The sequence below is a fragment of the Corvus moneduloides genome, chromosome 2, assembly GCF_009650955.1.
Source record: "Corvus moneduloides isolate bCorMon1 chromosome 2, bCorMon1.pri, whole genome shotgun sequence".
In the NCBI taxonomy this organism is placed as follows: domain Eukaryota; kingdom Metazoa; phylum Chordata; class Aves; order Passeriformes; family Corvidae; genus Corvus; species Corvus moneduloides.
Genome location: NC_045477.1, coordinates 191951 through 403003, shown reverse-complemented (window position 1 = coordinate 403003; position 211053 = coordinate 191951). Strand labels below are relative to the sequence as shown.

Genomic DNA, 211053 nt, shown 5'->3' with positions numbered 1-211053 from the left:
CTAAGTGGGAAAGACGAGCAGGTGCATTTTATTCAGCCACTGCTGGTGACTGTGTGTGTGTGGATGGGAATTCCCACCGTGGGCGTTACCTTCACAGCTGCCTTTGCCCATTCCCTCCAAACGCATTGCACAGGGCTGGGAGAGGCCAGGAACAATGAGACATGGGCACTCAGTTGGCTTGTGCCCACTGAGCTGTTTTATGCTTTTTCTCTGTTTAGCAATATTCATTGCTTTTGGGTTTTTTAAACTCAGTTTAAGATTCTGCACTGACTGTGTGCAGCGAAACTGAAGGGCTACCATGAGCCAGGTGAGTTCTCTGGCTTGCTCAGATCCTGCTGCTGAGGAGCCAGCGCCTTGAGAAGAGGATGGATGGATGGACCAGGCTGGGAGGGAAGCTGGGGGAGAGTCTGCTCCACACCCCTGCCCCTGCCAGCCTGGTTATGATGTGCTGCTGCGGGGTGCTGCACGCTGCTCCTCCCTGAGAGATGAGGGTGCAGAACCTCGGGGGCTGCTTGAGGTCACACTGGAGTCCCTGGTAGGGGTAACTTGAGGACTTCTTTTGGTGTTTCTCGAGGTCATTGGAGTCTTTTTTAATTGATCCAGGGGTTGCTTGAGGCCATTTGGGGTTACTTGTGGTCACTGGTGTCCCTGACTGGGGTTACTTGAGGTCATTTGGGCTTACTTGAGGTCATTGGTGTCCCTGACTGGGGTTACTTGAGGTCATTTGGGGTTACTTGTGATCACTGCTGTCCCTGACTGGGGTTACTTGAGGTCTTTTGGGGTTTCTTGAGGTCATTGGAGTCTTTTTTAATTGATCCAGGGGTTGCTTGAGGCCATTTGGGGTTACTTGAGGTCATTGGGACACCTTTAGCAACCTAGAAGTGAGACAACGCACACTTGGGAGCTAAGCTCAGCGTGCGAGGTGGTGGACAAGGGAACCTTTCTTTGGAGGCCCCGGGGGCAGTTCTGGGCAATGCCCCCGAAAGCCGCCCACGCGGGGTGGCTTGGGGTGACTTTATGATGTGTATCCCATATCGCTGCCCTATGCCCAGAAATTAATTTTTGTGCTTTTTCCAAGCAGTTTGCAGCTTGTTCAAGGTCACAGAGAGAGAGAGAGACTTTTTTTCAGCTGCGGCAGGAGAGCGAGAGGGAAGGGAAGCACCCGGCTTGCTTTCCTTTCCAGCCAGCTTTCGGCAGGTTTTTTTCCTCAGCTCCTTTTCCTTCGGAGAGTTGAACTTTTGTTTTCCTGGGACTTCGCTTTTTGCCCTTTTCTCTCTGCTGGACGGTTTCAACATCAGAATACATCGGGAGGAATTTCCACCGAGGCCTTGGCCCTGGAGGTGGGCCCACCACGACCCAGCTCCGAGGAGGGGGAGAGAGATCTACAGAAGGACTCTGAATTTTCCCCCAGGTTTCTCTCAGCAGAGCAAGAGGTTTTATTATTTAGCATCATTATCCTTTTCCTGTGTATTTATTAAATAAATAGTTTTTATCTCTTTGTCTTTCCTTCGAGGATAATTTATTTTTTCCCGAAGCTGGTGGGGGAGGGGTGGTTGTAGCCTGCCTTCTCTCAGAGGATGTATTTCCAAATTTGACCAAACTGGAACACGGGGTGAGGACAGCTTGTGTAAGTTCAGCCAATTAGCCTAATTGACCAAAAGCACCAATCAGGAGGATGAAAGGGGATTCAATTTCCCCCCCCCCGAGGTCGAGCCCCTTCTCTGAAGCCTGCCCTTGGTTCTCACTGCACTTTGTTCGTGAAAATGAAACCCAAAGAGCTGCTCTCAGCCCCGGCAGCCAGGAGGAACCCAGGCAGCACAGGGGCCCTGGAGCGTGTTTTCTCTCTCTGCCTGGGGAAAGGGCACAGAAAACTACTGGGAAAAGGAGCCGATAGCACAGCAGGGCGCAGAGCTACAACTGTGTGTGCAGAGAATGCAGAGAACGTTGGAAAGGGAAAGGAAAAAGGAAAAACAAACACAGCACCAATTGGAGTCCCTGTGGGGGTTACCTGAGGTCATTGGAGGCTGTGCTAATTGATCCAGGGGTTACCTGAGGTCGTTTGAGGCCCTGACCGGGGTTACTTGAGGTCATTGGGGTCACTTGAGGTCATTTGAGGCCCTGACTGGGGTTACTTGAGGTCATTGGGGTCACTTGAGGTCACAGGGGTTACTTGAGGTCATTTGAGAATTTTTCGTTTAATCCGGGGTTACTTGAGGTCGTTTGAGGCCCTGATTCAGGGGTTACTTGAGGTCATTGGGGGTCACTTGAGGTCATTTGAGGCCCTGACTGGGGTTACTTGAGGTCATTGGGGTCACTTGAGGTCATTTGAGGCCCTGACCGGGGTTACTTGAGGTCATTGGGGTCACTTGAGGTCATTTGAGGCCCTGACTGGGGTTACTTGAGGTCATTGGGGTCACTTGAGGTCACAGGGGTTACTTGAGGTCATTTGAGAATTTTTCGTTTGATCCGGGGTTACTTTAGGTCATTTGAGGCCCTGATCCAGGGGTTACTTGAGGTCATTGGGGGTCACTTGAGGTCATTTGAGGCCCTGATCGGGGTTACTTGAGGTCATTGGGGTCACTTGAGGTCATTTGAGGTCCTGACCGGGGTTACTTGAGGTCATTGGGGTCACTTGAGGTCACAGGGGTTACTTGAGGTCATTGGAGAATTTTTCGTTTGATCCAGGGTTACTTTAGGTCATTTGAGGCCCTGATCCAGGGGTTACTTGAGGTCATTGGGGGTCACTTGAGGTCATTTGAGGCCCTGACTGGGGTTACTTGAGGTCATTGGGGTCACTTGAGGTCACAGGGGTTACTTGAGGTCATTGGAGAATTTTTTATTGATCATGGGATTATTTGAGGCCATTTGAGGCCTTTAGCAGCGTTACTTGAGGTTACAAGGGTGTTTGAGATCATTGGAGGCTTTTTAAATACATCCAGGGGTTGCTTGAGGTCCTTTGGGCTGACTTGGTCAGGAAGCCCAGTTAGCACAGGCGCTGCCTTTGGACTTTGCTGTCCAGAACATCCACCCAGGACTGCAGAGACAGCAGAGGCAGCAACCAGGACAGCTGGGCACACGTGGACCCAGCACACTGGTGTGGAGGTCTCCAAGCCTGGAGATTTGGCCTTCCCAGCTGGAAGAAAGGGATTGCTGGGCTAACATGAGCCACCTGTGCCTGCTTTATTGTCTGTGTTCCCTTGCTGCCCCTGCTGCAGGGAGCAGCCATGGAACAGCCAGGAGGGGCTGTTCCCACTGTTCCAGCTTGTTAAAAAGGGCTAAGGCAACAATAACTAGGGCTTGTGAAGACAAATGGAGAAATGAGAAGAGGAGGGGTTGAGAGGAAAGATGTGTGCTGATGTCCTCACAAACAATTCGAGGGGTGAAGCCGAGGGTGTGAACATCTTTGCAATGGGTCTGACTGTCTGCACTGCCTTTGGTGCAGAGCCCAGGGAGCCTGGCTCCTGAAACACACAGGGGTCTGCACAAGCCTGAACTGTGGGGGAAAATGCCAGGTTCAAGGGGGAATGTGGGCTAGGCAGCTCGGGAAGGCTGCACCTTCCTGGTACCTCAGCAGTGGGGAAGGGAAGAGGGCACCGTGCGGCCGGGAGTTTGGGATAAAGGGAGGCTGCGCCCTCTGGTACCTGGAGAGAGAAACCCCGCGGGCTGTGCCCTGGTGGCCTCTCTCCCTTGACTCCAATAAAGTTGCAGGGCTCCTCTGTCTCCTTTTTGGACAGAAACCCCAGGCACTGGTGGATTTTCCTGACAAGTCTGTGCTTTTATTTCAAATACACAGCAAGATTGCAGCTGGACACATTTGTTTCCAAAGTCACCTTGTCCTGCAACCACCAAACATGAAAGCATACAATAGCATCAGGCTACTACACCCGAGATTGACCCACGATATTTATTCAGCTCTTTCAATCAGCCCAGGGAGGCTGAAGGTTCTGCCAGTTGTGCCTGTGAGCACAGAGCACCAGGGCAGCTTCCACCCTGCCCTCCTCCAGGAGAGCAGAGCTGCAGCATGCCAGAACCTTTTTAGTCACATTTTAGTCAACATTTTAGTCACCCCTGGCCCATCCACAGCAAGTGACAGCCTCAGCCCAGGCCTTTCCTTGCCAGAGAAAAGTGCAGTCTGGAGTGATTATTCCCACCCTCTTTCCTCCACCACAGAGTGTGACCAAGCTCTTCCTCCAGGGCCCTCCTGGACCCCCCTTCCCTAAAAGGCTTTGCTGCTCTACTCGTGTTCCTGAGCAGCCTCTCCTCACCTGTCTCACAGAAGGACACGTTCAGCCATCCAAATAAGCTCCAAGAATCCCCTCAGACACTCGGGGTTCCTGGAGACAGGATCTGGCTGGATATAACCCAGCCTTGGGCACAGGGATGTGTCCCAGCTCCTCCATCACTCCCCTCAAGCCAAACTTTGCCTGTTACCCTCAGAAAACTCATCAACAGCAGCACTTCAGTTTAAAATTCAACTGCAGGGTTTTTTGCTGAACTCTTACAGCTCCCTTCTCCTGCTCCCGCTCCCAAACTGCAGCTCCCGAGTCAGTTCAGAGCATCTGAGCAGGGGAAGGAAGAGGAAAAACTCTGCATCCCTTAGCAGGCACAAATGCACCCATTCAGTGCCAAATGCCTTCCTTGCACACAGAGACAAAACATCCACTAATCCTCTAAATGGGCTTTTCCCCACCAGAATCCACAATGTGGGATTTCAGTTTGGCTCAGCAGGAGGAGGCAACCCCTGAGTTACCTCTCCTGCAGATCAGCTCCTCCTGAGATATTTGTTCCTGCACCACACTCAGATGTGATAGTGCCACAGACTCCTGAGAGCCTAAAATGCTCCATCACACCACCAGCAATCCCCATTTGTGCCACTCAAACCCCGGATGTGCCAGCACCACCCAGCCTGGCTCTACCCTCGGAATCAGGGTTGGATTCCCAGCCCACACACGAGCACTGGGTTGTCTGAGCTCAGAGACTTTGTTTGGGCTCCTCTTGTGATCAACTGGTAAAAGAGAGAAATGGGGCAATATGTAGTCATCAGGTGTTAATGTCAGACATAAAAAGCTCAGGTTTTCTTTGAAATTGATGTTAAATGCTCAAATAAAGCAGTTTTATCTTTCCGCTCTTTGAAAATGAAGTTACCAGTGCAAATGGCACACCCAGTTCCAATGTGATTCCTAGATGGGCCCACTGATAGTGGAAGCATTCAGGAGCCTCTAATTAATGTTATAGAAAACTGTACTTAATTACTTCTTAAGCACTTACATCTGCATGAAGTTGCATTACACTGAATCCATCATCATTTAAATCCATTACCTACACATAAATATGTATCAAATTTGCATTGCAAATGTCTTCATCCTCTGCTTTGTTAATCACAAATGTCATGTCTAAATTACTCCAAAACCTGCAATTCTGGCTTACTCACCAAATAGTTCCATATTAAACAAAATATGCATTATAGGATCAAAATACAATAAAATAGGAGGTGGAGGTCCTCAGGGTAGAGGAAATTATTACCAAAGACACCAGAATGACTCCACTGAAATCAGCTGTCAGTGACAGCTGCTGTGACAGACTTCATAAGACAACAGAAAAAATATATGGCTTAGTGCTAGAAAACCTATTTATGACTGTTTTCTTCAATTTTCATCTAGAATTAGTAAGTGCTGATTCGACTGCTCAAGTGACAAGCTGGACACATCACACCTGTTTTGTGGTGCCTAGAAAATTCCCACTGCAAGATCTGAGCTGGCTGTCCTCAATGCAAATGCTCATGAGTGAATACATGTAATGAATTTCTGTGGAGCACTGCACTGTCTCATCTAAGTTCATCTGAAGCCAAGTTAATAAAAGGCTTCTTTAATTACAGGCACCTTTCCATGCTCCCTTTCAGACTGAGCAGTCAAATGAGCACACAGAGACATTGCTCTCCTCAGCCCCAGCAGCCATTACAGCCTTGTCACAGCACCAGCCACAGGCACAGAAAGGCTCAGGCTGAGCCCTGGGCCACGAAATGACCCCTTAAATGCTGCCATCCATCCCTGCTGGGTAAAGAACCAGAAAAACCCTTCTGAGCTGGACCTGCTTTGGGCACTTATCAACGCCACAGACACCGTCAGATGCAGATTCCAAGGTTTTCAGCTGGGAATAATAAAATGCCCAGCTGCAAACACTCTTGGATCCTGCAGGATGGACAGACAGGATCAGGCTGCTCCAGCCGCATTCCCAAATCAGCCTGGCAAGCACAAAACAGCCAGAGCAAGGCTAGGGCTTTGCAGAGGAGTAGGTGCTGCCTGCAGAGCAGGAGAAGCCATGGAAGATGAGGGGTGGCAAACAGCAGGAAGCCAATACTCTCACGGCACATTTTGGGGAAGTGGTTAAAAATCTGACTGTTCTGGGCCCTGCAGAGGAGATGAGGAGGATGCACCAGCTCCACAAGCACCAGAGAATGCCAAGGACAATCCCAGAGGCCTCTGCTGGGGTAGCACGAACATCCCTGTGCAGGACTGGCAGCAGGATTGCTGCAGGCTTCTCCGTTCACTGAGCCGTGCTGCCAGCCCCACGCTTCCCCCAGAGCACTCCTTACAGTCACTCCACTCCAGAGGGAAATGCCCTGCTCCCTTTGCACCTCGGGGGTCTGGGAAGGGCTGTGGGATATTGCACAGCAGCTCCTTCCCTCCAGCCCAGCACAGGCTGTTCATCTTCCCGGAGAGCCTCCTGACTGCCACTGTCCCCACACCTTTCCTCATTCCCAAATAAATGGGGACTGTGCTCTAACCAAACACCCGTGTAAGAACAGTTCCTGCCAGGCTGTTAGAGAGCAGATATCCCCATCAACAGTAAACAGCAAGGGAACAAAATTACTCCTCCATTACAGGCCTGAAAGTAAATTAAGGAGTCAATCAGCACACGTCAAGTAGGAAGATCACAGGATGTCCCATCCCTGGCAGTGTCCAAGGCCAGCTTGGGCAGGGCTTGGAGCAGCCTGGGACAGTGGAAGGTGTCCGAGCCCATGGCAGGGGCTGGAACGAGATGATCCCTAAGGTCCTGTACAGCCCAGAGCACTCCCTGGCTCCATGGCCACGGGCAGCCCCTACACGTAGGCATGGACACCCAGGGCCGGCCCTCCTGCCCTGGCCAGCCGGGCCCGGGCCAGCGAGGGGTACCTGGGCCTCGTGGCCGTGTCAGCCCAGCACCAGAAGTGACAGTACATGGCTCCTGCGGCCAGCAGCAGGGCACTGCTGCCCCAGCCCACGTACAGGGCGGCTCCCAGCTCCCGCTTCAGCGGCACGGGCACGTCGGGGTCGTAGAAGTCCCGAATGATGCTGCCCCCAGTCCAGGACACCGGGATGAGGACCAGGCTGCCCGTGAGGAGGAAGGCAACACCAGCTGCCAGGATGAAGATGCTGATGCCCTGGGGACCCTCCTTGCCGCGCTGAGTGTACTTGACCCCGACAATGGCCATCAGGAAGGAGACGATGGACAGCCCCACGGCGACGCACATGAGGGCCCGGAAGGCCTCCAGCGGCGGGGGCAGCGCCAGCACCGAGTCGTAGAACTTGCACTGCAGCCTGATGCCCAGCTGGCTGATGCAGTCCATCCACAGCCCCTCCCAGATGGTCTCAAACACCACGATGTTGCCATCCACGTAGGCAGAGACCCTCCACTGGGGCATGGCCGTGGCTGCCAGGGTGCCCACCATGCCCACACCGCCGAAAATCAGCCCGGTGATCTGGAGCACGCAGCAAGCCATGCTGCTCCCAAACCTGCTCCCAAACCTGCTCCAGCTGCTGGCCCAGGGGCTGCCAAAGTCACTTACTCACAGAAATCGTGGACACCATGAGAAGGAGTATCGTCTCTGGCCGTTTCCTCATGCAGCAGGTTGGGTTTCTCGGGAGAGGCTCGCTCCAAGGTTGGGTTTCTCAGGAGAGGCTTGCTCCAGTCAGGAGTTCAAACAGGTGGAAATCATTCCTGATTGCTCCAAGGCCCTGCTATTTATTTGCTTTGAAATCCCCTCTGACTGCAGCCCATCAAGCCTGACAGGTTTGCAGCCAATGGCAGCCTGGGAGAGGTGTGGCAGGGCTGATTTCACTGCTTCTCACAGGGTGGCTGAAGTGCTGCTAGAATTAAGCAAGTGGCAGGGATTCGATTAAAGGTGCCTAATTGCAGGGCTAACAATTCTTAACTGCGAGACTGCAGCTCTGTTGCAATTCAGTACAGAAAGCCTGAACTTCCGTCTGCTAAAATCTTGTTTAAAGTGGGTCATTACAGTTGTTCTTACAACAAAAGCTTAACTTGAGTCTTGGAGTGGGGCTTATTTTCTAAGTGCTGCAGCCCTGGGAAAACATCTGATTATTATTTTCCTTTAAATCAAGCCAGGAGGTGCTTGGTGTAGCCCTTTAATGTAGATTTCTCATTTTGATCAAATACAAAAGTCTAATCATGGTATTAGACAGGTACAGGAAAGTCAAGTATTCCAATCAACATCAAAGGTTCGCTCTACCAGCTCCAAAATTCACGAGGGAGGCAAAGCAAAGAAGTGGCTGAGCTTCACAGCTCCTGCTTTTGAATCAGGAATAAAGGCACAGTTAGGAGATGATCCTCTGTGGGTGAACGAGGAGGAGAGTGTTGTCACTGTGTCCCACAGCAGCACTCTTACCCGGTGACACTGCGGGGCTGGGGGCACTTGTCTGATGTGTGTACAGGGAGTACAGCACACGAACCCAGAGTCCCTCCCACAGATCCCTGCAAGCCTGGACAAACACACATTCCAGAGGCTGATCCGCCTCGGGCAGCCCAGGAATAGCTGCTGTGGTAGGGCTTTGGCTGCCTCCATCTCCTGCCCTGAGACAGTGCTGCGTGACGACAGCTCATGGGTGGTGGTGAAGTTGGAGTGCTGCTGCTTACTCCAGCCCTTTGAACCAGTTAAAAACCAGAAATTTTAAAAAAAAAAGTGGCCCACTAAAGACAATAAAGGCCCCAGAAGTGCTCTCAAAGAAAGGCATGGTCTGGGGTTGTTTGTTTGTGGACTCTGTGTGTTTGGAAATATCAGACATTGCCTTTGATGGTATTAATTTAATTACAGCCTTAGGTGCCTACACAGCACATTCAAAGCCAAAGCTGAACCCATGGAAAGGGAATTGTCCACCCAAACCACCCACAGTCCAGTTACTCCTTGGAAGGATGGAAGGACGGAAGGACGGAAGGAAGGAAGGAAGGAAGTGCCAGATCATGCAAATTATTCAGTTTAATGTTACATTTCCACATGGAAAATGCTCCCGGGGGATCTGGGCAATTGAGCTTCACGTCTACAACCAGGAATCTGGAAAGAAAAAAATGTCTTCAGCTGAGATGTGAAACACAGAAATCAATCCACCATCAGGTTTGTACTTACAGGGAGAGGAGTTTCACATCACTGCAGACAGACAAGAAGAATTCTGTGATGCAGAAGTTGGAGGCACTTTGCTCTGTGCCCCAGTGGAGGTGAAATCAGGGCTCAGAGCTGGGTCTAAAAGAAGCTCCCTCCCCTGGCAGGACACTGCTCCTTTAGGAGAACACTGCACACAAGACCTGTACTATTTGAGTACAGTCTCCATCCATCTTGCTGGACTTCTTTGACCTCTGAATTCCCCAAACTGTTTTTTGGACTTCTTATTTTAACTCCAGAACTAGAAATCAATTTATGATGGAAAATCCCTCTTAAAATCAGCATTTAAATGCCTTTTTCTTCCTAACAGAAAACCCCTTTGTGCAACATTTTCAGGCAGGCAGCTCCCGAAGGTGTGTGCACAGCTGGAGCACAGAGCATGCCTAATGCCCCGAATCCATTCTCCTGGCTGCCTTATCAGGAATGCTGGGAAATAATTCTCCCTCAGATGCCCTGGGAGGGTCAGCAGTTGAGGCCACGCGGAAAATCGCCAGGGCATGGTTTGCAGAGAAGATGAGAACTGCCCGGAGAAATAGGATTAAAATGCAGCAACACATCCAGGGAGGGCCAAATGGCCGAGTGGGGCTGGATCTTGAGTGGGAATTAGAGCCTTTGGTGGGTGACATCCTGTGCAGGTGTCAGCAGGAGAGGGGGACAGCCAGGGGACTGCTGCAGGGCCAGTGGCAGGATGGTTCCTGTTGTTGGAACCTGAGGGGAAGGAGGCAGCAGAGGAAAACCACCAAATGGAATCTGAAGGCAAACTTCAGAGGTTTAAAGGAGCTACAGGAGACAGGTCGGGGGGAAAAAAAAAAAAAAAAGAAACATTAAAAATATCTTGGAACTGGAAAACCTCCTGAACCTCTCCCATGCCAGTGAGCCCCTGACTTCACTAATCTATGGAAAAAACCACCTTCTGCAAGTAAATCCTGTGTTTGGGTCAGCCTGGAGGGGGCTCTTACAGCCCTGTACCCCCCAGAGAACTGCAGCTCCATTGCAAGGCTCTCAGAAGGAGAGGCTTGGCCGGCTGAGGCATTCCCAAACCTCCCTGAACAGCACCTCTCTCTCAGAGCAGAAACCACAGAAGTTCTCCCAGGGTGGGCAGATACCACGGAGGGAACAAAAGGAAATGCCTGCTTACCCCTGACCAGACGCTGGAAGCCTCCTCACTGTGCATCATCCCTCTGCTGTGCTATTGGAACGCTTCCCTGCCTCAAGAGGACAAGACCAGTTCTTATGCAAACATGTCCACCCCAAAATTTGCCTTCAAAGAGGAAAGTGGGTGACTGAGGGAGCACGTAGCCTTTACACCTCATCTCTCCCGGGATCTCTCTCAGATTTACATTTGCTCTTCCCTTCAAATCAGGATGTTCATTTCAATCTTTCCCTGGGGCACCACCTTCTGTTCCCTCTGTGGCTCTTAAAGTGCTGATGCCCCTTGAAAACGAAGAAGCAGAGCATCCCCAGTCCACAGGATTAACCGAACCGAGCCTCAGTGGTTAATTAGTTACAGGCACCAATAATGTAAACACTGAGTTGCCTCCCCGAAAGCAGGATGAACTCCTCTTTGAATAACCTCTCTGTACCTTGACTTTCAGAGTGCTTATCCCTACACACGCACCTATAGAGAGAGCAAGAGGCTTTAATCCTGTACAAATGTACAGCCATAATGGCCAGAGCTCATTACGGGCTCTCCTCGGCAGCACAGAGGCTGTGCTGCAGCCTAATGAGCTGCGCTGGAGGCTCAGTAACACTCCCGGAGCAGGCAGATACGGAGATTTATCAAAGGCACACTTCCAGTCAGTGCTTACAGAGTCCCAGTGACGTCTCTGAGCTCCCAGCTACCGAGGCAGAGCCTGGCAGGGGGACCCCAGCGGGCTGGGGCTCCGTGGGCTCCCTGCATCCCTCCCGTGGGCAGGGGGCTCACCTGGAGCCTCCTCTGCCAGCCCACCCTGCAGGGAGTGCACAGACAGAGAGCAGGCTTGCGGCTGCCTGCGTTCGTCTGTTTTGGAAACGCCTGTGAGTGGCATCAGCTCCCTCCTGCTCGTGGTTTTCACTCCCCAATCATTACCTGCTGCGTTAACCACTTTGTTTTCGGCTCCGTAGAGGGCTGCTCAACAAAATCACACTCCACTTTAATGGCTCCACTGCTTCCTGTGGTATCTTGATTGACTGCCGCATCTCCAGCCTGCTGCTGAGGCAAAAGGTGATCTTGAATCTGTTTTTACACTCAGGAGAAAATGGCCTGAAGCCAACAGAGGCCTTTGTATTTGTGCTACCTTTAATATTGCTGCCTGCGCTTCCACTCTCAGTTTTTAATGTTAAAAGATGAAAGGGCGCCTCCTTCCCCCCCTCTTCAAGAGTGGCACATTTTGGGGTGAGAGGAACACCTGCTCTCCTTAGACAGGGATTTCCCCTGGTCACTTGGGCACTCACCTCCAACTCCAGCTCCGGGGCGACCCCTGACTGACGCTGGAATTGCAAAGAACTGACATTTATCTTCTGCCACCTCCTCCAGCACACCCGAAATCCCCAGCCTGAGAGAACGGCCGGAGTCCTGCTGGTGCTCCACGTCTGATGGATCCTGTCCCCTGGACACTGAGGAACCTGCTTGCAGTGCAATGAAACCCCACAGTAATCAAATATCAAACACTCCTCCGAGTATTTAATCCACCTAAACCGCTTCAGGCTTTTACAAGGAATCTGTCACCTCCCCGCCTGCACACGGGAGCAGAACAAGCTGACAGAGATAGAAGCTGACAGAAAACTGCTGCCTCACTCTGCTGCCTACAGACAGCACCTCCAAGTGTATTTGGGGGCTGCTGATGGCCCTGCTGACACTGAGCTGTCGGAAATGCAGCAACTTCCCAGGGCAGCACTGGCTGCTCTCCGGAGTGCCAGCAGTTAGGCTGTCACTGCGTGGGGCACAGGGGAACTGCTTTATTTGCATGCCTTAATGGGTGGAGTGAAAGAGGCAGAGAGGGTAGATGGTGGCAGCGATGGCCTACAGACAGGTGAGAGGCAGGCTTTGTAGAAAGAGGTGATAGCTTTTATCAGACTGGCTGATGCTCTCAGAAACAAGATTAGGCTCGGCCTCCCAAGATTGGTTTTGGAGCTCAGCATTATAATGCACCTCTGAACTAGAGCTTCCCAGTAGCCAAGCAGTGCTGGGAACTAAACCAGTAGGTCTCAAACCATGAAGAAAAGGGGGTTTTCCATCTTTCCTAGTCATGATTTGGACACCTCCCTGTCCAGTCCTGTCTCCCTCAGGTTCTGTCCTTTCCCAAGCCCATGTCCTGAATGCAATTACATTCTTAATTTTCACCTCCAAAATAAACCCCAATAACGTGACCTGTTTGCCCCAGTGATGTGCTGGGAGCTAGGGGGCTGGAAGTTAGGGAAGGGAAAGGAAAAAAGACGGAAAACGGTCTGACATGTGCAGACTGACTTTAAAATAAGGATAAAACAGAAGAGAAGGAGGTCTCAGGAAACCTGGTGCTGTTGTGTGGAACGGGGCTCACATTGCAGGCAGAAGATGGAATTGAAGGATCATTAGGATGAGAGGAGCTGCATCTCTGCACAAGGCCATTGCCAAGGAGGTAAGAGTGCCTGGAGCAGCCAGGGAGAACAGCTCCTCTGATCCTGATCTCGTTATTCCTTATTAACCACACTGAACAGCTTAGGGGTGGGAATGGGGACGAGGCTTAAGAATTCCTCAGGAAGAAGTGAATGGGAAGTAAAACAAAATGTAGCATGGATGCAGTGAAAAATAAGTTCAGGTTTTGTTTGGTATCATTTCTAGAAAATAAAAGTTGATAAAATCAAATCCATTTGGACCTTATTAAAGCACCTGGCTCAGCATGGAAAATCAACAGAGACACTGGAGGGATGGCACAGAGTACCAAGAATGCAACGTGGAGGCAGAACCACGAGTCAGTGAAACAACAAAAGGCTCTGCTGCAAGGAGAACTATCACACCCCTATGCCCAGACACTGATTTCTGCTGCTGATGGAGCCAAGGATTTCTCTGGGGCCTCATCCTACTCCCCTCAGGAATCCAACAACAAAGGAGGAACTGCAGCCAGGAAATCTGCACCAGGCCCCAGCTGGGGATGTGCTGTCAGTGGCTGAGCCCCACAGCCAGGATGATGAAGTGGAGTGCATCCCACCCACCCTGGGAAGGGCTCTCCTGGCTCTGACAACATTTACCTGAGCTGTGGCCACCTGCAGGCAGTGTGCTCCCTGTGCTCTGCAGCTTCTCTGGGACTCTGCACAGTTCAGGGCAACAAACCTGGAAAGGGAGAGGAGAAGCAGCCAAAACCAGCCAGAGGGGGTAAATGAGTGTGGGGAGGAGTGTGAGGAGGGTGACAGAGAGGAAGGAATTTGGAGGTGATGAAGCTGAGCAAGGGGGGCTCAAGAAGCCAGGTGGGATCAGTCCTGAAGGAAGGAAAAGCTTTCAGAGCTAAAGGAAAGCTGCCGACTGTGGGAAAGGAATCGCAGAGCAGCCTTGCTCTGCAGCCAGGAGATTTAGTTCCAGCTGCCTGAAAACCCTCTCTAGTGAAAATGACTACTAAGGGCTGGGATATACTTCTAGGGACACCGCAGAACAGCCACCTCTGGAGGTTTTATTGCAGGAACAGCTCTCAGGAACAATTGTGGCGCTTTTATTCACCAAAAGAGCAAGGGAGCAGTCCAGAGGTATCAGCTTTTCTAGAGGAACTTCACCCACCTGAGCCGAACGAGCATTTCCTCCTCTGCCCTGCAGGGTGGGCATCCACTTACACGGCCCAGAGGGCACCAGGTGCACCTGGAAAGGCTCCACTTCCATGGAATGTGCGCGAGTGCCCAACGTGCCGAGTGAAGGGGGACAGGGCAGACCCCCTCGGTTTCATCTCTGAAAGCAATACTGCTTATTCCCCACATCAATGCTCTTGTCCCTAAGCAGGAAAAAGGGTTTCACATCATAAACTCCCAATAAAATACTTACAACAGTCAATCAAACTCCAGAACAGGACTGTTGTTCTCCATTAAACACCACAAATTGAATTACGCTCCCAGTTGAGTCAAAGGCAAAATTCCATCGATTTCCGTGGGTCTGGAGTTACACTTTATTATTGGTTACAAAATTCTATTAAAATACTGCTACTATTGATTGGTTTGGGTCATTCATTAAATCGATTTGTCTGGAATTACTTATTTTTTACTAGGCTTGGTTTCTTTACATTGCTGCTTATTGGGGGGGTCATGATCTTAACAGGAGTAATATAGTTTAGCCTGTTTTAATGGGAGTGAATACTATGGTTGTTTATGTTCCTTATCTCTATAAACTATGCTGGTGTGAGTGGGTTTCAGCAAAAGTCTTGACCTGGTTGTACAAAAGACCCTTTAAAAAAATCAAATATACATGTGTATATGTATGTATACATATATATATACACACCACAGAGTCCTGTGGCAAGCAACCAGCACAGTTCTTGTGCTCTGTGCAATGCTGGAAAATGCTGTAAGCCATGAGTCTGCTGCCTCTGAAAGAAGGTTGTGAATGAGTTTGACCTGTTTGGGTTACAAAGGAAATATTAACTTTCCCTGAAAGGATGATAATTAGGATGTACATAGAGAGCTGTGTTTATTCTCTGAAATAAGGGATATTTTTTCATGTGTTTCAGCTTACCTTCCTCTGCTGGGTAAATTCTCCATGCAACCCTCCATTAAGCCTACAGTAAATCAATCCCTTGGTGAATGCTTTTCTTTTAAACCATTATTATCTTGTCTTTATTCACTGTTATCCCTTCTTTCTCAGGCAGAAAACAAAACCCCTCAGCCGCTTAACTCCTCCTTTCATTGCAACAGGCCAGGCTTTCATACCATGGTGTAATTCTAAGCCCTTTTTTACTGCTTGTCATACAAAATGCACCCAAAGCAGAAGCAGAGCCACACAGCCCAAAAGCTGTTCCAAGGTGCCACCCAAATAAGCCAAGCTGCTGCCCCAGTGCCATTACCCATCCACGTGTGCGTGCACTGGGATGGTGCAGCAGAGCCCCCAGTGTGTGGCTGAGCCCCCAGCCGCAGCACAGAGCAGCAGGAGGCACAGGCAGGCTCTCATTCCCTTCAGTGCCTGAGCCCCAATCCCTCTGGAAGAACTGGGACAGGGAGAGCCACTTGGGATAAATGTGCCTTCTGGGGCAAATGCTCTGTGTTGGAGCTGTTTATCTGAAGAAACAATGAAAAGCCCCAAGCCCTGTCCTTAGCTGTGGCTGTGTTCTGCAGCTCTAGGGATGGAGCAGGCCCAGCAGGGAGACACTGGTGCCACTCCTGGGTCTGTTGTACAGAAATCAGGAGTATCCCACCCCAGCTCAGTGGCACAGTGCCAGGGGAAAGCAGAGCCAGCTCCGTGCCACAGGGCTTCTCCTCTGCTCCCAAAAGCACTTTTGTTCTGATGCTTTGGGGAGAGCACTGCAGAGACAGGATGCAGGGACAAAGCAAAGCTAAAGGATACGGAGAAATTAACCCTGAACCCAAAGCTGCAACGCACCGTTTAAGGGGGAGAAAGGAGACCCAAACCTGCCAGTACCTCCACACATACATAGCTCTAGACTCCTCTTGCTGCACACCGAGCTGTGGGAATGAGCAGGATTCCAGAGATATCCATGTGCCTAAAGGACTGCACATTCAGCTCCTCAGGATGGGGTATAAGCCACGTAACAAATTGTTTTCCTCTGCAGAAGTCAGCAACTTGCCTAAGATGGAAGGAAGTGCAACGGGAAGCATGGGTGCCTCAAGACCTGTGAGAGCTATACCTGTATAAATAGTTTAGAAAAACGTCATCTCAAATAAAAAATTAAAAATAATTTTTAAAAAAAGCCCACCACAAAAGCCACAAAAACCCCTTAAGAATTATGGCGAGAAGGTGAACTGTTCACTGAAGGGTTCTTGTGTGATGCGACCTTTCTTTCCTGGAAAATGCCAGGTGAAGAAATGAGTGTAAACCAGAACACCAGAAACCACAGGTAAAAACCTAAGAACAGACCCCACACAGACATGGAACAGTAGATCCTTTTCACAAATTCTTGTAGCTATGGGTGTATGCATGAGGTATTCAGCCTAATCTCTGAATGTGCCCCAGCACGGGAACTAGAAACCCAGCCTTAAACGAGGATTCTTTTGCTGTAAAATAGAGCTCCTCGTGTTAAGAGACAACCTAATTTGTTACACAGTAAAAGAACAATTTAGGATTTAACTGCCTAGATACTGAAATACAAGCCAGCTGCTATTCATCTGAACTTTCCCTCCTCTAGCTTTTTCCTTGCCATTTACAGCTCTTCAAAAGCAGAAAGCAAATGCACAAGTGCTAAATGTGCCAGCTCGCTGGCATATCAGAGATAGAGGAGGGATAGAAGTCCCATTTACAGGGAATATCTTACGCTCCTCGAGTGTGTTTCTGTGGGTAAAACCATGGTTAGGGGGGAAGGCAGAGTAAGAAGCATCCTACAAATCTTTCCGTATTCCGTTTGTCTTTCATAGCCACCGAGTTTCCCAACCTCTGCAGCTGGCTGCTGCCCATGAAAACATGGGAAAATGGGGAAGGCAGGGGACCTCTCCTGCTGCTTCTGGCCCCCTGAGCCCTGATCTGTCCTTTTGGTGTTGTTTGCTGCTTTGCCTGCTGCAAACTTGTCCTGCCATCCGGCCCCCATCACTGCTGGCTTCAGGAAAACTGAGTGGGGAAAATGCCTTGGATGACCGGATTCCTGGAATCACAGAGTAATTCAAGTCAGAAGGAGCCTCTGAGTGTCATCTCATCCAACCCATGCTTGAAGCCGTGCCCTTCAAACTCACGAGGCTAAGAGCCCAATCAAGATCCATTTCCATCCTCAAAAATGTCCCCAGGTTTTCCTGGGGGAGGAGGAGGGGGTTAAATCCTTCTCCCCCAGGAGGAGTGTGAGGAGAGCCTATGAAAGCACAGCATTTCCCTGTGAGAATGGATTTGACACAGCCAACACAGAATAATGGAACCACCATGGCATGGCCCTGCAGCCCCGTGGCTGCCACTCAAACAGCAAAGGAAGAGCTCCCAGCCCCAGCAGAACCAATAAACAGGCACTTCAGTAATACTCCAGCAGGTAAACACAAGCGTGGTGCAAACAGCAGGGCTGATTTCTCTCAGAGACTGCTGAAGTTCTAATTTGCAGGACATGGAAAATAATTAGCAGAGCAAATATAATTTAACCACGTTATTGATTAATTTACAAACCCATTAAAGCTCCCATATAAATTCATGGTGGGATTGTGTCTGAGCCAAGGATTCAGTATTCGTACATTCTTGGAAGGATTAAATTTAAGTGCCTTATCTTGCTCAAAACCATTTTTGGAAGGAAATGAGGGGAAATCTTATTTAATGTTATGAATTGCATCTGCTTGTTTATAATTGAAACACAGGAAAGGGGCAAGTGATGAATCTCATTATTTGTTCTCCTCTCTATTCAAACATGTCATTTCATCATGGGGAAATATCAAAAATGCCTGTGAGTAGCTAACCACAGCTCACTGTCGGCCACAGGATCCTAACAGTGTGTTAGAAAACAAGTTATGTCCAGGCAAAATCTAGCCTTTCCTTTCCTCCTTCCCTTGCCTTCCCTTTCCCACTACATTAAGGAATTAATACCCCTGAAGTCAGTGTCCAACTTCTCTGTACAACCTGTGTGTTTTCCTGCTCTGTGCTCCCAGCTCTGCCCTCCTCCCCTTCCTGCTCCCCAGAGCAGGTGAGAGCTGCAGCACTTTTATTCTCTATATTTGGACCTAAAATGTCCTAAAAATATGGGCCTAGAGCAACTCCAGCTCTGCCTGGGCAGAGAATACACAACATTTCAGGGCTGCTTTGGTGTGTGTTGGCTCCAAACAGGTCCCCATGCTCAGGACATTCTGTTCCCTGTCCCTTTGGCACTTGGTATTCCGGTTAATCCCCTCCTGTGGGAGCAAGAAGGGATTGTTCCTCACCCTCCTCATGGCTCTCCTTCCCCTGCTGCTCTCTTTGGGGAGGAGATAACCCTGCCATGGCCCCCTTTCTCACAGCTCCCCTGGGAATCCACAACCCCGCTTAAATCCCACCTACCAAACAGGTGACAAAGTGATGATGCCCCCCTTGGATCAACACGTGGTGCAGGAAATTCAGTTTCCCTGGTTTTACCTTCTGTGTGTTTTGTGAGGTGCTAACGCAGGACATTTTCCAGGCTTGAAACAGGGACCCTGTTCCAAAGTAGGATTTCTGTAGGCACACAGTGGCTAAAGAGCTTCAGAGGCTGCAACTCCCTGAAGCCTCAGAGCTGCAGCCTCAGATGGATACAGACACTGCCTGAGCTGATCTGATTAAAAGTTTCACATCTGTGGACAAAACCGATCATTTGTGGCCCTTCTGCCTGGGTTTGGCATTCAGCCTTCCTGACATTCTTGCTGTGAAGGGCTGCCCATCCTGAAGGGCCCTCCCAGCACTTCCACAAGTGTGACATGACAGCTCATTGAAGATAAGAACCACTGGCAAGGCTGCCCTTCTGTTACAGCCCCAGTGCCTCGGTGGCTGCAGCAGGATTTCACAGGTGGGAATTAGAGCAAAACTTCCTATTTACCTGCTTGCCAAGAGCCTGTACTGGGATTTCGGCAGAGGAAATGCTGACTGGGCAGAGAACGGATGGAGAGCCCCTGTGCTCAGGTGAGACCCCACCTGCAGAGCTGCCCCAGCCCCGGGGCCAGCAGCACAAGGACCTGGAGCTGCTGGAGAGTCCAGAGGAGGCCCCGGAGCTGCCCCAGGGCTGGAGCCCCTCTGCTCTGGAGCCCGGCTGGGAGAGCTGGGGGTGCTCACCTGGAGAGGAGAAGGCTCCAGGGAGAGCTCAGAGCCCCTTGCAGGGCCTAAAGGGGCTCCAGGAGAGCTGGAGAGGGACTGGGGACAAGGCATGGAGGGACAGGACACAGGGAATGGCTTCCCACTGAATAAAGGTAGACTTAGAATGGATGCTAAGGAAGGAATCCTTCCCTGGGAGGGTGGAGTGGCACAGCTTGCCCAGAGAAGCCTCTGTTACCTGTCCAAGCCCTCTGCTGAGAAAGCTTCTCCCTGCCTCCTTCCCTGCTCTGCCCCCAGGTGTGGAACTCCTCCAGTGGGAGGGCACAGCAGCTCCAGGGCAGTGCAGGTTCACATGTGGGACCATTCCGAGAGCTCAGCCCTGACAGGGGGAGCTCTGCTTTTATCTGAGACACGAGAGCCCTCCCTCAGCCCCCAGACGAGGAGCACACCTGCAGCAGGGATCCAAGGCAGCCTCTGACTGCTCCTGGGAGGGCTCACACAGCCACAGCTGTTCCTGGCATCCCCTGAGCCCAGGGAAACACGCAATGTCCTGGGCTGGAAGGGCCCCACAGGGATCACCGAGTCCGGCTCAGGGCCCTGCACAGCCACCCCAACAAGGCCACCCTGTCCCTGGGAGCGCTGTCTCACAGGAAACACAAGGGAATTGTCCCACAGCTCCTCTGCCCTGACGTGCTGCTCCTCAAGCACTGCAGCAGTTCGCTGCCAGCAGCAGTGAGAGCGTTCCTCCTCCTGGCAACGCTGACCAATTCTACTCCAGTGACTTGAAAAACTGCTGCCCCTAAAATCACTCTCCTCGGCAGATTTAAACAAAACCAAATTTACCTTTTGGTCAAATGCCTTAGACAAAATCAGGAGTGTTGGCTTCTATCATGAAATTAAAGATTAAATGGGTAATGGCTGGGAAACAGCTCACACCCATGGCAAACTCTCATCTACCTTGTTTTTGCATTTCCACATTTGTATAATAAAATAATTTTTATATTCCTGTTTTCTATAAAATACTGATATCAATAAACCTATGACACAGGTGTCATTAACCCACAGTTTCCCCTCTGTAGGGAAGCAGGGACAGGGAATTGCTCTTGTGAAAAACCGGCCAGGTCAGGTTCCTTCCCTTGGTGGCTTCTGCAGCATCGTCCTCGCTCAGTGACAGAGTTTTTGTGCAGCTCCAAGGAGAACAAACACAGGGATGTGCTGGAGAGGGGTGGAGGGGATGGAGGAGCATGGGGAGGAAAAGCAGAGCCCTTCACTTCCAACCCCTTCTCTTCCCTCCCCTGCAGTGTGCCAAACAATCTGTATCTCAGTATTTTGTTCTGAAGCTGTGTTGCCTCTTACCTTGTTACACCGTGGTTTTGTACTTGATCTTAATCTTCCTCTGTTTAGCTGGTACCAGCCTCCGGCCTCCTCGCATTTAAGGATTTTCTGTCTGCAGAAATTTCCCATTAGGAGTAGGGAAAACCAAAGTGTTTCTGTGGAGAAATCATCACATAGGATCCAACGTTACACGGAGGGGGAAAAAAGAAAAGATAAGGCCATTTTAGCATGAATTCATTTTCCTAAAGCTTAAAGAAAGATCACATCATTTATTTTTTGCTTAATGCTGTTTCCCATAGGATGCAGGCAGGATGGAGGCAGTGCAGTGAAATTACAGCCATTTACAATCCTGCAGCACAGCAGACTCCAGGCTCTCTCCAGAGCGTGCCTCCAGCTCCCACCAACAGCTCTGGAGTCCTCTGGAGGGAACATTCACTTCATAATTTCACCACAAACCCGAGAGTCAACATCAGCTCCAGTGCTGCTAAATTATTCCCCCCTCACAAAAGCAGCTGTGAAAGAACATTATCATTACAGATCTCAAACAAGCTTTCCTTTGGTTGTTGTTACAAATTCTCATTTACGACTGTTGATGAATATTAATTCTCATTATCCCAAAATACCACCGAAGGTACGTTCAGTCACGAATTCCTCATAAAGATAATCAGGATTTCATACTTGCAGCCTTCCAGGACCTACAAGTCAAATGGAGAGAGATTGTTTACAGGGGCTTGGAGTAGCAGGACACAGGGAATGGCTGCAAAATAAAAGATAGTGGGTTTAGATGGGATTTGGGGAAGGAATTGCTCCCTGGGAGGGTGGGGAGGCCCTGGCACAGGGTGCCCAGAGCAGCTGTGGCTGCCCCTGGATCCCTGGCAGTGCCCAAGGCCAGGCTGGAGCAGCCTGGGACAGTGGAAGGTGTCCCTGCCCATGGCAGGGGCAGGAATGGGATGAGCTTCCAGGTCCCCTCCAACCCAAACCACGTTTCTATTTGAGCAAAGACAGCCGGTGTTGCACCGATTCATCTGCAAAAGCTCTGCAAAATATTTACCGTGACTGATGAGTCCTTGGGCTTGTATTTCCAGGAATTTGGCCTCAGCTTTCCTGGTTTCATTGTTTCCCAGAGACCTCCTCCCACTCAGCCACCCTCACACCAGGCTGCCTCAGCTTTTCTAAACCCAGGCAGCAAATGAAGGCACCGGGGTCAGGCAGAGCTGGGAGAGAAACAAAATGTGCTCTAATGAATTCTGCCTGGCCGTTTCTTAATTCTCCTCCTGCAAAGCACCCAAACAAACCCACTCAGGATGTTGGCTTCCAAGCAGCGCAGGCTGAGGGCTTAATTAGCCCAGAGCTCCCCAGATCGATCAGCACTGCAGCTAGAACCCAAGAAAGGAGGCAGGAATGGCCCTCGGATCTCTCAGTGTGCCCTGGATCAAAGGAGATGCTGAACACCTGAGATCAGGTGATAACATGATCCTTCTTTTAAAAGCGTGATGAAAACTGTCACTGCTGGCCTCGGGTCTCTTTGATCTGCTGGAGTGGGGCCCTCCTGGAGAGCAGCAGGGACATCAAACCCCTCAGGCACCCTGGGGCTGAGCTGTAGTGTCACACCCTCACCCTTCTGGGGCTGCTTCTGGGAAAGGTGGAACATCTTGGCACACGGGGTCACAGCTGCCTTTGGATGAAAAATAAACGGGAAAGCATCAGGAGCAGGTGAATGGCTGCAGCCACGGGTGTAAAGGATGCCGCCTTAGGAATTCTCTCTGGAAGCCATCCCTTCCCAGAAGATGAGACTCCCAAAGTGTCTCAAAAGAGGCGCCTGCTCTGTTTGTCTGTCCTGGCTCCTCCTGGCTGGGCTCCTCAGGTAACCCTTGGCAATGCAGCTGTCTGATGGCAGTGCTGTCTGTCCTCCTGCTTTCCCAGAGCACCAACTATCCTCTTGGATAGCAGCATCCTCTCCCTGCTCTGTTTTGCATAGAGGTTCGGGCCATAAAAGAGCTGCACCAGGAACTCCTGTCCCCAGCACCCAAAATGTCACCTTTTACTGTCACTGCCACTTTGTGCACTTGCTATATTCACATTTTAATTGGTTGTGCTTCCTATTTCATATGGCCTTGCACTGAGAAAAGCTTTTGCAGCCCAGCCAAAGGCAGGAAAGGCTCCCTTACAAAGTCCTTGGTTTCCTCCCCTGGGGTGTAACTCAAATGATATTTAAGTGAAAGGTAGCTCAGGAGTTTGAGGGCAATGCCCATCTGTGTATATGTGTCACAAATTCTCACACAGCCCCTCACTGAAGGCTGATGCATGACTCTGGCACTGCACCACGCCAGATATTGATGGGTTTGCTTCAGGGAAATCACTGAAGTTTTATTGATGCAGCGTTAGCACAACATGATGCAAAATTAGGTACATGATCACTGATGCCTTGGTCAATGCTGTGACTTTTTAAAAAATAAAGTCTGTTTTGCTTAATTGATGCCAGCAACAAACCACTCTCTATTTCAGGATTTATCTTCCAGTGCTTGGCCAGATATTGATGGGTTTGCTTCAGGGAAATCACTGAAGTTTTATTGATGCAGCGTTAGCACAACATGATGCAAAATTAGGTACATGATCACTGATGCCTTGGTCAATGCTGTGACTTTTTAAAAAATAAAGTCTGTTTTGCTTAATTGATGCCAGCAACAAACCACTCTCTATTTCAGGATTTATCTTCCAGTGCTTGGCCTTTTGAGTACTCACAGCTCCCCGTGCCAACTCCATGTCAGTTCTGTCCTGCTGTCACTTCACACCCACTTTGCATGAACGCCAGCTGGACAGAGGGATCATGGAGTCAGGGAATCACAAAAAGGCTTCTTGGGTTGGAAGGGACCTTAAAGCCCATCCAGTCCCACCCCTGCCATGGGCAGGGACACCTTCCACTGTCCCAGGCTGCTCCAAGCCCCAATGTCCAGCCTGGCCTTGGACACTGCCAGGGATCCAGGGGCAGCCACAGCTGCTCTGGGCACCCTGTGCCAGGGCCTCAGCACCCTCCCAGGGAGCAATTCCTTCCCAATCTCCCATCCATGCCTGCCCTCTGGCAGTGGGAAGCCATTCCTGCTGTGATGGCAGGGAACAGAGCCCCCCTGCAAACACTTCCCTGCCTGCTCCCCCGGCAGCCCAGGCTGCGGCTCCTCTGACAGGAGCTCACACGGCCCTTGGGGACAGGGGACAGGCAGTGTGAAGGATATCAAGTAGCAGGAAACAGAATGTTTTGTTCACTAAATATCAAGTAGCAGGAAACCAGCTGCCTAGATCTAGATAAAAGCCAGAGACAAATATGTGCTTGCCTAATCCCTATCTGTACTTGCTTAGCCAGCTTTTAGTTCCAGGACCTTGAGCATAATGACCATATAAGGAGGGGTCAACCATCGCTGCGACCACCAGGAGGAAAAAGACCCCCTAGCAACAAGTCACACATGCGCAGAATACCATAAGAAAAGACACGTCAACCGGAAAAGAGACTGTATAAGAAGGAACTGGAACTGGCTGAAGCCGCGGCAGTTGGTGGAGCGGAGACTCCCCTGCTGCCCAGCGCTGTATTTGCCTTTGCCTTGCTCGCTTGCTGTTAATCAATAAAATGGTAATTAGCAGATTGAGTCTCGGAATTTATTACAGGCAGGACGGCCCCGTCTCCAGCTCCATCCTTCCCACACCAGTGGGACCAGTGACACTGCACACAGCAGGGGCTCCCCTCCCTGTTTTCCTGGACAACTGGAGCCACGAGAAGGGAAATTCCTCCCTCTGGAGCACCAGGGGCCGGGGAGCATCGTGTGCCAAGCGCTGCCCAGGGAAGCTGCCAGCAGAGGCTGCGGGCTGGGCTCAGGGAGTGCTGACTGGGAAGCTCCAAACAGCTCCAGCCCAAGGACCGTTCTCCTGGTGCTCCGCAGCCCCCACGGAAGCGGGAGAAGCGTGCTGGACGTGCTCCCTGCCTGATTATCACCCACAATAGCTTGGAAACCCTGCTGGGATCGCACGGACCCAGTCGGCCCAGCAAACAGCTCCAGTGCTTGTTGTTAACACGTCCCAGGCACGTGGAACTAAAGGTACAAGGCATTTGTTGCTCTCTCTCTTGTATTAAAAGCGGTTCTCAGACGAGCTGTTCCTCGCCACAAATTCATTACAACTCAGAGGCAAAGCCAAGTGAAAGCCTCACGTCTCCCTGGGGAAGCACGATCCATTTCCAACCCTTTTTTGTTCTTAATTTTGCTTTTCTGTGGACAGCCAGCCTTGGGGTGAAGCAGGCAGAGCAGAGCTGCAGGCTGTTCCCAAGCTGCTCAGACAGCCCGAGGTGAGGCTCCCTGCCCTCCAGTTTCCAGCGCAAAAAGAGGGAAAGAGTGGCAGCAGAGGTGAAAAGAATTACCACTGCTCCCACAAAAGATGGACAGTTGGTTCCCTGAAGCACGGAAAGCTCCAGCTCAAATACAATAATTAGCACGGGATGGGGATGGAGCCTCTTTCAGAGCAAGGAGTGATTACCAGGGAGGCCTGGCTGGAGAGGTTAATGGGAGTTTGTAATGAGGGGAGAGCTCGGGGAGGAGGCACAGAGAGCAATTGAATCAGCCCGGGGGTGGAGGGGTCACGGGCAGCTCCAGCAGGGCGGTGGAATACAAAGCACAGGCATTAAAATACCAACAAGGGAGGCAGCAGAGCCAGAACACAGGTGGGGAGTTAGTCACTGTGCTTCTCCAGACTGCTGGATGCCACCAGCCCAAAACCTGCCCATTCCACTCACCTGGGAAACGCAGACACACAGAAATGCCCTGTCCATGTACTGGAAACACAGCGAGACCTCAAGCCCTGCAGAAGGGTGATGGGGTTACCCCAAAAAGCCCAGCCCTCCAGGGACGTGGTGGGCAGGGGGAGGCACACACGGTGCAGCCTCTGTGCCTGCAACACTAAAAAAACAAACCAAACCACGAAAAAACCCCACCAAAAGCAAACGCAACCCAAATCCAAACAAAGAAACAAACAAATCAGAGCAAAAAAAAAAAAAAAAAAAAAAAAAACACAAAGAGAAAGGAAATATTTACCACTTGAGAAAAATCAGAAATGCAGGAATTTCCAAGGCAAGCAGAGAAAAAGTGGCAGTGAGGGGAGGCGAGAAATAGATAAGGCTTGGCACAAAGGGAAGAGGGTGTTAAACTTTCCAAGGGAAGAGCAGAACAAAGGAGAAAGAGGGGAAAACCAGAGTCCCACTGAGGGGGGGGGGGAGGAGGAGGAGGGTGTCGTGCTCAGCTGTTCCAAACCCCAACAAGGTGAGTTAGTGCTGCCCTGAGATTGCGGGGCTCTGTCTGTCTGTCTGTTCACGCTTCCCAGGCACACAGCACCGCCAGGCGCCTGCAGGAACATGGATCCTGCTCGGGCCGAGCTGTCCTGGTCCTCCGCGTCAGCGGGACAGCAGAGAGATGAGAAATGACAGCGGGCAGAAGGTCTGAAACCGTGTCCAAACAAGGTCTGGCGGTGTTTGAATCCCTGTCAGGCAGCGCTGAGGGGTTTATGGGCCTCTTCTCCCAGTACAAACACCCAGGCAGACCCTATTTTCTCCTCTGTCTGCCCAGCAAAACTGACAAAAACTGCAATTAATACAGAGGAGGAGGGATCAGCCTTCATAATAGAAAGGTGAAGACACAACCTAACGAAGAAGTATCAGTCTGAGGGCGAGCACGGCGGAGGAGAGGGGATGCCACACCAGGGCGGGTGACACGGGTTATTCCAGGCTGGAAAGGGGAAATGAGGAGCCCCCTCTCAGCTGCAAAGGGACGCCGCTGCAATCCTGCTCCTGTGGGCGCTGCTGCGGAGCAAGAGCGAGCTCCCTGCTGGCAGCCGGGGCGTGGGCACCGCCGGAACTCGCACCTCCACCCAAATATTTCCCTGCATTTCCCCAGAGCGCCTTCACAACCTCGGTGCTTTCACGGGGAGCCGATTTGATTCCCTCCTAGTGCCACCAGCTGCCTCACACACAAAACCAGTTGGCTGTGAACTTCAAAGCAGAGCGCTGACTGTCACTGCAGCTTCATGCCAGGGTTCCTGCAGGAGAAAGTGGGGAAAGAGGTGGTGGGTTTTGGTCCCGGGATTTTGAGGGTTTTAAAGCCAAGAGCTCACAAATGCTGGGGCTCAGCTTCTACCCATTCCCTCCTTTGGATGTTCTCCAACAGCTTTTTATTCTTCTTACACTGTGCTGCCCAAAACTGCACCCAGTTTTTGCAGCAAGTAACAGCAGACAAGTGAATAAACCTGACAGGAAAGGCAGGGGGGAAAGTGCTTTCCAGTGCTTATGTCAGGCCACAGAACACCTAAAAACTATTCTTGCCTTAAACAAGTGCTGGGCAAGAGCAGCAGAGGTGGTGGCTGGACATGGAGCCCTCTCAGAGCAGTTTAACAACATCCTGTCCCTCCCAGCCCTCCAGCAAGCCATTTAAATATTTTATCTCTTTCCTGCACTCAGGATTATGTATTAGGAGAAGGAAGGATCTGGAAGATTGTTTTCCTGTGTTCTTGTTAAGCTTCTCTCTCTCCAGCCCGATGCCCATATGGCCTGTTAATAATGCAGCACCATAATTTAACACAGTTTGCCTTCAGATAAATCCCAAAATAAGGACGGGCCGGGATAATGCTCCCTTAATAGGATGTGCATGGCCCAGGGGGAACCAACAAGCAAATCAAACCATGAATGTGGAAAGGTGGGGGAAAATACGTGCTATCTCAAGCACTTCAATAATAATAATAATAATAATAATAATAATAATAATAGTAATAATAATAATAATAATATGCAGTTGAGCTTACATCCCATAAGCTTGCATGAAAAAGGATTTGATCTTAATATTCTCCAGCAGTTCCAGCGACTTCCAGTAAGGTGCAGTTTTAATTTGAATGATACAGGGAGTTTTTTGAAGAGGAAAGTTTGTGATTTTGATCTAATAGATTCCGGGAAGGGGTTTCCAGGCAGCTGATGGAAGAGGGAATGCAGGGCCAACAGGGTTTGGCACCCCAGGGCTCTCCACAGACCGTCACTGTCCCAAGGAGAGAACAAGAAAAAATGTGAGATTCCTGTGTTTCCAGGGACTGTCCCCTGGAGCACCACTTTTTACTGGGTTTTAGTTAATTTCTGCCTACAGCACCCGACCCAGCATAAATGCTCAAGCACCCAGAGGAGACAGAAATAGTTCTGCACCTCTGTGGTCTGTGAGTGGCAATACTGAATAAGCTCCATTCCTGCCAGCCTTGTAGGAAACCAGGAACCATCACTCACATCACATTTACCTCCCTCCAGTGGGGCCCCGCAGCTCCCGTGTCTCAGGGGTCCATAAAAGGTACCTGCTCTGCTGGGCCGTGGGGAGAGTACATTCCAGAGAGCTGCTCCAACACCTGGAGCTCTCTGCTGGAGCAGGAGCAGGGAACTGAAATGTTACTGCAGCTGTAAAGCCAATGCCTTTCCAAAAAAACTCCTTCCAAAGAGCACCGGTGGCCTGGAAAGAGATTAAAAAATACAAGGTTCAGATGGGCAGCATCAGTCTGAGTTCCTGTTCCAGGGAAAAAAGGCCTTCCCCCCCCTCTCATGGCAAGGGTAGGGAAACTTGCCTTCTTTTCCCCTTTTTTTGTGAATTAGACTCCAGGAGTGCCAGAGGAGGGATGGAGAGAGCCCAGGACAATCCTCACAGTAGCTCATAGGCAGGGCTCCGTGAGGCAGCAGCAAAGGAGCTGGCTGCTGACATTATTGGTTCTAAATGCACATTTATAGACATGCAGAGATATACCCCACATGTCTCTTCGCTAAGAATCCACCTGCAAGCCACTGGCAGCAGCCCTGTTGGGCCCTCAGGAATCCCAGGAGCAGCTCCCATGCCCCTAGAACAGCCCAGCCGTGCCCTGCACTCCCTGATGCACCATTTGCTGTATCAATTACATGGCAACCTATGGCAAACCTACATTAGCCATCCACAGAGAGGCTTAGATTTTGGCTAAGGATTAACTTAAGAGTTTTTATGTGATGCAGGCAAATCTACTTTGGCTTTGCAAGACTCTAACATTCCCAGGTTCGAGGGAATTTACTGTACAAAAATCCGCTTTCCCCCACGCTTAGAGCGCGTACAAGAATATTATAAAGCATAATTCTTCATGATCTACTCAATGCTGGCGTGCCCCAGTTCCACCAGATCCTGGAGAGTCGAACTTCACAGTTCCATCCCTGCCAATGGTTATATTTATTGCTGTTTCCAACTTACCTAAAAAGGATTCTCCAAGGGTTTTGTTTATCTTTCAAAGTTTCTTCTAGGAGAAGAAGTAGCAGCACAGATGACCAGAGAAGGATGTTGCCTGTGGGCTCCCACAAAGGATTTTCACCCCTGCTGACTCTTCAGATCTTACTTTTTATGGGAGATTTTAACCTGCTGAACCAGAAGGACTTTGGGAATGATGGTTTGATACAGACCCTGGTATTTTTGGCAAGGAACAACGAGATATGTTAGAAGTACCTACAGACCCCTGTGGCAGTCCTCCCGTGGGACTGCGCCCCACAGAGATTCCCTCTGCTTCCCCAAAGGCAGGAACATCCTGTCTGTGCAGTCCTCCCACAGCCTGATCCCAAACACCTGGGCAGGGCTGGCAGGGGACCAGGCTGCTCCCGCCTGCTCAGAGCCCGGGACAGCCGGGAGAGCCCCCTCCCTGTGGGAATTCCTGGCACCTTCCTGTCTGCACCTTGCTTGGGACGTTTCTTCCAGCATTTTTGAGGAAGAGTATCCGAGAGACCTTTTGTCAGCCGTTTTTATTCTCCTGAGCCAGGTCCCAAAGGTTGGTCCCTTGTCCAAAAACCTCCTCTCAAACCGTGGATGCCACGTGAGCTCAGTTTGTGGCAAAACAGGTCAGAGCCTCAGGCTGGGCCAGGGGAGGCTCAGGTTGGACAGCAGCAGGAATTTCTCCATGGAAAGGGTGCTCAGGCCTTGGCAAGGGCTGCCCAGGGAGGTTTGGAGTGCCCATCCCTGCAGGTGTCCAGGGAAGGGCTGGATGTGGCACTCAGTGCTCTGGGCTGGGGACAAGGTGGGCAGTGGGCACAGCGTGGACTCGATGGGCTGGGAGGGCTTTTCCAACCTCAGGGATTCTGGGATTCTGGTTCTGAAATGGTTCCACTTCCTGCTCCCCTTTTGTCCATTCTTGCTCCCCTTTTATCTATTCCAAGCCCCCAATTTGTGTGGGAGTTCTGGGCGGGCTCCTGCTGCCTCCTGTGCACACAGCACTTCCCCAGAGCACGTGTTCATGCTCGCTGTGAGCAGGGGCTGTGCTAGTGGCACACAGATCCTTGGATTACACACTTTACAGTGTGGAGGTGTTGCATCTGTTAATTTGTGCTCACGGTTCCTTTGGTGGGTGCCTTCAGCGTGGGGTTAGCGAGCAGCCTTCTCCCTGAGTGCATTCACAGCAGGGCCCTGCTGTTGGCAGGGTTCTGGAGCCCTGCTCCCTCGGTTATTACGTGCTCACCACAAATGGAATCGCTGTGTTTTAGCGGGGCCGGAGGGAGGCGGCGGGGTTTGTTTTGCCTGCTAGGAAACACATGTAACAGAGCTGTTCATTAAGGCACGGAGGCAGAGCGTGCTGAGGGCGGTGCCAGAGGGCGGTGCCAGCTCGGTGCTGCAGGTTAAGTGCAGGCAAAGGACACGGCAAAAACACAGGAGGTTCCCTCACACATGCAAGGACACCTGCACGGGGCTGCTGCTGCCCTCACAGCCTGACTGGCATCCTGGGTGCGGGAGCCAGCAATGTCACCTCTCCTCACAACCCCAGCTCTTGCCTCAGCTGCGCTGCCCCTGGTTCTAACCACAGGAAACAATGGCTATAGGTTCCTGAAGCTGCTTTCTCCGAGAGCCACTAACGGTGGGTTATTTGTTCTGCCTTTTTACTCTGTTAAGGGGACTGCATGTAGATTCTCCTGCACTTTCTTTCTTCATGCTGCACAGCTCCACAAAAATATAAATTCCTAACTCAGAGGAGATGAAATGAGATCTGGGAGATGCAAGGTCCCCAAAAAGAACAGGAAACAAAGCCCCTAATCAGTGTAGTGGGTTCATGGAAGACACTCCAAAGGAATTTAAAGCCACGCAATCCATATTTATGAGGCAGCTTTTTGCAGTCACACATTTGTCCCTGTTTGCTTCTGCTGAGTGCTAACGAGCATCACCAGACACAGAATGCACCAGGAGCCACCCCCAGCACAGCCCTCCTGGAAAGAGCCCCTCAATCCAGCACCATTCCCGTGGCTTTGGAGGGACACAGTCCCAGGAGCACCAGCCTGGGGCAGCTGCCTGTCCCACATCCCTTCTCCTGTTCCACCGGGGGACCACCCTGCAGCTGCTCCGCGCCCTCAGCACTGATGCTCTGCTCCATCACCTGCTTTCCTCTCCCTCTAAGCTGAGGAAACAACCCTGGTTTGGGACCTGCCCTCTGTCCCAAGCCAGTCATTAGGATGTGGACACAGTTTTCCCGGGACTCAGAACCCTCTGTGCTCAAGGTTCAGAGGGGGCCGGCTGCGGGCTCACCTGAGGGAAGGACATTGCTGAAACCACCCTGCAGTGGTGACCCAGCCCCACAAACTCTGCAGGGAGAGCACACAAGCTCCCACCCTTCCTGGGGGCAAGAATGTGTTTGTTACGGACCTGCTTCCCAACAAAGGGTCCGACCCAGCTCCAGGGTGGCACCTGATGCCCTTGGCTGCTGCTGGTGCTCAGTCCCGGGGGCCAGGCTGGCACTAATCCCCCAAAATCCACTGGTGTGGGTACCCAGTGCCCAGCTCCGAGTGTTTCAGTGCACAGCTGCTCCTGCTGGACCACAGCCCCCGCGGGTGGAGACAGGAGCACCAGCGTGACAATCCGAGCTGCCCGCTCCATTATCCTCCTCCCTCCGGGGTCCAGGGACCCCAAGCCATTTCCCCCAGCTGCCTTCCCTCATGCCCCACTGGCAGGGACAGGGTGGGGCAGCCACAGGTCCCACAGCCCTTTCCCCCACCCCCCTGTGCCCAGGAGAAAGCACAGGCACAGAGAACCCACAGGTCATCCCAGGAAGGGGAGTGGGATTTGGGGGATTTACTTCTCTCTACTCACGGAATCTCTTCCCAACACAGCAGCCTCCTTCTCTCCATGCTGAGCTTTCCCTTCTGTTCCTCAATCCCCCTGGTAAGTGTTGAGTTCTGGGAGGTGCCACGCTCTCCCCAAAAGACAAGAGCATTCTACTCACGGTAAATGGTGTTTCCAGGGGAAAATCGTCTCAAAAGCTGGGGTTGAAGAGGGCTGAAGTGGACCCAGTGAACTGTATTGTGCTCTCCCTGAGCAGAACTGTGCCTCTAGGTAGGTAAAAGATCATGCTGGAAATTAATTTCGGTCCATACCTTCACTGGGAGTGAGACCCAGGAGAGTCAGGCCTTGGAACTTGTGAGGACCTCCACCAAATCCCTTATTCCTGCCAAATGCACAGAGCAACTTCATTAAGGTAAAAATAAAAGAGACCATCATATGCAATCAGGGTCCCATTATTAAGAGAGAAACCTGTTATTCCAGTGACCCTACACCTTTCAGGAGACACAAAATTGTTTCTGCAGACAGATGGGAAAATAGCCTTTAATGAGGCACCTTTTGGCAGCAAAGAGTGAGACCTATCTGGATTTCAAAAATTCTGAAAGTTTTTCAAAAAATGTCGTAGTTTGAGAGAGTTTGAGACTTCGACATGTCACCCATACTTGCTTTTAAAGCAACAGGCTGGAATGGAATGAGAACCTCTCCGAGCTTGTCCCAAGGACCCGTGGCTCTTTTTGTGGCAGATGGATTGCAGCCAGAACAGGCTGTCAGGGAAAAGGTCACACCCAATGAAAAACTGCAAAATCCCAGTTTAAAATGTGAATTAAAATTTGCACAAGCCACAGTGTCTGCTCCAAAATCTGTGAGATTCTGGAATTTTCCCCTTTGATTCAGCTGGTGTTTGCAAGACGTCTCTCTCTGGTTACGCTTCGGGGTTTGGACGTGGCATTGCCCTGATCCTACAGCGTTTATGGGGAATAGTGGAAGCTTTGAGTGGCTTTCCTCAATGCAGAGCCTCAGAAAATCTTTGGGGGAAATACTGAGAATCAGAGCATTCGTGACTCTTTCCCAGCTCACTCCCTGCTGTCCAGAGCTGAGGAATCAACAGGGTTTGCTGGCACAAGTGACCAGGCTGGGCTCTCCCTGTGCTGAGGTTAATCAGGATGTAACTGAGAGCAGGGTTTAGGATCCTTGAGGCAGAATTTACCATTCTGCTCTAAAGTCAGAGTCCCAGACCCCTTTTGTTCCTCCCTGAGTGAAGAACCCCGTGTGACAAAACCACATCCCTGTCAATTCCCTTCCTGAGCCTTCATCCTACAACATCCCTGCTCCTTGTGTACAGGGAAAAATCCAAAGCTAGGGGTGTAAAAACCTCATCTCCAAGGGGCTATTATTTTATAGCATCCTGTTTCCCACCCCCAAAGTGCAGACTGCACAAAAGCAGAATGCAAAGACAGCCTCCTCTTCCTCCTGCCAAGGCCTTGCTCACTCTCGTGGCAGCTTCTCTCTCCTGGTTGTCAAAAAAATTGTCCAGATAACATAATGTGGAATGAAGACAACACAGAGTGTGGAGAGGGAAACACATGTGAAAACATGCAGGAGCAGGAGTGGTGCCTTTGGCTCTTTGCCCAGGTTCGTTCCGTGCCCTCCCTGGGTCCGTCACTGAGGACACTCCAGAGGCCCCCATGGCTTGGGAAGAGCCACTCGGGGCTGGGAAATGAAGGAAAATCTGTGCCTGGAGCTCGTGCAGCTGCTGATCCGATGTGAGAGGCTGGAATCATTGCTCCCTCAGCCAGAAGCTCCCTCCCTGTCTCCACGGGATGGGGGAACTGACCGGGCGCGTGCTCCACATCCGTTGGAACAGGAAATGGAATAGGTGGCTTTTATCACACTCGGGCTATTTCTGGCCCCAGTAAATGAAAATAAATCTGTCCCATCAGCTCAGCAGGCACGATTTTCCCTCTCTCCCATGGGCACTAAGAGCTTTTGACAAGAAAAGTACCTTGTATTTGAGGAAAAGGGGAAGGAGCAAAAATAAACTTAACGCAGTGCCTCAAAAACTCAGCCAGCCCCCCCATTGTGAGTGCAGCAGGGAGCAGCTCAGCCCTGCATCCCTGGCCAGCCCAAAAATAAACCCCCTGGCTGGGGCATTCCCCTGCTCACAACCCCTGGCTGCAGGAGGCCTGGCAGAGCTCTGGGAGGGGAATTCTCACCTTTGCCAGCAGGAGTTGGTGGGAGCACACGGTCGGCAGCAGCTCGTCACAAAATTCCCCCTGAAACCTAATGTATTGTTTGGGCACTGCTGCTGAGCCTCCGGGTTATAGACTCTGTGTTTTCCTTCGAGTTATCTTTTACACCAGTGGCATTTTATCAGGCTGATAATTCAGCCTTATAAGAATCCCCTGGGGTCAGCATTAGTTTTGTCAAATCCCTTACCCACCTCGTGAAAACAGACAGGCACTTTGTTGAAACAATAAATCCATTATGTCAACACAATTAATTCTGTTCACTGGCTAAAACATTCTGTCGAGGAACAAAAGGCATTACCTTAATATCTTTATCTAGTTGACAAAAAGCAAATCAGTTCAGAGCCTTTGATGTCATTGTGGTTTATGCCAAGGAAAATCCTACTTGTCGACATCCCATTTTATCAGCATTTTGTGAGGAGCCAGGACACAGGGGCTGTACCAGGGCTCTGCTGAGCGGCACAGGGACAGCTCCTGCATCTGTTCGTGCCTCCTGGGCCGGGGCTCCTGCAGAGAATTGTTTGTGCTGATGTGCTGGTAGCAGGCTGCTCTGCTCCCCGGACCGTCACTCGCCTCTGTGGTGATTTTCACAGCTCAGAAGGGAAGGGAGGGGCTCCCTCCCTGCTCCTGCAGCCCCAGCAGGAAGGGCTGGGTTGCTCTTGGCATTATTTAATGCCCATTTTATTTAATGGACCAGACCACTTCCAGGTCACTGCTGAGCACAAGGGGCTCTGACTGAGCTCGGCCCTCTATGCACGGCTCCATGTGCCCCGGGAGAGGCCCTCTCTTCTCACAGGGATGGCGTTTTCCTACAGCCAGTGGAAATGTGAGGTTCAACTTCCACATGGTTTCTTTGGGGAATCACCGCAAAGGTTCCACTGCAGCTCGTAGCAGGGGGCTGCGTGTGCACAGAGAGAGGAAGCTTTACCCTAATGTCATGTTCTTTCTTTTCCCTTTTCTCCTCAGAAGAGGTGAATTCCGTGTTTTCAAAGCAGGGAATCAGCCAGTCCTGCTTTCCTGGAGGCTGAGGTGAGGCGCTGCTTTCCCTCAGCTCCTCCTGGCCCTGGGACAGGGTTTGTGCAGCACCTCCAGCCCCCAGTTGGCCAAGTAAAATCAGGGGCTGCTCCGTGCATCCTCTGAGGAACAGCTCCCCTAAAGCTGCCCCTTTGTGCCAGCAGCACTCCCTGCACAAGGGGGTCAGAGTTGTCTTTCTGCTCAATGCAAAGTTTGTCACAGGAGGATTCTGGCTGAGATTGATCAGATCTGAGATTTGTCATATCTGAGCTAAGCCTCTGGTCTGCCAGTGACACCCTGTGCCAGGTTTCCTTCCCTTCAGTGTCCAGCTGGGAACGGCCACAGCAGCACCTCTTTTCCTCACAGTGAGAATAAGCACCTCTCTTGAGGGAGAGAAGGTTGTGAAGTGCAGAAATCTGATAGCAGAACCAAGAGGTTCATTTCAAAAGGAAAAAAAAACTAAAAGAAGGAATTAAAAAGGTGCTTACAGTAAACATCCAAGGAAAATGCCCAAGTTCTCCCTCATCCTATCTCCTCCAGGCTTCTTTCCCAGCCTCCCGGCAGCCAGGTTTTCCCTGCTGCACCGAAGGCAGCAGCGCAGCTCCAGGCAATGCAGATGGAATGATTGTGAATTGTGTGCCCATCAATAGACTCCTGATTAGCAATTTTTCTTCCATTTATGCCTGCAGTGATTAAGAAACATCCAACGGTTTCTTTCTTTTTTTACAAAGAAACCTTTATTAATCATTTTTTCCTCTTCTGCTGGAAAACGAGGAGTCTGGGTTGGCCTGAGCTCTGCTGTGGCCACACAAAGGAGCCGGAGGGGCTGTGAACGCAGCCCTGAGCGTCTCCTGTGCCTTCCTTGGGGATCCCTGCAGGACAATTCCTGGGTTTATCTCCCTGCTCGGGGCTGGGCTGGGGCTGAGCTGCTCAGCATCTCCAAAGCTCAGCTCCTGGTGGATGGGTTCTGCCATTCTCTGCAGCTTTAGTTCCACAGCCCAGGCTCTCCCATTTAGTGGGGAGCTGCTGCCCCTCTAAAAATATATTTTCTATGGCAGGTTTTGAGTGGTTGTCTCAACATTCCCGTGGTACCAAATCCTCTTCTAACACCCCCTTTTCACTGCCAGCGAGTCAGGGATGACTTTATTCCCAGCCACGGTCTGTGTGTGTGGCTGACAAAATTCCAGCCTCCACATGGACACTGATACAGAACTTTTTCACTTATTTATGGATTTTTAGCAAAAAAGAAGAAATTCATGCTCATTGGTTCTAGATTACATAATTCTCTTTCAATAATTAGTATTCTATCCTCTATTGGTTATTATTTCTCACTTCTCATGCTAATTAGTCTGTATTTTTAGTATCTTTTTCCTCCACTTTCCAAGACATCTACTGAGTCTTTTTTAGCCTCTCCTTTATCTTCTGCTTTCTGCAAAATGTCCTTGTGGTCCATAAATTCTGCATTCCAGATGTCCAACCTCACCAATCCATCTTCCTCTCACAGGCTTTGTTTATTGGAGCACATCAGAGTTAGTTTATCAAAAGTTAACATTTCAGTCATTTTTCCCAGCCGTGTTTCCACAAAAGTAGCTTATGACAATTTTGCTGAGATTAATCTAAGAATAACACCCTGTTTATAATTTATATATGTGCTGGTTATGATTAATTAAAACAAGGATTTTAAAGGGTAATTAAAACCATTACCTACAATTATTTAAAAGCTCTCTCGTTTCCGGCACGCTCAGACCTCCCGCGTTGTGTCAGCTCAGGACTCCAGAGGTGGCACAGGAGCTGCCAGCAGATCGCAGCCTGGGATTCTCCTCCCCTGTTCCTGCGCATCCGCAGCTCACAGAGCCAGGGTGCCACCAGGAGCACCGACGTGGAACCGCCTCTGCCAGAGCAGACAGGGAATTCCAAAGGGCGCAGAGCTGCTGGGCACACCCAGCCCCTTTCCCAGGGAATTGCAGGACACAAACACAATCCAGGCCCCGCTTTGCCTGAGGGCGCGGCGGGTCCCCGTGGGCTGAGCTGCAGCCAGTGCCTCTGTGTCCACCGGCTTTCCTCTGCAAAATGGGGAACTTAACCCCAGGACTGGGATGCACAAACGGGTCACAGTGAAATCAGGAATTTCCCTAAGCCCCAAGCCAGACAAAATCCCCCACCATGCTGGAGAAAAGGTGTATTTGTTGGAATGTATCTCACACAACCTAAAGATCTTCTGGTGTTTTGTCTTTCAAGGAGAAAATGAAGCTGTTTGCCCTCTGCACTGGAGGGACCTGCACACCCCAGTCCCAGGCAGGTGAACACCACCTCACTTCAGCAGGGTAGATTTATTTGTGCTCCCTGTGAAGTCTGAGTGGGAAGAGCTTTCCCCAGCCACGGGCGGGCAAACTGAGCTACCAGTGTCCTTTGATTTTGGTTTACTCCTGTTCAAATCGAGGCTGTCGGGGATGCACTGAGCCTTCTGCCTTCTGTGGTGTTTCCCAGCTCCTGTCTCGATGGTCTGACAGCAGTTTTCACAGGAACTGGTGCAAAACCTCCTCATTCCCTTAAATCCATTGCTGCTTCTGGAAGGGCTCTTCTGCTGTCACCAAAACAAGAGAGCCACCAGCAAAGATGGCCGTGGTGGGTTTTATCACCCTGTGCTTGAGCACAGGCGTGTGTACCTGCATCTCTCAGCATTTCTGGGCGCTGTGCTAACAGTCCCTCCAGGCCCAAACTCAGATGAATTTAATTAGATCAGCAAAGTGACAAAGTGACACCGTCCCTTTGCACCTGCGCTTTTCAGAAACATGCACGATGTCCCAAGGATGTTCAGTCAATAACCTGCAGGTGAGGCTGGCTCTGGCTGCTTGGACAGTGATGGAGGAGTCTGAGGAAGAAAATGCTCCCTCAAAACCAGACACCAGAGGTGAGCGATGCAGCCCTCAGCTTGGGGGGACTGTTGTTACCTCCAAACGACGCCAGTTCCTTATGAGGCAGAGAAAAGCCCTTTCCCTCCTGAAAAGAAACATCTTTAAACATGGGGACAGCCCTTCCTCACCTCTTCCAGATTTCCTTGCCTTCAGGACCGGAGAGCAGGAATCCAATCAATGTGCTGTGCCTCCCCAAAAAAATCTGTTCCAGAGTCCAGGCGTAACTGCAGGTATTGCTAGCAGGAGGATGTCTGGCAGGTTCAAGCTATTCAGCCTAAATAAAACAGCCCTAACTCCCCCACAACCGAATACAACTGCTCTGTGGTGCTTCCTTTTCATTCCTCTCCACTTCCTAACCACATTTTCCCTATGCCCACCCTCTCACCCCAATCGTAAGTCTCCACACTGATGTTCCTGGCCTTCCCCTGCTCCTGCCCCAGCACAGCAGCATCGTTCTGGGCCACCTACAGAAGCGATGCCAATAATTCTTTCCCTGCACTGCCTGGAAATCCGGTCCTGAGCTCCCTGGGGCAGTGCAGAGAGCTGAGCCCACAGCTCCAATGTGTCTGTACCACACTGGGGGAATCTTCCCACACTCAGCTACTGCGACTTTTATCGCCACACTCTCTTTTTTATTATACCTTTAACAACAGCTCTGCCTCTGCTTTTTACACAGGAGACGGGCAAGGAAGGGTCATTTATAAATCTCTTCATTACCAGCTGCTCATTTTCTTGTGTTTCGTGAGGGTTAGAGGGGGCAGAGGATTGGATTTTCTTATCTTTTCAAGTAACTTTTTTTTAATCTCCTTTTCCTGGAGTATTCCAGCATATAATTCAACTATTAGTCTGGTATTGCAGTGACCTCGAAGAAAGCTGATGCTCTCACTCTGCTTGAGTCTTTAATATCCTATTGGAGATCTGAAGGGCTTTTTAAGTGCTCTCCTAGAACCTGTGGCAGCTCTTTAAGTACACTTTTACCCAAGCTTTGTTCCACATCCCTCTGCCTCCTCCAGCACTGAGATCACTGCCAGCGTCACGGCATCGAAACAGCCACAAAGTTACTCGGCTCTCTAATACCGCTTGAGGAGTTAATTAAAGGGGTTTAACGTCTGCTGAGACGAAGTGAAGCCGAATCCATCCCTGGAAATTACTTTCCCTAATAGAATGACGCACAAGCCCACTGGCGGGCGGGGGGGATGGGATGGGATGGAATGGAATGGGATGGAATGGGATGGGATGGGATGGGATGGGATGGGATGGGATGGGATGGGATGGGATGGGATGGGATGGGATGGGATGGCTCTGCAGCGCCAGCAAAGCGGAGGATGATGCTGCCGACTGCCCGGGAGCCACGTGCTGTTCAGTGGTTTCGCTGAGAGCAGAAAGCCCTCGGATTTCCGAGGAGCCGGGCGGGATTTGCGGGGGAAGGGAGACGCCCGCCGGCCGCGGCTGGAACGGAGCGGGAGCAGCGGGATGCGGCAGCGGAGAGCCCCGGGTTTCCCTGGGAGAGAGCACCGGCACCGAGCCGGAGCGGTCACTCCGGCCATGGGAGCGGTCACTGCACTCACGGGCACGGCACGGACCGTGCCAGCCCGGCAGGAATCACCGGGAACACTCGGGAATAGAGGGAGAGCCCCATCCGGAGCTGCTGTGCTGCGGTGCCACCTCTGATAAGGGAGCGGAAGCCTTCAGCACGTCTGGGGAAAGCACACAGGGCTGCCTGCCCCTAATTCTTACAGTAACCCTCATCCTGACCCTTATCCTAGCTCCAACCCCAGCGCCGTGCAGCCGAAGGAGCCTCAAGGCTCACGGAGCTCCCACGGAGGAAACTTAAGGAGCAACGATTGATGCTGGACCACCCCAGAAGGCAACAGACTTTTTTTTCTCCTGGAACTGAAGGGAAAGCTGCTGGAACCGCGGCTGGGCAAATGGGTTTCAAATGCAGCGCCAAAGGCTCCTGTGGCCCTGGGAACAGCTGATCCAGAGCAGCCTGTGTCCCTCTCTGGGGCTCCCTCCATCTCCCCAACACTGTGGCCGCAGGCAAAATGCTCTCTCCCTGCCACCCTCCGAGCACCCCAGGCGTTGATTCCGAGCCTGCCCTCCATCCGTGGGCAGCCTGAAACACACTTAATATTCTATTCACGCCTCTCTGCAGCTTCATGAATCCGAGTTTCTGCCTTTGATCTGTTTCCTGCAACATTAATTAATTTCAAGCCCTCTATTTTTCAGCAGGCTATTTCTAATTGTTTCCTTGAGTTCCCTCTTTTGTTTCCAACAGCATTTTTCCCAGAAGCAGATCACTGGGCTGTTGGACCAAGGTGTGACTGCAGAGGGTCATCAGCTAATTGCCCCCTGTGAGCTGGGGATCTGGCACAGCTCTGGCACAAGAACCAGGGATTGGTGCTCACCTCTCCAACGGCACGGGGAATTGCAGGAGGAGGTTTCCCTCTGTCCTCTGTTTCTGGCTGGTGGCAGCACAGAGCTGTGAAGGCACAGCATTTCAGCTGCAGAGCTGGCCTACACGTGTCCCTTGTCACCACTCGTGTGCTGCTTTCTGCTTGAGGCCCTCGCTCTCCGTCTTCATTTCACCATTTCCCCAACTTCCTGAAGGGTTTGCACTAGGCTCGTAGCCTTCCAAGCTGAAAATAACCCTGCCTTAAGTAGCAAACATTACATTGCTGCCAGGGATGCTTTAGGAGGTGCTGCACACAGCCCACCCCATTTCAGTGCCACTTCCATCCCGTGTCATTTCTGTCACCCCTCGGAGTGCGCCGCCCCAGCTCCAGCTCCATCTGTGGGGTGCCTGTGCTCTCCCACTGCTGTCCCGGCACCGGGGCCGTGCAAGGCTCCTCCTGCAGCTCTGGCCCCACTAACAAACACCTTGCTCCTCCCTCGTGCCCAGCAGCCCCTTTTGGGGACAGCCTGGCAGCACTCACCTGCCTGTCCCGCAGCAGTCCAGTGCTCCTGGGAGCAGAGTGGCAGTCGGGCTGTCCCCAGGAGCAGGGAAGCACAAAACACCAAACCCACAGCACGCTCCCAGAGCCTGGGCTAAACCCAGCACCCCAAAGGGAGAGGGACTGGGCAACGAACTGACCACAGAGACTGGGGAGCTCTTCCCACGCAACTGGCATTCTTCTGGAACTTGTTAAAATGCACTGAAGGTTCCTTGTGGCCAGCCTGAAAAGCAGCAGGAACGGCTGGTTATGGATGCCATAAGGGAAATGGGAATTCTCCCCTCACCAAAACACGAGCAGAGCCTTACCTGAGGGCTCCTTCCCGAGCTACACCAGCTGGGAATGCAGGACCTCCTCCTTGAGATCCCTCTTCCCACCTCAGAGCCCTCCTGTGTCAGGCTCCACATGACAAGTGGCCTCCACACACCACTCCCTGCAGTTCTGTTGCTTTTTTTTCCCAGTATTTTATTTCTGACAGGCATTTACAACGTTCCATTCATAGAACTAAAAACATAAAAATAGACCTTCTTTCAGCTTATAAAAGAAATATATAAGAACCTTTGACATAGACATGTCATGACATTATGTACAAGAGCCACGGTACCTTCCCAGTACCAGCCTTCCAGTATTTGAGTGCTGGCTGCATCCTCTGGGAGCAGCCCAGGACAGCCAAACCCTCCAGCACGTGGGACACGACCGACAGGTGATGATACAAAAACAACCATGTGATCATACAAAGGGGGTAGAAACTCTTCTAAAGCTCTTACGAAAAGAAACCAGGAGATAGCAAAAAGTTACTAGAGAAAGCTTTCATAAGTCAAGTATAGTGCACCAGAAACCAGGAGAGGGAGGGGGCGAGGGGAGGATGCCAGCTGGGACACACACACAGTGATGGATGTTTGGGGGGGGGGGATAATTTTTGTTATGTTTTAAAATATAGTCAGAGTGGATTTTATAAAATATAATCCTAAGGCTATTATAAAATTTCAGGTTCTCAGAGTACCTACTGATGTGTCAAACATCAACAGATACCAACAAAACAAAATTTCATATAATCTTCCTTTTTTTTTTTTCCTATAGGTGAGACTGCAATGGGAAAAGCTATATAAATCTTAAAAAAAAAAAAAAAGTGCTATTTTGTGTTTCGTATTTGGAAGTCTACTTAAAAACCACGAGATTTTAGTCACATTTTACCCTGTTTTAGATGTTTAACTAAAAAAATTTAAAATGCTAAAGAGGTTTACTTGCGTAGAACTTTTTTCATCCTCTATTGCAGTGGAAAAGCTTCTATAAAGGACTTAAAATACACTAGTTTCACCCACGGTAGGAGAGTGGGTGAGGTCAGTTTTTTGGCCATGAATTCCCTGTCCCCTAAGCCCAAACTCTGCCAAAGAGAGTGGAGCAAAGGGATCTGTGGCTCCAGCGAGGGTACACCACGGATCCCTTTGCTCCACTGCAATTCAGACATGCCATTTTAATTATTATTCTTTTTATTAGCTAACTAAACTCCAGTCTCAAACATATACAATAAACCTTTTCCTGAAGACAGTTATACCTAAATAAGAGTTTCCAGTTCATATTTTAATATAAAACCACCATTCCTAACCGTCTGCAAAAAGCCAGCCTCGTATCCTAGACGTGGAGCTACCCTAAATCTCTTGCCCCTTTCTGCCCCTGCATCTCAGGTAAAATACAAAAAAATATTTCTTCAAGTGTTAGATTTGGATCTCCTTTAAGAGAGTTTGGCATCTTTACAAGAGTATGTAAAACTAGAGCTTCCAACATTGACATTAAATTAGACCAGCCACAGACCAAGAGGACTGAACACAACATAAATCCCAAAACTTTCCTCACGCATTCCTAAAATACATGAATATTCTCTTACATTTAGAGAGGGAAAGGGAGTCAAAATACTGCGACTGTACAGGTTAAAAAGGCAGTTTCCTCGTGAAGGAGATGAGCCTACAACCGACGGCTTTCACGGCCACCAACCCCTCTGTCCTCGTGCTCCTGCCGGAGCTGATGCGCTGTACAGAGCTTCAGACATCCAGAGTAACTTGTTTTCCAGTGATTATGTTCTCCCCACACTCAATTTCAGCCCCTGATTGTTTCAGAATAAATAAAATAGTGTGAAAGCCCTTGGGTAACGTAAGACAGGACCTCGAGCTTGTTTCGTTGCCGGTTTTTGAGCGTTTGACATTGCCCAAAGCGTGGCCGCATGGCTTTGGACCAAGTGAGCTGCCGCAATGGTGTGTGCAAGTGTGCAACCCGCGGGGTCATCGGCAGGGACACAGGGTGACGGGGACACCCACAGGGGCCGGGGCCGGTTCAGAGCTCGGTGTTGAGCTTCCTGCCGGGCACAAAGTCCTCCCGCCGCACCCAGATGACCTCCTCGCCGTGGCCCTCGGCAGCGCCGTTGATGCCAGGCAGGGCCGCCTGCTTCCTCAGCTGGGCCATCCTGGCGGCGTGCGCGTCCCTGGGCGGGCAGGGCCGCTCGCCGGGCGGGCAGGGCCGCTCGGGCCGCCGGCCGCCCGCCAGGGACGTGGCCTGCAGCCGCTCCCGCAGCTCCCGCTGCGCCCCGCGCGCTGCCTCGCAGAAGTCGTCGTCGTCGCTCAGGATGTCGGTCTCCTTGATGTCCTCCTGCTCCTCGTACTGCGCCAGGTCGAACTGCTCCTCGACCCAGCGGTCAGTGTCCCCTCCCTGCGCGGGCTGCGCGGGCTCTTTCTCGGGGCTGCTGCTGTGGACGGCCTCTGAGTCAATGGTAAACCTGTTTCGGGCCAGCCGCCGCCTCCTCCTCCCCAGAGACTTGCTTGGGGCTGACACTGCACACACAAAGATAAAACCCCACAGGCGTTTTACACACGGCACAACTCTCGGGAAAAGCTAAGTCCTGTCCGAGCCCTGCACCTGGCACGGCCAGGCAGCGAGGAGGCAGAGCCCACGAGCGGCCCAGTCACTCCCATCCATCCTCCCTGCGGCCTCAGCTCCTCGGCACGAGGCCTCTGCGGCTGCAAAGGGGTTTCTGCTGCTCAGATCCACCGTGGGGACAATGGCCCTCAACTGCTGCTCCTCCTGAGCGCCGGGCGGGCAGCCAGCACCAGGGCATCTGCTCAGCTCAGCTTCTCACTCGCAGCCCCTGCTGCCAGCACACCACAAAATCCGACACCTCCGCAGCTCAGAGAGGGGAATCTGTCTGGGCTGGAGCAATGCTACAGCTTTTCCAGTGGCCACCTCAGTGCTGAAGGTGCTGCGTTATTTACAGGGAATTCAGTTCCCTGTCCAGGCACTGCTACTCTCCCTTCCTCACTTCCTGCCTACTGGGTGAGGAAAAAATCAACCCCCAAAAATCCCAGAAAAACTATCAGAAGTTCCTTCCTCAGCATCTCCTCAGCAACTGGCCCAATTAGCAAATTCCCATCTTCTGTGTCGGAACATCTTCCCAAGAGACTCCTGAGGCCAAGCAGAGGCAAAACCTGCAGCCGGAGGCCCTGCAGGCACCCCGGTGCTTCAGGGGCACACATGGAGCTCTGAGGTTGCAGTTTGTCCCCTGGCCCTGAACAGCACCTCAGCACCTGCAGGATGAATTTATCCAGCTCTGCCGTGGGGCTGGGGTCACATTTTCATGTCCCTGAGCCTCACAAGCTGCATTAAGCATGACAGCTCAGCAGCTGCAAATTTTGTCTGTAGGGAGAGGTCTGGACTCCAAGGTGGGATTTTAATCCCTGCAGAATTCATCACACAAATGCCCCACGGAGCCAAACTGAAAGGAGGTCTGGCCTCTCAAGCAGGCTGGCCCCAGAGGCAGATGGAAGCAGCGCTGTGCGGTTTGGCCCTCCCTGCACTGCCCCTCCTCACACTGTGAGGCAGAGGGCTAGCTGCACCCCGAATGAGAAGCTGGGCTCAGCTGGTGTTGGTCTGGCCTGCCCTGGTCAGAGGAGGAGCAGAAAGCCCGGTTGTCTACAGTGCTGGATCTAATGAGCAGAACAAGAAATGAACAACAGACCAGAACAAAACATGCAGTGCTGCCGTGTACTTTGTAGTTGGAAGCAAACATTTCTTCCCTCCATCATCTAGAGTTCTGAAAATGAAAACCTGCTTTTCCCTGGGACTTTCTCACTGCTTTTGCCTGAAGTCAACTGAAAAGGAAAATCCATGGTTTAGGACCGGCCACTACAAAAATAAGAGTATCAAGTGCACGCTTCTCCAAATGTGGGAAGGAGGAGCACGTGCCCTTTGGCGACTGAGCTGAAAAGGCTCAGGTGGAGGACTCCCACAGCTTCCCCCTCAAACCAAGCTCAGGGGAGCTGCTTTTCCTTGTGCATTTTAGTTCCAAAGTGCTCGGGCTACCTCAAAATTCTGTACATGCTTTTAAGAAACACGCAGCTCCTGCTCCGTTCAGCTGAACCCAGTTCAGATTAAAGTGCACAGCCAATCGGTACTGCCAGGAATCCCATTTCCCTTCCATGCCAGAAGCACCGCTCTGAAACTGAGCCTCAAGTGCAAAGCAAGGTAAAAAGAGGCAATTTAAGGCTCTCAAGGAAGTGAAGCATGGAAAACCAGCAGTTTTTACATACACAGGAGAGAATGCTAATCCTAATACACAAGTGACAGACACCACCACATGTCCTACAACGGTGCTGGGGTTACCGGGATCTTCAAAGTCTGTAGCCCTACAGTACCTGCCCTGTTCATGGCTGGCCTTGCACCTTTTAGAGCACACAATCTTTTTCCACCAAAAGGAACATATTGCTGGGATGAGGGCAAGCTTTCAGTTTTAAGGAGCTGTCTTCTGTGTTTGTCCCGCAGGATGGAGTGCACTGCCTTCAGAAAGTCCTTCCTGTGTTCTGGTGAGCTGAAAAAGAGGTGGGAATACAAAAGGCAGAGTTACCCCTTGGGAACTGCTAAAGGCTTGCTGTAAATGAGGTAAATAATGGCCAGTTCTGTGGCTTAAAACAGTACAAATCGACTGGCAGGCACTTCCCCAGAGAAGACTCCACTGAACTCAATACTTTTAAAGCAAAGCTAAATCCATGGTCACTGCAGTGGGCATCCAAGGAAACTGATACCCAGTTCATTAATAAAACATTCAGCCTTTCAGCCCTCTCGAGGTTTCCTTTTCCTGCAGTGCCACCCACACTCGGCTGTGTCCGACACACATCCAGCTGACCCGTGGTGCTCAGTCAATCTGTCCCTGCAAACACACCCCAAGCACAGCTCCTGCAACTCTTCCTAGAAGGAGGAACTGGCTTGGCATCAGCTCTGTTGGATCCCGATGAACTTGTGTTCCAAGTTCTTACTTGAACTGTAAGAACACGCCACGGCAACCACCACCCCAACAATGGATGTTTATTTAAGGAAAGGCAGTGTCCCAAGACCAGAGGCAGGGACCTGGTGCCATGAAAGGAGCCAGCTGAACACAACACCTGCCATAAAGATCCAATGGTGGAGTTTAACCAGAAAATCCCAGTAAGGCTTTTCCCATAAAGGTGCAAAGCTGATGGAGTTTGATGCCTTTATTTCAGAGACTGTACACAATTCTACCTCTCCAAAAGTAAGGCTTTAACACCCTCTCCCCACTCTCCCTACTGGCTGGTCCCAGACTGCCTCAAAGGAAAGACACGGGCAAGCAGGGATGCAGAGATGCAGCTGCCATGGAAAACAGGGAAACCCACTTACCTACAGCAGAGGTGAAATGTCCTTTCTGGCCTGCCCTCAGACTCAGATTTGACATGGACAATCTCACACACAGAATTGGTCTCTGCATCTAAAGGGAAAACCAAGCAGAACCTCATGTCTACCTTCACATTCAACTCCCAAGTATTCACTGCATAGTGAGTGAAGGCCCCCAGGCCACACATCCAAACCCTGCAGGACTCCTGCCTGGAACATTACCTGCGCTGGCCAGGGCCCGGACCTGCAGCGCTTCCAGAGGGATCATGTGGCGAAACCGGAACGGATCCCAGTCTTCATAAATGGAGGCTCTATGTGATCCTCCCTGGAAGGATTTCAAACACTGCATTTCAGGAAACGAGACACCCCGGGGCAGGCAGGCAGTCCTGCGCTCTGTGCTGAGGGCTCCCAGCCACAGACCTGCTGCCATCCTCAATTTCTCACCCCAACACCTCCCTGAGGGGCCTCTCTGTGGAGACCTTGCTGAAATCTGGACTAAAGCAGCCCTAGGGCCCAGCAGCTCTTAGCAACGCCCTCCGAAGCCACCCAGGCCAGCCCTGGGTGCACACACACTCGGGAACACATCCCAGTTTTGCTTCTCACTCTGAAGTCACCCTGTGCCAGCTGCCTTTCCCCATGCAGGCACCTCAAATCCCTCTCTGGTTTATGCCACAGGTAGGGATCACAAGTTTCCCTATAGCACTGTAAACCATGCCCCTGCTGTAGCACTGCCAAGCTCAGCTTTAACTTGGAATCCCAAACTGCAGAGGGATTCCTGAGCCACTCCTGATGCAGCTGAGAGCAGCCAGCACTTGCTTGGTGGCACACAACACCCAGGGCACTGTGTGAGGTGACAGACATTAATTAGCTGTCAGACACTCACACACACTGACCAAAGAACCAAAGGCAAGAGACACATTCACAGTGACATCTTCATCCCTGACAATCCACCCCAGAGCAGGGAATGGATGTGGCAGGCATGGCAAAGGATAAAGGAAGGCTTGCTGTGCCCACCCAGATCCTCAGACACCAGGGACCACACATGGCAGAGCACACTCCAGCCCCACTTTGTGGAAAACAAAGCTCCATCATAGCCCCAGAAATGCCCATGGCATCACCCAAACAGTCCCTGCAAACTTACGAGTTTCTTCTTCTGTTTGGAACCATCCTTGTACACAAGGACCACGGCAGTTTTGAACACTGGAGGAGAAAGTTAGAGACAAAAGTCATGGAGTCACAGAACCCCAGAATCCCAGGACAGTTGGGGTTGGAAGGGACCTCTGGAGATCGCCCAGTCCAACCCCCCTGCCAAGGCAGGGCCACCTGGAGCAGGTGACACAGGAATTTGGATTTTAGGGATGTCTCCAGAGAGGGAGGCTCCACACCCTCCTGGGCAGCTATTCCGGGGCTCTGCCCCCTCCATGGACAGAAATCCTTCCTCAGGTTGAGGTGGAACTTGTTGTGTTTCAGTTCATGGCCACTGCTCCTCATCCTGTCACTGGCACCACTGAGCAGAGTCTGGCAGCATCCTCTGACAGCCCCTGGGGACATGTGTGTGGGTTGAGGGGACATTTGTGTGGATTGAGGGGACATTTGCATGGATTGATGGGATCCCCTCTCAGCCTTCCCTTCTCCAGAGTGACCAGGCCCAGCTCCCACAGCCTCTCCTCAAGAGAGTCCATAAGGCCTGGAATGGGTCTCCTCTATTCCCAAGCACACAAAACCTTTCACCTGAGCCAGGAAAGGAGGGTTGGAAGAACTATCAGAGAGCAAAACTGAGCGCTGGAGCTAAGAGACAAACCCATGTTTAAGTTCCAGCCAGCCCTGGGGAAAGCAATGCTCAGTTACTTTCAATATCTGCTAAGGCACAGCTGACAGGCTTTCCAACACGCAAAATGAAAGTCCTGGGATACAAACCAAATGCTGCCAGCTCAGGTTCCTTCTTCCACTTGCCCAGGGAAGCAGGAGGGTTCAGCCATATCACTGTGTTATGCAAGAGCAAGTCCCCCATGGAAAGGTCGGCAACCTGCCAACACCAACACATGCACAAGGGCGAGGGTTTTAATCAGCTCAAGGCATCTGACGTGAGTTTTCAGCTCAAGAACACTTGCCTGAAGTCTAGTCCTGAACAAAATTTCCCCCCCAGCAAACTTCTGGAGTATTTCATCAGCTGACTGCAAACATGTGCAAATAGACCAGGACATTTAGCAAGAGATGCACGTAAACCCTTAATTAATGAGCATAAATCAGAGTAAGTTAGAGTATAGCCCTTGGACGTCAGGGGCAAACACAGATGTTTTCTTTGCCTTTTCTTCCCCTTTACCCATTTTTCTCCCTACCAGTTTCTTTGTGTTTTGTTTGAACATTGAATCAGTTTGGGGTAAAGTTTAGAGACTGCATCAAGTGCAGTGGTCAAAGCACTCCCTCCCCACAGTTGCTGTGGCTTTTGACTCTGCCCAAAGGCTCCTCTGTGGACACACTGTTGGAAGTAAACTAATACAGGAGTTCCCAACTGCTGGGGGATGCAGCAAGCAGACCGCTCCCCTTATGGTCCCCCAGAGTGACAAACTGAGGGCCATCCCCAGGCCAGGGGATGTTATCCCATCCCTCCACCCTCCCCTCAGTGAAGTCGGGATTGAACTCAATTCAAGTCTTGAACCGAGCTGGGATTTATCTGTTTGTGCCAGGATCTACTTCAATGGCACAGCAGGAAAGGTAAATACTGGATCCAGTTTAACAGGCACCACAATAACTTTTCCTTTTCCTCTATGAATCTGACTGTCTGTTACCTCTTTTTTCTCCCCTGTTTGTTCTGCTATGAGTTGGTCAAACACTGCCCCATACTCTTCATGGATTTTCTGCATTTCATTAATGTGGCTGGCGACTTTGTTCATTGTTTTGATGGCCACTGGAAAAGAGACAGAGAGACAGGGGGTGAGCAAAGGGAATTTTAATCCTCCGAGAGGAAGGGAGGGGAGGAGGGCTCCAGAGCAGAGGTGAACCAGAGAAAAGTGGGGTTAACTCCTTACCATCAAGGTGATAATGTTCTTCACTGTCCACATCAGTGAGAGCAAAGAGCTCCTTGAGCAGGAGGGGGTATTTGAGTATCCTCTGGATGGGTTTGATGAGGTAAGACTCCAGGGTGGAGGAGTGCTGCCGGCGCGGGTTCTGGGCGTCCAGGAATGCCTTGAAAGCAGTGTCTGTCTTGGCTGCAAGATTCAAATGAAGCCATTGGATCAATCGAAAATTGCATCTGCTGCCCTGAGAAAGTGACTTTTCCAGGTTTAAACTGGTTTACCCAGAGACATTTTGCAAGGAAGTGCAGATTTATTGGGCCCGCAGAATTAGACTGACGCCCTCCAGGATCTGAGTCACTGACGCTCTCCCCGGATGTGCTATTTAGGATTTCACAGCAGGCATCCACCTCCAGCACAGGCAATTTTTAATTTCACTATCCATGACAGAATTTCCTGAGTGGGAAGGGCCCCACAAGGGCCATTCAGTCCAGCCCCAGGCCCTGCACCCCAACAACCCCACCCTGGGCATCCCTGGCAGCGCTGTCCAAATGCTCCTGGAGCTCTGGCAGCCTCGGGGCCGTGCCCGTTCCCTGGGGAGCCTGGGCAGTGCCCGGCAGCCTCTGGGGGAAGAACCTTTCCCTGCTCTCCAGCCTGAGCCTGCCCTGGCCCAGCTCCAGCCGCTCCCTGGGTGCTGTCCCTGTCCCAGGGAGCAGAGATCAGAGCTGCCCCTCGGGAGGAGCTGCACACAGCAATAAGTACTTCTGGCCTGGCAGCTATCTGAGAGCAGCACAAACTGTTTTAATCATCTGTTCCTTTTAAGCAAAGTCTCAAATTGGACTGTGAGGAATCACTGCTTCTAAGCCCAGGTCTGGTTCTTGTTACCTCACTAAACCTTAAAATGCAGCACTGAGTCACAACAACATCAGGAGCTAGTGAGAGGCAGGAGCAGTAAACTGAGGCTAATGCACCCGATTCTGGGAGCACAGGCAGACTGGACACCTGACTGCCATCATCTTTTCTACCTGACTGCAACTGAATTTATAAAATCGCCATTTTCTCTGTTGCCCCCTCCACTGGAGCATAAGGAGGGAAGGGAAGGAGGAGGTGGTATTTATAGGCATACAAATTATTCAGTGCAGGAGCAATGCCACACAATTGCTTTTATTAGAGTCGTGTCCCCTGCTGGGGCTGGGGGGGTTTTGCAGACAGTCACCTGATTTCAGTAAAGCAACTTGAGTTTCAAATCCAAAAGCCACCTGCACCTCAGCTGAGGACACCCAGTGATGCCTGAAATACAATCCCAGGCTTTGTAAGAGATTTCTCTCTGGAATGGAATTCTAAGTTCTGTTTGTGCCATAATTCAAGCACAACACTTTCTCATTTATAAATACAGTCAGCAATGGAAAAGAAAAGCTAAATAACCAGATCTACCTAGTCTACAGCTTTAACAATAAAATAACACCAAAAGAAAGCACAAATGTGACTAGCAACAAATCATTTATTTATGTATTCCACAGAGCTGCCAAGTATTCTTTGCAGCACAGGGAATAAAAGTTTACAAGCAGAAATGAAAAAAAGAAAAAGTGCACAGAAAAAACCATACCAAAGCCCCCCCCCCAAACCAACCAAGAAACAAAAAAACCCCAAATTTATGACTGTCAGACATCCAGATGTTCTTTGAAAAGTAAGAGCTCCTCCCTCAATAGCATTGCTGCTACAACTGCAACCATTTGTTTGTTCAATGTCTTGGCCAAAAAGGAATTGCATGAGGCACTGGTAACTCCAGGAGATTAACACTTCCACAGGGAAAAAACCTCCCTGTGAGGCAGGCTGGCCCAGGAGCCAGACCACAGGTCTTTTATCAACAACTCAGCAAGCCAAGCTCTGCTAGGAATTCCGACATGGAAGCTTCTCAGGCAAAGTGGGAAGAAGGCAAGAGGAAGCAGAGAGGGGAGAAAGAACTAAAATATTTTAACAGCTTCCATAAAACATTCTCCCAGGCTGATCCTCTCCTAGGGATCCAGTGTTCCACCACATTGGCCGGGGCTTCCATGGGATTGCCACCAGCAAGGACTCCTGGCACAGACTCCGGGAGGACGAAGAGGTCACTACAGAGCCACCACTCCTGGTTCCAGAGCACACCGTGACCCATCAGCACAGAGCACAGAGCCACGATGTGATTCCCACTCAGGAAATCTTCTCATGTGACTGAAAACAAACCAAACGTGCCAAGGGAGAATGAACAAAGGGTGGGGAGAGAAAAACTGCAAGCAGGGTGAGCCACCTCCTGTAGCGAGCTGCTCAGGTGTCACCACAGGGTGGTCCCACAACACACACGCACTGAGCGCTCCAGGAGCCTCTGCAGACTTAGCTCCCTACTCCAAAGGCTCCTGGAGACCAGCCAGGCACACGTGTGCCCCCACTCCTGCCCTGAGAGGTTTGGGGTGCAGTGACCACAACCAGTGTGTGCCTGTGACAGCTCTGGAAGGGGCTCTTACCTTTCACCAGGACTTTGGGGACTTTCGTGTGGCTGGCACAGAAGGCACTGTACAGCTTGAACCGGTCAGCGTAGTACAGGAAGGATCCACCCAGGGAGAACAACACTTTCTGGGATTAAAGGGGGAAAAAAGCATTAGTAAAAAGGCATTTAGTTACTCTGCCTTCAGCCAGGGCATCTGAAGCTTCCACCCAGCTTTTGGAGGACAGGACAATGCAATTTGAGTATGTTTGCACACCAGGACATCACTGCTGGAGTGAGCCCAGAGGAGGCTCCAGGCTGATCAGAGGGATGGAGCAGCTCTGCTGGGAGAGCTGGGATTGTTCAGCCTGGAGAAGAGAAGCTTCGGGGTGACCTCAGTGTGGCCTTGCAGTGCCTGAAGGGAGCCTGCAAGGAAGATGGAGAGAGACTCTTTACAAGTGGCTGGAGTGCCAGGACAAGGGGGAATGGCTTCAAACTAAGAGAAGAGTACGTTTAGATGGGATATTGGGAAGGAATTGTTCCCTGGGAGGGTGGGGAGGCCCTGGCACAGGGTGCCCAGAGCAGCTGTGGCTGCCCCTGGATCCCTGGCAGTGCCCAAGGCCAGCTTGGACGGGGCTTGGAGCAGCCTGGGCTAGTGGAAGGGGTGGAACTGGGGGATCTTTCAGGTTCCTTCCACCCAAACCATTCTGTGACTCCATGATTCGTCCACCAGGAAACAGGCCCAGCCCTGGTGTGTGGAGTCAGCCTCTGTAATCAGCATCATCAGCCAAGTCCCAGCCTGGAGGCAGCACTAACTCCACAGGGACTGGGCTCACAGCTCCAGAGCTGCATTTAAGAGCCTCACTGACCTCAGCAATGGCCAGAGGCCACAGAGAGGACTGGATGTGTCTGACCTTGCAATGGATCAAGGCACTGAGGAGCTGCAAGCAACCCTCATCCCTCACAAACACACCGAGGTGTTCACCTGCTTGGAGATGAGTTGGTGTTTGGGGTCAAACACAAACGCAGAACGTCTTGGGAACCAGACAGCACTTGGTGAGGGGCTGAGACCACACGTGGGCAGCTTGGGGACAGTGAGTGAGACAGGGAAGCAAAGTGCAGAACTGAAACCACAGAACTCCACATTTCCCAGTCTGCCTGCAGACAGGGCCCGGGCGCAGAAGTGAAAGCGAGCTCGGTGCAGCTGTTACGGGAAGAGCTGGAAGCAGCAGCACTCGGGAGAGCTCTCTCTGGAAGGCACTTCACTGGCACTCCTGTCTTGGAGCCCAGAGCACACAGGGGCCACAGAGGCTGCCTCCAGGAAAGGAGTGTCTCTGTGCTCTCCGTTAAGGGCACATTTCCCACCAACCAGAGCTGTGCTTTAGTTACAGGAGGGCAGTGGTCATGGCTGAGGCTCATGTTAAACAAACACCTGATGGCAAAGACAGTCATGCACAAACCCACAAATTCTTTCAACACTTCTTTCAGGGTTGTATGCTAGCTGAAGAGCAATCCCAGAGGAATTATTATTGTTGTTATTATTATTATTCATCCTGTCCTTTACCAAGGTGAATGCTCAGAGCCAGACTGGAGTTCCCCAAAGGAAAAACATTCTGTCATCTCCTCGCCATGCCTCCAGAACCAGTACAACTGCATTAGAGACAAAATGAAATTTGTTTCCCCATTTCCCTGGGTTTTAAATGAAGTTTAAAGAGATGCAGTTTACATTTCTACCTGTGAAGATGCACACCTGCTGAAAGCCAGGAGTATTTGCCACTATGGACTGAAAGTGCAAACACAAAATTTCATGTACTATTCTGATCTGTAGCCCGAGAGGGCTTCTGAACATGAGACTTGTCAGGACAAAGATTTTATGTAACTTTCCATTTCCAGCATTTCCTGACAGCTCAAGGCAAGAAATCTGGCAGAAGGGCAAGAATAGCACCAAAAAGCACATGGTTTCTAGTGCTCTATATGGCTAAATGTAGCATAAGCTACAACTGCAGCAGGATAGTTTTTCAGCAGCACCAGCATCCGTTGAAAACTAATCTTAAATGGAAGGAGATGCAGGTTTTTACATGAGCAGTGGCAATAGTCAGAAAAATATGATGGAGAGCGTTAAAGGTCTCCTCAAAATGTAAACAATGAGACAATACAAATAATGTGGTTTTATATATATAAAAGTAAACAATTATTACCTTAAATTGCTCAACTTTTTCAAGCTTTTCCAGGTCTGGAACCAGCCTTACTCCATCTTCCAGAGTTTTCAAGAACTCTACCTGGAATGCTACCATTTCAGTCAGATTCCCAAAGAGAACATCCAGCTAATAAAAGGAGAAAAAAAAAGAAAAGCAGAATGCTGAAAATATCACTTTGAGGCTATATTCTGTTTTCTAGAACTGCAGTAATTCTCAGTCCAATTGTATAACCAGGAATGGTGTCAGGAAAAAGCAAGCTGCAGACATTATTGAGCAGCACCTTGATGCTCTACTCAATCCATTGTTTGAAAGGAGTGGAATTAAGTGAAATTAATTTCAGACAAACAAGCCCAGCTGGGTGGGCAGAGTGGAGGGGCAGGCAAATGGTCTCTGGCTCAAGCGAAGGTCAACATACCTCATCTGCTGTGAGGAAGGTTTCTTTCTGTAGAGGCTTCAGGTATCTCTCCATCAGGCAATTTAAGTCCTACAAATTCAGAAGAAGATTCCCACGTTGGTCCCTCAGACTGCCTCTGGATATTTACTGAGGTGGCAAATGATGCTTACCCAATCTGAGAATTCTTCCTTTTTACACACAACATGAAACAGTTGGATTTCACACAATTTAAGACAGGAGAAGGAAGCATTTACACATTTCTAGTTAGAAAATCAATACCAGATCTCAGTGAGCAGTAACTGCGCACCAGCTAAGCCATTTCAGAACGACAGCCTCATCATCTGGAAATGCCTTATTTCAGGGGTTGCAGTTACATTTGAGGCACAGACTGCAGAATGGAATGCAAGCTCACCACCAGATACGCCCATGAAACACAGCCTGAAGGAGCAGAGAAGAACCAAGGGAGTTTTGCCGGGAAGCTGAGGCAAAAGCTTACCTTGACATAGGTGCGCTCGGTCTCCAGGAGCTCACAGATGACCTTCCTCAGCTTGTCTGCGTCCGTGAGCTGCCTCATGGTGCTCAGCTGGGGCCCTGCACAGTCCTGGGGGGGAGCACTGCAGTCAGAGGGGTTCATTTCATGCAGACTGCGACAGAAAGCAGCGACCTGCTCTGTGCTCTTTGGAGAGAAGGGAGAGGAAAGAGCAGTGGTAATACTTGAAATAAGAGCCAGAGGAACAGGGGGCTGAGAGGGGTTTGTGGCTGAGCAGCTGCAGCTTGGGGACTTTTTAACAGGCACTACAAGTGTCTATCCTGTCTCTCTGTGACTGGGGATAAAGGGAAAAAAAAAGGAGCTGCAGAATTCAAATTAACTGAAGTACTGTTCAACTCCATTCCTGGTTTCAGAGACACGTGAATTTTAATTAAAATAGGCTCGTCCAGCACTTAAGATTGAAGAACTCACAGAGAGGCCCAAGAACTGGGAACCAAAAATGCCTGTGCAAACAAAACACACACCCCAGCCCCCTGGCAGTTCCCCAATGTGGGCTGCAGCAGGCCTGAGAACAGCTCTGCTAACACAGGGCAGAAACCATCCACCCCGGGGTTTGGGGAAGCACAGCCATCCCAGCTAAAGCCTCTCCAGGCTCCAGCACAAGCTCTTTGGGAAAGCAGCTGTATCCCTAAGCTGTGTCTGGGAATGTGCCTCGCAGGGTGAACTTCCCTGGAAGTGTCATTTCCCAGAGCTGCTCCCTCTTGCTGCTTTCTTTAATATTTAATCAACTACCTATATATAAAGGCAGTTATCCTCACTTCACCCCCTCGTGTTAGATCATTCCCTCACATCTTTCATTACACTGAAAAGTTTGGAGCAGGAATAGTCTCTGGTGTCAGTGACGACAGCCCCAGGCTTCCAGGATTGCCAAGGCAGCCGTGGGCTGTGTCCATGCCTCCCAGAGACCTGGAGGGAAAAGAGCTGCTCCAGTGATCACACCTGATAATCCTGCCAGGGGATCTTAATCCAGGTTCAGTGATTTCCCAGCACTGCCTCTACAGCCCCCCAGTTCAGGAATTTCTCCACGGAAAGGGTGGCCAGGCACTGGCAGGGGCTGCCCAGGGAGGTGTTGGAGTCCCCATCCCTGGAGGTGTCCAAGGAAGGCCTGGAGGTGGCACTCAGGGCTCTGGGCTGGGGACAAGGTGGGGACTGGGGACAGGCTGGACTCCATGGTCTCAGAGGTGTTCTCCAACATGGCTTATTCTGTCATTCTGTGAAACAACTGACCCAAAATCAGCCTGTTCAAGCAAAGAAATGTGAAGAGAGCAGAGGGAAAAAAAAAAACTAACAAAAGAAAAAAAGGGGAAAAGGAAAAGAAGAGAAAATAAAGCACATCCCCACCTTGCAGTTTGGAGACAAAGCTCTGCCTCTGGGACATCACTTCACTCCCACCCACTGGTAGTTGTGATCTCCACATTTTTTAAGCCATGCAATCTGCTCACACAGAGCTATTTCCTCTCTGTGCACCTACAATCCATGCTAGGACAAAGAAGGATTTCCCCCCCTTTCCTCAGAGGTCTCTTAGGGCCGCAAATGCTCCCGAGGTCCCACTGCACAGCACATGAGCAAAGATGCTCATTACACAAAGGATCATTTTTTCAGGACACAAGTGTAAGCCCGGAACTCATTGTATCTGACTTTGGCTGTCTGTACAAAAATGCCTCTTAAACACACTTCATTACAGGGAAAATATTCATCTTCAGTTTCTCAGGTTTAACTCAGATGTGGAAGAAAGTTGCAAGTTGACGGCAGGAGGAAGCAGTGAGTTGGACCAGCCCATTTCCACTCCCTCTGTCCCTGGCATGTGTCACTGAGATTTGAGATTTATTAGTCTTAATTACTCAATAATTCCTGTTACTTTTCAGCAAGGTTCCACCTATACTCATTGTGCTCTTAAGTATAAAACACACCCAAACTTTTAGATTAGATCTGCATCAAACTTCAGCAGGTGTGACCTTGATCCCAACAGCCCCAAATCCACCAAGGGCAGCAGGTGAAAAGCCTGGCTCCAGCACAGGCTAAAACACCTTCCCAAGCTCCCTGCTCTGCTGGGAAGGCACAGAGAACTGCCAGCTCAGATATGATAACCTGAGCCTGCAGAGACCCAGGATAGGCAGGGTTTTTGCTCAGCAATGTTTGGCTTTGTTAGCACTATGATGCCTTTTCCTGGTCTTAAAATCAAGAGGCATACACGGTTAGAAGGGGAAAAGGGATTTTACCTTGGTATTTATTCTTAAGGATCCTTAGGTGTACACGTCCAGGTCATATGCATCGAGATGTACCCCACCGAGTCTTTCCCTGTGTCTCTGTGTCTCTCCTCTTCCTGTATCCCCCCAACATTGGGTATAACATTATAGGTTTTACTAATTAGCATATCTATCAAAGATTCCCCAATGAGAGGCTCAAGTGAGCCCCCTCTCCCCAAGGAATCTTCCCCTGGATGGTTCTATCTTGGTTTACAAAATATGTTCTGGAGAGGACCTTGGGGTCTGGGGCACACTGATCCCTAGCTACGAAGCTTCTAAAATGTTTAGTCTCTTAGCTTAACAAACAAGTTTAAGAATGTAGGCAAAAAGCACTAGGAATTCAGAAGCTGTAAAAAGGTATAACAGGGGTATAAAAGAAAAGGCAAAAATCTTCATGGCATCAACTACTTGAGGCAGACGTGTCCAGTGGTGTTTCGCTTTGAGAACCTGAAGTACAAATAAATCCAGTTCCAATGCATAAAGCACAATCTGCAATCCATCCCCAAAATAAACCAAGTGTTTGAAGCAGTTCCTGCCTGCCACCCTGCAGATCCTGCCATCCTGTGCATGCTCCTGCAGGGAAAGATGGGTCACCCAGAAAGAGACCGAAAATCTGCTCCAGGCGTGAAACACCAGCTCAGCACTGAAGTTGAAGTAACTCGTGGAGGCATGTGGTGTGCCCCAGCAGGAGCAGTTACACCCATATGGCAGGAAGGAAGTGTGGAGGACTTCCCAAAGCCTTATCTCCACTTGTGCACGCTCAATAAATGGCTTGTGGGCTCCAGCCACAGCCAGCGCCGCCTCCCCACTGCCCGGCCCCACATCTCCTCGGGAACGGCCCACACAGCACTCACCCCTCACTCTTTGGACAAAGTCTCCAGCACAATCACGTTCACAAACCTGTTCTCTTGCTCGCTCACTGAACAAGCAGTTGTGGTGTGTGACCCCCAGTGAGCAGGGAGGTCTCCCAAGGTGTCTCCTCAAGGCTGAGGGCTCCTTGCCACCACAGAGCCCTGCTAAGTGATTACGACTTGCTGAACTCTGAATTCTTAGCCAAGGCATATAAAGCACTGGCTGTGCAATATAACCCTTCAGACACAAACCACTGACCAAGTCTAGGACTAGAGCAGATCCACCTGCACCAAAACCCCTCTCTGAGCTTAGCAAACAACGGATCCTTTCTGACCCTCATCCCTCAGTGCAAGGTTGCAGTAAATAACCAGGTGAGCCTTGCCATCAAGCCTTGTTAAACCACTGTCATAGAGACCAGCAAACGTGGTCACCTTACCAGTCCCTATCAATAAAAATATTGTTGCTTCTCTCCTAGAACTGAAATGCATGACTCCACCTGCAACAACTGCTGTGCTTCACCTCTGAGCACAATCCCGTCTACCCAGCATTCCCTTTAAAAAATCCTTTTCCAGACACAAAGCAGACACACATTGCACACGGGGGTCTTCAGGGCACAGCTATTTTGGTGAAAACTCTCAAGCAGATTTCACAAAAACCTCTCTGTCCCCATTTTCCCAGAGAAAGTGGATAGAGTAGGGAAGGTCTGGAATAGAAACAGATCCTTTTATCTCTCTGCACCAGCTCTGCCAGCAGTGACAATGACAGCACTAAACCAGGATTTCTTTGGGAGAATTATGGCATCACACTTCAGACACAATCCTGCAGGCACTCCCTTCTAGCAAGCTGAAAATTAGACTGCAGGCTGCCACAACTGGACTGGAAAGCGGAGTTCACAAACACATTAACCCCTGCTCGGGAAGGGGCTCAGCGGAGGAGCCAGGCTCTCACATCCTTCCCGTGGAGGAGGATCAAGGACATTCACAACCACGGCGCTGCGGCCCACAGTGGGCAGCTCTGGCTGCCCCGTAGTTTTGAAAGCCATTCCCTGCTGTGTTTGCCACGCAAAGGCATCGAGGTGCCTGGCAGCAGGCAGCTCGCCCCTGGCCCAGCACAGAGCACCTCTGGGCAGCACACGCCAGGCAGCAGTGCCCTCCCAAACAAAGCAAGGCAAACTGCATCCTTTCAGCACCGCCAGCGCCCTGGCACGGCAACAAAGAGCCTCTGCAGGGCACACACGCTCCAGCTCAGCCTGCGATTCGGAACCTGCAAACTGAACGGCACGACAACCCCGTAATGCCGGTTCCGGAGCCCGTGCCCTCGGATCTGCTCACCAGGTACAGCATTCGGTGCAGGGAGTCCCCGTCCCTGGCAGCGCTCCCGCTCCGCAGCTTTCGGCTCCCCCGCCAGAGCGCCGACATGGCCCGAGAGGCAGCGCTGCGGGGCTGTCACGGCTGCGGGGCTGTCACGGCTGCGGGGCTGTCACCGCGCCGGCCGCACAGTGCCACCGCCGCACAGTCATCCCCGGCTGCTCCCCGCCGCTCTCCCGCTCCTCCCAGGCGCCCCGAGCTGCTCCCCGCCGCGTGTGAGCGGGGCAGGGCAGCGCCCACCTCCCCGCCGGCACAGCCTCCCCTCCCGTGCCATCTGCTCACCGCATCCACGGGATCCCGAGCCGGGCGAAGCCGGAGCTGGGCGCTGCTGGCGGAGGCAGAGGGGCTGGAGCGCAGAGGAGCAGCCGGGAATATCCGTGTGTGCTGCTGCAGCTCAGCACGAGCCCGCTGGCTGCGAGCGGCGCTGCTCGGGAATATCGAACAGCGGAATGGACACGGCACCCAATTAGAGCAACTTAAAAGAGCCAGTTCTGCCGCAGGGAAACCGACCCCGCAAATCCCCCTTTTAATCCTTTCACGTCTACTGCAACACGCTGAAGGTTTGGGGACTTATGCTGGTCTCGAGTAATGCAGCAGAGTGCAGCCGACCTACTTTTCTTGGAAAAATCCCTCCAAGTGGCACAGGCATGCACACACAGAGCCCATCAATCATGCTCCCCAAGCACCACTGCTGCCCGGTAATTGGCCTTTACAGCCACAGGCAGATGTCCGCAGTTAGAAACAGGCAGAAACCAATGTCCCACCGTAATTGTAACTGGTGACACTTCTTAAAACACTTCCCCAATTAAATTCCAAGGACCACGACAGGAGAAGAAAATACACAAAGGCTGATTTTGAGATTCAAAACAGCACCTATTTTAGCCTTTGGCAACCTGCAACATCAGGAACTTGCTCATACACTCAGTTTTCTGGGTACCCCCTTTGAACTTCAATATTGAAAAGGCCAAAACAAGCAGGTCACCACAGGGGCAAGTAACCACTGAAGAAATGACCCAAGTGTGAAACGTTTCTGATGTTCTGTTGAATAGAGGGCCATCCCCCCCGTTTCATAAACAAGCCTGAAAAGGTGGCAGAGAGCAGGCTTTCCTTCCCCCACTCTTCTCCCTCCCAGCTCTCTCCTCCCCTTCGCTCCTACATGAAATGGGCACAGAAAGGAAAGCCAGAAGCCCATCCCAGAGCAGAAGCCACTTGTAGAAAAGCTCAGGCCAGTGCCAGTTGCGTGGCTTAAGGAAAAGGGTTGCACCTGGAAAGCGCCTTGCTTGCTACCCTTCACACAGATGTCATCCCAAGAGATAAGAGGGTGAAATTAGATAGGGAGTGAGTCCAGAGAACAGCAGCTATCCCACACCACTGATACCTCGGCCCACCTTGGCAAAGGGTTTCCAGTGTTTTACCAGAACAGACACAGACACCTTATCTTCCCTTATTCTATATAATGGAATCATTACTTTGACAACAGCGACGGAGAAGAAAGCTCTGCATCACCAGGCCTTTAGGACATACAGAAGACAAGCTTCTCAGGAAGGGGAGGAATCCTCAGAGCTGCTGCTGTACCTCCAAATCCTTCAGCACCACCACAGCTCGGAGGCTTTTACAGATTAAGAAGCAAAAGCACCACTCCTAAGGAAACACACACCCACGGGCACACATGCTGGTCTGGGGGAAGGGACAGAGGCAGCTGCAGCCAGGAGGAGGAGGGCGAGGAGGGAGGACACATTCCAGTGCCTCCTGTGTCACACAGCCCCCTGCCACCTGCCTGACAAAGGCAGCAGGGACCAAGCCCAGCTTTTGGTGGGATTTCCCCCCACTTACCTTCACACAAAGCCTGTGCTAGAGAGCAGTTGAATGTGGGCTGTGAGCACCTCGCTCCTCTCCTCTTCTCTTGAATTATTGATGCTCCCCTAGGATCTCTTTGCTGGCTGGAGAGCCAGGGAGCTTCCTGGGGAAGCTGGGAGCTGTCCCTCTCTGCAGTGCATGGCACAAGACACCCCAAAGGCTTTTTTGGGATCTCCAGCTCCTAATGCTGCCTCTGTGCTGGAAGGAGGGGAGCTCTGCATTTAGCTGGGGAGCTCTGATGCTGGAACATTCCCCTGCTGACCAGCGGTGAATGGATGGGAGTGCTGCTTTAGCCAAGGAGGGCAGAAAAACAAAGGGAGTCTCCCCTGAGCTCCACCATCCAAGGCTGGGAGCTGTGGCAGCAATGGGATAAAGGGGAACGTGGCACGAGGGCAGAGCCTTCCCCTTCCCACATACAAAAATAGCCCCTGTGAAACAGCCTTGAGGACACCACCTTAATCTTCTGTGCCATAATCCCAGGAGCATGGAAAGGTGTGGGAGTGTATGGACAGGAAAACAACTTGGTTTTTCTCCTCGCTGTGTGTGACTTCCCATGGGGAAACACACATTGCAAGAATCTTTCCTTCCCATGCACATCAGCTTTCCCAAGCACACAGAAAAGCCAAGGAATTAGGAAAATCCTCAGCTGAGCTTTTCTTCTTCCCCACTGCCATATACTGGAATTTTCTATAGGCACTGCAGGATAATTTGGGGGTTTCTACAGTCAGCAAGGAAGACGCTGAGTACAGAGCAGGGACAGCAGCATCCCTGAGCTTGCCAAACTGTGTAGGTTAGATATATTCCATAGGTACTCATGTCCTTTATTTGTGGGAGAACATTTCAAGCAGTTTGAAACAGAAAAAATAAAGCCTCACTCCTCTTCACCCCACACAAATACAGAGCCATATTTCTGTATCCCAAAAGGAAACACGCAGTGATGTCAACATTTCATTGCCAGACAGGCAGAAGCTCCTCCCGTTGGAAGCTGGGAGTTACTCCTCCAGGATGGAATATTAAGCATTAAAGCTGCTAACACCCATTTCTCAGTTTGACTAAATCTGCTGAGCTGCAGAGCTAATCGGGTAATCCTTACGATTTGTGCAGGTAATTACAGCTCTGAGCATCCAGGAGACAAGAGGCAAAACCCCCCAGCCTGTGCACAGCTCAGCAACAGAAAGCCCTGGAAAACCCATGGAGAGCACTGATTCCCCAGCAGCCACGTGCTGTGCTCAGTGCCCTGCCACAGCTTCCTTTGACAGAACAGACTCTGCTCAGAGCATATGAAAATCCCACATATTTACAGTTAGAAATCCCAAACTATCAACAAACACCTCCACTCACTGAAAAAGAAATTTACAGGCAAAAATCCCAAACTATCAACAAACATTTCCACTGACTGAAGAAGAAATTGTTTGCACTTACAAGAAAAAGTTCCTCAATAAAACCTTTGTGAAACAAACTCTGTGAGTAATCACCTTCTCTGTGACCATTGCGTGTTTTCCCTTATCTGACTTCCACTGTCTGGCTATCAAGGGACAAAACTCCAGGCTAGAGTGACACGAGGGATCAGGAAACGAGAGGCCAAGGTCTTTTCCTTCCTTTCTCTGCAGTAGAGCAGCAAGGGGCCAGCCCAGAGCTCACTACAACACATCTTGGTTAAAATAGGAGAGAAAACACGCACAGAAAGAAAACACCAACAAACTGAGATCCAGTTCTCACTAGAACTGTGAAGAAAAGTAGCTGTAAGATCTCACCATCACCTGCATCACAAATACCTAAAAGCAATCAAGATAACGTCGCTGGATTGTGCCTCAGAAGCCACCGATCATCACCCACTGTCACCGAGTGTGAACCACCAACCACTGCGGAAGGTCCCTCAATCGATGGCAATTAGCAACCCATTTGCACAAGCTCTTAGCTATAACTGCAGAGTTCGGCTTCAGTTTAAGGCAGATTGGCCATGGCTGGTTTGAGGTTAGAAATCTGCATGTGAGCTGCGCTATTGCTTTAAGGAAATGCAGTTTAACTTACGTGTGTCATAAGCCTAGAGACAAGAAAGAATGAGAAATCCTAATGATCCACGTGGTGCAGTGGAGCTGTTCTGGGGATGGAAGTGATAACCAGCCCATTTTAAAACTGTGTGGGGTCATTATCACAAGGTACTGAGGATGTGGACCCACCCTGAAAAAAAGGCACAAGTCTCGCTGAAGAGGCAGCAGGTGACTGCCACAATCAAAGTTGTGCCTTGTTCCATTCAGGATCATCCATAAACACCTTCCAAGAAAAACCAGCGTTTTCGCAGGAAGGGTGCTCCAGTCTGGCTGCTCTCCCTGTCGGGTGAAAATTGAACCTCCTCACCTTGCTCATCTTGTCGGCCTCGTCCGATGACTCCAGGTCCTGCGCTTCCGCCTCCTCCGGGGCCGCCTCGGCGGAGCTGTCGGGGTCACTGCAGAGGGAGTGCCCTGCCAAGAGTGACACGGGTGTGAAAACACAGCCAGAACTCCCCAAAATCCCCAAGAAAGGCTGGGAGCAGCCATGGAGTTCCTGTGGAGCACGAGCACATTCCAACAGGAGGTTGTGCCAGAGGCACCCAACGACCTCCGAGGAGGGTTTGCAGCACAGCTTTAAGGACAGGTGTAAAAACAAAGGGGTTATGACCAGACATCATTTCACTGGGAACTACAGATTCAGAGATAAGGCTGAAATGTCACACTGAAATTCTGACATGCAGCATTCATTGCTTGGCTGGTGAGCAGTGCCAAGGACCTTTCCACCCCAGTGGTTTCACATGGAAACTGTGGTAAGCAGCTCTTGGTGCTGGCCAGCCAGCCATGGCTCACGTGGGACATTTCTGGCCTGACACTCACTTGCTGAGAAAACAAACCCAGTTTCAGGAGTTTTTAGGCGTCAGGACCCAGTGTTCAGCTGCTGTTCAGGCAAGCTTTTAAACCCCATTATCAAAAACAATTTGCATGACTGTGCAAGATTTCCACTTCGTTATGTCCAGAGATAATCCGGAAAAACCAGAATTCTGGAAATAAATTCAGAACATATTCTGCACGCTGGGATGGAGCCAAGTTGGGCATCGAGGAAATGGAAAGGACATAAAAGGTAGCTCAGAGCTCAGGCCCCTCTTCTGAAAAGGGAGGGTTTGCCTTGGAAAGAGATGTGCCTGGAGGGGTTCTTTGGCAACCCAGAATCTATTGGAAGAAGTGGTATTTTCTGTAAGAAGTTCCGTTTTCTGAGCCTTGCCCAGATCTTATCAAATCTCACTATCAGCTTTCTGCTCTCCCTATTAACTTGTGAAAAAGAATTCTTAAACCCCTCGAGGTATCCGTTTCAAAAACCAGAGAAGATAAGTGCTGTGTGCCATAATTTGTGTGGGGCAGTCGTGTTTTTTCACTGCAATTAGTTTCCCTTTTCAAACTGTGTGAAATGCACCTTGCAGCTGCTTCTCAGCCAAAACCAAGGCAATAATATTTGTTCATATTACTTTTAAGCCACCCCTTTATCTTTTCCTGCAACTTAAGCCCCATTTAACCCGTTTCGTGCACTTTCACCAAGCAGACAGGAATCTTTCACACAGCACGTGTACTCAGGCTGTTTCTGATGCCTTTGGCCACCACGGAGGTGAGCAGGTTTATCTGCTGCTCGTTAACTGCAGTCAGAGCAACAAAGCTGCCCCTGCCCGTTAATTCCTCCCAGTTACCGCCCCACTTCTGTCAGGATCGTTCCATCACCTGCTTTTTACCCTGCGAATCCTTATTTAGCTCTGCCAGGAAAATGTGCTGCTTTCCTTCTTCCTGACCACTGCCACTTGCTGCCTTCACAGGACATTAAGGAATGAGAAGGGGAAATCCAAAAAAGCAGCAGGAAAGGGCGTCAAAACCCTGTGGCCCCAGCACAGAGGGAGGGCACAGGAGCCCCCAGGCTGCCTCAGCAGTGTCATACCTGTGACAGTGTGACCAACGCCCATCAAATAACTCCCACTTGTGGCTACAACCAGCAAAACAGAAGGAAGTTTTATATCACAGGAGCAAAGGTGCTGGGGCTTAAAGGCCTGGAGAATCATGGAAAGCTTCAGCATCAGCCCAACACTTGGCTATAATTTACCACAGCTGCTGCTTCCAGTCTGCAGGGCTGGTGTAACTCAAGATTTTAAAATGAGACTTCCACGATGTGTGGTACCTCTCTTAAAGCCTCCTTCTTGCTGCTGGCCTAGATATTTATTCACTACTATTTATATATTTATTTACTACTATTCACATATTTATTTATTATTATTACTATTTGTATATTTATTTCAATGCAGCTCTGCCAGCTGCAGCACAAAACTCCCAAGTGTGCACCCTGCTAACACAAAATACAAACCAGGAATCCTGCACCTCAGTGCCCAGGCTTCAAAAAAAAAACCCAATAGCATCTATTTGGGCAGTTTAACAGCAGTTTCCTTAATCCCAACGCTGCCAGGGAATGGCCCTGTTATGACAACAGCATACCTCGCTGAAGAGGCTCTGTCGTCAAATGCAACGTTTTTGACAGGAGTTGTTAGGGAATGGTGTCTCACATTAAATTTTTATTTAAGGTGACATTTCCCCTGTAAATCCGCAATAGAACAGAGTATGTGCTTCTTTCGTCCTTGCAGAAGAATTGTGGTTAGCTCTGAACACTGAACTATGACAGGAGCGCGTGCCCTGGGACGCCGGGAATGAGGGATTTCCACGGGGAAATCGGGAGCACCAGCCTCGCCTCCTGCAGGTCCAGGCCGCCAGAGGGCGAGGCAGCACGGCAGGAATTTGGGGAACTCGTGATGAAAAATGAATTCTTATCCCAAACCCCTCCGGTGGCTGCTGCAGGAAGTGCACCGGAATTGCTAAATGAAGCACTGAATGAGAACAGTGCTACGGAAGGTCTGAAAGCAGCCGTCAGCCTCGTGAAAATAATCCTGAAGAAATTGACCTGAAGGTCACTGCTGGCCTCAGCTGGTTCTGAAATCCAAACTATACTCAGTCCAAGGAGGCCTGTGATGGACGAGGATGGAATAAAAAATAGTGGCCGTTCTAACACTGCAGCAGAAGTTTGTTGCAGTTTCACAGCACAGATTTAGCCTGTGTGTTAATAACTCCAGCCTCTGGCTGCTTTCTGAATGACAGAAGAGCAAACTCCCTAAAACACCCACGTGCTCCCTGTCGAGGGGGACTGATACACCCATTCCAAGCGGAGGGGGCACTTTATTTTTTTCAGTCTGTATCCATTCTGCGTGGTGATTTATAAGCTTCACATTATCCCCCATGCTAAAGATCTCCAAAATACAGCGGCATGCAAAGCCTACACCTCAGAGGCTCTGCCCCACAGTGAAAAAAGGGAGTGAATTGTGGGGAGACCACAAACAAATATGGGTACTACTCCCATTCCCAAATCCCCTTCTAACAGCAGAGTACCTTCCTGACGATCTGGGGGAGATCCAAGGCTGTGTTCCCAGCTTTCAGCCTCTCATTCCCTGCTCTGAGGGGAGCAGAATGGGCAGGCAGAACACTCCTCGCGGAGAGGGAAGACAGAGCCCACTGATCCTTTTAGGCAATAAGGAAAACCTGCCCCAGACAGAACCAGAGCTAATCCTCCTCAGCCAAATTTATGCAGGCTGTGTTAGCAGGAGAGAACCCAGAGCCAGGAAAAGCAATAATAGATGAAAGGAACAGAACTTGTGGCTCTGCAAAGGCAGCGCTATTCCACGGGGAAAGCATCCATCGTGCCCACGATGGCAGCTCACATCAGTCAGAGATCTAAAACTCAAGGTCACCTCCAGATTAACCTGTTAAGCAAACACGATGAAGTAAGCACGGCCACAGGGCTGATTTGCAGCTCCAGCTCAGCACGTGCAAGAGAGCTGCGGATGATGAAAGAGCTGTGAGAGACATCGGATTTAACAGGAGCTCTGGCAGACGCTCCAGGAAGGCCAACTCCCAGAAACACAGCCCTGCTTTGCTCCTCTAGACCTCCCACTGAGCAGCAAGGCACCAGGAAAGCTTCCTTAAAAAAAAAAAAAGTAACACATATCTTTCATATTTTGAAAATACACAATATAATTTGCCTCATCCAGAAATAAAATGTACCCCTTGCTGCCTTCACAGCTGATGAAGAACTGCTAGTGAAGAGGATACTGCTAAGACACCAGCATGATCCTACAACCAGAGGCTGGGTTCCTGGAGAATGGATGTGTCCACAGGTGCTGTGTGCCTGCTGGCCCTCTGACCCTGAGGAGAGGGGGCTGCACTGCCCCAGGGCCACAGACAGAATCTGTGTCCTATAAATAAAGCATTCAGCAGAAATCACGGAGCTGATGTGCCCGGCCAGCCAAACTGCCTGGAATCAACAAGGACACAAATAAATAGGTCAGTGGGTATTTCATACTTGACTGCTCTCTGCAAGAAGCTGTGGAGCCAAGAACAAAAATCTAGGATACAGCCACAATATCCCAAATAAGAGCACAGACCCCTTTCTAAACATCACGTGGATCCCACTTTAGGTAGCGGGTCCCTGACAAAGCACAGGAGCAGAAGAGGAAAGGCTTCAGTACAACACTGTGTTCTACAAACACCTGAATAGAGGGAAATGGGTGGGGAAAATCACCTGCTGCCCAATCACACACTTGGGTGCCGAGACCTGACTGCACTCCCACCTCGGGCTAAGCCATCCCGAATTATTTCATGTGGCAACTACGGGCGCTTCCAGAAGCCGCCAGGGACACCCGCACTTCTCCTGCTGGCCGAAGAAATATTCCCCTCCCTTTGGGGGGGAACAGAGGCAGATCCCAGCCCAGCATTCCCTGTGTTTAGAAGGAACGGGAACGTTCAGGAGGGAGGTGGTTTGTCCCAGCAGGCACTTCACGTGCTCTCAGGAAAGCAGGAGCTGTTCCACACCACTGCCCAGCCCTGGAGGAGCTCACAAAGGAGACCAGGCAGGACTGGAGCTCAGGGCAGCACAAAGGAAGTGTGGCTGCAAAGCAGCAGGGGTGGCGATGGTGCTGAAATGTCCATCAGCCACATCCGACCTCTTCCTTTCCCACAGAGTTATTACAAAGGATGGGCTCCTGGGACACTGCACTGTCCCACCCTCAGCAAGGGAAAGGAGCCCTCAAAGACCCTCAAGATCACGGTGCAGGGATGGCAGTGGCAGAGAAGCTGCTTGCTGGGACCCGCTGTGGAGCCCCCATGTCCCGGGATGTCCCTGCTCTGCTCAGGAATCACTGAAATCAGGAATCATCATGTGAACACAAATGCCAGCTCCCAACCCTCTGCTCCCAGGGCAGACACCTCAGGGAAAAGCTGAGCTACGAGGACCCAGCATTCAGGGTTTCAGTGAAAAATCACAGGCAAGGACAAGAGGCTTGTGAAAAGCTGGTGTTGAGTAGGAAATGGGGGCATCTTGTGGCCAGCTATGGAAATGTACAAGACTACCTCGATTTTCCAGCACAAAAGACTAACTGGGAAAACCTCCATGAAAATTAAAAGGAGAATATGGCTTGAAAATGTTGAATTTTAACTGCCTGTCCAGGTTTAGTCCACATCTTACATGAGGTTGCTTTTAGCAGTCCCCTCAGAGGGATTTGCAGTAAGCTGTTTGGAAGCTTTTCTTGCTCCCTCTTTTCCACCTGCTATGAATATCACACTCCCCAAAGCCAGTCTCAGCTCAGAATAGTTTTGATTAGCTAGAAACTACTTCATTTTGGTAATTCCACTGATTTTTCCTGTATTTTAAATGATTCAAAAAAACTGAAGCAAGAGGTACAACCAGTGTCCTCTTCTGTTGTAAAATCCAGAGGAGCATGTAGAAATTCGAGAAGCCAAACTCCTGGCAAAGAATTCCCAGTTGCTATAGATGAATCTTCTGCCAGCTGGGTTCTCTGAGCAGGGCAGTGTCATGAGCAGGAATGTCCCTCCTCATGGCAGTGTGCTGTGGGATCACCTGGATGTGTCAGGCTGTAATGTCAATCCCTGTCTTTAGCTGTTTTAAAAAGTCCCTGTGAGTTATTTGTGCATCTCATCAAACACACAGAGCCCCTGTGCTCCTGGCTGACCCCAGAGAGGGTGAATCACAGAGCCACAAAATACCCTGAGCTGGAAGGGCCCCACAAGAATCATCCAGTCCAACTCCGGCCCTGCCCTGCACCCCAACAGCCCCACCCCGAGCATCCCTGGCAGCGCTGTCCAAACGCTCCTGGAGCTCTGGCAGCCTCGGGGCCGTGCCCGTTCCCTGGGGGAGCCTGGGCAGTGCCCAGCACCCTCTAATGTTCAACACAAACCTCCCTGGCCCAGCTCCAGCCCTTCCCTGCCACTGTCACAGAGAGCAGAGATCGGAGCTGTCCCTCCGGAGGAAGTTGCAGACCCCAATGAGACTCCCCTCAGTCTCCTCTGCTCCAGCTGAACATTCCAAGTGCCCTCAGCCACTCCTCGTGTGGCCCCTCCAGACCCTTCACCATCCTCGTGTCCCTCCTTTGGACACTCTCCAACAGCTTGAGACCTTTCTGACGTAGTGGTGCCCCAAGCTGCACACAGAATGCTTCTCCCTCTTCCTCCCCATGCCACGTGTAGATCCTGTGGGCAAATCCTGAGCTCCCTAGAAGGGAGCAACTGGTTCTGTGACTGTCTGTGGGCACAGCCAGAGGATGTGAGGTGCCTTTGGCAATGACACACATGTCACAGCCCAACTGCAAGCACAGCCATCCTTCAGGGGTACCCCTGTGACCCCTCACAGCTTCCAGAGCCCCCCGGGACCATCTGCCCAGTTCAGGCTGGAACTCCCCTCCCTCCCGCCATGGGATCTGCACACAGGGATGATGCAGGAGTCCTCCTGGTGATTTCTGTCCTGAAGCCATACCTTGGCTGCTCGCAGCGAAGGCCAGGGTGCCGTCCCCGGGCTCCGAGGGGTTCTCCGGGCGCCGTGGGGGCGGCTGGCGCAGCCGCTGCCCCTCCTCCAGCTCGGGGTGGGTGCGCACGGTGAGGCACAGCGAGGGCTGCACCAGGGCGTCCTTCAGCAGCGCCAAGTCCAGCTCCTCGGCAGCTCTCTGGTTGATCTCCACGACTTCATCGCCAGCTTTCAGGCCTGTGACACAGAGGAACAGGTCAGACTCGCACAGCCGTGCTCCCCACAGACACCGAGGAGCTCTGCCGGGTGTTTATCTCTAGACACAATCATTAATGACTGCAAATGTCGCTGAGATTTGATGGACTTTGTGAGATCTGCTGTCTGGCTACTCCTCCAGTGCCACCTTAAGAGCAGAGTGTCCAGGAGTCCCTCACTACCTGCCAGCAACAATTTATCCCCTTTTTCCTCACGGCACAGACCTGTGCCACGCTGCACCCTACACAACACAGGCCTCCCCTGCGACCCTTCCCAAATGCCGTGGCAGCACACACATCTTCAAAAGGCAGATCTGAGCCCTTGCTAAGTTAGTCATGGCTGTTTTCCAGCCTGATTCCAGGAGTTATTTATAGCAGCAGTGCCCCAGGGAGAAGGGGGTGTGCAGGGAAGCAGCTGACTCCCACTCCCCGGGATGCTGAGGGACAGTGTGCGGCCCTCCTCAGGAACCCTGACCTTCCCCACGGCCAGCCGGGCCCTCCCTGACCAGCAACAGCGAGCTGGAGTGGGGTTTCATCCCCAGTAATCCCCAGGGCCAGGCAGGCAGCAGCACACCAGGAACAGCAGTGCCGAGAGCCCCGGCTGTTGGATCATCCCCGTCTCCATCCTTGCATTTACAGGGACGAGAGCTGGAATTTACAGCGACCAAAGAGTAGGGGTGACCATCCCTGCCATGCACAGGAGGAGTCCCCGAAAGCCTGGATGAATCCTCCAGGAGACACAGTACTGACCCACATTCCAGGAAGAAACGTGGAAGGGAGGAGGCTAAAGAGCTTCCTTAGGAAAATGGAGATCTCCCTAAATGCATGTAATTGTGCCCAGAAACTGCAGTGTGGTGTGCAGTTTCAGGGAGAATAAAATGAACTAGATAGAGTAGCTACAAATTAAATGGACTGTAAAATCATATCTGAAAGAAGGACAAAACAAGGCAAGTCAAGCATTTCGCATTATTTAATTTATTCTACTTAGCGATTCGGTGGCATAATAGCAGCACACTAATAGGCCTGCAACCATAAACATCGGATCTGGGGCTTCATTTACTCTTTGGAGTCTTTGTTTTGGATCATTTGGGATAAAGCATCACGTCTATCTCAGTGCAATCCCATTCCAACAAGGAATGCCCTGCTAAGGCAGACCAACAGAAGAAAAAGGATGAATCATAAAAATTACCAGGAGAAAATAAAAGTTTTCTAATTGGAGGAAAGACTGATAGTGAAATGCAGTATCTCATCTGATGGAGTGCAGTCGAACACAGACAATGCATGTAAATAATGGGAGGCACAGAGAGTTTTCCCCGCTTCCTCCTGCTACCTCAGGGAATCTTGTCCCAGCATCCTGCCGACTGCGGTCACACAGAAGTGCCTTTCCAGGTCAGTTCTGAGGAGCTACGGATCTGAGTTTTCATTCCCTGTCCTAACACTGCAGCCCCACAGGAGGCACTCTCTGCTCACACATCCATTCAAGCTGTTCTTCCAGCAGTAACTAAAAGCAAACCAGGGAAGCCCTGATGAAACCCCCATCCACCCTCACCTCACACTTGCCTTACTCCACACAGGAACCCACAGGGTTCCATTTCCCCTGGCAGCCTGGCAGGGAGCCCGCCCCCCCAGCCTCTGCTCAGGGCTTTTGGCAGGATTTCTATCCTGTTAGCCAGGGAGTGCTGTGGGGCTGAGGGACAGGAAGAGCAAGGCGGTCTTTTCACGTTTAACACACACCTATGTGGGTTTCTGAAGTTGGGGTGCAGCTCCAGGCTGTCCCCCATTCCCTGACCAGTGCTCCTGCTTTCCTATTTCTGCCTCCACTGTGCCCCTTCTGCCACTCATTCCCAGCCACACAAGCCAGCTCCACCAGCTCGGGGTCACAGAAACTGCCAGGGCAGTTTTCCATCAGCTGGACTGGCTCAGCAGAGTGCCAGAGTCAGCACCAGGCCAAGGGATGCAGCAGCCTGGGGGAGAGCAGCTTTTGGAACAGCTTTTGCCAAGGGCCAACAGCTGAATAAGCTCTGCAAGGCCATACAAGCCCTCACCAAGGGAACTCTGAAGGTGTTTCTGAGGACTCTGCATGCACCAGTGGGTTACAAAGAGATGAGATTCTTCTCACCCCTCATGGTCCCCACGTTCTAGTTCCAAATGTGGGTGGGTTTCAGCTGCCCAGCTCCCTGACCAGCCTGTCTCTGTGCAGCAGGGGACGCAGTGAATGGGAAATGCAGTGGCATGGCTGGCCTCAGTTGCATTAAACCAGATCCTGCTCTGCCTTGGGATGAGCTGGCAGCCTGGTTATCCCTGCTGGCTCCTGCTCCAGGTGCTGCCCTGCATCCTGCAAAGGCTGAGAGCAAAACTAGAGGCAGTAATCCCAGCCACAGGGAGCACTCAGATGCTTCTACTGTATTTAAGTCACAGTGACTGACTCGGGAGGGCTTTGGAAGTGTTTTACCTTGCTTGAAAGCCAGGCCTGTCTCCTTGACGCTGTTCACATACAGTCGGCAAATCCCTTCCTCTTCCACGGAGGAGAGAGAGACACCTGGGGAGACAGCCAGTGAGATGGTCAGAGAAAGGCAGCCCCCTCCAGGGTGTCCCAGCCACCACAGCCTGCAGCCACGGCTGTGCTGTCCCTGCAGCGAGCAGGCGGGAATCCCTCCCCTCTCCCTTCCCTCAAACCTCCAGCACAACAGGGAAGTGAAACGACGGAAGTGGCTTTAACAAAAACCTGAGCTGAATTTCTGAGTGCATCTATAACTCATCTACAGCCGTATTTGAGGATACCACAGCTGCAAAGCCTTGGAACAGACTCCCAATTCTCTTGCCACCAAAGGTCCCTCCAGGAGGTTTTGCTGTTCACAGACCAAAGCTGCACAGAGCCGTGGTTTGGGACAAAAGCCGGGAATCCGAGAGCCACAGCTGATGTGCCGTCCCAAACTCAGGCAAGGCACAACACCTCTGGCTAGAACAGAGTGCTGACCTCTGCTTTTTGAGGCTCATGGGCTGGGCAGGTTTGTAAAAATGCCCCTTTCCCTCTTCCCCTCAACTTTTTTCAGCTGCTTATGGCACAACCTGTCATTTGACAAGTCTCGGCTCAGCACACATTTCATGCTCACCAGAGACCTACAGAACAGCCCTGAAGTGGAAGTGCTGACACAGCCCCATTTTAAACAGTGCAAATGGGACTGTGAGCTTTGGTCTGGGGGATTTTCCTGCCATGTGTGTGACACTGTAAGATAACGATGTGTAAAGGAAATACAACGTGCTGAGTTAAATGCAGGTTGTTTATTTACTGTTGAGAGCCATCTAAAGCAGAACATTTGCCTTTCTGAAAACTTCATTACTCCCTAAATGAGTGCAGGCAACCATTTGCTCTCTCTTTTCTAGAGACTAGAAAAACATTTACAAACCTCTGGGGGGAGTCGTTTGTTTTCACATGCAATCAGCCACCAGCCAAGAGGTGCAGATGTGCTGGGAGCCTATCCTGACTTTAGGACTCCCTTCAAGTTGATCCTTATGGCTGAGAGTTATTTTTTTCATCCGTGATTTAAAAATAAAAAAAAAGGAAGAAAAGAGGGGGAGGAATGTGGCAGCTCAGAAGTGAGAAGCATATGGCCTTTCATGACTTACTGAGCTACTTGGAACCTGCATGCGAGCTCCTCAGGCTGAATCAAATGAAATTTGTGAAGCTCACTCCACACACCAGCTTTGGCAGAGAGAAGAACCCTCGACTACAAGAGCAGCTGTAAAATATAGTAGTTACTGGTTGTCATCACCACAAAGCCTACCTGGAAAACCCTCATCCAGATAGACAGCAGAGCGTGCCCAAGGCTGCAGTCTGAGTCAGCACAAAGCATCAGCTCCTAAGAGCGTCGCCCTCTGCAACTGAGAGCCTGGTTTGGGCCAAACACCACACATTAAAACCAGGCTGAGGGGTAGCTCAGGCTCTCACTGTGAGGAGATCAGATCCAAACAGCCTCAAGCTCCACCTCTCCTACAAGGAAAGGCTGAGAGAACTAGGATTGTTCAGACTGGGGAAGAGAAGCTTTGGGGGAACCTCACTGCAGCCCTCCAGGACCTGAAGGGAGCCCACAGGAAAGATGGAGAGGGACTCTTTAAAAGCATCTGGAGTGACAGGACAAGGAGGAATGGCTTCAAAGTGAAAGAGAGCAGGTTTAGATGGGATATTGGGAAGCAATTGTTTCCCTGTGAGGGTGGGGAGGCCCTGGCACAGGGTGCCCAGAGAAGCTGTGGCTGCCCCTGGATCCCTGACAGTGTCCAAGACCGGGTTGGACGGGGCATGGAGCACCCCAGGATGGTGGAAGGTGTCCCTGCCCACAGCAGGGGTGGGACTGGATGGACTTTAAGGTCCCTTCCAACCCAACCCATTCTGAGATTCTGTGATTTCTCCATGAGAAGACCTCTGTCTCCCTCAATCCATCAGGTCTAAGTGCACACATAGTCATTTCTTAATTCATCCTTCAGCCATACCCATAAATCCTGCAGTTATTCCTGGCAGAAAGGGCATATGGAGCAATTACACAGGTCGTCATCAGCTTTAGGAGATGAGAGATGGGCAGCTGGCAAGAGCCTGGCACTGGCCATCTCACACACACAGTCAAGCCCTCCACAGACAGGGGATGTGACCCTATCCTGTTTTATTTCCACAGCTGTGACAGTGGTTGGACCTCAAAGCAGCACAGCAGTGCCAGTGGCTCTCATCCCAGTGTGTGTGTGTGCAGTCTGCACACACATGTGGACAGCAGGAATGTACAGCTCCCACCTGGCTGGGTTCCACAGGGGCTGCACACAAACACTGCGGGAGAGGAAGGGCAGGAGTGGGTGGAAGCCACTGTGATTGCATAAGCTGGCATTCCTGCCAAAAACATTACCATCAGACTGTGCATGGGCTCTGAAACACAGGTGGGGAGAGATGGGTGGCAACCCAGGCAGAGCCTTGTCTTCACTGCAAAGTTCTGATCACAGGAGAATCTGCATCTCGGAGTGCACGTGGCCTCACCACAGCAGCTCAATAGCTGAGCAAATCCACCTCCAGACAATCCCCTCAGCCCCCTGGGAAAACCAGCTGCTGGTAAACATGCCAGCCCATTCCTGATACATCCAGGAGGTGGAAGCCAAGGATTCTTACCCATTTCTGCCCTCACAGCCCTGGCAAAGACGGAAGAGTACCAGCCAAAGAGATGAGAACATCTGTGCTCAAGCACCAGCAAAGCATCCCACTGAGAGATCCAACACTGGCCAGACCCTCCAGGAGCGCCTCTTACTACCACAGACACACTGGTGGGAGTAGAAACACCACAGAATGTTCCCAGGTGAGCTCTCCCTGAGATGTGGTGTTGGAACAAGGTGATCTTTAAGGCCCTGTCCAGCCCAAACTGCTCCAGGATTGTGTGATTTCAGCACACACTAGTGACTGGATGAACACACAAGGAGACACATACACACCACAGAAATCCTTCTGCCAACTAGAGGCAAACCACATTTGGCCATTTTCCTTCAGTGAGAGAAAAGTCAGCTTTTTTGGGGTGCTTTTAGCATTCCCTCCCTGCAGGGTGAGAGCACTGCACAGCTACATCCCACACCTCACACAGCTGATCTCATTTCACAGGACACCACATTGCATTTCACGTTTTTTTTCCCATTTATCGCTTAGGAAAAAAGAAGAAAAAGAAATAAACAGGAAGTGCTATGACAGCTGCAACTCTTGCAGTGCTTTCAGGCACTGCATAAATACCAACCCTGAACCATCACTGGGCTGGTGAATATTTCTTTCTTAGGCCTTCAATATTCAAGCCCCAGTCAGTCCCACTGCTTTGTAGCAGAGCTCAATACTCCAGTGGCCTGCAGCTGTATAATAAGCAGTTTGGGGATGCAGAATTATTCTAGTCATTAAAACAGAATATTTAGATAAACAGCAAAAAGATGCAGATTGGCTTCCTGTGGGGGAGGTTGCACAGATAACTCTAAAATACACCCCAGAACTGCAACTGCCAGGCCAAAGGGCACACTCACCAGGCTGGAGGGCTGTAATCTGAAATACCTGAAAGCTGAGAAGTGTGAACTACACAGAGATGAGAGATTCTGCTGGAAGTACACAGGGAGGCCTTCCCCTGCTTTATGCTTCACACAGATCTGCCATGTGTCCGATTCTGGCTCCAGGCATCCATGGGACATCCTCGAGGGCTGGAGCATCCATGCGACACCCTTGAGCCCTGGAGCCAGGCATCCCCAGCCTCAGCAACGTTGGGGCCAGGCAGGAACCCACCTTGGGTGCCCCTGGCAGGTGAGAAGAAGCCAAACAGCCTCTCTGCAGCTGCTCAGCCACAGAACTCGAGATGCCTCATACCCACAGCGATGCTCCCGAGGAGCGGGGCAAGGCAGAAGGAGTGAACAGGGGGACAAAGGAGGAAGGAGTGAGCAGGGGGACAAGGAGGAAGGAGGGGAGCTGCAGAGCCCTGCAGCCTGTGGGCAGTGTGGAAGCCCCAGCACAGCCCCCGGCAGGCTCTGTGTGAGATGTGACAGCTGGCAAAGGACGCTGCTCCCACCCACACCCTCCGTGGGTGGTGCTGGGAGGAACTACAGCAGCCAGCAAACATTTGTCCTCCCTGCACATCCTCCAGCTCCAGGAAAGCCACGTTCAGAGCACTCCAAACAAAGCTGTCCTCCTCTAGGGCAGGTGAATGTTCCTGTGGGTGGCTCAGGAGTCAGAAGTGTTTTCCTCACTGTGCTCAAGAGACCTTTCAGGTGCATCAATAAACAGCACGCAAGAACCTGCTCGCACTAGAACTGACTGGGGAGAAACAGCAAAACAAATGAAGGACTAACTCACCATAAATATCAGAAGATGCATCAGACTTCTCCATCTGAATGTGCTGGGTAATTTTCTGACAGATTTCTATTTCCTTGTACAGCTGAATAGAGGAAAAAAAAACAAACACAAAAATATGTTACTGTGGGAGGACACATTAATTGTAATGGTTTTGAACAGATTTTTGGGTTTTAATTACAGGCAGAAGAAAGGGACTGTGGTCATTATTTATCAAACAGTTTCTCCCCACCTGTGTGAGAGGCATTAGCAGTGTCACTCAGCTCTGCTGTTAGAACACAGTTAGGGAGGAGGAAGCAGTGTTTTCCCACCACCATCACCAAACAAAGCATGCATCTCTTTCACTCAGTCAATACCATTTTGAGTGCACGAGAAACAGAGCTTCTGTTCCTCTTTTCCTAACTTTCAAGTAGTAATAGCTTAATGTTTCTATATTGTTTTAATGAAGACATTGCAGGAATTCAATTATTCAACAGCATTAAAATCACAAGGAGTGATTTTGTTTCTTAGATACATTTCTTCATTATCAGATTATCAATTTGCTATACCTCAGCATGACATTTCACCTTTAACACCTTGCTGTTTATTCGTACCAAGGAAAGCCCCCAAGTCTTTGAAATGGTCATCAACATCCTTCCTGGGAGACCAGCACAAGTTCACACCCAGGCAATAGCCCACAAGTCCCTCCACCCAGCTGCAAATCCCTCTGCCTTTCAGCACCGAAGTAACAAACCAGCCTTTGTCTTCGGAAAAAATCATGGCCCCAAGTGAACGAGAGCCCACAGGTGAATATGAATTCTGTTCCCGTGCTGCTGTGAGCGTGTAAAAATGCAATTCACAGTAATGAACATTTTGAAACTCAGTGTTTGGACTGAAGTACGTAAACTGTTCCTTTAGAAAAGAAGAGGAACTCATTAGCAAAAGGTTTCCCGAATAAAAATGTAACTTCATCTTCACTATCAGCACCTACAGATCTGTTTAGCTGCAAAATCACGTTCTGCAGAACAGCTACAGCCCCATGGAAGTAACTCCAGTGTTCTCCCCAAACAAGCCCACACAGGCCAGCAGACATACAAAGTGTGCTGGTTTAGTATTGGTACATTGGACATCGTCCTACAGTGCCTGTCTCTGCCATTCCCTTCCAGCATCTACACAGTCCCACTGACAGAGTTTTGGGTTCATTTCAGCTTTTCAGAATAAACAATAAGTGATGACTCTGTCAATCCTACACCCTCTCAACACAAGACAAGTCCCCAAAGTCCTTCCAGACAATGACAGCTAAAATCTGTCTCCTCTGAGTTTTAATTTTCTCCAACTGTATCACACTTCCCAATCCTAGCACTCCTCTAGCACTTTCTCACTAGTTGTTGTTGTTGATAGCATTAACTGAAAATCCCAGAAGTTCTTTGCTAAATGAACAAAAGCCTCCATAGCTAGCAAAGTTTTACTTTTTATAAGTAAACCAGCCACCAATGCAAAGGACTTTAAAAAGCTTTACAGCATGCCGGTGTAAAATCATAGAGGTAAAGCATGACATTAATCCTGTTTGGTCTTTTTTTCTAATCTCTCATGGCAACATTCCTTTGAAGTCTGCTTTTGAGATGAATGAGATGAAAACAGCCAGCTGAGGCAATTAAGGAAGTATATTCTCACAGGTAACTCCAGACCTTCTTAACCTCAAACTTTACCTTCCCATTAAGAAAAAAACCCACCAAAAAACACCCAACAACTTGTGTATTTTCCTCCTCTTTAAAACTCAGACAGGGACTGTAACAACAAGTGCTCAGGCCTCAGCACCATGACTTTAAAACCCCCATGGACAGCACAAACAACAGGAAAAGACAGCTTGGAGGGAAGTTAAGCTTAAATGTACCTTACAGTGACTTTCACACATTGCCTGTGGCTGTCCCTCCTCTCTCCCCAGACACATCCACACACACATATGAGCTGAACACCAACACAGGATGAAATGTTTGGAGAGATTCCTTTACTGAAGGCCAATTTGCCATGGTCTGCAAAGCGCCATAATTGCAAGCCAAAGAGCCTAACTGCGTGCTACAGGATGGCAGATAAACACTAATTACCAGCATCCCACCCAGGGTCATTTCATTTGCCCAGGGGCAGCATTACCAGTTCATAGATCTCCTCCTCTGGCTTTGGTACATAGAACTGGATCTGGTTATCAATGAGGAATTTCAGGCGCAGGTAGTGAGCAGCGTGGTCCAGCTGGTGTGTCTGCAAGAGACAGAGAGCCTTTAGACAGAAAAGCAGTGTTCACCTCATCTCTGACCCTCACAGGAACAAAACCACCCCAGCACCACCTTCCACCATGATCTCCTGCCCTGAAACCTGAACAAAACCTGGCCCTCCTGCTCTCCCCCAGGAGTAAGATCCATGTACCCACCGAGGGCACTGGGAGCAGCCTCCTCGGCTCTGCTGACCCAGCATTCTGCTCCCTCCCAAGCCAGTCCAGAAATAAGCCTATGCTGGAACAGCAGAAGCCTCAGAGCACGCCTTTGGATAAAAGGATATTTAAATAAACGTTCTGCCAACAGAGCGAAATATGGCAGGAAAGGGCTTTTCTGTTTGGTTTGGGTTTTTTTAGCATCTTCATAACTTAGCACATAAATATGATGGGGCAGATTTCAAGCAAGGTTAATAAAGACAAAAAAATCTGTCTGTCCTCTAAATTCAAAGCAGCTCAGGATACACTGGCTTTATAAGGCTAGAAAAAAGCCAAGAGTTGCATCCTGGATTGCATCCCAGTGGAAACAGGTCACACCATTTTAATAAATTAGTTATAATTAGCTGAGGATACAGCATTTGGTCTGGGAGATGTTAATGACCTTTTCTCAGCATGATTAATAAGGTTGATTTAAGCAGAGGTTAATGCAGTGTGTAATCAAAACACATTACAAGTATGATAAACACAAAGGATATCATCCAGAAGTTACTTTCAAAGTTCCTAAACTAAAACTAATGAGAAACCCCGAAGTGATTCACAGGTACAGGAGGTAAATTCTCCTCACTGTCACTTCTGAAATCCCACTGTTAAAGGCTTTTATACCTCAGCCTTTTCATTTTACACCAGCAAATTACCAAGTTTCTCAGGCTGTGCTGAAAACAATGGCTTATCTGAAAATTCATGCAAGAACATCATTACTGCCTGTCTGTCCTGCTTTTTAAAGCCTGGCTTTTCCAGTTCCAGCCATAATACAGCAGCACTGAGGTGATGAGCAGTGTACACTGGGGACCTGTGGAAAACCTGACCCTCCAGCACACGCACAGAGAACAGTGACTGCTTTGGGAAGCCTGGATTAGCCCAGGAGTAAAAAAGCTACCAACAACAAGAAGGAAAACCAAACCAGATCTATTGCTGCATTCTGCACAGTGCTCTGTTCAAATATGCCCAACCCAAAGATCAAATTTTCCTTGGATGAAATGGAGTATCTGAAATGGAATAACCTCCATAATCCAGGCAAATTCCTAGTTAATTAAATAATGACTTTGAAATCTATCAAGGGCCAAAAGAAAAACAGCTGAATGTAGGAGATCCTTGCTCCCTCACTTTTTTCTTTTTTTGGAAAGCTTCTTGCTTGCTTTTCTCACTGATTACTGCTGTTTTCAGTAGTTTTCTCTTTACAGACACACACGTGCACACACTCCAGAAACTGAAGGGAAGCAGAATTGGCATTAAAGGTTCAGAAATGACACAGAGGAGTCCTGAGTTACTTTCTGGTCAGCTTAGTGTACTGCCCCTAGACACAAAAGTGTCTTAAACAAATACACAGAAAGGAGATCTAGACCCACTTAGTGCACCCCCCATGTCTGGGGTGTCCAGGGAAGGGAACGGAGCTGGGAAAGGGGCTGGAGCACCAGGAGCAGCTGAGGGAGCTGGGATTGTTTATCCTGGAGCAAAGGAGGCTCAGGGGGGACCTTGTGGCTCTGCACAACTCCCTGACAGAAGGGGGCAGCCGGGGGGGGGAGTTGGGCTCTGCTCCCAGGGAACAGGGACAGGACAAGGGGAAATGGCCTCAGGCTGGGCCAGGGGAGGCTCAGGCTGGACATCAGCAGGGATTTCTTCATGGAAAGGAAGGGGCTGCCCAGGGAGGTTTGGAGTCCCCATCCCTGGAGGTGTCCAAGGAATTCCTGGACGTGGCACTCAGTGCTCTGGGCTGGGGACAAGGTGGGGACTGGGCACAGCTTGGACTCCATGGTCTCGTAGGTTTTTTCCAACCTGAAGGATCCTGTGGTTCTGTGAAAAAGGAGCCAGGCAACCTGGCAGCCTCCTCCTGCCACCGGGGTGGATCTCCTCCCTGTCTCCTGTGCCCAAGCTGTTGTGCTCATGCTGCACCTCGGGCATGTCTGACGGTCAGTGCCAGCTGTGCTGCCCAGCCCCATGCCACTGCCCAAAGCCCAGGGCTGGCGCAGAGACCCCATCCACAGCCCATCCAACGTCCTTCCCTTGTGGAGGAGACCCAAGGGATGCTTTCCAGACGGGCCCAGGCAGGTAGAAATGACCACCTGTCATGAATTTATACAGCCTGGGGCCACCAAGCACTGGGCGGAGCATCAGCTGAAGATAAAACCGGGTAAAACGTTCATATTTAGAGCCACTCACTTCTTGCAAGAAACCCCATCAGCCCAAGAGGATGCCATCAATCCAATACACTGCAATCCCATCCAGGTCAGGAATGACAGTCCTGACCATGGTACGAGCCACCCCATTTAGTTAATTAACATCCTACAGCTGCCCCAAGGCTCTGTCTACCTCAAAATCAGACATTGGTTAAAGTGTTTCAAATAGGGCCATGATCTTCTACTGAAGTGAAAGGAAAAGGTCCCCTGAATGTGGACACAGCCAGGCTGCCCTAAAAGCCAAACCATTAACCCACTTTTTTGTTGCTGGGAGCTGCATCCATATGTGGGGAGGTGGGAGCAGAAACAGGGCAGCTTTAATGATATGAATATTCTTTCGAGACCACCCAAAATACCTTTCAGACGTCCAAATCTGCTTCTTGGTTTATTTATTTCTCTCCTAATAACTCTGGCTATGTCTGGACTAAATTAGGCAGCTAACCCCATTTAAAGCACAACCCGACAGCTTAACCGAGGTGGTCGTGAAGAAGAATTTACAGCCAGGGCTGTGATCCGATTCAAGAGGCTCCAAGTGCCACAGTGGGCTGGCACACAGCCCCAGTCTGGCTCCTTTCTAGCCCACGAGAGGGCCTGGCACGTTGTCCCAGCTTGGTGGGGGAGGCCTTCGTGGCAGCAGCACAGCAACGCAGCAGCCACCCCACGGCATCGCCCCTGTGTGGCCCCAGCTCTCCCAGCGGGAAAACACCAGCCCAGAAGAAAAGGAAGCCCCCAGAGCATCAGGCTTAAGTAACTTCTCAGAGGCTTTGAGCACAAACCCAGAGACCTTGGGGTATCTGCTTCTTGCCCCTCAGGCAGGTCCCTTTGAAAGACGTAAATTGTGAGGGGAAAAAACCCCAAACCTTTCTTGCCTCACTTTCTTTGTAGTCGAAGATAAATGCCATGTAGTCATCTATGCTTGTTTTTTACTGCTATTATCTCCATATTGGGTTTTGGTGTTATTATCTCCACACTGGCTCTGCCTAAATCCATATACAGAGTGTGATTTCCTCCTCCATTTTAAGACACACCATTATGCAAATGTCAGTAATGCATATACATTCGTTCACACTGAGCAGTGCTATCACAGAATCACAGCATGGGTAAGGTTGGAAGGGACCAACTATTTCCTATCAGCCACAGAAAGCAATTTGATGCACATACACTGAGTTTTCCTGCCTTCCAAGTGATGTTGCTAGTTACATCTTCGGAGAAATCTTTGAGAAACCACTTTAAAAATGCTTTAAACACTCCTCCCACCAATCCTGAATCATAAAAGTGCCACAAAGCATCCTCCGAAGCCTAACTTGCTGTACAATAACAGGCAGCAATGTTAGCATAAGAACACATTTTCCGCAATGACTTCAGTGCATTTAATGTTCTCCAACAGAAGAATCAAGCTCAGTTTAGCAGCACAGATTTAACCACATCTACAAACATGAGGAGGTTTACATGAAATGTAGAGCTTGAAATGTTTACTGTACCAGAACTTGACTGGTTCTCAGATGGCAGATGGCAAACTGATGTGAAATGATGTGGATCAGATATTAAAGGGGGGAAAATGAGCTGAATGCAAGAGACAGAAGAAAGAGATTGATTATTAAATGCTACAGAAAAGAAGGCATCTCAACAGTGTTTTTCAGGCTGAAAACCCTTACAGAAAGGAAAGAAACAGATAATAGCTCTTGAAAAAACACTCACCAACCTCCCCTTCTCCTTTAACACCCCCACCCACCGCAGCAAACACACAGTGAGAGACCAGACCCTCAGCAGGCACCTGCTGAAACCACGGAGCTACACCAGCTTGCTCCGGCCGAGGGCTTGGTCCACTGAGTTAACCACTCTTACCCGAAGGAAAACATAAATCCTAAAAATAAATCATTATTAATAATGTGTCATCCAGCTTCCCTATCATGTCCCTCTCCAAAAATGTCATTTTTGCTGAGCACAAAGCAGAGCTTTCACAAGCTGCAGCGCACCTGGCAGAGACGCGAGCGCACCGTACAATTACTGGAAACGAACGCCTTTCCCTCACCTTCCCTCTCTTTGGAAGCACATGCAACGCATTCTGAAAGTCCCCAAAGTAAAGCTCTCAATAGTAGTAAATGCTTTCTTTTCTCCTGCTGTTGTTGTTGTACAGAGCAGACTCACTTTTCAGAGCAGCACGTGACAGGAGCTGGGTCTCGCTCGCTCAGAAAACACACATTATGTAGCTGCCAGATCTGAAAGCCTGTGTTTAATTTGTCAAAGTTTCCAACTCTTTAGAGATGTAACTCTTTTTAACGGCCCAATATCTCTGATACTTCATCTGGCAAAGAAATCCAGGTGGTTTTTCCTCCCCCCCACTCCAGTGTGGATAAAAGCTTTCCCCTGTCCCCTCGTGCCACCCACATGAGGTTGCGTCTGATTCTGCAGAGCAGGCAGCAAACATGGGCACCTTCTCCCACTCGTGGTGCTGCTGTTCTCCCCAGGGCCAGCCCGAGGGGAAGGCAGGAGGGATGGCACATGGAAACAGGTCCCCCTGGCTGCTGGGAAGGGGTGAGACCACCTCATCTGCCTGGCGGAACGGGGAAATGGGGAGCGATGCAGAGCTGGGGGCACCAGGGTGGTGGTACCACCACACTGTGGGGCATCCAGGGGCTGGGAGAGGGGTCCCACACTCAGCGTGGTCCCACTGGAGGGGCAGAGGATGGCTGGCTCTGTGAAAGGCAGCAGCAGAGGCAGAGCCAGTGTGTGAAGGCCCTTCCGGGCTGGTGCACAGCAGCCAGAGTGGGAAAGGCAAACCCAGCCTGCTGCCTGTCCCTGCACCCACGCCAAGTTAGCTCCAGCTGCAGGGAACTCTCTGCTGCGCTCCCGGCCTCAGCACTGCAGTGTAATTGTGGTTTTCACCTAACACAGAACTGGCGTCCCAGTGCAGAGCAGTCCCAGCACTGGCACAGGAGGCTGCACTGATTCCCCACCTGCCCCAGGGCACGTTTACCTTGCAGATCATTTCCAGCACGTCCCGTGAGGAGTCCCCAGGCCGGATGACTGTCAGGGCAGGCTGGTTGTTGGGCAGGCAGAACCACGAGGGCGTGAAGTACTCGTGGACCCAAATATCACAGTCGGGGTTGTGCTGGTGGACACTGCTCAGGGCCACCTCCTTCTCCCTCTAAATAGACAAAATCCATCATGACTACCCAGTGCAGCCCAACTCCCTCTTCACCAGTAACTCATGCACTGTGTGCTATATCAGAGCCCTCAGACAGAGAAGATATTTGGCTCCTAAGCCCAGGTTGAAGGCTTGTCTGGACAGGAACCTGCAGTTTTCCCTGAGCAGGAGAGCGCGTGCCTTCCTGTGCCACCCACCCAGCTACACTGCTGCAGTGTTCGTCCCCTGGGATTTCACCCTATGGCTACTGGGAATGCTAGGAATGCAACAAACAATGCGGGGGATGAAAGCAGATTTCAACTTAAAACTGAAATGCACAGTGTTTCTGGGCAAACCAAAGCCAACAAAACTGTTGTAGGTACTGCAGCTCCTATGCTTAGAAACGGCAAAATAGCAAATCTTAGTATTTATTCTGAATTTACTGGCAGCAAACGTGGGGGAAGGAGGCACCTGGAGAGCTGGGGTTTTACCTTGCCATCCGGGACTGTGTCATCAAAGATCCCTTCGAGAGATTTCTTCACTGAATCGACTCCTTCTCCAAACACCTGAGGAACAACAGAGGGAACTGCTTTAAAACATGAACGTGACTCCCTGTGTGCAGCACATGCCAAGGGCAGAAGAGTCTGTCTAACATCCAGCATGGAAATCAAACTGAGAAATACAAACACCCATCTCCAAACGCACTGCTTGCAGAAATTTTTCACTGTTGTAGAAATCTGGGATGGGGAAAACCCTCTTCAGGGTGGGTAAGTCCCATCCAGCAGTCCCTCTAACCTCATTTTGCTTGAGCCTGTCATCCAAAAAGAAACAACACGGGAGGAACAGAGGTGTTTTCAGCAGAGAGGAGATCCCAAACACCAGGTCAGCTCACTCCAAGTGCTGTTCCTTAAACACAGGGAAGTGCTGTCCTGTGTCCCCCACCCCCAGTTCCTCACCAGGACCACTCCTCCTGAGCACAGCTGTGGCTTTACTGACGCAGGCACACCTTTGCACCAGTCTCTGTCCAGACCTGGGCCCTCCACAGAGGTTTGCAGGGCAGCGAAGTGGGGGCCCTCTCCAACATTCCCTGCCTTTCTGCTGTAGATGCACTGGAGAGAAGGAAAATACCGGCTTGATGGAAGAGAAGGTTAGGTGAAAAACAAGCTGGTGATGGGGTGGTACAGGAAGATTAGAGGCCACTTCTGCTTGGAGGTCTGTCCTGACTTCCTTCCTGGAGCTGGACTAACTTTATCTCCCTTTGTGCTGGGTTTCCCCACCTGTAAAAGTGGGAAATGAACACTTCCCCACCTCTGCCAACACTGAGAACTCAGAAGGGCTCTGCTTCTGGCTGGCTTTGTCATGACCCAGCTGCCAAAACGTACTCAGCAAACATTCAAGCACAAGTCAGTGGAACCCTTCTCTAATGAAACAGGAGCTGGTAACCCAGCATGAGCCAGAGAGCCAAAATCAACAGGATCCCGTGCAGGAGGAATGACCAAACAGCAATATTTGCAGGATCCACCCCAAATCAGCACAGGACTGCATCAGCTGGGCAGGCAAGGCTGGTGCTGCAGAAGAGGCCAATAATGAAAACTGAGAAGCTCAGTTTTATAGCTCCACATCAGGAGAGCTCTAGGATCAAGTTGCTGGGCTTGTTAATTATTCCCTGGCTAAAATGAAGCAGGGACCAGGCAGGATGGGAAAAGGTCTCTGCCTTTTAGGGATTTACAGTTGGCTGCTTCCAGTTGGCAACACCTTGCACAAGCAAGGGAAGTGTGCTCAGGCACTACATTTAGACACTCTGCTCCTTTCTCAGAAGTTCACACTTTTTACAACTCTCTCCACAATGACTTTCCCCTAACCTGGAACAGAATCCCTCTCCATGCCTGTGCTGGGGAGGAGCGAGGGGGGCAGGAGCAGGGGAGGCAGCATGAAGAATGCAATTATCCCCACTGAAAGGGAAAACAAAAGGGGAGCTCAGGGCAGAAAAAAAACAGGTTTGAAAACACAGCATAGGCAGGATCCCAGCTCAGGACAAGGGATTTGGGGCAAGTAAACACAAAGCAACAGGGATGCTGCAGCATCGACACAAGGAACTGGGAATGTGCTCCTAGAGCTGCATTCCAGCCAAGCCCTGGGCTTTTGCTCAGCCTCTAAATATCAGGTGAACTTTTAATGTCTCGCTCCAAACGAGCTGAACAATTCCACAGCATTCATCCTCTGCTGAACAGAACAAACACCCGCTGCTGCTGCAATAGACAGCACAGGAAATCACAGGGCCCAGACAACGTGTCTCCCCAGCCCTTCTCCCCACAAAAAGCAAGGGATGAGAAAGGCAGAGCCTACATTTCCTGCAATTAGATGAGGTACGGCTCTCAAAAAGTGAAAGCTGTAATTAGGGATGTTTGGAAAGAGTAACAGGGAAGCAAGCACCTTCCGACCACAGTGAAACACATTTTCTAGGGAAAGATCTGAGCAGTGACTGGGTGGAAACAGCACAACTTCAGGTTTTTTGTAAATCTGAAGCCAAACAGGGAGTGTCCCAACTAAATGTAAAGCTTCTTGTCACTTTAGGAAGTTTTCACCAAACTCAGCTACATTTAAAGCATTGTACAAACTCATCATTTTAAATTAAAAATAACTAAACGAGTCTGAATTGTTTGGGGCTTTTTTCTTTTCAAAGCTGTCTCTGTTTTACACTGCTGCTTTGTTGCTCCTGAGATTAGGAAAGGCACCTCCAGGAAAAGCAGAAGCACCAGAAATGCAACAACAGAATTCAGCAGAAGAAAGGGCAAGTTCCAAGCCTTTGACAGGAGCTGCTGTGCACTGATCTGCAGCTACAGCCCCTGATTTTTGAAGGGGATGAGGAATGAGATGACTCTGTGCCAGTGACTCTTGGTGCGAGCTGCATTCTGCCTGCTAACAAACCAGCCTTGCAAACAACAGTACCCCAAAACTCCACGAGCTTACCTGGTTGATGCTCGGCCTCCCTTGCTTTTTCTTCGAGGTAGTGTCCAGCCCCCAGAGAGAAGAAAACCTGCTCCTCCGCTTGCTGGCAGACCTGGACATAGCCTGCGTCCTTCTCCTCACTCCCGACTCCCCCGTGCGAGCCGCCACCTGTCAGTGCCACATGGCTTCAGAGGAGAGGCTGCAGCAGCCCCTGCACACACCCTCCACCCAACTGTGGGGTCTGGGGTGGGGAAAAGGCAAATCCTATGGCAACAAAGGCTACTCACTGCTGGGACAGTGGGGGTGCTGCCAGGCCGCTGCCTTCTCACTGCAGATTAATTCACTTCTACCAACATCAAATATCAAATCTTGAAATGGGCACTACACACCACCCCTCTCGTTTTTTGGCATTTAATTTATTTTAAAGCAGCCTATTCATCACAGAACAAAGCCTCAGCACCAGTGAAGGATTTGGGGGTTTTTTTTGTTTTGTTTTGTTTTGTTTTTTCTTTTCCTAGCAAGGTTTCAAAGCTGGACATGTGACACCTCAGATTTCCAAACTTATCTGTTGCTTCCCAAAACCTCGGTCTTCCTCTTTACTCTTTCCTGTGGAAACACTCTGGGCATCCTGGTGCTGACTCAGAACTGCAGCAAGGCCAGATAAAGGCTTGCAGGGAGGTCAAGGTATTTAAACCTGCACTCTCTTAAAGACAAGTGACATCTGAGGGAGGGAGCAAGGCACAGGAAGGGGAAAAGTGAGCTGAAATGACCCTTCCCATCAGAGCAGTGACAACTGCTCTGCAAAATGGCCCGAGGCAGCAAGAGACAGTTGCCTTTACTGAGCCCAGCTACCTGGGGAGTGTCTCCCAGGCGAGGAAGCTCTAGAGGGGATCAGTGGGACATTAGTCAGAGCTGAAGTGTTCAGGCCCAATGTCAAAACACATTTCCCACATGGAGGTGGCCTGAGGAGAGGAGCTCCTCTCCTGCCAAAAAGGGAGTGGTAGGGAAGGGCAGGTATGAAGGGAGGCAAGGCACAGCCAGCCAGCCCCACCCTGCCCACTCGGCACTTCTGGAACACCTCTGCACTGCACTCCCACAGCCCAAACCAGCACCACAGCACTGCCAGCGCCCGGATGTGGGAACACCCACATCCCCGAGTGGTGCCCCAGCCACTGAGCTGAGAATTGGCTGCTTGGATGCAGCACAGCCAGAGCTACAGCTGGCAGGGACAGGGGGCTGGCCGCTGCACCCAAGGAGCTGTGTGAGCAACGGGGGCTTTGCTTGGGAAACGTGGGGAAATCAAGGAAAAGGAGAACTTCACCACGGCAGCAACGTCTCCATTGCCACAGCCCAGACTCTGAGAGGTTCCATAGTTGTACCTGGGACACTTAAGCAGAGCCACCTGGGATAACTTAACACATCCTTGGATGAATGTACTGAGGAACATCTTCAGGAGACTTGGGTCATGGAATTACAGAATGATTTGGGATGGGGGGACCTTAAATTCCTTCCCATTCCACCCCCTGCCATGGGCAGGGACACCTTCCAGTGTCCCAGGCTGCTCCAAGCCCCGTCCAACCTGGCCTCGGACACTGCCAGGGATGGGGCAGCCGCAGCTGCTCTGGGCAAATTCCCTTCCTGAAACTTGAGTTAGGGCTCCTGACGTGAGGCTGCATTTCCCCACGTTCCTGGGGGCAAAGGAGGACATGAGAGTTTGCTGAGGAGAAGAAAACACGTGTCTCTTCCAACACAACATTTTCAAAACATATTTTTTCCCTTGGCTCTCCAGAGATACCAGCATGAAGAGGCAGACTGTTTTTCAGGCTAACGCTCAGTGCTTTGCTTGATGCAAAAAAAAAAAAGCATAAATGCAAATTACAGCCCGCCACTTAAAAAATATAATAAATCCACCAGCAATTAGCAGGAGGATGACGCTAATCTTTTCATATAGGAAAGAATAAAAGCGCCCCTGACTGAATTACAGCTCTGCATTCAATTGAAGGGTACAGCTGACGTCTACAAGACAACAGTGGAGCTCAGCTATTTCTGTGAACCGCCAGGAGTCCAAGCCCAAACCACGAGAACTTGATTTAAATTCATTAAAACCCCATCACTTTGCAAAACATTTCCTGTACTTTTAAGAGCTGTTGTTAAAGTATTTAAATTTAAACAACCATTATTCGCCACACTGCAGGTAGCAGAGAAGAACACTTCCCCCCCTTGTGGAGCATCAGGTGTTGATGACCAGAGACCGGATACTGGAATAACTGGTCACTAGTTTCATCCATATGGAAGAAAGTCAGATATGCCTGAGAAGGTCTCAGCCAGCTCATGCTGAGGGACTCAGAACGGCTCCCACCGACTTTGCAGGACTCGTGGATCAAGCCCAAGTCCGTGGACATTTGAGATGACCCTGCTCTTGTAACAGGAAAATCTATTTATGGTGGCAATTCACAATCCCAAGTTCAGGAGAAAGATGGCTCTTCCCTGAGGCCATGGCCTCCTTCAGCCACAGGCAGGCCCCTCTGGGAGCAGGACATCCTGCAGGCCCAGGGAAAGGCTCAGCCCACGGCACAGGTGCGGGATCCTCAGCCCTCCCCCGTGCCCACTCACCAGCGCGTGGAAGGACGACACGGAGAAGATGCCCAGGCGGCCCATGGCCACCTTGGTGGGGCGGCTGGCAAAGGCCAGCAGCCGCTTGGGGTTGGGCAGCTCCCCGCCCTGCAGGCTCGCCAGGTAACAGCGGTACCGGAACAGATCCATCTGGAACTGCTCCAGGTTCTGCTCCCACACGAAGATCTGCGTCCGGACAAGGTTCGGCAGCGAGGGGACAGAAGGGGAGAGGAGGCTGGTAAATGCCTTGAAAAAATTCCCAGTAACACACCCTTTTCACCAATGCTGATCTCACTCAACAAACCTTGATTCCTGATCTTCCCACATGCCCCTGCCCTCCCAAACCCCCAGAGGATGCAAAGAGTAAAAAAGAGTTTTCATTAGATGGAAAACAACTTTTTCTACATTCATGGCAGAAGTCTCCTCCTGGGACAACTGATCCTCTGATACAATGCTAATTAACAGGATTAAAATTTCATTTTTAATTTTCTTTGTATTTCCAGGATTATCTGCTCAGCAGTCCCTTAAGAGGCTTCTTTCATGCATCAAGAGCATCTGAGGAACCAGAAGAGCAAACCCCACCAAACTCCAGGCACAGGGCATTCCAAATCAGCAGCCACAGCAGCAGCTTTGCTGTGAGCACCAACAGAGCTTGAAAAAGTGCCATACACTGGAGATAATTAATCTGATCAGTGCAAGAGCGCTGTAATCAGCCTATGGAAGGACTTATTTAAATAATTCAGATAGCTTATAGGAAACAGTTTCAAAGCATCCAGACAAACTCGGTTACATAAAGAGAGAGACTGCTCTGCCCTCTCACTGTGACTGACAGCTTTGAGTGGAGCTCTTTAGCATCTCCCTCCCCTTTCTCCCCCATTTCCCCTTCTCATGGGCTTCCAGGGGGTACATATCTCTTCAGCTCAGCCCCAGCCACTTCCCATGCTTTGCATTACAGGCACACTTGGCAGCCGTGGTACGAGAGCTCCAAATGAGGAAAGCAGGAGCCATATGTTACGTTTCCCAAAATAAGGTGCTGCTGCAGCAGCGGGAGAGACATCTGCTCGAGGCTCTCTGCCTCTGAAACCCAGCCACGCTGTCCACTTGAAGGCAGGAGGAGCAGGCCCAGGGGGAGCCAGGGATGCAGCCACAAGGTCAAGGCAGGCCCTTGTGACAAGCAGAAACCAGGGATGGCTTCTTCAGCCCAGCTGCCAGCAGAAGCAGCAGCCTCTGGCACACTAAAACCAACAGCAGCAGCAGTGTTTGTTGGTGTGTGAGCAGCTGTTCCCCAAGGCATCCTGCAGCCATGGCCTGGCAGCCTCTTCACTCAACCTCCTGCTATCCCAGTCTCCTGGAGGCCAGCAGAAGACAGCCCATGCTGGACCTTAGTGAAGACACGGTGCAGCTCAGCAGCCAGCACAGCTCCCCTGCTCCAAGGAGCTCCCACCAATCTCTAGAACACCTTAAACCCTTGCTAGGGACTTATTTCACACGAGCAAGAGAGTTTACCTGATCCAGGATGGTCTTCTTCTTCTTGGAGTCTGTTACAGAGGACAGCTGCATTTCACCCATCTTCTTCATCTTCTCGTCCATGTCGATCTTCTGCTCCAGCTTTTTGATCTCCGTTTTGAGCAGCTTGACCGTGTCCTCCTTGTGGTGCTGCCGCGCCACGGCGGTGGCACAGGCCGAGTGGATGGCTGTGATCCAGTTCTCCAGCTCCGTCTGGCTGCACGTCTGCGCAGAGGGAAACGGGAGAGAAGAAGTCAGCATCCTCTTGGAAACTGATTGCAGATTAACAAATGCAATTCCAAGGAGTTCCCTTTCCCTTTGATCTCAAGATTCAAAGCCTTAAATCCACTTACTCCTGTCGAAGTAATAGCCCCCCATCATCCTTAAGCAGGCCATTTTGAACTCGGCACCAGGCACTCAGCACTCGAAATTACACCTCTATCTGTGCTCTGCAGCTGTGGGTGCTTCCCAGCAAGGCCTCAGGATTTACCTCCCTGCCTCAACGCAGTGCTGCCATAATTTCTAGCTCATTATTTAACGATGATTTCTGAACTCCAGTTCCTTAAAGCAGGGAATGCACCCTGCGCTCTTCCCAGGATGGAGAGCTTTTCCAGCATGCAGCAGTTCATAATAAATTCATGGCAGAAAATGCGACCATGATAAGTATGAGTAGCTTTATTATGGTGCACACACAAACAAGCTTTCCATTTCTGAAGGGCCCAAAGCACTCTGAAGACACCTCTGCTACCATTAAGTGCAGGCTCATCCTCGTTTTCACAGCTCTAGCACTGTTCCTTCCCAAGCATGGATATGACAGCTTGGGAAAAGGGAACACTTCTCCTTGCTGGAAGTGTCCAAGGCCAGGTTGGACAGGCCTTGGAGCAGCCTAGGATACTGGAAGGTGTCCCTGTCCACAACAGGGCATGGAACTGGATGAGCTTTAAGATCCCTTCCAGCCCAAATCACTCCATGAGACACCAGGCTGGAGCAGGGGACACCAGGACATTTTTCTGGAACAGGACTATTCTGATTAAGGACTTTTGACACACAAAGAAGAAACTTTCCAGATTCTTCTTTCCAGATTTTCAAAATAAAAAGTCAATCTTAGGCCTTTTACTAAACTCCAATCCTTTTTACAGTCGGTTATAAAACTTAACTTTCCAGCCAGCTCAGGGTTGCAGAGGCCTTTCAGTGAGTGTCAGCCTGTGGCAATAATCACACTGGTATTTGGCTCCCGGCTGGAAAAGTAGCAAGGTGCCAAACCACCTTGTTCTAATTAAACTTTCTGATGATGCCTGATCTATTAATAGGCAGCCCAGCATGACTTCTCCATTTGCTGGAGAAGACGAGGAAGGTCATCCTGGCTGAGGTCACAACCAACAGCCAAGGATGAAGCCAAGGAGAGCTTCCCAGAGAAGCCCAGCTCTGGGAATCATGTATGCATGGGCTGGGCTCCAGAGTGATGCTCCCTGAACTCTTGTGGTGCCGAAGCAAGTGGGACACACGTGTCCCAGAACGACACCACTCCCTCACTCAGGCTAGAAGCCCTAAGCAGAAGCAGGATCTGCTCCAGAAGGACTGACCTCCTGCTTCCCAACTTCCTTGCCTTCAGCTGGCACTGCACACAGGATATGGCTGAAACAGGTCAGGCTCTCTGCCCAGGCAGGACCATTAACAAGCCTTCACTCCACTGCTGAAGACACTGTGGAATTCTCTGCTGGAATTACAGGAACTATTTGCTGGAATGGAGGACACGCTGCCCACAGTCAGGTGGTGAAACTGCACCCCCAGCAGAGAAGAGATCAGCACTGGACTTAGACGGTGTGTTTGTTAATTCCTAGCAAAATCCTAACAGCATTTGTTATTTTATTAAATTGCAAAGTGTTACCACTATACCATTAGATTCATTTTTCTGTTTGGTTTCCTGGGGGAGAGGGAGGGGAAAAAAGGGTCTGGAGTGGATTTTAGGAGCTGAAGACTCCCCTGGTAGATGAGCAGGCGATGGGAATCGCACAAACAAGCTGCAAACACCTGACACACGTACGTGGGTGTCGCAAGTTGCTGTGAGCTGCTGGCACACACATGTGACATGTGCCAGGGCTGGCTTTGTGTGGGCACAGCCAGAGCTGCCTGAGCCATGTGGGAGGGATGGGATGTCTCTGGCTGCAGTGCAGTGGGCAGGCTTGTTACAAGGCGTCCAGGATCTGCGGGCATCACCAACAGCCCTATTTTCTCTGCCACAGGACAGAAATGGTCTCCTGCAGGGCTGTGCTCTCTCCTTGCCAAACCCGCTACTACAGCTCTGTGCTGGGTGTGGGGCACGGTCAGCGAGGGGCCACTGCTCCCAGGGCATCCCCTCCTCCTCTGCTTCCATGGCAGAAAGCACACATCACAAAACATGTCTGGCAATATTAATGACTGGGTTTCATTGCAACAGGCTCATATTTGCTCCTTCCCTACACAAAAATCCACCTGTGGCATAATGACACTGGGCTCTTAGGGAATAAGCTTTGGGGTGACCTCACTGGGACCTTCCAGTCTGGGAGCCCACAAGAAAGATGGAGAGAGACTATTTATATGGACATGGAGGGACAGGACAAGGGGGAATGGCTTCCCACTGCCAGAGGGCAGGGGTAGATGGGATATTGGGAAGGAATTGCTCCCTGGGAGGGTGGGGAGGCCCTGGCACAGGGTGCCCAGAGCAGCTCTGGCTGCCCCTGGATCCCTGGAAGTGTCCAAGGCCAGGTTGGACGGAGGTTGGACGGGGCTTGGAGCAGCCTGGGCTAGTGGAAGGTGTCCCTGCCCATGGCAGGGGGTGGAACAAGATGATCTTTAAGGTCCCCTCCATCCCCAGGTCCTTCTGTGGCTCTGTGATTCCCTCTCACCTGGAGGAAGGTCTCCAGGTGCCAAAATACACATCCCCTTCCCATGGAAGACATGAAGGAGACAGGGGCAGGGCAGTGCTACAGGAGGAGCTGAGGAAAAATCCCACTGAAGTGGCAGAGAAGTTAGTCCACAAAAAAATGATGGGGTTTTTCAGTATGCAGTCAGATAGTCCCTCCAAGAATCAAGAATTTTTTCTGCACCAGTTTGAGAATCCAGCCCTCTGCAAGGACAGCTGCAAGGACCTACAACACAGTATAATTTCATTTTTTGCACAGGGGAGTGATGATGCAGGGACACATCCTACCCCAGAGTAGCTTCTGGTTTAAGAAGGAAAGAAACTCCATTGTCATTGAAAAGAAAAATAAAGGGATTCCTCCAGTGAAGGAAACTGAATCAAAAGAGGAGGAAATGCACCCACCTCAGCACGTGCTGCCAACTGCAAATAAGAGAATGTCACACCCTGCTTAGTGCCAACTTGACACAAGAAAGGAGATGCCAACCTAAAAACCACTCAGGGAAGCAGTGGTTACCAAATTACAGAAATCTTTTCAAGTGAAACACATCAACTAATGTATGGTCTTTGATGGAAGTCCTGGGTTTTTTTTCAATGTACCACCCAGCGAAATTGAGACATTGCTATTTTCTGATTAAAGAGCCAAACCCTGCACTTCCAGTCTCCTTTCAGGCAGCAGCAAGATGTGTGAACAAGTGGCAGCTGGATCCTGCAGCCCCTCTGGGAGAGCACTTGCAGGTCCAGACATCCCCTTGCACTTCAAATTTCTGCCTTTAGCACACATCTCTTACAAGACACAGAGAGTGGCACATCACATTTAATGCCCAGCTGCAAGTCCAGTGTGGTGACTGGCTTGGTCTGTGTGTTCTAAGCATGCTGCCCAACCAGTTTTTACAGTGGTGCAAGAGCATTTCTTCATTCTTTGCTCCAGCCATCTACACCAAGAGAGTCCAGTCAGTTATTAAAAAAGCAGATTTGAGACTGATCATGTTCAGATCACGTCCTTCCTCTAGTGCTGCCAGAGGAAAATCCCAAACCTACTGGAGTCAGCAGGATTTTCCACAGATCTCAACCAGAGCTAGGATGTCCTCCTTGCTGGGAGACAGAAAAAAACTTTGCAAAATCCAACCTGGAAGAGGAAGGCATCCCCGAGGGAGTTGCTGAGGCAGAAGACAAAGTCCTTCTTGGGGTGCTCAGGCACGGCTTGCACAATGCTGTTCTCCACCCAGACAGCGTGTTTGGGAATGCTGTTGTGGTCAATGCCAGAGCGGCCATCAGTCTCGTAGAAGAACAACGTGCACCCTGCAAGAGACAACGAGCAGCACATCCAAATGCCCTGCAGCCCCTCAGCACTGAGGCTGAGGCTGATCCTATAAATAAACCCTCACAGGGATTAGGGAGGGTTTGCCACCGCCTGTCCGGGTTTTCACAGTGCAGAGCACCAGCAAGTGCCCAGTTTTTAGCTCGGTGAGGTGCTGGGTTTAGTGCCAAGCGGGCACACCACGAGCTGTAGAGCACAGCAAGCCCTGACCCAGGGCTGTTTGGTTCTCCCTGAGTTTTGTTCTCCCCAGGATTGCCAAAACAGAAAGTCACAGGCAGTAAAATACAGCCCCAGATAAGAAACATCAGAAGGAATCACAAGTTTGGGGTCGTCCATGGCCACCCCCCACCGCAGGGAAGACGCAGGCGTGAGATCCTGGTCCTCTGAGGGTGACAGCCAGCTGTGAGCCAGCCCTGGGAGCAGACAGGCCCTCGGGCATGGCCCAGCCTCAGCCTCTGCAGCTGCTTCTGCTGTCACAGTCCCTGCAAGGCAAAGATCAAGCCATTTAATTACTGGATGCAGACAGTAACTGGAATCAAAATGGGCTGGGATGAGCTGTGCTTGCTGAAAGATTGATGGACAAAAAAACTTAGCTGGGGACAGCAAACAACCTGTTCAATGTTACAAAATAATCTTTGCAATCCTCCGGGAAAAGGGTAAAAAAAGTATAGGGCAAAGGTGCAATTTGGGAGATTCCAAAAAGAAAAGGGTCCTCCTCTCCCACCTTCCCACACCATCTCCAGTTGTTTGTAAGCTGGCACATAGTTGCTGTGTCACTGGAAAGGGATGCCCTGGTACCCAGCCTCTCACAAAACTATTTGCAGCCAAACAACGGCAGCTGTTCACTTCAAAGCCTCGGTTAAACGCTGCCAGTATCAAGGCACTGCAATCCAAGGAGTTAACACTCCACTTAGGTCAAAGCACTTCAAAACAACATCACTTCCGTGCTCACCCTTCCCCTCTCTCCTCCCAGATGGCCCTTTGTTTGCCGGCTCCTCACAGCTAGACCTTCCTGCCACAGGGCCCTCTCCCAGGAGATCAGGGCTGCCCCTCACCTCCCCATGTCCTCTCCCGTTTCCCCAGCTCTCCAGCCACCCCAAGGGAGAGCTGGCTTCAAACTCTGCTGTTGGTTTTAAAATAGCGCTGCAAATTAAAAATAAACAAGTGCTCTAAGAAGAGCCCTCTGTGGGGAGGACAGGGTTTGACCACACTGAGCCTTGTGGGTGACCCCACCTAGAGCAGGAGACACTGCTCTGCCTCTGCTGGCTCCGGCTGCAGCAGAGGAGAGGGAGGCCCATCCCAAAACTGTTTTACTGCTGATGAACCACATGGAGATGAGGTTATGAGCGCATGCCTAGCAGGAACTGCAACAAACCAGGGAGAAGAGAGTCTGTGGCCCAGGAGGCCGAGGAGGAAGCAGGGCAGCTGGCTGCCCACCACAGGGTAGGTGACACAGCCAGAGCCACATGTCAGCCTTGATGACCAACCACGGCTTCCTGTCCCCTGCAGATATGCTGCAATCCTGAGTATTTATACTCATGAAGCACCTCTCGGGGAAAGAGAGGTACAGGAGGGACGCTGAGCGTGGCAGAGCCCCTGTGTGAACACGAGCCACTGTCACCACCAACAGCCTCCCACCATCACATGCCTGTGGCTGCACAGGGGTACTCAGCTATCAGCAAGCCATGGACACGCTTCTCCAAGGAACACCCAGTGCCCAGGAAAGCCACCCTGGGTGCTGCCAGCAGGGCTCAAAGCAAGGTATGAACCCCACTGCTGTGCCTTGGACTACACACGTGCCATCACTGAGCACATCAGCAACCGCCACATAAAACCTCTGAAAAACAGCAGGGCCCCTTCCCCAAGCTTCATGTGAACAATACTGAAGTTCACAGCAGCTTCTGTTACAAGTCCAGGCCCCTGGTTTCGCCACCCCACTGAACATACCCCTGCCTGCTTCCTCTGTACCCTGCAGGGACACCCAGTGTGCCCACCTGGACACAGCCCTGCCCGGTTCCTCTGTACCTTTCAGGGACACCCAGTAGTGCTTCCACTTCCTGCGTGTGGCCGATTCCACCTTCTTGTTCTTCTTGTGCACCAGGAAGTTTTTGACGGCCAGGGCGCCGGCCTTGCGCACGGTGCCCTGCGCGGCCGTCAGCAGGATGTCGGACTGCCCGGGGGAGCTGAGGGTGCCGCTGCTCTGCTCGTCGCTGAGGGCAGATCCTGCCTCTTCCAGGTGCTCGCTGTTGGCGGTGCTCATCTCCAGCTCGCGGCGGAAGTTCTCGTAGACGCCCTGGCGCAGCCCATCGCCCGCCGAGCTGCTGCCGCTGTCGCTGCCGATGAAGGCGCGGCTGGCCGGCGGCGAGTAGCTGGCCGTGGTGGCGTTGGAGCGCCGCGACAGCAGGTCCGTGTCGGTGGCTGCGCCCTCGATGCCGCTGTCGGTGAACTCGCTGCCCTCGCCCGCGTTGACGTCCTGGTTGTGAGAGAGACACGGGGTGAGGGGAGAGCCTGGCCGACACCCCGAACGCCCAGGGGCACCACAGTTCTTCACACCTCCATTTTTGCTAGCACTGGCAATCCCTCATCCCTTTTCCTCCCTAAGACAATCAACTGGAGGAAAAGGTGGAGTTGAGGCTTCCAGCACAGGTGAGGAAAGACCAGTCACACATGCACCACTGCAGGTGGTGCCTCTATGGCCTTGGCAATTTGGAATATAAAATGCAGCATCATCTGTTTACATTAAGCCAAGTTAACAGTGCTAAAGGTTTTGCAAAAGGAGGACATATGGTAGCAAAAACTGGCAGTGTCGAGAAAAGCAGCGCCCAACCTACGCGTTTTGAGGAGAAAACATTGATATTGTGCACTCACACCTACAGCTGAAGATACATTTCAGACACCCCAAGGCTGACCTTTGAAAATTATGTAACCAAAAAGGTTCTTATTTTTTTTCCTCCTGACAGGTTAATGTGGTTGAGATTATTTCTGTTTTCATCACAAACTGTAATGATGGGCCATGTGATATTCCCCACCAAATCCCACAGACCCTTCCTGCTCCCCAAGAACTTGCAGTGGAAGGATCAGAAGACACAAGAATACGGCCGGTTTCAGCAAGACAGGAGAAAACACTACTGATTTGGGGTTCTGTAGGCTGTGACTCAGCCTGCTACAAGGCTAATCCCCCCAGGGGGATGGCCACCACCACCTCAGCATCTACAGGCATCCGAGGCACATTTTGGAGCACAGATGCCAAACCCTGTGAATGGAAACAAACGTTTTAGGTACTTGGGTGAAGAGGATGCAAAGAAGTGAGAAATGTGGCCAAAAACAGCAGGAATTGCAGCCTCTATCTCTCCTGCAAGAGGAGCTAGTGCTTGATTCACAAGTTTTTAAAAAAAAGAGGAATCTCCGAGAAGAGGTAGCAGAATGGAGTATTTATTTTGAGAGAAAACAAGCTTCCAGATGTTGGTTCAAGCACCAGTTTTCTTTGTATCCAAGAGCAGCTCTGTGGAAACAAAGAAACCCTCCATCAACTCTGTGTGAAACTGTCCTCCTGTGGAGCAAGGGCTGGACAGGGAGAGCTTCGGGGCAGGGGAAGGGCTGACTAACTTTTAAGGCATTAATTTGCAATGGATGGCCCCGTTCTTTATAAACACCGCTTCCCAAGGGAGACTTGGAGTCCAGCTGGAAGAATAAAATAAGCACTTCCTTCCCCACTCAATGAGCACAGTTCTGCTGCTCCATCTGGTTATTTAATGCAGCACACAGTGACAGACAGGCTGCTCCGGACAGGCCAATACTGCTCTGCTCCTCCACGTGTGAATGAGCTGAGCAGGCTTTCCTGGAAGTACAGCCCTGTACCCACCCAGAGCAGCTTTCATAGCCGCACGTGGATCCTGCTGTTCAATACACTTGGTTTTGGGAAGCCAGTTACCTTCTCATTCCGTGCAAAGGAGGAGTATCTGGCGAGGGGAAGCGCCTGGAGCAACCTGGGATACTGGAAGGTGTCCCTGCCCCAGGCAGGGGGTGGGACGGGATGAACTTTTAGGTCCCTTCCACCTAAACCATTCTGGGATTCCATGATTTTATGCTCTACAAAAAGTACATGGTTAGTTCCAAAATCTTAGCTGATGTAACCTTTAGGAAGCATCTCTCATGCTTTAGCTAAAATGAGTTGGTTTAAGAAAACAAAGAACTACTAGAACAGACCACCAACTTGACAGAGATAGGATCTGTAATCTCACCAGATAGAATGTGCATCAAATTTTCTTAGTGCTGATTGGCACGTGGAGTATCTTTCCAAAAACTCAAGTTCCCCCAGAGCTGCTCAAGGTCCCCCACACCCAGTGTGCCACAGCCTTTTCAGATGACCTTGGTGAGACACTGCATGAATTACCTCCCTTTTCCTGTCACTAAATTGGCCTTATACTCTGTAACTAATATATGAGCATATCAGTCTATAAAAAAAATATTTATAAGAAAACCTCGAGGATGGAGGACTCGGGGTGAATATATTTGCTATATTTGCTAGTAAGGTTAAAGCATAGTTCCTAAAACCCCAACAATAGCACATTTTGCAAAGATCTCTACAGTCTTTACCACAATGCAAGTGATGAGCTGGACTGGCCAAAAGATCTTTTCAGTGTATTGCTACAGCCCTGCTCCTAATCTCCCTCTGCTCCCTGCAGTCCCTTTTCCACTCCTAAATACCCCTTATCAAAGGCTTGTGGGCAGCCCCTTCAAGGCCTTTGGTAGGAGGAGGGTCTGAGCAGACAAAGGTCGGAGCAGTTCACAGCCCAGAGCTGCCAATACCGTTCTGCTCCCGAGTTATGAAACGCGGCATTGAGGGAGCCTCGCCACTCCAAGCCTGGCCCACGAGGAGATGGGTGCCGAGGTTAGGAGGCTTCAGGCCATTCACAGCACAGGTCTCTGCTTCCGAGTTCCTGCTGCAATGCCAGCTCATTCCCATCCGAGGCGGGGAGAGCTCCAGGCAGCTGCTGGCATCTGGTCCGGGAGCCTCGCAGCGCTGCACTGAGCACACTCAGCTGAGGGTTCTGCACAAAGCACAGGGGCTTAACACTGAGATCCCACAGAAACCGGCTGGGGCTGAGGGGGAAACAGTCCCAGGCCGGGAACAAACCTTAGCAGGGTTTGAGGGACACTGGGGCTCTACTGCTCTGACTGAGGATTGCTCCATGGAAAGGAGGGAGAAAGGCACGTGGAGACCACGGGCTGAGGAAGGGAACTAGATGGGCTCCGGGGCTGTGCTGTGACAGGGAGACGTGGGAAGCAGCAGCAGAGCTTCCACCGGGATCTGGGATCCCTGGCACTGCTGAGGGCATGGAGGAACAGCACCATTCCTTACACTGGCAGCGCTACCGTGTCCCTGGAGCGGCCCAGGGGTTACGGAAGGAGACTCAGCAGAAGGTCCTGAAGGGAAAGAGGAGGGAGAGGTGGAATGCCCAGTGCCACAGAGATCCCCCATGCAATGAGGACCAGAGCAGGGCTGAATGGTGCCATTGTCCCCAACAAGGCCACGTGCCAGGGCAGCCCTACAAGCATCCCAGGGCAATGAAGTGGAATGAGTTATCACAGCCCCATCAAGTGCAGAGAACAATTTAACTGCTGAACCAACTGGGTGAAGTGCTACTGGAAGCATTAGTAACCCACTTAAATATAGGGGGTTTTTTCACATGAACACTGGGTTTCAGGCAAAACAAGGCAGTGGGGAATAAAACTGTAAGGCAACAGCTACACCAGGCTAACGTACCTGGTGCTGTCACTTCTGAATACTCACGTGATACTCACACCTCTGTATGTCCGCTGCAGCCACATCTGTTAAATCATTTTTGCTAAATTTAAAAGACATACAGAAAAAAAACCCTTTGCTTTAGGAAAAACGTCTACATTCAGCTAGCAAAAATGAGGGGAGGAGTTCTGGGACAGGTTGCAAGTGTCCCCATGTTGACCATACCTGGTACTGGCCTCTGCTAGAAGAGACCACAGGATGGGACAAGCCTTGCCCAGCTCTGGCTTGTGACTGGGCACACACCGAGTGCCTGCAAGAGCTGCACTTCCCAAACCTCCCACCACCAGCCCTGCCACAGACACCGTGACAGGCCTTGGTGAATCACTTTCTCCTGCCCCACCGACAGCACTGATTCATGGCCACTTGGGGGCTGATTTAGTAGGAAAAATCTTACTTCGCTAAATATAAGCAGTTCCTCATGGTTAAACCTCCATTCTAAATGAACCATTAGATTAAAAGTACAGCTGAGTGGGGGTTTTCCTTGGAAGGGGCTCCCTCCAAGCCAATGCAGATCCTTTGTTCCCGGTCCTGTTGAGCAACAGAGCAATCAGATGCTCACAACTCAGCAAGAGTGATTGCACACAACCTGTCTGGCTGCTCCTGAGGCAAGCACCACAGAATACATTTCAAACGGGTGAGCAGCCTGATGGTTTGCATGCTTTTATCTGACTGGTGTCCCTTTGAAGCTCCTATGTGGAAACAGATTGGCCTGATAAGTGTTTTTCCTTTCTTTTCAGTACTGACTCTGCCATCATTTGATGGCCAAGGTATGGCTTGCTGCAAATCCAAGCTGAATCCTTTCTCCACAGTCACGTCCTAGAAGCAAAGATAAATCATGAATTGCACCTGAGAGCTGAGTGGGAGAAATGGTTTGAGTCCTACTTCTGTGCACTCACCGCAGTGGGGCAGCAGCTCTTGAGACGTCTGAAAGAATCAAATTTTTTTAAAAATTAAATTTAGGAAAAAGAAAACAAACAAACCCTTGTATGTGTCATTAAAGCTGCTCAGGGCAGTTTAATAAACAAGCAGGTTTGGGTCATGGCTCTCTGAAATCAAATTTGCCCCTGACGAAAAGGGAGTAGCCCACACCTCCAGACACTTCTCCTGGCAATAAACTCCAGTCTTACTATGAAAGGATGAATCACAGTCACAGGTGTCTGGGCAGTAACGCCTGGGAAAGTCTTAGGGCACGGATTTCAGTGAATCTGGTCCCAGGAATCCTTTGTGAGCTTGTGGTGAATGCCTGCAGTGTAATTTGGCACCCTGGAAGGACAGACGAGGTACTGGGTGCTGTGGAGCCAGGAGATACTGGGATGTGGGAAGGAGATGTGCATCCCCTGTGCTCCTGTGGGACAGCAGGCAGCAAACACCACTGTACCAAGGGTCTGCAACCCCACAGATCTGCAGGCAGCTCTGGCTGTTACCTCGGTATTACCCCTGGCTCCTTCACTCCATGCTAAGCTGTCACCTCAGCTCTGGGCACTGAGGCTTGGCAGCATTTTTGGTTCACTGACTCCCCCGATGTTTTCCAGCCAATATGTGGGCCCTTGCAGAAAGATCAGCCCTGTGCTTTCCCAGGGAACCTGGCTTTCCTACCTGAGATGCCCTAAAGGCAAATTATGGACACACAGGGACTCCTGCAGCAGTCAGGAAAGTACAGCCCCGGAGCTGTGAGACATAAAGTGGTGAAAATTAAATCGTCCCCACCAGCTCCTCCCTGGCTCCAGCACTGACTTTTGAGGGGTGTTAAAGTACATAATTCCATGAAGGAGAATCCAGCCCTAATCCAGTAAAGCCTCTTGCAGTGTGGTCCCTGCACGCAGCTCCCAACACCTGCACGGATCCGGGGTGAATTCCCGCTTTCCACCCCCTCAGTTCTCGGGTGCTGCAGTGTTTAATCCCTCTGTTCCCAAAGGATACGCTGAGGGCCCCCCAAATTTACCCTGCTTTCATCCCAGTGGACCACCCAGCTGAAGGAAGTTTCTAGAGGAGCTGAGTTAACCATAAACTAATAAAAGCAGCCGAACAGTGCTCAAGTTAAAGCAAGGGCTATGTGCCACCAAAATCCTCCCTAAATTAAAACACAGGGTTGGGTTACTTTTTGTTTGCTGAAGCCAAGAAGACACAATTCTCCCTGAGAAATGCAATAGAGGGAGTAGAAATGGGGAAGGGGGACCGCTGCTAGAACGGCAGCCTGAAATCCAAACACAGCATCCAGGAGTTCACCTGAACAACCACCCAACTTAAGGAAGCAGGGAAATGCCTGTCATCAGGAATGATAACCAGGCACAGCATCACATGCTGAAGCTCTCTTAAAAGGAACATTTCAGTGGAGCACTTCACTGGAAAGCAGCACTCCTGCCAACTGCACCCATGTAAGTAAGCACAGCCCAGCAAACAAGCAGCTGGGGCAACCTGTCTGTGATTTTTCAGTGCAAAATACTTGGAACTAAAACCATGAAGTGCATATAGCTTTACAGAGAATACAACGATTGCCAATGTTGTTATATACACTTCAGATGTATAAATGACAAAGTCCTACACTGTTTGAAAAAACATGCCTGAATGGAGCTAGATCAAATACCAGGACTGGTGATTTGCTTTCCCTTGGCCTCTGGCCGAGAGCTAAGGAAGAAAAACGAATTAAGATCTTTGAAAGAGTATCAAAATATTTGCCAGTGAAGACCAAAACACCAATTTTCACATGCTCCCTTCCCTGACAATACTGGGGCGGAGCTGTGTGCTCTGAAGGGAGTGACTGCTATTTGCTTTAAAATATCCCGACTGGGAAATACCTGATCTAATCTCCTCCATCTGGGTGACAGGGCAGGAAAGACCTCAGAGCCTGGGTCTGAAGCCCTCTATTCCAGCCTTCCTCACTGAATCCACTTCCAGTCAGCCGGGCTATAAACAGCTCGTTTGGTCTAGACATTGAATGGGTCTGGTCATTCCGAGCTGCCACACCAGGACCCAAGATGTGGATTCCCAAGGAGTTTACCCTGGTGCAAGCCTGGGCTGCCGCAAAAACGAGTGGTTTCTGTTTCCCCCAGCACATTCCCACCCCTTCCTTGCCCTGTGGCTGGGGGCTGAAGGCAGAGATATGTGGGTTATTGGGGTGGTTTGCCTGGAGGCTCAGCAGGGTGACCAGCTGACCTGTGCTCCTCACTGGGATCCAGTCCCGAGAGCCAGCTGAGCCAAACGGTCCCATTCCCAGCTTCTGGGGATTGGGAGCATGGCTCAGGCTACATCCAAGACCTTGGGAACAACCTCTGTCTGAAAGGGACTGCGTGAACAGGGGCTGGAATCAGTGAGCCCCACAGTGCAGCTGCAAACCAGTAACACCCTGCTTTTAGCTACTCTCTAACCCGTGTGCCAGTCATTACCACTGAATGTTGTCGTCTTTGTCTTTATTTCCTTCCTTGATTCCAGCTGGAGTCAAACAGCTCAGATTACAGGTCCGTGTCCATCTGATTAGGAATCACACTTAGGTTGGAAACAGCCATGTTTTCCAGACTACAGGCGGAATTCCTTCAAAGGAGCAGAGCTTCAGCTGCTGAAGATGCTCTGCCTGGAAAAGCCATGGCCAAGGAGGGCTGGAGGAGCAGGCTGGAAGGCCACAAGTGCTCTGCAGAGAGTGAACAGGATGCAGTGGAAGCCAGAAGCAGAAAGTGATTTCAGGAAAGAGAATCCATGGGGGACAGGTCAACTCAAGAGCCTTGGATGCATTCCTTGCACAGGAAGACTGCAATCTCTGATCTGCTGGCTTTGGGAAGAATGCCCCGGAGGAAAAGTCACCCCATACTCTCTCTCTTTTCCTGAGCAGTTGGTATTTGGGGAACAAGGTACTGGGCTGGATGGTGCTTCCATGGGATTGACCCAGTGTAGTCTATTTTGAGGTTATATCCTCTAAGCCACAAAAAGATTTTGTGAAAAAGTTTTACACAACTTAAAACCAAGTATCAGCTCTCTGGAGTTTAGCCATCCTACAGAACATAATGGAACACAATAACCAGTTACAAAATTCCCTGAGATAGTAAAAAAAAATCATATCAACTGGAAACATTGTCTAATTTTAGACCGGCTTCTCTGTACATCCTGATCTAATTCCCACAAAACCCTTGGTTTCATCTCCTGCATATTCTGCAAAACTTTTTATGTAGGATTTTTTTAAGATTTCAGATCCCAAATTCCTGAAAGCTACCTAGAGAAGCCTAAAAATAGTAATAAATTTGGAAATTGGACAAAAGGGGATTTAACACGCCTAGGGCTGGTGCTGAAGCCAGTGCAGCTTCCAAGTGAGTCGGGCAGGAAGTTTGTTCCTCTCCCCCACCTCAGCTTCACAAGGAATATGGAATAAGGAGGTGGCAAGACAGGCTTGGAAGGGGCACACAGCCACATCTCAAGGTTTTCATCCCTTAATTCATAGAATCACAGAAGGGTTGGGTTGGAAGGGATCTTAAACCCCATATTTAATTCCACCCCGTGCCGTGGCAGGGACACCTTCCACTATCCCAGGTTGCTCCAAGCCCCATCCAATCTGGCCTTGGACACTTGCAGGGATTCAGGGGCAACCACAGCTTCTCTGGCAAATTCCCTTCTTGAAATGTCAGTTAGGGCTCATAACAGCAGGGGAGCATGGGGTACATTTGTCCCTGAACATCTACCAGGAGAAGGAGGAGGAAGGAGTCTCCTGCAGGCAGATGTTTAGCTGCCACAGGACACAACAGGGCCGCTAAACAAAATCTGGATCCCACAAAACAGCCTGTGGGATCCTGGGGATCTCACAGCCCACAGTCAGAACGAGCTGTATCCAACCGGTGCTTTCTCCCTTCCAGGAAAAATGGGTGCAAATGTCAGCCAATTAAGCCCTTTCCACCTACACCACATCAGCTCCAAAAGTCAAACACGATCCCAGCAGAGCTCCCCGGGAAGTCTCGCTCAGCAGAGCTGAACCCTTAATGGCACAATGTTGGGAAAAGCAGAACTGCTGCGTGGGTGCCCCAGAGCCACCCTGTGAGCTCTAATCACTTGTGCATATTGAATATAATTGTGTCTCCATAGGAAAAAGCTCCCTTCAATTAGTGGCGAGTGACTCCCACCGTTCAATTTAAGGTTTAAATTTGGACAGGGGGAGATTTTCTTCTCTGTTTTGGGTGTGTTGGTGTTTTTCCCTTTAATGTAAATCACGTGCTTGCAAAGAACCCACGGATGAGGCATCAGAACAAAACACGTGCAGCCAGGATTCTGGCCCCTTCTTTCTGGGATGCATTTTCCCAAGAGCACTGGTCAGCACAGTCCAGAAAGTACAGCTAGTGACACTTGCAGCAAATTAACTTACAGAAACCGTGATGGTGTTCGGGCATGCAGCTGAGCATGCATGGAACAACGGCAGGAACCAAACACCAGGGCACAAGGCCTTCTGGCAGGGACCTCTTTAGGGACTAAACTAGTCAAATATCACCTACCAGTGACCATCAGACCCTTCCAGCACTTCTAGCACCAGGGCAGCTGAGACTAAACAAACAGGCAGATATCCCAGCTACAGCTTTCCAAAAAGTGGAAAAACACCCCAACCCACTGGCAAACACAACCCCAAATTCTTGTGAGGACTGGCAACAGGGATCTGGGCAGAAACCTCACTCCAGGCTAGGAGAATCCATTAGGTGACTCTGCACTGTAACGCCACAGAGCAGTGACACCTCACTGGCCCAGAGGCCAAGAGGGAAAACTCTGTCCAACACCACATTACGCTTGGCCCTGGGTCACCTTTGTGTGGTGTCCTCATGGCCCTAAGATGCAACAATTATTTCGTGGGAGTGGGATGGGGAGAGGCACTTTAAAAGGCTGCTCAAAACACAAGTTTATAGCAGGAAGTGTTTTCCAGCACATGGACACACATGCCAGGCTCCGGGGCAATGGGGTCATCAAGAGTAGGAAGATACAAGTGCCAAAAGACTGGGAGGGCAGAGGGAAACGAAACTGCCCCAAAGGTGCCCAAGTGGCACCTGGCACAGCCCAGCACAGTGCCAAAGAGCACAGCAAGAGCAGGGCAGTGACACAGCCTCAGCTCCCACCAGGCTCCACTTCACACCAGCGCTGAGGAGGCAAGAAGAGCAAAGTGTGAGACACTGCTGGACTGGGGACCTGGTGCAGACACAGATTGGTCACTTCCCTCCTCTCACCCCATCAAAGCCACCTCATCAGGCTCACCAAGGAACTCCTTTCACTTTGTGTGCAAATTTGGCCTTCATTTCTGCCTTTTTAAACACATAATGACAGGCATTTCCCTAAGCCTGCTCAGGCTAGGCTGGGGCTGACATGACTTCATTTCTGACAACTATCTTATTCTTACAGGCTGCTGCTGGGATTAAAGACTTGGGAGGAGGAATTTTGACCTTTGCAAAGCTTTAATTTTGTTGAATTTATCCATGGTAATAATCACTGCTAAGACTCCTTAGAGCCATCATCTCCAGTCTCAGGAGGTGCATCTAGTGAAACCAGCCCCACTAAATTATTTCCCTGGGTACGGCTGAGGCCTCACAAAAAACGACTTAAATTCCAGACTTTCACTACATGCCTCGGAGGAATCTCCTGAATGCCAGGATAGGCACCGAGAAGGAAAACAAATGCTTGGCTGTTCATCACCGACTCCATTCTCTTTTTCCTTAAATACACTCAAAAGCAGGCTGCAGGCAGCAGTTGCACCCAACAGTCTTCAGGAAAGTTGTTGGGTCCAAGGCTGCCAAAACCCGTCTATTCTTTTTTGTTGTTGTTGTTTTCTCTTGCTTTTTATCCCGCGCTGGCGCACCAAAGGCTTTTCACCTCCGAGAGCAGAGAGCTGATCCTGAAGAACAAAGCTGCAGTTGTGGGACGCTGCAGCATCTGTTTCGGCATGTCAGCTTTATATTTAGCAGCAGCCCATCTCCACAGATCAAGCACAGCCAGGAAGTCCCTGAGCAGCCCCATCCCAGCAGCTCCCACGAGTCAGTGTCAGCGGAGGGGGGCACAGGCCCCTGGAGCCCTCCAGGAGCTGTTTGCTGCCCAGCCTGAGATGTCCTGCCAGCAGCTCAGGGAGCAAGCAGCAGGCCGTGCACTGGCTGGCCTCTGACCCTGACCAGTGTGCAGCTCTCCCCTTTTTCTGGGTCAGGCACACGGTGCACAACACGCACAGGACGAGCCAGGCAATGACATCAGGGGAGCAGCCCTGCCCCATCCCTGCTCTGTGTCCCCAGGCCATGTTTCTGAGCCATTTCTAGAGAACGGTGCCCGTCAAACACACCGCTGCCAGCTCTTCCACCAGGCAGCTGGATGGACCTCTGCTCTCAGAAGATCCAAATGAACTCACATGGAGCACAATCTGCCCACAACTTGTGCGCCAGGCATGGCTGGGAGAGGAGGGCAGGGTCTGAAGCTCCTTTCTGCTCCTCTATACAAGCCATCTGCCACTGAACTGCCAGCAGAACCACTGCCTGCAGCCCGAGGCAGGAACTCCATCAGGCAGGACAGGGTAAAGCAGGGCAGCATGTGGGAAAGCTCCAGGATCACAGGCCTGGTGTTTGGAGTGCAGGAGGGGCACCTGACAGCGAACCTCCTCTTGACTCTGTGCTGTCCCTGGCTCAGCGAAGCAGCATCTTCCCCATACGTCTCCAGGCGCCATCATTTCTTAGTTTACAGCAGGCCTGGCAGCGCCAGTGCTGTTTCGGGGAGATGTTTTGCACAGACATGAGCATCAGCTAATTAGAAGAGTGAAATTTCAGCCCAGTGAGTGTTTAGCACAGAGGGGAAACACTGACAGGTTTTTCCTTTGCCTCCAGCCACGGGTGTAGGCAGGGAAGGGTGACAAGGCAGGGAGGGCAGAAGGGAGGACACAACTCTGCAGTGGAGTGATCAGTTTTGGCAGCTACCCTGGGAAAAAAGGCACCGTCAGCACTGCAAAACACGCAGGGAAATCTTCTGCTGGCAAATGCAGATTTCCCTTTCCCAGAGGCAGTGAAGAGTGGAAAAGGTCCAAGGAGGGCTGCAGATAAAGAAGGGACAGTGATGGAATCGAGCCAGCTCTGGAGACCAGCTAGTTCAGCTCTCTCCTCAAAACAGCTCTCTGCTTGGAAAGGGGGTGTTGAAGGAAAACACGGCCTGGGAGAACCCGGAAAACCTTCATCTACAGACCGAGCCCAGCAAATGCCAAATCACGGAAGAAAACTGCCTTACCTGGGTGGTTTTCGCCCTTCTGCCTTGCATGCTGCTGCTATGGCTCATCTGGGGGTTGGTGGCCCCTTCGGAAAGGCAGTGGGACTTCCTGCAGGGGAGCGTGTTGTAGTTACTGTAGGAGGAGGGCGCGTCCTCGGCGGTAACCGATGCCATCTTATGGCTCCCGAGCTCCGGGATGTCGGACACCAGGTTCCGGCAGTACCCTCCAAAGGCGTTCCGGGGGCCACCGTTGATGGCGGCACCAGGGGTTTTGGGGGAATACAAGTCACTCATGGAGTTGGCCCGCTGGCAGGCAACCAGAGGCTGGGGGCTGCCGCCGGCGTCCGGGCCCTGCGCTGCCTCGGCGTCCTTCTCCTCGGCCAGGCCCAGGATCTCCTCGTTGCTGGTCAAGTGCTCCTGGCTGAGGTCGGACAGCGAGAACTCCAGGCTGTCCTCGCGCCAGATGTCGGCCGACTTGGAGCGCTTCTTCTTGAAGCTGGCCGCGTCCATGAAGGCGGTGCCGTTGGCCGCGTAGCGCAGCGCCCGCCCGTCGCCCTCAGCCAGGAAGGGTGGCTCGTCCCCGTAGAGCCGGCTCTCCTCCGAGTCGGGCATGCTGTGCACGGAGGCGGCCGTCAGCACCGTGCTGCTGTCCACGCTGGGCGTCACCGACGAGTCCGTGTGGTAGGACACGGGGCGCAGGCCCATGTCCACGCGCTCCACCCACATGGGGCTGCCGAAGTCCTCCAGGTTGGCCTCGGCGGCAAAGGGCTCCAGGCCGTTCTCGGCCAGCGACTGCGGGATGCTGGGCGTGCTGCTGGAGCGTGTGCTCACCTCCGAGTTGCGATGGATGATCTTTCCCGAGGATGCGTGGCGCATGCGGCGCGAGGCCTTGCTGGAGAGGCGCAGCGAGCGCGACGTGTGCTTGCGGCCCAGCCCCGGCTGCTTGTCCCCGTAGAAGGCGTGCTCCACGCTCTGGCTCTCCGCGTTCCCCATGGCGTCACGGTCTGCAAGGGCACACAGCGGGCGCCGTTAGGGGAGGGAGGCACGCAGACACCCCAACACACCAAAAACCGCTCTTTGATTTAATTAATCACTGAACCTGTCCCAAAACCTACACCACAGATACTCGCAGGGCCTGCTCAACTGCAGCAATAATCTCACAGAATTAATTAAGGGAGCCAGCAGCTGTACCAGTGAACTTAGAAGTACAGTTAAATCAGAACGCAGCAAACAGCCAGACAGCTCTGCTGGTGCAAATGAAGAGCACAGAAGAGGGAAGGACTGAACCTTCGAGATCGGAGTGAACTGGAACCAGTTTAGCACCACAGTGCCATCTCAGCTCTGCACACAGTCGCCTGACTCTCAACGTCGGCATCGTCATTCCAGCCAACAAACTCAAAAAATCAACAGCTATTGTTTATCTGCAGGTAACAAGATGCTGAAAAGTAGAGGGATGTACACCTTTAGCTGAGATTTCACCTTTTTTTTTGGCTAGGAACTGCAAAGTGAAGCACCAAAGAGCAAAGTACAAATCTACCCGTTTGGCAGCAAGCTAATGACAGGTTTGATTCCTGGAACAAAAAAACTGCAACATTAAGCAGGTACAGAGAGCCCCACACAAGAAAGCCATATTATGAAAAATCAACTAGCATGAGTGACTCAGACTATACAAAAATAACCTCTCCTTCCCACTCCCTCTGAAGCAGATAAGTAGATCTGAGCTCTTTGATCTGAGCTGGAACACAGGGACGGGGTTTGTGTCCCCAGCCCCAGCCTCCTGCATTATTCAGCTGTGCACGTCCCGCCGTGGAACAGGTTTCCCATCCAGGAGGTGGGAGTGATGATCTGATTCAACCTTGGAAAACACTTTGAGGTCTGTGATCTCACTCAACAAATGTCAGAAATATTTTATCAGTAGTACTGGGTCCTTCCTTCTGGCCTGACGGCAAGAAGAAGAATAAGAAAAGTAAATGCCAAAGTTCAAAATTAAACAGGAGATCCTGAATTACACACAAGGCAATTATATAGAGAAAAATACTTCATCAATCTTGAAAAGAAGTTCCAAGACAAAACTTCTTTGTTTTGAGGTATTTCCATTAGTTCTGGTTGAAAACAAAAAAATCTGCTATGACATTCAAATAATCTGGAGTTTTTGATTTCTTGGGGCCATTTCCTGCCCTTTGCAAGGATGCTGATGGGTACTGAGCCAAACACTGGCAGAATGAATGCGACCACGTATTTTCCCTCGCTATGTATATACACACCACTGCTGCTGCACAGAACTGACTTAGCCCTTCATGAATACATGGAAAGTGAGGAACTGATGGCACTAAACAACGGGACAGCATGGCAGAACTGAACTCTGCAGTGACACTTCTGACCACAGCCAGAGGACTGTGCCTCTGCTCCTCTACCCAGAAAAGCTGCTCATGGCTGAGGCTAGAAGTCTGTTCAGTGCTGGAGCAACAGACAACACCATAAGTATCTGGGCATTTCTGTATTGAGCATAAATACAACTGCATGTGAAGTAAACTACAGCAGGAAGTGCCCTACGTCTACTGAAATGAATGGCAGAACTCCCTTTGGCTGCCATGACTTGTTTAGAAAAATAAATGCACTGAAGAAAGGGCAGGTTTAAATCTAAAAAAAAAAAAAAAAGACAGCTTTATCAATCCCTAGACAAGGGTTTACTATCTCCTAAGACCTACAGCTCTTTGATATAGACTGAAAAACCATCATCCAGCTTTTGCCTGTGGAACATTTTAAAGCACAAAACCTGCATCTTTTCTTCTGCAGACATCTAAAGCCAGGCCTCAATGCTTCCGTCCTGCAGAAGAAACCCTCTCAGCACAATGCTTTCACTGCTTTGGTTCTGAGCTGCTTGCTGACCACTCTTCTATCCGGCAGGATATCCACCGGCTGCACAGCCCAGCAGAGCCTGCAGCCATTCATCCCCAGTCTCCAGCCATCCCTTCTCAATCTGTGTAAGGAGAATGAATAGTTCTAAAAATCCTCTTGAAACCTGGAATGATTCTTTACCTTCCGACCACACCAAGCAAGATTTCCCCCAGCCAGAAAAGCAACAGGACCACAAACGGCTTGGTGAGGAAAGGAGCAGCAGCTCGGGCTGCATCCGGTGAGGAAATCACACTCTCCTGGAAGGAGGGAACTCTTCTCTCCACAGAAGGAATGTTTAGGGAGTGATTTCACACAATGAAGTATCTGCTAGAGACTGGCAAGAAGTGTCAGACTTCAAAGTAAAGAGCTGACCCTTTTTAATTCTGTGGATTGGGGCTTTGGGTGAGGACACTTGCAAATCCACAGACTGCTATCGGTGAGCCCATACCTCACTCCTTCGCCCTGGAAAGGCCCTGCCTAATCCCGCTGAATTCCCGGCTGCAGAGTTGCAGGAATGCTGGCCAGTGGGTGCAAGAGTGCTGCAGGCAGTGCAGCTGATCCAGCTGCAGCCATGCAAGACAGTGCCATCCCCGAGGTTTGTCACCATCCCCTGGCAGAGCCCATCTCCCCTGGGAGATGCAGGACACACGTCGGGTGGGACAGTCAATCCCAGCAGGTCAAGCTGAGGGGGTCCTCTGAAACGGACCCTCATCCTGCCTTCTCACCCCCTCGGCATTGCTGGTTGAGCATTTCCACCAGTTAGCCTGAACCAATTCAAGTGCTCCTGCAGCAGAGTCCACTAAAACAGCAGAAATTAAATCCGGGGGGGGGGGGGGGGGGGGGGGAAGAAAAAGCCAAAAAAAAAGAGTTTATTAGTTAGGTTTTGCTGAGCTAGCAAGTTGGCCTGGCACGTGCAAGAGGCAGCACAAGGGTGCCTGTCTGGGGACGCAGCGGGGACAGGACAGGACAGTGTGTCCGGAGGGTGATGCAGCAGCCAGGAGGAGGGACAGTGATGGCACCTCCTCGGCTTTTGGCAGCAGGGGAGCTGTGAGGTGAGCTCAGGCAGCTGTGGAAAGGCAGCCCTGAGAGGGGAATTGGCACTGCCGCAGACGCCACAGACGCGGCATCCTCGGCGAGCGGGAGCTGCGCAGGGGAGGGGAGCCCCAGCCTCCCCCTCCCACGGGCCACAGCAGACACCCTGGGGCAACAGCGTCTCAAACTGCTCAGCTACAACCGCCAGATGCTGCCTGTCTGTGGCTTAACTGCATTTAGCACACTCAATGAAAAAAATCTGTATCAAATTAAGAAAATGAGTAATGTTAACGGGAGCTGCACGCAAGTGCTGGTAGGACAAAGGCTCCCCTTGTTACCTCGGCTGCTAAATGCAAAGGCCACCATTAAAGACCCATCAAGGTACCACCAGGATATGACACAGATCAAGTGTGACACATCTCCATGCTTTAGGCAGGTCCGTCCCATCGTGGCGTCGGGAATCTGCTGTGCATTACCCTGAACCTCGCAGAGATCAGTGGCTGTCTAACACAGCACAACTGGCTGGACGCTTTTCAGCAGAAAACGTTGATTCATCAAAACCCAAACTTTTTGTGGGAATAGAGGGCCTTTGACGAAATCTTTCTCTCTGGGAGGGAGAGGTTTGAAAAGCAAAGCAGGGAGACAGGCACGTCTCCTGGAAGTGGCACCAGCGCCGTGACTCAGGCGCTCGCCGAAGACACGGAAGATCCAGATTTGTATCTGCAGCCCGAGCCAGGCAAATGAGGGGTGACAACTCCTTCCTCCACATCCTCAAAGAGTGGCCTGACCATCCACACTGGGAAAGGGCTCTCTCTCCCAGAAAACCCGCTCCTTCCTGGTTCGGCGCAGGGAAAATGTCAAAATTGTGGTGACTTCAAGAAAGTCACCTTTAAGCCAGCTTGCACATCAAGGGACAGGACAGGGGGCTGAGAGGTGTTTTTTGAAAGCTCAAACTTAAGACTGACATCAAGATTAAGCTGCCAGAAGGAAGAACACAAATTTTGCAGCAAAGCACAGAAAAAACAGTGTTTCCTACACCGTGTGCCCTGGAAAAGCACACTGACCTCCAGCTGAACTGCTGAGGTTTTGCTGGATGAGTCTTACATGAAATGGTTACACATAAATTGTATCACATTCTAGATGACCACTGATGATGGCCCACTCAAAGAACATAATTCCCTTTAAAAACAGTCATTTTCCTTCCTCTTCCCCTACCCATGATATTAAATTATTTCTCAAAATAATTACAAACCCAGAATACTCATTTCAATAAAACCTAAGCTACTAACTCTTAAACTTGCAAAAGATTGGACCACTGGATTCCAGAAGCATATCTGAAAAATATTAGATTTCCAACCAAATTTGAAGCACCTCACAAGACAACAGATTGCAAATTTAAAATTAGATTCTAGTGGGAGGCCCTGGTGACAAATCTGTATTTTTCTCCTGGAGTGTAGCTCCAAGGCTGTGAGAACCAGAACAATGATCAAATCCACAGCGGGCAGTGAGCCTACAGAAATAAACTTCTGCTAAAATCTGACAGCCAACAATAAAGATTTTTACTGAACTCACCAGAACCACATAGAAAAATGTACAAGACTAATAACCAAGTGTGAACACACACATTTTACTGTAATTAAAATGTGCCTTTTCAAAAGGGCAAGAGAGAGGCTGAAATTCCACAGAAAGCCTTTGAGTTTCTCGGAAACTCCAGCGGCATATTTCATTGTTTTCACATCAGAACCTCTTAACCAGGCACTTTGTTTTTGTGAGCCGCTCTCACATGTGTTAAAGCACGGGATGGACTCCAGAAAGGCCCTGCAGGCAATTCGAGCAAGAGAGGGAGGGAGGGAGGGAGGGAGGAAGGGATGTCACCAGGAGCTGCCTGACAGCCATAGAAAAGACCCGGTGCTGCCAAGCCGGGATACCCAGAACATGCAGCTCATGCCCTTCCCCTCCCCAGCATCCCACAGCACGGCCAAGTCCTACAGAAACACACAGGGACGCACATGTACCTTCCGAGGCAGTCCCGGTATCCAGCGCAACCTTCCCCCAGAGAGATGTGGCATTTAGAGGTATAGAATTGCAAATGACCCCAAAATGAGCAGTTACTGGGACTGCAGAAGCTGTCAGCACCTGCCACTCAGCGACTCCATTACTCCCGCCTCAGAGTCTATGACTACATGCCAAAAACCTGGGGAGAAAGGGGAGAAAAATAAATCAGACAAAGGGTTAGCAGTGAGGGCTGTACAGGAGCATCTTCTGCCGGGGCCTGTCATCAGCACTTACCTAAAGAGCACTGGGCAGTACAGCACGGAATGCTGTGCTCAAATTCGGATGATGGAATCTGATGGTGGCAGAATAAATGAAAAACCCAGTCAAGCACCGCTGGCCCCAAACACAGGACGTGGAGAGTTCCTCTTCCCACAGCTCTGCACAATCAAAATCCCCCTGGACTTTAACATTCCCTTGCTGAGGCCAGTCTGTCTCAGCTCAGGGCCAAAACCACACCTGCATCTGAAGACAACCACCAAGAGAGGCACCTTCCAACAAGGCAGGGCTGAACTCCTGGCAGCAAGGGGAACCCAACCACCCAGGAGACGCTGGAAGGCCTCAGAGGAGACCTCTCTGCAGACTGTCTCATTTATGGAAAGGGCTGTTTTCCAGGCAGGGATTTCATTACCATTTTCTAAGGGCGAATCAGACATTGGGGCAGAGCATTTACATCTGGTTTTTGTGAGCAAGGAAAGGATTCTCAGGTTAATTGTGCTCACAAAGGTGCAGATACAAGAGACCAGTCTGTGCTTACCTAGACCTGAGACAAGTCCTAAGGACAGTCCTCAAGTCAGACACAGAGCTCGTGTGGGTACCAAATCCCAGCCCTTTCCAGGCCTGGTACCACTGGTGAGCTCCCTTGCAAGGAGCCCAGCTCAAGTCCAGGCCTGGGAGAGGCTGAATGCGCTTCCCAATCCAGCTCTCACCCAACTGCCCCTTCTCCCAGCCAAGCACCGGCACTGAAACATCACCTCAACACTGCACAGACTTGGGAGAGTTATAAACTTCTCCACAAGTCCCAGGGAACAAAAACCAGGGGAGGGATTACCGCTGCCCTTCATGTTCTTAGAGCTGCTTGGCAGAGAAAGTGTGATCCTCGCTCTTGGCTGGATTCTCAAAAGAAATCAGAGTCATTGGCTCTATTTAAAATGAAAAATATTCTCGTTTTCTTTCTCTTCCTTCATGTTCCCTTCTTTGCTCCCCACCTCCCCCTCTCCCCCCAAGCTGTTGGTTGAGATCTGAAAAGCAGTTCATGAATTGCTCAGGAGCTGGCAGAAATTAATAAAATGAAGCTCATTTATATTGAAATGGACTCATTATCATGCCAGCTGCCAATAATTTCCAAGAGGGGAATCTTGCTGACAAAAAAGGTCCTACAGGCAAGAGGTTTCCCACCTGCACCCACCGCACGGGGAGCAACCCTGCTACATGCACTCCTCACCTCCCAGGAAAAGGAATTGGGACCATCTCTGTTCAGATCCGCCTGCTACTGCCCCAAAAAAACCTGACCAAAAGAAGAACAAAAGAGACACAGCCAAGCATTTTATCAGATTTTCCACCCTGACGTGGCTGTTAAGGAGTTTGTAACTCAGTAAAATCTGCTCCGGGGTGACACAAACTTTGGTCACTCCCCTGAGAAACCAACTCCAGCGCAGCCCGTTCCGCACACCGCCTGTGCTCCTCCAGCAAAACCCCTTCTCTCCTGGCAGTCCTTGGTTAGAAAGGGGATGTTTGCACCTGGATCCCGCATTATCCAAATCCTCACGCTGCTGCAGTACATCTGAAGGGCTGGCAGCATCCTCTGCCACAAACAGCCGAGTCCTGGGCGCACACAGCTCCTCCAGAAGACAAGGATTTATCATCACCCATCAACTCTTTGCTGAAAAGTTTTGCTCCCATCAACTTTTACAACTCTGACAGTCCTTCCTAAATTAAACCAATTCATACTTTTCAAGAAGACTATCAGTTTTTCATATTTTGTCTGACATTAATATGCACTGGAACAGTCCTCAGTGTCTTGGTTCATTCCAACAGCCTAGGCTCTGTCACAGCAGAAGTTCTGGAGTTCTGAAGCAGCCTCCAGCAAAGCCTTCCTTCTAGCAAGGCCTTGGAAGGTCCAAAGGGGCAAAAAGTGATGTCCATGCTCCTCATTCAGCAGGAAGGGCGGAAGTAACACGAGCACAGCCCCATCACTTCCTTTCCAGCACAGAGCCCTTTCTGGACATGTCTGCTCCTCTGGATGCTCCCGTGGAGACTGGCTGAGGGGGAAGCTGACCAGTGACCCACCAGTCTGTTCTTGGGGGAGATGGACAACTGTAAACATTGACACATGGAACAATTGGTCTAACTAAAAGAAAAAAAATCAAATAAAGATTTTCAAACTTCTACACTTGAGACAAGACCTCCCCTGTTAGTGTCGACTGCTCCCGACACACTCAGACACAGCCCTGGTGCGTGCGAGCCAACGCCTGCACACGTCAGTGCAGCTCCCTGCATCCTTTGAAGGTCTGCAAGCAGCACAGCTGTATTTACTGCACAGCCACAAAGCAGTGTCTCCACAAACCAGGCCAAGGAGCTCCCACAGGGCTCATTGTGCCGCCAGTCCCGGCCGGGGGAGCGCAGGAAACCTGCACGGACGGATTAAACACAGAGCAAGGAAGTAGAACAGATTAAAAGAGCACCTTGTTACTCTTCACATCTGCTACCTGCGATTCCAGGTACAGCAAGAGCTCTGACTTTTACATGCTGGAGCAGTTTGCAATGCCCAGAGTTTGGGAGAAAAATCCAGCACACCTGTTTTCTTTTTGCTCGCAGACACTTGACAAGAACATTAATAGATGAAAAATATGGAAGCTGCAAGCTTTCTAAAGGCCTCCTTTTCAAAGCACAACCCTTCCTTTCCAGTACGAAAAAAATCAGTATGCAAATATATCTCCTTGTCCAGTGAACAGGAAAAGCTGGCGAAAAGGACGACAGCTCTCTTTCAATTCTATTTTTACTTTTTCATTTTGTGAGGCATTATTTTTGTCAGATTTCAAATGCAATCAGTTGGTTGTTAAGTAAATCTTCATCCAGTTTGGAGAAGCCCTCGGCAACTCTACCATCAAGCATCAGGATGTACGTACAGAGACAGGAAGTAGTAGTCATTCCATACAGAAACCATTCAATATTCATCAGCGGCTCTGAGCTGTATTCCCCACCCACAATCCCAGTTCCACGCCACTGTAACTCCAGTGTTTGATCCCATCTCCTGAAATGGAGAATCAGGCCCTTTAGTTGTGACTGGAGGCCACATTTTGCTAGTTAATAGTTAGTTAGCTAATATGAATTGCTGCTGAAATCAGTGCAGCCAATGCCCTGCCCTGAGACCGAGGTAAATGCTCTGCTGTGCTCCACGGTTCCGGTGGCCTGACAGCTCTGGCTCTCCCATCCCATCCCCCTGGGCTGCCCTCTGCAAAACAGAACCCACAGGAGATGGAGCGCAGAATATCCTGAGCTGGAAGGGACCCACGAAGATCAGAGTCCAGCTCTGGCCCTGCACAGACACCCCAACAATCCTCCAGACCCTTCACCATCCTTGTATCCCTCCTTCGGATGCTCTTCAATAGTTTTAGACCCTTCTTAAACTGTGGTGCCCAAACTGCCCCCACACCTCAAGGTAAGGCCGCACCAGCGATGGATCCATGGATGGATGGATGGATGGATGGAGAAGAGACTGCTCTATGCCCAGGTCTTTGTTCAGAAATGCAATTCAGAAAATCTCCAAGCTTCCCCGCTCTTGATCTAGACACTGAGCCCCGAGACCAACTTTAGAGGATGGCAGAAGCTGGTTGACTTTTAAAGTAGTGAAAATAAATGACAAACATGCTCTTCTCTGTGTTTTCTTTCTATGACATTTAAAATGTCATAGAAGCCTTTTGTTTGTGAGAAAAATTAATTTCAAACCAAGCATGGCTTATACTACCTGTTGAGGAGACTGGCAGCTCCTGAAACTGGAGTCTGATGACAATGGCCATCCAGGAAGGTGGGGGATCCATCCATACATCCCCAAGAACGGGCCGGCAGAGCTGGAATTGCAAAACCTCTTTGCAAGCGTCTCGCTAATGCGCAACCTCCGTGTCTGTCACGGCTGGGAGAACAATGCTGGTGATCCTCCAGATGAAGAGGAGGGCAATGAAAAATAAACCCACATTCCCTTTGAGAAGAACTCCTAAAGGGGAAGGTGTGGGAAGCCCTGCTCCTCCAGCTGGAGCACCACCCCTATGACAATTTCCAAGGGAGGGAAGAATAGGCAAAAAGAGAGGGAGGGAGGGAGGTTTGTCAAGAGACCATAAACCTCCACAGAGCCAACAGTCAGCCATCCCCAAATCCCAGCTACAGGAAACAAAACCAGGAGCACAGCACTGACAAAGCACCGTAGGGCCTTGGCAATAAATTAATGGAAGAGCAGAGCAGGTAGCCCAAGGGAAAGCCCCCTCTTCAGGGTTTCTCTATTTATAGAGGGGATGTGAATAATTGACACGGTTGTGGGTTTCTTTGTTTTTCAAACACTTTTACAACTATCTGAGCATGCTTTAACTCTTTCTCCTTCCCTTCCCTTTTATTTTTAATGGTGGGAAAATCCCCCTGTCTACCCTGGGGGGAATCTGCAAGGTTTTACACGTTTCCAGCAAAGGGCAGAGTAGGGGGAGGATTCTAATTTCAGATTATCAGACATAAGCAAATCTATGGGAAGCCACGAGGGCAACTCCCTGCAGCCTGTGGGGCAGACTAAACCCAGCCACGAGGGAACTGTGGGGAAGAAGGAGCCCACTTGGCCTCCATGGAGGCTACGAGGACTGCATGGACATTTATATGATACTTTAAAAAATGAAAGAATTCCCAAAACGCAGCTGAAATAAAAAATAAGGTGTGGCTTGTTTATTTACCTTTAGGTTCTATGTTATTGTTATTACACTTTGCTTGAAAAGGGCTTTCTGCTTGTGCCAAATGAGCAGAGAACTGCTGATACACAGCAAGGGTGGGATGAGCCAAATGCACTAAAAAGACTGAGAAGTAACAAGAAAATATTCAGGCCAGGAGACAGAGCTCCAAATGGATCTGTGGAAGCTCTCACTGTACAGCTAAGGACACAGAAGAACCACGCAGCACCACAGGCTCCAGCAATAAAAACTGAAACCCTTGGCTTGAGTGACCAAGGAGACAGGATGTGAAGGATTAAAATGTTGTGGAAAAAAATTAAGAGCAATAATTGTGGTAGGGGGAATTGGAGAGGAAGTGCTTAGTGTATCTCCTCATTTCAGCACTGAGGTAAGTAATCTGATTTTCAAGCAATGCCAAAGACCTCACACAGATCATTAAGATGGTGCCTGAGATACGAAGTATCTAATTTTAGATACTCTGACTTAAGTACTAGGGAGGGATTCCAGAGGTCTACGGAAAAACCAGTGTGAAACACAACTTGGGCAAAATCACAGTGAGCAGTGCTCTCCCATCCTGGTCCCTCTCTCTCTCTGAGGGAGCACGAGGAACCTCACTGAGCACCAAAGCTGTGTCAGGTTCCTCAATTACTGCTTTAGAGTCAGGAGAAAGGACAGAAGAATAACTTCCGTGCCGAGGCCACAAGGAAAGCATAATAAGGAAAAGGATTGAAGCAAAGGATGTCCTTTGCAGATGACAGCCTGCCTTGCACAAGTTTTGGCACCAGGGTCTCTCTGTGAGCTTGTGCTTTTACATCAGCAGCGCTCAGGACTCGGCCTTCACTGAAAGTGCACTGCGGTGGGATGGAGAGGCCAGCAGCTGCAGCACTGCAGGGCAGGGCTGGATTCCTGCTGCCAGGCTCTTCAGAGCTCCTTCTCTCTGTGAACACAGCACTCCCATCACCTGCAGAAAGACCCTACACAGCCACATCTCCAGTGGGAAAGGGCACTGGGGGACTGAGGAGGAAAGATGCATTCAACCCGCAGAAAGCATGCAGTGAACACCCTAAACTTCCCAAAACCGGGAGTTTATTGCCTGATGTGTCAGTGACAGCATGGACACAATTCTCTGGTGGGACAGGGACAAGTGAAGAGCCCAAAGCCAGGACTCCCCACAGGACTCCCACCCTCCACCTGCTCCAAGCGCTCCTGCCGCAGCTGCTGGACATGATGGGAGCAACAAAAAGGAGCCCAGGGTGAAGCCGAACTTCCCCAATCCTGACTGGAAATCCTAACTCCTGTTTAATCAGAGCCTGCGAGGAGGCAGGCGAGCAGATGCCCAAGTGGCTGCTGTGTTCACCTCCTGCTATCAGCCCCAACAGAGCAGCTTTCCCAGCCAGGCGTTGCCATCACACAGCCCCGTTCCTCCAGCAGGGAGAGAAGGAGAAACCATGAATGCAAAGCTCGGCTGGTCTGTACCAGCTTGGCACCGAAGGTAAATTAAGCATTCAGATTTTATCTTGCACGTCCTGACAGAGCCTGATGGCTTCAGCTTATCTGGGCTGACCGGTTTCAGTCAGGACTCGTCCATCACATCTCCTGACACGGCTCTTCCCCGAGGGAGGAACACACAACCCCAGGGCCACATGCCGGGTGTTGCTTCTTTAATTAAGAGGGGACAAAACGCATGAGGGATGGGAATCCTAGGAGAAGACACCCCCGGGGCTCAGGGGGTGAGCCCCCACCCTGGGAAGAGGTGGGCAGGGAGCAGAGCCGGAGAAAGGACGGATCAGCAAACGCTCTGGAGAGGAAAAGCCAGAACTACCAAAAGCCAGGCTGAGGCCACCACTGATACCCATCAGCTCTGAGTGTGGCCTCCAAATAAAATGAAGGCTTTGCCTCCTTTTCCAGGGAGTGCATGGAAGGGGGAGAGACACATGAATCACCACATCTGAGGTTATCAGGAGCAAAATCCAGAGTTTAAAATTTGCCAGTCAGCAGCAGCTTTCAATCTGCATCCCAAAACTATGAGAGAAGCAACCACAGGGATACGGGCAAGAATTTTCATATTAAAACCTGCAGATCAGGATCCTGCCTGGGACTGCAGAACAAGCGATCCCAGCAGTGATGTATCCATCTGTCTGTCAAGGGAATGCAAGGCTGGAGAGCACAGCTGGGAGATGGAACAGGGAATGACATGGGAAGAAATGGGAAACTAAATAATTTCTGCCTGCTACTCTTGATCACTCCCTGCAAGAAGATGACCCATATTCCAGAGGAGGAAAGGCAGAAGACACCTTTCCAGGAAACGACTAATGGAGCTGAAGATGACAAAAACTGGCACAGGAATTACGATCTACATAAGAAACTTTGCACAGAGGTTGTGCTGAGAAGACAATTACCTCACTCGAGCTTTTTCATGTTTCCAATGACAACACATAAAAAGAAATGTGACGGTGACTTGTGCTGAGGACACAAAGCTGGAAGAAGTCACGGTACAGAGCAGACCTTTTGTCTCATACTGATCCCAGAGGACCATGAGCTCCCAGTGTGGCAGTGATGCCAAGAAAAGCAAAGGTAAATCAAAGGATGGACCAAGCAGGACCTGCCCAGCAGAAGCAGGAGTGACTGATGCTGCAGAAGACACTGACCTCATCTGGAACACCACGTGCAACCCTCACTGTGGCCAAGGTTAGCACAGATCAGACACCTTCAGCAAAAGCAAGGCCAGAGTGAAGCTTCACTCCAAGAGGAGTTCAGAGCAACAAAACTGCTGTCAAACAGAACACAAGCAGAGAGGCAGCCGAGCAGTGCCTCCAGCTGGAGGGTTCAGCCCTAGACTCCTGACCAGCCTCGGTGGGACCCACGGATCACAGCTCCACCGAGGGACAGAGCTCGTCCTTCCCAAACGCAAGCTGTTCCTGAGCAATAGGAAAAAACAACAACAAATCCTCCACAGTTTGGCAGCACCACAGTTGGTCCAGGTCCTCCCCTGGCTTTGCAATCTGTGGTCAATAAGAGGAGAATGTTGTTGCTGGCACACAGGAGCTGCCTGTGAGCAGCACCCAGCAGCAGTGCCAGGTGAGCAGCTGCAGGGCTTGTACCTGTGAGCTCCCGACATCCTGCACAGGACACTGCCAAAAACAGCTTCAGTTGAGTTCTCCCTTGAAAATGACTCATAAAGTAGTGCCAGAGAAGGAGCAAGGAGAGAGGTTCCAAATCCTGCTCAGCACCAGGCTCTCGCTGCCTTTTCAGGCAGTTACTGCCAGGTATAGTCACAGAAACAAAACACTGAGCTAAAGTATGAAGAAATGGGACTTTTTTTAGCATTCTAAAGTATGTGTCAGAAATGCAAACTCCTCATAAAACAGCAGCTATGCCTCCTCCAAATGCCAGGCTGGTGAAGTATCAGCCACAGCATCAAACAAAAGCACAGTAAATCTACATGGCACTTTACTGACTGGACACGGCACTCAGTGCTCTGGGCTGGTGAAAAGGTGGGGATGGGGCACAGCGTGGACTCCATGACCTCAGAGGTCTTTTCCAACCTCAGTGATCCTGTGATCGGTACTTTCAGCAGCAGCAAGTGCCATTCCATCATTCCAGTGCCTGACGTTGGCCCAAAAGAGCCCTGGAAGAAAATGACCAGTCTCCTCTTTACATTTAAAGAGCAGTAGATGATTTTAGTGGCTGAGAAAGCCACTGGTATTTTTCGTGGCATCATTCCCAGGCCAAATGAAAACAAACCCTGCAGCAGATGCGCACACACAGTGTATCTGTGGACACACTGCCCAGAGCCACCTTGCCTGTCTTACAAGGGAATTACTCAGCCCACCTGAGCTCACAGCAGCTCCTGAATTCACCCAAATGGCTTCTGTCCCCCAGCAGAGCCACCTCCAAGCTGCAGGCAAGTCCAGCCATTCCCAATAAATTCCCAGCAATGTTTTTGTCTGCATGCCCCCAGTGTGTTACTGGTTAAAGCACTTTTACTCAAAAGGGTATTAAAAATAACATCAGGGACCAGGAATTTCCTCTTGAGACATGCTTTTCCTCCCTCCTGAGCCAAAGCCACCAGGAGAGGTGAGTCTCCTGTGCCTTCCACTCCACCAGCAGCCACAGCCACATCTCCACACTGATCCTACAGATCCAGGCCAGAAGCAGTAATTTTTTTTCTGCAGCAAGTGGATGCACCCCAGAGACAAAGTGACTGCTGCCATTTTCAAGGGAAGCCCTTTAAAGAGGGGACAAAAGAGAGAAGCAAAGGACACGTTTACAGCAGAGCTACACAAAGACTGAGTGGCTCTGCACCAGCCCTTGCATCTGTTTTTGGAAGGCAATAACCTTTGTGCCAGTTCAGGGGGTTTTACCTTGAAATTTTCAGATCTCTACTACAGAGTCTGCCCTACAGGTGCTCTGGAGACTTCTGGATGTTTTGCCATCAGTCTTGTTCTGAGAAGATCCCCTTATCACACATCATTGATGGGCTGTACATGCTTTCAAGTCACCCATGAGTGATATCAAAATATTTCAAATGCAATTCCCTCCTTTTCTTGTTTTCTTAGTTGTTTTCCACCACTTTTCAGAGCTGACATACCTACACGAAAAGAGGGGGAGGAGGCAAAAAGAAAATGTATTTTGCACTTCATTATTTACAGTTTTCAATCAACTCCTACAAAACCTTTCTCAAGATGTTATTCCTTGTACATTAAAGGAGGAAGAACAGCTCTGTGCAGTGCAGGAATCACAGGACACTGAGGCCAGATCTACATGACAAATATTTGCCAGCACAGCTGTATTCACTGCTGTGATGGGACACAACCTCTGACCGTGCCTGCAGAGGCCCCTGCAATATGGTTACAGGAGCAAAATTATGATGTGACTTCTAGTAACACATCTTTTTTTTTCAGTCCCAAAGAAAACCAAGCTCCAAAGAAGCTCCTCCAGCAGCAGCACTGCTTTGCTGGCGTGACGCAGCAACACAAACGTTCCCAGTTTTTCCGATGGCTTCCCATCTGCAGGGCTGCACCAGGGATGGGCAGAGCCCTGGGCTCTGTCGGGGAAGCAGAAGTGTCTCCCTCCCTCCCTGCAGAGTGCTGACTGCAGCCTTTCCTTCCAAGGGAGCTGCCAAGCCCCTGCACATGGGGCAGCTCGGAACAAGCCGCCACACGAGCGGCCCGGCGAGCTTCCGCCTGCACAACAGCAGCTCTAAACACCCTGCCCAAGAGCCACACTGCAATCAGGGCAAAATTCACCCAGGGGGCTCTGGATCGGGCCCCCAAAGAAGTGACGAGGTTTGAGGAGTGGCACACAGAACCAAAAAGCTCAGCCTGGCTTCTGACATCTCTGAACTGCAGTGGGAAATCTTGCTCTACCTCATGCACGAAAGGGTCACACCGAGAAGGAAAAGGCCAAAGGGAACAAAGAACAGAGGGGAAAAATCTCAGAGAAACAAGATGCTGTTTCTCTGGCTTTTCCACACACCATTTCCTCAGGGGTCATTTTTAGCACCTTTTCTTTGACTCGCAGCCCCCTCACCAGCCGGGCCAGCTCCACTCGCCCCTCTCAGGGGCTGTTCCTGGCTACAGCGAAGGCTCCTTCTCCTCTTCCTCCTCCTTCCCTTCTCCCTGCTCTGTCCCAGGAGACCCAACAGTGCCAGTGAGAAGGAGGAGAAGGAGGAGGAGGAGGAAGCAAAGGCAGTTCTCTGACACCTCCCAGCACCACCCCAGGTCACAGTCCCTGTCTCACTTTCCCATTAAAATAAAAAAGTGCCCTTCAAAAGAAACTCACAATAAGTCCTGAAAACACCCTTGGTAACAACTTCAGTATAATTTTTTAAAGTACCTGAAATTCTCCCAGCCAAGCACCCAAAAAGCAGCTAAATACTCCCTCTGCAACAAGTGTTCATTGCTCTGAGCTTCAGGGAGCCAAAGGAAGGCAGCACAGGCTGGAGAAATCCATCCCTCCTGGTGCCATCTGTAAGGCTGCAATTAGCTACCAGTATTTCTGCAACCCTATATAGTGTAGCAAACAGAAAATCCATTAACTGGGACATTTTTGTGGGATTTCTGTCGGTTTCCTTGTTCCAGAGGCTTATATTTATAAAAGATACAAAAACCTGACGGCTTCCTTATTTCAGTGTTTCACGAAGATCCAACCAACTTTCAGGGTTCAATTCAGCTTTAATTATTAGATTAATAATTATGTAAACAGGCAGTAAATTCCTTTTAAAGACAATAAAAACATTTGCAGAGTAAGTTAATGTTCAGAAGCAGAGCGATGCTCCTCCAAGCATCGCCCGAAATCCCACTGCACCAATTAATATCGGGATATTGTTTAGCCTGACCATTTACCAGCACAGCAGGTCACGAGGGAGGAGTAATTTAAACCAGCCGTGGAATGGCTTTGAAATGAGACAAATAAACTGCTACAGTGATGGCTGGAAATGTGGTTTGAGGCCCATTTCCACCACCCCCACTCCCCGTGAGCTCTGCTTTACCTGAGGAGCTGCAATGACCTCACTGGGCAGCAGGACAGGGGGAAAAGGGGGCTCTTGGCACAGACCTCATTCCCTGGATGGGGTGGTGGGGTGGGAAAAGGGGTCAACAGCAAGCACCCTGGTGAGGAGGGCCACAGGGATGTGGGTACCATGCCTTGAGTGCCACAGGGGAAGAGGAGAGCCCCTCGACCACCTCACCCCTCTCCATCTCCCACCAGCCCCCAGGGGACAGGGCTGTGATCACAAGGAACCAGGCACTGAGGTTTGGCACATCCTCCCTACGCCCAGCTGTGGGAAAGGAGGGAAGCACTCCATAATCACTCCTCACACAGGTTTTAACATGCCTCAACTTATTCTCTGCCTCTTAAAAAACCCAAACAAGCCATGAAAAGGAATGTATAATCACCTGGCAGGGCACTTCTCTGCTCCAGCTTGCAGGCTCTGCCCCACCATGTTCTTTTCCCAGCCCAACATGACTTGTGAAACATTTTACACAATGGGCACCTCGAACTTTTCAAGGGAAACAACTTCCAGCCCCATTGGCAGAACAGGCTGAGGGCTCCTGACAAGGAAACATGCCCCACTGGGATGTGGACATGGAGGTGAAATGAAGAAGAACAACGGTTTGTTTAGGCAGGAGATGCGGCAAACGCTGGCCAAGTGGCATCCGAGTGCATCCCAGGCTCTGGGGGAACCCTTTCAGCACCACAAAACCCCACCTGGGCGGCTGTGCCCGACACTGCAGCACGGGCATGCAGATGCCAGCAGGGAAAAGCCTTCCCAGGAGCAGCTCAGCTGTGGGCAGGCAGGAAGCTGTGCCAGCACTGCCGACTCCCAACAGCCGCATCCCGTGGAGCCGCTTTTGGAGCTTCATTTGGGGCACGAAACACTGAGAAAATCCCAACCCGGGAGGCAGCCAACAAGATCTGGAATATCAGAATCCCAGATTCGTGGAATGGTTTGGGTTGGAAGGGACCTTAAAGCTTATCGTGCCAGCCCCTAACAGGAACAAGGACACCTCCCACTGTCCCAGGTGGCTCCAAGCCCTGTCCAGCCTGGCCTTGGACACTGCCAGGGATGCAGGGGCAGCCACAGGGAGGGAAAAAGGATTGTAGTTAATCCTCCCAACAAACAGAAAGGCTGGGAGAACGCTGGGAAGGTTCAGTGTGAGGATGTGTCCCTGCTCCCAGGGCTCAGCAGGGTTAATAACCTGCTCTTCTCACAGCCCCACATGTAAATACACAATTTCGGGGCACAGGGCCGCCGCTGTGAGTTGATGCTCAATAGTTCCATTTTAGTTTTCCTCCTTAAGGCCTGACTTCCAACTGCGTTCTGAAAAGGAAACAAGTCCTGGACTTGTTTGAACAAGTGGGTAACACCTGCTCCAGGCTTTTGGCTTTACTGCATTGTCTGGGGTTTGGGGTTTGTTCTTTAAAGCCCAACCTAACAGGCTTAGGGGAAAAAAAGAAAGGCCCATAACCAGTTTCAAGAGTAAGAGAGAAAAAGACTTCATTCATTCACTCCTTTGTTTTCAGAAAACCTACCCTGACATTTCTTTGCCAATACATCAGGAAAACTGCAGCAAATGCAAACACAGGCAGGATGGTGCTTCAAAGGGAGAAGGTACAGCCCTGCTTTGGCTCCAGTTTCTCCTGACCCAGCTTCTATTCTGGGATATTTCTGTATCAGTGAGCTCGTTTTACTGGAACTCTTAACAAGCAGGGAAGACACGGCAGCATCCCGCCTGCCAAGTGCTATTTGTTTATGCAAGATTTCCAGAATCCATCTTCTTTTCTTCCCCAGAAACATGCTGTACACTCAGAAGGAAGACATTGAAGTGTCATCATGTGAGAGCTGGGCAGAGCTGAGCCGTGCTGGAGTGGGAACCCGCTTCAGCAGACTCCGGAGACACTTCCATCCCAACACTCACGTGACTGGAGTTCTGCACAGTCCCGCCGGGCCGGGCCCAGCTCACAGCTTCCGACACCACCCTGACAGGCAGCTTTGCTAAACTAACCAGGAATAAGAAACCCTGCAGAATTCCAGGGAGAATCAGCCCATGACTCCCGCTTGGAGCAGGGACGGACGTGAAGCAAGAGCTGTTAGTTCGCCTGTCGCCGGTGGGGCTGCCCCGGCCCACGCTGTTCCAGGCAGCTTCCAGATGAAGATTAATGGAGACAGGAGCACAGCTCCCCTGCAAGCCCAGCCCGCCAGCCAGTGACTTCAGCCCAAATTGAACTAGGAATTGGGAATCCCACAGGAACGCTGCTTGGAGGTTTTCTCCGCTTAAACACGACCCATCCGCATGAAACAAAAATCTGTCGGGGGTGATTTTGCCCAATTAATCCAGTAAGGAGTTTGGCGGGAATATTCCAGAGAATGCCACATGCTGTGAGCAGATAAGTAACATGCCCCACTGTAGATGTTTCCTAACTTAGCCTGTATTTAAGGCAAGCAATAAATAACAGCACTGAACATGGTTCTTAACACCAACATAAAATTAAAAAACCCAAATGCTGTTAATTTTGTTGATGCCTTTGCTGTGCCAGTTGTAACAGGTTGATAAATTCCTACAGAAAGGATATCATTCATAAGGACCTCGCCTGCCTCTGCTGGGACAATTTTTAGGGATGTACTCAGCAAAAGATGATGCACAACAGGTTATGTGCACCACAATGGGTTGGAATTTGCACACAGAGAAGAATAAATCAGAATAAAACCCATTTACTATCACAACAGTTAACTATAAACTTTAATTTAGCTGGGAGACCAAATATTGACATCCTGCACTGGATTGACCATGAAGTTTTGACTGATGGCACACAAAGCTAACCCGATGCTTAAACAACAACAATTAATAAGTTGGCAGCTACACCAGCTTTAAATATCAAAATTCTACCAATATTTTCCCAATCCATTCAGGTGAAAAAACATCAACGCAAGAGCCATCCACCTTTTTCAAGATTACAGTGCCTTTCATGCAAGAAACCAGAAGCAATGCCACCTCCGAAGTCAGTAAAGAAAATTAGAACTAGAAGAGTAATAAATTCCATTTTTAATTGGGGAAAATGCCAGAAATAATTAAAAACTAATAATCCTTATGGAAGCCCAGCTGAAATATTTGCTGATTCAAAATTCAAATGGTCCTGCGTTGGACTAACAAAGAGTTATATTTAAAGTATTTCCAAGGTTCTCTTTCTGAGAACAGCACAGCCCTACGTGCATCCGCCTCCCTGGTGCCAGAGGGAGCCACAGAACACGGTTATCTGCACGGGGCTGTGAGAAGCTGAGGCACAAATGGTCATTTAGTCAAAACCCCCACTCAATTTCTCTAAGAAACCCCGATAACCCAGCCCAGGCACATGGTTTGAAAGCCTCCCGCTCTCAGGGATCAAGCGCCTCACGTACATTTACACGTAATCCTCTGAGCACTATTACAGCGTCACAATGGAAATTAAATAACAGCTTTCAAGTGCAGCTATTGAGATAATCATACTCAGCCCGGGAAAGAATCAGCAAGCCCCAGCACTCCCATCCACGGCCCCCAGTGAAACAGCTCATGCCAACAGGGGGCATTTCGGATCCCACTCTGTGCTGCTGAATAAACCCGGGCTTACACAAAGCTGTCCCGGGGGAAGCCCATTTTCTGTCCCTGCTCTGGTGGAACAACCTGCACTACTCACACGGGGAGGGCTCCTGCCCCCGGTGTTCTCTCTATGCTCGGTGCCGCTGCTCATTTTCATGTATTCAACCCAGCTGTCAGAGAACACTCGGCTCAGAGGTGGGGGAATGTTTATCAGAGAAGGGCAGGGGTATTTAATGCTGAGGGCCCTTTTTTTTCCCCTTGAGTTTTTAAATTCTAGAGGATTCTGTTCAGTTGCAAGCCAAGAATTTCAGCACGCAGCACCCCTGCTGCCCGACAGCTTCAGTGGGTTATTCAGTGGTGAAGCGTAAGCAAAAGCTGTGTCTGAGAGAGAAGGTGCTAGATTAGGGCTCCACTCTTCAACTTAATTCCAGGGATTCACAGGCAAGTACCTGAAATCTCCCTGAGACTCAAATCCCCTTTTACAAATGGAGAAATTCCTCTCCTGTCTCACTGAAATAAAGCCAGAGTAAATCACAGAATCACGGAATGGTTTTGGCCGGAAGGGACCTTCCAGATCATCCCTTCATCCAGGTGAGGCGCCCGTGCAGGGGACGTGGTGGTGACAAAGATCTCCTCAGACAGCAGGGGCTGTGCTCAGTATGGTGCAACTTCATCACAGTACCACAAAACTCAAACTCACTTTGCTCCACGCAAAAGAGCTCTAAAATCAAGTGAAAGGAGTCACATTCACCTCCAGAATTTGGCTGCTACACAGACTTGTGGGACCCACTCAATTACTTTGGGATAATATTGCCATAAATTGTAGGTCAGGCATAGAGGAATATGAATCCCTGGCCTCTGCCATTCCTCTACTAGGTTCAAAAGAGAGGTTGGACAAAGATAATCCCCTTATTGCTCTGTCAATTTTACTAGCAGAGACTCTAAATGCAAAATTTGGTCCAGCTTGAGCAATAAAAAATGATTTTCATTTCCAGGCTCCCAAGAGCTGCGGCCAAGAGCCTCACCGAACTCCAGGAGCCTGAGAGCTCCAGGCTTTTGAAAGCCCTGCGAGCGGGGAGCTGAGAAGGAGGTTGGAGAGGCTTCCACACGAATGGATTACAGTTCTGAGACCTCAGGAGAATTCCACTCCAAACCTCACGGCGACACGTTGTGGTGCCGTCTGCTGCGAGCGGGGTTGTGAAAAGCAGGAGCTGCCGGGGAGGCGTGAAGTCTGTCCCTTCTGTGCCCAGCTCTGAGCAACGTGGGGACGTGACTCACATCTCACTGCGCACCGAGCCAGGCAAGACATTTCATTGCCATTTAGACAATGAATCAGGAGCTCTGCGAGGAATACAACCCCTACGAGGCCTTATCTTCCTATATTCAAAAACAGACTTTATTTTTAAGACCAATCTGATAAAAGGGTAATTCTATATACCTGCTGAAAATGTGCTGATCCTTGATTCCTTCTCAGCAGTAGGACATGCTGCCAAACCCTCGAACCACAGATCCACAGAACATCCTGAATTGGACGGGACCCATGAGGATCGAGTCCAACCCCCTGACCCTGCACCAGACACCCCAACAATCCCATCACATTCCTCAGAAACACCTGGCCCCTCCTGGATGTGTTTTACTTTTTCCATGAATAATAGAGGCCCAAAGCAGGTTACAGAAAAGTCAGTGGAAGCGACAGGTAGGCAGAGGTTTTGAAAAACTGCTGCTGCTGCCTTAAGTGACTCGTTTTGGGGTTCAACGAGCAAAAAGTGCATTAAAATTTCAAAGGATTCCTGTACAGAAATAGCTCTGCACAGCTGGAGTGGCTTCAAGTGAGATGCACACTCTGATGAGCAGGTTCAAGATTGCTCTGAAAGAGCTAAATATCTGCAATCTTGTCTGAATGCCAGGTGAGCTGTGCTCCTCCTAAACCCGCTGAGGGAACAGGGGCTGGGCAGCCACTTCAAACGCAGGATGATCAAACCTTGGGATAAGCACGGCAGAGCTCGAGCAGGTTCTGGGGACCAGCAGGACAAGCCCCTCAACCCGGGAAACCCTGGAGCTTGGACTAGGAGCCCATCTCATCCTGCAAGAGAGGACGTGGTCGCGGGGACGGCAGGTCTATGTCCTAGAAGTGAGGCCAGCTGGAACCCAAATTAACTCCAAAGGCAATCACTCAGACTTCTTGTTCCCCTTGTACACAATAGTTCTTGGAAAAATGCACTGGAAACATGCAGACTTCAGGGAAGGCTCAGGTTGGACAGCAAGAGGAGTTTGTCCATAGAAAGAGTGGCTCAAAGATTGGAACTGCCCAGGGAGGTTTGGAGTCCCCATCCCTGGAGGTGTCCAAGGAAGGCCTGGAGGTGGCACTCAGTGCTCCGGGCTGGGGACAAGGTGGGATCAGGCACAGCTTGGCCTCGATGGTCTCTTGAGTTCTTTTCCAGCCTCAGTGATCCTGTGATTCCGTGATTCTGAGCCTGGGGAAAGGCCCCATGGGATAACGTGGCAGCTCCTGGCACCCCCCAGGCTGGCGCGCCACAGGAGCAGGGAGCCAGCTTCACTCCCAGCCAAAAGCACCCACAGGAAAAGCCTGGAATCCCAAACTGCTCATGCTGTCCCCACAGCTGTGCACATTTTGGTCTACAAGGGGTTATTTCTTCTCTTAATATATTGATTTGCAATCTTGCCTGCCTGAACACCTCCTGTCCAGGAGCTGCGGGTCTTACTGGGTTCCTTCAAAGACTTCAGCCTTTTTTGCCCTGCACGTTTGTCCTCATTACCCACAAACATTTGCTGGAACACTTCACTGTTTCCCTTCACAGGACACATTTCCCCAACGTTCTGCGTTGCTGAATTGTGCAGAACCAGCAAACTCCACTGCCACACCTCTTACAGGTTTGCAAGTCCTTGCATCTGTGCTTTACACACACGAGGCCCGTGGTGTCTGGAAGTGTCTTCCTTGTGGGACACCATGCACCCCGACCACCTCGGGAGCTGTTCAGGGGCCCTGCTGGACTGATCCTGCAGTTGTATCCCAGTGCTCCGGCGTGGGCTGAAACCAGAGCTCCACAGTCACACGAAGATAGGTGATCCCTGGTCCAGAGGCTCACACAAAGCTGGAGCTGTTTTCCCAGTCATCACAGACTTGGGATTGGCAATTATTTCATTTCCATCTATTCCGTGCTGGTGGGGGAATCTCTGTCCTGCCTCGGGCAGCAGGGCAGCCCCAGCTCCCATTTCCCAGGGCACCTAATAGAATCATAGAACTATGGAATATCCTGAGGTGGAAGGGACCCACAAGGATCAGAGTCCAACTCCTGGCCCAGCACAGACACCCCAACAATCTCACCCTGTGCATCCCTGGAGCTCTGGCAGCCTCGGGGCTGTGCCCATTCCCTGGGGAGCCTGGTCAGTGCCCCAGCACCCTCTGGGGGAAGAACCTTTCCCTCATAGCCAACATGAACCCCTCCAGACACAGCTCCAGCTCTTCCCTGGGGTCCTGTCACTGGCCACTGGAGCAGAGATCAGCACCATACGACAGTGGAGCCAGGTTTTTGGCAGGCACTAAGTGGGTCAGCCTCCTGCTCTCCAGCAGAACTAACCAGTGCATACCTGATGAGATCCCAGTCCCTGCAGCAGATTCAGAGAGACCAGACCCTCTCTGTCTGACCTCCATCCTTCCCAAATCTCTACCCCGTTCAGTGCCAGCCTCTCCCTGCTCCCTAACCAAACCCCTGCCTGGAAAAAGAGTTCCCAACGAGGACAGCTGTAAAGTACTGGGACAGAGGAGGTTTCTCCCTTAGCTGTGAAGCCCCAGGAGGCTGCCAGCACACCTTCCCTGCAACGCCTCTGCTTCCAAATAATCCAGCCCCTCTTCCCAGCAGCCCGAGCCCTGCAGATGGATCTACTGTCAAAGCCACGCTCCCAAAAAAGCCTTGGTTTCTCTCCTTGCACTTGCCCAGAAGCACAAACCAAGGGCACTGCGATTTTCTCATGCCCCCAGACAGTCACTGCACATTCCCTGCATTGCTTCACGTTGTTTGGAAACACAGACTCAACCTACACGGATGTGCAACTTTACCCTTCTCTTGCCTCAACCCCTGCTGCACCAAGGCTGGAGGGCACATTTCAGGAGAGAGGCACTGGCTGAGCCAGGGAGGAACGGACAGCCCATGACCAGGGGCTCCCAGGGACATTCCCAATGCGTCCTCAGTCTTCATGGAGCTCTGGACATTTATATGAACTTCCCAACTCCAGGTGGCTCAAAGCAACTGACTGCATGTTATTCCTCCTCAAAAATCTCTTATTCCTTTTAATTTCCCTTTTGAAAAACCTCCATAAACTCCAAACTTGAAGGTATACTCGGGTAACCATGTCAAACATAAAGACCTGTTTGAAGCAGTAAACAGAAGCTGAAATGTCATGGATTCATTCAGGTGCCTCCAGGAATGACAGCTTGAAGGAACACATCACACAGTGTGACTTTCCAAATTTTTAAAAACCAGGCTGGTAAATTACAGTGATTTATCACTCCACAACAAAGTACACACACACAAAAGTGCTTCCCAGAAAAAGATTACAAAGCAATCACCCAGATGTTACTAAAGCATTAAGATTAATTTAAAAAAAAAAAAAAAATCAGCAAGGAGCTGACTCCCACTGGCTTTTTATTGTCATAAATTTTATCCTGCAACTTCCAAGTGAACTGAGTTCTGGTTTGTACCTCAAGTCGTACACCCTGGCTGTGTGTGTTTGTGGTGCCTCTGCTGCCCATCTCACACCTCTTACAGCAGCCCCCTCTAACTCACCATGGGGGCCATGAGAGTCAACAAAAGCACAACCCTCCTCCCACTTCAGCCAAAAAAACCACCAGATTTTCATTGTTGCAAAGGAAGAAAAAAAGGCTCCTTGTTACTGCTAAAAAAAGCACATCAATCATTTTTCACCAAAACAACCTTTGGCATGTGTTACACATCACCCACAGTGAAAGGCACGGGATGCCTGACAGAAGTTTTCAGTCGCTGCTTTCATTCCCCGCGCAGCCCTGCAGCCGTCCCCGAACAATCACACACACCCCCGGAAACCTGGAGCACTCAGGAGTTCCTGCCAAGGGGCCTCTCTCCCAGGACCCCCTCACCAGGAGGGGAGGGAGACCACTGGCAAAGGGAAGGAGCGGCCTGTGCACAGCTGAGGAGCAGTGGGGAAAGCTGGCAGGACCAGGCACAACCTCTGGGTTGGGTCTTCCAGGTTGTGCCAGCCATCCTGCAAAAACAAGGCACTGCTGGAGTCCCCATCCCTGGAGGTGCCCAAGGAAGGCCTGGATGTGGCAATCGGTGCTCTGGGCTGGGGACAAGGTGGGCATCGGGCACAGCTTGGACACGTTGATCCCAAAGATCTTTTCTGACCTAAAAGATTCTGTGCTTCTGTGAGGTGGCTGCACCAAGCAGCTTCCCAGCTCCTTCCCCAGCTCCCTTCCCAGCGGTGGCCTTGCGCAATTGGGAGTCTTTGTCTCCATGTCAGTGTCTGAGGGCCTGGGGCACGCTCTGAATACACCTTCCCCACCCAGGTTAATGCAAATGAACAGCAAAGCAATTCCCAGCTGGGAAGCAGACAGCAGGAGGTTCTTTGTTTTCCCTGTTGGAGGGACTGGATGAGCACAGAGAGCTGTGTGCTCACCTGGCCAAGGCAGGACATCGGGATTTCTGAGCGTTACAGCAGCTTCCCATAGGTGTAGCCAAGCTGCTGTGAGGGTATTTCAGCAGCCACCGGGCAGTGTAAGGTATGGAGGGAGATCCTGACATGAGGGGCTCTGTTCATCTCCCAGAAACAGGGGAAGAAGGCATTGATGCAAAACCTACACACTTCCCTTTTTCCCTCCAACTTCTGCTATTTCAGAGACCCCAAAACCACTTTCTGGCTTTGGACAAAATGCTGCAGGAAAGGTCTGGCAACTTCCCCAGCTCCTGCAGCTGTGCTTTGCTGGTGCCCTACACTGCCCAGCTTCAGGGAGCCTCATCTTTGGAAAGGTCACCCTTAGTGCTCAACAGCTCCAGCACCACCTGAAAGGGACATTTCCCTACACACACAGGAAAAACACTTCTTTCATAAAGACACTGCTGATCCAGAGCTGGTTCTGCACTTATTATCCACTATCACATCCCCTCAACAAGTGACTCGTTCTCTTGCACCTCACAGGAGAAATTAAGACCACCACTTCCAAATTGTTTGGAAGGGAAAAGAGAAATAGAAACGCAGAGTAGCTTTCAGAAGAAAATAACAGTTTCTGCCTCTTCAGAAACAAACACAACTGCTCCCAACTCCATGGCTGCCCACTGGCACCCCTCTTTCCCTTACACCCACAGAAGAGCATACCCACTGTGACTTCCACACATTCCTGTGTCCACATGGCTGATCTCTGGGTGATGTCCCTGCCTGCAGATGCTCATGCCCTTCCAGCAGGATGTACGTGTGCAGGGTGATTTGTGGTCAGCCCCAAATCAGCTTCCAGAGGTGCTGCTCATTCCCTGTAGCTCAGGGGCACTCTGGCACTGCAAGGTGACGCAATGCGTCCCATACCAGTCTTGCTGAAGTGGCACCACGGAACATTTTCCGTGCTCCTCCTAACAACAGGCACACAGGGAACAACAGCCCAGGGAACGCCCGGCCACTTGTTAAACTCTGTTAACATCACCAGGAGCCTGAGCTCCCAATTACCCCATACTCTAGAACCATGGAATCATACAACTGTTAAGGTTGAGAAAGACCTCTAAGACCATCGAGTCCCTCCATGGGACATCTGTCTAGACACTACTAGAAAATGCCACAGTTGAACCGCTGCTGGTTTCCCAATTTCCAGCCTGCCAGCCCAGAGCTCGTTGCTGAGAAGACCAAAGGCAGAAACCAGAGTGGGAACTGCTGTGGGTGCTGGCAGCAGCGAGACCGTGGAGATTCCTGAGGCAAACCAGAAGCAGACCCCCTTCCCAGGACCAGAGCTTTCCCTGGGCTCGGCCTGCAGTTCTGAGGATGCATGTCCTGCCTGACGGGCACCCCCTTCCCCTGCCCAGATCATTCCTTTGCTTGGCTTTACGAGGGCTTTTCAAGCTGCCTGAGAACATCACAGCCCAACTCTCAGGGAAAGGCTAATTGGAAGCCTCAAAAAGCAATTACACTAAAAGCACTCTGCAGTGAATCAAGTACCTGTCTGCCAGCCCCAGCGCCACTCACAGGGCTGTGCCTCTGGGACACGGGCATGCAGAAAGGCTTCACACGTGGAACAACACAACAGCTTCCCCTGGAAGGAAGGAGGGGCTGGCAGTTCTCACAAACGTTCCCCCTTCCTCAAGCCCTCTGCCTCCATCCCACTGGGAATGCAAACACGCTGCCAGGAGCGAGTCTGCTGAACCAGGGAAAAGGATGTTCATGTCTGTTTCCAGTTCACTTAGAATTTGAGATGTCACAACCAATAAAAACTACATTCTGGTTCTAGAAACCCCTAACTTTTACGTGACCCATGCCTTGTGAGGCACAATAAAAACATAAATATCTACATGATAACTTCCCCTTTCACCCCCTGCTCCTGCACTGCTTGTGGCACAGCTGGGCTAATCCCATTCCCACTGCTCTGCATTCTGACCTCCTTAAACAACCCCATGTGAGGATGTTAAAACACTCTAATCTATAAATAATGTATTCCCCTCATCCAGCAATGGATTACTGGGCCATAAAACTCCCTGGAACGCTCTGCACAGTCGCCAGTTTAACAAAATAATACCCAGGGAGATGCATCAGAAGAGACTCGTCCTCTTTCTTGATGAATTCTTGCAAAGATTCGATGCCACCGTTACTTCTGCACTGGATTTTTCTTTACGATTAATTATTTAGAAGCTGGTATTTTATTCTAGTGGCCTTTTTTTGCCCCACATCAAAGACCCTTTAATTTGTTGAACTAATAGCCCTCACAACCTGAGAGAAGACCAGTGCTGGCAAATGCTTCAGAGCCAAAGGGAAGCAATGAGGTCTCGCTGCTTGATGCACACAGTGAGGTCACAGTTTAGACTCAAGCCAGCCTGTTGTCCTAAGCAGGGAGCTCCCATTTCTGCCCCCTCATTCTCCTGCCCCAACTTCTGGCAGGAGGATTCCCAGGCATTCCCTGAGCCAGTCCAGGTCACTGATCCTGCAGGAAACTAGCTGCACTTTCCTGGGGTTCATTTCCAAACAACCATTACCTACAACTCAAGCCACAGTGTGTAACTTCATTAGAGACAAACAAGTCTGCTCCAAACACTGATGCCTAATAGACTCACTGCCGCTGCAAAATCAATGCCATTCCTCAACACCAATTCCAGCAGGAATCCTACCACTGATTTCCCGGAGCAGAAGCATAAAGCTCAAGCAAATGCTTAAATGATGCAAATTTGCGGCTTGGCAGATTTTTTTTCTGTCAGGCATTTTGGAAAAATAAAGTGTTTCTGCCTCAAAACAAGTTAGAAACCAGACAGGCACCCTCAAAAGAGCAAGTTCCCCAGGAAGCGTAACCAGGCCTGCCACATTTGGGCACCTGATCCCTGAGCTCCGTGTGCCGTGCTTAGCACAGCAATTTCCACACCTTTTCCATAATGCACGGATCACTTTTAGCTCTGAAAGGATGGGGAAAAACAAGCAACCCAGTGACACCCACCAAACCTGCTCGCTTCGTTCCACAGCACTGATCACGTGTGGAAATGTAAATCCCTCCTGCAATATTAAAACACCATCCAAGGAACTCACAGCCAGCTCAGCAGTGGGGCTCTGGTATACGAAACAAAACTACGAAAGCACATTTCCAACAGCTCCAGAGTGACTTAATTCTCAGAAAAAGGTATGCATTATCCTTTGCCTCTGCCCTGGAGGATTACTCATGGCTGATGGGTTGCACAGCTCTGAGTCAGGGCTGAACCCTGCCCGTGGGAAGGCAAGCCCGTGCCCCTTGGGAAGCAGAAGCCATCCCCAACATTCCCACAGCAGCCCTGGGGACAGCAGGTCAGGGTGGAGAGCCGGGACAGGATGGGGAGCTCGTCCCCCAGAGCGCAGGGCCGGCAGACAACTTGGTGCTCAGCCCTGATGCTCAGTCACAGTAATTGCAGAGCCAGGGCTCTGTGCTCACATTTCCTGTCACCAACCCAAGAATTAGGCAATTTAGATTCAGAGATAGCACCCGGGATATTAAATAACTTGATAAGCCATCGCTGAAGGAACCAGGAGAAAAATGAGCAGCTCGATACGGAGGAGGTTCCCCCAGTCCCAGCTCCGCAGTGTTCCCAAATCTCTGGGAAGTGTGAGCACCCCCAAGCCAGCCTTCCCCCCTCACAGAGCAGCACTGCCCTTCACAGCTCCCCAGCTCTCCCCACCTCGCAGAGACACCCAACAGAGCTGGATTCAAGTTGAAACCTTTCACGGGGCTCATTTTCAACAATTAAAGAGCATGGCAACCTGTAATTACAGAAAATAAAGCCAGACAGCTGGAGAAGGGAACATCTCTAGCCAGTAACACAACACTACATTTTCTCTCTTAGGGAATTCAGCTATGAAGTCCCCAGCTCCCATTCAATCAGTTTGAGCCCGCAGCGTCCAGGGAGCAGTGTGAGCCCTGGAAAAGCAAACAGCCCTTGACAACCCAACTAAACACAACTCAGAGAAAGCAACACCTCTATCCACACCGGGGAGAGACGGGAATTGGGAGAGGAAAGCCTTCCTGGACACACAGGGTCAGGCAGCCTGAGGGTGCTACACCCCCAAACACATTTCCCCAGCTTTATCCAAGTCCCAGCTGCTCCCGCTCCCCCCACCCGGCTCCCAGCGGGCAGGCAGAGCTCCTGCTGCCCGCCAAGCTCTTACCGCTCATCATCAGCAGCACAAACATCTTTGCCTGTTGTGCTTCCCAAGCCCCAGCTGCCGGTAACAGAAAGGAGGAAGCGCCAGCGTTTCATTCCCCTTCTGCTTCGGAGTGGGTGTAACTTGCGAAGTTTCACGCTAAGATGAGACGGGTCAATTGGGTGTGTTTGAAGGTTTGGGGTTTTGCCCATCCCTCCCTTCCTCCCTCCCTCCTTCTCTTCCTCCCTCCCTCTCCTGATTAATTCCTCCCGTCACAGGCTTCAGATGAGCTGCCACTCAACCCCCCGGCTCCTGAAATCTGGATTCCTAGGGACATCCTTCCAGGGTGACTTTAACTCACCAGCGCTGCGAGAGGAGCCAAGAACTAAATCGAACTAAATCCCCAGTGAGCCCGCAGAGGCGACTCCCTCCTGCATTCCCAGTGCACCAGCTCCACAGTCCCTTCCCCACGCACGGTATTCTGCTGTGTTTGCAGGGAGCAGCTCACCAGCAAGACAGAAAATAAAACATTCTGACCTACTCTGTGCCTTTTGCCTCTGCCCTCGACTCTCCCACGACTCCGAGGGTTTCCCCGGGTACGTATCCAGATGGTGCTTCTGGAGAGAACGCGTTAAAAACACACCAGCAGCTGCTCCCACCGAGCTGCCCACAGGTGCAGAAGGGTTTCCAGGATCAGGAACTTCGGGGAATTAGAAATTACGCATAGATCTGGTTTTACTTAATTCCCTACTTCCACATAACTGTCTCTGGATTAAGATTTGAGCAGCAGCATCCTCCAGACCAGGGCTGGCTAATGGTTGCTATAAATAAGAAATACCAACACAAAACCCAAACCATCTGTGTTTCTCCCCCAACCTCCCCCACCTTGCCTCTGCACCACGTATATGGGACAAGGCAAACAGGTATGAAACTGCTCTGGAAAGGAAGTAGACAACACAGTAAATATTCTTTACAAGCAGAAATCAAATTAATTAACAAATTAACATTTACAACTCTGCGTGATACTTCACAAACACCAAGTATTGAGCAATAACTGTACCCTTGCAGTCCCACCCTCTGCAACCCAGCAGTGACCGCAAGTTGGGAAAAGGACGGAACCATGAGGAAAAGAACAAAACAAAATGGCAAAAGGCTCATGCAGGAGCCCAGTTCTGATCCAGGGCTGGACATGCTGCTGTGGGACTGCAAGGATTTAACAGCTGGAGTGCGGCTGTGGGGCTCCACACGCCCGGGTGCTGCGGGTACAGAGCAAGGGAGGGGATGATTCTATTTTGGGACAGGGATGAGATATCAGAGAAGCAATTTGACACGGCACAGTCATCCTTACAGCCCCCGTGACCAGGAACAGGAGTGAGCAGTGAGTTTGAGCCCACTTCAAACAGCACGTTGGGTTTAACTTCTCATCTCAGCACTCGCAGCCTCAGATGTTTCCAACAGATCCACCCACGCTCAGCACGAGGTTCCCCCATGACCACAGGCACACCCCAGAAGCATCAGAGTGCTCCACCTTGACAGCAGCAAAGGGCTGAAGGAGGGATGGGATCTGACACAGTTTGGACTGAGCAGCACTGAAACAATCAATCCTCAACATTATGGTGAATTTAAACCCAGAATGAGCAAACCAACAGCTCCCATCTGCGCGACAAACAAACGGGAGAGAAGCTTTCAGTACACCCTGAGCAGACGAGCAGGTTTGGTGAGCCCTGAGTGACTCAGAGGGCAACAGGGGCTGCTGCTGCCTGCCTTCGGGTCCACTCAGGCATGGCCACCTCCAGCCCGCTGGAACAGGTCAGCGCTCCCACACCGCCCAGCCGGGATCACTCCCATCGGAATGGAATCATTCCCATTGGAGCGGCCTTGCCGTGAGGCGGACACGGCATGTACCTACACACAGGTGTGCACACACCAGCTCCCACAGACACAGCACCCACATTGCCACACTCAGAGGAGGGACAGGTGCTTACTACGACAGATCCAGCGATTGTCTGGAGTGATTTTCAGATTTGGAGGGCAAAAGGCAGCACCACCCTTCTGCCACCAGTGCCGGGTCCATCTGCACCCTGCCACAGCACTGTGGGGTATCTCTTCCTGCTACCCAAAGAAAATCCTTGGAATGGCCAGAACTCCCAGGAAAGCATGAGCTATGTGTGCTACCCCTACTCTAAGAGAAGCTTGCAGAAAGCTTCAGACATTGGTGCGACCACTGGTGGGTTTTTAAATCATTTTGTTGGAAAAGACCTCCAAAGCCATCAAGTCCAACCTGTGCCTGATACCCACCTTGTCCCCAGCCCAGAGCACTGAGTGCCATGTCCAGGAATTCCTTGGACACCCCCAGGGATGGGGACTCCAAACCTCCCTGGGCAGCCCCTGCCAATGTCTGACCACACTTTCCATGGGGAAATTCCTGCTGATGTCCATCCTGCCCCTCCCCTGGCCCAGCCTGAGGCCATTCCCTCTCCTCCTGTCCCTGTTCCCTGGGAGCAGAGCCCGACCCCCCCCCCCGGCTGCCCCCTCCTGTCAGGGAGTTGTGCAGAGCCACAAGGTTCAGTGCAGGTGTGTAAAAGAAAAGCAGTGACTTCCCCCTCAATCATGACCCTCAGCACTGGAAGAAAAACCAGCCAGCCATAAACAGCAACCCTTATGTATGGAGAGAGATCCACAGAGGGAGAGGCAAGGAAAGCCTTCGCCCAAGTCATGTAGGATCCAACCCACCCTCCTCCTAGGAAATGAGATGCTTCCTCCAGAGAAGCTTGGCTGGGTGAGCGACCCGGCAGGGCCCGGGATGGTGGGAGCAGGAGGCCTGGCCACGCAGGGAAGGCGTGGAGCAGCCGTCCCACAGGAGCCTCGCCGGGAGCCCTGGCAGGCAGTACCCCGGCGGGCAGTGCCAGGCCCGGCGTGTCCGCTCCCGCTGGGGAGAACAGGCATTTCCAGGCCTGGCCCCGGCTCCCGGCCCCGCTGACGCACTGGGATACACCCTTTTGATGTGGGCTTCCTCCGAGGGCGCGAGCCAGCTTGTGTAAACAGCAGTGCTCCCCTGCGCCAAGCAAGGAGCGAGGAACTACCAAAACCTGTTCTGAGCCAGCCCGGCATATTCTGCCCGAAACGGCACAGAGACAGCCAGGCCAGCTCCAGAGCTGGATGCCTGCAGGGAACGTCACCTCCAGGAGCTTCAACAAGCAGCCATGAGCTCAGCCCTGCAGCTGGGCACAAAATGACCCTCCTCTCTTCAGCCGAGTCATGATACCACTGGGAAAAGTCTCTTTTCCTTCCGTCCTTCTGGCAGGATGAATCCCACCAGTCTAGAGAAGAGGAAATTAGGTCAGACCTCAACGGAGGCTGCACCTCCTCCTGAGGGGCAGCTCCAATCTCTGCTCCCTGTGACAGGGACAGGACCCAGCACAGCTGGAGCTGTGCCAGGGTAGGGTCAGGCTGGAGATCAGGAAAAGGTTCTTTCCCCAAAGGGGGGAAGAGGGTGGTGGAGCACTGACCAGGCTCCCCAGGGAATGGTCACAGCTCCACAGAGCTCCAGGAGCCTTTGGACAACGCTCCCAGGGATGCACAGGCTGGGATTGTTGGGGTGTCTGTGCAGGGCCAGGAGTTGTACTGGATGGTCCTTGTGGATCCCTTCCAACTCGAGACATTCCATGATTCTATGAACCTTCCAGGGACCCACAGGCTCTCCCAAATATTGAGCTGAGACATGGATATCCCACCACAGAGCCCAGAGGACAAAGGTCCCACAACACAGCACTTCTCTGCTGTGAAAGGAAGGGAGAGGGAGTCCCATCAGACACAATTTGGGTCTGCATCCTGCATAAAGGTGTGTTTACCAACCCTAGTTAACATCCTGGGCCTCTCACACCCTGGCACACCTGCTAATTAGCACACATGAGTTAATATCATTTTAACAATGGATTAGCACTTGGGGCAGAAAGAAGGGAGTCACTTCAGCACAGTGACTCACCCTGAGCACAGCAGGAAGGTGAGATACAAGGAGCATCTGCTACACTCACACAGGGCTCCGCAGACCGTATCTCCTTAACTAAGGCTTACTTTACAAAGACAAGGTGCTTCAAAAATTCATGATTGTATCTGTCTTATTTTTCACCTGCACGCACAGCTGGCCTTGGAGGAGCATTCCGTCTCCACCATCCAGACAACCGGAGCCACTCGGGTCCTTCTGCAAGTCATGGTGGGGTTCCTGAGGTGATTATCACCTACCTTGATCAGACGTGTTTCAGGACACGACCCTGGGCCCACTAGCCACTAATCATCTGTCAGGAACATCCCCGGGGGAACACCAAGGAGCTGATGTCCATGGCCCGTTTTGGTGCTTCTCCAAACATCCCATAAGCACGGACGAAGCTGGCGGCACTCGCAGGCACGGGGCACACGTCACTGGGATGTTAGTGCCCTTTTCCACGGAATCCTGGAAAAACTGCAGCCCTGTAAACGTGACCTGGCCTTCAAAGTTCCCTGTGGATGATGTGGGCAAGCCATGCACTGGCCTTCACCCTGGAATCCCACTCCTTGTGCCTGTGCAGCCTCACGTACCTGGCAGGACCAAAGGGTTGTCCCTGCGTAGGTGGGGACAGTTTGACTGGAGCCATCTTGGATTCAATCATAAACTGAAGAAGAAAGCTGACTTAGCTTGCATTGGTTTTTTTTAAAACCTCAGCTTTCAAACTGGATCTCTGTGATGCAGCACCTCACAAGATGGAAAACCACTACACCGCCATCAGAATCACTTCTGCGCCCTCAAAGTGATGTTTAACACACTGCCTGCCTTTGCTTTGTCCAATAAAAACCTGACAGCCAACCCTTGGCAATTACAAAACATTAATGCCATGAGAAGTTACACTGTGTTGAATGCATCCATACTCCCTGCTATCACAAAGATTTTCTCAGCCTCATGTTTCTATTTGGGATTAGGAAGGGAGTTGTGAAAGGCCAGTATTGTTCAGTCACAAATAGTTCCCTTTCAGCCTCTACAGAAGTCAGGTAATGAATTACAGGAGGTTTTTTTCCCTTTGGAGAGGTCAGCAGATATATCAGCTCCTGGGAAAGCTGATCCCTGTTGTTTCGCTACAAGGGGAGCTGAAAAAGGTTCCTAATGAGCTCCAGGGAGTGGATGCTGGCAGCAAGCCAGCACCTTTGCCTGCAAAACCAAGACAAGTGACGAGAGGCAGGAACCACCTCTGGCCCAAGCACAAGTTAAATTTTAAGGCTTGCATTTCATGGAGCTGCTTGTGGCTGGCAGCTCTCGCACCGATGTGGGCACTCTGCTTGCAGACACCCAAAGAACACCCTGAGCCTGAAGGGCCCCACAGGGATCATCCAGCCCAGCTCCTGGCCCTGCACAGACACCCCAACAATCCTGCCCTGTGCATCCCTGGGAGCGCTGTCCCAAGGCTCCTGGAGCCCTGGGGCTGTCTCATCACTTAGTGGCATCACCTCATGGGCAAAGGCAGGGCTGCTCATCTCCCCTGGGACCGTCCAGGTGTGTGCAGGTACGACACACACCTTTGTGTATGTAGGATCAGTACCTACAGAAAACCCCTGTTTCCAGTCATCAACAGACCACCCGCAGTGGGGGAGCCCTTCTGGACGCACACACAGGCCCAAAGTCACCCTGAGCTCTTCACTGCCCAGCACCAGGGGGGTTTATGGGGTGCCCAAGACCATCTGGCTGAGCTGGAGGCTCCAACCCAGGTGCCCCTGAGCAGGGACATGGCTGTGGCTGTGACATCCCCATCGAACTGGGGGTGCAATGCCCCAGGGCAGCACCCACCACCCCATTCAGTCCGCACCACGACAGCCGCGTGGTGCAAGGATAAGCCAGAGCTTAACAGAACAGGGACTGCTTCCTTTTTCCATGGGAAGGCTCAAGGAGGAACATTTTATTCAAGACCTCTAATGCAAACACCTCCTCTCATTTTTTTGAAGCCAGGCAGTAGCTGCTGTCATTTTCATGCTGCGTACTGACACACTTCCACCACATCCCTGCCAATAGTTTTAATTTCATTGGAAAAATCAGCTCCGAACGAGAGTGACAAGCTGCACGCTGGTGACGATGCTGTCAAGTGATGGGTAATGTAGGTTTACTTTAGCTGTCAAAACTTTTCAATACTAAAAATAGCTATCACAAGCTTCTGGACTCACTGCACTGAAGCATTAAACACACAGGATATTGACACCCTCAGAAGCGCCCAAAGCCACTCACAGCCGAGCAAAACCAGCAATGTGTGATGGACAGCAAAGGTCTCTGAGTGTTACTTACTTTGAGGAGAGAAAAACAACACACTGCAGGATGAAATCTCATATCCACGCCGGCCAAAGCGAAGACAAGATGCTGCACACACCCCATGAGACAGAACAGCACAATATGGGATGCAAACACAGGCAAAGACAGAGAGCAAGAAAGAGAAAAGCTTAGAGAGGAAATCTTCTACCCTGTTATCCCAGCTCTTGGTCCAGATCCCACGGAAAGGGAGGGCAGAGATCGTCCCATGGCAGCTCCTCCTTTCCTGCCTGCCATCCTTCACCTGCCCCTGCCCAGCAAGGACGGACACAGAGCTGTGAGGCTGGGAAGGATGGGAAAGCAGGGAAGAGCAAGGGGTTTTGCCAGAGGGATGAGGTTTCCATGGAAGGGGTGAATTCTCCCCAAGCAGTAACCTGTCAATGGACACCAGCTAGGCAGCAGCTCACCAAAGGGGACAGTGGGTAAGGTGGCACAGGAAGATGGGGGGGGAAAGGGACCATTTCCACATCAAATCCAGCTTTTTTATTCCCTCTGAGGCACTGGGATGACAAGCACAGGCAGGGCTGTCCCTCTATTAGACCAACATTTATGGCAGAAAGAAAATGAAGCATCATAAGGAATTACTAATTAGATGTTATCATAACCCTGTGTATAACTGAAGCAGCACTCTGATGTGCTTTGTAAATAATTAGCAAATTAACTTTCACAATGCCCCTGCAAGGCAAGTATTATCCCCATCTCCTGCACAGCCCTGACGGAAAATAAAAGACAGTTTGGGCAGATTGCTCCCCTGCTCTGGACAACTGCAGAGCCGCCCAAACACAGGGAAGGGACATCAAAGAGGAAGAGGGAACTGGAGGCTCAGGGGGCACCTCGTGGCTCTGCACAACTCCCTGACAGGAGGGGGCGGCCGGGGTGGGGGGGGGGGGGGGGGGGGGGGGCCGGGCTCTGCTCCCAGGGAACAGGGACAGGAGGAGAGGGAATGGCCTCAGGCTGGGCCAGGGGAGGGGCAGGTTGGAAGCACTGGAAGGGGCTGTTCATGGAGGTTTGGAGTGCCCATCCCTGGAGGTGTCCAAGGAAAGCCTGGATGTGGCACTCAGTGCTCTGGGCTGGGGACAAGGTGGGCATCGGGCACAGCTTGGACTCCATGGTCTCAGAGGTATTTTCCAGCCTAAATGATTCTGTGATTCCATGATTCCTCATGTGCTGGAAGCAGGAATTGAGAGGGGAAATGCTCTCCACTCCCAGCAGACCCAAAGGAAACAACTCTGGGCTCCTTTTCTCCTGAACACACAGCTTCAAGCACAGACCATCGGTGCCTGCCACTCCAGGGACATGGCAGAAAGCACCCTGCCAGTAAGGAACTCCTCTGTCCAGACAGAGCTTCCCTGTCCATCCAATTCTACCTTCCACCTGAGCAGGAGGCTTCCACAAGGTTCCTTGCTCCCTTCCTCTCCCACACAGAAGTTCCTAAGGGAGAAGGGACCAGAGCAGCACCACAGCCACCCGCCCACATCCTCATGTCACTGCCACCTTCCCCCTGCCGTGTGGGGCTGACTGGCACATCCAAACACGAGTCACCCCCTCAGCAGCTCACTGCCAAGTGGTGGGAGCAGGGAAGTGAGGGGAGGGAGCACAGAGGAAGAGGGCAGGAGCACCAACGCTGCTGTGACTTCGTGCCGGATGCACGCTCTCAAAGAGGCAGACTTGCATCTATTTTAGACGTGCTGCATAAAAATAAAAGATGCTGGTTGACTGCACATGTTCTCATTTTTAGAAAACAAGCTCCAATTTATTTCTTCTATTACAGCCAGATGGCTAAAAAAAAAAAAAAAAAAAAACAAAACCCCAAACCAAATCTCCCGTCAATGTCACCTCAATGAAAAGAAGCCCTGACCTGGTTCCAACCTCCCTGGACCAGAGCACGGCACAGGAACCTCACTGTTAACACCTCTCTCAGGGGACCCTGACCCCACTCACAGCCTGACCCAAAGCCCTCCAGGGTGAGCAGAGATCTGGACCTCAGGCCCTGCCCAGAGGGCCACCAGCACTGACTGTCACAGGATGACTCAGGGTTATAAACATTACAGCTGGCACACAGGGCTGGCACAACTGGACTGACCACACGTCTGTGCTCTATGTCTCACCGCCTTCCCTGCTTCCCCTTTCCTATTAACTTGTTCTAAGCTGCCTTGGGCAGTCTTTTTCCCTTTCAAAACTCACATCACGTTCTTTAATTGAAAGATCAACATGACTTTATATGAAGGTAAATGCTGGTTTTCAACTTTTCCTATTTATCCTGCCCTCATTCACAGCCATGACACAACATCCCATATAACACTATTTCCATGTATCCGTTTGCCTGTGCTGTGCTCCTCACAAGGAACAAACCCTTCATTTCAAAGCACAGTTTGTATCCATCTGTGGTCTCTCTCAGGCCTCCACAATGGTGGTGCCCTGCCAAGTCCAGCTGCACCATGTTTCAGTGGGACACAGGGAATCACAGGCAGAGCAGCTGGGATATACCAAGGTCTCCACCTTGAAGATGCTCATGGCAAAGAGGGAAGTGGGATCAGGTTCTCAGGAAAGGTTGTGCCTGCTCCATCCCTGCAGGTTTTCAAGCCCTGCCTGGAGAAGAGCCCTGAGGAGCCTGTTTTGATCCCAGAGCTGACCCTGCTTTGGGAGGACCCCACACGTCCCTTCCCACTAGAGTGACATGCTGACCCCAAGTGCAGGGGCACTGCCCAGACAATTACCAAACGCCCAGGAGCACCCATGCCTGGCAGAGAGGCCAAAACTCCACATCAAGGGGAGATGAGCCACTGCCTTGAAGCCTCCTCGCCATTCATGGAATGGCAGCAACTGAGAAGCACGACCAGGGAACACCTTTAAACAATGACTCTTTTCCATGGCCAGCAGGAAAAGGAGAGGAGAGGCAGAACAAGTGCAAAAGAAAAGCATGAAGCAACTGGAAGCATCTTCTCTGTACTGCAGTCAGAAGTCTTTGGCTATCTTTTGGTACCAGCACATTTAAAACAAAATAAAGAGCCTCTAAACCTTGTTCCAAAGTACTTTTTGGAGGAAGCCACGGCTCACTTTGGACACAGCAGGCAAAGAATTCCTGGTTTGTGGTACTCCATCCCCAGCCCTGCTCCTGTGAGCCCATTCCTGAATGCTGCACGGCAGCAGCAACTCTGACAGACAGCAGGTACAGACAGCCATGGGCTACACACCTCTGGCAGGGCTGCATTGGGGTCTGACCTGAGCCCCCAGCTTCTAATGCCACTGCTGCGTGATCTTGCCTTTTTACCTGCACAAATGTGAGACTGAAGGCTCAGAGATCCATCAGGCTCTGAGTGATCCCTAAGACTGGGAGTTCATACACAGATTACCTTCTTGAGCAAGCTTAAGGGCAGACACCCGGTCCCTTTTACTGGCAAAAGCCTTGCATTCTGAAAATCATAATGGTTCCAGAACTGCTGATTAGTTTTCCTCATTCATACTTTTTTTTTTTAAAGTCCTGCCTGTTCCTCCTACTTCTTACGAGGCTTTTCAGTATTTGTCTGTTACTTGAATGCTAAAGCCTGATTTGGGATTAAACACAACATTTGTGAGGTGGACTCCAATGCTGCCTGCTGTCACTGCTCCAACTCTAAGAAGCTCGCAGAGATATCAGGGCAGATCCTGCTCTGAATAAGTCTGTGTGACCAACGTTATCTTCCCTTTATTCTGCTCCCCACACACACGCACACAGACGTGCTTGAGACACAGAGCATGGGATGGATAGTTCTGGAGAGGTATTGAAAGTGGCAGTAAATAGGCAGGGAGCACACAAACACACTGCAGAGCAACAGAACAGCTCAGTTTCATGGGCTGCATTAATTGCCCAAAAGCAGAAGTGGGGGGATCGTGTGCTGAAGCGTGTCAAGGATGCTGGGCTTGGTCACTTGGAGAAACGACTTTTATAACCTGGCCCACTTCCCCCACTGCAGCCACACTCAGGGCAGATAAGGGAACTCCTCAAACCTAAATAACCACGTTCTGCATTTCGGGGTTCTGCAGAACCCGGCTGAGCTCCCTCGAGCTGGGGCTGGGCCAGCACAGAGGGCGTGAGCATCAATCTCTTCTCCCGTTTCAACAACACACCCAACTGAGAGCCTCCTACATCAGCCACGGATCAAAGTCCTGGAGGGACCCCTGAGAAAGCAGAAAAAAAGGCACAGAAGGCCTCAGATCTCCTGCGCTCTCTCCATCAGGGGATCCCACAGCACGAGCGATACAGAGCCTCTCCAGGGAGGGACCTCCTCTTCCGCACTCTCCACCCTGGTCCTTACAGCAGGTGTCCCCTGGGACATCACCTTGCAGGACGCAAGCAAAGAAGCTCTAAAATGCACAGCAAAGCAGCACAGCCCCACAGCTGGCAAGGAAGGGTTAACCAAGGGTGTCCATCTATCACTGGGCTTTGGAGTGAAGTGTTCTGATGACACTACTGGGACTACGAGAGAACCAAACAGGCTCCAAGACACCTCCTTCCTCCTCAGACCTCTCCAAAAATGACCACATCAGGGCTGCCACATCCCGCCTACCTCTTCCAGGAACCTGGCTCCCAAAACACACCTGGCCAAAACACCAGTTTTATTTTCTGGCCATTTTGGCTCCCTGAACTTGCTCGCTGTGCGCTGAGCAAAGCCCCACTGCTGCTGCAAGGAAGGGAGAGGGAACACATGGCCCTGATTAAAAGGACAGCTCAGGCTCAGAGCCACGTCTCCACCACTGGGCAGGGAAGCACAGGAGGGAATTGGGGCTGGCTTAGGGCTACCCAGGTGCACAATACACAGGTTGTAGTCTGGATCAGTACCGTGGGCTGATCCACAACCACCGGCCCTTGCAGGTGCTTCAAGCTAGAAGTGCTCAAGACTTGCTCCTACAAAACCCACACAAGCACAAAAACATCACAAACAGCATCTCCCTCCCAAAATTGGGAAAAAAAAAAAAAAAAAAAAAAACAGGATTAACTTCTATGTCTGCCATGGAAGAAGCACCAGGCTTCAGGGGGGCAGCCCCTCTGGCATGAGTCAGTATTTGATACAATAGAGTGGGAGAGAAGGGAAGAGAGAGTGGAAACCTCTCCCATCTTTCTGTTATTTTGCCTTAAATGCACTGTCGTTTATGTCCTCAATAAAAGCCTGTGCATATCTTTCCAACTTAAATGTGGATTGGAACCTTGGGATTACTGCCCTGGCAGAATTAACGTATTAGACACGAACACCATAACATTTCATGATCCATTGTAAAACACATGTGCTTTCCCCCTGGGGAGACTAGAAATATCACCCAATTTCACTATCATTTTCTGTTAACTGACTGCCCTGCCACATGTTCACACACTGGCACGTTCACTTTGATGATCAGCAGTCCTCTGGTTTCATTCCTCTTTCTTTATGATGCTGATATTTTTTTAAATCATGTTTTTCTGTTCTGTTTTTGCCTCTGTGAAGGCACCGCACTACAAAACCACTCGGCTGGAAAGGAAAACTTACCCTGGAACAGAAAAACAGCTCATATTTGTCTAGCTGAAAAAATACCATAACCTGATGTCTGAAACAAGGGTAAAAGGCAACACAGAGGCAAGAAAACCTCAAACACAACAAGCAAGAAGACTCAGAGTCATTTATGGGCACAGTGGGGTCTGTGGTCAATAGTGAGGCACTAAAGAACAGAATCTCTTCCCTCTGCAGTTTAAACTCCCTGTATTCCTCCTCCCCACTGTTAGGCTGGCTGCAAATTCAAAGATTTGCATAAGCCAGAGATTTTGTCTGTCTCTTTGAAAGGTCACAGCCGAGAAGCAGCACAACCCCACACAGGACGAATGGGCCAGCTGGCAGCAATTTGGAGTGACCACACAGAGGAATCGTGGGGAGGAACAGGGGCCACAGGGGAGCCTTTAAAAGCCAGGGTCACCCTTATATTGCAATTTAGAGAGTGCCTCAAGGAATCTTTTTATTTAATCAGTTTTGTGTCTCTGCAAAGATTAGTGACCAACCGTCCCGATTTAGTGCTGCCATGTTTCTATAAACATTGCTGGACATGCTGCTTGGACAAAACTCGCAGCTGCTGACAGGGTCTCTCCTATAAACATTTCACTCTCCATCTCCAAGAAGCCTTCACGTTTTTACTTCTAAGAGACCACTTGTTCTGCTCTGCAGGCTGGGGGGTTCTGCCCCAGGACGGAGAGGGAAGGCACAGAGCAGGAGGAGGGTGGGCAGGAGCTGCAAACACACACCTTCACCAAACCCACCCCAGTCCTTACTCACATGAGGGTGTCACAGTGGCAAACAGGATGGGAGGGAAACATTGGCTGTCCCACACAGCTCCTGGAACGAAAAAAGAAGATCAAAAGGTCACCTTCAAGCATCCAGATACACAGAGCTGCTGTTAAGCTGCCTGACCCCTTGAAACACACCTCGGCCAAACTACAGCAGCCAGACTTTTATCACTGACACCACCTCGACCTATTAATGCAGGGGGGAAATAATTCAAATCCAAATTGCTTCTCACTGTTTGTTGCTGTTTGTATCCTGCCAGAGCCACAAGAGCCAATTAAGGCGGTTTCCCTTCGGTCTGCGGTCAGTCAGCTCCAGGCTCTGAGGGCTGCAAGGCAGCATTTACTTGTTCCAAAGCAACTCTTTCCACAGGACTTGGGTTTAGCTAATTGTACCCCTGCTATTGATCTGGAGTTTTACAGAAAGCTTGGCTCCCAGTTGAATGCTCTCAGCAAAATTATGCTTGGGGTTAGCGTGGATCTCACAGAACAATGACCTGGAAGTACTGGCAGAGGTTTCAGGTAGCAAAACAGAATCTATTTTAAAAGTAAGTCTCTAGAATGCCTGCACAATGAAAGCAGTAAAAGGTCACTTATCCCCAGCAAATATCACCCCCACACGCTGCTCGGAGATTGGAGACATGAGTGGACTGACAACTCCTGAGCATCATCCAGCAGAGATTTCCTACGGTTCTTCTCCCTGACCAGCGCTTCCCATCACCTCAGGACACAGATTTGTGGGAGGCAGCGCTTGCTGACGGCACCTTATGGGAAACGCTTGTTTTCCCACACCAGGAAAGTGGGAAGAGCAGAGCATCCCGTGGCCACCCAACCCACCGCAGCACGCTGAGCCCTCCAAAGCCCTCACAGCTCCAAGGGCTGGGGATGATGTAACACCATCAGACATCTGCCAAATAAATAAGCAAGCTCCAACATGCCTTGCTCCAAACCTGCACAGCAATTTCCATTCCAGAGCAGGAACTTGTACTGGGGTTTAATATTCTCTCCAGTATATCCCTTTCCACAAAGAAAATCTGTGCCTACTGCTCCAGGAACACACGTAATCCTTGTAAGCAGATGTCAGCCTCCAAAGCTGAGAAAATGACTTTGTTCTTGGGGATCAGGGAATTTAAAATGCAAGAAGTTGAAATGTCCTGATGAATTTGGTAACTTAAACCCCGGGAGGAAACACCTGCTCTCTGAACAGCCGCCCGGCTGAACACCCGCCGCTGTTTCATCCATCCATAATTCCACAGGAATGGTCTTTTGCTCACTGACAATCCAGCAGCCATGGCCAGAGAGCTGGGAAAGAGAGGAGGGAGCTGCCAGGAGCGAACAGCCCCAATCCCACAGCAGCTCTCAGACAAAAACTTCCAAGCTGGCGTTGCTTCACAAGGACCCACCAAACCCAACCCGAGTTCCTCCAACCACCCACCCTGGAGCGAAACCAGGTCACCCCAGCAGTGATTTGGGGTCACAGATGCACAGCTGCACCTCCCCTCTCCCAGCAAGCCATGCACAGGAATAGCAGCATCTCCCTGGTTCTTACAGCAGGTAAAGTACGGCTCTAGGATGTCACATGGAAGACAAGGTACGGCCAGAAAAAAAGGCATTTTCATCAAAAAGTCCACAACAATTGGATGTAGTCATTTTCTCAGAGATCTGCTTGGTAGAGTCCCGTGGGATAAAGCCCTAGATGAAAGAAGGGTCCATGAAACCTGGTTAATACTCCAGGCTCACCTCCTCCAAGCAGGAAGGCAGGTAAGAACTCCAGGAGACCTGTGTGGACGAACAAGGAGCTCCTGGAAAAACTCAAACACACAAAGGAGGCCTACAGAGGATGAAAGCAGGGACAGGTAACCTGGGAGAGAGATTCTCCCAGCAACCAGGTTGGACAGGGCTTGGTGCTGGTCTATGGAAGGTGTCCCTGCCTAGAGCAGGGGATTAGAGTGAGGTGGGATTTAAGGTCCCTCCCAACCCAACCCATTCTGTTTCTTGTGCTGGTTGCTGCTTTGCCTCGGCAGAGCTGGGTTTTCAGGAAAGAAATCAGACAAAAGGAACAAACAACAAACAGCTGAACACAGGGTGTCCCACACACCTTGTGGAGCCAGGAGGGCTTGGCACAAGAGGGACTGCATCTATAGGGAGCTCAGGACAGACAGCAGCAGATTAAAAACACTTCTGGGAAATTTTATCCTGCGAAGGATATGGAGATCAGCCTGGAAGTTTTAATTCCTGCTGGCTTGAGTCCTAGTGATGGGCAGAGCTGTCGCTCCGCCGCGATTAAATCTGCGCTGATACCCAGGGCCGGGCCGGGCGCTTCCCCTTCCCACCACCCCCGGAGGGGTGTGGAAAGCCCCGGGGAGAGGCTGTGCTGGCCCTGAGCCAGGCTCGGGATGCAGCAGCTCCACAGAGCCTCCACCACCATGTGCTCAGCACAGACGGGCTCTGCAAGGACGCTCGCACCCAGCACCGGCAGCTGCCACGTGTACCCAAGCCCTTCTCCCAGCCCGCAAAATCCTTCTCCCAGCCCCTGCCCCATCACAGATGTCTGCCCCCAAGCAGCTCTCTCGGACATGAGGCATCTCCCTCTCTTGCCTGGCTGGGGCTGAAGAGCTCAAGTGATGGACACACGGCTCATGAGCCAGACCACCAAGTCCCCAGGAGACGCAGATCCCAGGCTCCCCAAACTGACAGCAACAACCATCCTTCTTCCCCGTCCTTGAGTCCCTCTTGGGACAAAACTGGGGCAGGGGCAGCCCACTGCCGCCAGCACTGCCAGGAACCAGCCGTGCTGCAGGTGAGGCAGGAGCTGCCCTGTAATTAACACTGCACCAGAGCCCTCACAGGGAAAGAGACCAAGTCCAGATTAGGCAGACAAGCTCAGCTCTAAGAGCTCCTAAGCTTAGCTTCCTCAAAACTGTACTTCAATAGTATGTGTTTAACACAGACCTCAGGCTATGCAGAGTTTTTAATGCATCTCTTGAAAGGTGAGCACAAAAACAAACGAAAGTGCTGCTAAAACAACTCCATTTTCCCATGTAAACTAAGGGAAGCTCAGCTAGGAGGGCTGCAAAGAGTTTGTATTTTGTGTGAGAAAAACCTGTGATACCCAACTACCCCCAGGTCAGAGCTCTGATGTTTTCTCCCCCCAGGAGCTCCAGCCTTCTCAGGGACCTGTTTTGTCTTATCTACAAAAGCCTTTTCTTCCCTTTTGCTGTTCTGGAAGCTCACAGCATCCCCAACAACTGCCGTAAATCCCCAGTCCTTTTTCCGATTTAAGCGTGGCTGCAACAGCCCGGTGTCATCAGGCAGTACTTACCCTGGAAAACATGTAACTCCAATTCAACAATCCTATTACATATGCTCCCAGCATTTGTTCAGGAGAGCTTTAGCTCTTAGCTCTCCATTGCTTTATCTCTTTCTGCGTTTGCCAGGGCAGAAATTATCTCAGGCTATAAACAGGTCATATCCAAATGCTTCTCCTATCTTTGCTGCAAATCTGGGAAGAAAAGGTCACAGAGCTGCTGTGCACTGTCCAGCTCCCTCAGCGCTCACCAGGCCCCTCTGGAGTGCCATGGGAAGAGCTGGCTGTCCCAGCTCCCCAGCATCCCATCTCCTAGCATCCCACCTCTAAGCCATCTGCCAAAAATACAGCCTGTCCCATCAAGGGGTCCCTCCCAGCAGTGCAGGGAGGGGGAACCCCTGTCACACTCCCAAGGATCGTGGTGGCTTCAGAGGTGACAGAACTGGCAGGCGGAAGGGCAGAGAGCCCATCCAGAGCAGAGATGGCAAAAGACTAAATGAGAAAGCAAGAAACATGGGCATGGATGGAAAACCCCACCCTCTCTATCTCAGTGACTTGCCCTAAAGCCTGTGGCTGGGCTGGGAGGGTAGATCCAGCCCCGACTGCCTCGCTGCTGGCAGGGGGACTCGTCCCATCCTGCTCTCTTCTGCCTCTGATCCCCCAAACCCCACAGCCCAGGTGCCCCTGGCCCTTCCTGTGCCCTACTCTATCTCCCTGACTTTGTCAGCAAACTGAGCCACCACCGAGCCATCCCCATGTCTCAGCAACACACCCACCACCTCTTGCACAAAAAAATAAAATAAATTAGAGCTAAACCACTTGTGCCTCATTTATTCCAGGAGTGCTGTTCCCACAGGCCTGTATCCATGAGATACGTGTGCAGTGCCTGAATCACTGTCTCCTCCATCTAACACTGACACCCAGTTTTAGGGCTGTGTTCCCATCCACCTGCCAGGTACCTCCCTCCCCCTGTGCTCTTGCCCAACACCTGTCTCTTACCTCACATCACACCTCCAACACACTCCTGTCAACTCATGGTTTAGTGACTCTTAGCAAGTCCAAACCCCAGCTGTCTTTGCCAGCAAGACACTTCTATCTCCGTGAGAACATCAGCCTGGCTTCCAGGATTCCTGCTCCCAGAAAGTCTGGGACAGCCCACGGAGCAGGCAGCGCTCTCGAGAAACAACCGTGAGGGCAACAGTGGCACTTCCAGAGCCTTTAGGCTCATCCTGCAGCAGCTCCACTCAAGGAGCACAACTGGGATGGACGTGCAGAGGAAAGGAAGGATTAAGATAAATGGCTGTGCAGACATGTCAGTAAAATCATGCCGCCCAAACCCACAGCAACTGAGTTACGGAGCATTAAAAAGTCATTTTAAAAAATAAAATCACCCTGATACTCAAGAATGCAATGTTTCTTTTCTTTCCTGGAAAACACGCCAAGGGAAACAGAGAACAGGTCACAGGCAGCCCCAGCCATGCTCTGCCAGCACCACTAAAGCTGCTCACAGGAGTCTCTCCTGTTTGCTCCAGCAGTCTCTAAGGACAATTGCTGCTCTGGCTTCCAAGGGGAGCAGCCCACCTCACCTTGGGAGCACAGCATCCAACCCCACAAGGAGCCATTCCCGGTAACAACACCGGAGTTTCACTCACTACATCACCCTACAGGGAAAAAAAACCCCTACAATATGCCTGGGAATGATCCCAGCTGTTTCCTCTGGAAAACATCTTCTCCCCACCCTTGGCAGCACCCTGAACTCCTCTGGCTGTGCTGTTTGGCTCTGCCCCCATGGTCAGACCCCGAGGTGTGGCTGCTGCAGCCCCTCACCCCTGACCCACCACTTCCAACATCCGTTTCTCCTCCCTCTCTCCCTCTTCCATCTGGCCCTTTCCCACCAGCCAACAAGCCCAGCCTTTGTCTTTCCCTCCAGGCAGCTCTGATCCCTGTGCCCTCTCCCCAGCCTGCTCCCCCTGCTCCCCACGGCATTGTGGCATCCTAAAACTGCAAAGTTTAGGAATATGTAAGAGTTTCTGGAGGGAAAAATTTAAAAAATAGCCCTTGAGTGTGCGCTGGGCATTTTTTTTTCCAACAGAGCTTACACCTGACTGCAGGCACCAGTGACTGTGGACACACTCCTCGCCTCACCTGTCATCCAGCTCACCCCACACCACCTGCCTTCCCCATGGAAAACCTGGACTGGGGTCTTTGCCTCCAGTTTCTGTTCTGCAAGCAACTCTGCAGAGCAACACAGCCTTGCAGAAATGTGTCCTGGCCCAGCAGGCTCCTCTGCCCTCACAGCACCGTGCGTTTGCTTCCACAGGAACCTCTGGAAGAGCCCCTCTCCAGGAGGTGCCCGGACACAGCGCCGCAGGTGCAGATCAAACAGATCAAAGAGGGAAGCCTCCCCTCTGCTTTCACTTGAGCTTTGCCTTCAAATCAGCCTCTCTGATGTGCTGCTTCTCTTTCATTACTGCTCCTTTTGCCTCCTGGTCCTGGCCACAGCTCTGGGCCTTCGATTTTACGCCATCAGCTCCATCACCAGGAATATTTTATCAGTGCCTGCCTAGCTCTTCTCTTCCCTCAGACTCACTCCTTGCACCTGCTCCTCCCAAGACACTTTTTCCCAGTCCAGGTGATGGCTTTCTTCGTGGCAGGGCTGTGAGACCAGAGCTGTTACAGGGCTGAGCACATCTCCTGTGGCAAGCCCCCACTCTGGGAACAGCACAACAGCACGCAGGAAGGTGGCAATCTGCACCAGATCTCTGTTTATACACATACACACACACAAAAATGCTGCTAAGTGCTTTTTGAGAGGGAGGTGGGACCAGAGAGCTCCTCTAACCTACACAATCCTACCATTCTGTCAGTTTCTCGTAAACAAAATAATCCAGGCTGGAGCTGGAAGCGGCTGCTCACTTGACAGCACAGCAGAGAGGTCTTGCAGCTCCGAGTCCCCTCTGCTGTGGCATTTCACTTCTCAAATCAATCACCACTCAGACAGGACATCAAAGGTCACTTTCTAGTGCTCTACCTCTGGAAATCCTCCAGTAAGGAAGGAGGTAATTGCACCAGCTTAAGGCTCAGGAACATCACCACAGTGTAACACGCTGTTCCTGTAGCACCTGGAAGAACTGGATAGAGAAACCACCAGTGAAAGTCCCCACTGCCCAAAAAATACTTCGTGCTTTTCCCTTTCCCCAGTGCTTTTTGACAGGGGAAGGAGGGCTGATTTCTGGAGTTAGGCTATTTAAATTCAATCTTTAATTTTACTTGGCAGCCTGTTCCCAGCCCAAAGACGTCCATGCCTTCCACTGGCATTTTCCAAAGGAGCAATTGTACCCCTGGAAAGCAGGGAGCTCTCAGCACCAGTAAGAGAGAGACGATGTTTAGTTTGACAATGAGACTGTCAGTGGGCTCTGAAATGTCACTCCCACACCTCGCAGATGCAGTTGGCTCATCCCTTTTTTCAGAGAAATGTACTGGAGCTCCTTTTGTAGCTGATACAAAATGTTTCACCAGGCTGAAGCTTTATTTTGGAAAAAAAACCTTCTCCTTCCCTTTCCATTGAAAGGCATTTTAATTAATTCTCTTGAACATATTTAAACTGTTCCATCCTTTCCAAAGATGCTTTTCCAGGGACAAACCATGTCCTTAAGTAAAACCCATATGGCACCAAGCTCAACTAAAAAAGCCCCAAAACAACACAAAAAAGCTAACTGATTTCAAGAAGGTGGATCTTCCACCTATCATCATTCCTGTCCCTGACTTTGCCAAAACTTGTATCTGTGAATAACTCTGGAAGGATTACCAGGACAAATGTTTGTATAATGGCAGCCTGACAGTGTGACTTGTTTTGAAACAAGCATCTAAGATAAATCACAACTGGAATGACAGGAAAAAAAACCAAGCGAGAGGAGACACCAAAAACCTGTGGGAGAAGGATAACACAAGTTCCACAGAGCTCTGGTATTTTATCTTACAGTGAGCCCATCACTTCAGTACCAAAAATAATCTATTTGATGAGCTTTTCTTCTTAGCATCAATTTTCAATCCATATAAAAACAGTCCTAAAAAGCCTCAACCACCACCACCGCATGCTTCACATCTCTTCACCCCTTCACACTTCTTGCTCCTCTCTGGCCAAATGCAGGTGGAAAAGAAGGAAAGCCCTACAAAGCAGCTCAACTTCACTGTCTCCTGAATATATGAAAATGTGGATGTAGAAAGCAAAATTTATCCCTGAGTTAATATTTCACTCAGAAACAAAGCTTTGATTTTTATCCTGTGGCAACTCAACCTCCCTTCCTTGTGAGTCCTGACTTTGAACTTCGTGGAAATTGGACTGGGCTGTGACATTTTCCAAGGGCCCATATCTATACATCCCTGTGGGTGTGTGGCTCTTCAACCTCATCAGCTAAACACACCAGATTTGTCTCTTAGGGTCGGAACAACACTATTTGCTCTCTGTTCCATCACACAAAGTTTAAAAGTGAACTCGCCTGGGTTGGTTATTTGTCTTAAAACTGAGGCGATGATCACTTCATCACTGGCAGTAAAATCAGCTTGTCCTTAGAACTCGTCACAGCTCTGTAAATTGCTCTTCTGTTTCCACAGGAAGCTGAATTTTCTTCCTGGAGACAACTGGCTAGATACAAATATTCTCTGTATATAAATCAAAATCAGCCCATGAATTGGTTGCTGATGTTTGGTTGGAGCAAGGACGACAAGCACACCCCACACCAAACCCTGTGCAGTTGTTCTCCTCCATTACACAAACACTTGGCAGGCTTCCAGTGCAAAATTTATGCACTAAAAATTAGCTCTCACAATTGCAATCAATTGCAACAATCAAGCATAAGTAATTCCAGGGAAAGGGGAAAAAAAGAGGTGAGCATGGCAAACAATGCCAGAGCACTGCAGCGGTTCCTCCACGGATCCATCCTTGTGTCCCAGCAGAGTTTTCCTGCCCAGCAGAGTTTTCCTGCACACACAGCCCCTAACCACAGCAATTTCTCACAGGCAGCTTCCTCCTGCCACACTCCAGAACTTTTCCCTGTCATCTGCCTTTTGGGACACTCTCCCCATCTCAGGGAATGTTGCTGGGAAGAGACCCTGGAGACTCTGCAGTGGAGAGGATGCCCAGGGAGGGGAGGTACAGCTCTGCAGGTCCCCAAGGAGCCACAGGGCTCAGGGACAGCACAACCCTGGCTCTGTAGGTTCTTGCCAGGCTGAACCCCATCTCCAGCTCTGTCTGTGCGTTCCAAGAGGGACAGGCATGGATGGGGCTCCAAAGTCCCCATCACAATGTGCACAGCATCACTTCACAAACAGGAGCCCTATATTTTCTCCTCGTGGTGTGGAGAGGGGCTGGGGTTAAAAGCCACCTTAGCAACCACCCCAAGGCATCAGGAGGAGCCCTTAGAAAGAGATTTTCGTGGGGTTTAAGGCAAGTCCACAGTGCTTTGGTTCATAAACCACTTTTTACCCTCCCGTGTGACGTACTCGGCACACACAGGCCTGGTGCCGTGCCAGAGCACAGGTTTGTGCAGGGCTTTTTCCCCCCTTGAAACAACAACTCATGAAACTCCTAATAAATGCTACATTGTTTGGAACGAGAGGGAGAAAATGTATATAAACTCCTGGCAACCAAACACATATGGCAGGAATATGCTGGAGAATACAGAATGCTCCAGAGAACACAAGTAATTACAAGCCCTCCCTGGGTAATTGAGTGTAAATATTACAGCTGATGGCTTCTCCTCTCCCACATACAAATAAATAAATATCTGTCCCCCGCCTTAATCCAGGCTGTCCTCTGTCTCCTTATACCAACAATCTACGTAACTTCTGGCCCCTGAGAACCTACATCTTGCATGTCATCACACATTAAAACTCAATTACCTGCCACTGTTTTCAGTCCCTTCTGGGGCCTGGGTTGGATTTTTATTTTAAGCAAGTCGCAGCTGTATTATAAAGGAGTAGAGATAGATAAACAAGCAGATGGTGTCAGGGGCACATTTTAGTTTTCCAAGGAGTACAAGAAGCTTGCAGGGTACAGCCTGATCAAACCAGCAAAGCCCTTGGTACCACAGAACTGTCTTCTTTTCTCAGTTCCCAATAGCAGATGCTCTTCTGACCCACACCTATCCCACCAAAGACAAAACCAAGCATCTACTCATCCTTCTTTGTATCACCTAAAAGCTACTTTAAACCCAAGCACACTGAGAACACTTGGGATTATTTCATGTTTTATAAGAGAGTGTTTACACTTCCAATGCAACTGCAAATGATAAAAGTTATGCACAAAATGCAGGGGCAAAGTCAAGTTATCTGAAATTCCTCATTTTGAATTTGCATCAAGAACAAAAAACATTTAAGGAAAGATTTTTAAAATATATATGAGCTACATGGGATAGCTTTAAATATTGCAAAAACTGGAGATGGCTAGAGGAAAGGATCTGGAGGAAAATGAAGCTGATCATCAGGAATGGTGGATGTGACAACACGCCAGGCTGCAGAACACCCTCCAAAAGCAATGGAAAGACAATCTGCAAAAAAAGCTTTGCCACAGCAGCAGATGACCACTGAACGCTTCTCTGTAAGTCCCACAGTGCTATGGAAATGCAGTGATATCCCAAACACAGGAATCTTCTTAGACTGGAGACACAGGGAAAAGCAAACGGCCACAATCCAAAAGAATCTTAAAATATTTCCTGTGCTGACTATCACAAAAACAAACAGCAGCAGAGACTCGTGCTGCCGTGTTCCCAGAAAGGAGAGCTCTCCTGGAGTGGCTGCCCTGCTCCTCAGGAGGGACCCGTGGTGCCAGGCTGCTCCAGGGGCACAGGGGCCAGCAGCAGCCTCTTCAGCAGGAAATTCCAGCCCTGGCATGGCCAGCCTGGCACCACCCGTGTGCCCAGGCAGGTGGCTGCCCAGGTAACAGGCATAAACACACTCACGCACGTGGGCACACAGGAGCAGCACCTGGGCTCCAAAGCATTTCCCTCAGCACAAAAACACCGCAGGAATTCCTCTCCTGTCTCAAACAGCATCACTCATGCAGAGTCAATCCACCCCTGGTTATTTCTGTCCCATCCCACCAGAGACAGCACTGCGGCCTCTGAGCGCCCTGGGCAACCCCAGAGCCATGTCCGGAGGTTCAGAGAGGCTCTGCCACCCTGGGAGGAGCTATTTTTGGAGAGCTCTCTGGTTGCTAGGGCAAACTCCCAGAGATGCACACCATCCTCCAGGCAGGGGCTGGTGCGCCAGTCAGGAGAGGGGGAAGGAGTTGAGAGGAGCGATGACTAAGCAGGGGAACGTGAGAAACCAAACAAAATGCCAGGCTGGGGAGAAAAACATGGCCACGGCTCCCATCAGCGCTCAGCTGAACTCCTACGTGAAACGAGCCTGGTTGGACTGAGCCAACAGAGCCAGATCGGACTCAAAGAAATTTCCAAAGGCTGTACGAGGCCTCCTGCTGCCCCCCAGGCAGGATGAGCTCCGTCCAAACACCAGCTCTGAGCCAGAGCATGTGTTCCTACAGCTCTCCTGGACCCCTGCTCCCGGTGCTTAACACCAGCGAGTCAGAAAGGCAGACAGAAAGGAAGCACTCAGCCCTCAACTGCACACCAAGGCTCCTGCAAAATTAGGAAATCGCTCCAGATGCTCAAACCGCCCCCCCCAAATAAGTGATGGATCAGATTTCTAGGAGCTGTATGCATGGACAGCTTCTCATTTTCAAAATTACTGGAGCCTTGGTTTACAGCAGCCTCTTACACATCTGGATGGTCTTACGCAGTTTACAAAAGACCACAACAGTTTTCTATCCCCTTCTCTCTTGTTTTGAGCTTTCAGCTCAAAAAGTATCTTTAGAAAGTTAACAGGGAAAAGATGGTAAAGAGAGGATGAAGTTGGGGGGGGCTATAACCTCTGTTCCCTTTTTTCCACAAACAGTGAAGACACTCATACAATAATCTCACTTGGGCTTCTAAATAACTGAGTTTTGGAAAATGGGGTTTAAACACCACTGAAACCTAAGACCATAAAGAGAAAAACATATGTGCACATGGACTTAAGAAAGCAAACAGCTTTTCGAAACAGAACTCCTCTGACATACTCCTAAAGAAAGTGGTTTTTATTTAAACCATCATCAGCTGAAGGGCAGGAGAAGGACTCCAGCACATGTCAGCAAGAACTCCCACTTCACACGGGCAAAAACATTGGCACTGAAGTAAACTAATCGCTTCCTAAGGTGCTAAAATGCCATTATAAATTACAACATATATATATATAGATGTCCATGTGATATTTGTACGAGAACACATCCCTCTATCACAATTTAGGGCTTTTTTAAAATAACTTCAGGAGATAATTTTGTCATAGGACAACACCCCTGTACAGAAAAGACTTAGGGGGGAAGACACACTCTAATCCAAGTGAAATCCCCCACAGTAAGGAGACCCAGCCTTACTGACAGAGATCCTTGAAGGTCTCTTCCAACCCTGATGATTCCGTGATTCCCTTCTCCACTTCCCACTAGAGGAAATAGAGGTTAATAAATATTGGGAAGGAGCATGCCTGTAGCATGACTAGGATATGTAAGTGGTTGGCAGTTTCCTGGAGCACCAGGAAGCCTAGGGGGAGAACACAAAATGCATGATTAGGGAAGGAGGGTGGAAGGTACCAGGAGGTCTGAGATACTTTGGGTGAGATACATACACAGGCTCACCCCATCTCCTGACAAGCCCTCTGAGTGTAAAAGGAACTTTAATCTGCCTCAGACCTACATAAACAAAGATCATAGAAACAACTGCCTATAGGAGCCTGGGAAAGAGGCATTCTGGTATCAGCTTTCACTGTGCAGCTTCATGCTGGAGAGGAGGAAGGAGATGGGAGAAGGAAGCAAAGGAAGCACGCTCAGCACCACGGTGGGACACGAACAGGCCTGTTTCCTTTGTGCTCTGGGTCATCAGGATAATTAATCCCTCTACAGCAGCCACTGACCCGTGTCAGGCAGCACAGATAACCAGGACCCAGCTTCTCCGGGACCTGCTCCATGCTGCAGGGCATGCTCTGGGGACAGAGCCTGCCACTGGCACTCGAGCAGCACCATGCCAAGGTGAGGGGACAGAGGGAGGGACAGCAGCAGCCCATGCCAGCCTTGGAGCCCAGCACATCTGGGAACGAGGAGGAGGCCCAGTGCCTGAGGCACAGCTGACCCAGGACCCTGGGTCGCCCCACTCAGACACCGCATGCGCCCCTGGAAGAGCGCTGGAGTTGATGGAAAGGTCAGCCTGAGCTGCTGCACTTCTGTTTCCAGCCCTCCTCCCTGAGCTGCACAGTTTCTAAATTAATCTGGGTCTTTGGGCTTGTCGGCTTTTATTGCCATTTCTTAGGGAAAAGCCCGGCTTCCATGCCAGGGCCTGCATGGCTGAAATCCCCAGACAAGTTCACTGAGTGCTTTTTGCAGTTCGCCTTTGCCCTCACTCAACCCGGTCTGCTCCCTTAAGTGTCTCCTAAAAAGCTAAGGAAGGAAATGCGCTTAGTCTCCTCCTCATTCCCCACTCCCTGGAGCATTTTAATCAGGAGGCGGCCGCCTGCTCCCCCCGGGAACAGCCCTGCTTTGTAGGATTGTGCTCCACAGGTCACACCAGGGGGTCAGCCTGCACCAATCCCCCCTCCCCAAATCCTGACCTTCCGACTTGAGGATGCCAGAGGGCAAGAAATCCTGCTTCTGTGCAACAAGGCATTGTTAAAGGGAAAATTCCTCTTTTTCTTTTTTTTTTCTAAATCCTTTACAAGTCTGGAAGAATTGGGATTGTTCAGCCTGCAGAAGAGAAGGCTTCGGGGTGACCTAATTGCAGCTCTCCAGGACCTGAAGGAGCTACAGGAAAAATGGAGAGAGACTGTTTAAAAGGGCCTGGAGTGACAGACCAAGGGGGAATGGCTTCCCACTGCCAGAGGGCAGGGATGGATGGGATATGAGGAAGGAATTGTTCCCTGGGAAGGTGGGCAGGCCCTGGCACAGGGTGCCCAGAGCAGCTCTGGCCGCCCCTGCATCCCTGGCAGTATCCCAGGCCAGGCTGGACATTGGGGCTTGGAGCAGCCTGGGATAGTGGAAGGTGTCCCTTCCCATGGCAGGGAGTGGGAATGGATGGGCTTTGAAGTCCCTTCCAACCCAAAGCATTCTGCAACTCCGTGATTCTGTGTGTTTATCGCCCCATAGCACAAATCATCCTATGCCCACCAAAATCAAGCAGAAATTTACTGACCCCTCTCAGACACTGCAGGGGCTGACCCACAGCCTGGAAACCTGCACTGGCCATCCCATCACAGCAGATGATGTGATTCCCTACTTCAGTTGCACTTAAGTGCAGGAGGGGGAAGAAAGAAATAGTAAAAAAAGGCATTTAAGTAATAACTGGAAACTCTGTGTTAAACTAATCAGGGCACTGCACTGGGGCAAGAGAGCATGGAAACCACGCAGGCATGGCCCACCCTGCCCTCCTGGCAGGATCAGCTTCTCAGACCCAACAGCTCACATCTGGCAGTGCTGGCAATTTACAACTGGAAAGCCTTGGAGAGGGCTGATTAATGGCTACACTATGGAATTTCCATGCCTTTGTTTTACACTGGCAGCTTCTGAGTGAGAGAAACCCTGAGGGAAAAGCAGGCAACAGGGCAGTGAGGGCAGGAGAAAGAAGCTCCTCTCAGATGTGCCCAGGGCAAGGAGAATCCTCGGGAGGATGCTCCCCTTCCAGCAGGGCTTCAGCTTTATCAGAAACAAAGCAGGCCCCCACCTTTGCAGGAAATGCTACAGGTGGTAACTGATCCAGTGACATCCTCCAGAGCCCCAGAGAGCCCTGGGGTCACACAGCACTGACTGCAGAGATCCCATGGCCACAGCACGGATGGGGCAACGCCATCCATCCTCCCTCCATCTCTCCTTCCCCTCCAAAACAGAAAGCTGAGGGCTGTGCAGCAGCTCCAGCACTGCTCCCACCCTCCTCCTGGCACAGTCCTGGTGCCACATGTAGTGGCCAGCAGCCTTTACAGGGGCGCACTGTCAGGAGCCACCTCTGCCCCACCAAAGCACACGAGCAGGCCCAAGGACACGCACCTGAATGGGCATGAGACAGTGCCAGCCACGGGAAAATCCCAAATCCTCCATGGGAAGGCAAGCCCAGGGACACACCGGAGAAACCCCATCCTTGCAGGGAGCTCCACTGCTGGAACTACAGTATTGACAAACTTCAGGCATCCAAACCATGAGGTCTACTTCCCACCTGGGGTTTTCTGAGGGGTTTTTTAGTGGGTTGGTTTTTTAACTGCTGCTTGGTCCATGTGACAGATTTTAAGCATGTGAGACTTGAATCCTCATGACTAAAGAGGCAGAGAAAAGGGGGGGATGTGTGGTGGGACACACATGACGCCACAACAGACACCCACACATTTAAGCTATAAAAACCTAAGAAGAAAGATAGCACACAAGTTTTGTCCCAGAAGTAGCAAAGCCTTATTTTTTTTTCTTTCTTGAAAACACCTCAGGCACTGAAGAAACAAAAAAATAAAATAGAAGAACGGAGTCATGATCTGACATGTCATTTGTACTTACCTTGGCAAGATCTGTTTTCCAGAGGTCTAACAGCTCCTAGGTGAGCACAGCAGCTCTGGAGGGACAGGGCTTGGCAGCGCTGCCTGCAGAGATCCCTGGAAACCAGCGGGGCTGAGTTTTCCCTCTGGGTAGTCCCATCGACAACAGACTTCAGCCTTCACGGTTCCTCCGCTTGGCTTCTCCGTGGTGAAGGGTCTGGAGAGGAGTCGCCATGGGACACAGAAGGAGCCTCTCGAGGAGCTGCCTGCACAGAGAGCAAACACGGAGCTGACACGGAACCCACGGGCCGGGGTTTAGGCAGCGTTCATGACTGGTGCTCAACATGAAGGAGAGCTCGCCATGGAAACTGCAAGGAACTGGCTGCTTTGAGGCACAGAGCCCACGTTCCAGTGAGAGCTGCTCACAGGCAAACATTTGAACTGCACTCGAGGCTTTCCATTGCCATGTGCTCCCCAGAAGACGGCCAGTCCCACCCAGAGCCTACAGCACGCTTCCGAACAAAGACATCTGGAATTGTTCCTCCCTACAGCTCCAGCCAGGTGACATGAAGGAATGCATCCTCCACTGTAGGGTTTGGAGGGGAATCCCCAAGGGACCGCGGAGGCCTTAGCAGGCTGCCAGCCCATATCAGCTCCCGAACTGCGGAGCCTCCGGGACCGGTCGCAGTCCTGCTGAGCCCGCGGTGAGTGGAGCAACCCACTAATCCAATTAGGCTGTCTAGAGACATAAACCGAAAGGAAAGGGGAAGGAAGGGAAAAGGAACCGGAAAAAAGCTCTGCCTAAAGCAGAGCATATCTTCATTACTGCCCCAACCTGCAGCTGCAAGCAGGAGCTCAGCCAGGAGCCAGCGCCTGGGAGAGAGGGACAGCACCCTGAGGGGAGCCCAGCCACCAAGCACAGGAGCTGCCCACTGCTGCATGGAGCCCAGGCATGAGGAGACAGCCCTTCCTAACCAGCTTGCTCAGGAAAGCTTGGAATGGTGACTCCAGCCTGTCCCAGCTGCTTCCCGGGCTTCTGTCACACCACATTCAGCACTACCAGGTATTCTGAGGAGCACAGTATCCAAAAACCACGTGGCTGCAACAGGACCAGGGGAGGGACTCGATGATCCTCACAAGTCCCTCCCAACTCCTGATATTCCATGATTCTATGATCATTCCTTCTGAACACAGATGGATGGCCGAGGCTGCTCCTGGGAGCCCTCTCTCAGAGTGCCTGTTTCCTTCTGCCCATCCCACCGGGTGCCCAGCTCCAAAGAACATCCATCCCACGGATGCCTCGCATCACACATAAACATGAACAAGTCCAGGAGAAAGGACCCATGCAGCTCCAAAGGTCAGAGCCCCCAGGAAGAGAAAGGAAGCGCAATTTGGGAAAAACCCCACCATGGCAGAAGGGGATTTCTGGGTAAAACAAGTGTTTAACTTCACATGCCTAAGAAATGAGCATGGCCAAAGCACTAAAAACATGTCTTAGGAAACTTTCTGGCTGGACTCTGGCTTCTGCTGAGACAGGAGGTAATGACGGACTCAAACCCAGAGCAGGAGATCGCAGCCACCGACAGATTTGATTGTGGTGCAAAAGCTCAAAAGCACAAAACCATCACCTCAGCTCCCATGCTGGAAGCTCAAACAGCATCATCTGGGAGCTGGGAAAACAACAAAATTAAAGAAAAAAGCCTTATAAATGCCATTGCTCTGGAAAATTAGAATCCTTAATAGGAAAGTAAACATAAGGCTTGTTCTATATGATGATAACTATCAGCATGCCAGGGATTTCATGGTTTCTCCATTATCATAACAAAAGCATCTTGCTTGAACTGCAGGAGTTAAAAATGCAGAACATCCTGACTTCCCAGAGGTAATTCTGCCAACAAGGAGTGACAAGGATGCACTTCCACCACCGATTTCTTTCATGAATAACTTTATCAGCACTTTCACTCCGCAGGGAGATCCAGATGTTTTATCAAGATGGATTTACAATCCAAGATCCAGGTTTGAAAGCACGACAGGCTGAGGAGCTGGGCATCACCTCTTGCTTAGAAAACTCCTTCTCCTGACCATTACCCAAAGGGATCCTTTTGCTCTGTGTCCTGTGACACGAATGAAGACGAGGCACCACTGAAGTGCTTTGCCAGGCTACCAGCCCCTGTGTGAGCGTGGCTGGCAGCTGCACAAGCCCAGGGAGCCACCAAATCCTCGGCAAACACAACATTTTTGTACCCTCTCCACGGACGATTAGCAACAGAGCCCGAAATGTCAAAATCCAACTCTTAATTACCGAAGTCGGCACTTAATGACTCCAATTACAGTTTCCACTGATTTCTGAAAATTGGATTCTCCACTACACTTGCCGCGTTTAAATGAGTTTCTTACCTCATTCATGGTAATTACACTCTGACAAACTAATTTAAAATACAGTAGAGATTTCTAAAATACTACTTAAAAATAGCGGGGATTTAAGAACAAAACATTGCTTAAGCCTCCCCCTTCCCACATTTTTTATCACATTCCTTTCCGGGCCCAGGAAGGCAGAGGGTTAAAAGATGAGAGATACAAAGGACAGCATTTTGTCAAAATGCCATCAAAAGGATGTTTTCACAAGTAGGAAAGTTTTATTTCTGTGATAGAAACTCACTGTCTTATCCCCCCGCATCACAGAAGTTAACTCCTCCTTTTATCCTAAATACCACCAGAAGCTGCTCTTCTCAGTCACCACCAGCTCACCATCAGCAGAGCCCCAGAGGAGCCCAGCAAGGAGGAGATTCATCGGGAAGGGATAAATCCATTTCTCAGGCACAATGAACAGCTCTGTCTCTCACCTGCATGCGGACACCGACCACCAAACCTGCCCGTGAGGTGAGCCAGGCTGCAGCACCCACCTGGGGATGCCTCCCCTTTATCAGGGAACTGTTTTCAAGCCCCTGTTCGTAATTAGCAAAAGAAAAGAGCAGGAGAGTCTATTTCAAGAAACTAAGCCACCAACAGAAAGAGCACACTAAAATGTGGTATTTTAGGGCTCATATGATACAGAGAGCAGCGATTTCTCCAGAGCCTGCCTTTTCCATGCATTCTTCTCCTGAAAAAAAGGCAGGAAAGGCCACTAACATCCCCCATCCCTTCGCCAACCTCCAAAGTCAGAGATTCAAAGCAGGGAGCCCGGAGCTGCCACAGCCTGGCAGGAACCACAGGAGCCATGGCAAAGCCAACGTGGCTGTGCCAGACAACACGGTCCCAGGAGCGAGCCCCAGGAGCTGGACAAATCCATCCTGATCCCTGCAGGAGGCAGGACATGCCAAAAGCCACCTGAGGGGAAGGTACAAACAGGGTTACAGTTTCTGAGGGACCACAACTGCCCCAAAGGAGCAATGACAACTCTAGAGGGATGCTGGGGTGCCACCCTCCAGCTCCTCAGAGGGACACCAAGCCCCCACCAGCTCAGCACAGCTGGAGAGCAGCACGGAGCAAACCTGCTGCAGCACGTGCTCACTGTGCACAGAGTTAATTCAGGAGGACACAGGGTCACATTCCCACTGTGGCACAGCTGCTCCTTGCAGTGACACCTTTGCATTCTGCTCGTTTCTGCTTTATTTTCATTCTCGTCTTTCAGATACCCATTACTCAGAAGTGGTTGTAGGATTTTATGTTCACATATGGTTTAAAGAGGTGGCTGTTTAACGTTCCCTATATGTAAATAACTACATGCTGCTCCAGTCCCTGCTGAGCAAGTGAAGGAATGATTAGATTATAAATCTCCAGCACAGAAACATGTCAGGTTGGTTTTTATCTACAAACACATTAGAGCTTACACTGGGTTACATTTTCTATCTTCTCTTTTACCCACAAATTCCCATTGCTTTTAATGAGCTTATAAAGCAACCAGCAACAGGAAAAATTATCCCAGAAAACAGGAGTCCAGGGGAGCAGGCAGTATCCCGCAGCCATCCCTCGGCCTGGGGCAGGGCTTTCACCACCCCGGTGTGAAGCTGAATCCCCCATAGCAATGCCAGGGGTTGTGTTGTGGGTGCCTGGGAACCCCCACGGCAGAGGGGGGAGCAGGAGCCCTGACCCCTGTGCTGGCACTGCTGGGGCACCTCAAGGGCTGTGTCCAGTTCTGGGCTTCTCGCTCCAAGAGAGACCTGGAGGGGCTGGAGCATGTCCAGGGAAGGGAACGGAGTTGGGGAAGGGTCTGGAGCCCCAGGAGCGGCAGAGGGAGCTGGAAAGGGGCTCAGGCTGGAGCAAAGGAGGCTCAGGGGGGACCTTGTGGCTCTGCACAACTCTCTGACAGGAGGGGGCAGCCGGGGAGGGTCGGGCTCTGCTCCCAGGATGAGAGGAAATGGCCTCAAGCTGTGCCAGGTTGGACATGAGCAGGAATTTCTCCATGGAAAGGGTGCTCAGGGATTGGAAGGGGCTGCCCAGGGAGATCTGGAGTCCCCATCCCTGCAGGTATCCAAGGAAAGCCTGAACGTGGCACTCAGTGCTCTGGGCATCGGGCACAGCTTGGACTCAATGGCCTTGGAAGTCTTTTCCAGCCTCAATGATTCTGTGATTCCATGATTCTGAACCTGGGGAAAGGACCCATGGGATAACATGGCAGCTCCAGCCACCCTCCATGCTGGTGCCCCACAGGAGCAGGGGTCACTGCACAGGGAGCCGGCTTCACCCTGAACCAAAACCAACCATGGGAAAACCATGGAATGACTGAATGGTCTGGCTTGGAAGGGACCCTGAAGCCCAGCCAGTCCCAGCCCCTGCCATGGGCAGGGACACCTCCCAGCAGCCCGGGTGGCTCAGCAATGGAGCATAGCATGGTAGGGGCCAGGAGGGCAAACATCTGCATTTCAAATGACTCTGCTTTTCCTGTATTTGTGGCATAACCCCAGCGCTGCTGCTGGAAACCAAAACACATTTTTCAGTGTAATTTATCATCTGTTTCACATGGCTGACAGCACTCATTTCAAATCAAAGCTCCCAGGCCAAGCACATTAAAACCATTTCTATTTTTCAGGAGTGAATGCCACGAGGGCCAGGAGCAACATTAACATATCCACTCACATTTCCAGCCTGTCCGGTATCTGAAACCAGCACAGAGAGAATAATCTTTTGAACTTTCCAAGGTGGAGAAACACTCTTTAAATAAAGAGAAGATACATAATTCCTTGCTCAGCTGGTCTCCCTTCCTTGCTGAGCCGCAACAGACCGTAGGAAACACTCCTGCTCCTGATAGTCCCAGGCCTTACAGAGCAAGGAAAGGAAAGCAGAAAGGTCTCCCTGGATCCTGGGAAGACAGGAAGACATCCTATAGCCACAGGTAAATAGCAGACCTCCATCACAGGCACCTCCAGGCAGCCCATGCTGCAACCCACAAAGGCACCAAAGTCACTCAAGTGCCACCACAAAGGTGCCAGGGCTTGCCCTGCAAGCACCTGCCTGGATGGTGGGCGTACAAATCCATCCCTGGTGGCAAACAAACGAGCAAAACCAGGGAAAGGCTCACCAGGCAGAAATGAAGACGCTAATGAAGAAGGCAGGAGGAAGGAAAAAAACCCTTTGGCCTGTGGAAACAGGCAGTAGATAGCCTGAAACTGGGTATTAATTCAATTTATACAAATGCAGTCCAAGCTACCAAGTTTGGACACAGCCTCCCTGCAGTGAGGAGTCATTGGAGTGACTGCAAGATCCAAAAGACGCTCCAGACCAGCACTGCAGAACAAGGATGGGAGGAACCCCAAAGCTGCTCAGGGTTGCCTTTTCCCTTCCCATCCAACCCCACACTCTCCTGATATACTAATGAGGAATCCTTGCCCAAAGCCAGCCCCTGTACCCAATTCTGCTGACCTGAAGTTATCCTGCAGCAGATGATGGATCTCTTCCTACCCCAGCAGCCTCTGTTGCTTGGCACTGCTCTGCATATTAATGATCTCTAATGACACCTAAAAGCCTCTGCAGTCTCACATATGGATTTTACCACTTAGTCTGAAGCCATAAAGAGCCAACAATGGCAGAGTGTGTTTAACGACCAAAACCAAGCAAGGAAAGCATTCATTAAGACATCATCTGACTCTTGTGGAAAGGGGCATTAAAATGATTTTCCTTCTGGACCAGTAGTGGGAGGTGAGGAAGGTGATGAGTAATATCAGTTTGAAAGGGATCTTTGAAATACGCATTATTTTAGTTGGCAGGGAATAAGTCTATTCCGTGGAAGCAGGGGAGGGGAAATGTGGTCAGGAGAGTGAAGGAAGAGAGCTGCTTGTCCGTGACATTGTCAGCTTCGGACAGTGATGGAAGATTAGTCCTCAGGAATATAAATCACCTTCAGCCAGAGCTCCTGGAATGCACTGCTTCCTGTGACTGCTGAAGAGGCACTGTCAGCTGATCCTCACCTCTCAAGATCAGGATAAGACTGGGGGAACAAGGCTGAAAAGAGGAGTTAATTAAACAAAGAGGCAAACAGGCAAGAGACTTGAGGAATTGATTAGACAATGAAAGTAAATGACTTGGCAAAACAACCCTGGTATCACATCCAAGAGATGCAGCGCTGTTCTAGTGATTGATATTCTCACTGGATGTTCCTGCAGCAACGGGGAGTGCTGGGACATTTACGGGGGTAAATGAAATCACAACCCGGACACCTCCTTTTCTACTCTGAGCAAGGAGAAAAAGCTGCTAGGGACCTCTTCACCCAGAAATCAAAGCATCACCAAGGTCTTAGGAAAATTATCACTTTGCCAAAATAAGGCTCAGAAAAACACATTCATCAAGCTTATGAATGAATGGCATTTGCAGTTTGCTTGCTTGGAGGAATGGTACATCAGCATTCACACAGGTGACCAGAACCAGAAACCCACTACCCTTCCTCGTTTCTGCTCTACAGCTAGGCTCTGTATTTTCCACTCTCCCATGCAGATCTATTTCTGTTTGTTTGGGAAGTCACATGGCCAGGGGAAGGCCCAGAGCCTTGGGAAAAAAACACATGTCTACCATCAACCATGCCCATGTTACTCATCCAAACGTTATTCAGTGCTTTTTTATAAGATATCAGTAAAGGAAAGAGACTTCAGGCTGGTTTCAAGTCTTGAATCACTGTGCTCATGAGGTCAAAACTACAGCTGGCATAAATTCACTTCCAGCACCATCAATCGCGGCGTCAGAGCGCTGAAATATTCCGGCCGGCCGAGCAGCGACGATGAAGACTGCCCTGCATTTTTAACCTTGATTATACATAATTGTTAATCACTGACCCATTCTCCGGCCGCCCTGGTTGCTAAGCGACCCATTTTTGCTCCAGATACTTTTAGAGCTGGTTAAGAAATGGCCAAAACGCAACAGAGTGAGGATTGAGACTATTGGGGACAGATCTTGTCAGAAGGGAGGGAGACTCACCCACACCTCTATGCAGGAAGGTGTAATAAAACACTCAGTAATAACACCTTGGGATCTCTGAAAGCCCCTCAGAGCAGCCCCAAGGCTCAGACACCTCCCAGGGAAACCCAGGCTCCTAATGGGAATGTAATTACCCTCCCTGGCAGGAGGGCAGGGACTTCCAGAGACCAGTGATTAAAAATAATCAGGTAGAGTTAATCAGGTGAGGGTAGAAATTGTCCAGCCCATGTTTCTGTGCCCATGACACCCCCCACCCCTCCCCTGCCAGCTCCCAACTGTGCCCAAATTCCTTCTGCTGCTGCCTTCAACAGCCTGGGGCTCTCGTGCGCACCAGGATCCTTTGGATTTGCAGGAAGGGACCTCAGAACTCCGGGACTTTTACCCTTCTGGCAAACTGAGCGGGACGTAGGGCAACACCCACAGTCCTCCCTGTGCCATCTACCTCTGGTTTTCCCTCTTTTTTTCCCTTTCTTTGGAAAACATTCTAAGAAAGGGCAACACCTTCTGTGTTATGTAATTCTCAGGGCAATCTTGTCCTGCTGCTCCACTCCTGTATCACCCTCTAGTGAACAGCCACTGCGGTGGGTCGTGATTAGCTATAGAAACACCATTTTTGTCCTGTAGAAACCAGCGGCTAAAATGCTATGGATGCACGTAGAAGCAAGACTGAGCAACCACATGAATTGTTAAGAACGAACTGGAAAAAAATTCAGGATTTGCAAGGAACAGGAAAATGCCAAGATTGTGCTTTTTCTGCCTTTTCTCCTTTTAAATACGACCTCATGGTGTGGGTTATGGGCACAACTGGAGTTACTGGTGTAACCAGTGTAAATCAGACCTTTGAGATCTCAAAGCAGCTGAGCACTTCAGTAGGAGGCTGTGGCCATGTGCCAGAGTGGAAACTCCAGTAGCTGAACACGTTCTTGTTTGCATGAACTGTTATCAGTTCAACACCTTGATGCAAACATGCCTTTTTTGAGGTTTTGGGGGTTTTTTAAGTTTTCCTTTAAACTGTCAAGAAACCTTAAGCACAGCCTAACACGTCCAAGGCCAGGCTGGACGGGGCTTGGAGCGACCTGGGATGGTGGAAGCTGTTCCTGCCCAAGGCAGCAGGGTGGAACCAGATGATTGTTAAGATCCCTCCCAACCCAAACAACTCTGTGATTCTCTGATTCTGTAAAGTACTGGGGTACATACACCCAGACAGCAAAGGCCTCCAGCTTGTGCCTCTCTTTTCCTGTCACGAATCATCTTCTCACCAAAAGCAGCCCAGGCTACGCCACCAATGCTTCATGAGTACCAGACATGCCTTAAAGCACAATTTTGTAAAGAGGGGGAGAAAGATTTGGACAACAGGATGATAGCCAGGGACAATGAGCAAACAGAATGCAGAGAGGTATCAGGATCAAGAGGCTGCTATGAAATTATTAGCTTGGAAAAAAAATTATTAAGCATGAAGAAGTCACCCAAAACCAGAGGGCCCCATGAGTAATCTGACCACTTGTGTTTGGATATTTTTTGATAGTGTGTTATAAAGGAGTGAAAACCTTAGCCCCGCTTGCCTTCGCTGCTGCTGCTCCTGGGGCTGGGTGGGCTTATGGCACTTGGTGGGAATAAAACCAGAGCTGTGCAGCACAAAACTCTGTCACTGCCCCGTCAGTCACTGCAGGCAACATGATCCCATCACCTCCAGCTGACCCCGGGAAGTTAAGCATGGTTTCATGAAAAAATCCTGGAGCTTGCTCATGGCAATCTGCCCTCCAGACAGGCCTTGCGCAACCCCGACCCCGTCCCAAGCCAAGGCATCGCCCAGCAGGACTGGGAACCCGAGACAAACACCCCAGCACAGGAGCCAGACACACAAAACCAGGGGCTTCGGGAAGGCTGCTGGGATTAAACAGCGGCATTTCCACCGATTCTGCAGAGGAAGGGCTGGAGACAACCCAGAGCAGGAAGCTCTGCCAAGCAAAACTGCTGGGAGCGGGAGTGCTCCCTGCTCACTCCTGCAAGCAAAGCTTCCAGGAAAAGAAAACAAACTCCTTTTGGACCGAGAAGCGCCTGGAGTACAAAACCTGCCCTTGGCTCTCTCCTCTGCCTTCCCCAACACTCCAAATAATCAGTGGGGAGAGCAGGACAGCGCAGTGTGTCTGCACACAGACGGACAAACAGAGGCTGCTGCATCAGGAGGGAGACAGCAGAAGTCCTTTTGTCTCAGGGATGCGCACGGGACAGAAAGGGCAGCGCTGGCACAGCCACTCCTGTGCTGAAGCCCTTCTCCTGAACAGGCCTCCCGTTCCCAAAGATCCATTAATCCACCACCCTTCAGCTCTAAAATTCATACAAATTATTTTATTCATAATTAATAAAGGTCTCTAAATGTGGAAATTAAATTACCATTTACAGTGCAGAAGGAGATAGCACAGGAAAACCCGGATGGCAGCGACAGCTCTGCACGGATCAGGAGGACACGGGGCATGGGGGCTCTCTGGCAGGCATGTTGAGGAATCATACAGTGAAACCTGTGTTAGCTCAAGACACAGATTTCAGCATCTCTAAAAGGCTGCTCAGGCCCAGTCGCAAGAGACCTTTATGCCTTGGGTACCAAACCAACCCCAAAACTCAGGTGCCCTCAGCTCTGCTGTCAATAACCCCAAGGATTCTTGCATTAGGAGCACATTTTCAGGACAGCAAAACCCCCAGGGTTCCTTTTGTCACTTGGCTCCTCTGCTGGCAAACAAGCTGTTGGGAGAACAAAGGAGCCGCTCCTCGTCACGTGCATCCGACCTCACCTTTCCACTCGGATCAGGCTGCCAGGGAAGAGAGAGCATACAGGAAAACAGATGGCCCTGCGCCCCGAACACGAGGCAGAATTCACTCGGGGGCCGGGGAGGGAACGGGATGAGCAAACTCAACACCACCACTGAATTGAGCCATGGCAGGGCCCTGACGGGACAATCCACAGCCACCGACGTTTGCTCCCTAACTCACAAGGGAGAGACTGTGAAAAGTGGTTTGGCTTCTCGTTTCAATGGCAAAGGAGCACCTGAATTGGTGGTGGGGATGATTCCATGGTAGTTTCAAAGGCAACTCCTCCCCATCCCTGACAGCCCAGGGATGCACTCAGCATCAGAATCCAATCCAAGAGTGGGGATCTTTTCCCCTTACAGTCAGCTCCTGGCTTGCCCACTTGCCAAGGGATTTTCAGGGTGAGAAGACAGTCTGTACAAAATTACTCAAAGCGACCGGGAAACAGACGTGGTCCCACACATTCCCATGCTCAGCAGGGCAGGCAGACCGCAGAAAGGGGAATGGCCATGCTGAAATTAAGCAAAGAAGAAAAGGTTCATGTATGTGACCCTTCTGGTTCTGAGCAGCCAAAAATAATGGTGCACCAAGTACGGGGAAGTTTCAGGGTTAGATTCCCCCCAAAAACCCTTCGTGAAGTCAGTGAGGGCTGAGTGGGTGCTTGTGCCAACAGTTTTCTTTGCAGAGGGAACAGGGGGAGCTCCCTGTAGCACCCCATAGGAGCCTTTCGGGATCAGTCCTCACTTGGCAAGGCAAACCCACCACGCCAAGGAACAGCACAGGCATGTCTGGTGCTGGAAAAGCAGGCTCTGGAAAGATTGGGAATGTGGATAGCAGGAACAAGAAGAACTGCTCCGTCTGGTCCCTCCTCCTCAGGCGCCCATAGCCACGAACCCGCTATCTGTGTGACTCCAGCCACCTGGTGAGTCCCTTCTGCCGCTGACACACGAAGGATGTGGGATTCCGTGAGGGATCCACATCTCCCAGGCTGGTGTGATTCATGCCTTCAGCTCCACAGGAGCCCAGGTCAGTTCCTATGGGGTGGCTGCTCCATGAACAGTCAGAGGTGAGCACTTCCCAAGCGCCTGCAGGCACACTCACACACACAGATAAAACTGAGCATCAAAAGAAAAGCAACTCCTGTGGAACAGGCAGGGAAAACCCATGGCTTGTTCCCTGCAATATACCCAGCAGACAGAATGCAAACACAGTTCCATTCTCCCTTCCAGTTCAGGCTACTCCAGCTGCTGATGGTTTCAGCCCCACAGAGGCCAAGGTTTTGCAAGTCTATCCAAGTTCTGTATTTACACACCCCAAGTGTAAGAGTTCAGCAGATGCCCCAAGTGCAGTTGGTATTTCAGTGCCATACCCAAGGGAGATCATCTCTCTCATCTGTACCTCCAAGCTCTAGCAAGCTCAGTGATCACAGTGGAGCTGAACAAAACTCTCGGATTTCAGCCAGAATGAACGACACAATTTTATAGATCCAGCTCAAACTGAGTCCAGGGAAGGGCAACTAAACTGGTGAAGGGTCCAAAGAGTAAGTCTGAGGAAGAGAGGTTGAGGGAGCTGGGAAAGGGGCTCAGCCTGGAGCAAAGGAGGCTCAGGGGGGACCTTGTGGCTCTGCACAACTCCCTGACAGGAGGGGGCAGCCGGGGGTGGGTCAGGCTCTGCTCCCAGGGAACAGGGACAGGAGGAGAGGGAACGGCCTCAGGCTGGGCCAGGGGAGGGGCAGGTTGGACACCAACAGGAATTTCCCCATGGAAAGGGTGCTCAGGCCTTGGCAGGGGCTGCCCAGGGAGGTTTGGAGTCCCCATCCCTGGAGGTGTCCAAGGAAAGCCTGGATGTGGCACTCAGTGCTCTGGGCTGGGGACAAGGTGGGATCGGGCACAGCTTGGATTTGATAATCCTGGAAGTCCTGTCCAACAGAAACAATTCCGTGATTCAGAGATGCCAGCATCAAGACAGGACAAAGTAAGGAGACATGGGTGAGAAGTGAGCTGAGGTGCACCTCACAACTTCCACTGCACAGAAACATCCCTCCCACACTGAGGGCAGCCAAAGGCCCCTCCAAAGGCAGCTCTGTTACGATTTGCAGGCAGACCTCTTCTCGAACACCTCAAGAGCTGCAGCTGTGTCCCAGGCACGGAGGAGAAAGATGTTTCTAGAAAGGAGATGCTTCCACACTCCCTTGCCAGCATAGCTCTTTTCTGCAAAACACTCTTTTGTGAAGCCTGGCTTAAATAGACCCCACTCCTGCAAAACACGTCCTCGCCTCCCGTTCCCAACATACAAACCTAACAGGACTGCTTCCAAACCCATGGGTGCGCCACACCATCTCAGGCCTGCCCTGGCACCCCGTAAGCCTTTGGGTGGTGTGAGCAGGGAGCACCGTGCCCAGCTCCTGGATTTTGTCTGCACATTTGCTGCTTCACTTAATACCAGATAATCCCAACCACGTGGGCACCGTGGTGCTCAGAGCCCCCCGAGCTCCCTGCTCAGTCTGAACGCTGCCACGCTCATTCCTGTCCCCAGCACTGGGTCAGGCTTTCCCCAAGGAAAAGCCACCAGGGTTCTGACTCGGACAGCCCAGACCCCAGACACTTCCCAGCAGCACCAACACGAACTCTGGAGCACAGCAGGCAGGAAAACAGCAATTTCCTCATCAGAACAACTTCCATTCACAGCAGGACCCAAAACAGCAGAAACACCTTCTGCAAACCACCCACACCAAAGTGAGGGCACCTCACACATCATAAATACCACTCCTGAGCTGGGCATCAAGGGCTTTGCTTCCTCATGAGCCTTTTCAAACCACAGCAGACAATGACCACAAAACAATTACAAAGAATAATATTGGAAAATGCCCATTAGGAAGAGTACATGAAAAAAGCTTCAAAGGAGAAAAAACCTTCGACAAAGACACTCCTCATTTTTACCCAGCTACAGACAGCACTGATTTAAGGGAAAGCATTTGGCTGAAAAACATAGAATCATAGAATAGAATTTGTTTTAATTATGTAACTGACTTCCCACACAAACAAATCCCGGCTATGGAAAACACTTTTAAAATGGCACGAGTTGAGCCGAAGACAGGAATATGCCACAGTAATTAATGTTTCTTTGCAATCTCTACAAGGTACTCACCATTTGGTTTTGCCCAGGGGAAATAAACACTGCTGCAAAGTGACATAAAACACTGCTCCAGAGTAAAATCTGTCTCTGCCCCGTCCTGATTTCTCCCTGGAAAAATCCACATGTGCACATGAGCTGAGAGAAGTGGGTGAGCTCCTGAAGACAATTCCCAGACTGGGTACCCCCTCTCCATCCCAGGCTCCCTGTGGGAGCACTGCCAGGGCACCCAGCAAGGCTGGCAGGGGACCAGTGGCCAGTCCAGCCCCTGTCATCTGTCACAGAGGTTCCTGGGGCTGCTTTGGGTGGCTTTGGGACACCTGGCAGAGCTTTGCTGCCCCTTCCCACCGGGACCAGCGGCAAAGCCACCGCAGCCACTCGTGGTGTGGCAACCAGGAACTAAAAGGGCGGAAATCACTGTCACCCCCACTTCAGGAAACTGTCTTCAAGCATAAAAACTTTTAATTTCAGCTCCATTTCTACCCAGCTGAAGCATCCCAAGCTGCCTGGGGTTATCAGCATAAACATCAAACGTGTGGAGCCACATTAGGTGCGTCAGCAGCTGCCCCAGTCCCAGCAATGCCAGACTAAATTGCTAACCCAGCGATGATCACCAGGATCCCAGGGAATTGCACGCACAGGAAAAAAGAAAAAGGAGATAGATATATAGATAGTTAAGAAGAAAGCGCACCAAGCAATTAAAAAGAAAAGAAGAATATAAAATTTCTTCACATCAGAGGCGAAATCATCATCCAGGCTATTCCACTCCATTAATTTTTTAGCAGTGCTACCCATTCAAGGCAAATATCAGACAGAGAATTTATACTTCAAGTCTTCCGACGCAAACCTTCTTCCAGAAAAAGGAGAAGCAACCTGATAGCAATCCATTTGCAGTGAGGATAAAAGGGATTCCCTCTCGCACACAGCAAAGTCAGCAGCCAAACTCCCCAATTACTGCAGGCTGGTTTCAGCAATACAGCTGATTTGAAAGGGGCTCAGAAGACAAGGTTTAAAACAAGCCAGTAAAGTCAAATACTTTTGCAGTGAAGGGTTCAGAGGGAGTGAGTTTTTGGGAGCTTGGACGTATTTATTTATTCATGTTTTTCCTCCCCAGTTTGTGACACTGTTATATCAAAAGCTCAATCTAAAGCCCAAAGGGGAAAATGCCAGTTTATTGTATTTTTATATACTGTTTAAATGGCAGGAGGAGATTTTGGACCCTCTCTAAGGCAGCAGCCCCAGAGTCAGGCTGCTTTCCCAGGGAAGAAGCCAAAAGCTGCTCCTGTCAGTGGGATGCTCACGCAAGCCCTCCTTGCTTTTGTTAGGGGTTAGTCCTGATCTCCTAGCCTGTGGAGAAGGAATTTAACAGTGAGAAGGACAACTCTCTCTGTAGCCCAGCAAAGGTCTGACATGAAACACAGCCCAAATTCCCCCAGCATCTAAACCATCTCCAGTGGGAACTCCCACAGCCAAGAAAGGGAGAGCAACAGCAATTCCATAAAGCCACAAGAGGCGCAAAGCAGAGCAACAACCTCCCATCAAAGACCTGTCCCACTATTTCAGCGCAAGCTCCTTTTGTAAAGAAAAAGGAAAAAAAGGCAAACTTCTGCTTAAAATATATTTTGGAGGTCACATAAGGGATGTTTAAAAAACCAAAACCCTATTAATTCTTTGTTAAAAGGAGACATCCTGAACGAAGGCCTTAGGAAGAAATAAAAACAAACTCCTGCCACAATTGCACAGCATTGACTCAAGACCCCTCTGCTGAACGCACACAAGGAGTCTTCAGGCAGGGCTTCCCCTGCACTTCCGAGTGTTCAACTCCTCTGCTCTTAACACTGCATCAAATAAATAAATCAAATTGAATGCTGTACACATGAGTAACTCCTGACTTCAAATATTTATGAAAGACTATTCTCACTGCCCCCGATGCGGGTCATCCGCAGCGCCAAGACATCCAGATCCACAGCAGCGAGGGCCAGTGAGGATGAGCATCAGGAACGTTCTTTGCCACCTGGATCACTCGGAGCATCAGGTGGGTCTCAGCCACCAGGAAGAAAAGGAGGGTCCCCACAGTCACAGGGTCAGACAGCAAAGCCAAACAGCCACACACGAGGGATGGGGGTCCTGGGGGGCATCGGGAAGAGCACTGGCAGCAGGTCAGGGAGTGATCCTCCCCTCTGCTCAGCCCAGGATGACAAACATCCCTGGGCAGCGACCAAGCCCTGAACAAACCAAGCCCTGAACAAACCTCCTCCCTGGGGATATTCCACACCCCTCTGGACACAATCTTGTGCCCTGTGCTCTGGGATGGCCCTGCTGGAGCACAGAGGTGGCACCAGGTGACCCACGGTGGTCCCTTCCAGCCTGACCCACCCTGGATTCTGTGATTTGGGGAAGGGGTTGGTTTGACTGCAGGTTTCTGAGGGAAATCTGCTCCTAGACGTTACCCTGCACTGAAGCATCCACACGAGTTAGACCAGCACAATTAAAACGAGCCAGAACAATCCTATTACAGCTAGGCTGGATAGTTTCTAACACAGACAAGCTTAAATACATACTTAATTAGCTATTTTAAGAAAGCTCAGTAGTCTCTTTCTAGGACTAGCTTTCCAGAACTCAAGGGATCACCAGCAGCAATTCTAAAAGACGAGGGAAAAAATCCAAACCCATTTCCTTCTGTAGCAGAAGCCCCCTGGAGACCACAGGCACAGGGACACACTGATCCCCCTCACCAGCCCTGGGGCTGTGCAAACCCACATCACAGGCTGCCTTGAGGCCCCTGTGCCCTGGCTGGGGCAGAATGCCACACCTGGAGCAGCAGCCACATTCCAGAGACCAGGAGAAGTCTCACTCACTGTGGCAGGTAACCAAAGTTCCAGGGCAAGCAGCTGACTCCTTATTCCCATTATCCAGTGTGACAGGGAGCTCACAGCCCCTGGCAGGGTCACTGCAGCTGAACCACAGGGCGCAGCATCCTGTGATACTCACAACTTCCTAGTTAGACTTGGATTTATTTTCTTTATCAGTGTTTTCTTTATGAGGCAGACACTATTGTACATGAAATGCTTAAGCACACCGGGCCTCCAGGTCACGGGCTGGCCACCACTTCATCACAAATAAATACTGAGGGGTATGCTGGGTTATAGTCACCTCAAAATAAAAAACACTAAAACAACTAAAGACACCACTTGAACCAGAATAGCAGCATGTTTACTTTAAGCCTCTGGAGTGGGAGCAGGTATTGCAACCCAAGTACAGAGAGGGCAGAGTAAGTGGCAGCAGCACTCTGATAATGAGAAAGGGAGATGAAAACAGACCCAAACAGAACAAACCTTCAGCAGATCTGAAAGGAGAAACCCAGGGTCCGACAATCACAGCGACATCACTGTGATTTGAGCTATATGGATGGAGAGATCATTAGCAGCATTTAAATTCCCTTAAACACTATTTCTGCAAGTGGTATCTTATTCTGTAAAAAGCAGTTACACAAAACAACTCTACTTTGGCACACTTTCAGGCCCTGAATTTTAGAACGTTCTAAAGTTAAATGAGAATGGGAAATTTTAATCTCAGCTAGCAGAAATAGTATTTCAAACAGAGAAAACACTGGCACAGGTTAGCAAAAGACAAATTGATTGAATCTCCTTCAAAAGCTTAGAAGGGTAGGAATTATCTTATTACACTGAGCTTACAGAGATAATTTTAAAGGAAAGCATCCACGGAGGAGTGACACTGCCATACCCAACTGGAAAGACAAGATTTAAGGCTAGATTGAGTTTTGTTGGCAAGCCACAGGAGCTCCATCGCTATCAGCTGTCCTACACACTCAGGCCAAGCCAGGACGTGTTTTATGGCACCACACAGAGCGACCTCGGCTCCGAGCTTGCATTAGGAACAGCGCATCCCACGGAGGCACTAAAGCCCAGGGACTCATCCAAACCTTCCCTCTCAATCTGCCACCAAGTCAAACCAGCAACAATTACCATCCCGGTCTTGAAACATGCAATGGCACATGCAAGAAACACACTCCACTTGATCTGAGAGGCAGATGAGAGTCCAGCACTTCTTAATTTCTTCACAAAGACAGAAACCTTTAATGCCTCAAAAACTAGGCCATTCCAGCAGCATTTGGCTGTCTGCACTTGGTGAAAGACAAGAAAAAGGTTACCAGTTCTCTTTAACAGGTACCTAAAGATTGGGAAGGAAGGGCACACACACACCTTCCGCGGGGAAGCAGAAAACACCACACACACACACACAATTGCCTCTCCCTCATTGCTGACATCTTCCCATTCAGCAGTGGTACAGAGCAAAAGGAAAGCCCAAAGCATCCCACACAGAGAAGAAAAGCTGGTCTTGCACAGGGATAAAGAAGGACGTGCAGTCCCTGCCCCTGAAGTACAAACACATTCAGACACTTTCTCCTACCAAGAAGAAGTGTTGCACATGCAATTCCTCCCACCACCTCCAGCATTGGAGAGGGAGGGAGGGAGAGAGGGAAGGAAGGGAGGAAGGACGGAAGGACGGACGGAAGGACGGAATATTGTACATTCACATCAAGCACTTTGATGAGGTGAACAGCTCTGTGTCTGTCCCCTGTATTAAAGAGGTGATTAAGTGCATAGACATGCTAGAAATGAATTACTTAAAAGTGGGGGGGTTGGGCTTTTAGTTTGTTTTGGTTTTTGTTTTGTTTTTTTAATTTGACACAGAATCATTCCCTTGGGACAACTTGTTCTTTCTATCCAGAATTGGATAGACAACTTGTTCTTTCAATCCAGAATTGCCAGCCCAAGCTGAGTGAAGACACTTCTAACTCTTTGACTCCCCAAGTGCCTCTGTATTTTTGTAATCACCTATCACAGAATCTCCTGAGCTGGGAGAGCCCCACAAGGATCATCCAGTCCAGCCCCTGGCCCAGCACAGACACCCCAACAATCTCACCCTGTGCATCCCTGGAGCTCTGGCAGCCTCGGGGCCGTGCCCGTTCCCTGGGGAGCCTGGTCAGTGCCCCAGCACCCTCTGGGGGAAAAGCCTTTCCCTGATATCCAACATAAACCCCTCCAGACACAGCTCCAGCCGTTCCCCCGGGGAATGGTGCTGGTAATTAAACGATCTCTTCTCACAAAGCCCAGTGCTGGCCTAGAACCAGAACAAGCCAAGCACAGGCTTGTCCATTTTTGGCACAGCCCTCCAGAGGAAGCAGTTTCACCACTGAAGTACAACTGACAGCCCAGATCAAGAAAATAACTTAGTTGCATGGAGAGACATGCTCAGCTTGGCAGATCAGCACCCCAACACTGGTGCTGGGAAAGCCCTGTGCAGACCCCAAGCAGGGCAACACCCCTGGGTAACTCTTAGAAATGCCTGATGACTCTCACTGCTTCCTTGGAAAACTTTCAAAAGTACAAAAAATATAGGAATTCCCACCTTCTGTTTGGGAGAAGGGTTAGATTCCTTCTAGGACAGCCTAAAGAGAGACTTCTGTCCACCATGGACATTATGTTGACTTGTCATCGGTGCCACTGTTTTCCCCTCATTCCAACCCAGGTTTCCCCTCAGCAGGTACCCTCCTTGCCAGCTCTGCACAAACAAGGTCAAGAACACCTCTGTCTTCCCAAGGTCCCCACCCAGCAGCCACCCAGGTTTGCAGCTGAGTGCCGACAAACCCCTTCACATGAAGACTCCCCTCAAGTGGGGCACAGAAACCCAGCAGGAGACTTCCCCACACCTAAAAGATTATTGGTGGCCCAATGGGATAAACAGGTCCCTGTCTGCTTGTGCTGAAGCAGATGAGCCATAAGGCAAGAAATCCACACATTCCTTCTGTCAACAAGGATTTGGGATGATCTGAGAGAGGATCCCCAGCCCAAGCTGCTCACATTATCCCGAGGCTCACTCCCACCACGCATGAGCTCTTCCCTCTCCTGCCCATCCAAACAGGGAATCAGTTACCTCCCTGTGCCTGAGACTCTGTTGTTCACTGATTCCAGAGACCTGCAGCATCTGCAGCAGGCAGATCTCCTGAGGCATTTCACATCCTGCCACTCCCAGTTCCCTATGATTCCCATTAGGGTGCCCCTGCCTCCTCCACAGGATTTCAGCTGCAGTGGATCCTAAGGGCTCTCAGCAAAACTCAGCTTCCACTACTGCTGCCAACCCTTACAGCATGCCAGAGCTCCAGTCCTTCTGGAAAAACATTTTTTCCTCTTTCTTGTCCACCCACATCCCTTGTTTTCTTGTCCCCCACCCCAGGATAAAGCAAACAGGTCAGGCAAGAGCCAGGCTCAAGGATGTCCTTCCATGCTTCCAGCACAAGGAACAACCTGAAGCATAATTTCTCTTCAAGAAAATTTAGGTTCTCTGCAGAAAAATTATGGATTTACTCCTACAGCTACACCAAGTCGAGAGTTTGGTTTCAAGCACAGGGTTCAATCCCCTTGGCTGCTGCCTCTCCTGCTCCCAGTGCAGGGCAAAAGGAGGCAATGGGGAAAGCACTGACAAAAAAACCAAACCAACTTACAGGCTGCACTGGAACGGAACAATCCAAGGCAGCGAGAGGGTACCTGTTACCCCAGCAAGCCCTGCTTTCATGAGTGAGCTCTGCAGGAACAGAGGGCCAGATCAAGAAACCAAACTGGAGGGGCCAGGGCCAGAAACGGCCCCTGAAGCTCAGCAAGGAGGGAGCAAGTGTGCCAAGGAAGCGTGCAAACTCACCTGGCCGGAGTTCCAGGTGTCCAGCAGGAGGAAGGGCGCCTGCTTTCCTTCCAGCAGCAGTCCTGACACACCTGCCCTACCCAGACCTGCACAGAACCGGGGGACACGGGAGAAGCCCCCCAGCAGCCACATCCATCTGCCCCAGGAGCTCCCTGGGACTGGGCCACCAGTTTAGTTCTGTGAACCAGTCAGTGAAACCAGAGAGCATGGAGGGCAGATAAAGCCCACCTGGAGCAGGGGCTAAGGCAAGGAGATGACTCCCTGCCACAAAAATGCAGACAGCTTATCTATCACATCGAGGGGGGGGGAGGTCCCTTCTGAGGGATGTTTTTCCTCTTTTTCCAGGAAGAGAAAGGAGGGGGGAGTGGTTTTGGCACTCTTAGTTAAAAAATACAGAGCAGACCTATTCTCTGTTGGCTGAACCTACAAGCACTCCTCCCACTCCCCCCTCCAGCTGTCTCCTCGATGTCCCTCTGCTGCTTTCACCCCTGGACAAGGCCAGAGGGGGAGGACACCAGTGAAGATTCCGACCTCAGTGTGGAGAAAAGGCAAGGAAAAGGGATGGCGTGTGGGATCCGTCAGTTAAGTCAAGCATTTGACTTCACAACTGCAACCAAGCACTGCACAGGTACATTTTTCACCCTGATTTGATTCAAGGGTGCCCATATTCACGGGTTTTGTTTTACAAGGTCTGCTGTCTTAAAAATAGAGCCCAGCTCTGCTTCTGAGAGCTTTGGGGGAACTTCTTTCCCTCTCTATGGGAAAACTATTTGGTGTCTTTGCTGGCGACAAGGACGGTGGGACTGGTGCACCCTCAGCACGTTTGCTGATGACTCTGAGCTCTGTGGTGGAGCCACACACCGGAGGGAAGAGGTGGGGCATCCAGAGGGATCTGGATGGGCTGGAAAGGTGGCACTGGGTGATCCTTAAGGTCCCTTGCCACCCAAACCCTTCCCTGTGTCCACAGCCTCAGAGGCAGCCCGTGTTCCCCAGAGGCGGCCCGGGCAGGCTGCAGTGGGTAAGGCAGCCCGGGAGCCCCAAGTGCCCCAGAGGGCCGTGAGCGGCAGCGCGGCCGGGCCAGAGCCCTCAGCGCTGCCATCCATTCACCCTTCACCTCAGGCACACACACACATCAAAGAAATAAATCAAACCAAACTAAAGCCACACCGTGGACTTGGCCATCAGCTGAACTGCACCTTCCCAGCCTTTCCTTGAGCCATCACAAGCCTCACACAACACACCCCTGACAGATACAATGATGGCACTGCCAATGTGCAGGTTCATATTACCTGCAGAGAAACGCATGCAGCCCTCACAAAACTTGGTGCAGACTGTCAGAAACCAAGTGAAAGGCTTCCTCTGGGGAAAAAAGAAATCTGCTAGATACAAATAGGCTGCAAAATCCCCCCCAATGCACATTACTGGAAGCTGGGGGAGCGTTTTGGAGAAGTGTCAGCAGCACCTGCCCTGGTCTATCCTCATGCCTAGGACAGAATGGTCTGGCTCTATTTAGTACCTTCATATTATGAGTACAGAAATACAGATGTATTTCATAGTGGAAGAAAAATCAGTGTGATGTGAGAATGCCTTCATGGCAAGAGGAGGCTGCACAAAGAGCTGCCTTATTCATCCAGGTTGAGTTCACCCCAAGTCCTGCCCCAGCAGGTACCTCCAAACACCTACAAGTGGCCAAAGGAAAACTGTCCTTTCATTCTCCCAACCTTCTGAAGCCTTCCTGTGAGATGCAAATCAGAGCATTCCCCCGAAATCACATGCTGCCAACAGTTTCCACGTGTAGAAGAGAAGTAAGAATTTCACACCAATTCCAAGCTGAAAGCTAAACAGCTTTAACGTGGGAAAAAAGGACAAGAACTGTGCATTGCCAACAAATAATTGCCCGAAGTAAAACAAGGCACTTAGCCTCTCTCACACAACCCTTTCAGAGAGGACACAGGCACATCAGGAGGGTTCCAGTGCAATAATTACAATTTATCCATTACTTAATCTCCTAATCACCTCTGGCCAAACACCATTCTCAGACATTGGTAAACCACAGAATCATCTGGGTTGGAAAAGCCCTCCCAGACCATGGAGTCCAACCTGTGTCTGATCCCCACCTTGTCACCAGCCCAGAGCACTGAGTGCCACATCCAGGCCTTCCTACCTTCCTGGACAGTCCATTCCAATGTCTAATCACCCCTTCTGTAAAGGAATTCCTGCTGATGCCCAACCTGAACCTCCCTAAATGACACATTCCTTTTCAAACCTTCCTACTCATGAAAATTTCACCGAGAAAGAAGTTGGAAAACGCCCAGGTAACACCAGTTACTTCATTCAAAGCTCCAAGAAAAGCAGATTCTCAGCCAAGACCCAGAAGCTCCCCACACTGGGGGTCCCACCCTCCTGTCCACCTCCTTGGGCTGTGGTTTAAATGGTTCATGGTCTACAAGCTGCTCCCGTAACTGGATATGCAGAACCCCCAGCAACTCCCTCAGTATACTCCACCTAACACACACAGATTTAAACGGGCAGGGAATGAGTTTAACCACCCCGTGGGACACAGTAACTCCGTGTTACCAACACGGTCTGAGAGCAGACAAAGGTAAGAATAGAAATTCTGGCACTTTTTGCGACACTTCAGTTCCCTGTCTCACCGACTTTTTCTTTGCTTTATTAGCAGAGGAAAGAAAATATTCCAGCATGGGAGCCCTGAAGCTAAAATTAAACCCCGGTAATTTGGGTTCAGCAGAAGTTGGTACAATTCAGATCCCAGCCACAATGAGAGGTCTCCAACATTATCAACTGCCAACAATTGCTACTGGCCAGGCACACAAACCAGCTTTGTTCTGCACTGGAAGCCACAAATGCAAGCAGCAGTAATTGCTACCAAAGGCAAAACACACAAAAAGCCCAGCCAGGCCATGCAAAATAACTCTCCAAAGAAGAATACAGGAATGGACACACAGCTCTTGCTATCTCCACTCACAGATTTAAAAAACCAAGAGTAAAATCCAATACTGTGTAACCAGCAAAGGAGGGGGCTATCAAGGAAAAAGGATCCTAAAAAGACACTTGTTAACGATGAGGAGTTGAATGCACATTTAATGGAACATCCTGTTCATTAGTGATGGAATTTCATTAGCAGCTTAAGGGAAAGCGACACACGGAAGAGACAAAACGCAATCAATTTCTCCTGGAATTGCACACATTGCCACACTGAGCCCCAGCAAGCTCATCCCAACCCGTATGAAAACCCAACTCAATTAATGCTAATTGCTCACCTTATTCTCACAGAGGGATCTTCGCACTTCAGCAAGCCTCAATAAAAAAGCAAAGCCAAAAGGGGATTTGTACAAAAGCAACTCACTTGTCTGGTGTTTTCATATTCACTTAGCTATGCATTTCCTTATGCTGGCAGGTGCTTCTGTCAGCTCCAGTGTCCTTTCTCACAACCACCCCTGAGCAAAGGGGCAGCACGAGGCCACCCCGTTGTTAGAAGTCACAGAACAAACAAAGTTTTATGAGTCATGGGAGAAATCCCAAAGCCACTGACTTCACTCGAAGATCTGCCAAGGTGCCAGTGTGACTTGTCCAGGAGATGTGTTTTACTGGAAACAAGCCAGGATTTATGTTCACAGGGATGGTTGGGATCTCTGGAGATCACCCAGCCCAACCTCCCTGCCAAGTCAGGGTCATCTGGAGCAGGTGACACAGAACCCTCCAGGCAGGTTTGGGATGTCCCCGGAAAGGGAGACTCCACACCCTCCCTGGGCAGCTGTTCCAGGGCTCTGCCCCCCTCATGGAACAAAGCTCTTCCTCACGTCGAGGTGGAACTTGTGTTTCAGTTCACGGCCATCACTCACAGCTCGCCATCTCCCGGATCACAGACACTAAATCCTCTGGACCAAAACCCACTGCCGCCTCCTGAAAGCCTGATGGGACCAGAACATGAGATTAAGTGGAAAAGTTAACTGCAGTCAGCTCTCTCTGTGGGTTTTTTTTTCCTTCCTCTGCTTCTGCAGATTTAAAAGGGACTCTGCAGCTGCTGCATCACACCTGCCCAGACATCAGGGGAGGTTCGTGGAGACGGAACAAGCTACACATGGAGGCCTCCTGCAAGTCCTGCAGGTAGGAATGCAGAAATGCAGGTAGGGCATGAATTTAGGCTTTCATCGAAGTTCCAAACAGCACAGAAACTCCCCAGGAACTCGCTGGGTGGTCAGGAAGCAGGACTCTCAAGGTTTCAGACATGCTTTCCATAAGCAAACTGAGCTGAGGGGCTGGTGCAGCCAAACAGAGCCGTGCTGGAACACGGAGGAAGAGGCTTTTTGTCCAAGACCTCGCTGGTGACTGAGGGCAGCAATTTCCAGGGAAAATCCCAGCAGAGAGAAGAGCAGAGGGATAGAGCGAGAGGGCTGGAGAGGCCATTCCTCCCCAAGCCATGCCAAGGGGCAAAGGCAGGCAAAGATTTGCCTTAGAAGAGGCAAAGTGTGATGGGCTGGGGTAGGGGATAATTTGAAACAACAAAAACCTGCCTGCTGCTACAGCAACAGATGCATCCCACAGACAAGCAGGAACTGGGTCCAAGCAGGAATTGCCCTGGCTTGCTGAGACCTGGGTGTCTGGCTGAGCACTGCTTCTAAGGGAGGCTGGAAAGCCACAGAGAGGGCTGAAGCCTTGACAAATCCACCAGGTTACTGTAAAACACAAAAACTAAATAAAAATATTTAAAAAGTGGAGGTGGGGAATCAAAACCCCCAAAAGCCAAGCAAAACTGTCCTAACACCGCTGGCTTTCTGCGCACTTCCTCCTGCAAATCAGACAGACAAGACACAGGCAGTCAGGATATCCATGTTCTTGCAGAGTCGTGCTGGTGCAGCAGGAAAAATCGTGGGCAAAGAATTCCGCCACAGCTTTCTGGCACGAGGTTTCACATCTCTAGATAGAAGATGTTCTGAGTGAGAGATGAGAGATGTTTTCCAGCTGTGGTTTAACTGGAGCCCAGAGACATTCAGCTGCTCTACAGAGGTAGTTCCTAAGAGCACTTTTTGACAACAAAGGCAGAGGAAAACTCCAGTCATCTGAGAGTGCTTTTGTCGGCCAGTCTGAGCACTGACTGAGGCAGGATGAGACGGATCACACATCAGGGAAAAAGATTTCTTTCTTTAGGTGCTTGGTTTGGGACAAGCCCACAGCAGCAGGATTGGGGTACCAGGGACTTGGCTCCTGGCTGCTCAACCCCTCACCCCAGCAGCGCCAAAGGAAGGCAGTCCTGCCCTGCAGCAAGGCGCACAATTAGGCAAAGCAAACGAGTTGTCAATAAACCCTTGAGCATTCAATGAGATGCTGCTAATGGGGAGGGCAAGTGCACACTGTCAGAATCCCTGCCACAAGTGCAACAGTCCTCAAGTTGTGCTTGATGTTTCTGTGATAAAGCTATTTTCAGTTGCTTTGAATCTTCTTCAGGAAAGGCAGTCTTGGAATAGGGGGGGAAAAAAAAAAAAAAAGTCACGACTGTTCTGAGCTGAGATGCACAAACTTAATCAGTCCAGGTGTTTAAATTATTTATCCACGAGGAAGAAAACGGTACTATCTTAGGCACAGCGCATATGAAGGGGAAAAACAGACACAAAGACATGGCAAATACTGTGATGCAACACAGAATCCTCTCATGAACAAGGTAACTGGCCAGAGGTGTCCCAAGTGTTTGTTAGTGCAGCCTGGGCTGCAAAGCTCAAAACACAGAGATTTGCTTCTACCAGAAGAAAGGTTTCCAGACTGTGAGGTGAAATGATTGTTTTCAGGAAGCACAAAGCCCTAGTCCAAAGTTGGTACTTTCCCTAGTTGGAAAGGCCAGAACTTTATTTAAAACTGGTTTTTTCCAAACCCAAATCCAGTGTCTGGGGTAAAACACAGCACTTCAGGAACTGTTCTGCCCCAAGGGAGTGCCACATCCAGTGCTCTGGACCAGCCCAGCCCTCCTCATCACTGACACACAGAAAACAGCCTCTCCTTTCCTCTCTGATCTGAGCCTTCACCTCCTCTCTCTCACCTGCCAAACCCAAGGGTCTGCCCAAGCTGCAGCAAGACTTTCCAGTTGGAAGGTACACAGCATATCCTGCTCCAGCCCACTGCAGCCTGGCTCTCATGGGAACAAGCTCCAAACTAAAATCCCTTCCCAGTCCATGCCGTATCACAAAGCTCAGGCTGAGCATAGAGAAATAAAAATCTCCACCTTTCCTTAAAGCAACTCCAGGAGAAGTTCAAGGTACTTCAGCTCACTTCCAGCCACTGCCAGCTGCTGTTTCAATCATTTTGTTTCCCTAATCTGGGCAGCACACCAAAGATCACAAGGCTTGAGTTTAAATTTCATTTCAAAAACATCTCGTAGGAGAAGAATCATTCCTCCATTTTATTAAGCAAAGCCCATAGGCTGCTGACAGGGCTGCTGCAGGTGGCAGCATCAATGGGACACTATATATATGGTAAATATGTAAAGAGGAAAACACTGAGCTACTAATAAAAATAGAGAGGAAGACCCCTGAGACACTCTCTGTAATTTCTTTTTACACAAGCCAACACTTAAAAAGTCTCCTGGCTGAGTTTCCCCAAGAAACCTACAAAGCACTCTACAGCATCATTGCTCAAACCAATACAAGCACCCAGCAGGTCCATTTCTAGGGGAATGTTATGTTTGTTACCGACAAAACACCTCACTGAACAAGGAGACACCGACTAGGAAGCGACACCCACTGCTTTGAAAGTAACACGGGCTCTAATTGAGTTACAGTGGGAAAGTGACTTCTTGCTATGCCCAAGGTCCTTGAAATTACTGCTCAGATAAGTGTCCGTGAGACACTGCAAGAGGAACACGGTTTCACAAGGAGCAGCAGCCAAAGGGGAGGGGAAAGAGAAGGAAAGGAAAAAAATAATAACAGATCTGCCTTCGGCACCATGGTCTGCCCAACTGCCCCCAGGTCCAGGGGGTCCTGAGCCCCACTGCTTCTTATTTCCAGTCTTCATTTGATGTTTTCAGCTGACACCAGCCTTTTTACACTGCTTTCCCAGACTATACTTTTGTCATTAGTTCTGGTCAGAGACAAGATCACAGAGCCACAGAATATGGTGGGCTGGAAGGGCCCCACAGGGATCATCCAGTCCCACCCCTGGCCCTGCACAGACACCCCAACAATCCCACCCTGGGCAGCCCTGGCAGCGCTGTCCAAACGCTCCTGGAGCTCTGGCAGCCTCGGGGCCGTGCCCATTCCCTGGGGGAGCCTGGGCAGTGCCCAGCAGCCTCTGGGACAGAACCTTTCCCTGATCTCCAGCCGGAGCCTGCCCTGGCCCAGCTCCAGCCATTCCCTGGGTCCTGCCACTGTCACAGAGAGCAGAGATCGGAGCTGTCCGTCCGGAGGAAATTGCAGACCCCAACGAGACTCCCCTCAGTCTCTTCTGCTCCAGCTGAACATTCCAAGTGCCCTCAGCCACTCCTCGTGTGGCCCCTCCAGACCCTTCACCATCCTCATGTCCCTCCTTTGGACACTCTCCAACAGCTTGAGACCTTTCTTATGTTGTGGTGTCCAAAACTACCCCCACTCAGCAGGGCACGTGTCATTCTTTTGTATCTTCTTTGCTTGGGGTTTCTTCTGCGGATTGTTTGGGGTTTTTTAATTAAAGTGCTTTTTGCGGTAACTCCAAGCATAATTTCTTTGGGCTGACATTTCCCATTCCTGTTCTCGTGGCAGAGGTACACATCTGAAGAAGATCTGCTTGGTCATTCAAGGCTTTTAAACACGTTCCCAGATAAGCACAGCTGCATTTGCAACAGTAGCTGAAATTACAGAATTTAAGAAAGGAAAATTTGATGTAACGTTTCATGCTTTAGTTAACAGTCTTCCAAGACACAAAGCTGCTCCAGTTGCTCTGGAAACTGTAACTTGGACACAACCATGCAGATACATCAGCCCCCTGGCTATAAATGAAACCACTTTAGCAACACTGCACATTTGTATGACAAACATTTATTAAAGCAAGCATTGCATCCTGATCCTCCTATAGGAAGGGCACATCCCATGGTCCTCCACAACAGTGCACAGCTCTGTTTTCCTTTGAGCTGTAAGAGACACGGCTGGAGAGCCAGGGGGGCCGTGGATCTACCACTGAAATAAGAACCCCCCAGATAAGGGAGAGAGGGGGAACATGGGTGGGTGTTTGAGCGACACATCATGGATCCAAAGCAGGGCTGTGCCTATCACACCCCAGCACAGCTGGGAGCAAACACCAGTACCAAAAGGAGGGCTTGGAAGACAAAGGGACACGGTGGCCTGGCTGGGATTTGGTGCACGCACTCCTGGCCCAGGAGAAGGCAGTGGGAAGCTGGGAAGAGAGCAAGAACAGCCACTGGGAGAAGGAAAGCGGGAGTGGGGGAACACTCAAACACAGAGCCGGAGGAACAAGTGAGGGGTGTTCGCGGAGGAGGAGTGGACACAGCACCACAGCAGATGCCAGACACATGGGCCTTTTAAAAACAGGGGGAAATATTCCATACACAAACGACGGCCTGAGTGCTGGTTGCTGTGGAAACCATAACTTTGAATTCAGTGGCTAAAACCCAGCACTGCTATTTATACCATGCTCCTCACTACAGCACGAGAACTTCGCCTCGAAAGCAGAGCTCTGGTACTCACAAACATGGTTTCCCCCCCATTACACACACTGATCCCCTCAAACCAGGCAGCACAAGGTTTTTCCACTGCTCCTGGCCACTGAAGGGCTACACAGCACAATCACCTCTGACGGGCAAAAAAACGCCCACCACTGCCTTTCCTCTTCCAAGCAAGACCAGGTGAATCCCTGGACGGACATCGGGCAGGAGTCATTGGATTCTGCTTCAGTAAAGAGCAACCAGAGACACCAAAAAGGCCATTTCAAACACCAGTTTATCTTGTCTTCCTCAAGGCAAATTCCAGGCAGCATCACCTGAGATTACGCAGGGCCAGAGCCCAAAGTCAGTTATCATTAGAGACGATGAGCATTTGTGCAAGGACTCCGGAAGATTGCCTTTAATATCCCGGAAAGCATAACTGGGTCATTAATGCGAGAACAACAACAACAACAACAGAAAGACTGCAGAATAAACCATTTCGGGGAGAATCCCTGTAACAACACACATTTTCAAGCTGCTCTGCTGTTGGAGAAGGAAATGGCTTTTTCCGCCATGGGAATCATGATTCTGGGGCAGCAAGTGCTCCCTCCTGCAGCCCAAGTGGGAACAGGAGTCATCTGCCTGCAACCAAAGCTGAGGTGAGCCAAGTATGTCACATTCCTTTTCCACCTCCACCATTCCAGGGCCTGGAAGGGAAGAAACACCCCCATTCATTCCCCACCCACTCCTCAATCCTGTTTTCCCCCAAGCAGGATGAAGGTGCAAGTGTAGCACAGCCAGTAACTATCCCAGGGTGATTATCCCATTCCAAGACACTTCCCAGCACCTGGGCACTTATCAGTCCCCAAATCAGCGTAGAAGAGCAAAGAAGGCAAAAGCTGAGAGAGAACCACACTTGCCAAGGTCACTCACACCTTCAGAATCCCGCGGGACTGTCCCATCCATGGGGCTCCCCGGGAAGCAGCAAGGACAGCAGTTCCATGCAGTCCAACAAGAAGACTCTGACCGCCCAAGGCAGGGTTTACCAGGGGAAGGGCAGCCAAGGATTGTGCAGGGACAGGAGCAGAGACGCAGCAGACAATCTCCAGGAGCTGCCGAGCAAGGAAGGGTGGCAGGAAGTTGCTCTCTGCGGGATTGGGCCCTTACAGCACAGGTGAAGGAGGTCTCGTCTGCCCTTGCTCAATAATTTACATCACAGCACTGAAGCGTCATTGAAAACGACAGAAGCATTTTAATAATACAGGAAGGGGGAAGATGCTCTCATCACAGACACCCGACTAATCACTCCATAGATCTCAGCTTCCCCTAATTTAGCCCAATACATTTTTTAATCAGAATTTCAAAATTATTAGCAAGTCCCGAGTGCTACCTACTCCCTAGCCCCGGTCGCTTTCCACTAGCCCAGTCCTCCGGATGCCCCGAAGAAGTGGGAATGAAGGACCATTCAAGAGGAACAACACGTCAGTTTCTCCCAGCGCTTCCCAATCCAACGTGATAGCGCTAGAAATACGCACTCGTTCCTGCAATTCCATTAGGACCGCGTTTGTGCCAGCGCTTCCCGCGGATCCCCGGCCCGCGAGCATCCTTCGGGAGCCCGCAACTCCTGCCAGGGCAGCGCTTCCCGTGCATCTCCCGCCCGCGAGCATCCCACGGGAGCCGTAACTCCGGGCTGCGCCTGCCTCCAGTGACCCTGCGGCCAGGGCGGACACCTCACCTGCCCCGCACCGCTCACCTGTGCGCGCCCCCAGTGCCCCGCGCCGCTCGCCCGCGGCATCCCCCGGCGGGGCAGCCACCGGCCGGCGCCGGCCGCGGGGGTCCCTGCGGGTCCCGCAGCCCCAGCGGCGGCCGACGGTGCCATTTCCAGCGCAGCCCCGGAGGCTGCGGCAGGGCCGGCTCGGGACGCGCCGCACGCCCCCCACGCCCTGCCCGCGCCCGCCGTGCGGAGCGGGCGGCGACGGAGCGGAGACGGGGGTGCCCGCGATGCCCCGGCGCGGGGCGCTCCGGCGTGCGCGGGGATGCGGAGACGCGACCGGACGCGCACTCACCTGCACGGCGCCGGGGTCGCCGCCACCGCGGCTGGGGGGCGGTGGAGGGCGGTCGGTGAGGGGTGGCGGGCAGGCGGGCGGGCGGGCGGGCGGTGCTGGGTGGTGGCCGGTGGCCGCGGGCCGGTCGCTGGCCGGGGGTCGCCGCCCGCCCCGGGAACCTCTCCCGGTGCCCGCCGGGCGCCCGCGGCTCAGCGCGCGCCGCCTCCGATAGGCGCCGCTGCCATACTGATCCCTCCGCCTGCCGCGGCGGGCGCCTCTTATTGGCTGCGGCGCGCGTCAATCCGGGCCGGGCCAGCCAATGGGCGGCGGCGGCGGCGGCGGCGGGGCCTTTGGAGTCGGGGAGCCCCGTGCGTGACAATGGGCGCGCGCGGCCGCGCGCGGGAGGGGCGGGGCCGCCGCGCCGGCCAACGCGGGGAGCGCGGGAGCAGGGCGCGCGCCGGGGCTCGGCCAATCGCGGCGCGGTGCGCGCGGCGGGCGCGTGGGGCTGCGAAGCCTCTGCCGCCCCTCACGGACCCTCAGGGCTCCTCACGGCTCCAGACCCTCGACACCGCCGGCCCCGCATGGCTCTCCGCTGCCCCCGCAATGTCCCACGCTGTTACCAAAACCTCCGAAATCGTCGGGATGAATAAAACCCTCTAACACCGTTTTTTTAGCGCCAGCGAGTCAGGCGTTGCTTTATTGTTGGCCAGGGAGTGAGTGTGTGGCTGGCAAAACTCCAGCCTCCACGCCGACACGGATACAGAACTTTTTCACCTATTCATACACGTTTCATCAAATAATGGCATTTCTAAATTACATAGCTCTCTTTCATTAATTAGTATTCTATCCTACTGGTTATTGATTTCTCACTTCATGCTAATTAGTCCATATTTTTAGTCTTTTTTAGTATCTATTTCCTCCAGCAGGGCCTTTCCAACACATCTACTGAGTCTTTTTTAGTCTCTTCTTTATCTTCTGCTTTCTGCAAAATGTCCTTGTGGTCCATAAATTCTGCGTTCCAGATGTCCAACCTCACCAATCCATCTTCCTCTCCCAGGCTTTGTTCATCGGAGCACATCACAGTTAGTTTATCAAAAATCAAAGTTTCAGTCATTTTTCCCAGCCGTGTTCCCACAAAAGTAGCTTATGACAACTTTGCTGAGATTAATCTAAGAATAACACACGATAATTAATGTACATATTGGTTATGATAAATTAAAACAATTAATTTAAAAGTTAATTAAAGCCAGTAACTAAAATTATAAAGCTCTATCGTTTCTGACAATGCAGTGGGGAACTGCTTGAGGCACCCTCTCCTGCCTGGCTCCCAACCCCTCCAAAGCCCCTAGGACTTGTGCTGAGCTTTCCCTGTCTCTGCCTCTGTCCCAAAATGTGGAATATGCAAAAGTTCCCTTAAACAGGATGTTCTGTGATGTTTGATCGTTCAACACTTTCAAGCCTAATCAGCAAAAAAGGAGATTTAATCCCAGAAACAGAGAGCAGCCAACAAGCTCTAGGTGATATCCAGGTGTTAGAAAAACAAATTACTTGCTAAGATTTAGGACGGGACATGTTTCCATGATGTCAGAACTAAGGGAGGTGAACAAAGCTTGGGAAGAAGGATGTGCCTCTGATAGCGGACACAAGGAATGCAGGATTTACGGGCCACAAGGACATTTGGCAGAACCCCCAAGATAAGGAAGAAACTAATAAAAGTAACTGTGCTGAGTGAGCTCCCACTGGGGTAAAGGGAATTTGGGGAGGGCAGACCATGACCACCAGCTCCAAAACCCCACCGACCCAAAAGAAGAGGAACACCGAGCATGGGAAGGAGCAGAAGCAAGAGAATCATTAACCAAGAGATGATAGAACACTAATTAATGAGAGAACTGTGTAACTCGTAGCCAGTGAACATGAGTGCCTTTGTTTGCATCATGCACAGCCCTCCCTCAGCAGGACATGGGTCAGCCCGCAGAGAGCACCCGGGCACTGCAAGCACTTGGATCTTGTTAAGCCATGACTCAACTCCAGCCTGGAGAAGCACATTTTATAATGCACCAATAAATAAACAGGAGCTGTGTCTGAACTGACAATGTTTTTCAGCACAAAAAACTGGGATCACCTCCCCAACACCTTTCAAAGTCAGAGTGGGGAAATTCAAACCAACCCAATGTGTATCTAATAAAGAATATTTTTTTTTCTGGTACTGTGTATTTGTTCTGCCTTTAAAAATCAAATACAAAATCGCAGCTATCATTAATCACATGTCGCTTGCAAATCAAGTCCAAATATTAAATTTAGTTAGTTGTCTTCATCAAGCCATTGACTAATTAATGGCAAGTTTAAAATGGCATTACCACACCAAGCACTTCAGGCAGAGCATTTAATCAGCAAGATTAAACACAGGTCCTTTCCTGACTTTGATTTCAGGTGTGCCAGGGCCTCACCACCCTCACAGCCAGGAATTCCCTCCCAATAGCCCATCTAACACTGCCCTCTGGCACTGGGAAGCCATTCCCTGTGTCCTGTCCCTCCAGCCCTTGTCCCCAGTCCCTCTCCCTCTCCAGCTCTCCTGGAGCCCCCTTAGACCCTGGAAGGGGCTGTAAGCGCTCCCCAGAGCCTTCTCTTCTCCAGGCTGAGCAATCCCAGCTCTCCCAGCCTGGCTCCAGAGCAGAGGGGCTCCAGCCCTGGGAGGGTGTCACACCAGCAGTGGGAAGAGGGGCCAAAGGCTGAAACCCCTGCAGGCACTCACTGCTCTTCTGTGCCCTGGTGCCCACCAGACGAGTGCAGGAGAGCCGTGTGTCCCCCAGTGCTGCCCCCCTGCCCCGCTCCAGCCCCGCACGTGCCGGACACGGCTCCCACGATCCAGCACATGTGGGCAGGCATCCGCAACCCAGCAGACCTGCAGCTTATGCCAGCTAATATGGGCATATTTTTAACTAATCCCACCTAGTTTGCTACTTTTCCAGAGCCTCAGCAGATAATGGGTGAGACTCATTAGTCATCTGACAGTTCCAGTTACTCTGCATGTCAAGTCCCATCTCTTCATTTGCATACCCAGACTGTTGTGCCAAGCCCGTGTGCTGGCTGTCCCCCTCCACCTACTCACTGCTAATTTCGGAACTGCTATTTTTGTCTCACCGTGATTGTGCACATAGAAAGTTCCGTTTTCTTCGAAATGTTTTCAAAGGAAGCAGAAGACAGGCCTGAGCTGAAAATTCCTCTTGCTACACGTCAATTGCCCAACATCAGCCCAGCCTTGTTTTCAGGGAATGTAGCAGGAGTAAATCACCTTCCAGGAAGATCCTGAGTTTATGAATGATTGAGCTGCACAAAAGAGAGTTGTTTCTGATGGGGGCATGCGGGAGTAGCTCAGTCAGAAAGAAACAATTTGGCAATTCTCCGTGAACAGAGAAAAACTTAACTGCAAGGGCGGCAACTCCATGACTGGAAACACGGCACAGCATTCCTCATGGAAGAATCTGTATGGAGGAGGAAAGCTCAAAAGAAAAGTTCTGTCTCTACTGCCGACATTCTGCTTGTTAAATTTTGTAAATACAGCTTTCTTCTCTTTGCAATGCATGTTGTGATATTTCTCCTCCACACAAAAGAATGCTCTTGCTCTCAGTACCTGAGAGACAGGAACCACAGGGGACATTTCAAGTGGGAAGGTGGAAAAAGGGTTTAAAAAAAAAAAAAATTGAGGAAACTGTTCTTTGAAAAATAGTGGTAGACTGTGACCAGTTCAAACCAGGCCATCCAAACTGGTCTTAATCGGGACTTGTTCTGTACTGTTGAAACACTTATTTTCCTGTCAGGTTTCCCTGTAGCTTACAGAAGATGTTCACTGCATCCCAGAAGTTGCTACCTTCTTTTTGTCTTTGAAAACAGGAATAACCATGTAATAATGAAGGTTTCTGGATTTTATGTAAGTGACTCAGGTTGGCTGCCAACTCCATACACAGAAAATAAGTATTCCTGCGTAGTAGGAATTTTAGTGAGGACAGTCCACTCCCCTAAGTGCAAAATATCCATTAGCCCTTACAGTCCCTTGGAGAAGCTCTCCCAGGCCTCTGTATGCTTCAAAAATCATAATACTGCCTTCCCAGGTGTTTTTCAGCTGGTATTTCTGTCAGGCTGCAGCAAGGCTAATAGTGGGATCACATCCTGGTGCCTCTAGGATTATGCGAAAGAGGGAAATCCATTTGATGAATTATTGCCCACCTCAGCCTCTCTTTTGAGCAACGCTGTTATCTGTGTTCACTGCTGCTGCAGGTGAAGTGGTCTGTGAAATCAGAGTTCTCTGGATAATGGCAGAGCCGGAGCTTTCCCAGGGGTATTGCTGCTCATCCCATAGGACACACATGAGGCAGGCAAGAGCCTTGGCTTCCAATCCTGTTTGTTGTCAGCCCATTCTATGAAAATCTTGCTTTCAATGTCAGTGCTAATTTCAAAGAATCCCAGAGTGGTTTGGGTTGGGAAGAGCCTTAAAGCTCATCCAGTCCCACCCCCTGCCATGGGCAGGGACACCTTCCACTAGCCCAGGCTGCTACAAGCCCCGTCCAGCCTGGCCTTGGGCACTGCCAGGGATCCAGGGGCAGCCACAGCTGCTCTGGGCACCCTGTGCCAGGGCCTCACCACCCTCACAGGGAAGAATCCCTTCCCAATATCCCATCCAGCCCTGCCCTCTGGCAGTGGGAAGTTCATCTCTCCCAGCCCGTGATTGACCTTGGCATTGCCCTGACCCAGGTGCAGGACCTGCACCTGGCTTTATTGAACATCTTGAGGTTCTCACAGTGCCACCTTTCCAGCCCATCCAGGTCCCTCTGGATGCCCCATCCCTTCCCTCCGGTGTGTGACTCCACCAGAGCTCAGAGTCATCAGCAAACGTGCTGAGGGTGCACCAGTCCCACTGTCCTTGTCGCCAGCAAAGACATTAAATAGTTCTCCCATGGGAAAACAGTTGGGCTTAATGATCTCAAGGGACTTTTCCAACCTAAACAATTCCATGAGTCTATGCCCATGAGACACACGGAGGCACACAGCTGCTTGTGAAAGGCACAGGAGAGAGTACTCCCACCCGTCCTGGCTAAATCATTAGCCCAGAGCTTTTCTTCCTCAAATATTAATTACTGCTCCTTATGGGAAGGTGACTGTGCCTGTGTACTTCTCTGAATAATTCATTTAAAGTATTAAAGCCATACAGAAGTGACCTTTTACTTAACAGTGGGTTGGAGAATGGTCTGTTCAATGCCATCCTTGCCCAGTGAGGGAAGCACTGGGAAGCATTCCCAGCATCCCAGTGCTTTGGAGATAGCAGTGTGGAGAGCAAAACCAGTGTCAGAGCTGTTAGAGAGCATCTTGTCCCTCGTGTGTGTTGGTGTGGAGTGGGGAAGGAAGGCAGGAATTGCAGCGGGGAGTGGGAGGCAGGGGTGGCAAGCAGGTTGATGAGCTGCCCTTTGATTTGTCTCTATTTCTGAGCCACACTCAGCAGCATTGCTTCTGCAGGGCCTGTGAGCAATGGGGTCACTGCCTTGCCTCCAAAGAAACAAATTAAACCAGCAGTGCAAACCTGGGCCATTTGTCCTCCTGCTACCTGTGGTGCCACAAGCACATGGAGCAGCTTTAAACAACTTTTGTGAATTCTGCCTTGAGTTGTCTGCTCAGATTCTACACCTCTGAGGTGCTCGATGCTGTATGATTGCAATATTTGAAAACTGCCTAAGTATTTCTGTGCCATTCACTTTAAAATCCTTCTTCCCTGGACAGACTGGTTTCATGTCCGTGGATGGGGTTTTTGTCCCCACAAGCCAGTCCTTATGCCCCTTGTTTTTATCACACTCTATGCAAGATGCTGTATAAACACCTGCTCCATGTCCCCAGAGGAATTAGAGCAATCATTTCTACCCATGTCAGAGCTTTTGGATCTTTTTCCAGACTAGTTGTTTTCAACCCTTGCGAGACAGATTCTCCCATAAAACTATGAGCTGTCCTCCACAATCCCTGTGTTCTTTCCACAGTTTATGCTGTCACACAGGCCAAGATTCATCAAGGTACCCAATCTACAAGCCTAGATGGAAAAGACATTTATTTTGGTGGAGCTGATCAGCCTACGTCATTTATTCCCTTTGCTTCCTCAGAACCCACACTCATAAAGGTATCTTACTTGTTGTTGTTGCTACGTCCAGTTTGACAGTATTTTGCCAAAGAAGGGAAGCACTGTGGGAGAGTCTGTCCACCAAACCTGGACTACTAACGCCACTCAGTGGCACTCACTGACACTTGCCAGCGCTAACAAACCCCGAGCTGCCTGCAACAACCATTAAACTCTTCCCCTCGAGCTGTTCGCAGTCATTCGCACTGCGGCTTTTTGTCCCCATCAGAGCCCCAACTTATCCTGAAAAAATGTAAGAAACAACACGTTGGTTCTACCTTGTGTTCAGCACATTTTCCTTTCGTACCTCTGTTTTCTGTAAACTGTCCTCTAGAGCTCAGTCTCTGAAGTGATACCCGAAAATGTACATGCTAAGGGGGGACCTTGTGGCTCTGCACAACTCCCTGCCAGGAGGGTGCAGCCAGGTGGGGGTCCGGCTCAGGGACAGCACAAGAGGAAAGGTGCCGTGAGGCTGCAGTGAGGAGGATTCGGCTCGGGAGGGTGTCTGGCACACCAGAGCAGGGCTGCACGCACCTGCCTGCACTGAGCAGCTCCTTCAGTCTCTCAGACCTCCCGGCATAACTGCACCTGGAGCTGCTCCTTAAGCACGGCACGGCAGAGTGATCCTGGCCACAAAATCCCTGCTCTTCAAAGCGTGGCTTAGCAGGGATCATAGCGACAGGCCGGGATTAGGGAATAAGCACACGTGCAGTCACTGCTGCTCTCCAGCAGCTGGGTGCCATAAGCTCCCCCTGCTCCAGCTGCGGACAGAGCGGCACTGCCAAGCGTTCCCAAGCTGTGACATGGTGGCTGCCAGCCAGGGACTGTCAGGAGGCTTAAACTGTCCCACCAGGCGCACGTGCCCACCCGGATTCCCCGGACTGCCAGGCCTGGACGTGGTTGAGCACAGACACAGGCTCTGGAGAGTGCCACAGCCTGTTCCGCAGCAGCAGCAGCAGCACAGCCTGGCCCCGGCAGAGCTCACAGGCAGGGTTTGACGTCTCTCGGCACGACTCAGTGTGGATGAACTTCTGCTCCTGCCTCCAACTCCAGCAGTCACAGCCCAGCCCCGGCCTTGCAGGCACACAGAGGTGCTTTGAGCGCGTTTCAGGAAGGCGTTCCAGCCACACGAACCCGCAGGGACGGTGGCTCCCGGCGGGCACACCGGGTGCAAAGTCTGCATCCTGCAGCGCCCTTCGGCCCTTTGGCACGGCTGGAGACTGCGGAGAAAACTTCCACACAGATGCGGGGCAGTCACATAAATATTAATGAATAAATACTCCACGGCGCTGTGGAAACTGTATGAAAATACATGGCAATACATGGCTGGTGCGTTTTCCAGCTGCATTCCCACTTACTAATTGCTTGTATTAAACCAGCACCCCAAAGCCTCGTCTGACTGACAGCTCTACAAACCCAGCGTGGTGCTTGCAAAGGAACTCACCCACTCCCTGACCATCCAGAGCTCCCAGAGAAGAAGCCACGTGTTCAAAACTCCAAATAAAGCCACATCTTTGTTATTCTGGACACCTGCCTGTTATATTTTTTGTCCTCCCTGCTTTCCTGCAGAGACAGGGTAGTTTATACCCTGTTGTAGCGTTTATTTTCTAATTGTGTATTAATTAGCATTTTCCCTGTGGTTTTGCATTTTGCATCTCAGGGATTACCCAACACAGCTGAGTTAAATCCAAGCCACCTCGCCCCTGGGTGTCCTGACACCTGCTGTACCACTAAACTGCGTATGTGGCAAAAATGAGAGTGCAGGGCAGTTTGTGTCTGAAATAAATCCAAATGAAGCCCCCTGGATCTTACCTCTGGCACACGCTCGGGTGGGATGGGATTTGCAAAGCTTTTTGTTTAGTTTAGTTACCACTGTAAGGACTTTTACAAATAAAAAGCTGGCAATAAAATCTAAGACCAAGCTTTTCTTTTTCATCACTGTGAATGGAATCCTTGTCCAGTCATTATATATAAAGCATGACAAGGTACAGACTTTCTTTGGACTTGGTTGATTTTTATCCAAGTCGATATTTTAAAATATATATTCCATATATATATATACATATATATATATATTTGTACACAGACACACAGTGTTTTGGTTGCATTCCTTTAGGCACCTCTCAGTGGCCAAAATAACATTCCTGAATGCATAAACGTTTTGAGAGACTCTCATTCAAAAAAAAAAAAAGAAACATTTTTCAGACGAGCTTTCTGGACAGTGTTCTGTCTTTGGCCAGTTTCAGAAGTGACATTTCCATTCTCTAACAACTTAAAAACCATTTGAAACTCCAGCTAAGTTTCAGTTGGATTGCAGTCATCCCTCTGTGCCGCAGCAGCGGCTCCCATGAAGCCCTCAGCAGATTGTTGTTTCTGCAAACGCAGGGGAATCCTCAAAATCCCTATTTTCATCCACCCTGGCTTTCCTGGCTTTGTGCTCCCAGTTTCAGGCTGTTTCCACGGGGTACACTGCGGAATATTTAAAGCACTTGATGAACAAGCAAAAACAGCAGTAATGAAACAATAATTAAAGCCCCCAGTGGGCAGACCTTGAGCAGCTCCAGTGCCCTGGCAGGCTGTGGAGAAGTGCAGGCCACACCCCACACCGGGTACAAAGTGCTTAATCAACATTTACACAACCTCTCCTCTGAGTCTCGTGTTTCAGGTTTGCTCAGCTCGGGGAGCCGCGCGGGGTGAGGGACTCACGGCACACAAAGATCAGATCAGCTCAGCTCAGCCGCGAGTTGTTTTTAATGTTGCCTGTTCCATGCAAAGGCTTCCCCGCTGACGCCCCTTTAATTACATGGACACTTCGGTTATCAGCACCGCTTCCCCCCACTCCAGCAGCAGGCTTTCCACCAGGGAGCCGCCAGTTTGTAGTGCGGTGATAATTTCCACGGCACATTTCACCTTGGGAATGCCGCGCAAGCACCAACTCAGTGAATGCCCTCTGGCAGCATCCCCCGGAGGCGGGGAAGCGGCGTCACCCACGTGTGCTCCAAGGGAAGTGTTCATGATGCACAACCACTCGCTCAGGACACGGGCTCCAGCAACCCAGAGTGCTACGGACATTCCAGTCTCAGTTCAACCCTGTATTTTTCCCAGAGAATCACCACAAGCAGGAAATGCTATAGATTTGCACCAGATGTATGGTTGCCACGGGAAACGGAACTCTCAAAACTCCCTCTTATTTTTTAATTCACATAAAACCTCCCTCAGAAATTGCTCCCTCAGGGGCCTTATCCTTGCTCTAGGCCACCTTTTTACAGGACCTAAGGGTTTGGAATTTTTGGTACTTTGTTACATTTTGCTGAGAAGTTTATTACGTTTTCTCTACATAGTTTGGGTTGCTGTTAACCTGCATCACACAGCAGTTATTTCATCTGGCCTTTAAACTGGCAGATGAGGAGACAATCAAGATGCTCTTTCTCTTCTTTCCTCCAGGCTTTACTGTGATACTCCAAATAACAAAATAATGATGTCACCATCTGATGTGACGGGGTCAAATTATGATTTTTTTGCTGTCAAACACCCCATTCAGCTGCACTGGCGGGTGGATTTTCTCACCTACTGGCGAGATTTAAGAAAATAAAGGAGTTGAAAAGAAGTATGTGGGAGAAAACACAACAAAAACGTTTCCCTGGCTTCTTGATGTGAATGAGCACAGCAGTAACTGATACTTGGGTATTTCTATCATATTTGTGAAAGAAAAGGACCACAGAGAACACTCTCAAGGCTGTGACTTGTATAAGATTACTGACCTCTTTCTGCAGGAACCACACGAATTCTTGTGTTAATCCTTGAAATCCCCACCTCTCCGGGGTGTCCCTGAGCATGACAGCTTTGTCAGCTGAGTTCTGCCCAACTGGGGCAGCCCAGGGGACCTCCAACGGTGTGCTGACACGGATTACTAATGCCATCAGTCTCCGAAATTGCTTCGGGTTATTTCACTACACCTATGAAGAAACCTGACGGATCTGGCTCTCGTCCATCTGTTTGTCCCACATTCGTGTAGGGACACGAAGAAGGATGGATCTTGGAACTTACTTCGAGGGAGGAAAGAATAAACCTGGTAAAAACATCAGGGCGAGTTTGGAGATCAGACTAAAAGTAAGAGAAAGCCCTGCATGAGAGGCCCCTGAGGGGTGAGAAGGGTGATAAGGGAAGTAAAATGAGATACTACCATTTAAAAAAAGTTTACAAACCTCTTTAAATCAAACAAGGGCCACCTCGAGAGCACTGGAATCTCTCCTCCTGATGGAGCAAGGCTCAGGCTGCTGCTGTTGTGCCACAAGCACAGACCCGTTTGCTCACAAGTTACTGAGTCTCTTCTATCCAGGCACATCAGGACTGAAACTCCAAGGAGTTTATCTCACATTGCCAAGGTGCCTCCTAGATAGGAAGCTCCGGCTGGCTCTCCTCCCAGCGTCTTTCCAGGGTTACACTACAAATCCCAGTGTGTCTCTCAGACAAACAAGTCTCCATGTATTTATGTGGATCAAGTTTTTTCACCTGATTCTGTGTTCTCAAGCAAACAAATCTCAGCTTCAGTAATGCCACCTGAGCCGTGACTCAAGTGTTTTGTATGAGTCTGATGTGTGAAAAAACCACAACCCCTCTGCATCCTCCCCTGGCCTTAACACGGTCCAAAACAAGTAACTTAAAACCACCTGGGCTTTAAGTCAATTATATCTCGGTTATAGACAGAGATTAATCAAAAACCCCGTGGGCAGCAGGGGAGGGGGGATTCTGCCCCTCTGCCCCTCTCAGGTGAGACCCCACCTGCAGAGCTGCCCCAGCCCCGGGGCCAACAGCAGGAGGACCTGAAGCTGCTGAAGCCAGGCCAGAGGGGGAATGGCTTAAAACTAAGAGAGAGTAGGTTTAGACTGGATATCAGGAAGGAGTTGTTCCCTGTGAAGGTGGTGAGGCCCTGGCACAGGGTGCCCAGAGCAGCTGTGGCTGCCCCTGGATCCCTGGCAGTGTCCAAGGCCAGGCTGGACATTAGGGCTTGGAGCAGCCTGGGACAGTGGGAGGTGTCCCTGCCCATGGCAGGGGTGGGACTGGACGAGCTTTAAGGTTCCTTCCAACTCAAACCCTTCCGTGATTACCTGAAATCTCAGGTACTCTAAAATCTTTCTATGATTCTGATTTCAGTTCAAAACACCCTCAGGGCAGAGCAGCTCTATTGAAACGCAGAGCTATTCAGGGGCAACCTCACAAGCGCGTTCCAGTTTCGGATGAGAGCTCAGCATCGGACCCAGCGCGGCTGGAACTGCCACAGGGAGGGCACCGGCGGTGCGACGGGAAGGGGTGCGGGCAGGGAAACAGCGCTGCTGCTCGTCGTGCCGGGACAGCCGACATGGAGCCGCT

The 211053-nt window shown here is 50.7% G+C and overlaps 2 protein-coding genes across 28 annotated transcripts; both read right to left on the bottom strand.

Moving 5' to 3' along the window:
• Positions 1 to 4871: 4871 nt before the first annotated feature.
• On the bottom strand, positions 4872 to 40662 carry LOC116436998 (claudin-17-like). Of its 19 annotated transcripts, none has more exons than XR_004237136.1 (14): positions 40280 to 40662; positions 36665 to 37956; positions 32011 to 32081; positions 28862 to 29026; positions 27954 to 28105; positions 27423 to 27649; positions 25369 to 26663; positions 21646 to 21808; positions 21218 to 21289; positions 20616 to 20749; positions 13640 to 16227; positions 11867 to 12037; positions 11502 to 11621; positions 9067 to 9328 (listed from the first exon to the last, which is right to left on the bottom strand). XR_004237136.1 is itself a non-coding variant. In XM_032094468.1 (8 exons), the coding sequence occupies exon 8, from the start codon at positions 7757 to 7759 to the stop codon at positions 7100 to 7102; it is 660 nt and encodes a 219-aa protein (XP_031950359.1). In that variant the 5' UTR covers positions 7760 to 9328; positions 11502 to 11621; positions 11867 to 12037; positions 13640 to 14367; positions 14871 to 16227; positions 20616 to 20749; positions 21218 to 21289; positions 21646 to 21727; the 3' UTR covers positions 4872 to 7099. The 19 variants fall into 19 exon arrangements, 9 of the variants coding, with proteins under 9 accessions (XP_031950359.1, XP_031950395.1, XP_031950376.1 ...); XR_004237137.1 differs by having other exon boundaries at positions 28862 to 29023; XR_004237139.1 differs by lacking the exons at positions 32011 to 32081; positions 36665 to 37956; positions 40280 to 40662 and having other exon boundaries at positions 21273 to 21289; positions 28862 to 29568.
• Positions 40663 to 41264: 602 nt separating this feature from the next.
• On the bottom strand, positions 41265 to 199605 carry TIAM1 (TIAM Rac1 associated GEF 1). Of its 9 annotated transcripts, none has more exons than XM_032094421.1 (27): positions 199551 to 199605; positions 153873 to 153932; positions 110465 to 111447; positions 98476 to 98923; positions 96259 to 96431; positions 92231 to 92455; positions 90725 to 90910; positions 88133 to 88279; positions 85654 to 85728; positions 85013 to 85183; positions 79528 to 79632; positions 77401 to 77482; positions 73006 to 73092; positions 70312 to 70536; positions 63793 to 63896; positions 55059 to 55238; positions 54584 to 54652; positions 54169 to 54294; positions 52011 to 52119; positions 49525 to 49704; positions 49285 to 49403; positions 48413 to 48521; positions 47637 to 47695; positions 46718 to 46820; positions 46502 to 46589; positions 45505 to 45677; positions 41265 to 43647 (listed from the first exon to the last, which is right to left on the bottom strand). In XM_032094421.1, exons 3-27 carry the CDS (start codon positions 111434 to 111436, stop codon positions 43154 to 43156), a joined length of 4809 nt encoding a protein of 1602 aa, XP_031950312.1. In that variant the 5' UTR covers positions 111437 to 111447; positions 153873 to 153932; positions 199551 to 199605; the 3' UTR covers positions 41265 to 43153. The 9 variants fall into 9 exon arrangements, with proteins under 9 accessions (XP_031950312.1, XP_031950315.1, XP_031950302.1 ...); XM_032094424.1 differs by lacking the exon at positions 199551 to 199605 and adding an exon at positions 168802 to 168952; XM_032094411.1 differs by lacking the exon at positions 199551 to 199605 and adding an exon at positions 116389 to 116567.
• Positions 199606 to 211053: the final 11448 nt, after the last annotated feature.

Coding starts and splice junctions, on each gene's coding strand:
- LOC116436998 (XM_032094457.1), bottom strand. Junction 11,625..11,866: donor CCCCGGAGCTGGAGTTGGAG/GTGAGTGCCCAA, acceptor CTTTTGCCTCAG/CAGCAGGCTGGAGATGCGGC. Junction 9,329..11,501: donor CAAAGTGGTTAACGCAGCAG/GTAATGATTGGG, acceptor TTTTCTTTCCAG/ATTCCTGGTTGTAGACGTGA.
- TIAM1 (XM_032094405.1), bottom strand. CDS start 141,324: ATGTTTGTGCTGCTGATGATGAGCG. Junction 92,456..96,258: donor GGGATGCCTTCCTCTTCCAG/GTTGGATTTTGC, acceptor CCCTCTGCGCAG/ACGTGCAGCCAGACGGAGCT. Junction 79,633..85,012: donor TGCTGGAAATGATCTGCAAG/GTAAACGTGCCC, acceptor TGTCTCTTGCAG/ACACACCAGCTGGACCACGC.